We start from the raw sequence: 253,134 nt of genomic DNA, 5'->3' as shown, positions 1-253,134 counted from the left end.
TTGACACACAGATCACTACAGTCCTACAGACTTGACACACACAGACTACTACAGTCCTACAGACTTGACACACAGAGATTACTACTGTCATACAGGTTTGACTCACACAGATCACCACTGTGCTACAGGCTTGACACAAACAGATCACCACTGTCCTACATGCTTGACACACACAGATCACCACTGTCCTACAGGCTTTACACACACAGATTGCTACTGTCCTACAGACTTGACACACATATGGCCACTGTCCTACATGCTTGACATACACAAATTGCTACTGTCCTACAGGCTTGACATACACAGACTGCTACTGTCCTACAGACTTGACAAACACAGATCAACACTGTGCTCTAGGCTTGACACACACAGATCACCACTGTCCTACATGCTCAACACACACAGATCACCACTGTCCTACAGGCTTGACACACATAGATCACCACTGTCCTACAGGCTTGACACACATATATCACCACTGTCCTAAGGCTTTACATACACAGATTGCTACTGTCATACAGGCTTGACATACATAGACTGCTACTGTCCTACAGACTTGACACACATATGACCACTGTCCTACATGCTTGACATACACAGATTGCTACTGTCATACAGGCTTGACATACACAGAAGCTACTGTCCTACAGTCTTGACACAAATATGACCACTGTCCTACATGCTTGACACACACAGATCACCATTGCCCTACAGGCGTGACACACACAGATGCCCACTGTCCTACAGGCTTGACACACATAGGTCACCACTGTCCTACAGGCTTGACACACACAGATTGCTACTGTCCTACAGACTTGACACACACAGATCAACACTGTGCTCTAGGCTTGACACACACAGATCACCTCTGTCCTACATGCTCAACACACACAGATCACCACTGTCCTACAGGCTTGACACACATAGATCACCACTGTCCTAAGGCTTTACATACACAGATTGCTACTGTCATACAGACTTGACACACATATGACCACTGTCTTACATGCTTGACATACACAGATTGCCACTGTCCTACAGGCTTGACATACAGACTGCTACTGTCCTACAGACTTGACACACAGATCACCACTGTCCTACAGGCTTGACACCCACAGATCACCATTGCCCTACAGGCGTGACACACACAGATCACCATTGCCCTACAGGCGTGACACACACAGATCACCACTGTCCTACAGGCTTGACATAAACAGATTGCTACTGCACTACAGACTGTTCTACCTCGAAAATAACATCCTCTGGCAGAATGCATGTCCAGGTAAAGTTTCATCCCGTGACAAGTGTAAAACAAACTAATGCGCTATTATATCGTTCGACAACCTGTTTTATGGACACACACCCTTTATCAATCCTCTGAACCATGTTTGCATTCAAAACAAATATTGGCATGCCCACAAACTTTTTCATGATACCTAGAGTTGATAATGCTGAAATCCAGCATATTGATTGGTCAACGATCTAGCCAATGATCAATCTGTATCCAAGCTGTCTTGTGACCAAACGTGCTGTTCAAAAATTTAGCCCACGCCCCATCACCTGTCATTTCCTCTGTGACAGGTATCTCATGATATGAGTGGTCATGGGTAACAGATCAGCCACTATATTGAACAGCAGAGATGCAAAACGTCCTATTCAGGAACTTTGATGACGCCCCATCCCATGACCCTTTGTCTTATATATGTGCCAGGAATAGTATTATACAGTGTGTATACATGCATGATAGCGTTTATTTTCTGTGTTAAATCTAGATGAACCAAAGTGAAAAGCTGGGGATCTGCTATATGTGAGTCACAGACTAGCTTATTAGTACTTTCCTTAAAATATTCAGTATACACTAGCAAGGTATCAGCGAAAACGCTTCTTTCATAGAAGAATATTAAGCATGTGTGTAAATTCTTTACTGCCATTGACATAGATGTTTTGAACAATGTAACCTCACACAATGATATGGGAAGGACAATTTGTTTAAGTATGTCTTACATACAAAGAATACAAACATGTGTTAAGAAAATATATGTGTACACGCCACCAAAAGTCTACAAGAGAAAGTATAATAAAATTACGTAAAACATTACATATAAGATATGTATTCACAACTGCTTTCTTTCAACATATATCTAAACAACGCAATTAAACAATCAGGACTTGCTGGTATGACGAGACAGTTTCATGTAATCTCCGAAACCTGCCAGGGATATCAGGCGTGAATAGCTCTAATTAGTCTTGCCACAGCCAGCCAGGCAACCAGCACGGGGTTCCAGGTGTTGAGGAATGAAGTGGCTCTTGAGCTTAATGAGTAAACATAAAACATGGGACACATGGTGCGAATGAAAAGAGGGATATTGCATGAGACATGACACTGATCCACAAATAAAACATTTCTGTAATTTAAAATGACACACCAAATATCATCAAAGTCATACAAAAGTATCTTAACAAAACCAGTTTACCTGCTGGCATGAATTCAAAATATGCCTAAAATTCAACTCATATTTATCTACTAAACAATATATCCCAAAAACATTTAAAGGTTAATTTCATGTATTCTCCGTTTGCATCACAACCAAAAATAAGCAGCGCAGAAATTTTTATGAACAAATTCTTTCATCACACAGACACTGAGCCAAACTTTCGACTTGACCACCTTGGCCTGTGCATGCCCAGGAATATATCAATCCCAGTCACTGTCTGTACTACATACATCATGTCATGTCCCCTCTATCGCTACACCACCAATATGCTCATATTCTACCGAGGAAAATTGCTTCGGATGAAGAATCTTCATCCATTATGTTTTTCCTGATGCCCATTATTCAGGGCTTATTTTTGTACGATAAAGAAACACAGACTGACAGTTCTTTAATCCAATGGTTGACCTGTGCCAAATTGGCTTGTAGAGAAATATTTGAAGAAAAATATACACTTGTTCCCGGAGTCACTTTTATCACAGCAAATCAATAGTCTATGTAGGACATTTCCAGAGAGGAGAGCTTTGTGAAAGGTGGATTTAACTAGTTTGCAGGAAGAATGAATATATAAATGATACATACAAATGGATAAATACATGAATGGATAGACGATACATATAGTGGAATACATGAATGGATAGATACAAATGGATGAATACATGAATGCATATATGCATGAATGGATAGATCCATGAATGGATAGATACATGAATGGACAGATGCATGAATGGATAGATAGAAATGGATAAATACATGAATGGATAGATAGAAATGGATGAATACATGAATGGATGGATAGAAATGGATGAATACATGAATGGATAGATACAAATAGAGGAATACATGAATGGATAGATAGAAATGGAGGAATATATGAATGGATGGATAAAAATGGATGAATGCATGAATGGATAGATACACAAATGGATGAATACACAAATGATAGGGGTGGGTGATAATGCTGGTTAACTTCACCTGATATGATCGGTACTTTCCCTGACCATGATCAATAATTTTCTTGATGTAGTTGAAAATACATAATATGAATATTGTATTTCCTCTATATTATTATATACTAATAATTTTGAGAATGTTAATTGGTCATATAATGGCATTTGCACACGTTTTAAACCATATAAATAGAAAAATAGAAAATAGGTATGTTCACATGATATTTCTTTACCAGACCATGCCATAAAACAGGCCTTGGAAAGATACCTCACTCACATTTAGGTTTAATCTTGCAGATTTAATCAGCCTTTTCTTCAACAGTGTTGCACCAGATTCTCTGATTTAATAAAAACATTGTCTGTAATCAGGCTGGGCACAACCAGTAAGCTATAAGTTTGTACAGACATTCAAAACACAAATCACATTCAGACTTTATACAATAAGCCTACACATCTGGATTGCCTAGCCACAAACACAAGTACCGGTAATCTAAACTTGTTCCCAATAAATCAAACCTCTTATTCATATCCCCAGAGTAGGTGATATGTTTTCGGGGGAATGGTCAGATAGCCACATTACTTTAAAGGTTATTAAATACCAGTTATTTTTCGGAGCAAGCAACCAGACTGGATTTAAGGGATCAATATGCATTTAGTTCTTCACCAGAATGTACACAATGAAATCTGTCGCATCTATGGGTGCAACCATTTCATTTTCAAAAACATGATTTACTGATCTTGACAATAGCGTAAAAATCTATACATTGCATCATAATATAACAAAGAAGACATTATCCTTAAAATAGTATGCCTTTCTTACCATGATATACTGTCAAAAGGAATTATATATGCCTTGCACCAAAAAGCAAAAATAGAATCTTGCAGAATTAAGTGTATCAAAGTTTCCAAAGAAAAAAATATGGTTCTTATCTCTAAAAAAAAAATAATTGAAATCACCATATAAATATAACCTTAATCTGAACTCCCAGTCCAGTCATACAAGTTATAAAAATCATACAGAATCTACTAAGGGAAACATATATATAATGGAACTCATGAAAGTATCAAATTATTCTTTTCCAAGTTTCTTCACACTGCAGGTAAAATTCTAGGAATAGGTAAAGGAGAACCTATACTTTGATTTGTTCCCTTATTTGCTTTCATGAGTATATGTTCACCATTGCAGAAACACTGTTATTAACACATTTTGATGATGATTCATAAACATGTGGTCATGAGATACTCAGATAGTCATACTCCTGCAATGCATTGTACTTTATTCCATACGTTTTTTATTGTTATGGAAAGTCTCCCTTAGTTATATCTGCATAAGCATTAATCAAGCACCACACACCACATCCTATCCATCACACACAAAATTTTTGTCATGATAAACTTGCACCATGCCAGATGTTCTTGTACCTGTGAAGATCCAGGTTAGAACTGATCTTCAGTAACTCATGCTTGTCTTAAGGGGCGACAAATGGGATCTGATGGTCAGGCTCCTTGACTAATGGTTGACAAATGTCAATGTATCCAGAATGCTTAGGTAGATTCTCATGTGGCTGATCACTCGAATGTCTGGTCCAGACTGGATTATTTACAGAGCACTGCCATATAGCTGGAATATTGCTGAATAAGGCATAAACTAAACTCACTCACCCAGATGTTTTTGTCTCTGTCTATCTGTAAGGAAGGGACATATGCTCTGTGAGAGCAGCAACCAATTGCCTTCTGATGGTACTGCAGGACTCCCTGTCTCCTGGTCTTTGACATGGATCATGGGATTGCATCTGGCAGATGAATTAGGACACGTTCTTCATGGTGTTTGGTCTTGCAAGACTTTCAGGTCTTGGAGGCTCATTGGTAAACACAAACTTTTCCATGGCAACTAACAACAGTGTTATTAATGTTGCAACAGGGCATCTCTGCATCACTTTTCAAAAAGTCTGCATCTTAGCATGACAGACATTCTTAGTGAAAGTCATCTTTTATATCAGTTTAGAAAACTGTAGTGCACATGCACATACAACAATTACTACATTTTTACCCCAATGCCCAGCAGATGGACACGACCCACAGCTTTTGATACGGTTTGATTACTGTGATACAACTGCCGGTTTGGGCCAAATTTTACCAAGCTTTTTGTCATGTAGTCAAACAAGATCTTTAGCTAGAAATGTTGTTTGCGTAATGACTGCATTTCCTTTGATAGAGCAACAGTCCTAAAAATGGTTCAAATTTTTTTAAAATTATTTAAAAATAGAACAGTTACATTATTTCATGTACTGCCGCCCCCAAATTGTAGATTTGATGACCATTTATTTCGCAGTGTAATTTTTAGAATTTACATACTTCACTCCAAACGTATTCTACTCCCTTTCCTCCATAGTATAAATAACAGTCCAAGTGTAATGTTCAAGTGTATATACAAAATATTGGAAAGGGAAAATATTTGCTGAGCGTTTTTGTCACGACAACCCTGCCCTATAGTATACAACTCGTCCCTGGAGCCATGCTGTAGATCAGATTATATCTAACAAGCCTTCAAACATATAGACATTAACCTTCTCCTTTACAGCCTTAATGCCACCTCTTGTACATCAATAAGAGCTATCACTGATTGCTGTGAAGTACAATGACAGTGATCCACAAGATTCTAATGACAAGGGTATGATCAACTATCAATTAACATTTCTATTATTTTGCTATTAACAACCTACTTGTATTATCGCATCCTCACCAATCTCCACTTCCTAAGCATCTTGAAACCAGAACAAGATAGCTAAATATATGAGCATGTTAATCTGGTATTCATCATTACTTATAATGCAAAACAAAGTCAGTGCAATCTCCTTATATTAATCTATAGCAATTCAGCCTCTAGTTTGTTTTCATAGTTAAGGGGTATCATAGAAAATTGTCAAGGTGTGCAGTACAGAAGTTGTGTTTGCACATCATTATCAGCTGAGGAGGTTATTAATACCCACATACCAATTAGTCTGACAGCAATATTGCTCTCTGTTTTATCCAAAAAGAAGAAATGGTTATGAAAGAGAAAACAGAAGTATGAACAACTTTAGAAACTGAGTTAAGAACTGATCGCTTATTAAGATTCTCTATGAATGCTGATAATTTTTCACATACATCTTTTTTTTTGCGGGTTACTGATTTAAAACATACACATTTTGTTTTCTGAAAACATGTTTGACATTTTTCATTTTTTCCTATAAACCTGAAGTAGTGTATCTTTACCTATATCCCCTTGAAGAGGATTTAAGTTTTAGTAGACTTGCTGCTGTTAGTGCTTTTAATGTTTCCAATATTTTTAAGAACATGGTAATAAATCATTTAGATGCTGTCTCCTTTACATACATTTACTACAGTTATCTGCAAGACAACATTTCTCAGTTTCAAACCATTCCTGTATTATTCATGACAAATCACTGACTCCATATCCAACAAATATATTTAAAACTTCACAAATAGTACCAACACTGCAAAAGGTCCTCAACACCTGAAGTTCAAGTCCAGTGATAGGCAGATAAAAATTTATGTCTGAATGCATTCCACATTATATTAGTGGTTATTAAGACAAATGCGACCAAAAAAGGTTATCTTTGGAAAACTGGCAGAATATCGATCCGAGTAATCCTGAAATCTTAAACTACATACAGTTTCCACAAGGCTGTAACTATGTAAATACCAAACTGACAGTTTCACTGTTTCAAAGATCCTTCAGACTCTTACTCCTGTGCTTATCAATAAGTCACAAGACTCCATGTTGGAGTGAATGCATGATAAAAATGTTTTTGTCCATTGACACCCTTTTGCAATAAATGCCACCAAAAACAGTTTTCATAAGAGAAATTACTTTGAACATGGTAAAAATATATTTGCAGTTCAAAGCTTGACACTTCCTATGCATATTTATTTGTACATGTTATACTTTTGGCAGAGAGAATGACAGGCGTCAGAAAATGGGCTGCCATCGGTGCCAGTTGGCAGCTGTGACTGAGCTGTGAACTAAGACTCCTTTGTAGGATCTCAAAACTGGAGTGCATTAAATATTCAGGCTAGCGTGAGTTCTTCTGTTATGCATGGCACTTGTGAATAGATGAACTTGTAGCAGTGCATAGCCCTGATTCATGCACGCTCACACTGCATATCGGTACGGAGCCAGATGCAGACTGATGAAGAATTAACAAGAACTTGAAGCTTTATGTCCTGTTTGAAGTGCGAAATATTTTTCTGAGATATCAATATTGAGGATATCCTATGCTGTGCATTGTACTGATTCAGTGATTCAGATGGAACGAACAAAAATATCAGATCTTTAATTCTTTCAGACAAGAAATCCTGGAAATAATTGCTGGAGATAGATAATTGTGTTTCAAGAGTTTGAACTGTGGAGTATTGTCTGATACATACAGATTTCTTTTTCAAGTGTTGAAATAAACTGCCTTGTTTCACCTTTCTTTTTGAAGATTACAAGGGCAGAAAATTAAATTTGGTTTATGTACAACAACATAGTAGAAACTGTTTGTACCTCATGGGAAATGCTTGATTGTGGCATTGATGGGAATGCTTGATTGTGGTGTTGATGGCAATGCTCGATTGTGGTGCCGATGGGAATGCTTGATTGTGGTTCTGATGGGAATTTTGATTGTGGCATTGATGGGAAAGTTTGATTGTGGTGCTGATGGGAATGCTTGATTGTGGTTCTGATGGGAATGTTTGATTGTGGTTCTGATGGGAATGTTTGATTGTTGTGCTGATGGGAATGCTTGATTGTGGTTCTGATGGGAATGCTTGATTGTGGTGCTGATGGGAATGCTTGATTGTGGTGCTGATACGAATGCTTGATTGTGGTGCTGATGGGAATGCTTGATTGTGGTTCTGATACGAATGCTTGATTGTGGTGCTGATGGGAATGTTTGATTGTGGTTCTGATGGGAATGCTTGATTGTGGTGCTGATGGGAATGCTTGATTGTGGTGCTGATACGAATGCTTGATTGTGGTTCTGATGGGAATGCTTGATTGTGGTGCTGATACGAATGCTTGATTGTGGTGCTGATGGGAATGTTTGATTGTGGTTCTGATACGAATGCTTGATTGTGGTGCTGATGGCAATGTTTGATTGTGGTTCTGATGGGAATGCTTGATTGTGGTTCTGATGGGAATGCTTGATTGTGGTTCTGATGGGAATGGTTGATTGTGGTTCTGATGGGAATGCTTGATTGTGGTTCTGATGGGAATGCTTGATTGTGGTTCTGATGGGAATGCTTGATTGTGGTTCTGATGGGAATGTTTGATTGTGGTTCTGATACGAATGCTTGATTGTGGTTCTGATGGGAATGCTTGATTGTGGTTCTTATGGGAATGCTTGATTGTGGTTCTGATGGGAATGTTTGATTGTGGTTCTGATGGGAATGCTTGATTGTGGTGCTGATGGGAATGCTTGATTGTGGTTCTGATGGTAATGCTTGATTGTGGTGCTGATGGGAATGCTTGATTGTGGTGCTGATGGGAATGCTTGATTGTGGTGCTGATACGAATGCTTGATTGTGGTTCTGATGGGAATGCTTGATTGTGGTGCTGATACGAATGCTTGATTGTGGTGCTGATGGGAATGTTTGATTGTGGTTCTGATACGAATGCTTGATTGTGGTGCTGATGGGAATGTTTGATTGTGGTTCTGATGGGAATGCTTGATTGTGGTTCTGATGGGAATGCTTGATTGTGGTGCTGATGGGAATGTTTGATTGTGGTTCTGATGGGAATGCTTGATTGTGGTGCTGATGGGAATGCTTGATTGTGGTGCTGATGGGAATGCTTGATTGTGGTGCTGATACGAATGCTTGATTGTGGTTCTGATGGGAATGCTTGATTGTGGTTCTGATGGGAATGCTTGATTGTGGTTCTGATGGGAATGTTTGATTGTGGTTCTGATGGGAATGTTTGATTGTGGTTCTGATGGGAATGTTTGATTGTGGTTCTGATGGGAATGCTTGATTGTGGTTCTGATGGGAATGTTTGATTGTGGTTCTGATGGGAATGCTTGATTGTGGTGCTGATGGGAATGCTTGATTGTGGTTCTGATGGGAATGTTTGATTGTGGTTCTGATGGGAATGTTTGATTGTGGTTCTGATGGGAATGCTTGATTGTGGTTCTGATGGGAATGTTTGATTGTGGTTCTGATACGAATGCTTGATTGTGGTTCTGATGGGAATGCTTGATTGTGGTTCTTATGGGAATGCTTGATTGTGGTTCTGATGGGAATGTTTGATTGTGGTTCTGATGGGAATGCTTGATTGTGGTGCTGATGGGAATGCTTGATTGTGGTTCTGATGGTAATGCTTGATTGTGGTGCTGATGGGAATGCTTGATTGTGGTGCTGATGGGAATGCTTGATTGTGGTGCTGATACGAATGCTTGATTGTGGTTCTGATGGGAATGCTTGATTGTGGTGCTGATACGAATGCTTGATTGTGGTGCTGATGGGAATGTTTGATTGTGGTTCTGATACGAATGCTTGATTGTGGTTCTGATGGGAATGTTTGATTGTGGTTCTGATGGGAATGCTTGATTGTGGTTCTGATGGGAATGCTTGATTGTGGTGCTGATGGGAATGTTTGATTGTGGTTCTGATGGGAATGCTTGATTGTTGTGCTGATGGGAATGCTTGATTGTGGTGCTGATGGGAATGCTTGATTGTGGTGCTGATACGAATGCTTGATTGTGGTTCTGATGGGAATGCTTGATTGTGGTTCTGATGGGAATGCTTGATTGTGGTTCTGATGGGAATGTTTGATTGTGGTTCTGATGGGAATGCTTGATTGTGGTGCTGATGGGAATGCTTGATTGTGGTTCTGATGGGAATGTTTGATTGTGGTTCTGATGGGAATGTTTGATTGTGGTTCTGATGGGAATGCTTGATTGTGGTGCTGATGGGAATGCTTGATTGTGGTTCTGATGGGAATGGTTGATTGTGGTTCTGATGGGAATGTTTGATTGTGGTTCTGATGGGAATGTTTGATTGTGGTGCTGATGGGAATGCTTGATTGTGGTTCTGATGGGAATGCTTGATTGTGGTTCTGATGGGAATGCTTGATTGTGGTTCTGATGGGAATGCTTGATTGTGGTTCTGATGGGAATGTTTGAATGTGGTGCTGATGGGAATGCTTGATTGTGGTTCTGATGGGAATGCTTGATTGTGGTGCTGATGGGAATGCTTGATTGTGGTTCTGATGGGAATGCTTGATTGTGGTGCTGATGGGAATGCTTGATTGTGGTGCTGATGGGAATGCTTGATTGTGGTGCTGATGGGAATGCTTGATTGTGGTTCTGATGGGAATGCTTGATTGTGGTTCTGATGGGAATGCTTGATTGTGGTGCTGATGGGAATGTTTGATTGTGGTTCTGATGGGAATGCTTGATTGTGGTTCTGATGGGAATGCTTGATTGTGGTTCTGATGGGAATGCTTGATTGTGGTTCTGATGGGAATGCTTGATTGTGGTTCTGATGGGAATGCTTGATTGTGGTTCTGATGGGTATGCTTGATTAAGTATATACTGGTACTTGGAAACATCATGTTCTTAATGTGACAAGTTAGCATCCAGAAATGTCACTCTGTCACAAGTTTTCCAACAGACCACCACCATATAGTTGGAATATTGCTGAGCGTGGTGCTAAACAACCAACAAACAAACCTTTTCTGTGTCTAAACAGGTATAAAAGTCTGTTGTTGAAACCATGAGCTTCTCTGCCTGCATTTCTGGCTATTAGGCCAAATAAACAAAAGTGAAATGTTTCTCAGTCATTGGCACGTCACTTTTATTTTGGCATTTTGAAAAAATAATTTTGACTTGGCCATGTCCCGATCATCCACTTGTCCACTATAAGAATGACTGTGTGTGAAAACAAGTGTGATTAAATCTACAGCTCATTAATGCTGGGTAATCTTTCCAAGCTGTATTTCTGAGAGAACAAAATAAAAATGTGTTCCTCCCTGTCACTCTTTTTCTATCAAAACTTAAAAAAAATAAAAGTCCTACCACCCTTGTGACGTTTGTAAAAAATGTGCCCAAGAAACATGTCATTTTTTTATGCAGCCTATATGATGTGGAGTTTATGTCAGGGTGCCTTCATTCCAAAAATAGCTACATATCAATTACCAACAAAATGAAAACCAATCAACAAGGAGACAGATTCATTACCCAGATATGCTTCATGACTAATACGCACCTGCCAACACAAGTGATGTATTCTTGTTTAATATCAGACTCCTGGATTAAACTTGTCAAATTTTCAGGAGAGACAAATTTCTGCTCCAAAACTGTCTTTAGTGAAATCAATTATCTGATTTGAAACCTTTTTGAAAATTATATTTTTCAGTCTGCTATAGAAATGTCAAAATATCTTCAAGTCGATATGGAAAAAGTTTGCTTCATCTCGGAAGGCCAATATTTGTTTGGCGTTTCGAAGTGGAGTTCCTAATATTGAAGGCCTGATGGTTGGTACCAGGAACTATGTTGAGCATGGGAGGGTCAATAGCAATACCCCTCTTTGCAGGATGTGTCTTATTGTTGAAGTGCAATGGAGGGAGAGATGGAAGGAAAGACACAGAGAAAGGGTGAGTGTGTTTAGTTTTATGCCCCACTAAGCTCTATACCAGCTATATGGCAACAGTCTGTAAATTATTGAATCTGGACCAGACAATCCAGTGATCCACAGAATGAGCATCCATCTGTGCAGTTGGGATAAGTCGACACATGTCAACAAGTCAGCAACTCTGAGCATCCGATTCACTTAGCCACCTCTTATGACATGGGTTACTGAAGATGAGTTCTAACCCGGATCTTCATAGAAATGAAAAAAAGAAGGAGAAAAGGAATAAATGACTGAAAAGCAGGAGAGGGATACCTTCTGTTCACAACATCTGTTGAGGTGAAAGCTACTGAATGAAGGGTCTTGTATGTTTGCTGTTGACTTCACCTAACTGTAATTGTTTCTGTCAGAATAGGTCGTTATTGTCACATCACTAATGTTTTACGACATATCGCCATCGTTGTTGTCATCTTCACTGTCATTGTCATGGTCATCATCATCATCATCATCATCATGTCAAACATCTACATACCATTTTCTTCTCCATCTTCAATGCTATGGGCATGCTTGTTCCCATGTAACAATTCTACATCAGCATCATACTCAGGAATTGATAGTGTTCTACATATTCCATTGCCTCACGTCCAAGTATAAACCAAAACCACAATTATACTAAAATTACAGACCCAACACAAAAGAAATCTTAGAAACAATTCCATCAAAACTAAATATTCTAAATCACATCATAAATTCTTGCACAAGTGATTCTAGTTTGACAAGATTAAAGATCTGCTTGCCATGTCCTGACACCATCTGACTCAATCTGATGGCATCTGATACAGTAATGGTCCTGAGAGACCTCTGCAAATGACAGTCCTAAAACAGGCCTCTATTTCCAAGTCCCCGCAGAGGAAGAGAGGTATCAGGTTTCAAGTTGTGTGTCATATGAAATGTCACGAACGCCATCAGGGCATATCACAGCAACCATCTTGATGTCATAGCATTTCTTTTACCTCATTCCCTCAGCTTCGAATAAAACATGTTGACAGCTTTCACACCAAAACAATGGCAATGAGACTGTTATTCATGAGGATTTGTGCTGGTGTACTTGGAAATAGAAAAGAATTTGGATAACTGAGCAATGTTTCTTGTGCATAAAAAAATCTGTAAAAAGTATTAAGGGAACAAAAGTTCTGTATATAACAGATATTCCGTAGAACAGAGAGAGCGATCAATACATAAAACAAAAATCAACGAAAGCAAACCTCTACATGGCTGCAGTGTCAAACCCCCAAAACTGGAACTGTCACTGAATGAGACTACTGGTCTTCATGCCTTTTTCAGCGGTATTTTAGACGCTGCATTAGGAGTAGGTGAGTTTTATCAAGCTTTTAGCAATATTCCAGCAATATCACGGAAGGGAACTCACACATTGTACCCATGTGAGGAATCAAAATCAGTTCTTCAACGTGACAAGCCGACACATTAACCATTAGGCTAACTCACCACCCCTCTTTTGCAAAGAACAAGAAACAACAAAACAGTGACACTGAGATGATAGGGGAGTGAGTGAGTTGAGTTTTACGCCGCACACAGCAATATCCCAGCTATATGGCGGCGGTCCGTAAATAATCAAGTCTGGACCAGACAATCCAGTGATCTACAACATGAGCATCGATCTGCGCATTTGGGAACCAATGACATGTCAACCAAATCAGCGAGTCTGACCACCCGATCCCGTTAGTCGCCTCTTTCGACAAGTCACCTTTTATGGCATGCGTGGGTTGCTGAAGGCCAATTCTACCCCGGGACCTTCACAGGTTCTGAGATGATAGGTGAACATTGAGGATAAATTAGCTGTTCGGTACCATGCTAATTTTCCAGCCACGTCATGGTGGCATGTAATTCAGGAAATATGGACTGCATAATCCAGTGATTGACATCATGATATATAAGATATGATGATATGCAGTTGTCCATGTCACAACCAGATACGATTACAAGGTTCCAGATAACTTTTGGGGTTGGAGGTGTACTTACACCTCATATTGCAACTGGAGGTATACTGAGAATTTTGAAGGAGTACTGACATATTTTTGTGTGAGTGTGATGGTGGTGTGGTTTGTGATTTATAATATTAAACAACTTTTCTGCTATGAAACTTTACATATGTTAGACGTACAAAGGGATTTATGAGCTTATATGATGTGCTTGAAATTTTACATTATGTCATTTTCATCATACATTATGCCTGTACACACCTTATCTGTAGCCCTGATTTAGTGATTAATTATTAGAAAATAATTTTAACATAATTCCTTCATTTAATGCTACCTTTAAATGATGTTAATTGAGTTATGTTTTTGAACTAAATGGCCTAATTTTTTGGGTTATCCTTACAACAAAATACTTTATCCTCACACCTAGTTATTTTCACATGTCCTACATTCCTACAGATTCCAAGATACGAAGAGGGACAAAAGCATAAACGTCGTACTGCATGTAGGCTAAAATACAAAGCCGTTTATCTTTTCATGTCAGGAAGAAGTGCTGGGTTAGCCTAGTGGTTAAAATGTTTGCTCATTACACCAAAAACCTCGGTTCAATTCCCCACATGGGTACAATGTGTGCAGCCAATTTCTGGCGTCAGTGATATGGCTGGAATATTTGCTAAAAGGGGTGTAAAACGATACTCACTTATTTCAAAAGGGTTTAGATCAAGTGGACGTTTCACGCAATGGGTTTGTGGTGTTTTAGTAGTATAGGGAATGGTGAGAAAAACCGGTAGCGGGTACACCTTTGCTCAGAAGCTTCTGAGTATAGCTAATTCTGCTACCAGCATATATATTCAAACAAGACCCTTCGATAAGACCACTTTTCGGCTCTCCCAATTACTCCCAATTATAGTGTATTCCCAATTAGAGCTATGCGGGTACATAGACATAGAAATATGCCAGGAACCAAGCTCTCGCGAGAAGCATATACCGAGATCCGATCGGGTCGTTTGTCCATTCGGGAAGCGAAGAGGAAGTATCACATATCGCAAGCTCGATACACACGAATCCGAGGTGGTATAGACAAGCCCACAACTCCTGATATATCCGAAGACTTGGAGGCCCTGCTGCAGAAGTGTCGCCCCATGTTGCTTTCCGACCGAGAGAAACAAATCCTGGAGCAATCGGGACACACCTTCTACGAACACTACCAGATCCCCAAACAGTTTCTCGAACTCTACTTGCTGTGCTTTCGTCCACTAGTAGAAGCCGGCAAAATAGTTGATTTCGTCTACATCTACCCACCCAACCAATTTCAACCCTCGGCGGGCAAACTCCGAATCATTCTCGCTGATAACTGCTATCCGGGCCCCAAGGACAGACACAACCGATGCACCGACTGCCTAGCCACTCTATCGGAACTGCCTGCTCTCTTCGGACCCGACAACTCTACGTGCAAGTGTGGTGCCACCGACCACTGCGTCGACAGCAAGAAATGCATTCTCTGGGAACAGAAAGCGATAGACTACACACCCCAGGAGCGACTTCCACTCGAGGTTCCAGAAGAGATCGAGGTTGGCAGCTGTTGTGTGAATATAGAGAACCTATACGACAACGCCTGCCTTTTCTGGAGCATACAATACGCACTCCTCATCAACAAATTGATGGACCGTTGTACGTGTAAGGAGAAAGAGTCTTGTATCTTCTGGCGGTTATCGGAGAAAGCAGAGGTACCACAGGGGCGGGGTAATATTTGGCATACCCCATTACCCGACTATGGTGGACCCAAGCATATGGAAGTAGCACCCCCTCCATACAGCGAACACAAAAAAGCTGCGAACGTCCCAGAAGGAGTCTACTTATGCAAAAAGTTTGCTGTAGCGGGACACGAAGGGAAGAACCGGCTGTTATTGCTACTCGATCCCCCGACTGGGGAAACGATTCCAGTCTATGGCTACAAGATACGAGAAACGATTCGGGCTGCCGGGGGAATAGAACGCCTACGGTTAGTGCGGGAACCGTTTCTATGCAAGCTCGGTAAAATCTGCTACTCACCTATATCAGAAAAGAAAGACGATAGAGAAATCGAATTACTGCTTCCAGACATTGGACGAGAATAGGTCCGGCAGCTCGCCTAGTATTTTGGTAGATGCAGTCGTGGGCTTACAAAGGACAAATACTTATCTAGGCTAGTTTTTCGTATTCCAACTGCTTTTCGTGGTACCCTACTACTTTTTTTCCCTCAAAAACAACACTCTACTGCATAATGAAGGGATCCCCACGTTTCGTCTTGGGTGTTTCTACCTTCTCGGTCGGTGTGTGCACTGGTTTGCTGTGCTTCCAGGTCTTGTAGACGACCTTCCAGAGAAAAACAGCGGCTAGCGAAAGGTAGGTCCACCTTTGGGCTGTTTCTAGTATCTGCCGCACCTTCTGAATATCCAGATGGGTCTCTTCTTGTTCCTCCTCAACGTTTTCTATTTCCTCTTCCTCATTGTCCTTATCCAGCATCGACAAGATGTCGACCAACAAATTCGTGGTTTGCTCCATATGAGCCGGCAACGTATTCGTGGTTTGTTCCAAACGAGCCGACATCGCTGCAGTTTGCTTCACACTAGCCTCTAGCCTCCCCAAGCGGTTGTAGAAGTCCTGGATGGTGGACACAGTCGGCTCTGCAGCAGGCAATACGCTCTCGCTAGGGGGTAAGATGGCCGCAGGCAATACGCTGCCGGCAGACGTCTCACTAGCGGGAGCAGGCAATGCGTCTGTGCTGGTCGGAGGTTCTACAGCAGGCTCTCGCCATATGTCGTAGAGTCTTGTGGATCCAATACCGAAGCGCTTTTTGACCTCGCTTGCTGGGAGCACCCCTCGAAGGGAGCGTATTTCTTGGACCTTTTCCGAAGACAAATCTCTTCTTGGTGGCATGGGGTGTTTTTCCTGGGAATATATATATATACCATACTTCCTACTTGTCTATATAGGAACCAATCCTCTCCCAGGAAACTTCTAATAATGCTTAGCAATGCTTAGTAATGCTTAGCAAATGCTTAATAATACTAAGCATTTGCTAAGCATTACTAAGCATTGCTAAGCATTATTAGAAGTTTCCTGGGAGAGGATTGGTTCCTATATAGACAAGTAGGAAGTATGGTATATATATATATTCCCAGGAAAAACACCCCATGCCACCAAGAAGAGATTTGTCTTCGGAAAAGGTCCAAGAAATACGCTCCCTTCGAGGGGTGCTCCCAGCAAGCGAGGTCAAAAAGCGCTTCGGTATTGGATCCACAAGACTCTACGACATATGGCGAGAGCCTGCTGTAGAACCTCCGACCAGCACAGACGCATTGCCTGCTCCCGCTAGTGAGACGTCTGCCGGCAGCGTATTGCCTGCGGCCATCTTACCCCCTAGCGAGAGCGTATTGCCTGCTGCAGAGCCGACTGTGTCCACCATCCAGGACTTCTACAACCGCTTGGGGAGGCTAGAGGCTAGTGTGAAGCAAACTGCAGCGATGTCGGCTCGTTTGGAACAAACCACGAATACGTTGCCGGCTCATATGGAGCAAACCACGAATTTGTTGGTCGACATCTTGTCGATGCTGGATAAGGACAATGAGGAAGAGGAAATAGAAAACGTTGAGGAGGAACAAGAAGAGACCCATCTGGATATTCAGAAGGTGCGGCAGATACTAGAAACAGCCCAAAGGTGGACCTACCTTTCGCTAGCCGCTGTTTTTCTCTGGAAGGTCGTCTACAAGACCTGGAAGCACAGCAAACCAGTGCACACACCGACCGAGAAGGTAGAAACACCCAAGACGAAACGTGGGGATCCCTTCATTATGCAGTAGAGTGTTGTTTTTGAGGGAAAAAAAGTAGTAGGGTACCACGAAAAGCAGTTGGAATACGAAAAACTAGCCTAGATAAGTATTTGTCCTTTGTAAGCCCACGACTGCATCTACCAAAATACTAGGCGAGCTGCCGGACCTATTCTCGTCCAATGTCTGGAAGCAGTAATTCGATTTCTCTATCGTCTTTCTTTTCTGATATAGGTGAGTAGCAGATTTTACCGAGCTTGCATAGAAACGGTTCCCGCACTAACCGTAGGCGTTCTATTCCCCCGGCAGCCCGAATCGTTTCTCGTATCTTGTAGCCATAGACTGGAATCGTTTCCCCAGTCGGGGGATCGAGTAGCAATAACAGCCGGTTCTTCCCTTCGTGTCCCGCTACAGCAAACTTTTTGCATAAGTAGACTCCTTCTGGGACGTTCGCAGCTTTTTTGTGTTCGCTGTATGGAGGGGGTGCTACTTCCATATGCTTGGGTCCACCATAGTCGGGTAATGGGGTATGCCAAATATTACCCCGCCCCTGTGGTACCTCTGCTTTCTCCGATAACCGCCAGAAGATACAAGACTCTTTCTCCTTACACGTACAACGGTCCATCAATTTGTTGATGAGGAGTGCGTATTGTATGCTCCAGAAAAGGCAGGCGTTGTCGTATAGGTTCTCTATATTCACACAACAGCTGCCAACCTCGATCTCTTCTGGAACCTCGAGTGGAAGTCGCTCCTGGGGTGTGTAGTCTATCGCTTTCTGTTCCCAGAGAATGCATTTCTTGCTGTCGACGCAGTGGTCGGTGGCACCACACTTGCACGTAGAGTTGTCGGGTCCGAAGAGAGCAGGCAGTTCCGATAGAGTGGCTAGGCAGTCGGTGCATCGGTTGTGTCTGTCCTTGGGGCCCGGATAGCAGTTATCAGCGAGAATGATTCGGAGTTTGCCCGCCGAGGGTTGAAATTGGTTGGGTGGGTAGATGTAGACGAAATCAACTATTTTGCCGGCTTCTACTAGTGGACGAAAGCACAGCAAGTAGAGTTCGAGAAACTGTTTGGGGATCTGGTAGTGTTCGTAGAAGGTGTGTCCCGATTGCTCCAGGATTTGTTTCTCTCGGTCGGAAAGCAACATGGGGCGACACTTCTGCAGCAGGGCCTCCAAGTCTTCGGATATATCAGGAGTTGTGGGCTTGTCTATACCACCTCGGATTCGTGTGTATCGAGCTTGCGATATGTGATACTTCCTCTTCGCTTCCCGAATGGACAAACGACCCGATCGGATCTCGGTATATGCTTCTCGCGAGAGCTTGGTTCCTGGCATATTTCTATGTCTATGTACCCGCATAGCTCTAATTGGGAATACACTATAATTGGGAGTAATTGGGAGAGCCGAAAAGTGGTCTTATCGAAGGGTCTTGTTTGAATATATATGCTGGTAGCAGAATTAGCTATACTCAGAAGCTTCTGAGCAAAGGTGTACCCGCTACCGGTTTTTCTCACCATTCCCTATACTACTGTTTTGGTTTCTCAAAGACTTCAAAATGTAAACTACAGAGGATTATTGTATTTCTTTGAGATGAAAACCACAGAAACACCAATCTCATTATTTGGGGGGGTTAATCAGTGCCTATGGAGAATCTGATCACAGCAATGTTTGTTGGTGATCTTGTTTCAACTGGCTGTTTCCAAAAGTTACCTTTGAAGTTCAACTTTTCTGTGGCTCCATGTATCAAAACCCCTTCATTTAAATGGTGGGTACTGAAACTCTGTCTATTAATCATAAAGTGGATTATTCATTTTAATCCATTCACTTATTGAAGGATTTACGCCAGTGCCCAGTCAACACTGTAACACTGTAACATTGTAACATTGTAACATTGCTAGAACATTGGAGAAGAAGTAAAGGTATACTGGAGTAGGGCCACACCAATTTTATTTCTGCTTTTATGCATCCTGCCAGGTGAATATTTTCAAGAATAACAAAATAAAATGAGTATCACCTCTGAAAAAATAAAATGCTAATGTTTTTATTGGCCTAGAATGCAAACTTACTCCCACCCCTCCACACCAAATTTAATTTTGTATTTGTCCCATACACTTCATTAATTGTCAAAAGTAAAATATTTTAGCATTTAAAAGGAATATTACTTTGACTGGTGATGATTTATATTTTTTAATTTCCTCCTGCCTTTAGGTTTTCTGAGGACACAAATATGTAAAACAAGAAGTAAAATTGGTTTGGCCTGAAGGTAAACAATAAACGAATGAGTTATTTTATAATGGTATTGTTTTTCTTCTTGTACATGTAACACATAATGCAGTGGTCAAATTTAATACCAACATGGCTGGACGATTGTATTTGGATGTGTATTATCTATATAATTTTGTATTTGGGTGTAATGTGAATGGGAATTCGAAAGATGTATGTTAATGAGTGCCATATATTGAGTGCCATACATTTATTAGTTTTCTTTTGGGCAAACCCACTCAGCAGACGCAAATGAGTTAATCTGTGCACTTGACCATAACTTGTGTTGTTTTAAGTTCTTTTGGGCTGTAGCTCTTGTTTGGCCATATATAAAAATATTCTCGTTTCTCACTACCGTACATCTCCCCCGACCGTGTGATTTGTTTTTTACTGTTTACACTTGAGGAAAAGAAACTTTGACTTTAAAAAAGTGCATGATTTTTTCACACTTCTAAGTTTTGATTTCCTACTGGAGAAAAAGTGTAAATTGTCCAAAGAAACGTGTTGTTTTCGAGATAAAATGAAATAAATAACATTCGTTCGCCCTACCCATAATTATGATTAAGAAAGTGCTGAGAAACAAGAATCTTTTGTATGTGGCCTTACATACTTCTGCTCAACCTACCTCTAGTAACAGGACCGGGCGTTAGATGACAGCATTGATGTGCCTTGACCACACGCCTGGGCATATATCATGTTTGCAACGACCTGGGGCTTTTTTTCTTGTTTTTTTTTCGTAATATCGTACACGCACGAATTTGTGGCATCAAATGCATTATAAAACCAAAATCTGAAAGGAATCGGTTCCAGGTTGTCATTTGCTTACCACGTTCGTCACTAATCGTACATTTCCGTAACCTACATTCGGTTTGTATCGGAATGGCACGAGTACGACCAGTGCTTACCATTCTACACATACAATGTAGTGTTGTATATTTTGAGGTAACAGCAGAAGTCTTTTGTCACAGATCCATGTATAATCAGTCGCTTGTGCTGACTGCAGTTTCATCATGAAACACTAGATGTTTAACAAGAATGGACGAAAGATAAAACAATTCTTCATATCACATATAAAGAATTGTTTGGGAAAAAGTCCTCAATCAATGTATACAGTGTAGTTTTAGTGTATGTGTTTACACTCAAGGTTTTTACCCTTAACTTTGTGTGACTAGGTAATTCACGAAGAGAGCCCAGATAATTCGCGAAAAGGTCTCACAGTCACTGAAGACCTGTGACGATGCGAATCTCCATTAACCCATGCTTGTCGTTAGAGGCGACTAACACGATAATCACTGTTGGTTGGAACATGTCATCGGCTGCCAATTGCGTATATCGATACTCATGCTCTCGACCCCTCATTCCTCATGCGCGGGCTACTATGAACATTCATAAGAACCCTCCGAAAGCCAGACTGTTAGTATGTTCACGGGACACACTGTTCTACACCACTGCATGACATCTCACAAAAGTACAATTCCCCTCTGGGCAAAACTGCTGAATCATATATCTCAGACTCTGCTGAATTTTGTGATAAAGTTAAGACTGTTACAGACCCTGACAACATTTAAGTTATAATGTGAATTACCAGCGTCCCCATTAATGAAACGACCTTGGCACCCATCTTGACACTAACCTCTCCACTGACTCCATGCATCATTCAGCTCATTCCTAACTCCACCTGCTGTACCTGGGGAACAGACCTGTATGGGCAGCTATCATATTTCTTTAACGCGCTTATGATCCACGAAGTTCCGGGTTAGAATTGATCTTCAGTAGCCCAGGCGTGTCGTAAGAGGTGACTCAGGCTGGCTTACTTGTTTGACACTTGTCATCGTATCCCAACTGCGTAAATCAGTGCTCATGTTGTTGATCACTAGATTGTTTCAGATCTGTTTATTTACAGTACGACACCAAATAGATGGAATATTGCTGGGTGAGGTGTAAACTTAAACTTAAACTCACACTCACCTTTTACCTGAGCAGTGGTATCTCTGCAGTTGTACATAGTAGGCATAATTTAAAATTAATTTCAACAAAATCACCAAATGCTCTATACTGTGACTGGATTTCCGTCCAATCACCTGACTGACTGGTTTGTTTAGTTACATGTGTAACTAACACACATCTTTATGTAAACTGTATGTGACGGGTGCTACTGGTAGGATGTTAATGAACACCGGGTGTCCACCGATGCCTTCATAAAATGTATTATCATAATGTTTTACAGATGAAGATAAAGTGCAGGAAAAACGGTTCTGGTACAAGACTCATCATCTGCTTACCCGTGAATATCCGGGCTGGAACTGATCTTCAGTAACTCAAGCTTGTCGCAAGAGGTGACTACCCCATTTTCGTACATCAATGTTCATACTGTTGATCACAGAATTGTTTGGTCCAGACTCGATTATTTACAGAGCACCGCCATATAGATGGAATATTGCTGAATGCAACGTAAAACTAAGCTCACTCACTCACTCACTCATCTAGGGGCGTTGTCCCTCTACACGTAGCCCCGACTGCAGAAGAATTTCGAGACTTCCCAACAGCGCAGCCTTATACATTACCCAGAGTGTCTGAAGGGTTGTGCACACGGGCAGTCTCCCGATCTGCGCCAGGAGATCAAAAGGTACCATACTAAGGGCACCGAGACAACAGTGTAAGTAAACTTGTCTCCGTATTAATCGTTGCATTGCTTATACTCAGTATAGTAGTGTAGCAAGAAAAAATCTGACCCTAAATTTACTTTTTTAAGCACCATTCACAAATTTACTCATGTAAGTAAATAAGCACAATATTTTCACAAACACAGTATCAGATATGTTTTGCTCTTGCACTGGATCAGACTTCTGTGGAACGTCATGAATAAATCTAATAACGTCAAAGACTAGGACTATACATTTTGACATAACAAATGTGTTTACGATCGTATCGTCACAAAACTGCAGGATTACTTGTGGCCAAGCTGTGCGCCAGTCGATGGCTTCATTTTCTGAATACAGATCAGTGTTAGCTGTGTTAGTACAATTCCGTATGAAAGGTTCATTACAATCCTGAAACATTTCAGTATATACTAGTACACACACACGCGCACACACGCACACACACATACATATGCTGCTGTTTTAACAGCTTTCGAGTACCTTTAAACATTAAGTGGGTCAGAATCTATGCGTGAACACGCACGCAAAAGAATATTGTTTGCGTGTTATTTATTTATTTATTTATTTATTTATTTATTTATTTATTGTAGGGGTAACGTGAAAAACAAACATATGCAAATACACTAGTGTATATTTACATATGTTTTTTAAAACATGCGTTCACATGGCACATTTACACAGGTAAGTTTGCTCATATGTGCATGTATACATAAGCGTGCAAACAGGTGCATCTGAACAGGGCTTGTCAGTATACATGGTCTGGCATATTTGCGACGTTTTTGTCAAAAGGGACAGAATAGTCAATGATATAAATAACCTTCTTGGCTTTTGTAAAAAAGTATATAATTTATAATTTATTACTTATTTCTTTATAAAAGCTACCTGCCTTCTAAGCCCCGTATTCGTTTCGCAGGGTAATCGAGACTACGTAATTAAATCAAGAATGATCTTCACACATTGTACCTATTTGAGAAATCAAACCTAGCCTTCGATGTGACTAGGCAACGCTTTAAATACAAGGACATCCAATGCCCCCTTTATACAACCTAAATTTCTTGGAAGCGGGTAAAAGTTAGAGGTCTACATGCAAATTCAGCTCTTTCACTGTTCACTCCAAATGTCTCTCTCGATGGCTGTCTGTCACCATGTGTAAAACACCCAGCGGCAACACAGAAACATTGAGACAGTGACTACAACAGAGGACGACGTCAGGTTCCCCTTACCACAGCAAGCGTCATCCGTCAATCTTAACTGCATGGCCAACGTTCAAATGGGACAACCAGGTTGAACTAATGAAGTCAAATCCCATGAGATTGTCAACTGCGTTAATCGTCTCTACCACCCACACATATAGACTGGCACCTGCCCCTCGACTTCGAACGGCTGCGCAAAGATTAAAGTCTTGCGAGAAGCGCAAAAGCCCCAGGGCAGGCGAACCAGTCTACCACATCTATAGAAGATACACAAGTCATGGCCATGAGCAGTCATGCACGTGGTGTAGAAGGGGCGATTAAACTGTTCAGGTTAATTAAGAGATGGTGTGGGTTCCGCTTACGTGATTCTGTCTTGTCTATTATGCAACCGTTGGTCTGTGTTGATGACGTTACATAGACTACAGGGATATATAAATGGTTTCAGATGTCGTTGGTGCCAACCACAGCGTTAATGTTCATTAGAAGACAATATGCCATCAGTGCAGTCGGGTTAAAATCTGTCGTTACTGGTGTCGTTACAATTATAGGTACCCTGCGCGCAAAGCCCATGCCCCCACCACCAACAAGAACAAAACCTCACGTACCTTGAAACGAATTGTTTGTCTTTTTCTTTTCTTACCAGAAGCAGAATCTCTTCACTTTCATGTAATTACAAATTAACCGAAATTCGCGTTTGAATCCAACAGCATAAGTAAATGGTGTTCCATGTGCCGCCACGTCTAGCCCATCGCTTGACTTGTCTGACGGGTTATGGAGCGGTGGGGTAGCCTAGTGGATAAAGCGTTCGCTCGTCACGCCGAAGTCCGGGTTCGCTTCCCCACATCGGCACAATGTGTGAAGCCCATTTTCTAGTGTCCCCCGCCGTGATATCGCTGGAATATTGCTAAAAGCGGCGTAAAACTAAACTCACTCACTCACTCTGACGGGTTGGTTTGTTGCGGGTTCTGTTTGTTAGATTGTTTGTTTAACGCCTACCCCAGCAATATCCCATCCTTGAAATGGCGGTCTGCAAATAATCGTGTCTGTTGCACCTTTCACGAAGCAACCTTTACCAAGGTTAACCTTAACTCCCATTCTTTATTATTGCACTAAGGTTACCTTTGTGACTTACGATCACCTTAGTGCTTTGTAAGCGGAGGCCCTGGACCAGAAAATCATCACATCACGAGGAGCAATGGACCCAATTGAGATACCATGACATGTCTCAACCGAGAGAGCGACCCTGGCCACCCGATCCCGTTAGTCGCCTCTTGCTACAAGTTATGTTATGCGCCGACAGGAAAATTAAATGTGTTGGTTGTTTCAGCTACATTGGGGCTTGGTATGCCTACGCTTAATACGATGCGATTTTTGGACAATATAAACTGACGAGCAAAAGAAGGTACACGGGTGTAATTGTTGCTGCAATCCAAAATATGGGTCCTGACTAGCAACATTATTGAAAAACAACAACCATGTTTCATTTGCCAAAATTGTGATTATTGTTCCATACACGAGCAATTACTACAAAAGACTATAGTACTATAAAACATATTTGTAGTGAAGACTATCACTATCACTTGACAAAAATCTCACGAGAAAATTCCAATATTGACGTCGACGCAACGAGAAAGGGCCACAGGAATGTCACGAATGGGTACTTCCAACAGCCATATTGGAAGGACAATGGGTTGCACAAGACAAACCATAATTCGCATCTTTGACCGTTTCAGTATGACAGGCCGGGCATGTGATCAACCCAAAAATGGATTTCACCTACGCCACTGGATGTTGACGATGACGTCATCATCTGCCACATCTTTGCAGGCTGAAGATCAAACCTTGTGAATATCGAGTCATGCTATCAGTTCCTTGCTGACTGAAGATAAAGTCATGGGAATATTGAGTCATGCTATCAGTTCCTGAGTGAAGATCAAGTTGTTTGATTCTTTGAATGGCGATTCATGCTATCAGTTAATTTATAACGGAGTCACTTAGATTTGACAAAGCCAAGAAGAGTACATGATCCAACCTTAACAAGAAATACCACTATCCACTGCTACCTTGTATGCTAAATAAGCAGCTGTACCCGAGAAATTAAAGACAGAGGAAGTATATACCTTAGCCAAGTGATATTGAGCAAACTGTGGAAGTGACAGATGATATGGTGTGACAAAGTATGGATGAAACTGTAAGGTGGAAGGTAATTTAAAGAAAACATGTCATATGTGCAGTGTACTCCATCTTACTATCAGAGCTACAGATGCACATCTGCGTAAATTATGCAATTATTTATGTTAAAACACAATTTCTGTTATGTATATTGCATATTTTGGGGGATTTTTCGTAAATGATAAATTTGACATCGCATGCTTACACACAAAAATATTAAAACTTAGTTTGTGGATAGATAAACTAACTGAGGTATATTGAGAGGTTATTTTTTAACACAATGAAGTTGACAACTTTCAGTCTTTCTTATTGTTTCTCTTATTACAAATCAAGTATAAATAACAAACGTAAACCAACATTATTATATTTTTATAATGATTGGAAAATAGCAAAATACTTAATTGTGTTTCAGAGAGGTGGATAAAATTTATTAGGTTACTCAAAGGAAAATTAGGATACCCAACTGAGATTGGGGCAAGGACATAAATAAATGACCCAGAAAGCTATCTGTAGCTTTGCACGATTCTACATGATGCCACCATCTCCCTGAAAACAGGTATATTCCACTGGAGTGAAGCAGTCACCTGCATATATTGTTCAGTTTACAAGGCCAAGGCAATGCTGAAGGTTGTTGCAGTTCCTGCATCAGGCAGAAGTATAGACGCTTATGCCGTCTTGGATGCTGGATACCAGAGAATGAGGCTCATGTCAACTGTTGTGAAGCAACTGGGATTATATCCTACACAGACAAGATACTTCTGATCATAATTTGATGAGAAGCACTCGTGTGTAGGTCAATCTGTAATAGACAGTTCCTCAAGAGAGAATCTTTAGTTCTCTGTGAAAGGAACTTTAAACTTGCCCTTTCTGCTGAGTAAACTTACACGACAAAGGGCCTGCGGACACATTTGAGTGAGTGTATGCCACACACACAGTTTATTGCAAATGCTGAATCCTTTTTTACCATACTCTCAAATTGTGAAACAATTGCAGGGTCATCGAGGGTCACAATTCACAAGTAGCAGAAGTTGCATAAGACACAAGTTGCATAAGACACATCTCAATGGAAAGGGAAAAAGCAGTGACGGGTGGCAATCTCCAGCGATGTCAAAGGGATGATGCACCAAGCTGGGTTGCTGGCAAAGACAAGCCCCTTTTATGTTTCCCATGGTGTGACCTGAAAGAGATATAGACCAAGAGATCTATCAGTGGAAAGTACTGCCCTTAGGGACAACATGTAGCCCCTGTTGCACAACATTTGTGTTCAGAAAACATGCACAGTATAACCAAGAAGAATATGACCCTGTCACTCAAGCATTTTATGTGGATAAGTGTCTTCAGAGCGCACTGATCACATATGAAGTGTCTTCAGAGCGCACTGATCACATATGAAGTGTCTTCAGAGCGCACTGATCACATATGAAGTGTCTTCAGAGCGCACTGATCACATATGAAGTGTCTTCAGAGCGCACTGATCACATATGAAGCTATCAGCCTTGTGTATCGTGGATGATGGATGATTTCATGTCAGGCAGTGGACTAGTGATGACTGATGTCCCACCTGAAGACAGCCATAGGTCACTATCTGTTCTACCTCTGGGTGAGGGTGATCGTGAAGCAAAAGGGTCTATCTGAGCTCCTACATTTTCTCTGAATTCTTTACTTTATTTTCATGTCATATATGGCGCATTAATAGTAAGCATGTACTGTAGGAATATGATTGTGAGTGTTGTCTCTAAAAGGAAGTATTATGCTGTGCGTGTTATCTTTATTTTGTTGCATATTTCAACACAATTTGTATCAAATTTGTCTCTTGGACACTCTCTTTGACTGCAAGCTCACTTCTACCAGCACACATAATATCAATTGTCTGTCAATGCAGTACTCAAGCTAGACCAGTGACTGTGAAGTAATGATAAGCTGTACAAGACAAATGCTTCTGGACATAGGTCTGTCTTCTCTATAGTGTGACCAGCATCTTCTGTCATTCAAAGTGTGACGCTGGGCCTGTCTCTGGATTACACCCAGGATAAACTACTTCAACTTGGCAACGAACAAAACATGCACAACACTGTTCTGCATCAACTCCATGATAAACATGCACTGAGGCACAGCAAATATATGTACATTGGGATTAACCCACCATTGCAATGGCACCAACCCCATGATAAACATGCACTGAGGCACAGCAAATACATGTACATTGGGATTAAACCACCATCGCAATGGTACCAACCCCATGATAAACATGTACTGAGGCACAGCAAATACAATGGGATTAAACCACCATCATATGAAGCAGTGGAGGTAGTCAAAACTGGAAATAAGCTGCCAACTCTATGTAAACCAAAAGAATAAACTTAATCATCTGGCCCATGGAGAGAAGATGCGACATTTCAAGTGAATAGTACAGGACTTTGACATCCGTTTCAAATGCATAAACTGATTCTACAAATGAACAACCAAAGTTGTGAATTGGATCCATTCCAACACCCTTTCTGGTTGAATCCATGGGTGAATAGGTCATTCAAGAACACCATTGTCAAATCTCAACTGAAAAAGACAGAACTTGATAAGAATACACTGAAAAACTACAGACCTGTGTCCAACCTGTCGTTCTTATCTAAACTCCGGGAAAAGGTATTAGTGTCATGGCTTGAAGATCATCTTACTAATTCGTGCCCATCCCTCTTCTGTTACATAGTCCTGTTACATCCCACCTGGTATGGAATACATGCACCCCCCACCCCAAACGCTGTGTGCATTTATTGCACTTAAAACATCACACAGACATATGTTAGGTATACTCCTGTAGAGATATGGGATCGCAAAGGTCACCATTCGTGAAAACATATATGGCAGGCAAGGGGAATTGTCAATAGAGTTCGTGGAAAAAAATTCCTGAGAATTTATTCATTGTGCTTAAGTTACCTGGTTGAAGTCAACCGGACCATTGATTTCCAAGAATGAATGAATCTGCTTTTAGCAATAATCCACCAATATCATGGCAGTGGATACCAGAAATGGGTTTCACACTGTGTTCCCATGTTGGGAATAGAACCAGTTCTTGTTTTTCCTTAACCACTAGGCTAACACAAAGCCCTGATTTCTGGGAAAGGGAATAGGGATTAAGAATCAGCTTGTGCATGGTCCTTCATGTGACCTGTGTAAACGATGGTACGGTTTTCATCTCCTTTCACATGTTAGAGCCAATACATGGTATTATTATGCTGCAATACTGTGCCCTTGCATGGGCAGCCCTCAGTCACATGAGAAACAACTGATCAGGTGTGTGCTGCTTATTTTACCTCAAGGTGGGTGAGTGAGTATAGTTTTATTGCCCTCAATTTTAACCCGAATTTTCACAGGTTTCTTCACTAGGTGAAATTCTTATTTGCAAATCTCTCCTCAGTATCATCTATAAGAAAGAGGACATTAGTGTGCCTATTTTACAATGTTGATCCCTACTTGCTTCGGCAGGAACATAATCAGTAGAAAGATTTCGCACCGAAGGGTGATTTCACCGGCATCACTAGTAAATTGAAAACAAATTCAAATCAAAGTGCTTTAGGTTCCACTGGTAATTAACTTTCTATCCTCAGTATTTTGTCCAAACTCCAGTCCTAATCTGGAGACTTCAACACTGCGGCCATTATGTTTCGCAGTCACGTTTGAATGATTAAAATTCGATCCTGACATAATCGAAAAATGATACACGACGGAAAAACACAACACATCTTAATTTTGTTGAGATCGCTGCAGGGTTAACTCTTTTTTTTAATTCAGTACCAGGTTACGTTCAAAGGCACTGTAAATCTCAACCATTTCCCGCGAGACTCTGAAACAGGTCCATGAAGGCATTATTAGCGAACCTGGTGTTTTAGACATAGTGTGTTGGATCCACTTACCACATGGTTCGGGTTTGCCTTTTCTATTTTTTCCCTTTTTTACACATAGTTTTATCAGTTGCAATGCACCTTAAACAATCCAGGAGTGCTGATTATAAAACATTGTGATGCGACCTGATCATTGGTGAGCAAGTTGAGATTACTGCTGCTTCTGGTCTGGGTTAGAGTCAGTCTTCAGCAAACCCATGCTTGTCAGAGGCGCCCAACAGGACCGGGTGGTCACAATCAGTTGAAATTAACCACATAGGACTTGGTTTGCTTACATAGGACTAGGGGCGGTGGGATAACCTTGTGGTTAATGCTTTCACTCGTCACGCCTAACACCTGGGTTCGATTCTCCACATGGGTGAAGCCCATTGCTATTGGACTATTGTTAAAAGCGGCGTGAAACTATACTCACTCATTCATGCGTTAAAGGTCAGCAACAGCTGATGGAGTGGTCAAGTTGTAGGGCTTCCTTGATGTATATCATGATATACCAACACTTTGTGAATCGATGCTCATGGTGTCGGCTACTGAATTGTCTGGTCCAGATTAAAGCTTTTACAAACAAGCGGCGTTAAACGACAAACAAGCAAAGCATAATGGCACACGTCGTTACAGAAATGTCATTCGACGTGCCGGACTCTATGATGTGGTTAACTTGCTTGGGTTTTTTAAACTATCTGTTTGGTTGGCATTTTAGAAGTTGGTGAATGATACGAAAGGTGTGATACTTTGTGGATAACGACTTATAATCTACAATTACATTATAGGCATGTATGCCGTACGGATGCATCATAAGAAGTAGTTATCAATAAAGTGTCAGATCGTCCTTATTATTTCACGATACTCGGAAGTCTAAATTCCTGCCATGTGCTACTGGTTTGTACTACCCCGACGACTGATTGTGCACAGTCCCTGTGATACTGCTTGAGTAGAGAACATAACGGAGATGCAGCTCTAAACAGATTTGATAGTGTATGAACCTGTTCTTGGCGTCTCCGTCAGTGACAGAAGCAATGTCACTACCATCTATAGAGGACTTCACTGGTCGGATCCGAAGTTCCAGTACGGTGTTGGTAACACGTGCTTAACTTGGATTACGACTGCTGCAGTGCTAAGATCGTTTTGCGGAAGGCTTCCCTGATTTAAAATAAAAAGAACGAAGGTGCAAACTTGATAAAGTAACGAAACACATGGTCGGTTGATATAGTATTCAAACATATTTACAACCTGCTGTAATTCGGAGGTTTATCCGAGTTGTTTAAGCGTTCGCTCGTCACTGGTTCGATTCCAGGTTCAGCTTGTTAAGCCAAATTCTGGTGTCCCACCTCCTGATATTCCTGAATAAAGACAAAAGCGGAGTAAAACCACACTCGATCAGTCGAATGGGACTCGTGTGACGTAAGCAGTAACTGCAGTTCCTTCTTCTAGCAAAAGGAACAAGCGAATTCTTCATTCAGTCAATGTAGTCTCTGTTTCGATACGGTCGAAGCTAAGAGAGCTTCGAAAATCTAGGCCCTGGGGTATATGCAATAACTTGGGCACCCTATTGAAACAACTTAAACAAGTACTGCCTAGAATATAAGTATGTCTCATCGCTGACATCGGCAGTTCTAATATTCAAATGAGATATTTCGAGTGCCTTTTTTATGACGACGTGGGAGAAAGCTCGATAAATTAGACCACTGGCTGATAGCATGAACGTCGATCCACGGTTCACAAGAAGAAACAAATTACGTCCTCTGAAATACATGCTGGTGCGCATGAGATATCCTACTGACCTAATATCACTTGCTCCTTGACCAAACAAAGTGTAATCTGAAAAACTCGTTTAAACAAATCAAACGTTTTTGTCCAAGGATACAACCCTCATTCAAAAATGTGCTTACTTGTCGATATCTAAAACATGAAAGAACGGTCTTATTGGAGGAACAATCTTGCCCAATCTCAATCAAATCTTCAGTCCGCCTCTTCAGCGGTAAGAAGAGCCCTGGGCCAACGTTGATATGTTTCAGAGACGGTTCAAAGAGCTCAAAGATTTTTTAAGGAAACTTGTAATCCACGAGGCTGATATTTTTGCGAATGCCCAAGTCTACAAAGCAAAGAAAACGGATTACAAAAGCGTGTTTTCATCATAGTCCCGACGAAAAAAAAATACTCGATTTTCGTGGAAATTGGATAGCCAATGTTTTTTCACCCTGAAACAGGTATGCCATAGTCGGATTGATCAAGTCCTTTTTGTTACTTTTGGTAAAAAAGAAAGGTCACCATTACAGTTGTATTTTTCAAAAGTAACTCGGATAAATTATATCCTCTCGGCTGTCGAGGGCCTTGCATGAAATTAGTTTTTTACACAAAAACCTCTAAATTCTTGTAATTTGTTATTAATGGTATTGTGACATTTTCTGTGATGCTTTCTTGGCTACATACATGTGACACTCCGTGTCTGGATAGCACATGCTCGTCTCCACTCTCTAGCGAGTCTGTCTGGTACAGGCAGTACCTTGTGTTGTCTGGTACAGGCAGTACCTTGTGTTGTCTGGTACAGGCAGTACCTTGTGTTGTCTGGTACAGGCAGTACCTTGTGTTGTCTGGTACAGGCAGTACCTTGTGTTGTCTGGTACAGGCAGTACCTTGTGTTATTTAATCTATCGGGCAGTACGTTTTGTTGTTTACGCCCCACACAGCAATATTCCAGCTATGTGGTGGCTGTCTGCAAATGATCGCGTTTGGACCAGACAATCCTGTGATCAACGACTTGAGTATCGATGTACGCATTTAGGATACGATAGTACGTGCCATCCAAGTCAGCGAGGTTGAGCATCGATCTCGACGGTCATAGGTCGCTCAAAGGTTACCTGACGCGACCTCCTACTAGGTTTTGTTAGCCCCAGTGTAAAAGTGTAACGAATAACACTGGGGCTAAGTTTACTTAGACTGTATCTCGACCCACCTCTCCTACACCCACTATTGTCCCTGATAATGAAAACATGTAAGTGAATCCATTGGTATGTCAACGTAAGTAAAGTCTAAATAGATACACTCAGCGCTTCACTGAAACAAATGGTTTCACGTATAAACCAAATTGGCTCATTAAAGGTCGATGACGCGGGTTCGATTCCCCACAGACACTGCTGGCTAAGTCTCATCAGACCGTTAGTTAGACACTGCTGGCTAAGGCTCATCAGACTGTTAGTTAGACACTGCTGGCTAAGTCTCATCAGACCGTTAGTTAGACACTGCTGACTAAGGCTCATCAGACTGTTAGTTAGACACTGCTGGCTAAGTCTCATCAGTCTATTAGTTAGACACTGCTGGCTAAGGCTCATCAGACTGTTAGTTAGACACTGCTGGCTAAGGCTCATCAGACTGTTAGTTAGACACTGCTGGCTAAGTCTCATCAGACCGTTAGTTAGACACTGCTGGCTAAGTCTCATCAGACCGTTAGTTAGACACTGCTGGCTAAGGCTCATCAGACCGTTAGTTAGACACTGCTGGCTAAGTCTCATCAGACCGTTAGTTAGACACTGCTGGCTAAGGCTCATCAGACTGTTAGTTACAGTGTTTACTCTTTCTTCTCATCATGATGCTAATAGACTAATAAACTAATAGACTGATCAGACTTAGCCAGCAGTGTCTAACTAACAGTCTGATGAGACTTAGCCAGCAGTGTCTAACTAACAGTCTGATGAGACTTAGCCAGCAGTGTCTAACTAACAGACTGATCTTCTACAGTGAGACTTAGGCAGCAGTGTCTAACTAATAGACTGATGAGACTTAGCCACCAGTGTCTAACTAATAGACTGATGTTCTACAATGAGACTTAACCAGTAAGGTCTAACTAATAGACTGATGTTCTACAATGTGACTTAGCCAGCAATGTCTAACGGTACAATGTGTGAAGTCCATTTCTGATGTTCCCCGCCGTGATATTGCTGGAGTATTGCTAAAAGTGACATAAACTACACTCACTCACTCACAAAATAGATAGTGACTGAAGTCGTGAAGGAAGCAAACACTGGTTGAGAATCCGCGAAGACACTAAAGCTCCGGGGTTGCGTGTGTTGAGAATGGTTTTGTTTCCACTCGTGAGAAATGCTCGTTCTGGAATAACCCGAGGAGTCATGACTCATGGTGCAGTACCGATCACAGGACGCAACACCTCATCATCGCCTACACTTTTTGGACAAACTGTTTGATCTGAAGTTTGTCAACCAGTGAAAACGCGCTTCCAAGGAACATGCCTTGAAGCTGGGTTGACGGTCGCTCGTGCTAAAGCGGTCTCAACTCTTTTGGAAGTTTTAGTTAAACATGTTTCATTGTCAGGGACTTGATCGCGTGTCATCGATGTTACGTGTCTCTAGCTGGGAAATGATAATCATGTACCTCTGCTTTTACTGCCCGATATGTATTCGGCACCTCTGGGCATAAAGGTATGAATTCCTCATTATGCATTGTATGGAATACTAGAAGGGACATTGTTGCGTCTGTAGTATATATGGAATACCAGAAAGGTCATTGTCGCGTTGTAACCCGTAACCCTCACAACAACCCTCATTTTTTTAGTATAGTTATGACATGCCGTTTGACCCGTCCTGTCACACCTTATCGGACAAACCCCTCCTGCCTGTTTCATTTTATAGTGATAGTGAGGGTCCTTGGTAGCTACATCCGAAATAGTTTCAGTATTAACCTTATAGTTTTTTACGTCAGCTACTGTTTGTAATGAAGGAAATAGGCATTAAACGTGTCCTCCGTAATACAATATCATCGCACACTTGTTTGCATAAAGTCATGGTCTGTTCGAAATAACCCACGTTGGACTTCGAAAGAAACAGCATTGCTTATTAATACACTAATATCTCCTCAGTAAAGTCCCTTTTCTACGTTAAGTAGCTTCATACCACTCAGTCTGTAGTTAGGCCGACCTTAGTTTAACAGATGTTTCACACTTTCACATATCACCTCCATACATTGCAGATATAAATGCGAAAAAGAATAAAGTGTGTTTTTTTTCTGTTCCCTACAGTACTTTTTTGTGATTGGAACTAGTTCGGCAAACACCGACAACACCGTATCATTAGGAAGCTAAAGGGAGTGCATATGTCCCCAGTATTTAAAATATTGCCCAAAATGTTGTCGAAACTGTATGACGTTCTGCCTTTAATTTGTACGAATTTTTGAACTACTATGTTCATTTCCATCTCGCTTTGGCCGCCCATGTCCCTCCAAATCTCTAGCTCCCTTTACCCTATACAATATTTTTTGTTTAAAAGGTAATCTTTTACAACGGCAGATACGCCTTTGTCATTATTAAGCATTTTGTTCAATATACGTCAATTCCAAATGACAAATGATGACTGGGTGACTTTTGATTTCATGGGGAGAGAAAGAACCTTCTTAAAACAGCTACATGTAAAGTACAACCCAGAACTACAGAGATTGATCTTAATCACTATGGGGCTCTATTGTTTTGTTAAGGGGGAGAAAGAAATATGGAGTCAAATTTCATGGTCTAATATGCACATTGACGGAAGCCAGAGCTTGGAAAACTTGGGCTTCGAAATTTCTCCGCATGCTGTGTGGAGTAGATCGTATTATAAGACTGGCTGTTGTAGACGACGGGGCGGCTGGCAAGTGATGGGAAATCTATTCAAATCTTGTGTTCAAGAATCTACTGAACCAGGATATGCATCCAGCCTTGAATATGCATGCGTTTCTGGACGTCATAAACATAACACCTAAATCGATGTTTGGCACCATAACATTTGCTGAACATATGAGATGAAGACATTGCTGGTCTCGTTTTGGAGACTACTGTTGTTACAGTACACCAGATGTTTTTATACGGAGCTTTCTTATTGTGAGATATTTTAGAATGAGCTCCATTTACAAGATTAAAACTTGTCATTAAACAGTGCGTTAGTGGGTTTGGCTTTACACTGTTTTTAGCAATATTCCAGCAATACCACGACATGGGATACAACAAATGGTCTTCACGAATTGTACCCATGCAAGGATTCGAACCCTGATCTTCGGCGTGACGACCAACCGCTTTGACAGCTAGACTGCCACCATCGCCCCCGCCGTTAAACAGAGTTTGACAACATGTAAGTGACAAATCAAACTTTCTGCTAGAAAAAATGAAGGGTGTATACCGCTGACAAAAGATGAATGCGTTCTCTGGTTAATCTGAACAACCCCTCGTGCATATGAGAATACGGTCACGATTTTCAGTGATTCGTTTTCTCAGGAATTATCTCGATCGCATTGTTGAGGACCACGCGTACAATGGTGATAGATGAACAAGAGACGGATAAATTCGTTCACTGATTTGAGTGAGCGAGTTAGAATCTATCGTCACATCGAAAATATACTGATTTAAACAGTTTGTGATGATGAGAATACGATCGTGATTTGTCATTAGTTGTGTCATAGATGACCTCGACAGTGATGGTGACGCCCACTGTGGTGAGAGGCGAACAGGACCCGGAGAGCGACGACTGCAGGGTGATAGGGACGAGCACAGCCTAGTGGGTAAAGGGTTCGCTCGTCACGCCACAGACCGAGTTCGATTCCCCACATGGGCACTATTTGTGAAACCCATTTCTCGTGTCCGCTGCTTTGACATTGTTAGAGCATTGCAAAAAGCGACGTAAAACTAAACTCACCCACTCATTCACAGTCCCTGTACTACATTATTTTCCGCTTTCATTAGCCGTCCCTCCTATGCTAAAGTCCTAAATGAAGCAGTTCTAGATTTCCTCGGGTTCATTTCTGAATCTACCATCTCACTGGGGCGCCTTTTTAATTCCAATGAGATTAGTTGTTTCTATCAAAATTACATATATTCAGATACTAAAGTATATATAGTCTACCGTTGTGACAGCTGAGACCTTAACTGTTATCTTTATGTCGGCACCAGTAACAGCGATATGGTGCTATGAAGTGATCCGTTTGACCGGTGGACTGAGTGATTGAGTTTAGTTTTGCATCGCACTCAGCAATATTCCTTCTGTATGGCGGTGGTCTGTAAATAACCAGAAAATCCAGTGATCAACAGCAGAAGCATCGATCTGCGCAATTGGGAACCGATTATATGTGTCAACTAACTCAGCGAGCCTGACCACCCGACCCGATTACCCGCATCCTGCGACAGGCATAGTTGCCTTTTATGGCAAGCATGGGTTGTTGAAGGTCAATTCTACCCCGGGGCCTTCACGGGTCGTCATGTATAGGGATATATAAGTAATAGCGGCACAAAACCATACTCACTCACTCTTTCATTTAATTCAATCAGGTCCAAACGTCCCGAAAGAAATTCATGTTTTAGAATTGTAGCGCTATTCATTCAGTTTAAGCACAACCCGTTCCAAAGATCAGTACACAAAGGGAATCATGTCAGCACATCCTCTAACACGTTTTCAAAGCCCACGCGCCACTTTAATTCAAACGATACCTTTGGGCAAACCATAGCTATTGATTGGCACCATGCCTTACTGGCAGCAACGCCGGATCCTCGCCCTCCATGGACCCTGGGCGCAACGAGTGGGGTAGTATCAGTATCTGTCTGCACGATGTAATGCAACCATGTGTACTAATTCCACAATGGCCCTTGCATGACCAGCTTATATGGCAGGGGCCACCTTAAAGAGACACGGGCCCTGCGCTCCCATCATAAACCCGGCTTTGCTGTTAAGTGAGAATTGCTTTTAAATTCAATTAGCTTTTCTCCTTTCTAACTCGGAGCTTTATTTTAATTTGATTGTGCCTGCGGAACACTCTCCCGCAATGTGTTTTGGGATCTGCAGGCATTTAAAGAAGAATTATTGCGGTGTTTGGAATTCCTATGAGGGGTATAAACAGTGTTCCGCCTTCCGCGAAGGGAACAATGTAATTGGAAGTACTGTGTTTATTACGTTTTGTCCCCAACCCTGCGCATCTTTATTCACGATTGGTTCAAATAAGTCGTCCTCCAAATAGTTTTTTCTCACCTTCACCCGTGAGGGAAACAGTATAAGGGAAGCTTGCGTTCTTCTGGGAACCATCTCGGCAGGCCATGTCCATTGTGTAAGGTACTGGAGCAGTCGCCTTGACGTACGTCTTCCTTGTCTGTCTCGACGTTGGGTGTTAATTGCGTTAAGTCATTTGTCGCTGTCGATTGGATGTGTCAGTTTTATTGGGGGTCTTGTCAAACGTTACAGTCGGCTCTCACGTTTTTAAATGACAATGCCGACGTTTTTTGAAAGGTTGCAGTCTTACAACATGGGCAGCTGTTTAAAGCGTTCTGATAGCACTGATACTGAGTGGCTTCTTCAAATCAAATCGTAAGATCCTTTTTTGTTTGTTTTGTGAAACGTGTTTTGTTGTTTAACGCCGCCCTCAGCAATGTTCCAGCAGCATGGTTTGGGATCATCTAAAGGTGAGGACTGAATGAGTATGTTAATACGCCGCTTTTAGCAATATTCCGGCGTTAAGATAGATATCCATAAGTATACAAAGTATGTTTTTGTAAATGTTTACGGTGTGGTCAGTAATGGTCCACAGTGGAATGAAACTCACAGAAACAATGCATTTTTTAAAAGAACACAAATACCACATAATCAAACTCGGAAATTCTAAGGCCTTCTATGAAATGTCAACCACTCTGAATGACCCGCCAGTGCGATGACGATCTGGCCCAATCATACCATCATACCTGTGCGACTTGGGTGTGTGTTTATACCAATATGTTTTCCCAGGGCTGAGAATCAACAGAGACTCATTGCGCTACTTTGACAACGCCTAGTCCCTCTTAGTGTTTAGGAAACGTGAGGGTCAAAAAGCTGTCTCCGTCCCAGCACATCATGTTTTATGTTTAGCATTTCTTCCAAGATGTAATCTGACGGCTCAGGTTGGAATCTTGACCTTGGTCTGTACGACCATCATTTCAGCTCGGTAAAAACAACGCTGGCTTTCAGTACAAAGACAACAATGAAACACCATTGACATTGATTTATTATTCATCGAGTCATTTGGTTGGTATTAGGTCAAAAGAAATAACTCTGCTCTGTGGGCTGTCTGAATGCACGTCTCTAATCAGGCGCACAAAATACACCCATGTGATACAACGCTTTGGAAAATAATCGGCAAACAAAAGTGAGTGCGTTAAAGTTTAACTACACATCGTCATTATCAAACAGTAATGCAACATCGACCTGTCAATGTGTTTACCAAAGCCTTTTAAGCCTTCAATATATAGAGCCATTCACATTTCATGCAGGTTTGTCACATTTAGTACAATGATCAAAAGATCCATTTAACTTTCTCACATATTCTTTGTCAGGTTATACACACAAATGCAATAAAGTTAATACGATGTCATTTGTTTATCTTACATCCAGGAAGTTCCAAAGACGTGCACATGTCAAAAGCATCGAGGTTAAATCTTCAATTCATACGATTGTATCTGAATGAGTGATGCAGTTAAAAGAAGCGTCTTAAAATATACTGAGAGGCCAAAGAACGTCTCGATTAGACGTGTCACTTGATCTCTCCTCAACTTCGCCATAGCTGCTGTTCAGAAGACATGTGAACGATTGTCATTCAAGCCGACAGTTTATGCATGACTGCATGCATGATGCATGTGCATCCACTGTGCGAAATTGCCACTGGCCCGCTAGCCCGTACCTAGTAAAAATCCAGTCGGGTCAGTAAATCTCCACAGTCAATGACAATGAATTGTTAAGTTAGCATACACTTTTAAACCATGTAGGATTATGGCCTGATAAAAGTGTTCATCACATTGGCAGCTTTGTGATGAAACCTGGTCTACATTCAGTTTGCGGGCAAGTGAAATATTTCGTGGGCTAGTAACTTTTTAGGGCAAAGCTTGGCCGACTGACTCGCAAAATATGGAAACTAATTCGCACACTGGGTGCATTTCGATTCCAATGTTGCGGTTGTGTGAGGTGTTCCTTTTCCACAAACAAAAACATTTTTACCCTCAATCTCAAACAATACTTTATTGGTCAAAACAGGATATACGACCAAGCTTTATGTTTTCTTTAGACTTGACTTCCGGTGTATGTGGTTTAATAAAATAGGTTATAATAATCCATTGATACTGAAATGTCATTTCCAGTATTGCTACGTTTCTTCTGCCTTTCAGTATATATCAAACTTTTAGAATGTTGATAAGGTTTATAGTCAGTGACAGATAGTGGGTGACAGTTATTGCCTACTGGTGTATTCACGGGTTATCCGTATAGACGAACACCGGGGATGTAATAAATGATAATACACTGTGCTGTCCGTCTCACAGACCCTCAAACACATCTTTTTTTCTTACAGCCGAACCCTCCTTGCAATGCTAAGATGAAGCAAGTCAATATTTTACTATTTTAGTTCTTAATCTCCCATCTCACTCGGGCTCTTTTTCAGTTAGTAAGGAATTGCTGGTTTCTACCGAAATTATATATAGTCAAACTATAAGCGTTAGTGAAGACGGAATCATGCAAGTCCCGAGATAAACCTATCTAAATTTCCTCAGGTTCTGAATCTCCGGTCTCATCGTCAACGGCGACTAAGTTTAGGGGAAACCGCGACTCCGAGGGTGTGGTAGGGTTTGTGAACCCGGATTGGATTGGAAGTGAAAATCCTGTAGTGGCAACTCATTGGGCAGAGGCAGATCCGGGGGCGGGGGGAAAGGAATGAGTTGCAGGGGTGCAGGGGTGCTTCCCCCCTGAAACTAGCGACGAGTTCATGTCAGTATTACGTTTATGTGAATGATATTACGTTTATGTGAATTATATAACCCATTCTTCAATATCATACAGATATTCTTATCATGCACATGTCAGAAGTAATGCAGGCTTAAACCTTTTTGATAGGCCTTCGTACAAGAAGCGCACATGCAATACCTATCCTGACTCGCAAATGGCGCTGATTTGGAATGCACTCGATGATGATGCAGTAAAATGCCACAAGAGCAATCTGCTCAATGTGTTATTAACGATTGGGCAAAATGGAGAACGCACTTGAAAACTGATTTTGAGCCAAACATTCCAAACGTCTAACAACAGTTACTCACTATAAAATAGTCGCCGTAACAATACAAACCTGATGTCCAAAACACATGTAGACACAGCTGATACCCGGACAACGAAGTTTTCGTTGTTTCGTTTTATGCACCATCAAAAACTGGTGCACAGTATTTTACACCGGAAATGAGTTACCTGATGAAAATATTGCCATGGCTTTGGACGACAACTGGATGTCCCAGCGTTACAGGCCGAAGTGTGAAAGAGTACGGTTTTAGTCCTGTTTTAGCAATATTCCAGCAATATCACGTCAGGGGACACCTTCACATATATTATCCATGTGGGGAATAGAACCCGTGACTTGGGCATGACGGGCGAACGCCTTAACCACTAGGCTACCCCACCGTCCCTGAACACTAGAGTCTGATGTAACCTATGTATCTAGTGGTTAACAGGAATCTGTGAAGGTTAGAAATAATCTTCAGGAAGTCATGCTTGTCATAGGAGGCGATTAGCGGGAACGGTGGCTCAAACTCGGTGACTTGGTTCACAGATGCCATCGTGTCTCCACTGCGTATATCGATGCTCATGATGTTGATCTCTGAACTGTCTGTTCAGACTTGATTGTTTACAGACAGCCGCCATATAGCTGGGATATCGGTGGGTACGGCGATAATCAACAAGCAAACAACGTTAACTGGTATTAATTGGACAGTTTTTCTTTTTACCGATAATTTCACTATCCCAGCAGGCGATCTATACTTTTTTTTAAAAAGTAGGGAAACTGTACTTTCATTGTACGATAGTCGAAATATGGGAGATATATGGAATTGAATCAGTGTTGATACAATAATAATGGTTGTTTTGAGAATGCATCACCACATGGATTCATTCATAAGCAAAACTGTTTATTCAGTTATCCCCCTTGTTATATGACTGGTGTATGACATGAACATTTCAGGTTTACAATTTTCAGTCAGTAGTGTGTGATTTGACCCTGAAAACTGACCATGCACCGTTGCAAGAAAATTATCGGAAATAATGATCTACAGTGATTTATCGGCCTGCCTGAAAAAACATCAAGATTCATAATGACACTCCATGCACGTGTAGGAGGGTCTCACGTTGTGCACGTGCATCCCATGCATTGCGTGTGGTGATAACTTGAAATGATGCTGCATACACAAGATGAATGTCATTGTAACGTTCCTGAATGGGTTTTCTTTCAGGTTTCCCTACCTTTTTAAAGAGTATATGCAAGAGCTTACCTTATGCAATCATAAAGCTTAAATCTTTCTACTTTAATGGCCCAGTGCGTTCTTAACTCACAATAATGTGAGTGTTCATAATATCGACCACTGGTTGATCGTTTACAAATCGCTCTCATATTATGATATATAATTGTGACTTAGGTGCTAAACAGATTCACGTAGTATAGAATAAGGAAGTCGAAGGCGTTCTACCTCAAGTTGAAAGGGATACTATTTCACCACAGCCTACAACTGCAGTATTTCTGCTCAGTGAGGGAATCAAGAATTCTGCATTGAATTTGAAAATCGTCGATTGCGTGAATTAGCCAGGTTATCAAATCACAGTAACCCCTTTTGACTGCAGCAGTCAATTCGACGACCGCAACACAGACGTGGCCAGTGTATAAATTCTAGTACTTTTTCCGCCATTCTGATGATTTCGCGTTTGATGAAAAAAATGTGGGTTTATTTGATATAATGATGTATGTGTGAATAACCAGATAATTCGCCGAGCAAATTGTAGAAGCAAAGACTTTAGTTTTAAAGTTACAACACCAAATATGTTGATTAACAGAAGAAAACTATGGAGTGCTAAAGGGGACATTGTCGCGTTGTCACAAATACAAAGCAAACAAAAAAGTGTCAAAATTAACAAAAGTGCAACTATGAGACGTTATGGTCCTTTTTCCCCATTGTCGCGCTTTGAATAATTTGGGTTTTTTTTTTATTCTACCAAAGGGCAACACCATGCCAAGGCCTGTCTGGGGTTAGAGAAGAAAGAGTGGTTGTGACTGTCCATTCCCAACCGAGTGCGTTGGTGGCACTGACCGCTATCTGGCACCATGTCCTGTCGAGGCCATGGATTAATGTACCTACGATTGGGTAGTTCTTAAAATAACTGTGAAAGGTTACATTGATTTCCTCCATCCTAGCTAAGTCAAACGAGTGCACATACTGGTGAGTTAAGGGAACTCAGTGGACATTTTGCCTACATGTTGGAAACGAAAGTTTTAGCTGAGATAAGATTCGTAAGTGGCATCCCAATGATCGACACAGTGGTAATCATAAGATTAAATATGGACAGTTCTATATGTCAATATGACCAGTGAGTTCCAGTGAACTGTTGCGTCAAAAGATGTGCGACGCATGTCTTGTTGATTGAGTCTGATGTGCTGAGTGTAAGGTCCTCCCCTTCATCCTGTTTCTGAGTGTTCAGCTCGCCTTTACCAATAATCCAAATGATGTTCAACGACAGTCTCTAAAATCAGTTAAACTATATTCCAAGGGTACAGCGATAGGCACGTGGATGAAAAAAAATTAACGATCGACACCATCAGACCCGACGAAACATTCGTGGCCAACTCGTGTTTTTCAGTGACAACCAGGTTATGGATAGTGGTGACGAAACACAATCTACCGAGTGACTGAGTTTCACAATCTCACCCCTTTGAGATGTGGTTGGTTGGTTGTTTTACGCCGCAATATTATATTTATATGGCGGTGGTCTGTAAATATCTGTCTGGACCAGACAATCCAGTGACCAACATCATGAGCATCGATCTACGCAACTGAGATACGATGACATCTGTCAAACAAATCAACGAACCTGACCACCCGCTTTTAGCAGTATTCCAGCATTGTCACGGCGAGGGACATCTTCACACCATATGGGGGGAATGGATCTTGGATCTTCGGCGTGACGAGCTTCGCTTTAACCACTAGGATATCCCACTGCCCAATATTCTCTAGGGTTTAGAAGACTTAATCGGAAGACTAAGTGTGTGTGTGATAAGAAACATGCAGATTTACACAGTTACAGGCCACATGTACATGTGTGCGCAGTTTCTGCAAACGACGTTTTTCCAACAGAATACGAAGCGTTAATATACATGCATGAAGGGGCGGGTCAGTTCCTGTAAAATAACGACCCTTTTGTGTTTTAGATGTAGCTGTGGTTTGCTTCGGTGTAATTCTAAACATGTGACAGCAGTTTCGAAGGCTGCAATAACGACTTGACAACCTGTGATCCTCGAGATCTAAACAAACCCAGGTGTAGTTTGACGATGTGGTAATGATACACCTATTGGACATGTTAATAACCACGAAACATTAATATCATGCTGGAACCAACACCTTATAATTAAACACCTGCTATCTCCATGGACACGACCACTAGAACCAATAGCAGGCACAAACACATAATGGTAAAAGAGAGTGAGTGTGTTAGGTTTTACGCCGCTTTTAGCAATATTCTAGCAATATCACACCAGAAATGGGCTTCATATTGTACTATGTGGGGAATCGAACCTGCGTGACGAGCGAGCGCCTTAATGACAAGGGTAAAACCACCCCCTCTTAACTACCCCTCTCGTATAGTGGATACACATGTATTGAAAGAGAGTATTTTCATGACGCGAATCCTTCTTCAGCATGAATTGTTACACCATATAGCTTAATACCATCACAAAATATTATTTAAACTGGCTTTTTTGGATTTCAAGTGTAAATCACCCAAAAAAGGTTTGCTTTTATTTTATTGGATGGACATCTGTGACAACAGTCATGTATAGACTGGTATATTTCGCGCATGATAACGTATTTGACTATCATCCTAATGCGCAGCGGCCATTTTTAACCGACGATATATTCCGATACTAAGTTCGTGGTGTCGCTGCGACCGTACAGCTTGTTGAAGTCGCTTTCAAATACTTGTGTGACCTTTCCGATTGTGTAACCAGTGAAGCATCCCTCATGCTATCAGCCACTGCTTTGTCTGGTCCAGAGGCGATCAGTCACTCGATACATCGATATTGCCGACAAACATGACATTGTGTAATTTGTCAAAGTTCTTTACCCCATGTTTACAATTCAATGTATAATAGCATATTGTTCCGAGAAAACAAGTGAGTAGTGTTCTTCGTCAGCTGGGATTTCTGCTACTGACTTGTTTGACACATTTCATCGCATCCCGATTGCGTAGACCGATGTTCATGATGTTGATCACTGGATTGCCTGGTCCAGACTCGTTTATTTATAGACTGTCGTCATATAGATAGAATATTGCTGAGTGCGGCATAAAAGTAAATCCACTCAACCGTGTTGCTGCTAGTTCAACTGCGAGTGTGCAGCTGGATCTAGAACACACATGCCACTCGACCAAACAATCCAGTGATTGATGTTGTAAGCAACCATCCGCGCCAGCGAGGACACGACGTCACGCATTCAACCGAGTCATGGAGAGGATCAAGCCAGCCCGACCGATCCACTTAGTCTCTGACACGACAAACCCGTGAAGAAACTAGGGTTAGCCTAGTGGTTAAAGCGTTCGCTCGTTACGCCGGAGACCCGGGTTCAATTCCCCACATGGGTACAATGTATGAAGCCCATTTTCTGGTGTCCCCCGCCGTGATATTGCTGGAATATTGCTAAAAGCGTCGTAAAACTAAACTCTCTCACTAACTCCCAAAATAGAAAATCTGACGTGTAATTCCATGTCTTGCTATCGTCGTTGTTCATAATGAATCAATGGCGACGTTACATTTACCTTCCTCATTCTGTACAACATTGCCGTAGCAGACTACGTAATTGTATGTGCACACCGGCCATTCCTTTCACTCTTGATTCCCCAAGACCCCCAACCCCTTCGACTCGTCTAAATCCGAGACAACAAACAGCACTCAGCGGAAGCTAATCTGACACGACCGTCATTGACTGGAGGGACGAGGGCTATTGAAACTTCTGTAATACGTGATAACACAACGTGCGTCATAGCCCGTCATGTTTAATTCATGTCCAAGTGTGTGACATTATCTCCAGATACTATGTTTCATAACTTTGTAAAGATCACGTTTGAGAAGTATCCTAAATTCAGAGCTGGAATATTGCAGTGTAAAACTAAACTCACTCTGAAGTTGTTCATCTCGCGTCCTGATTGAAGGTTCTGTGAATAGCACCATCGTCTTAAATTTCGTCTTGGAAATTATACTTGTTTATATTTGTTTAAAGAGAAATATATGAATTTATTTACTTCCCTGGTGCACGAGAGACCGCCAGAGCGAGCGAGTGAGTTTATTTTCTACGCCACTTTTAGCAATATCACGGCGGGGGACACCAGAAATAGGCTTCACACGTCATACCCATGTAGGGAATAGAACCTGGGTCTTCCGCGTGACGGGCGAACGCTTTAACCACTAGACTACCGCCCCCGTGCACAACGTATACGACCACACAGATATAACTAAGCGATGTTGTTTTCATTTCATTAACCGAACAACTGGTAATATCACATCTATTTCATCTTTGTCACATTTTCCCCAAATCAAACATATTACATTTGTTTAAATTCGTAAAACGATGAGATTTTATCCAGACAAGGAATATTTTGTAACAACACAACCGGTGAACTCCATTTCTAATACATTTCTAAAAGAGTGTTTGATGTCCTGTAAAGAAATCGGATTATCGTCATGTTGAGATTTATTCCCAGATGGCGTGGGTGCCTTAATGCCTCCTTGCAACAGACTGCCATTCTTCATCTGGCGACAATCTGTCTTCTCTGAGCGGTGTCAACTTTTACACTAACCCGAGAGTGGAAGGGCTGAGCCGTCTTCTAACACAACAGTGTGAAACAAAATAACAGATATTATCAAACACTAACGAAACCTTATCCATTTTCGCAAATTGTTATAGCACACTCGATTTGGGAACAGGTACAATCCCAACGAATTGAGTCAACACAAATACTGAGCAAATATGTTTAGGACTACCGATCCATTTCACGAAGCAAATGACATTTTCTTAGGGTTTTTTCTAACAAAATTGTTGAATATCTAAACTGCTTGTCAATGCCCCAATCATCTATTTGTCTTCATCTTGACTAAAGGTTAGAGTGGAATATCAGTATCTTATGCCTGAAATTGCAGTCTTATCATTCGCAGGAATATGCGGTGTTGATTTCATGTCAAGGTTAGCATGTATTGCACGTGCATAATCGTCAAGCTACCTGTAGCAGCCAAGTGTACTCTCCCAATTCGTTGTACTGCCTCACTTGTCACAAATGCGTTTAGTGCGCAGGATCATCTAATATGTGTCTAGCAGTAGTCTCAGTGTATTTCGTTTCACTATACCACTGAGACCACTGAGACTCAGTGGTGGAGTGTAACGAAAAGTACTGAGGATAAGTTTACTTAGACTGATGTATATGAAGTTCTGTAGCACTACGAATGTCGTAGGTCTGTATAGGAGTACTGTAGCACTACGACTGTCGTAAGTCTATGTATAGGAGTACTGTAGCACTACGACTGTCGTAAGTCTATGTAAAGGAGTACTGTAGCACTACGACTGTCGTAAGTCTATGTATGGAGGTACTGTAGCACTACGACTGTCGTAAGTCTATGTATAGGCGTACTGTAGCACTACGACTGTCGTAAGTCTATGTATAGAGGTACTGTAGCACTACGACTGTCGTAAGTCTATGTATAGAGGTACTGTAGCACTACGACTGTCGTACGTCTATGTATAGAGGTACTGTAGCACTACGACTGTCGTACGTCTATGTATAGAGGTACTGTGGCACTACGACTGTCATACGTCTATGTATAGAGGTACTGTAGCACTACGACTGTCGTAAGCATGTATATGAAGTACTGTAGCACTACGACTGTCGTACGTCTATGTATAGAGGTACTGTAGCACTACGACTGTCGTACGTCTATGTATAGAGGTACTGTGGCACTACGACTGTCGTAAGTCTATGTATAGAGGTACTGTAGCACTACGACTGTCGTACGTCTATGTATAGAGGTACTGTGGCACTACGACTGTCGTACGTCTATGTATAGAGGTACTGTAGCACTACGACTGTCGTAAGCATGTATATGAAGTACTGTAGCACTACGACTGTCGTAAGTCTATGTATAGGCGTACTGTAGCACTACGACTGTCGTAAGTCTATGTAAAGGAGTACTGTAGCACTACGACTGTCGTAAGTCTATGTATAAGCGCACTGTAGCACTACGACTGTCGTAAGTCTATGTATAGAGGTTATGTAGCACTACGACTGTCGTAAGTCTATGTATGTGAAGTACTGTGGCACTACGACTGTCGTACGTCTATGTATAGAGGTACTGTAGCACTACGACTGTCGTAAGTCTATGTATAGGCGTACTGTAGCACTACGACTGTCGTACGTCTATGTATAGAGATACTGTAGCACTACGACTGTCGTACGTCTATGTATAGAGGTACTGTGGCACTACGACTGTCGTAAGTCTATGTAAAGGAGTACTGTAGCACTACGACTGTCGTAAGTCTATGTATAGAGGTACTGTGGCACTACGACTGTCGTACGTCTATGTATAGAGGTACTGTAGCACTACGACTGTCGTAAGTCTATGTATAGAGGTACTGTAGCACTACGACTGTCGTAAGTCTATGTATGGAGGTACTGTAGCACTACGACTGTCGTACGTCTATCTATAGAGCTACTGTGGCACTACGACTGTCGTAAGTCTATGTATAGGCGTACAGGAGCACTACGACTGTCGTAAGTCTATGTATAGAGGTACTGTAGCACTACGACTGTCGTAAGTCTATGTATAGAGGTACTGTAGCACTACGACTGTCGTAAGTCTATGTATGTGAAGTACTGTAGCACTACGACTGTCGTAAGCATGTATATGAAGTACTGTAGCACTACGACTGTCGTAAGTCTATGTATAGGAGGTACTGTAGCACTACAACTGTCGTAAGTCTGTATAGGAGTACTGTAGCACTACGACTGTCGTACCTCTATATGTATGTAAGATGTACGACAGTCGTAGTTGTGCAGTAACTTGGTGCCATACCTTTACATCAACTTACGACTAAGAGAGCTTCGAAAATCTAGGCCCAGGAGTGCAGCACGCAAAGTTTGCAAAGCTTTATATTTAGACAGTATTGAGTGCTTGCCCAACCATTTTAGAAACAATCACGTGTAAGCAGGGGCTTTATTTATGATTTTCGTAGCTACGCCCCTTTCTTTAACTTTCTGAAAGGGTTCCAAGCGTTACGAGCAGTCGTAGCCCTGTAAATGTAGCACTGACTTGAAATGGTGAAGTGCTACGGACGCTTTTGGGATAGGGTCCCAGGTTAAGGCTGATGCAATTATAGTTGTCAACTAGTTCAACCGGAATAATACGTAAAGATGGCTGTGTTTGCAGTTTGTACTCAAAAATATGTTCGGTAAAGTGTGTGTGATAATTATAAATATATATATGGGTTCGTTTTTTTACAGGCTATGATGTGCGTCGTCAGTTTTGCTTCTGGATAGTCTGTGGGCCAAATACAAGTTCCATGTCGTTTTGCTTCTCGACCTTCTCCTCAGAAACGGGGTTTAGTTTTTACAGATATCACATTTTCCACTATTGACATGAAACTAGAAACACTTACCTTGGGACTTGCATGTTTCCGTCAAGACTAACGCTTAAACTCTGGAACACGCACGCACGCACGCACGCACGCACGCACGCACGCACGCACGCACGCACGCACGCACGCACGCACGCACGCACGCACGCACGCACGCACGCACGCACGCACGCACGCACTATTTTTTTAAGTTCCTTCTAAACTTAAAAGGAGAGAGAGGGGATTGAGGTCCTGAGGAGAACTAGACTTGCTTCATTTAAGGCTTTAACGTTGCATGAGGGACTAGGCAGAAGGGAAAATATTGCAGTTGGCGAACTGTGAGACAAGCTAGTTCTCACAATATAATACCTTGCCTTTCAAACACAGACATATTTGTATTTATTGACCGATGTTCGGAACTTTGTACCATACAGTGTCTGGGTTTTGTCTGGCTCGCTGTTGACATTTGGCGAGACTAAAGGAAGGGGAATAAACTTATTACCCAAATAATGTTTATGTTGTATTAATTTCTCTTTGCATTGTACGGAAACAGGTTCAGATATACATCTATGTTAATATTACGGCTATATTTTGACGTCCGTGTAATACTTATGTTGACCTTCCACATCTTGTACTGGCTTACCCATTCATCAATGTATGGATAGCCTTCGTTTCCTGGTACGTTCTACTGTCAAACCCAGTCTGCAACGCTAAAGCCCAAAATGAAGCAAGTCTAGATTTCCATGGGTTCACCTAGGTTCCGATTCAGTCATTTGAGTGGATCGATGCGTATACTGTTGATGGCTGGATTGTCTGGTCTAGACGAAATTATTTAAAGACCGCCGTCATAGAGGTGGAATATTGCTAATTATCTTACGTTATCCTATGGAATCTCACTCACTCCTTTTCGGTTTAAATGGGATTACTAGTATTTGTTACTATCAACATTATACATACTCAGGGACTTAGGGTAAGTCTAGGTATTGTATAGCTTTTGTGTTTTTGTTGTCGGTTTATGACTTCAATGTTATGAAAACGTATACATGTATTTTCATACACTCCATTTCTTCAGAATGTCGACCAATGTGTGAAGCCTATTTTCTGGTGTCCCCCGCCGTGATATTGCTGGAATATTGCTAAAAGCGGGGTAAAACTTAACTCACTCACTCACTCACTCAGAATGTCGACCTTACGATAAGACGATCCATGTGTAGATACGCCTGGGGGCTGACCGTGTATTTGAGTGTTCTCCACTTCAGTGCGTGTGTGCTAAGGGTGGGGGTACGTGGTTTTTAGCATGTGTCCCACGTCGTTATGTTGCTGGAACATTGCTAAAACGGTGTAAAACCACACTCACTCACTCACTCACTCACACACTCACTCACTCACTCGCTCTCGAAGTTTTTCTGGCGTGCGTGTGTTGTATCCTTGCTTTCGATAAATCATTGAACAGCACACAGGCTGGTTGTTAAGCGTGATTAACGTTGTTTGCAGAAAATCAGTAATGAAAGGACTGTTTGGTTAGATTATTGACTTTAGATGGTTTCATGTTAACAATAATCAACGCCTGCTGAGCAATGTGATATTATCATCCTGACCCTGGCGACTTTTCTCGACCAAACCGCTTAATAAAGGTGTTGTATCCGTTTGTGTGGAAACATGTCGGTTTGCAGTCTCTATTTACGGATAAAGCAACAAAGTGGCGCTCGTTCTTTGTTGAAATAGTATCATTGCCTGCAGTTAACGAAGCCAAAAATCGAAATTTCACCTGCAATTTGAAAGTTTATCATTACGTGAGACCCATCACGGCGTGTTTGGACGAACCTGGCAGCCGGGAGAAGAAATAAATGCAGCTGCATCTGGAAATACCCTTCTTAGCGCTGCGTGTTAGTGGTGCTTCCGGAGACAACATATACGCAGGTTTCGAAAAACTGAAATCTCATAAACGTAAACGCTAATGTTTATGTCTTCTGTTTAAAAACTTGGCCAAAAAAAGGCAGGGTTGCGTTTCTTTTGCTGTTCATTATACAGGGGTCCAGCTTGAACTGCCAAGCCGAACAATCAGGAGTCAGTGTAGTTTTTACATTGTACCGTATGAGGAATCGAACCCGAGCCATTGCCATTGCTCTTTAACCATTGCTCTCCCCCACTTTCCCTTATTATCTGAACCCGTAAGAAGATCCGGGTTAGAACTGGCCCTTGGTAACTCATGCTTGTCGTAACGGACGACTAACGGGATCAGGTACAAACTCGATTATTTACAGACCGCCTCCATATAGCAAAGTGAGGCATTAAACAACCAACCATCACCCAACAACCAACCAGCATGCCATTGCATCCCTATTGTCGTAAGAGGTGACTGACGGGATCGGGTTGTCAGGCTCGTTGAGTTGGTTGACACATGTCATCGTATCCCAATTGCGCAGATCGATGCTCATGCTGTAACTCACTGGATTGTCTGGTCCAGAGTGCTGCGTCAAACAACAAAAGCCTTGCTCCAGCAGACACCACATAGTGTTATGGATTACACGTACGTTCAACCATTACACCAAAGACACTGTTTTGAATTCCAGCGAGGGCGAGTCTAATGTTCGATGCCCACACGCTGATTTTACTTAAGAACGAAGTAAACTCACTTAATCACAGTGCTGTATATACGTCTCCATCACGGTCCCTGGGTCATATTATTTTCCGTATTACCAGCACCTAGAATGAAAACGCTCTAAATAATGCAAGGTTCAATTTCAATTCTCAGTGGAGCTCCTTATCGATTTACATGGATCTCTTTGCTTCTCCCTGATTAACATATTTTCAGAAGCTAAGCGTTCATCTACCGATGGTGACACATGTAGTTTCTATAAATAGCAGCATTTTATAACGAATCACGACTGTAGCATTTATAAAGACCGTCTGTATCGTCAAGTATTTATGAATGGTTATAGACCGACGTCAACTCCAAAGTAATTCCATTATCTGCTGTAGTTTATGAAATAAGTAATCTGATTCCTCTCCCCTAGCCGTATTTAATTTGGAATTAAATCCCTTCACAATGAGATTACATTCAGACACCTGCCTCGATGTCAAACTGACGTCAATCATCAGCATAAGATGATCTAAAGTAGAGATCCACATTGGCAACATGGCTGATACACGTAAATGAATTTTACAGTTGTACTTACCAATAGCTTTAAACTCAAAAACCTAGAAAATGGTTAAGTGATTTTCTTGTTAATCTCTAGCAATGCTCATGGTGGTTCTTTCAGGGGAATCACTAATAATTGCAGGTTTTCTGTAGACTAAGGCTTAGTCTCTGAATATGTATAATTTGACAGTAACAAACTAAACCATTTAACTTTAAAAGGAGCCCCAGGGGGAGAAGGTACAACACCCCCCACCCCCCTCCAAATTTTGTTGGGGCTGTAGCTTCATGTTAGGAGGCATCACAGTGAATTTTCGATCCAGGAAAAACGTTTCAATTTCCAGTACAATAAGATTCGAAAGGAACCCTAGCAATTGGTAAAAGTGTACGTTTATTCCACACTTATGTAATTTGGGTTTAACATTTCCGTGTAAAGACGTAATAAGACACCTAAAAATACAGGCATAAATATCCTATGTGTGTATTCAGTAACACGCTGTTTGAGTGTTACGGTTTATATGTAGCATCCCTCTTGAATTATCTCCAGAGTAAAAGGAGGTAATTTACGTGTTCATCATTTAAAGAAGCGTGTGAGGGCAGAACGTCTGTGTTCAATTAGTGAGGCGCTTCCCGACTCTTTAACACGGTGTATCCATGACGAGTACATGCTTGACATACGCAGATCCGGAACAGGCATGCCCCAGGGTGATAGTCTTAGCCTATCTTATTTACATTAATGTGCTCGGGTTTTCGTCAAGATCACTAAAGCATTACACCATGACGTCAATTTAAGTGTTACTCGTGATCATGGACAGAAATATAGCGCTGGCTAGATTCACGGACCAGTCAACACCCATGTTCGATCTATCGATGACATTTGTATTTCAAGCATAATTTGTGGAAATAATTAAGTCTTCTATACATATCACAAACACTCGTAAGCCTAAGATATCGTAAGTTTTCTCGTTGCCAATGTACCTCCAATAGTGCAATACAGGACCTACTGATGCTACAGAAAAGTTACGAGATCTTAGGCTTACGAGAGTTTTGTGAAACGGGGCCCTGGAATTCTCATTTACTGATAACCGCAAACCGGTCTGCCCAACTGAATGTCCGCTAAGTCTATGAATATCTATAAAATCTTGATAGTAACAAAAATCTAGACTTGCTTCACTTAGAGTTTTAGCATTGTAGGGAGGGCTTGACAGCAGGGAAATAGTGTGGTTCAATACTGTGAGACGGACTAACATGTTCCATGTTATTGTGAATTGTTCAGCTTTGCTAAGCACCAAATGTGAAATCTTCAACGACTTCAAGGAAGTTTGTGAAGTCATGTTGGTACATGGTTTGCAAAGCGTAAGTGTAAGTTGAATTACAGCTTGATAGTTACGTTGAATGCGTGTAGAGTTAAGTATAGACTTATTGGAATAGGTCCCGCCAAGTTTGTTGTGTAAGATTCGTGATGGGACTCTGTGACGTGGTTAATGGCGTTTCAGTATATCACGAGACGACCTTATAATACCTACAAAGAATGTGGTTCGACAGTTGACTATTAGATACAGAAATCCATGATGCAGTTTCTCGAAAGTAAAACGGAAGATATAATGGAAAATATTTCTGAAATAAAATCAGTTTATTTGATAGATACACGGTGTGTGACATATTTGTGTGTGTGTGTATGTGTGTGTGTGTGTGTGTGTGTGTGTGTGTGAGAGAGAGAGAGAGAGAGAGAGGGGTGGTGGTTAAATTTTAAATTTGTGATATTGTGGTCTTTTAACAAAGTGATAAGGTAGATTAAGACCTGTTTTATTCAGTTTGGTTTTTATATTGATTCTATTCGGATGGTACACTTGATATCTCTGCCCCGATAAGAGGAAACAATGGCTTGTATGCACTACATGTCTTACACGGTGTCATTTAATCGCTCTATCATAATTGGATAGAGCTTTGTCGGATGGAGGAAATTTGTATCACGTCAGTTGCAAGTTTCAAATGCTAATTCGATTTATTTTTTACACATTGCCTTACTCAGCCATGCTCTTTGACCCTCGCTCAACTTCCTGGTTTTCAAACGAAATATTAACTAGATTATGTTGTCCATTTGTCGAGCTTGATTTTATTAATGTCAGATGTGTTCGTTAAATCAATAATGTGTACGTTTTGTAGTCAAAACACAATAATGTGTAACTAAGCAATATCTAATTAGTCAGTTAATAAGTATTAGTACATGAGGAGTAATATATTTTTCAATCATTGATTTTGAGCACTTGAATGCATTTAAATGTTACGATTAAAACAGAAATTGTTTTAAATATTTTTGTAAGTATATTTTAAAATATATTCTTACCTGTCATCGTTCAAAGTGGTTGTGAAATCTAATACTGTGTTTCACACTTAAAAAGATCGAGACATTTCCGTCTCACTATAAACTTTCTATATTTGTATTTATATTTACTATTTATATCACAATTGCGGTCACGCTTTAAATTATTAGTAACGACAGAGTCGCATTGAACGTCAGAAGGCTCGCTAGTCATACAAACTACTTACGTCTTAGTTCACTGTCATGTTTAGTCATTTGTCTTTAGTCATTGTAAGACAGGTATCAAAATACTTGAGCACCCATTCATAAAATGCGACAGAGATGAGATCGCGTCACGTTGTTCCATATAAGGAAAACGCGACCCTTGTACTGTTTTGTAGTGGTGTGACGTCACTTGCGTAAATCTATTTTTGGCGACAGGACCTAAGAACGATCGTAGAAGGGTGTTTCCTAGCTCGTCACAAGTTCGCTTGTAGTTGCACCTGCGAAGTACCCTGACAGAACGCAGAGCATATTTGTTATTAACTGGACTGTGGATCGTAGCTTTTAACCTGTTGCCGTGTGTCGAGTTGTGCAGCTCAACGAAAGTTGTGAAGTTGTGAGGACGACTGGTGGAGTATTCACTTTACTGTTACAAGCTGGTTCAAGTAAGCAGTTGGTGATAGTGATAGTCAGATATAGCGACCGGCTTGGGATTGGACCGTTGTGTCTGTGTACATCAGAGGTAAGTTTCTCTTATGTAATGTGAGGCCGCAAAGCAGTTTTTACAGATCGTGAAATGAACAGAGTGTGTTGTTTCATAGTTGTGTTATGTTAAACTGACTGATAAATCATTCAGTTGTATACTTTCATATATATCTGTTTATCGTCAACATCAACAACAACACCAACCACAAGTTATAAATTGCTTGGCATACAATCGATTTTACCATTGTCAGTTTTGTATTATATCCGAGTTGGTTGTATGTGATAAAGGGTTAATTATTCATTGTTGAGTTCTGTCATCCACGAAGTATATAAACTTATTGTATCCCATGTATATTGCACCCAGGGACAATAGCACAGCAATTAGTCTTCTTCTACAACAAAGCAGTGACTATATAGAAGTAAACAGTCTTCATACAGTGTAAAGCCACAAAACATTTGTTAATTTTGAAACAAGAGTTTATGTATAATAACATTCACAATGAGTGAGTGAGTGAGTTTAGTTTTACGCCACACTCAGCAATAACATTTACAATGATGTTAATCGAGTAACAAATACTTGTTTATTCTACATGGTTTACTTACATAAGGATAGTTATCGTCAATATCAACCTCAGTTTAAAATCACAATGTTTCATATCACCTATGATGTGTCCATTGTCATTTTTGTGTTATATACATTGTGCTAAGTAGATGTTTGGTGAATGTAATACTATGTTTATTATTCATTGGTGGATGTTATTGCCCAGGAAACATGTTATATACAACCTATTAAATATTACAGGTATTGCACTTGGACAATAGCTCATCAACAAGATTAATGTGTTTGATCACACACCAAGCATGTATATTGCATGTATATTACACTTCCATACAATAACTCATTGATGTGGTGAATCAGTTATTGCATGTATATATACTGAAAGATATATGACACCCTTTTCATGGGTGTGTGATGGATGATTTGCACATCTAGTGTATCATTGTGGTTATGACACACATTTATGATCTGTCAAGATTGATGTCCCAATCTATAGACACGCAAAAAGAGATGTGATGATATGAGTCATGCATGTTTTCTACCATGTTAAAGGATAATGATAGAATATTCCAAAATGCCGAAATAATATTGAGTCTTTAAATGTGTTTATGTTTTATCCTATAACAAGTGATCTCTGAGTATCAAAGAAATCGTAACTATTGGTGGAATAAGTAACTGTACTGAAGGGTTATTTTGGTAACAAAGTAGAATTTGTAAAATGTGCAGCTTTGATTTATCTTCCTCCTTCAACAATAAGGTTCACTCATGACTCATGTCACATGATGTGTAAACATGGTAAAACAAGAATGATTGAGTGGAGTTAATTGACTGCTTATAGCAACTTTCAAGTAATATCTAGGGGACACCAGAAATAGGATTCACACATTGTTTTCATGTGCAGAATTGCACCAAGGCTTTTTGTCATGAGGAGCTAACAGTTTACCCACTGACTAAGGCTACCCACCCTATGAGAGAAGATATCACAAGAGTAACAAACTGAATTATTTGTATTAGAGATACGTTTCACAAACAGTCAGTGATATTGTCACTAGACTGTCTCACTGTTCCTGTACGACATTATTTTGCCTTCCTCCCATCCCTCACTGCTCTGTATAACCTGTAAATAAAAGGGGTCTGGGGGTAGCCCAGTGATTATAGCATAAGCTCGTCAGGCCAAAGACCCAGGGTCGATTGCCCACATGGGTAAAATATGTGATGCCCATTTCTGGTACCGCTGTGATATTGCTAGAATATTACTAAAACTAAAAAGTGGCGAAAAAATAAACTCAGTCATTCTAAATGAACAAGTCTAGATTTTCTTTACTTTCTCTATGCAGTGGCTCTTCAAATTTAAATGAATTATAAGGTTCTGTAAAAATTATGTATGATTAGAGACAAAGCCTAAGTGTACATTATCACGAGACATCTTGACTGCTGCTAAGGGGAGTTGCTAAGGAGTGCTTCTTCCTTCTTCCATTTTGATAGTGATGCGCAGCAGGTACACAATAAATGGAGCATAGAGGGGTCATCAACTCAACTTCCGTATTACCTAGAGTATAGTATTTGTTCCTGTTTATGCTAAAATGAAGTCATGAAGTAATGTACTATTGTATAACCATGATCTATTTTCTATTTCCTATTTTCCAAAATGATAGTTTTATTTACTGGTTGAGTTGACCTCATGATATTGGTAATGTTTAGACTCTTTCGTGATCATGTGATTGTGTATGAATGGTGATGGTGTTATCATGTTTTATCTGACATTTACAGGCTTTAAAAAACTGAGCATGTGAAAGATACAGTCGTTGTTTATCTCATCTACAAATTAGTCATCAAAGCTTTGTCAGTGAGTGGGAAATATTATTCCAATATCATGAGCCATTTGAATACGTGGATTTCAGTAAATTTTCACTTAACAGCCTCCATTGTGTGTTAGATTCACTTTCCCCTATGTCTGTCAATTAGTAGAGAAAGTCTTTACTCTGCATCTTTTTGTTTATTACATTTAACAAATGAACCAGACAGATAGTCAAATTAACAATTTGGTTTGTGAAAATAGTAAATACAGCAAGGATGGTCTATTCGGCATTATAATGTAAGTGAAAGAGTGATGGTGATACAGAGAAAGATGAACTCAGGAATTTATCTAGACTGTCAAATGTCGGCACTATTTCTGTAATTACATACCAAATTAACCCAAGTCTTGTTTTATCACAGGGTGAGTGAGTTTAGTTTTACGCTGCACTCAGCAATATTCCAGCTATATGGTAGCAGTCCGTAAATAATTGAGTCTGGACCAGATAATCCAGTGATCAATAGCATGACTATCGATCTACTAAACAGGGATAAGTTGACACATGTCAACTAAATCAGCAAACCTGACCACCTGATCTGGTTTGTCACCTTTTATGACAAGCATGGGTTACTGAAGGTCAGTACTAATCCAGATCTTCATATGCATTCATGATAGGAGGGACAAACTGACCAACCTGTGAAGATCAGGGTTAGAACTGATCTTCTGTAACCCTTTCACTCACTCACTGTTGCACTGACCAAAATCTGATTGAAATAGCACTTTTTTCTTCCCTACCATCGGATGAAAATCCAGTCACATGTTACTATAAATCTCCATGCCTTTTGAAATCACTCTATGGTTATAATTAACACAGAGTCTAGTCTACTTTATACCACATAGTACAGTGTCCCTTTAATGCCCTATGACAGCAATGGAATATTTGCATGAAGTGCAGACTAGATTGTAACAAGTATGTGAGAAGATATATGTTAAGATAATAATAATAAAAAAATGTTTACGGACCATTTCAACATGATACAGGCAGGATTGTGACTTAAGAGAACCAACGTACATCATAGCAAGAGCTCTGTTGAAGGTATGCATTGAGTCATTCACTCGAACAGGCTAGCTTAGTGTTATGGCATGGATTCGGTACTGGAGATAAAACGTGGGACATGTTCTTCATGCACTTAATATCTTTCCCATTCTTGCCATGGTGATAGAAAATGGAACTATGCCAAATTTATTGCTGAAAACTGGTCCTAGTTAGCTACTGAGTTTAGATGCAACCTTTTCTGAACTAATTGCATTAAATGATAAGGCTCAATATCGTCATGAATGTGAGTGAGTTTAGTTTTGCACTGCTTTAAGCAATATTTCAGAAATGTCTTGGTGGGGAACACCAGAAATGAACTTCACACATTGTACCCATTTGGGGAAATTGAACGTGGGTGGAATTAGGTCCAGACGAACTAGTGGTCGATAGAATGAGCTATCCAGAATCCATGTGATCAGAGTGGTTGGCAAGGTCATTATGCCTACTTGAACTTTTGGTATAACAAACGTTGGGTACTGTGACCTCTGCCCTGAAGCCCACAAGGAAGGATGTCTCTAAGATGACTGGAGGCAGTTAGAAGGTCAGTGGCTTGTGGTTTTGATGAGGTCCACTCATACAGTGTGATGTAATCTAGACTTGCACAAGTCCCTAATGTAATAATTGATAGCTCAAATGATAATTTCTGAAAAAATATAAATAGTTGACTCGAGTCCTTAGGCCATACCATTCGCTTATCTAGACTTGATTCATCAAAGGATAGAATTAGTTTACATGCATGGGCTTAGCGCCCAGTACAAGGAGCAAGGCTAGTCTTAACCCAACTGCGCTGAGTCTATTGTGATGCATGAAAGTTACGATCATCATAGCACTGAGATCTTACTGCATGTGATCCTGTTCTCTACATGATTACAATGAATGTATCTGTGTTTGAAAGTCTTCTATTATGTTGTATTATTAACAACAGTGCGTAGATTAAAAATAAATGTCTGTAAAATCGGCCATGGAGAAAAGTTTTAGTAAATTTGTCTACAATCAGCCATAGTTTAGTGAGTATAGCCTTGTACCACACATAGCAATATTCCAGCAACATGGCGAACAATTAGCCATAAATTCCCGAAAGCAAATGTGAATATTTTGAAGTTGATATCTTGTTTACCTTTTGTCCCTTGACAGTTATAATTGACTCCTCCATTAGTTACCCCTGAGGCGCACTGATTACTGTGGACATTCTTTACCTGTCCTTAACGAGATATACCTGTCGAAAGTGGCAGCTAGATGATAGATGCTCCATGTATACAAAAATACCTTCGGGACATATACCAGATTCTGATGCATGTCCTGACTTTTCGGTTATAGACGTTTCATGTGACATTTTGTGTTTTGTTTTTAGATCAACTAACATTTTGTTGCTTCTGGAGAAAGGTGAGGTAAGAGGAAATGGGGTTTTAAGTTGTACTTATGAATATTTTGCTGACATGATGACATGTATTAGCCTAAAGTTATGCCAGTTTCATGGTGCTAGCTCACTGAGGTACCATTCCACAGTTAAGCATGAATACATACCCAGACACTTTATACTGACCTCAAGCTGACCAGTACTTGCTGTACCCACTAATGCTGCAAGTGAGGCTGGTAGCAACAAGTACCATATTCTAACATCTTTTAGTATGACACAGCTTGGGATTAAACCTATGACCTTCTGCTCTCAGGGTAGATGTTCTTATTGCCATGCGATTATATTGGTCAATTTCTGGAGAAAGAAAAATATTTGTTTATGTTTAAGATCTGAAATATTAGCTTTCTAAAGTTTCCAAACCGCTTCAATTAATATTTTACCCGGTATAAATTGTGAATGAAAACAAATAATTAAGATTTTAAGTGTCAAGGGATTCAAAGTAATATAGCAGTTTGAATCATTAAACCTGTTCAGTTGAAGCTATTGTACCAGGCCAGATTTAATCACCATCCTTGTCTGAGTTAGTTCAATTAAATATGTTTCTATTTTAAACAAATTCTGTAAGGCAAAAGCCAAACATAGAACAAATAAATTGTGTAGTTTCTGTACATTGTATTATTAATGGAGTAATAATCATTATTGGGTCACAACGTTGTTGTTTTGGATGATAATTATTATGGGTCACGTCTGGTATCATAAACGTTCACTACTTTTTGTATTTTGGCTGAAGCCCTTTAAGGAAGTGCTCTAGAGTAGCCTCTATCTTACCTTTGTTTTTGCTGAATATGAAAATATTGAAAATCTTAGAGTTGCCAGTGGTTCTCTGGGGATTTCTTTCACCTTTTGTCACAGGAAAGTTTTAACTGTAACAACATATTTACCCCATATTCAGGTACAGTGTCTCCCATCTCACAGGGGTCAGTCAATTTCATTCAATTTTATAATTTTTTATAATTTCAGTGATTAAACTATAGTCCATTCAGACTCTTACAAATTTGTGTATTGTATTGGATTGTAATTACTTAATTAATGATCATAAATTGGTGAAAAGAAGGTAAACTTGATTGTAAATGACGGGATCTTGAGGGTTTGTAATATAGAACTCTGTGATCTCATTTCTGTCAAGGAAAATAGATGTGTACAGATTTATGAGCACACACCCCACTTCTAATCAAGTGTTGAACAACTGGTGTACGTATACAGGTACACATGAGGGTGAGTCTTTTGTTGGGGTCAATGACGCAGATCATGCTTCTAGTGCAGAGCAGGAAGATTATGTCGTCTCCTTTGTGTGAGTGCGTACTCAAAGTCAAATACTGTAATAACAGTAAGCCTGTAATTATTAAAATTACTAAAAAAAACCCACACCATCATAAGCATTGCAAATGCTGGAGCAGTGAGTGAGTGAGTGAGTGAGTGAGTGAGTGAGTGAGATTTACATACCACTAGGCTGTCCCACCACCCCTAAATGGTTCAAGTTGTTTTATCCAGATACCATATTTTTTCTCAATTGTTATAGAAAACCCCATTCTTTTTCAGAAATTAAAAACATGGTCGTGAAACAAAATATGGTTCGGTCAGTATACCGTGTCACGATTTGGTAGCCTGTAACATGCTCTGGTTATTTCATGCTCTGAAAATGTTGTATGAAGCCAAAGAAATTAGGGCTAAATACCCACAGCAGATGAAACATAATGTCGGAATTCAAGCATGTTGACATAGCTTTGGTGTGACTGACAGCTGTTTACAAGTCTTGTTTACTTTATGTGAGATCATTTATGTCAGGAGAAACATGGCAGGTATTTTACAAATATCCATTACAAAATCCTTTTTAATTTTCACACATAATTAAGGTAACAGGTTCATAATAATATCTATGTATGAATTTGTGTTAAATGTTTGAATTTATTAAAAATATGCTGTATTTGTTTTTTCAAACATCCATATCGATTTCCTTTTTGATTTTCATACGAAACCAAGGTAACAGGTTAATTTATTAATAAAGGTATTTATTCATTTGTGTAATATGCATGAATTTTTTAAAAAGTTCTGAATTTTTAACATTATGTTTTAAATATGAAACTGATTAGTAACACAGTTAAATTTGATGTTAAACTGTCACTTCCTTACTATTCTTTTGTGTGTTTTTCATTATCCAGACTAAAATATCAATACTTGTTAAATGAGAATCGTGTCTGACCCATGGCATTTAAGAGATACAATAAGGATCAGTTGTTTCAGAGCAGGTACACTCAGGTCCACCAAGAAAAACTTTCCTGCTGTGCAGCGAAACATTGAATAATCAACATTAGTCATGGAACTAGCAGCATATTCATACTATCTTGCAACTGAAACACAAACAAAGGCAAAGAAAGACTGTGAAACTGCAACATTTTTATTCATGTCAGTGAACATTGACCTCTACTGGACATGAGTATTACTGTTCATGCTTTTTTAAAAGTTCACTTGATATAGAAAAGTGTTGAATATGTCAAAATGATTACTGTCAATCATTTTATATGAATGGAAAGTTAACTAAACAAGTGTGCAGACATGTATCATGATGATAAATGCCAAATAACACAACAGAAATACTTTGAAATGGAATGTAACTTTTGTCCAAGCTGGAAAATGGCTCTTCATTTTTTTTTATCCAGTTTTAGTGATTTAAAGTGACTGTGTTTACTGTTTCAGTAGCGAGACATTATGTGTATAGTGATTGTGACTATTCAGAGTTCTGCGGAGTAGGAAAGTTTTCTTTGGTATCGTCTGAGTGTAGTATGTGTGTTACACTGAGCAATGCCTGCTCCGACACTATAAACTAAAATCTTAAATTATTTACTTTACTTACTCAGTGGGTGAGTAGTGTACGAGTAAAGTTTATGACATTGCACAAATGTGACAGAATTGTGTGTATACACATCTGCAGCTGTGACAGAATATGAAGTGATTTTCCTAATTCAGGGTGATGTCAAGGTCCAAATGGATCATTACTTGGGCATGAATCACCAGTTCTCAATGGTTTTCTTCCTGTTTGATTCATCAAAACTTTTTTTATCCATTAGACTAAATAACCCAGACAGTAAGTTTACCTGTACCAGGAATGTCAATGGCAGAGAATCCTGGGATGTTTTACTGCAAGTATGGGTCTTCTGTGTTAAGCTGATGTTATATGGCTACCGTATTTATCATAATAAATGCTTAGAATATTTTTTCAGGAGCTGGGGTTGGAAATTTAATAAAACCATACACTAGCCTAACTTAAGACTAACACTAGTCCCTGAATGTAAATGGTTTGCTTTATGATTAAACCCATTTATAGGAGCTGTAGTCTAGAATGTGGTAACTATGGCATAACATGGCAGCCTGTATATATTTAAGTGATGGCCAGGCAAGACAGTGTCAGACAACCTGAGCTATGATCCACACCGTTATATACAATGTACATGTTGTGGGGAGTCCGTGGGATTGGCTGTTATATTGTAACGCCTGTTTTCCTGCTTTACGAAGTGACTTAATAAAGGATGTTTAAGGTTTGAGACACATATCTCCCTCTGCTCAAAAATATTCCTAAAGAAGAAGAGAAACTTTTTGTGAATTGTAATGTGACAATGAATGGTATGGATTTACAACTTCTTTAATATTTACAATACAACATTTCTGACCCCTTCATCAGTCATTCCATTTGTTGTTACATTACCTACCAACTTCTACATGTCAAACATAAGCTTGTGAATTGTATCCTCCAAGAAAGTTGTTTTTTTTTGTTTGGAAAATTATTAGAAATATGTAAGTCCCCAAAGGTGAGTGAGTGAGTTGAGTTTAACACTCCTTTGAGTGGTATTTCAATTATTTTACCAAAGGGAGAGAACTCTTATCAGCAGTCCAATTAAACTTAGGCTCAGTGTTATTTGTCACACTGAGTGTAACAAAATAGTAGTAAAAGGTTGTGTCAGCTAACCTTTGAATGACCTATGACTGTCCAATCAAACAGGAGACGGCTGAATGGATTTAACCAATCAGACAACAGTTTAGGGTTCAGCGGGATTTACAATTTTAATTTCCCAGTCACTGACAGTAACACTGATCTCTCAAGAAAGGAAAATCTGCAGGAAAGATATTTTACCTGCAGTATATACCCTTTCTGCTGATAGGTTACCATTCACTAATATTTCCATAAGCTGACATCATTGAATATTGACAAAAACGCTATTTTCAGTGACTGTTTACTCACTGTTCTGATGTGCTCAATGTGCCTCACGCAGAAGTGATTCTGCATTCTGAATTGATCTGGTTTACAATTTTTCAAGGTAAAAGTTCTAAAGGTATGTGCGAATGTCAACTTAAACTGATTGTTTTGTGTGTCCGGATTAGTCAGTTGAGACGGGTAGACCTTCTACACTAGGGGTTTGCTAGACTCAGCATGCACAATTTAACAAATAATACTGAGGCTAAGCTTACTTAGACTGCTCTTATCAGAGTATCTGAGATGATATGGTCACCTTGACCCTGTCCCCTTATCTTGGCAGTATATTTGCATAAAAAGTACTAAATAAATCTCAAACATATTGATCAGCTAGCTTGACAATAAGACTTATATGCCAAAATTAAACCTTATCAGTATTTGCTTAGTGACAAAAGTCAACATCAGTTTCACCCAAACATCATGTCTTTGATGTACTTTATCTCCACCAACCATCAAACACCCAGGTTGAGAATGACAGGCACAATATTTGTTCCTTGACCTCACTCAACCGTGACCTGGCCATGCACCAAGGCCACGACCTCAGGCTGCTATGTTATATTTATTTATAGCCCGTACAGAATGTAAGTGAACCATGTCGATTGTCTTCAGACACACACAGTGTGTAACAACACCTATATGTTGTCTAACTGGTATTGAGGAAATACTCTTGTTGATGACTAAATTGTTTAGTGTTGACTAAACTGGCCAAGGAGGAGGACATACTTTTACCTGAAACACTACATGAGTAAGTTTTAAAGAGCTAGTTTCATATTGCTATGTGTAAGAACTATACCTAGGGTACACAATGTTGTGACATTCACTGTATTTTGCTTTATCTCTCATTGCTGAATACAAGGTATCTCTTTTTAATACCCCATGTGGGAACAATGTGTGAAGGCCACTTCTAGTGTCCCCGGTGTGATGTTGCTGGAATATTGTTAATAGTGGCATAAGACCCATCTCACTCACTCGTTTAAAATCTTCCTGGATAGATGCTATCTTGTTTCAGTTCATATTGTAGAAGACAGGGTGAGTGCATTGAGTTGTATTTAGTAATGCATAGTAGATTAGTTTATATCATAGCAATGATTTGATTCAGTGATTTAGAAACTTAATGTACTGAGGGTTAACTGATCTGTTCATGACTGACTGTTACTTGAGAGGGTTGTACAGAACAGGAACATCACAGTTAAATGTTAGAACACCCACACTTTATTAAGTCAGGATGTAGTGAGTCTGTCTAAGGGCCATATATATGCCACAGGAATTTCTATTCAATAAACATTTATGTGACAATATCACACAATAGTGGTGATAGTGCCAGTTGTATTATAATATGCATATATCACCTCTGAGGTATTTGCTAAATAAATGTATATTTTTGCATGGGATTTAGAACAACACTCAAACATTCTCTCCACAGATTCATACATCATAAGATCCTTCTCTATAAACAAATAGTAAACTTCACTAGTTATTTAAGTGTTCCTCTGAATTCTGTGTTTTGGTTCTGTTTAAGAATTAAAAAACATTAGCAACGCATGTTTAAAAGTAATTAGCATTTCAGATGTTACACACTGAAATTGTGGAGAAGATTGCTTTTAAATGTGTAACTTTGGAGAACTGTAATGTGTACCTGTGAACAGTACTTAAGAGTTTCACTTTGTCCTGAAAGATCATTTTTGATTTGAGAAGAATGCGTGTTTGACAGTGTGGTACATGTATATTACAGTGCAGAAATTTTTCTTTGTTAAATGGTGTTAACATGTGTTTAATATGTCATCTTTACAAAAGTGTGTATAAATGTCCACTTTTTTACTAACAAATACGGAGATGCTTGTGCATAATCCCCAAATCCAATGAGTTTTGATTATCCCCCTGATTGTGGAACTCTGGGAATCATGTATCACCTTTATCAACAAATCCAGACTGAATAGCCCAACTTAATCCTGTCAACACACTGATTATAAAAGATTTGTTGGGGTTGCATTCTAGAAGTTTGCTGGTATTGAGATGACACAATTTCATAGATGATCGTAAACAGTAAACTTACACATACCTGAAAATAGTGTAAGAACCAGTAACAAAATGTCACCATTCTTAAAACAAAGAAGTCTTTTTTCTGATTATAAAAGTATTAATTGCATATCTCGACACATATTTGTAATCTATTTTGATCCTATTTATTACATTCAATATTTCCATTCATTTTATTGAAATATTTGTGGACTGTTCTCTTTTAAATGTGTAAATTTCAGTATTCCATTGTCTGACACGTGTATGTGAAGGTAGGGTCAGTTCGGGTTTAAATCGTGCAGATAACGTTTACTTACAAAACAAAGTAAGCACAGGTGGGGTTGGTCACTAGTGGAGGTCATTTGGTCCAATTAACACCTTCACTTGTAGAACAGGTTCCGGTAGTGTGGTAAAGACATTGTGCAGTCAGACAGGGTTAAATTTGTCTGTACACATAAGGTATATACTCCTTGAAAAACAATGCCTTGAGTTCAGGGGATTATACTGAATGGAAAGGGTTAGAATGAAGATAGTAGTGACCTACATTTCTAATGTTTGAACATGACGATATTTTAGATTTCGTATTTTTTAACTGGACACATTTTTCTGGAAATATATTTTTTGCAATAGCATCAAAAAGTGAAATTTGAAATGATAATCTATATTCTTTCCTGATTTTACAGTGAATAATTTCTTTATCAAATGTGAAGACTTGTTGAGAGGTTCGGGAATTCTTAGGCATTGGGGTTGATTTGTTTTTAGTCGGTTATAAGTATGTTGGCAGATTGGACCATGCTTAAAAAAAATTGTTTAAAGTTTGAGACAGTATTATAGAGAAAGGTCTTTTTATCCTTGTTAATTCTGTTGCCATAGTTATAATTATCCTCTGTCTATGTGAGTTGGACTTTCATATGAAATACTGAGTAGTGAACATCGATGTCACTGGATGGTGACAATCACAGAGCTCTTTTGATTGGACAGTCAACAATGTTACTTTCTATTATTAAATTACTTGAGGAGCAGCAGCGTCATTAAGTTGCATCAAGTTATAATAAAAATTTTGAACACTAGAAGACTCATTTAATCCATGCTGGTCATTGGGAGTGTGTGCTGTTTATTGATTATGCTGTTGACGATCTGAGAAGGTAATTCAAAGATATTTCTGACAAATGTTGAGATATATCTGACATTTGTAACAGAACACCTGTACCCAGATGCATTTAGGAATGCTCAAACAAGACATCGTGGATTGTGTTAGTAATCTTTACCAAATTATATTCCTTTTTGGTCTTTGCATTTTAATCACTTATGAATTTGAAAATATTTACCATAAGATGCCAAAGTTTGAAACGTAATTGCCAATTAGCGGAAAGAGAATTTATTGAGTTTTTGTTTTATTATTCAGTGAAGTTTCAACTTTTTAGAAACTTGAGATATAAACTTTGTAAGTAACAAATAGTCAGTGATTTAGTTTTACTGTCAGAGTCACATAAATGACATCTCAATACTTTGTGGAGACTAAAATGAGTCCTTTGAGTGAGAGAGTGAGTGAGAGTTTTGTTTTTTGCCGCTTTTAGCATTACTCCAGCAATGTCACAGAGGGGGACACCAGAAGCGGACTTTATGCATTGTACCCATATGGGAAATCGAGCCCCAGTCTTCAGTGTGAAGAGTTAACACTTTAACCACTAGGCTACTCCCAACACCTCTCTCCAGCAAACTTTGCTGCTCACTGACAACTTGAGTTAACACACAGAATGTTTAGATCGATCGTAGCAAATTACTAGCACCAATCTACTCAGTATTAACTTGTAGTGGTCAATTGCTTGTTACAGCGAAAGTGACCATGTGCAATGGGAGCGAGACGCAGCAATTTCATGAGAACCCTCCAAGGATATGACTACATAATAGAGTTTTAGTTTTGCATTATTCTTTCTATGGCTGTATGGAATGTAAATGGAAAATGTATTGGAAAATTAGCCCTGAGTTTCTTAACCCACAGATTTTTAAGGTTTCATTTGAGTTCAGTTTTATGCGCATTTAGCAACATTTCAGCAATATCATGGCAGAGTACACCAGAAATGGTATTCACACATTTTGCTCATATGGGGAATCGAACCGGGTCTTTGGTGTGATGGTCAAACACCTTAACCACTTGGCTACCTCACCACTCTGGCTTCAACTGATGTCTGCAGGAAATATGTATGCAGTTTCTCTTCTGTTTCATCATGTGTATGGCTGTCATCTGATGAGAAATCCTCCCAGATGGAAAATGTAAACAAAAGTATAGGAAATATTATTCATGTGGCTTGAATAATCCCAGTATTCTTTGACTTGCAAATGATGATGTATTGATTTAATTGCTGAAGTATTTTTTTAGAACCAAGAAAATTGGCATTGCGAATGATTTTCTGTGATCTATTTAAATAGATGTTGTGTATGAATTGAATTATTAATGAGATCATGCTGTATCTATGGAACTTGTTTGCATATTATTTTGCAAAGAACTAGTATTAACGATTTCAACTTTATGTTGTGATATGTTAATCGAAACAATTTAATTGATTTTTGACTCTGAAATGAATGTGAACCAATGAACATGATTATTATTGTTTCTGTATGGATTAAAATAATTTTAATGTATGCATGTTTAACAATATGCTGAAAATGATTTTACATTCTGATTTGTTTTATAGCTTTGAGAGGCATAAGAGTGTCAGTGCTATGAGTTGCAAAGTTACCCCCCTTTCCTGTATCAGGATCTGGTGGTCATGGGTTTGAATCCCAGTCTTAGCGATATATGGTCTACTGTCAGTCATTACAATCATGTTCATGTTTTTCTCAAAAAGTTATAATCATCATTGATCTACATCAATTTCATCAGCTTAATTTTAAAAATGTGGATTTCGAAATCTAAACTGTAAATTGATATGCAATTATGTCACTAAAACAATGTTCAAATCATATTAACCCACCTCACTGTCAAATGTATTCCTGCTGATCACTGGATTGTCTGGTCCAGAATCAATTACATACATGTATTTACAGAACACCACGATAAAGCAGGAATATTGCTGAGTGTGGTATAAATCTGAACTAAACTCACTCTCTCAAATGTATTTCCAAACAAAAGTCTGTGAAATATGAATGACTTCCTGCTCTGCCTGTCAGTCAGTGTTGACACAATTTATGAAATGTACATGAAATTAACATGCAAGGCCATCTTCATTACTTTGGTATTACCCTTGTCTAGGCAGTTCATGAGTGCTTCATCAGGTTTCATAAATCGTTATATCTGCAGCCATGGATCCAGCTGCCCAAATTCAGGAACACTGTAGATGAAATGAATGACAGATGAAGTATACGTACCTGTCAGTTTCACTCAAGCAGGACATGTGTCATTAGTAATGTACAAGTTTGTTTAGAGATACTGTTATAATGCCAAATGTGTGCCTTTGGTATTAGAGTCATATTTGTAAGAAACACTGCAACGTGACTCTTATCATTGATGAAACTGCATTTTCTTTTAGGAGTTTTTGTAAATTGAACTGAGAATTCCGTTCTCTCTACCCCAGTAAAGTATGCTATTCAGGCCATGTCTTGGAAGTGTTGTCATGTGGAACATCTATGCTAAGGTACATCACTCTCTTTAGATATAACCCTTTGAAAATAAATGCTCAAACATTCAATGGGACAATGAGGGTATTCATTTTGATTGGCTTTCTTATAGAGCTGTATTGTATACAGCTAGGCAAACTACCATAGTAGATATTTCTCATTTAGTGTTAGATATTCAGATGAATTTCATACAGATATCTTGAATTTGCTACAATATTTAGGTTGAGTTTCGTACCAGTGATATTATGAAGACATATGTTGAGAGGCATATCCTCGATATCTCCAGGATGTAGCTAGCCTGATAAATTTATTACTTCCCTTGGCTGACTTTTTATCCAATCAGGTGTTTATGCTGGGAAGTTTAGCAAACCAATCACAACTCACTTTGGTTTTCTAAATTATCTAACTGATTAAACTTGGCAACATGAACCATGCACAGGTTCTCTGAAAGAGGCAGAAGTTCTTGCATGGATTTTCTGACCTATCAGTGTGTCTGTATGATTTCCCCAAAATGTGAGCTGCACTGCGAACAAACCTTTGCTATGTTTGTTGACACTGGCAAGTTCAGTTGTAACAGCAGCTTAGCTGATTGGCTACTGTGAGAATGCTGAGCCAGTAAAAGGAGGTAACAAAATTTTCGGGCCAAGCCATAGATGCATCCAGAACTTATGCAGAATGTATACTCTGGAGTGATGAGGATGGTTGGTCTTAGGTTGCACACAATATTGGTGATGAGTTTCACACAATGTTGAGGTTGAGTTTCACCTAATACTTTTGAGTTTCACACAATATTGAGGTTGAGTTTCACCTAATACTTACGAGTTTCACACAATATTGAGGTTGAGCTTCACGTAATACCTATGAGTTTCACACAATATTGAGGTTGAGTTTCACCAAATACTTATGAGCTTCACACAATATTGAGGTTGGGTTTCACCTAATACTTATGAGTTTCACACAATATTGAGGTTGAGTTTCACCTAATACTTACGAGTTTCACACAATATTGAGGTTGAGCTTCACGTAATACCTATGAGTTTCACACAATATTGAGGTTGAGTTTCACCAAATACTTATGAGCTTCACACAATATTGAGGTTGGGTTTCACCTAATACTTATGAGTTTCACACAATATTGAGGTTGAGTTTCACCAAATACTTATGAGCTTCACACAATGTTGAGGTAGAGTTTCACACCATATTGAGGTTTTACACAATACTTATGAGTTTCACACAGTGTGAAGGTTGAGTTTCACACAGTATTGAGGTTACTTTTCACACAATGTTGAGGTAGAGTTTCACACAGTGAAATTTCACTGGCCAGTGAAATTACAAAGAGGTTACATGTCTTCATGCAGACAGTGACAAACAGTAGCTCTTTACATTATTTATAAGGTGATCTCTAACAACATGTTGGACCGCTTCACCCCTAGTGATTTGTAATGCTGTGGTGAATATGAAAATCTTTATGACAAACTGTGTGAATGAAGAATGTGCATGCATTGAGGAATGGCAACGATTGAATGTGTGAGTAGGCATTCTGCATTGATGTTTCTCATGAATATCTATACGTATACAACCCACAGGGAGATGTTGTATAATTTCAGTTTTGGCCTGTAGTAACCTTGTTGGTAGATCAAACCTAAAGAAAGAAGAAAAACTGTGAGTTAGAGTATAAGGAGCAAGGTGGTTAGAGACATATAATCGGTCTCCAGTAACCTCTGTTTGTTGTAGGACATTGTGGATTGGGTGGTCAAGTTTTGATGATTGAAGTCACTGAAATAGTCTTTAGCAATTAATACTTATCGTAAGATCAGGTGGTCTGTTACGATGACTTGGTTGACACGTCATCATATCTTGACTGCGATGATTGATGCTCCTTCTGTTGATCACTGGATTATCTGGCCCACAGATAGCTGCCATGTGGCTGGAATATATCATAAGAAATATAACAAAGAAAACATCCCTTTCCTCTTTCACAGTGAAAGTAAGACACCAGCTGTAATAAAGACCTATGCTTTATACTAGTTTGTGTGTCAGAGTTCTTAACATTCTCAATACTTCCTCCAAAATAATTGGATGACCTTTAGAAAGTATCAGCAGATTATTAAAAACAAAAATTTAAAAAAACCCAAATTTCAGCGACTGCACTCATGCTCTGTTTTTGGAATATTCCATTCTCCCTTCAAGCAGACTAGACTTTGCGTGCCAACATTAAAAACAAACAGTGCCCTCCTTTTGTTTGTACATTCAAGTATATATATGAGAAATGAACTAAAAATGGGATTGTGTCCCTTTAAAATATATTGTGTGGAAAAATGCTACTAGGCTAATGTATCCTGTGTATCACTGTATGATTTTATGCACTAGTTATACGCTGATTTTGTTATTTTAGATGTATTTGTATAATTTTTCATGAATGGAGAATAGAAATTGTGAAATACATTGTAAATTTCTATTTTGACTATAAAGACTTATCTTATCTCATCTAATCTTAAAGGATAGGTGAGGTGGGTAGCTTAGTGGTCAAAGCGTTCACTCACACATCACGCTGAATTCCTGGGTTAGATTCTCCACATGGCTATAATGTGTGAAGCTCATTTGTCATGTCGCCAGCAGATATTGCTGGAATAGTGCTAAAAGGGATATGAAGCTCACACACTCACAAATGATGGATTTAGATAAACTGCCATTGTATAGCACTAGGATGAGGGTGATTTACTTGAAGTAATAAATTTAAACAACAGTGATGCCAAGCCTGATAAAAAGTCATTTTGTACTGAGCACTAACTGTGATATATCTAAGTCCTCGTGGACAGACCATGTGTACAACTGCTGTTGTCTAGCTTCCTTCAGTTCAAGCCTATTCAGTGCACACATTACATGCCTGTCAGTTGCTCACCGCTTATAATATGATTGGAGTGTTGATTACTTGATTAGTCACCAATCACAATAAAACGTACTTCACTCATGAGACTGCAAGGGTTGTTAGTGGTAGCTCAATACAAGCAGTTAATATAGACAGAGTATCAGGGAAGTATTATTCTGATGGTGATACAGTTTTCTGATGATGCATCACTTTCGTATTTGTCATGCGTCCACTGGAAAAGAATGGTGATCAGCTGGTCAGTTCGTCTGATTGGTCAATGTGGAGGTTAAGAAACTTGATGAGTATATGCACTGCTTGACCAGATATGGACATGGAGCATGTTATCAGCATCGTTTGATCATAATCATGTTCCACGTCATAAAAGGTTAGATCTCCCTGGACAGGTTTTAGGAAGTGCTGATCAAATCTAGATTGGTCATATAATTTAATTAAGCTGTGAGTCTTTGAATCATACAAATTGTCATGCTTGTCTTACTTGCCATCCTTTCTGAATCTTGGTAGCTAGTTTGGGGTAGACACACACCCCGCCACCAACACACTATGCTGACTTTATGATCATACAGATGCTCCTTTATCCCTTCAGCAATCACCTCATGCTTTCTAGATCTACCACCCTAATCAGTGTCTTACCACCAAGATCATTGTCAGACACCCTAATCAGTTACCCTATCTATTGTGCCATAATCTACCACCCTTATCACTGACTTACCACCTTGACCCAGATCAAACTACTTAATCAATTACCCCACCTACCCTGCCCTAAATCTACCACCCTTATCAATAACTCACCACCTTGACCCAGATCAAACTACCGAATCAATTATCCCAACTACCCTGTCCTAAATCTACCTCCGTTATCACTGACTTACCACCTTGACCCAGATCAAACTACCTAATCAATTACCCCAACTACCCTGCCCTAAATCTACCACCCTTATCACTGACTTACCACCTTGACCCAGATCAAACTACTTAATCAATTACCCCACCTACCCTGCACTAAATCTACCACCCTTATCAATAACTCACCACCTTGACCCAGATCAAACTACCGAATCAATTATCCCAACTACCCTGTCCTAAATCTACCTCCGTTATCACTGACTTACCACCTTGACCCAGATCAAACTACCTAATCAATTACCCCAACTACCCTGCCCTAAATCTACCACCCTTATCACTGACTTACCACCTTGACCCAGATCAAACTACCTAATCAGTTACCCCAACTACCCTGCCCTAAATCTACCTCCGTTATCACTGACTTACCACCTTGACCCAGATCAAACTACCTAATCAATTACCCCAACTACCCTGCCCTAAATCTACCACCCTTATCACTGACTTACCACCTTGACCCAGATCAAACTACCGAATCAATTATCCCAACTACCCTGTCCTAAATCTACCTCCGTTATCACTGACTTACCACCTTGACCCAGATCAAACTACCTAATCAATTACCCCAACTACCCTGCCCTAAATCTACCACCCTTATCACTGACTTACCACCTTGACCCAGATCAAACTACCTAATCAGTTACCTCAACTACCCTGCCGTAAATCTACCACCCAAATCAGTGACTCTTTCAACTTCATGCCACATCTACTAATCTGTCTCACAGTTCCTGAACCACATTATTTTCCAAACTGCCTAGCCCTCCCTGCAATGCTAAACCATAAATGAAGCAAGTCTTGATTTCCCAAGGTTTGAATATCTGATCGACTCCACTGCAGTTTAAATAGGATTATTTATTACTATCCAAAATTATATATATTCAGAGAATAAACATTATTCTACACATCCTCATGCCAAATCTACAAGCACTACCCAATTTTAGATCTGCCACCCAAATCAATGACCCCACTACCCCACCGCACATCTACCAACTCTGCACCCTAACCAACCAGAACCAAATCACACATTCAATCTACACCCCAACACTTATCCTTAACAGTACCCAGCATCCCTATCTCACTCCAAATCTACCCATCACCCCTATCTCACCCACTACCCCCTTACTCCCACTACCCCCTATCTCACCCATTACCCCCTCACTCCCAGAACCATCAACATCACACTGGTGACACTGAATCAAGTCTATATATACAATGGCACATGACATTTACTTCCTGGTTGGAGAGCCATGGCGTCAGTTACAGTCAGTCAGTTGTAAATAGCCACTGGGGCGTATATCCGGGTAGACTGACATGAACCTATCGTGTCAGATCTTCCCAGTCCAACTCCACACCTCCTACAAACACACAAGGTAATGTACACTGCTTCTGAAATTCATGCCTCTATCAAGCAACATGTTAGTTGGAATTGTTAACATACACTGTCAATTGTGTATCTGGCGAGTCATGTCATGTCAGCAGCTGTCAAGCTGTACAGATACCTGGAAAGAGGTCAGGCACGATGTCATTTCAAGAAAGCAATATCACAGTGTTACTCATACCAGCTTGGGTTTCAAACATTTAAGCATACATAGTTGGTTGAAAGTAAAACTGCAGTAGTATAAATGACAGATATTTATGAGGTTGAGGTTTAGTAGGAGAGACATGCTCTCCATGACAACATGGATATTCATTACATGTGAGTGTGTTTGATTAGTAAAGGTGGACTTAAGTGATGGTTTCTGAGGGTGTGTGAATCTCGTATTACCAAACTCTGAACGTGTGGGTAAACTTTCAAATCATGATTCAGGTATGAATTGGATGAAGTAAGACGTACAAAGAAGAAATCCAAAGCCTTGCAGTCAGCATCAGTGTTTGGAAAACAATCTCAGGTTGGTAAAGATATTTCTTGACTTTTTGTCAGTATTTATTTTCTACCTGAATCAGTTTTCAGACTGAATTTTGTGAGTGAGTTGGTTTTTATGCCATTGGAGTTACCCTTTCAGTAATTCCCTGAACCACATTTTCATTAATGTCCAGCCCACCCTGCAGTGCTAGAGCCCTAAATAAAGCAAGTCTAGATATCCCAGGTTCTCCCAGCTCCTTTTCAATTTAAATGGTTTTATTTGCTACTATCAAAATTATATATATTAAGGGATTAAGTGTTAGTCTACATTTTCATCATACAGTGGCAGGTTACCTTAGAAAATGTTAGGTGATTGTTATCACTGACATTTTCCTCATGGGTGAATCCCGCTGGCACTGCCATAGCACCTGTCATGCTGAAGGTATGAGGCGTGTGTTAGGACCTTATTAAACTCACAGGTAGTCGGAATAAACATAACCGACAAACAGTTTTTAAATTAACTATCTAATAAATGGGAGACAAGAGATTTACTTTCTTAGTTTTCAATGTAGTATTCTAGACAAGCCAGGTAATTAATGTCTTGTATGGGTTTTCGCGGATATGTGTGTTTAATGTTCTAGATAAGGAAAACATTGATAGGGGGAGGGGGTAGTGGGGTGTGTGATGGAATCACCAGTCATAGCAAAACCCCATGAATTTCCATGTTATTTCGTTTCCTTTGTTTTGCTTATATCAACTTCAATTAAGAGTGAGTTTTGGTTCCACACTGATTTCAAGAATGTTTCACTTATATCACATGAACATTGGGATTTTATTAATTGTGGGGTTGAGTGGGGAAAATTGATTTTATTTTTATACTTATTTAGCAAAAAATGCAGCAAGTTGATCCGTAATACAAGAAATAAATTGGCCTTATTTAGAAATATATTTCACTTTTGGGAACAATTATGGTGAAAAACTTACTTCATCTCAGACTTGAGGTATGTTCTACAATTCATAACTAGGTGTATAGTATACCTTCGCTTGCTTAGAAAACAGACCCATATTGCAAATTTGTATGTCCGTACTCATACAGTGAAATAGCACGGTGTCTCATGATGAGACAGCTGTATTGAAGAGAGTTGTCAGGAAAGTCTAATAATTAATTCATCATAGCCTTACTGACCTTTATGTTTGAAGAAATGTCATCACAGAAAGTTGACAATAAGGAGCCCTTTGTTAAGTGACCTTTACATGGTAAATGTATATTTCATCAGTTGAAATTGACAAGGGTTGTCAATTTCTTGTATATTACATGTCATATATACTAATGATAAAATTGGTTTTGGAAAACTGTCTTGGAGCAAACAGTTGAATGAACTTGACATGAAGTCAGGAACATCGATATTTTGTGAATTTTCACACCCTTTCCTCCGAAGACAAGAACTGTATTGACAAGTAAAAGAACGGGGTTGAGTGATGTTTCCATTGCCTGTTACGGCTCCCACTTTGTTTTCTTCGATCAACACAACGAAGTGAACATTTGAATGCTTTTTCATTGAAAGAATCTATTCAAAGTACTTGGAAAGTCTAACTTCCTTGTTGATAGAGTACACCCATGGACCAATGAGAAGGTATATCGGTGAAGCTAATGTGAGATTAGCATTTTAAAGGAACCTTGGACTGTGCAGTGAACGTGAACACTTAGGATTTAACCTACCCTCGGTTGATAGATGTCATGGGGGCTATTGAAATAGACCATGATGTATGTAGCCAGAATAAGTTATGCCTAAAGGAGGGTGTATTTTGTGATGCTATGCAGCATACAATACCTTGATATATGCAGGCATGAACTTGATACTAAACCAGTGATGTGAAACTGGCATTGAAACAAATCCACTCTGAGCGAATATGATATATAGCATTCAAAAAAAGTACTGGATAGTCCATTTTGTGAGCATACCACTAGCCAATGCCAGTTCATATCCATACAGATGAAAGATTTCCAAAGGAATGGAATAAATATGCATTGTCACATTTTCCTTTCATTTCTCTTCTTCATCTGTTTCCTCTTTGACTTCATATTTTGGAATTTATCAGTCTTGTAAATCCAATATCCAACACTTTTCTAGATGATACACATCATGAATAGTGGGTAATGAATAACAAGTCAGTAGTATTCAGATATTCAGTGGAATAAAATCAGGTTTCCTCTTATGAGCATAAATTGTGGAAGCCCAATTGTGTGTGTAGTTGATGTTTGAGCTCTTTAATCACTTGGCTATCCTGCCATCCCTGATGATGTTCTGGGAACCAGTCATAGAAAAATATGGTGGAGAAAATATAAAGCTTCTTTTGTCTTCTTGTAAATAATTTATTTGAAGTCAGGAAATTTTGAGTTCAGACTTTATAGCTGATAACACTAAAACTGGTTTTGTATTAACAATATTATTACACAGGAATATTCAAAGATGCCATGGGACAGTGGGGTAGCCTAATGGCAAAAGACTCTGTGTACCGGGCCATTTCTTCCACAGTCTAAACTTTCCACGGTGGAAATCTGGCCAAGGCCAAACTTTCTCAGGGGAAGTTTTATCCCAGGATATTCTTACCCCAGGGAAAGTTTGGGCTAGTCTAAAGTTCCCCACCCCCCATATTTTATTCTGTTTTTTATGAAAAAGGGGGACATTCTGGCCTAGCAAGGTTACTTCTTCCCCACCCTTGTTTTTATATGAAGAGGAGGGTTCGATTTCCCTTATCGATAATATTTATGATGCCCCTTTCGGGTGTCTCATGCTGGAATATTGCTAAAAGTGGCATAAAACTAAAGACAATGTTTTTCTGTATGCAACTAACTGAAAACTTGGTTGGGGTGGTGGGGTAGCCCAGTTGTTAAAGCATTCACTCATCACACCAAACACCTGGGTTTGATTCCACTCAAGGGTTCAATATGTGAAGCCCATATCTGGCATCCCCCCCACATTGCTGGAATATTGCTAAATGTGGCATAAAACTAAACTCACTCACTGTGCAGAGTTGTGTTTCCTTTTCTGTCTAGTTATGTTAATCATAGGTTTGAATCCTGGTTCAAGCTAACCATAAACCCTCGTTAGCACAAATACCGTTGTGTCTCCCACAATGTTAAATGTCCAATGTTGTGATGTGGGAAAGCATTCGGTCCATTAATATCTTTCCTCCAGTAAACAATAATCAATAACTGACCACATGTCATTGGACCCAATCTCAGTTTCATCTCCCTGAGGAGTATGCTATATGATACATATCTTGACATGTAAACATCCATGTCTGCTTCCACTGAATCATTACTATCTGGATATCAGAAGACCTTTTTTGTTTGACCATTGAAGATCCAGGTTAGAATTGATCTTCAGTAATGCGTGCTTGTAGTCAGAACTGTAGTCACATGATCAGTTGGTCAAACTCGCTGACTTGATTGACACGTATCATCATATCTCAACGATATAGATCAATACTAAGGATGTCAAGCACTAGATTGTCTGGTCCAGAGTTGATTATTTACAGAATGCTTTCATGTAGCTGGAATGTTGCTGGGCGTGGTGTAAAACTAAACTCACTCACTCCTTGTCTGGTATGTGTTGAGTCTAGTAGCGGTGGGGTGTGTGTATTTTTCAGTATTTTTGTATGACAAGTTTACATGACTTCCTTCTTTTCTTGCCAATACCCTAACATTATGACAATATATTTTGTCAGCTATTGGACAAGGACATTGTTTATTACTAATTTTCACCGAATGTAGGCATGAACGAAATCATTAAGAAATAAGGAAGTAAACCCAAGGGTCTCTAGAACTAGTCATTCAGAACTTGCATCGCCTCTGTATCAGAACATCCTTGTTCTGTGTGTATTGAAACCAGTAGCCAGCCAAAAGGGCTCAAGGTATTTTAGGTTGTTTCTTTTTTCCAAATTAAGCAGATATGCTTCTCTTCTTCATGTGAGCAATGGCATGGAAAAGTAGTTAAAGCTTTCACTTGGGAAGCTGTATTGAAACCACTTTCTGGAAGCTAAAGGGGGTCATAATACAATTGTGCCCCGTTTATCCGAACACTTGTGTTTTTATTTAAATTGTCTAGATAAGCGAATATTTTGATATCCGAATCATGGGCCATATGTACAAAGAAACGTACAAAGAAACAAACATAGGAGGCATCAGACATAATCTTTATTGATTACAGTACACATAAACAAATATCAGTGCATCCATAACATGTCTCATACCTGTTCATGCCGTCATGCTTGCTTGAAGAAATCAGTTATAGCTTTTTGCACTGGCTGTATAGAAAAGCGAGAGGACTTTCACCCGGTCAGTTCATCACTGTCGACATTCACAAGATCATCAGCAGTAACAGTCACAGTTGCAACTTGTGCACAGGATCGTAGTACATAGCGAAATTCTGACAAGGCCATGTCTTCTTGTGGGTCCTCATTTGATTGGATGATATCCACATGACGAGAGCAGTTAGCGATTGTTTTTTCGCTCACAGCTGTCCAGACTTGCTTGATCATCTGGATTAATTAATTATAGTGACCCACAAATTGACACCCCTCAAAATTAACGCAGTGTCACCTTGCTACTCAGAGGTAGTTAATCTTCTCACGCTTCCAAGACTGCCGGCTTCTTTCATGTCACGGCACAGGAGGCCGTCGGTAATCGCGTGTGTAAACATACAAGTGCCCAGACATCCAATTATATGAGACAAAAATGCACGTAAGTTAGTTTTTTGTATGTGAAAATGACTGTATCATTACGGAAACCGGATTTCCAGATAGTTGAGTAATTTTACAACGTTGTGAATTTGTTTCAGGGAATATTTGTTCGGAAGGCGAGTTTTCCGGATATCTAGGGTTCGGATAAATGGGGCATGACTGTATATTTGGGTTGTTTGGGTCAGTGACATATATAACTCATTGTGTGAATTATGTTAACTTGTGGGAAGATTGACAAATGAAGTGACAAAATGAAATCCCTTGTAAAGTGTAAAGCATTCACTGGATAGTGAATCCACTGAAAATTGTCACAGTATATGTGGATATAATGAGGCATGGTATAGTGTCTATGTAATTAGCAATCTGACATTTATTAGGATATGTTTGGTTGCCAGTGATAGCATCTTGTACGGCTGACATTTAACTGATATGGAAATGAGAAGCTGTTTAAGACTGAAGACAGCTCTTGTTAAAGGCTGTGGCACTGTGGTTTTAGACTTGTAGAGGGTCTGTAGGGAGGTACTGTACCCATTGCACAGGGTCTGTAGGAAGATATCACATTGAAAAGTGAACACCCATTGTACTGTGAGTAATGATCTATAGGAGCATCTATAGGGAGGTACTGTACCCATTGCACAGGGTCTGTAGGAAGATATCACATTGAAAAGTGAACACCCATTGTACTGTGAGTGATGATCTATAGGAGCATCTATAGGAAGGTACTGTACCCATTGCACAGGGTCTGAAAAAAGTGAATACCCACTGTCCAGCATCTGAAGGAAGATATTACATTGATCCATGAACACCCATTGCACAGCATCTGAAGGAAGATATTACATTGAACAGTGAACACCCATAGCCCAGCATCTGAAGGAAGGTACTGTACCCACTGCCCAGCATCTGAAGGAAGATATTATATTGATCCATGAACACCCATTGCACAGCATCTGAAGGAAGATATTACATTGATCCATGAACACCCATTGCACAGCATCTGAAGGAAGATATTACATTGAACAGTGAACACCCATAGCCCAGCATCTGAATGAAGGTACTGTACCCACTGCACAGGGTCTATAGGAAGATATTACATTGAGCTGCGAACACCCATAGCCCAACATCTGAAGGAAGATGTTACATTGAACAGTGAACACTCATAGCCCAGCATCTGAAGGAAGATATTACATTGAACAGTGAACACCCATCACACTGTGCCTGTGGGAAGGTTTCGCTTATAATTATCTTACCTCACACATGCATGTTGTTTTCTGATTGGCTAAGCGCTATTCTATTATTTTCAGTGTACACCGCTGGGAATTCCAAACTCTTCTGGTGCTTCTTGGTACTATTTTTTTGCCTCGAATACCATTGAATCATGCATGAAGCATAGAAATTACTGATGTTTTGCAATTGGAAATTGATGGAAGGGAGATAACTCTAAATCTGTTTACCTTGTGTTGTTTGCAAAATGGCGGTTCGCCTCGCATTCAACAGAAGTGCTTCAAACAGTTCAAAATTAAAATTTGGGTGTTCGGTAAGATAAATACCTTGTTCACTGGTCTCGAGGGGGGTACATGAGCCCATGGCCCCCTCGCGACCAGTGAACAATGTATGAATAATAATAATAGGGATATTTATAAAGCGCCAGTGTCCACCCACGACTGCATGCTCATGGTGCTGGGAACTTAAGTATATGGAGAAAAGAAGAGTCACTTCACTTTTAGTGAAGAAAAAAGTCTTAAGATTTTTCTTGAAAGAATCTATACTTTCAGAAAGTTTTATGTGGTGTAGCAAAGAATTCCATAGGAGTGGAGCAGTGTGTTGAAAACATTTCTTTCCGTAGGAAGAGAGGCGAGCTCTGTCTGTAAGAAGCAGTCACAGAGAATACTGGATGCCTGATGTCAACCAATTTCACTACAATCTTTAATCACATTCCTTCTCACAAGTTCAGACATTTCATGTATCCTTTTCTTCATAAGAAAACTGAGCCAAGCTATTGATGGACCTTACAATGCTCTCTCGAAAGGTCATTACTTGTTTGTCATAGACTTCAACGAGAGATTTTACTCAGATGTCGCTGTGTGAAACAAGAATGTCTACATTGGGCAACGGCTTATATACTCATTATGCATTATGGGCTATCATGAGAATGTTTTAAAGAGATTTGAGTGAGTGCATATTTCAAGGTCACCCTGTAAAACCTCTGGTTGAGACCAGGCAGACTTGGGAATGAAATCATGATCAGATGTCGCTCAGATTTATCGTGTTGCCTAAAGAATATATATGAGGGAACCAACTCAAGCAAAATTTGGTTCCACAGGTCCTGAAATTAGGAATTATCCTGGGCTCCTTTTTGGCTTTAACATGGTGAGATTTACTGCCATGCTTTATTCATGTCATAACATCATAACATCCAGTTTATGTAGATTGATCATGGTATCAATCATTGGATTATCTGGTCCAGACTTTCTGTGTATGTGGTAAGAACAGGTGGTCAGACTAGCTGACTTGGTTTACACAATTTATCATATCCCGATTTCAAATATTGATGATCATGCTGTTGCCCCCTATATTATCTGGTCCAGACACGATTATTAACAGACTGACATGATAGAGCTGTGTGTGGTATTAAACTACGAACAAATCTTAAGCTTGCTCTCTTGTCAAGCATGAAACACGAGGATCTTATCTTCCTGGAGTCTCTATACAACTGATATTTGGAAAATATGTAATGAGCGAGTTATTTGGTTGTAGTGCTTCTTACATGGGTATTACTGCAGCCATGTCACGGCATGTCAGTTGATTTAGGAGGATAGCTTGAAGTCATGTGAGTGATGAGGTAATCCATGAGTGAAGGTTAGGTGATGACAAACCTAGAAACATAATCATGATCAACCAGAACTGAAACCATCAAACTGAGGATCCTACTGTGCCCAAGGGAGATAACACACAATGAATTGCAGTACCATAGTCTTTCCATGCTTCCATTACAAATATGGGATGCTTCTGGAGCATGATTGGTAATTTTGACTGACTTGACCAGAATGGATAATTTTGGGGGGCAGATAATGAAGGAGAATGTCAGTGTTCTTTTATAAGCAACAAAGATAAATTTCTTTTTCTGCATTTTTGACAAAGAAATGCCTTAAAATTGTAACAACTGTTTTTAATTTTGTGAAATCACTTGTAACTTTTTTCAATTGATGTGGCATTGTCATTAAGGTATGTCTGTTATAAGCACATATATCCAGTCCCAAATAAACGTGACTTCCTGTTCATAAGGAGGTTTAGGATAGCGCTATAAATATCCCGAAGTCATGCACAACAATGACAGCTTTCCAGTCGTGACCTCTTTTCAATCACACCTGAAGATAAGGGCTAGATTTGCTCATCAAACCATGCATGCATGTCTCAAGGGGCAGGTAATGGTATTGGGTAGTTAGGCTTGCTGACTTGGTTGACACATTTAGTCATTGTATCCCATTGCCTAGATTAATGCTCATGATGTCAATCACGGGTTTGTCTGGTCCAGACTTGATTTTTTTTTCAAGACCACCGCCATAGAGCTGGAATATAGCTGAGTGAGGCATAAACTAAAGTCACTCACTCACAAATAGCAGAATGCATTGATAATACAAGAGTGGTTCAGTCATAACTGTTGGACAGTTTTGCTGACGACTAGACACTGTGACAGAAAGTTCCAGTAACTGTGCATCAGCTGACCTCTAATTACTCTGACCTCTCATTACTCGTTGATCTCTCTGACTGGAGTTGGTAATTACAGTGAACAGACAGAGCTATTTCCTCGTCTCTGATATTTGTTGAACCTCATTCTTGACCCTAACTTAATTAGACCAGTGTTTATGTCATGTTGGAACTAGCAGAAGGAAGACATCATGATGAAGTTGGTTTTGTTCCTAGTCAGTGGTTGGAATTTTCTTAAAGCATTGGACCAATAAAGATCCGGGTTAGAACTGATCTTCACCCACCCCAGAGGCAACTAACGATATTGAGTTGTCAGCCTTGCTGACTTGGTTGACATGTGTCATCATATCCCCATAGCGTAAATTGATGCTTATCCTGTTGTTTTCTAGTCCAGACTTTTTTATTTCAGACTGCAGCCATATAGCTTGAATATTGCTGAGTGTGGCGTAAAACTAAATTCACTTACTCTGATTTAAGCATTGGTTGCCAGTCAGAACCTCTCAAAGTCCCACAAATACGGGGATTATGTGATAAAAATGGCTCCTTATTGTTAATGTCCCTAGGTAGTAATACATTTGGTGCTTATCGGTATATATATATATGTTTTGAGAAAATAGAATCTCATAAAAGTAAGTGTTCATGTTTATGTCTTCTATTTAAAAACTTGAAGAAAACCCAGTTGCATTTCTTTTACTGTTTGGTATTGTGTAATACTGCTGACGACATCAAAGCTGTATTTTGTTCATGTTTAATGCCACAGCTGTTGATTTTCAGGCTGTATTGAAATTGTCTATAAATGATTGAGTCAGGACCAGTCAATCCGCACGTTAACCAATTGCAAATCAGCAAAACTGACTACAAACTTAGACAAGCACGGCTTGCAGAGCATCAACTCCAGCCTACATTAATTATCACCAACACTTTTAGTTATGTTAAATATCCAGGAGAGTTAGGGAAATGGCAGTTAGGGAAATAGTACCATTTTCAATGAAGATCATTGGATATACTGGTAGTGTTAATGCATCTGAAACTGACAATATATTCCCATGTTGTTCCACGTGTGTGACAGTATTACAGATGAACACATCACAATGGGGCTTTCTAAACTTCAGTGGCAGCTCATTGTATCAGTAGCTCTATACATGTGATGGAAATATGTCGAGTATAATTGCACCAGGGACTAGCGGTCTTATGGAAATTTACCCACAATGTGTAAGATTTAATCGTGCCTGTTGCAATGGTGAATTAATGCTTTATTAAACATCGGAATAATGTGAAACCTTTTTAACAACTTGACATTTATATTAAATTAAGTAGCGGTGTTTAAAGAGATGGTTTGTTCCTGAGACAGTTGTAAATGTTAGGAGCTATTTTTAGATTTCTTTTCACTATATAGATACAGAATGGATTGATTGTCATCAGAATGAGGTCAAGGTCGGTCTTTAGCCGTTATTCTTGACATTTATTTTAAATTACCATAGCAGTGTTTGAAGGGACAGTTTGTGAGAGATATAACCCCACAATAGTAGGAATTACATTGGCATTTCTATATAATGGAATAAATATCATCAGAATGAGGTCAAGGTTGGTCTTTAGCTGGAATTCTGTATGTCCGGATTCATAGTTTGTGGTCTTTATCATCAAAGGGAAACAGGTGTTTTTTAACTGAAGATGATGAATGTGTGAAATTATTATCATAATTAGGTTGTGAGTGTCATGATAAGCTTTAAGTTGATGTCTGTACACATTCATCGCAGGATGGTGTATGTTCCAGATATGTGATCATTAGGTTGGGTGATAATTCAGGCAACTGTGGATATGAGAGTTGAATTGCAACCAGTTGTAACTGTTGTTACCATAAGCTTATGAATGTCATGCCGCTGTGAATGTTTTGTGGATCAAGACCCTGATGGAGAAAGTTCAGTCATGGGTACACACACCCTGAATACACAATGTCTTTTCATGAGTGGTCAGATCTAGCAAATGCTATTTTTGTCATTACACTTTCTGAACAAAATACCAATTTTAATGCGTCTTTTGGTCTGAGTCCGTCACAGAATTAAGCCCACATTCTCCAGCGTTAAACACCAGATCAGCGCGTTATGTGTATATACTAGTATGTCTTAAGGTGTAAAGCTAGTTTGATCATCATTGTTGTTGTCATTGTCATCATCATCATCATCATCATCATCATCATCATCATCATCATCATCATCATCATATTCATCATATTCATCATATTCATCATATTCAACCCCAACCAGCATCAGCAGCAGCAACAGCACCACCACCACCACCAGGACAATAGCCGATTCCTGGCTTTTTAACTCACTTTGCCTTCAAGCAGAGGGCTTATAATGTTTAGATGTGCCATGATAGGTTAAGATAGCTACACAAGAATTGGGTAACAAGGCATTTCCATGGTATATCATCTAGTTTTCACAGACAGACCATCTTACTTTCAAGGTGGTAAGAATAGACCCCTCTTTTCTTTCTTGAAGGTATGTTCAATCAAGGGAAAACGGCTAAAAGAGGCTTTCAGTATTCTGTACTGGTATTGACTTTCACAGATTGCCGTTCATGGACATACATCAGAGGTGGCAGCTCCAGTGTTGATACGGTCATGCTGTTAGCCCAAGGATGTCTTCAGATATCTGGCAAGGTGGGTAGCTCATAGCTGGAGTGTTTACACAACACCAGCCATCAGGAAGCCCTTCGAACTGGGCCACTGGCCTCCAGGGAAGGGAGCAACATTCAGCAGACTGGATTCTTTGACCTGCTGCCAGTATCAATGGTAAATGTGCCCTGACTTTACACTTTGGACAGAGATTGATGTAGGTGTACTCATAGGCAGGTTTTCAAGATCAGTGGAAGGGAAGGGAACTATTACAGGTTTTTAAGAATTCTTACCTTTGATGATAATGGTGATTATGACAGTGATGACAACAAAGATGTTACCATTGTATCAAAGTTGTCGAATATACTTGCTTCATGATGTAAGGAATGGTATGATATACTTCATAAGTATAGATGATGATAGCGCTGTAAATATCCTGAAGCTGACTTATCCCGAAGTCATGCACAACAATAATGGCTTTCTAGTCCTGACGTCTTTTCAATCACACCTGAAGATAAGGGCTAGATTTGGTCTTCATCAAAACATGCATCCATGTCTCAAGGGGCAGGTAATAGTATTGGGTAGTTAGGCTTGCTGATTTGGTTTACACATTTTGTCATTATATCCCATTGCCTAGATTGATGCTCATGATGTCAACCACTGGTTTGTCTGGTCCAGGCTTCATCTATACTTCATAAGTATAGACGATGATGATGATGATGATGATGATGTTGATGATTGAAATGATGATTTTGTTTTAAATTACACACACAGGTTCTCAAAATATTATGCAACAGGCACTAATTTGAAAAGTCATATTTGAATTCTGATAGAAAATGTGTTTTCTTGAGGCTATTTTGATTAAAGAGGCTATTTTTTTTAGAGATTGTTGGCTTAAAATTTTTAATTAGTTGGATTAAGGTGATAGGCTAGTGGGTTTATCATTCATTCGTCAACTATTGCTTTCAGAAGAAATGCTTATGGTAAAACACATTATCTGGTCTTGTGGCCCAATCTCCCAGACATATCATTACTAACAAGGGTGTAAAAAAACAATTCCAGTGATGATTGGGAGATTTCTGGTTCCAACCTTAAGGATGATTCCTGGAACTCTGACGACTTCCATACTATGTGTCGGGCTTCATGGGTTCTCAGCATGTTACAACATTAAGTAAAACTGTTGACGACAGACTTATTTAGTGAGTACAAATTCAGTTGTGTCTGAGCTGGTAAGTTAATTACATTGCCATCAGAAAGTATAACCAAGCATATTAGTTCTTCAGAACATGATGACAGATGAAGAATGAGCTTTAACTGAAAAGTGTGTGGCAGCATCCTAGTGTAATGCTTTCACTATATTAGTTTTGTTTTGTGTGATTTAGATTAACAATAGTGATGACACCATCTTGACATCCAGCTGTGTAAGCCTCCATATAGCTGGAATATTGCTTAGTGTGGCATAAAACTGAACTTACTCACTCCAGCTGTAATGCCATCAGCAGTTCAATAAAATAGAAAAACTGTTAGGAAAGATTATTTCAAGCAGTCACTGAGTTAATGTTGTGAAACAAGTTCATGTTGTTAAACAAGCTTAAAATATTAACATACCAATTTAGATTCAAGACTGGAGCAAGTCTAGGCAACACAGGGAGCATTCATAATTCAGATAAATTTCTTCTTGAAAATCTTTCCAATGTGCTCTGAACATGTTCAAATTATAAACATGCTCATATCGATCCAAAAGACTGGAGCAAGTCTAAAGGCTTGACAGGGTGCTGTGTAATACAGATGAGTTTCTACTTAAAAATATTTCCAGTATGCAATGAACAAGTTCAATACATATTAACATGCTCATATAGATTCAAGAGAATGGAACAAATCTACCCCATGGTACATTGTCAGTAAACGGAACTGAAATAGTTAAAATCAATTTCTACTTAAAAATATTTCCTGTGTGCTCTGACTGTGTTCAAAATATAAACATGCTCATATAGATCCAAAAGACTGGAGCAAGTCTAGGCCTGACTGGAAAATGTGTAATTCAGATCAATTTCTGCTTGAGAATCTTTCCAACATGCACTCTCCCGGCTGAAAATATGCACATGCTCAAATTAGACTGAAGGAGATAAGGGCCAAGTCTAGGCAAGGCACATTGTCAGTCACCAGATCTGATGTTGAATCTCACCTCACTGCAGGCAAGATACAATGCTGGTAGACTGATTCAGTTTTGCCTCAAGTCCTGTCTCAAAGCACAATATTCTCCAGGCAACCAATTCTACAGATTCTCTTGCCGTGTTTACCTTCAAAGGGTTGGTGGGTTTTCCTCTTCTTGGAGGGCCAAAGTTTGGAACTATTTCTGTCTTCTGTTGAGTTGGAGCTATCGATGTAGGTAAGTGATGAAGCTTGGTGTCTGTGGAAGGTGTACTGTTTCTTGTTTGTGATTTTACATGGTCAAATCATGGAGATTTTGTTAGGGCAGGTGGATGAAATAGTTGCAGGGAGTTGTTGGTATTTCAAAGTTGGACTTTCAAAATTGTGATGTTTGCTGATATTCAAGATGTTACCAATGCGTGTGAAGTTTTTTAAATGCACTTGTTTCATGACGTTAGAGATGGTGATTAAATAGGTTTCATTATTGATGATGATGATGATGATGATGATGATGATGATGATGATGATGATGATGATGATGATGATGATCCCTTTCCGTCTGTGAGAAAAACTAAATGTAATTGTATTCAAAGGGGTGTCAAATCAAAACCACACAATCAATCACTTACCTACATACGATGTCATAATGACAACATACAGTATCCAGTTAAACAAAACACTGAATGCTAGATGGCAACTTACATACATTAGACATTATTGAAGCATCATGTGGTTAGGGAGAGAGTTAATTTCAAAGGAATTGATTACGACCATCCAGGTAAAGAATTATCAGACTAAAGACAATAAAACAAATTCAACAGGAGAAAATACCACTTAAAGATCAAAAGGAAATTTTGGTAGCTGGAGAGTAGAATCCTGCAAGGAACATCGTACATTGCCATTGATGTGAAATTGACGCCAGCTGTCAGACTGCACATGGTACAGTTGTTAAGGAAATGTAGAAATTACTGACTGTAATGAACACATGTGTATAGCGGTGATAAGGAAGTGTATTGCCCGCAGGGGATACTGCGGTACAGAAACAGTTATATGGGCGACCTTGATGACTTAGTTATGGGCGACTAGGCAACACAGGTTGCAGTGAAACTGATGACGAAGATGTCAATATCTTCATGTGTTGGCCTGTAGTACAAGGCCATGGGGCTCATCTCATGATTAATGATAGGTTTAAAATATGTGTGACTTTGATGACTTTGTTGTGAGTGTCTTGGCCGAGCAACTGACAACTTCAATGTTGATATCTTGATATGTTGGTCTACAGACAAGGCTGTGAGGCATATCTCATGATTATTGATAGATTTGAAAATACCAGTGTCTTTGATGACTTTGTTGGTGCAACTTGGCAAGTGGTTGCAGTGAAACTGACCTCTGAGATGTCCTTGTCCTGAAGGATGTGATGCTCATGACTAATGGTAGATGTGAAAATATGTAATTTGATAGGAATCAACATCTGCATTTAAACTGAAAATGATTCCCAGTGTAACTTCAACTGTTGGCATACAGTATGAAGTATGAAGCTTATGATTAATGATAGATCTGAAAATATGTAATTAGATAGGAATCAAAGTCTGTATTTAAAACGAAAATGTTTCCCAATGAGCTGGCAGATTTGGAATCAGTGATGAATCCAAACAGCAGACTATAGCACTAGAGGACGGGGCTGACGGGAGAACATCATGTGGTTCAGGAGCTGTGAGACAGACTAGGATCAGTAACTGGAGCTTGGCAGATTATACTTAGAATCCTCCAGGGGGGACATGGAGGAGAAGGGGTGGAGGTGTCGTTGCCAAGGATGTTGTGTTCACTGAGAATTTAGTAGTCTGTCTCACAGCCCCTGGGTCATTTATTCTTCCCACATCCCAGGCCTCTCTGCAGTGTTAAAACCCTAAATTATTCAAGTCTAATCTCTGGTCACCTATGGGCTCATTTTCAACTTTTATGGGTTTATATGTTGCGGTCAAAATGGTATATAATCAGAGACCATGTGTTAGTCTAAGGATTTAGCTACATAAGAGGCAGACATCTGGATGGTGATGACTGTTTTGGTTGTACGTACCAGTGGTTGCAGAATGGAGTACTGAGTATGAAGTATCAGTGACTGCAGTACTGGAATTAGTATGAAATAGTATTGGCTGCAGTATCAGAAACAGTATGAAGTATTGGTGAATGTAGTACTGGAGTTAGTATTAAGAAGTGGTGGCTGCAGTATCAGAAACAATATATAAAGTATTGGTGGCTGTAATACTGGAGTTAGTATTAACTAGTGGTGGCTGCAGTATCAAATGCAGTATGAAGAATTGGTGACTTATAATAGTACTGGAAATAATATGAATATTAGAGACTCCAGTACAAGAAACAGTATTAAGTTTAAGAACTGCAGTACAAGAAACGGAATTCAGTACTGGTGACTACAGTATCAGAACATTTTGATACCTTTAACGCTTTGAAGAAATCAACAGGATTCAAACCTAGAATCATACTTTTTCTTACATGCCAAACTTTGAAGCTCTCCACAGTACACTACAACATAACTCATGCAGCCATATTGTCAGTGCTGTTGAGAAATCTTTGTCCCAGGCAGTTGGAACCACATATAATATGCTAATACAATCAGTCATTTATGACTGCACATGATGTAATAAGCCATTGTGTGCAACAAGATCGATGGTAACAATGTCACTGATCACCAAATTATTAAAAGACTCCATCTCCGCAGACCTTGACAAATGAACTTGGACAGATCTTTCGTTCAACTCCACAAATCCACAAATACGTGCAGCTAAACAAGAGTGTTAAGGGTTTTTTCCAAAATAGATTCAGAACTGACTTGATTATCAACAGGTGTTATGATCAGGAAGTTGTGAATGACAACCATTGATGCTTTGTGTCATTACCGATAGAAACGCCCATTCCTGAAACAGAACTACAGAGTAGCTACTGTTACCAAAGCAACATGTGGTTGCTCTGGAAACAAATAAGTCCAAGATGCCTGTGCAATTCTAGAATATGTGGCAAGTCTAGATTTTCACTGTTTCTGTAAATGAAGACAGTCACTAGACTCCATTTTATGATATTTATGATAGTCTGTGGAGGACCTAAAACTAAATTGGTGGAATTATTGTAATATCATCTGCATGTCAGGTGAAATAGGTTGGCTAAAGAGGTAAGTAAGTAGATATTATTTTAATCTTCCATGCTCCTTTTGATTATATTTTATGATTTCTGAGACTAATCTAATGTTAGTGTATATTGGCTGTCACTGAAAGAGATTCTGTGTAGTTTAGAATATCTGATCCCTTAATTAGTGGCGTTCTTTGTAATATTGTGGGCTGAAATAGGTTGGCTTAGGAGGTAATTTACTATTTTAATTCTATGTCATCAGCAATATTCCTTCTGTAGTAGAATATACTGTAACTAATCACATCCGATCCACAAACAAGTGATTGACAGCATGAGCATGAAGCCTCAACCACATGTGTACGATATTGATTAGCGATTGGAGTTTAGTTTTAGTTTAGTTTTACGCCACACTCGGCAATATATGGCAGATTAGTGATTGGGAGGGGTGTGTCCATGGTAACAGTGCTCTATTAATGAAAATGATTTTGGCACAGTGATCACATCAATGAATGTTTTGTTTGTTTTTGGTTTAACACTGCAGTCTGCAATATACGACATCATATTTTTGGAATATTGCTAAGGGGTGTATTAAACCACACAAAAAACGAAAATATAATGACTCAAAATGTTAACCATACTAGTAGTTTTATTCAGTTAATATTTCAAAATGAATGTTCAGCTATTGAATATCCTCATTCAGGACCTTTAGATTAGTTGATACAGATTCGAAACATTATGAAATGATCTCTCATCATAAGCCTTAGTTACATTACAGTTAGCAGCTATTTCAGACTTTTAAAAAATGTCTTAAAATATTCAACGTTTTGTGATAAAATCCTAAAGAATCCTTTAGCGAGATGTCTTCTATATTTATGTAGTTCTGGTATCATTTCAATTAATCTTGGTTTCCATTTTGTTAGTTTACAAAAAGAAACATTCTTAATATAGACTGAAAGTAGGGTTGTGGATAGAATTGATATCTAGTGATCTGTAAGGGATTGTCTTTGCTTCAGAGAAAGCGTGTCTAGCCACAGAGAGAGTTTGTAGCCATATTCAGCTCATAACTGCAGAGTTACAGAATGTAATATGTTCGTCATTCTGATGACATAAAGGCTGACGGCACTGATGGTCATCCAATATAATACCAACATTTATGCCTCAATTACAGCCTTTTAGCGGGCTTAGTCAATTGTGCCTATAAACTAATGGAGAAATAGATTTGCACCATTGCCGTTTCTTTTGTTGTCATTGCTGCCATTTAGTGATTAGTTCCTCATTTTGTCCAGGTGCATTAACTGGAAGAGACAGAATTGTCATAAATGGTTCGAATTGATTATGTCAGGATGCTTATTTAAGAAGGTTTTGGAAAAGAGTTCAGGGAAGTGATATGTTGTAAGACTTTTCTTCAATGGTAGACAAAGTTAAGTGAGATGGAGCTTGATTGTTGTTGTCAGACCACAATAAAATCCTCTAAGGAAAAGATGAATTGCAGAAAGATAGATCATATCACTTATAAACATTGTATACCTTCTGAAATGTTGCAAGTTATTTATGGTATGTCCTGGGATTTATTCTGGAATCAAACTAAGTTTTCCTGTAAGGCTAATTTTGGCAATACTGGTTTGTTCAAACTTTATTTCAGCTTTCTCGTATTAGTAGATACAGATATATTTCAAGATTGTATATTAAGACTGAATTCCACTGCGATAATATTAAACTAAGCATTTAAACATATACCCATTGTTTGGACTTGTCAACTTTGGGTTATCTTTACAAGCATATAAAATAAGATATTATCAATTTTACCGTAAACCTCTGTGTCAGTCTGGCCCCCTTGCTACTAACTTGATTCCACCTCTTTTTATTTCCTCACATCCGAACAATTCTTTATGTTGGTCACTTCTGCCAGAATTTCCTCCACAAACACTTCCTCCTTCGTTTTCCTATTGTTGTTTACAAGACAAGACAGCAATAATAAACATCCCTGCTGCACTCCACAGGGGAAAACAGTGAGAAGAAACACATCGTTACCCAAGAGATAGGGATGCACCTCATTTGTAACAACAAACAAACAATGGAACTCTTGTATTTAGATTCCAGGTCAGTGCTGTTAAAACTGTTTCATGAATTTTACAAACATCGTGAAATGGTATTGATTTGCCTGTTAATTTCAGATGAAATTAATCAGATTATTCTTTTTTTTTCATTTTTCCATGGAATCATTATTCATTATACACAATAGTTTCGAGAGAAAATTCATTTGTAAGTGCTACTTTCCAAAGACTGGTTGCAGTGTCTTAATCAATGTTTTCTTGACCACATATGATGGAAGAGTTTGGAGGTTATAAGTGACATGATTGGAAAGATATGTCCTGATTGACTTGTGAGAATTTCAATGTCAAGGAAAACTTGATCATTTATCAGTTACTTTACGTTCATGCACATTTTCTATAGATATGAGGAAGGCAGTTTATCAAGGAAAGGTTATTCTATGAGGAAAGAGACAAGTACATAACAATTATCTTTGTCTGTGGTGCTGTGATATTTGGGAATAATGGAATAATAAGACTTGCTTGAGTCTTTGGGGAAATACTTGTTGGTTTAAATCTTAATTTCTAGATGTATTAATAATATGAACAAGTTGAACCTGTAGATTGTATTAGTGTTTTCCACTTACCTAGACTTACTTGTTAGAAGGATCTTATGACTTAACATCCATGGACTTGTGATAACATCCATGAACTTGTGATAACATCAATGGACTTGTGATAACATCCATGGACTTGTGATAACATCCATGGACTTGTGATAACATCAATGGACTTGTGATAACATCCATGGACTTGTGATAACATCCATGGAAGAAGGCTATGATGTAATGTGAATAGAGAGTGCAGTAATATTGGGGGAATAATTCATTTGTCTTGGCCTCAATGACTTCAGGATAGCTGCTTTGGAAGATATGATCTTTCAAGGGACATACTGAAGAAGTCCATCCATCCTGTGAAGCCCATTTTTGATGCCCTCCACCATGATATTGCTGTAACATTGCAAAGAGTGACATAATACCCAATTCGTACCCACTCACTCAACCATCCATCCATTTTTTTGCCCACCAATCTGTCTATGTGTCTGTTGTATTTAGAATCAAAGTCGTTGCTGTGAAACTGTTAAAGCTGATCCATGAATTTTACACACATTATGAAGTGGTATTGTTTTGCTTGGTAATTCAAATGAAATCAATATTTTAAATTTTTCCACGGATTCACGATTGATTGTACACAATGACTGCTTTCAAGAAAACACTTTTGCTTCTCACAAGAGATGCACTTGAAGAAGTGAAACACAGATAATTAGCCAAACGTATTACTGACTCATTTGAACATATGTAGTGTTCAGATGTTCAATCCATATACCTGAATTCAAAGATAAGTTATTTGTTTGGTGCCCAGACTCCAAAAAAATTATTTTCTCTTGTAAGGATTTTTTAAAGTTTTTACAAAAAGACAATCTATACATTGTCACAAAAACATTTCTACTTTTGGAGAAACTGTAACAGGTATAACCAAACACATGATCATCTTCTTACAAAAACATACCAGAAAGCCATTCAGTGCTGTTATTCTATGTTCCTAGAATTATAGACTAGCTATGGTCTTTCTGTGGGTTTACCATTCCTACTGGCGGCACTTTGCATGTTCCTGGAATGGCTTATGGTTCAGAGATAATGTCATCCTCAGAGAATGCGGTTTGGTGATGTAGCACTTACTTCTGTGTGGTAGAAAAACATTGGATATTCCACCATCGGGTATTAATGTGAAGGTCGAGGGTTGAAGGTTGGAGGTGGGTGTGGATGATTGTTTGTGCATGTTTAAGTCTGAATACTGCTGGCTGTAGTATATAGCAAGAAACAGACAAATGTATAGCAAGAAGCAAACATGTATAGCAAGAAATAAACAAATGTATAGAGAGAAACAAACAAATGACATTAACTCTTTAAAAGGATAAGCAATCTATGTTTTCAATGGAGACTGTAGCAGTTTCAGAAATAAGCACCAGACTAGCTATTCTTGAAACATTCGTAGCCTTACAAAGTTCTTAAGCCCATTCTGAACACATTGACTATGACCAACATCAAGAGTGAGTGAGTGAGTGAGTGAGTTTAGTTTTATGGCGCACTCAGCAATATTCCAGCTATATGGCGGTGGTCTGTAAATAATCGAGTCTGGACCAGACAGTCCAGTGATCAGCAACATGAGCATCGATCTGCGCAATTGGGAACCGATGACATGTGCCAACCAAGTCAGTGAGCCTGACCACCCGATCCCGTTCGTCGCCTCTTACGACAAGCTGAGTCACCTTTTATGGCAAGCATGGGTTGCTGAAGGCCTATTCTACCCCGGGACCTTCACAGGGACCAACGTCAAGAAATCTTAGGGCTACGAATGTTTCGAGAATAAGGGCCATGGCTATGTGCGGCGTCTCTAATAAGTACCGTGTGTCTTTTTTATGAGTGTATTCTCCTTTGATGCAAAAATCGATTTATTGAGGAACTTTGACATGAATGCTCACTAACAGTCAATTACAGTACACCCATTAAGTGCCCTATAACCACCAGGTCTGGAAGTCTGTTGAAAGAATAAGCAGACTTATTGGAAGAAATATAGTGCATTACATTTGATTGACATGCCACACATTCCTTCAATTTTTAGTAACCATGACTTTTCATTTATGATTGTACATAGATATAGCATTGTTGTTTAATGTCTTTAATGTTTAACATTTAACTGAAACAAATTACTCTTCTATATATGTTAGCTTCGGGGAGGGGGGTGGGTGGGATGTGCCTATTAAACCAACTGTTTTATGTCAAGATGGGTGTATTGTAATTTTATAACCTCAGATTGACCAATCAGAATGGAGTATTTAGGTCCATATTTTATACATAATCCTTCTTAAATATCACTGCTTGAAACCAACACAGTGTTACTGTGATAAACTGAGACATTATGTAGAATACCAGGGTTATGTGGATGAAGTAGATACTAATTGCACCGTTTATCCCACCGTGTGACATGTCAGTTATCTGTGTTATGCAATCTGTTCCATGTGTATTTATGAAAGCATATGGGATATATTTTCAGATCAGCATTTGGGAACTATTGTTTAAGCGGCATATGGGATTTGTTATTAGATTGGCATATGGGAACTACCATTAGATCACAACAAGGCCTTATATGAAGTGACTGAAGATCCATGGTTCCAAATTTACAGCCATGGTACCAGTATGATAAATAGTTTTGCTCACCAGTTGGGCGAGCTATGTCTGAGAGTTACGAGGCCACAAAATAAGTCACTAGCACTAACTCTGATTGTGAGTGAGTGAGTTGAGTTTTACTCCACACTCAGCAATATTCCAGCTGTATTGCAGGGGTCTATAATATTCAAGTTTGGAGTGATCAACAACATGAGCATCGATCTGCGCAATTGGGAACCGATGACATGTGCCAACCAAGTCATCGAGCCTGACCACCTGATCCTGTTAGTCGCCTCTTATGACAAGCATAGTCTACTTTTATGGCAAGCATGGGTTACTGAAAGTCTATTCTACCCTGGACCTTTACGGGTCAAAAGCTCTAAATGTAGAAACAAAGCATAAGATTACCAAAATAGATGACAATATGATATTCATTATAAAGCTGCTAAAATGATGAACATATTTGTTGGATCATAATCTTTCTTGATATGAAATTTTATTATAACTTAACAAGTCGGAGAGAGTGATATATTCACAAAATACTTACAAAATGACCCTTGAAAATTCACTAGTCGGTGGGGCTAGTAACTGTGGAGATTTACTGGCTACATTTTTACTAGCCAGTAGTCATGGTATCCACTACTTTATCACCCAACATGATAAGCCTGTTGTCTGACAGAAGCAGAGCAATTTTGGGCACATGTTTTTATGGTGTGCATGTTTATAAAATAAATGGTGCATTATCCATTAGCTTGCAATCTCCAGCCAGAAATGTTGGCAACTGGGAATGTAGGAAATATTTAGTTATATTTTACAAGAAGTTATAGAAGTTTGTTTTTCTTATCTCAGGTTTTCAGCTGTACATCACGAGGGAATACTGATAACATTCTAGACTCAAAATAGATTCTTCCATAGTGATGGTTTTTCTGCTTTTTCTGCTTTCTGTTTTTTTCTCTGTTCGGGCATGAAGCAGTAAACTAGAGGGTAGAGATTTTATTTCTGAAATGAAAATATTTTACAATATTCTTGATTTTGTTGTGGTTTCATTTTTATGTTCTCAAACATGCTAAAGAAAATGTGACTTGTCAAGTGATTGAATTTAGTTTGATGCCCCACTCTGCGATATTCCAGCTATATGGCAGTAGTCTGTAAATAATCTTGAGTATATATCTGCTTAGGAGGATTCCAGTTTAGTCATTTTCAATGTCTGAGGGAAAAGCCACCTCTAAATAATGTGTCAGAAACATGTTTATTTCACAGACTTCTCACAGACTGTGATCTTTCTAAATCACAGCATCCTTTTTTGTTTGGATGTAGTTTAATGCTGCATTCAGATATAGTCGAACTACATGGTGGTGATATGTAAGTTACTGAGTCTAGATCAGACAATTCAGTGATTAACATCATGAGCATCGATCTAAGTGCTTCGAATACATTGACAGTGACAACCAACTCTGCAAGTCTGACCACCTGATCCTGTTAGTCAACTCTTACGACAAGCAATTGGGCTACTGAAGATCATTTCAAACCCCAGATCTTCACAAGTCATCATCCTAATTTGTCATGTGTGTGTAAGCAGTAGGAAAGGATCATTAATAAATGAAATTTATGGCCTTTAGTCATAAAAATATCTAGTTTGTGGACTGTAAGATTTTAGGCCCTTACTCAGAAGGCCATACGATAAAGAATTTTGGATAGTAGGTGAAGAACATTATTGCATGCACTTATTTGTAAGATGTAAGAGCGACTGAGTGAGTGAGTGAGTTTAGTTTTTCATCGCACTTAGCAATATTCCAGCTATATGGCAGCGGTCTGTAAATAATCAAGTCTGGACCAGACAATCCAGTGATCAACAGCATGAGCATCGATCTGCACAACTGGGAACAAAAGACATGTGTCAACAAAGTCAGCGAGACTGACCACCCAGTCCTGTTAGTCGCCTCTTAAGACAATCATAGTCGCCTTGCAAGATGTAAGATCATGAGTAAGCAGGCAATAACATTTATGTCCTTCATACATTTGTTGGTGAGATAAAGGACTTTTGGACAGTAATCAGTAAATATTGAGTGGCCTTTGTCAGTAACCAGTAACACTTAGGCCCCATGTTCTTTAAGCAGTAATATACTGAGGGAAACAAGTAAGGGAACAACGCTTCATGGTAGTGTTTATTTATTCTCAGATTTCCTACCTCAGCACTATTCAAAACTTGTGATAAAAATATTAAAGGGAGACTTGAATTTTCCTGTTTTCCTTTATTTGTTTCTCACAAAGTATATTGGACATTCAGTCAGTAAGATATTGTTCTGAGTTTGCACAAAGTTCAAGGTTGGAATTCAGTAATTGTTGAGATCGAGGAACTTTGGTATTTATAACAATGATCTGTGAATCACCAGTGGGTTTGTGAATATATGTATTTCCTACTGTAGTTGTTTCCATGACTATGTTACATTTGGGGTGGTGGCGTGGCCAAGTGGTAAAAGCATTGGCCCATCACACTGAAGACCTGGGTTCGATTCCCCACGTGGGTATAATATGTGAAGCTGTCTTCTGCCATGGTACTACTGGAATATTGCTAAGAGCAGTGTAAAACCAAACTCACTCATTCACTATGATATATTTTTTAGCTTTTTATTGTCACTGCACTTCATCACTCATGTGTTAAAAACATTTCGAGTGGTTATACTCTCATCACAACTGTTTATCTGTTCCACTTGTAACATCACTAGGTGCGATGTTACTGTCATTCATTGTCTACTTGTATTGCTGTGGTCTGTTTACCCTTGGGAGATAAGGGCATTTCAAGTGGTATTTAAGTCGAAGAAACGAAGACACTGCTTTCATTGTAAAGTCTCTCCCATTATATTTTTTATCAAAGTGTCTGGATGATGTAAATACAAAGAACAAGTTGTTCCTTTGTAAAAAAGACTGACACTTGCCTGTCAAGATTTGCCTATTTACTGAATATTAATTCACATCCACAGATTTATCGTTTAGTACAGCCTTGCAGCAAGGCAAACTGTGAATACGTGCACATGAATACGTGCAAATGTTGTGGGTACAGCAACATGCTGTAAACTTGGACAAAGTACTGTGACTATGTGTCCCAGTCCACCTAGCTGTGAATTTGGTACCTTGTTAGGATGAGAAAGCCCCAATAAACTCAGTGCACCAAGAGGCAGCATGAGTTGTATGGTCCTCAGGGAGTAGAGGTTTGTAATATGATGTGACGTTGTGACATAGGGATTGACATCCAATGATCGAGGGAAACAAATACCAGCACCTAATATATTCACAGACTAAATATTGTCTGCACAGCAGCCTTGTGTTTAACATCAACTGACTGGGTGTATGTGAATTAATTCTTCATTTGTATTTTTAGGGGATGGTTGATAAAAGCATTCCCTGAACTGTAGACAGTCTTTTTAAGATGCTAACATGCATATTTTAGCTGGATGCAAACTTTGACAGTACTAAATAATGCTGGATGCTAGCATTTTAAAATGTTTCCAGCACTATTTTATCACACAAGTTTAAGTTTCCAAATCTCAAAGCCACTCAGAAAGTAAATTATGTTCTTGAATTGCCAGCTATAGACTTTCTGATGAATCCCAAATTTCGCAAATGGAGATGTAAAGCACTCTCTATCATCGACAAGAACTCTGTTTTTCAGTATATGTATGCAACACCTCCCAGGAGAGTCAGCATACATTCAGTTTTGTCAGTAAGTTATTTCCTGAAGATCTTGCCACCTGATATTTGATGTTTTATGGATGTTTTACTTTGAAGTGTGTTGTCTGTTTTCTGTTATTATCTCTCAGTTTTTCTCTCTGTAGGGAAGAGGATTAGGAAAAAGTGACAGTGAGATATCCAGATTGGAGTTATTGACTTGTTAATGTGTTTGTCATACCATGTTCAGCCTTGGACAGAATGGTTGCTGAGAATAAAATATTTTTTTGGGGTGAAAATTGCTAATGTTCATAAAATGTTGACACTATTGTTATTTGGACTTGCTTGTAAAGCTGTTGTATCTGTACAGAAACATTGCTTCTATTGGATAGCTGTCAAGCCATAAATATCATTCCCCTATGTCATGCCAGCTTTTAAATACCACTTAAACAAGTTATGTGTGTACTTCCTTGATTGTGGCATATTGTTTGATTAGTGAATATAAAAAGAAGGGAGATAACAACGTAAGAAAACAATAGCTCTTTGAAGAGTTACTTCAATCTGTGAGCATCCTCCCATTCAAATATGGTCAAGAATATTTCAGATGAAAAGTACAGATAACCTAGCTTTATGCTGAAACTCGTCATTTTCTATCTCTTAAGTGGAACTTCTCTAATTTAGTGGTGAAGTCAGACACATACTTGTATGAGGCGACCAACGGGATCGGATGGTCAGGCTGGATGAACTGTTTGACACATGTCATCAGTTGTGTAGAATGATGCTCATGCTGTTGATCACAGGGTTGTCCTATCCAGACTGGATATTTACAGACTGTGACCACATAGCTGGAATATATCTCTGTGCACTGTTAAAACAACCGAACAAAACCGAATCATAAGCCTGGCGGTAGTTGGGATTAACATGAGATGAGAAATGCTCAGAATAACATAGAAAACCTTGCAGCAATACAATCTGATGATTTCACTGGGCACCTAGACAAAGTCATGTAGTGTTATTACTTAAAAAATTGTTCTTGGCATTAAACTCTTCAGGTATTAGCGTCAGTGTCCACATTTCATTACCGACCATTTTCCTTTCAAAGTTGTCTGGACATTCAGTCACAGGTCACCTGTTTGACATATGATCAATGTTGTTTTTTACCTTGCTGAAAAGGGTAGCAGGGTAGCCTAATGGTAAAAGCATCTTCTCGTCATGCTTGAAAACCCAGATTCAATTCTGCATGAAGCTTATTTCTGGCGTCCTTCGCAGTGATGTTGCTGAAATATTGCTAAAAGCAGCATAAAACATGATACTCACATAGTCACAGAATTTGCTCAGACCTTCAGGCACATCAAGTGTTTATGGTATTTTTCTGGCCAGTAAACAGTGCACAAAATCTGAAATTCCTCATTTGCAGAAGTAATCATTTCAATCAAAATCTCATCAGTTCATTTATCATTTGCATGGCATGTTTGATTTCATGGCTTTACTATATTTTTTATCTAAATATTAACACAAGATGGGACATAAATGTCCCCATTGTAATTTCTCTATCAAAATTACCCCAAATTGAGGTGCCATTTCCATTTGGAATTAAACAGTGATGTGCGAAAATTGATGTTTATGCCAATATTTATGTAAATTTAATCAGGTAGTGGGTACAGTTTCAGAAGCAAAAGGAAACAACCCAATGCAAAATATGTTATAGTATTTATGTGTAGATAAGCTGTGTTCAAGTGTCTGTTTACCAACCTGAAGATCCTGGAAATGAAAGACTTGTACTGTAGTTATGATGTTTTGGCTGACAGTTGCATACAAAATGGAAACTGGGTGACATGAGTGTCCAAACTGGTTGATTGGTTTGTTGTTTTACGCCAGACTCAGCAACATTCAAGCTGTCTGGTGATGGCATGGACATAATTGAGCTTTTTCAGACAATCCAGTGATCAACAACATGAGCATCAATTTATGCAACTGGGTTATGATAACATGTATCAACCACGACCATAAGCCTGCCTCCCTTCTGTGGCCTCTTATGACCTGTATGATTTGCTGGAAGATCAATTCTAACCCTTATCGTGAACGACATCATTGTCCCCCAAAATGGAGATAAGGTGGCAACAGTGTCCAAAATGGAGATAAGGTGGCAACAGTGTTCAATATGGAGATTAGGTGGCAACAATGTCCAAAATAGAGATTAGGTGGCATCAGTGTCCAAAATGGAGATAAGGTGGCAACAGTGTTCAATATGGAGATTAGGTGGCAACAGTGTCCAATATGGAGATAAGGTTGCAACAGTGTCCAGTATGGAGATAAGGTGGCAACAGTGTCCAGTATGGAGATAATGTGCCACCAATGTCCAAAACGGAGATCAGGAGGCATCAATATCCAAAATGGAAATCGGTGGCAACGATGTCCAAAATGGAGATTAATTGACAGCAAGGTGCAGTTCCTGGTCATAATACCAAGTGACATGCATTAAAATTGTTGACAGGTTATCGTTTCTCAATGACACATTTAGATTTTATACAGTTCAGATTCTCATGAACATTTAAAGCTAACTGAGTACTGGATAACTCATTATTGATATTACTTTATGAATCTGTCATTGTATCATTAACTCCCCATTAAATCAAATTTGTACAATGTAATGTGAAAATCTGTCATGGAATTTCCAATTCATCCTGTCCCAAACTGTGTATTGACAAGCTAAACTGCATCCAATGACATTCAGCTGACGTGAAATAAACATGGCTCATTATATCAGATGTTAACCAGTTTCTATGGTTATCAATATCATCATGCTCCATGGGGATGAGGAGGGCGATTCAGAGGAATATGAATTACTACCACACTGGAAGTCAAATTTGGATGAGTGCCAAATCAAGTTTATTTCAGAGTGATATTTAGCTGATGATGCATGCTAGATGCAGTTGAAGAAGAAAGTCATGGGTGTCTCCTTTTGTGTGCACATATCTGCAGAATGAGTTCTCATGGCTGGTGAAATGAATGCATATTGGTTATGGCTTATCAGGTTTTGTGATTGCAATTGGTTGGTGAGAGGTTAGTCTGTGAGGTCGTGGGTAGGAAAGAGTGACTGAGTGAGTGAGTTCAGATGTTATGCCACTTTTAGCAATATTCTGGCAATATCATGGCAATGGATACCAGAAGCAGGCTTAACGGTTGTACCCATGTGGGAAATCAAACTCAGGCATGACGAGCATGTGTTTTAATCACTGCTATACCCTACATCCTCCCAATCAGTGCGTCACTGAGGTGGATGTGTCAGTGATGAATGAGTTAGTATGATGAAATGTTCAGGACATTAGTTTAAACATGTGAATGAATATTTGAGCTAGTTAACAAATATGCAAGTCAGCGATTTGATTGGTGAGTCATTTAATATGTGGTTGAGTGACAGTGACTTCACTGATGAGTGATTCATTGATTTGATCAGTTAGTGAGTGACAATGCCAATAAATGAGTGAGTGCTTTGATCATCAGAGAGTCAGAGAATTGATCGGTGAGTGAGTGAGTGAGTTCAGCTATTTTCCAGCAATATCACAGCAGGGGAAACCAGAAATAGGCTTCACACATTATATCTACTTAGGGAATCAAACCAGGCCTCTGGCATAAAGAACGAACACCTTAACCACTAAACTACCCCATCACCCCAAGTGATTGAGTATTTGTGTCAACCATCAAATAACAAGGGAATATCAACACCTGACTTACTCACTAGTTTTAATTCACACCATCATTGACCCTTTTTCTCACTGATGATTGTTTTATTCAGCCCACGCTTGTTTATTTACTATATAAAATAAAGGTTCCTGAATGCCATTGAATCTGTAAGTCTCAAATTCCAGGCCACTGACCATAGTAATTGAAGACAGACCTCCAGCTATCAATCTTCTCAAATTACAGAGAGCGATTGACATAAAGAGCTCATTAAAAGTGGGACTTGTGTACACAAATAGGTTTGATCTATATCTAGCACTATTCTTCTCCAGTAAAGGTCAATATTTAGCATAAGCAGTGTTTGTTCTGGTGGCAGGTAGTTCTCAGCATTGATTTCAAGATGGCTAATATCGACACTACTTTTATGTGCTAATGGCAGATTTCTGATATTGAGGAATATGTAGTTGTTCTGTTTTTTATACCATGGTGCTGTCTGTTTACAACTTGAATATGATGTTTAACACTGTCATTATGGCATGATGATCATCACCATGGTGGTGGTGGTGATGATGGTGGTGATGATAGTGGTGACGATGATGGTGATGATAAATATAATAATCTATGAACAAGCTTCCTGATCATAGATAACGATGACGATGATGATGATGGTGGTGGTGATGTGATGGCGATGATGATGATGATGATGATGATGATGTGAAGGTTGCGATGATGGCAATGAGATGGAAGCAATGATGGCGATGTGATGGTGGTGATAATGATGGCAGTGAAGGTGATGGTGATGATGATGATGATGATGATGTGATGGTAGCAGTGGTGGTAGTGATGATGATGAGGAGGAGGAGGAGGAGATAGCTACCAATCACTAACAAGCAACAGACTTAGCATGTAGAGCACAGTCAAACAGCATATGGAGCTAGTCAAGTCATGGTTTACCAACACCCAAAGTTTCCCTCGGAAACACCGACCATATGCTTCCATAGAAGTGTTGCTGACCCTGTTTGAAATACAAAACACTCCCAACCAGAACCTTGCTTGCCATTGTTGTCTGTCTTGAACACATCAAGAAATGCAGTAGAGGACACCACCTCAAGTCTAGTGTCATTTGGCAAATCTAGACTGCCTTAAAAATTACATATCACTCAAGGCTTCTCAAAGATGTTTTTTATTGTTTGAATATAACAATGATGCAGATGCATGTGTTACTCAACACAATATATTTGGGACATAAACATGTTTTCGGGGGTGGGGAGAAGGGGGAGTAGCCTATTGGTTACAGCATTTGCATATCACGCTGAAGTCCTGGGTTTGATTCCCACATGGGTCCAGAGTGTGAATACCATTTCTTGTGTAACCCTCAGTGATATTGTTGGAATATTTCTAAAAGTGCCATGAAACCCAGCCCACTTACTTAGATTGTATTTAATGTTTGTAGATGTATGTTTCTGGTGCAGGTCTGGGAGTGATTGACGCACCGTAAAGGGCTTATTGCTAGCAGCAGCAGTAGACATGAATATCAATAGCACTTTTACAGTATGCTGGATCAAGTTGCCCCACTGGTGAAAGACTTCCTGAATTGTCAATAGATGCAAATAACATTTACCATTTATCCAAGAACAACAGGATGGTGGAACTAATATTTTTCAAAGCAGAATAGCTAAGAAGATATTTTAGAAATACATCAAGGTGAAAAAGGATGTTGAGCTTATTTCAGCTTGCTAGTTGTCAGTAGGCTTGTTAAAATTGTCATTTAATACCTTTTTGAACCACATGAGAGACTGTCATTTTCAAGATGTTATCCTGAATTCCTGTGCTTCTGCAAAGTCATTATAATTTCTGAATGTTTCACATCTTCCGATTGAGTGAGTGTAGAACCTATATTGTAAAGAAAAACTGAAACGTTTATTCAGATTGCTAAAACTGGCCCCCATTGCATACAAATATATATTAACAAAATGAATAATCCAATCCAAATGGACCTATATGATTGAACAATGCATGGTTTCAGACCAGAGCTAAGGGCTGCTAGATTTGCAGATCATTCTAACTTGGAGTTGGAAGCAGTTGTTATTTTATTCTGTAGGATCTTTGAGGCTGACCAGTTTAAAAGGGAAATGTAAACTAATTTTATGAAACCAAGGATGCAAACTGTTGACATTTATCTACCATGATTAACCATGCCAGTCTGCTGTTAGATAGCAAAAGAAGGTCTAAGTGTAAAAGTCCCAACACAGTGCACCAAAACTTTTTCTGAAACTCATCAAATTAAGTCTCTATTCTGAGACAACCATATTGTCACAGAAATGAAGTTGTCTTTTTGAAAAATTACCCTAAAAATATAAAGTCCAAAAGGAGATTAGAGCAACTGTTTATTGCAGAGAAGTGGAACAGATTAGACTTTCAAAATGATATAGACTTGAGTTGGACCATTTTATTATATTCTCTAAGGTCTAAGAGACGACTAGCTCTTTACTCTACACTGACCCTGAATGAAACTGTCCCATGCACACAGTACAGGGCTAATATGAGTGATTTGTAGAAAACAGACGACGGCTATTAGCAGGAAATATGCTGGTTTATGGTTTTCCTAGCATATAAGCCTTGTGCTGAAGTGAGCCTCCTGGAGATAGTTCATGCTGGGAGGCTTGTTCCGACAGAGGCTTTGTTGCCCATTATTCTGAAATATGAAGACACAACTGTTCATGACAGTGGGGTCATTCTGTTTCTAATTACCGGATATTTGTGTATTTCAGACTGAATTTGGTCGGCAGAAGAAGCAACATAGCAACAGAATAATTGGATTTACCTCATCAAGAGGACTTCCTCATCATTGTGAGGTAGGACTGGTTTGGTTTATGATGTGGGTTAGTAATTCAGATTAACAGTGTTTGATTTGACAGTAATGTTTATTGGGATAAGCTGCAGTGTAGAATCAATGTTGATGATGTAAAGGATTGGTTAGGCCAGACCAATTTTATTTCTTGTTTTACGGATCTGTGGCCTAATGTTTTCAAGAATAAGAAAATTAGTAACCATTAATTTTTCCTACTCAAGAAATAAAATGCCTTTTATTTTTTAGAGGCCCAAAATGTAGACATATAAGAAATATTTTTATTTTTTTTCCCTATGTATGCTTAGTAAATTGACAGAAGTAAACTACTTTTAATATTTAGAAGGACTATTACTTTGGTGATTTTATTTGGAATTATTTTTCTTCCTGTATTTGGGTTTTCTGAGGACAAAAAGCTGAACAAGAAAGAAAATTGTTCTGGCCTTATGAATGTTCTGTGTGATGGCAGTTAGCATCAGTTCAGATTCTAATGCAGTCAAAGTCTGTCCACTTGGTCATAATGTTGTTGACAGAGTTCACTCCCCCTCCCCCTGGCAACAGGAATTTGTGTTATTGTTGGTGGATGAGTGCATGTTGTTTTAAGTCACAGGAAGATTCCACATGCATCACTGACTAAATCTTTGAATCAGTGCCAGTAAACCATTGGCTGAAAACAGCGCAGTGATCCTCTCAATTTTAGGTAACTGCTGGTCCATTGTGGCATAATCTGTCTTGGCACCAGATCCACCCAAGAGTTTGCAGTGACCATATGTCTGAAGTCTAGATTTCCACTGATTACATCATTCCAGAGCTTTGTCCGCACCATGCTAATTCTTTACATGTCATTGTCACTTGTAAAAATGCATAAAAAGAATTGTTGTCCACTCAAAGTTATTTTACACTTAATACAATTTGAAATTACTGTTCATAATTTGTAATGCATATGTCATTTACTGGCCAGGTAAATATTTGAGTAAGAAATTTTGTTTAACTGAACTTTTTATTTTCTGTTAGAACACATTGCACCTCAGGCTTTTTCATTTGTTTTACTATTTTTACAAGAAATAGTGCTGCTCAAGTGTTGCAAGATAAAACCAGCTGGAAACAATCTCAAGTGAGCCATTCACTAAGCTAGAACTATTCACCTGAACCAGCTTGTCATAGAATTGATTCCTACCTGAAGTTTTTCAATTTGCAAGGGAATCATACGCCTGGTGTATGGTTTTCCAATTTCCAGGGGGAATTAATTGTCCTTAACATTAGAAGGTAAATTTACAAAATGTATCTTTTTATAGTTTTCTCATTAACTAGAAATAAGTTGGTACTAAAAAGAGATGATAAGAGGCTCACGCCTTGTCTGTCATTTATACTATCAGCTTATGTGCATGCAAACAAAATTAATAGTCTTTTTTCCAGTTAATAATATTTACAGTCAACATTATTGTAAAGCAGGTTAATGAAGATGCATGGCCTTGGGCTAACAAGTTGAATGAGCAAGAGATGTGATAAGAAAATCTTATCACTATCAGTCTTGGTTTGTTTGTTTGTTTGCAGTCAGCAATATTCCAAAATTCCAGTCTGTAAATAATTAAGCCTAGACCAGACAATCCAGTGATCAATCTACACAGTTGGGATATGATGACAATTTCCTAACTACTGATTGTAAATGATATATGGTAGACTGAAGGATGGTGTATAAATTACTCCTCTTGGCAATGCTGATTTGTGATTAATCATTTCTTTGAGAATCACATCAAGGATCGATTCAAATATCTGGAATATAATGCAGGACTGTGGATTTTTCAACGGAGCGCAACATATGACATTAGTCTGTCTCACAGTCTCTGAATCACAATATTTTCCCTACTGCCATGCCTTCCCTGCAGCACTAAAGCCCTAAACGATGCAAGTCAAGATTTCCTCAGATTCTGAATGTCCTATCTCTCTTAGACTCTCTTTTCAATTTAAATGGGTTTATTTGTATGTCAAAAGTAAATTTTAGTGTTGTCGATGTCTGATATTTTTAGTAGTGTTGCACATGACTAGAGACAAGATATGTTTGTTTACAGTTACATGATAGGGTCTTGTGTCAAGATCAGCTGTGGATGAGGAACTCGGGAATGTTTGTTGACCTGGGGTTACTTCCCTGCTGACAGTTTTATTAAAAAACAAGATCCTTCCTGATTCCATGCTGATGGGAGGGTTTGGCAGGTTATAGGCAGCTCTTAGCAACATTCCTGTGATATGGTGAGGAACACCCTGATAGGATCCACACTTTGTGGAGATTTGAACCTGGGTCTTAGGCCTGATGAATGAATGTTTTAACTGCAGCGCTACACGTCTTGTCTCTCGCCATGTGCAACTGTACCAAAAATGTCATACATACACTTGGTATGGTGGCCAAGTGGTTAGACTTGCACAAGTCTCTAAGGTACTAATTAATAGTTTAAAATGATGATTTTTATAATATAAATAACTGTCTGCTTTTCTAGACTTTCATATTTCATTTAATTATCTCTCAATTACAGTCATGCACAAGCAGAAAAACAAATAATTGATAGGACATATGTCCGAAAGCCCAATATTATCTGACATTTTAAAATTGCTTCTGTTGATAATTTTAGTCAGTGTGAGAGTCATTTAGTGTCCATGAATATTCATTAGCCGTGTTAATTAGACCAATCAACGTTCTAGATGCATTAGCAGAAGTTAATAATAGTGTATGTAGAGAATGGTACATACAAGCAGTGTTTGTGGGTCAGTTTGTGTGAATGAGGCCAGTGAATGAGGCCGTGTCTGCCCAACGCATGGTTACTCAAGCAGAATTTGTTTCAGTTAGATATCTCTTCTCAATCTGTCTCATGTAACCACATTCCGAGGCAGGTGTAAGGAGGTATGCTTGTATTTTCTTACGCTGTACAGATTGTTGCTGTGTGACTTGCTCACAGCCGGAAATTAAACATGTGAGAGTCACCAACTAGAGATTCGTACAGGTGAAAATGTAATAAGCTGATATCGATCTGTTAATGGAGCTGAGTACTCAGCCACAGTGAATATGAGCTGAATTCTATCAGTGAGAATCTGAATATTGTCATAGTACATGGATAATATGCTGTGATGGATGCTTGTGTGAGTATTCGGTAAGTCAGTAAATTCACTAACAATGCATGAAGGGTCTTTACCTCAAGTAACATATTGTTCACTGATTTTTATTAAGAGGTGTGTATTCGATTCTCATGTGATGAACTGAAAACACAAGATAGAACAGCATGTTTGGTGTCTGAGGTAGAGAAAGAGGAGCGCAACTTCTATACCTAGTTTGGGATTTGTCAGGGACTATAGAATGGATTTTTAACAGGAGGGTAAACACTAATTTCAAATCACTAGGAACAGGAACCTGTTCAAATTGCTTCTCAGGTCACACATTTCTTTTATTTTCATTACCGATTTTTCCTACAAACACATGTCATCAGTTGAAACTTAAAAAATCCAGATTGGTTTTTAGGTTCTTCATTGAACACGATATCATAGAGTTTCTTTACATTTCTACTGAAAAACATTTGTTTACTCGTTAGACATTGATGCAAAATAGTGGTTGCATGTTAAAGATTTTTTGGGGTACTGCAAATATCAGCTTATTGACAGGATAGCACAAAATTCGAATTTTCTTCTTTTTTTTTTCTCTTTAATAAAAATGAGTCAGCAGATCAATAGAACAGGTTAACACAATATGCCTTATGATAAACAGTAGAGGAGTAATGGTAAACAGTAAAACTGTAAGGTATAATGTGAAGACCTGAGTCCTGTCAGAAACTGTAAACTGGCATCTCCCATCCTTGCAGTTCGTTTGGAAAATAAGACAAACAGTTCTTTTCGTATGAATGCTTGTTGTTTTTAAATGAAGAGACTCTCCCTCTAACATCTGCATCAATTGCTTGATCCATCAGGTGTACTACCAATCCTGAGCTCAATAAAAATCAAGATTGTCTGCCGCTGGCCGAGGCGTCTCCCATTCTCATGGCTTAATGAGAAAGTAACGTTATTAGATGTAAGGAAGGGGAATCCTGTTGGAAAGGGCGAGAAAAAGTTATGATTTTTCCAAGTTGGTTAAAACTCACGAATATTCATTACATTGCAAAATTTTGATAATTCACAGACTTAGGCCACTTCCTAGTTACTCGTCAGTGATGTAAACAATCGCTAAGGATCACGCATTGGTGATCTCAGCAGAAAGTGTGTTTACCACGAGAATAGGAAGAAACCCACGAGAATAGGAATGGTCCTATATAGCATGATAGTAATTAATACAATGGATGAATGTAGTGTTACTCTTTTAATACCTTGCTATGTCTACCTCAGAAACATTTTGTGTAATAGCCCTGAACATCTTTCAGTTCATAGACACGTCTGAACTCTTTATCATAATAAACCTGGTAAAATGTGATTTCAGGGTAGAATAGGTACCAGGACAAATGATTGTGTTGGTGAGTGAGTGAGTTCAGTTTTACAATGTTTCCACCAATATTTCAGCAATATCATGACAGGGTACACCAGAAGTAGGCTTCACATGTAGTGTTGAGGATTGACTGGTTACAAAGTGTGAACTGGATGAATGCGTGACTTGTTGCCATGACAACATACCCCAGAGCATATGCTGTCAACCACAGGTTTGTATGGTCCAGACTACTATCTTCATGTAACTGCATAGGCCTACTGCAGAAGATCAGCCTTTTACTGATGTGCGTTTGAGTGATGCAATACGAGTCTGTATTGTTTCACACCACTTTTAGCAATGTTTCAGCAATATGAGAAACAAGCTTCACACAATTTGTACCCATGTGGTTAATCGAACTCCGGTCTTGAGCCTGCTGAGTGAACACTTTAACCACTAGGCTACCCCACCGCCACTTTAATGCATGTAGCATTATGACTGATGCATAAATTGACTAAATCCTTAAATAGCTTTGTAATAGTTTAATGTATGGATATGTAATTCTGTGTAGCTGCACTCATGATATTTAATCTACATTAGCCGCATTTACAAAAACATTTCTAGTGTTCCCCGATGTGATATTGCTGGAATATTGCTAAAAGTGGCATTACACTAAAACCAGCGCACTCACAAACATGCTTATAATGAAGTGAAAGGTGTCACAAACTGGTTCTTTCTTGTGGTCACTTATTCAAATGTTTTGTGAGTGAGTGAAACCAGTTTCATTGTGATGGGACACCAGAAATGTGTTTCACACATTGTACATATGTAGGGAATTGAACCCTGGCTTTTGGCGTATTAGGGGAACACTTCAACCACTAGGCTACTCACTGCATCAAATGTAACATTGTAACTTAAAACAGCTATGGTAGGAAATACATATATTCACAGACCAGGGGCTGTTCCTGAAAGCGTTTGTAGCGCTACGACAGTCATAAGTCTATGTTAAAGTATTGGAGTTACGGTCATCTTAATAATATAATGACTGAGTCATGGCCTTGATCTTTTAGTACATAATCTATGGAGGCCCAGTATTTTACTGACTGAAGGTCCAACTCATAGTGAAAGAAACAAACGAACACAGGAAAATTCAAGTTTTCCATTAATATTTTCCAGTTTCCAGTTTCCTCACAAATCACTGTTCAGAATTTGTGAGGAAATGTGAGAATAAATAAAGAAACAATGCCATGAAGTGGTGTTCCCTTACTTGTTTCCCTCAGTATATTACTGCTTGAATAATATAGTGCCTAAGTGTTACTGGTTATTGAGAAAGTTTTTCAGTATTTATCAGTTACTATCCAAAAGTAATTTATCTTATCAACAACTAGGTCCAATCCAGAACTGTTACTTCCTACTTACCGATGACATCATATCTTATATGCTGGACTAAAATAGTTAGGGATATATGTAAATTATGAAATTATGAATAATGATATTTCTACTCATTGACATACTGATAAAATATCAATCATATAAATACTGATGTGATCTTAACTTTAGTTGTCCAGTATATATAAGTACTTTGGGTCTTTGGTGTGACAAGGGAATGCTGTAATCATCAGGCTGCCCCACCACCCCTTAAAATGTATAATGAACAAACAGGTGTACTGCAGTTGTACCAAGCTTAAGATAGTAGTTCCATTAAATAGTTTCAGTGACAGGTTTACCGCTAAGACTGTTCAATTTTCTAGTTATACCTCATGTTTCACGGTAGCATTGTTGGCAGCATTGTCAGCCTCCATGTTCAGCCTTCGTCATCACACTCTCCAATTGTGGAGATCATGTTTATCAGACTGTTTATGAACACTCAACCCTGACAGCATGTGATACAACAGCATGTTCAGCGTAAACACCAAGTCAGGATGGTGTGATAAGCATCATTATTCCTTGGAACACCTTCTCAGTATGCTGAGTCATCAAGTCCTGCATGTTCTACTACTTGTAGCCAAGTTGGATGACTCAACCTGTCTGTGATACTATACCTGAAGACTCAGACATTGCTACCTGTATCACTATCCATGCTGAACGGCGGGTCTTTAAAGTTACCATCAGTTACTTTGCCTAATTCTCCTGTATCATCTTGAAGCGTAGATCACTTTTACCTCAGTTTTCAAGGGACATCTTGAACCTTAAGTTCTCAATTGACATCTTGAAGCATAAGTCACCATTACCCCCTATTTCCTCAAATATCTTGAGGTATAGATCACTTTTATGCATTTCTCAATTGGCATCGTGAAGCACAAGTTCTCAAATGACATCTTGAAGCATTATAGTCATTGTTACCCCCTATTTCCTCAAATGTTTTAAAGCATAAATCATTTTTAGGCAGTTCTCAATTGACATCTTTAAGCATAAGTTCTCAATTGACATCTTTAAGCATAAGTTCTCAATTGACATCTTTAAGCATAAGTTCTCAATTGATATCTTTAAGCATAAGCCATGTTTACCCCCCAAAATATAAAAACATCTTTAAGCCTGTCAGTCAACACCGGACTGAGACAAGTTGTTTTGTCAAGACTTCACTGTTGATCCAAAGAGGTGTAACTGTGACTAATGAAATAGTGTTACCTCACACCCACACATCTCTATGTGAGACAAACAAGGTCACAGTGGGAGTACAGGAAGGAGGGTTTGTGGTTACTGATGGTCACGACATGTGGTGATGCAACTCAGCATGGGAGGGGGTACAGAGCCTTGTGTCCTACTTGCAGATACATAATAACAACATTATTATTGGGACAGTTTTCAATTAAGAGATTCAAAGTTTTTCCATCAATATATTTGTACATATGAGAAATGCTAGTTTTGTTATGGGTACCCGGTTAGAATAGAATTCAAATTTTATTGAGGTGAGTCCATTCATGTTCTTTTCTTATGCCATGTTTAATGAATTGCTTATTACTTGTTTATTTCAAATTTCCAAGCGTAAACTGAATCTCATTGAATAAAAGAAGTATTAAATATATCAAAATAATTGCTGTCAGTTCATACAAATGAAAATTAAACTTAACAAACGTGTACACAAGCCTGATGATGATAAATGCCAAATACCACAACAGAAATACTTTAAAACTTTTGTCCATGCTAGAAAATGTCAACATACTCAAGACTTCCTCTTCCATGTTGGACTAAGCAGTGTACTTCTGCACAGTGGGGAAGCTTTCTTTGGTGGGCATGTATATTCACTGTTTTTATTATTAATTCTTAGCATATACACTTCTCTGTCCGTCATGTCATTCAGTGTCCTGCATGGTGTAAAGGAGTGACATAAAACTTCTGACTTCTCATCCATTCCCATTGAATGTAGGGTGGTAGGGTATTCTAGCGGCTTAAGTGTTCGCTTCTCACATTAAAGCGCTGGGTTCTATTCCCCACATGACCACTGTCTGTGAAGCCCATTTGAGGTGTACTCACCATACTTCTGGAATAATGCTAAACGTGGTGTAAAACCACAGCACTCACTTCTATTAAATGTTAGGCAATGTACTTAAGTGACACAGGTTTCTGTTGTCCTTGTAGGCGTCTTGATGCTAATTGGAATGGGTATGTTATATGGAATTGGACATGTGATAAGATTTTGATGTAGTGTGTGTCTTTGATGGTTTTATTGGCAATGTATGTCAAATTTGACCTGCATGTAGACTACATGCAATCTATATGTAAACATCAGATGGATAACCTGCATTGTTTGAGAGCAAGGGACAGATATTTGAAGTATCATACCATGTAATGATATAACTTGATGTCATGATGTGTCGTAAACTGCTGATACTATGACTCCTTCAATCCATCACTGTCACCTTTCTTGTCTCACTTTATCTCTACTTCCTTTATTCATTCACTCCTACACTACCTTTCTTCTTTCTTTTCTCACTTCATTTATCGCTTTTTAGCCCTTACCACTTCTTTCTTCCCTTACTTGTCTCTGTTTTCTCATACTCATTCACTTCCTATTTATTCCATAGTATTTTTTCAGTATTTTCCTCACTTCTTCATTTTCATTCTTCCCTCACTATATCCTTTCTTCCTTTCCTTAATCACTCCCTTCTTTCTTCATTTACTCCATTACAATTTTCAGTTCATCCATCACTGGGCCACTTTTCATCCCTCTCTACCTTCATTATTCATTCATTCTTCTTTCATTCATTTGAACACTGGAGTGTCCTAGTGGTTAAGGTGTCAGCCTGTCAAGCAGAAGAGCCAGGTTCATTTTCCAAAATAAGTACAATATGTGAAGCCCTTTCTGGTGTCTGCTGCCATTGCAGGAATATTTCTAAAAGAGACACAAAACAGTGCTCATTCACTCACTCTTTCATTCATACCTTCACCGTTTTTCCCTTTCCCATCAGTATTAATTTCCTCCTTTCCTTACATGGTTCGTTATCCAAATTATGTTCTTAATCCTCATTGCGTCAAACTTACATCTGCAGCGGGGAAGGGGGTCGATGTGACTGACCGTGAATAGTGTTAGATGGGATGCGAGCAGGAAGGTCAGACGCCATTGTGATTCATCTGGACTTCAATAATCCTACATGCACTGTGAAACCCCATCCGGGGGTACTTATCACAGACCATTTGCTCATTTTTCTTTTCCAACGAATAATTCCAACACTAATTTGTAACAGTAAGTATTTATCAATAGTCCGTGAGGAAACATGACAAGTTAAGCATTTCAAATAAGATTGAACTATTTTTAAAAAAAAGACAGCAGTTAATCATTTTTTTCCACAGTTAAAACTTGGAATGGTTTTTGATCGAATAAATTGTTTGCAACATATGCTTTGCTTCTTCAGGTTTGGTTTATACATGATGTAAGTTCTTCAAAGATGAAATGGATGATCATGTGCCTTCAACAGTAAACAGAATGTCTGTGGTAAATCGGTTTATGTCTTGTGTGATTAAGACACAAATTAGCAGCAACCAGCTGCAGTTAAAGTTAGAGGCAGGTGCCAGAGTCAATGAGTTCATGTGTAATGAAAGATGTGTCTGGAGAAGACAGTGGTAGGGGAAGCAGTTTATTGATGTTTCCCATTGCTTTTTGCACATGGTGTAGCTGGACATATAGACAGTTTTAGGGAAAGCAATATTTTGGCATTTCACATTGCTTTTTAGACATTGTAGACACGTCCACTGCCATGATACTGCTGGAATGGCGCTAAAAGCAACACACAAATCAAACTCACTCACTCTCTGTTACTGAATATGGTCAATTTATGAAGTTAGCTTCATTTTATAAATACAGTTGTTTGTTTATGAAGACTGTTTGTGTATCTGAACACATTGAGAAGGCCATACCTACCGGATTCATAGGAAAAGTTTACGGATATAAATATGCAAGACATTAGTCACACTTCAAAAACTATTGAGAACTTTTTGACGTCAAAAACTTTTTGCCATGTTAATGAAAGTGATAGAATAATCAGCAGAGAGAGCTGTTTGCTCCCAGTTGATGATGATACACACTGGTGGTATTAATGGCTTGTCAGTGGCACTAATTTCCTTTCTACTGCTTCGACGATTTATACTTGATTACTTTGCGTTTCTGAACATCACGATAGTGCTTGTACAGACATTTTCTTGGAGGCAGTGCTGACAGATATTGTCATTATCACTGCTTCTGTGGGTACAAGGATGATTGAGCAGGTTTTACCGTTCAGTTCAGTTGCTGCCATGCATTGTAAGTGTTTTTCACAGACTCCTCCGCAAGATTTAGGATTTGTATGTTTTTTTGTCTAGATAAATGTTTTGTGGTGTTTATGATGGTATGTACATGTCTGTAAATTTTATTTAACGCTTGTGAAACTTTTTGTGCTTAATATTCACTTTGATTGAGTTGTGAACATTCTTTTAAGTGAGATACAGTCAATTCTCAGAGAGTCAAATGCCGGTGTCTTGAATAAAATGTATAACTCGAAGTACCTGTCGATCCCAACCATTGCCTGTTATAGTTGTCATTTGATTTCTGGTTACACAAATTCATCTCATAAAGGCACATGATAACCAAATAAAGGAATTGTTTAATATCTGATCATCTTTCTTTCTACCCTCATAGATGTACCTATGTCTCCAATACATTGTTAAGTCGAGTTTATTTCTTGCATGGTGCCCAGTGATTTGACTAATTTGGATTTGACTTATAATATGTTTTTAAACAAGATGATGATCATCCACAGGTTTCACACCATAATTCATCTGGCCGATGGTTTTGGCAAAACACATCCCTATGTTTGATATGTATTTATTAGCTTTGAGTATCATGCATTCTCAAATTAAAGGGTTTTCTAATATTCCAGTTGATTTATTCTTTTTCAATGTGAAGTTTTTCTCAATAGTTATAAATAAAAATCGAGTGTTCTCATATTCCATTGAATGGTATTGCATGCTCAAAGAAAGTGTTGTGTATGTTTCTAGACAGCTTGTTCATTTTAGTTCTGTGAATGGCTAGCACCAAAACATTCCTCTCCCTGGACATCTACCACAGATATCTTGTCAGTCTGGCTTAATGAAACCTGTCTGTAGCTTGGATCTTTGAATTATTTTTTCATGCTTTCAATAGGAAATATCAAAATATACGTTTATAAACATTTTGAAGTTTCTCATTAGGAATGGAAATTTGAGATGAGGCAATAGTCTTGTATCTTATACATCATGGGTGTTCTAATGCGTTATCCTTGCCCTAGACGAGGAAGGGAATTGGTGAGCTATATCTCCCAGAGAGGAGGGGAAGGTTTTATCTGCACACAACAGCATTTGGAGACCCACCTGTGGGACTATCTCTGTTGTATCAACAGGCTGGCCTATCTGGGAGCAGTCGCCATTCAGATATGGTTGCAGAGTCTGGAATGGTCTTGAAGGGCGTTTCTCCATAGAGTCATCTCACTGCCTGCTACTGTTGTGGAACAACAACACCTCGTGCAGTGTGGTATTTTGATGGATGCAGCACTGCTCAGCTTTGGTATTTGAAAAGGTCTGCTTAATCTTCACTCGTCACTGTGCTGAAGTTTATTGTGGATGTTGTATTCACTTCAGGACAATAATTAGCAGTCTCTTCTTTTTTGAGTCTCCAGATATCAACTGTTGTGACACCTATTGCAGTTTCTTATCTTGGTGTCACACCTATTGCAGTTTCTGATCTTGGTGTGACACATTTTGCAGTTTCTTCTTGTGGTATGACACCTATTCCAATTTTATTTTTGTGTGACACCATCTACACCGACATCGTCCTTATCTTATTGTGACACATATTGCAGTTTCTTATCTTGGTGTGACACCTTTTGCAGTTTCTCCTTGTCTTTGTATGAAACCATATGAACTGTTTCTCCTAAAGTTGACACCCAACTTTAGCAGTTTCTATCCTACTCTTCCTCTTACAACTATCTCCTACTCTTCCTCTTACAACTATCTCCTACTCTTCCTCTTACAACTATCTCCTACTCTTCCTCTTACAACTATCTCCTACTCTTCTTCTTACAACTATCTCCTACTCTTCCTCTTACAACTATCTCCTACTCTTCCTCTTACAACTATCTCCTACTCTTCCTCTTACAACTATCTCCTACTCTTCCTCTTACAACTATCTCCTACTCTTCTTCTTACAACTGTCTCCTAATCTTCTTCTTGCAACTATCTCCTACTCTTCCTATTACTACTATTGCAGAATTCTGTTCCAGTTCCAGTAGTGTCTGGGGCGATGGGGTAGCATAGTGGTTAAAGCATTCCCTCGTCGTGCCGAAGACCCGGGTTCGATTCCCCAGATGGGTACAATGTGTGAAGCCCATTTTCTGGTGTCCCCCACAATGATATTGCTGGAATATTGCTAAAAGCGACGTAAAACTTAAGTCACTCCAGTAATGTCTAATGTATAATGTGAACAACAGTAGTTTCTCTGAATACTGCTGCTATAAGATGCTATCTTATAAGATGCTGCCATACTGTATCTTAGACCTGCAGCTTGGTATCTTCAATACTGCCTCCTTCCCATGGAAATTGTCATTAGAACTAATAGCACAGTGCTTGGGGCGCATTATTCACAATTTCCTCTGCCTTGTTGATTTAGTGACTGGAGCATCTGCCAGAAGAGTGGAAGATAGATGGTTTGATATCCCCTAAAAGATGTAGAAGATAATACCAGTGGTAACCCTGCCAGGCTCTCAGCTTTATAAGGCGTATAACCAGCAATGGATATTTAGAGTCAGTGTAGTGTGTCTGAGTAGGGTATCTGATTGGTGGTACTTCAGTAGGATGGCAATATGAAACTAGCATTTGTGTGGACCACTACCATCAGCACCCTTCACAATAGACTTGCACAGGTCTCTAAGGTAATATTTTTTGTTTGAATGATAATTTCTTAAAAAAAATGACATTGCTGCAATTATGCTGAAAGGGACCTAAAACCATAATTACTTACTCTATATGTTGAAGTGTAAAGTATGACCAACAAATTGCTGGCATGTTCAGACTCTGTGTTGTATTGCAATTTGCGTTTTTGTTCAAATAGAGGCGACCATATGTTTACGGAAGTGCTGTTACAAACAACTCTCACTCAGACATGGGTAGGCAGAAAGCCACAGTGGCTGATGATAACGATGGGAACCGGTGTAGTGTGAAAGGCAAAGAATGTATTTAACATTTTATTTCTACCTGATAGACACCTCAGGTCACCTCACCCTCGAATCTGTAAGAGCCTTCAAGTCACTGAAAGCATATGAATATGTAGAAAGTGGACACCTTTTTCCGATACAGTACCACAATGTCGATGACAAATCACCTCTGTGTTTGCTGGATATCTGCTAAAAGAAAATTATGTTTGTGAGATGACTGTTTAAGTTACATGCTGGATTGTTAGGAATAAAGAATATATTGCTGATGTCTACCACAAGTGTGTCTGGAAAGTTACATTTTTGCTTTAAAAAACCCGAAGACTTACAGTATTGGGCCAGAGTGAAGTTTGAAATCCTGGATATTATAAATATGATACTTTCCACAAATGTTTTAGAAAAATAAAGGTTGTGTACTTGTCTCATTATACAACACACCAAAACAAAACTGGGAAGAGTTGTTACGTATGAAAACTCAACGATCAAATTATGCAGCTTGCGTGGTTCTTTCGTGTTACTGGAAGTACTTGGGCGCGTCACATGATCAAAACACTGATGTCACCGTGGTCTGTCCTATAGATTGTACTTAAAGTGAAACCATATTTAACACCATGGTTCTCAGGTGTTGTTATTGCAAGGAAACGTAGAACCAAAGACTTTGTTCATTTGTGATTCATCTGTTTCTAGGGACCATTACTATGAAGGAACAGACTCTTTTGCACCGTCAAAAAATGATAAAATACCTTGGTGCAAGGTTAGGTATATCATAGTCTTGCTCCAAGGCTGTACTGAATACTGAGCCCATGGGTGTGTAGTATTTCCAGGCTTTAAAGAGGCAATTCTAAGGAAGACAGTCGGTTGTTGGAAAAAAGTGTGGTATTTTTTTTAGTTCTTATTTTGGTATAAGACATTGTGCAAACTAATATTTGTTACTTTATAGACCTGTGCAAGTCTAGCATAGCACTGCAGTATGACATCAACATCAAAGTATACAGTTCATACAGTATTTAGGATGTAGAAGTATATGAGACTGGTATAGGAGGTATGAAGGGTCCCGGAAAGCATGTTGACATTCTGCCAGTATCTTCAGCCATAGTGTAGGTATCATTACTGTGATAATTAGATAACAGACAGAAATAGATAGTGGTGATCATGGATAGATTACAAGGGTTGTAGTGGAGAGGTATGATAAAATAGAAGCATGTGAGTACATGTGTGTGTGACTCCAAGCTTGTGTGATAATGTGTGACTCCAAAGTTGTATGATTATGTGGGTGACTCCGAGCTTGTATGATTATGTGGGTGACTCCAAGTTTGTGTCATGTGTTGTGATGATTTGAATTGCACATGGAAGGGGAATGTACTCTCACTGAAGCAGGTGGTGGAAGCACATGTCCTCATTAACATGGCAGAGTGTTGGCCTGTTGGCTGAGTGTTACTTTCTGATAGTTTACCAACACCACTTCGCTCAAGTGGCTAAATTTGTCTGGCAGATACTCTAACATGAAGTTGCTGCATTGAGGAAATGTAACATATTCACCCAAACTGATGTAAACGCAGCCATTACAACATGATGAACCAGGTCAAGACGTGCTAACGTTTTCACCAATCGGCAAACACTCACAAAATATCAACTTCAAGGTCAAAACTAACGTTAATCCGCCAACACACGACAGATTTAAAACTAAGCTAAATTGAATTAGTGCTAACCACGCTCTGCTACCATTTTTTGTTCTGAAGGTTCTTGTGTGAAAATATCTAATCAACTAAAAGTGATAACACTTATTGTCTGTGAGGAACTAAACGTGATAACAATTATTTCTAATGAGCAACTAAAGAACTAAATATGATAACACCTATGCGTAAAAAGGAATGTGTGAAGTACTGATTAAATGATCAAACTTTTTGTTGATGAATTTCTAGGAATTTAGCTAAATTTACTAACTCCTAGTATCTAAATGCTAACTCTGCTAATGTTCCAAACCCGACTAATACCACACTAATCTAATCTCGAAATGTCTAACTTCTAACTTTCTTTACTAAAAAAACCCCAACTGATTGTCTAAACTAAAATATAAACCTAACCTAACTCAAAACGTCTGTCATCTGCGATGTTGAAAAACCAACTAAAAAATGTTTAACATTGAATCTGGGATCCTGTAAGTTCACTCGCATGTAAATCTCGTGCAGTCAGTGTCTATGGAATGAGCGAAATGGATGTGTTCCTACGAATGTTTGTTTATTCCATAAACACTAACTGAACGAGATGCGTTTTGGTGAACACTCCCGAACACTGATGTAAACGCAGCCATTATGGTGGAAGCAGGGAAATAAAGAAAATGCAATGAGAAAACGCCAAATTGTTAAGAACATTCATGTTTTGTTTCACGTTAAGTATGGACATGTTGGTATTAGGTCAAATACTAAACCTGTAAATCTTTTAGCCTTGTCTTCTTTTGTTCAACCACTGAGAGGTACAGAGACATTTTTATGTGGGATTTATTCAGTAAAGTTGGAAATTCTTTTATTGAGACGTTTAGACATTTGAAAAAATGATTAATGGGAAGATTTGTGGGCTAAAGAATCCATTTATCTGTCTCTTCTCGGAGAAACTCACATCTTCCAGAAGAGTCATCAGACTGATAGATGAGACAAAATAGATGCTGTGTTGTAAAAATGATGAAAAGTAGTTATTTTTATATTTTTCTCAGAGGAAAGTAGTCACATTGCTGAGATTCTTCATGATAGTTTGAGTCCTAAGACATTGACAAATGGGTACGTGTTTTATCTCATAAGATGTAACTTGAGTCGTCTTCTCACCTGCCTTGTTTAATCATCAGAGTGGGACATTATGACATTTTGATTCTTTGTCTGCAATAAGATAACATGGTCCATGTTGACCTGTTATGTTGGGTTTTGTTTGGATGTTGGAAATGGTGTAAAAGCAGCTGAAAACAAATTTCACTAAAAAAAATTTATGTTCTAACCTCTTGCAATAGTTGAAACTCAGGTAATGTCATGTTTACTCAAGAAAAATTTATTGTTTTCTTCTGTAAATTTGCTACGTCTCATATCAATCCTATGAACATCCGGGTTAGAACTGGTCTACAGCAACCCATGCTAGTAAGAGGCGACAAATGGGATCAGGTGGTCTCAGGCCAAATTGACGTATTGTATCTCAAATGATAGATTGACATTCTTGATGTCAATCACTGGGTTAAGGAGTTCAGAAGTTACCAGTGTTAGTAAGCATGCATTGCTGAGTACAGTGTTCAGCTTCAATTAAGTCAAGCCAAACCATTCATGCTTCTTGCCTCAGAAAATGTAAACTGTTTTGAATGGTGTCATTATGTCATCATGCCTTGGTGGCATTGATTGGTGCTCATTCTGTTGACCACTGTTTTGTTTCTTCCGGACTAGATTATTGAAGATGTGGTGGTTAATCATCTATCAAAAAATACTGATATCCTAATTTGTTGTATTTGACAATTTTGCAGTGGAAACTGGAATTATTTTCAAAACATCATAAATTCCAACGCCTAGTGGCTAAAGCGTTCACTTGTCATGCTGTTTGATACCACACATGGGCACAATGTGTGAAGCCCATTTCTGGTGGTCCTTGCTGTGATGATGCTGGGATATTGTGAAAAGCTGAGTGAAACTCACTCGCTCACCTACTCAGTTCATAAAAGTCAGATTTATATTGCAGACTGAGTGTCTTGTTTAATTGCATGTCACCACACCCCAATGGTTCATCTGGTCAGGACTGGCTGAGACCCAGATTGCAAGGATGAAGACTTGCCAAATGCAGTTTTGGAAGCACATTCACACTCCTTTATCCCATTCATTAGGCAGATCTGGCCACATGAGACTAATCAAACCAGATGTTAAACGTTGGAGAGCTGTACCGCAGCTTCACACCAACATGGCATATCATGATGGAGGTGTAGGGCACAGTCTGCATCCATTAAGTTGTAATGTTCGTTCTGCTCTGGACACAACCACACGGTCTTTGATAAAACTTTATTTTCTGTAAAATATGTTCATTTCAGACAGACAGACAGACAGACTTAGAGAATAGATGTTAGTCTAGGTTGCATAAATCCAAATATTTTCCCATTGACTTCAATAGTAACATAATTAACTGAGATACCAACATTAATTTCATCTTCATGTATGTACAGTCCAGTCTTATAGAAGCAATTAAAACATGAAATATGAATACCTCAGATTGTCCTTTTTACCGAGTAGAGGAAGCTAAATAGACCAACACCAGTTCCGCACAAAATGTCAACTGCTTGAAAATACCTGTGGTCACGTTCAGTAGGTGTCATCAGGTGAAAAAAGATAGCATGGGAATTTATGATTAAATATGGTAAGTTTTAATCATACCTCTTTTAAAGAAAAACACAAAAACCTTACACAAAATCACCCAGTCACAGCTGTCTGATGATTAAGTCTGTACTGATGGTTCAGGACTAAAAGTGCCTCTTGAAATGCTAATTCTGACCCTATCTAATGTAACCTGTCAAGGACCTGTAGTTTGATTTTTAGCACAAGGGAGGTAATTCTGTTCACACTTTCATCAGATGAGCCATTAGAAAATTTCCCTGTTGAATCTCGGATTAAATTAAATAACAAATATTGATTGAAGATGCACTTAAACTGTCATGAATAAATATTTCTCACTAAAGGGACTTTATGTCTATTGGGTATTTATTTATTCACACCTAAAGCTACTGTAGAAATAGGTATAGTAATTCTGTTCTATTCTATGGTATAATGAATATAATTTTGCTAAGATAAATGAAGTGTACTCTGATATCAAATTAGGTAAAAGCTATTTATTACAGAGACGTCTAATTGATGATGAATGTGATCATTCAAATCCTTTGTTCAGAACTAGGAATATTGTCTAGAGGGTTTATGTTTAAGAAACTCAGACAGCTATGGATATTGCTAGACATGAAGCTGTTTATTGTGTGTTACCACGGCCACCCACCTCACTTTGTCCTGAAAGTTTATTTAATGACCATTGAAAAACTTGTGAAAATGGGTGAAAATGAAGTGTGTATCTCCCTTTCTCTAAAAGCTGTATCTGCCTTTGTATGAAATGGAGGCAGTGGGGTAGCTTACCTGTTAAAGCCTTTGCTTGTCATGCCGAAGATCTGAGCTCGATTTCTCACATGGGTACAATGCATGAAGCCCATATCTTGTGTCCCCTGCCATGATATTGCTGGAATATTGCTAAAAGCGTTGTAAAAGCCAATTCTTTCACTGTGTGAAATGTGATATTAGATAACCAGTCATTAGTGAAATCTGTATAGCTTTGTGAAAAGAACACTTCTAGCATTCCTGAACGGTGAACCGATCAATGGTCAGTCCCAAATGAGCCACGTGTCCTGAATATTTATGTTCAGCGTGTTTGTTTGTACAGAAAGAGAAATGGTTTACATTTCACCACAGTCACTATTTTGGCAAAATGCCCGACATTTGTTTCTGTATCACGATTTTCATCTAGAATGGAGATCAAGTGAAGATACTAAGTCTGGTAAATTTGCTTTTAATGTCCGCAAAATGTCCTGCCATCATCTATTCAGAACTTCCTACATTGTGTCACTATTTTAGTGTTATGTTTCTGGAGCGAAAAAAATTTAATTGAATACAAGGCAAGTGTTTCCTTCTTACAGAGTTGTGTACAGTTTCATGTCCTGAAATGTTATCAAGCAGCTTGTGTGGTATTGATCCTGAATAAATGTAATTCACTGCATAGTCCTGGCGATCTTGTTTAATTTGCTTGGCTGAACAGTCGAGGGAGCCATTTGTTTGAGAAAGTGTATGATCATTGATGGAATGATATACATGAAGGCAATCCATATATCCAAAGGGAAATGTGTGTACTTTACATCCTAGTTTAAGATTTGTTGCTTCTGTCAAGTGTCTTTGAATTGTCGTCTGCTGTCAAATTTACCAGTGCAGTATGTTGAGTTATGCCCTTGACTGTGACACAGTTATGTCATATGTCAACTTAACAGGCCCATGTAAATTTTGTCAGTATGTAGATGTCACTTTTGGAACCCTACATGTTGTCAGCATCAAGGAGCAATATTCTGCAAGATTTTAAACGGTCTTCCATTTTGAAGGTTCTCACAAGATTTTGACAGTGTGCACAAATATTTTAACAAAAGAGCATTATTTTGTCTATTTTGTTTGCTGTTTAATGTGTAAAAATGTCAGCTATGTGGTGATGGTCTGTAAAAGAGTGCATCTGGACCAGTCAGTCCAGTGATCAGCATGCAGTTTGCAATTAGGATATGGTGACATGTGTCAACCAAGTCAACTAGCCTGACAACCTGATCCCTAGACTAATGTTTAGTCTCTGAATATACCATAATTTTGATTGTAACAAACTAAACCATATAAGTCCGGGGTTACTGAGAATAGGCCTTCAGCAACCCATGTTTGCCATAAAAGGTGACCATGCTTGTCGTAAGAGGCTACTATCATGATCAGGTGGTCAGGCTCACTGACGTGGTTGACATGTCATTGGTTTGCATGTCATTGCAAAGACTGATGCTCATGCTGTTGGATTGTCTGGTCCAGATTCGATTATTTACAGACTGCCGCCATATCGCTGGAATATAGTGTGGCGTAAAACTAAATTCACTCACTCATATATCTGACATGGAACAGGGAAGTTTATTCCAGCAGAGCAAACAGATATTTGATAACGGAATCAGGAAATACATATCATGATATTCCCATAATTGATGCCCTAATTTGTCACAAGCATCAGTATCCTTCCTCTGGCACCACCCTTCCTGAAGAATGTTTTGTGAAAGTGTAGTGCAGGTTGATTGATCAAATAATCGGCCAGTCCGTTGATGTCATCAGTGTGTCAAACTCATGAAAAAGCCTGGAATCCACCGGGCTGATAACTAAAAAATGTTGCCGACCCTGTTAACATGTAACCAGCCCTGTATTAAAAATAGGAAATTGAGATATGGTGTTAAGATGAAGGTAAGGTAAGGTAAACATGAACATGTGCAAAAGCAAATTTAATAAAATCATAACTTGGTGGACACTGTTGATTCATTTATTATCGTTGTCATCTGAATCAGAAAAGCAGAGAAGAACAACAGTATTCATTAGCTGAAAGCATTCTCTAGACCAGTCACATTTAGTGTTAGATAAAGGGGTAGTTTGATCTATGGAAGGTACATTTTGATTGATCATGAACTATACAGACATCATCTAGTTACCACAATTGTAAATTATTTTCGAAATATGTCCATAGTCACTGACAATAAAATCTTGGAAAATGTATTGGCTCATAGGGCTGACTATAAAATAAAGTTGAAAGCCCGTCATGAAACTAGTAAGCAGTGGGTCGTCAGGCAGATGCCATTTCGTACACAGATGTCATTTATTTAGTCACAATGTTATCAGTGAGTTCTGGTGACTTATCCATATTCATTAAATATGAGACTATTAACTCTAGAGAGCATGTTTCTTATTGTTATGTTTCTTAAGTCAAGACATAACAACTGATGCAGCTTCCTGATTTGTAAAACAGAGCCTCCCATCATTGAGCACTTAAAGGTGATCGTATTAGTCGCTAAGGAAGCCTTAGTGCAGTGTTAAAGAATGGGAGTGAAGGCTAGCCTTAGTAAAGGTTGCTTCTTGAAAGGAGCCCCAGGTGTGGATCAGTGGACAGAGGCCTTTCTTTTTAACTTGTGTTTGTATATTAATATAATCTAGAAATCATGATGGAAAGTAATTATTATTACATTAGAGGCTGTGTGAATGACTAAAGACGTTTTTCTGTATAATAAAAAGAGCTATATTTGTTTGTTTTGATAGAGCTGTCAGGTGGTTATTTCTATAATGTTTGTTCAGCTGTATTAAAGGTAATTGTGAGCATAGAGAACTCTTCATGACATCTGTATCCCACCTACAGCTATTATGTAATTGTAACCAATGGAGACAGGCAGAGATCACCATTAAATTTTGTCCCTGGATTGTTCAAGGATCATATTACTCATATTACTCTTGGTACTTGCTGGTTGTTACAACTATCAGATAACCGACCGTGAGTGACTCAGTTTATGGATGACAAAGCCTCACACCAGGAAGTGAAGAAGGGAATCATGTCTGGACAGAGTTATTCCCCTTTACTTGACCTATTCCTTGACTTCCTGTTGCCCTTCTTTAGCATTCCCTCCTTGAGATTAACACCTAGTCTCTGAATATATATAATCTGATGGCCACAAATAATTTCTTTTAAATTTAAGAAGAGCCCAGTGTGATGAACCTGCTGAAATCTAAACTTGCTTTATTTAGTTTTTAGCATTGTTTCATCCCCTACCTGAGAGTAATCTCTGAATATATATAATTTGATGGCCACAAATAATTTATGTTAAATTTAAGGGGATCCCAGTGAGATTGGAAATATTGAACCTTGGGAAATCTAGATTTAAATGCACCATTTAGGGCTTTTACTAAGCATTGCTTGGTGTGCTAGACAGATGGGAGAATAATGAGGTTCAGAGACCGTGAGACTGACCCTTCCCCTCCTTTCTAGCACTTCCCCACTCCATATAATGCATCCTTAATTAAGTCAAGGCCTTCAGGACAGATAATGTATTCATTAATTCAGAATGTTTTCTGGGCGATCAACCCGTTGCTTCGAAGGGATTTTGATGTGGATAGACTTTGATATCACTTCTCTAATGGATTTAGGGGCCAAAACATGGGATACTTTCTAACTTTATATCAGGTCAGATATTAGATTTGTTCACATGTTCAGGGTTCTTTAGATTCGTGACCTTCTAATATTCACTGTGAAATAACCACATAATCCTAAGCAACCCTGCATGATTAGTTGGTGCAGGGACATAATCTAAGTCTTAGGCTTGTTATTTTTTATGAAAATGTTGATGTAGCCTGTGTCATGGTTGCTGAGACCCATGGAGATCCAGATTAGAATTGGTTTTCAGCAACTTGTGCTTGTCATAAGAGGCGGCTAACAGGATCCGGCTCACTAACACGACTGGCCTGGAGTGTCACAGTATCCCAACTGTGTGAATCTGTGCTCATAATGTTGATCACTAGATTGTCTGGTCCAGACTGTATTATGTACAGACCCTACCATATTATTCGAATATTGCAAAACAGACAAGTGAAACTGGATATTCTTCATCTATGGCTTTAGCACTGCAGAAAGGGGCCTGAGAAGTAGGGAAAATAATGTGGTTCAGGGATTGTGAAGCAGACAAGCTATGAGGGCTGGTCAAAAAGTTCTAATCCTGCATAACTTTTGGACTGTTGACACCAACTAGTCTTAAGAGTGTTTTTGGATAGTGTTCTTCATCAGCATTTCCGAGTATTTTACTCAAATAGATCAACTAGTTTTAAAGCAACAGGTCCTTGAAGCATACTGGGGTATACATGTGAGTAAAATGTGAGAGATATTAAGGGCTTGAGTTCTGATTTTGCATGACAATGCTTCGTCTCATACCTCTTGATTGGCAAAGTTTGCAGTACATCAATGTGGCTTTGAAGAACTCCCTCATCTTCCATATTCACCTGACCTGGTTCCAAGCGATTTACACCTATTACCAAATTTGAAGGAACATCTCCTTAGAAAACACTATGCCAGGTCTCTCGTATGATGAACAACACTGTCCAACAACACTTCTAAGATTACCGGTAGCTGGTGTCAGTCTAGTCTAGAAGTTATATATGCTTTAGAATATTTTGACCAGCCCTTGTACTTTACCTGACTTAAAGCATTTTTTTCAAATTAGGAAGAAATGAATGCTTATTTTCAAATGGAAAGACTTATCCTGGACAAATTCAAATGTCATCATTTACTCCTGACAAAATATACCAAATATGAAAATATATAAAGTGTCACATTATGCAGGCAATTTATGTTGATGTGAAAAAGCAGTTACATTGTAATATCCAAGATTAAATTAAGTTATTTCTGCTCTAGTTTCCTGATGAAATGTGCTGAATTCATACTGATCAATGATCAAACTATTAAATGATCTGCATGAAATCAGAGTCATAGGCTGTAAAATACTTTATCCAAAGGGAGGAAACTCTTAATAGGCATTTATTGGCACACCTCTAACAAATAATAGTCTGAAAACATATGAATGTGCCGAACATGCTCATAGATTTGAAACCTTTAAGACATATACCTGCATCTCAAGTTCAGTATCAGTGTTTCGATTGTGAAGGAAAGTCAGAAACGCCATCCACAGATACAATGAAGAAGAACTGGCCCATTGCATGTGTTTTCCTATCTTTAGCGTCATAACATTTTGTCTTTTGAGGAGATTCATGTCACTTTAATCGAAATGGCAGTCAAGTTTTATACTTCTTTGTTTATTTGTTATAGATCACAATAACCAATTTTTGTTGTAAATACTTCACAGAATGTGTTTACATAGGCTTTCTTACTGTTACAGATGAGTCAGTGAGTTACCATGGCAACATGAATGAAGTTTGTTGACTTTGAGCATTCGTCTAGCTTATTATGTAAGTAATACCTGTTTTGTTTTGTGTCTTATGTTATATGATGTATGACCGTTCTGGAATGTTTGAGATAGACATATAGTGTTTTATTGTACTATTTTCCCTGAAACTTATTATTTGTATATATGGCTGTAATTCATACCTATATAGATACAAGGCCATTTTTCTCCTAAATATAAGTGCAAATGTTTGTTTGGAGTAACCTTGTAGAACTGAAAGGTAATTCAGGTTTAATTTTTCAAGTTATCTGTCACTATATAAAGTTCATCATTCCACTAGAGTGTTGTTTTATTGGGCATGGGATCCTTAATTTGATACTGCTCTAGTCAAACATCAACCACAGCTACGAGATCAATTTCATGTTGACATCCGAACACTGCAGGAAGAATTTATTTTATAGATGTGTGCAAATTTCAAAGGATATTGTGTAAATTTGGAAGAGATGTGCCTTCTCAATATAAAACCTGTACACTTCAGTGAACCCAGAATCTTCATCTGAAGAGATTACTGTGCCCAGAATCATGCAAAAGTGTACTTATATTTCATTGCGATTGATATATGGTCAAATGAACATTAAGCTTTACTACATGTTCAGTTTATCATTGATCTGGTTTATTTTTTTAAATTTGTAAAATATCTGAAGAATAAGAAATCTATTAATTTTAAAAATATATTCCACTGGTGTTTGTATGGATTTGAATTTACAAATTGTAATGTTGTAGGTCAAGTGCTGTACCTCATTTTGTAAAATCGTTGGCAATTTGGAGTGAAAATGTTTTCAAAGCCATATCAATGAACGTGACATCGTGGTAATTCTGAGTCTTTTGACTGTGTAGTGACTGGGGATGCCAGACTTACATTGAATCAGACCTCTGCTGATATTGAATCTGGCCCATAATGCTTGTAGTGGCACCATAGTGGACCAGTAATTGCCACTGTGTGAATAGGCATTAAGTAGGACTCTGTGATCTCAGGACAATGAATGAATGAATGAATGAATGAATGAATGAATGAATGAATGAATGAATGAATGAATGAATGAATGGATGGATGGATGGATGGATGGATGGATGGATGGATGGATGGATGGATGGATGGATGGATGATTAAATGAATGATCTTGGGGCAGAATGAATGGACAGATGATGATGGTTGAGATAACATTGATGGTGACGATGTTGGAGGTGATGGTGGAAAGGATGAAGTTCAAGTAGTGCTTGCAAATTGATACTGATATATAAACCTCAAGTAAACCCACACGGGTAAATCCCTTGTTGCACATCCACTCAAAGCTGTTCCACAGAAATGTTGACTAAAACCCAATCTTATCTGGATGCTGTCAGCAGCGATGCTTTAGAATTACTGAACACCTTATTACCAAACAGTGGCAATAATGAAATCTAGTCTCACCCATGTGACATAGCAAATGGGATCTCAACACTCAGGGGGTTTCATATTTACTGGACCATCATGATCCTAGATTTAATGATTTTGTTTCAACTAATGGACACTGGGTCAGTGGAGTCCATAAGAACTTCTTCATCCAAGAGATAATTACTGTTTAGTTAGAATCTACTGGGTTTTGTTTTTGAGGATATTTTTGTGAATATGTAATGCAGGAGTAACTGCTGAAACGACTGTCGTATTTTTCATTTCTTGCAACTATGTGTATGGACTGCACCCTCAACCTGGTGTGGATTGGTACCGTGTAGGAAAGGAAAGTAATATAGTGCTAAGGTTGTCTCAATATTAGCATGGACTCAATCTTCAAGCAGTTGTAGATGGGTACCAGGTAGGAAAGGAAGGTAGTGTGGTTTTACAGTTAGCCTGAACAGTGCCAGCATGGACTGTATTCTGAACCAGTTGTAGATGGGTACTGGGTAGGAAGTGAAAGTAGTATTTTCCTACAGTTCCCATGATATGTTTGTGCTACAGTTATCTTCTCTAAGACATCTTTGTGCTACAGTTATCTTCTCTAAGACATCTTTGTGCTACAGAGATCTTCTCTAAGACATCTTTGTGCTACAGAGATCCTCTCTAAGACATCTTTGTGCTACAGAGATCTTCTCTAAGACATCTTTGTTCTACAGAGATCTTCTCTAAGACATCTTTGTGCTACAGTTATCTTCTCTAAGACATCTTTATAAGCTCTGCAAGATCCATAAAAGGCTATCATTAAGATACTGAAATCATTTGATCCTTTAATGTCTGGTAGTGTTTTTTAACTAAAAAACTCTTAAAAAGTCTGCTTACTTCTTTACTGTAAGTGGTCTAATATCAAATGTAAGCAGAAATGTTTCAGAGAAGATGAATGGTACGCTACCTCTACAAATACATCCATTTATCATGTCCAAACACGTATTTTCAATATCCCAGTTCTTCCTAAACCTATGACTGTCAACCTGAAAATCAAACAATATTCTATCAAAATCATGATTGCTCTATGTATCCGATGTGACCATTCAAACTGCCAACCTGTTGACCATCCATACAGTCTGTGTTTACACTGCTGATGTAGTCTGTGTTGACACTGTAGTCGCACACTATCCCAATTACCAGCACCGAGATGGCCTGCCAGCTACCAGATGATTTGGTTGATTGATTCCGGCACTTGGAGGAAATGGCCGCCAGACTGGCAGTCGATTTCGGTCCAACTTCATAAATCAGGTATAACAGTAATCAGTAAATAGACACGTATGGTCTACCTCTCCCTGGGGGTGATGGGGGATGGGGGTGGTGGAGACAGGTGGGCAGAGGAGGATACTTGATGAAATGTCACTGTTGATGATGACAACCTGTTTTGACTGATGCATGGAGGAGATTCAGCCCTGTCATTCGATACTGTTGAACACAGATCAACATCATGTATTGGGCAGACACATCATTGCGATTGTATGGCAGAGTTTCAGATAAACTCAGAATTTGTGTAAAATTCGCAAATAAATCACAACGAACTTGTATGTTTAGAGTAAACAAATGTTTACACAGCAAAAATAATTTGGTTTCCGTTCTTGCGGAAACCTGATGGATACTGGGTAATGTAGGTTTCCGCTAGGTTTCAGTTTCAGGAAATGCGCAATGAGAGTTTCCGCATAGTTTCCACAACTTAAACTAACAAGTCTTAGTTTCCGTCATGTTTCCGTCAACTGAAACTGTAGTTGGAAGTTTCCATTTAGTTTCAGTTTACTGAAACCTTTATAGCTGGAGTGAGTAAGTTTCTGGTCTTGCGGAAACCCTGTGGATCTTGGGTAATGTAGGTTTCCGCTAGGTTTCTGTACAAGGAAGATGACAATGAGAGTTCGCTTAGTTTAGAAAGCTGAAATATGTTGTGTTATCTTGTTATATTTATTACATATTTATTTGAACAAAAAACCAAACGCTGGAAATATTATGATCCAACTGTTTCATTTCTTAGAAAAGCTCACATTTTAATGCAACAGGGCAGTTGCAGTAGTACACAATTCGCTGTATTAAGAAACTGGGGCGCTCAGAGAAGAGTAACAGAATTCTCTGCACACAAGCATTGCTCAGGAAGTAGGCACACTGAATGAAGACGAGCTAGCCAGTACACAAAGTGCTTTGTTCTTCTGTAGATGTTTGTTGGTGTATGCGAGTCCTTTTTAATATCTGGCGAAACATCTGAATCCGAATCAATCAGGCTCTCACATTGTGGTGGTAATAGCTCGCAAACCTTGAATGTGCTGTTAATATCTTGGTCACTGTCAGTGTCTGGAAAGGAAAAGGACATTCAGTTTGAATCATCAATTCAACTGAGAGACAGTTCAATGAATGAAACACAGCAATATATATGATAATGCAGATAACATGTATTACAAATATTAAATACGTATTACCATTTGCTCACTTTCAGTTATTACAGTTACATGTATGATACATACATTAAATATATTAAACATGGATAGCAAAGTGACAGTGCAAACTCGATTTTTAGTGAAATCTAAAAATTCTTTGATGACTAACCTGATGAAACATTTGTCATTCACCCGAAAAATCTTTACAAACTAACAAACATCTTGTTACGGAGATGGAGATAGCATGTTTTTCTTGAAACAGACGTCTGGCAGTGAGGACAGAAAAGCCGTATTTCTCCTGGAATTTAAAATATATGTATATATTATGCTTGAATCCATGTACAGTTACACTTTGAGTGAGGTCAAAAAGGTTTGTTGTATGTATTAACATAGTGTCAGCTTCATTATAAAGCTATATGAATAATATTGTTATAAAAGAGATTCCCTTACCGGGCATCATTCTCCGAGTTTGTTGGTCCACAATCCATATCTGTAAATCAAATAACTGACACAACGATTCTTTCAGAAATATGAAACTTGAGGTGTGATGATAATGTCAATGCATTGTAGGGCTAACACATGCAACATGTACTGATGGACAAGGTTTTAATGGTTATAAAACAAATATCAAACCATGAAACTGATTAACTGGTACAACTGGATACACAGAACTGACACAGAACATAAGATACTAGATAATTTGATGAACTAATAAATGTATGATGTGACTTGGTAGAAATATTTCTGGAGTACAGATTATATGAATAGATATAACGAAGACATATATGCGGAATATCTCTGGGTACCCATGTTAAAACAAATATTGTAGAAACCAACCATATTTCAGAAACGTATTTCTCGTGATTTTAGGCTGTTTTTCTTGACAATTACTTGTCGCAATGTCCACAAAGAACTGTGTCCCTGCAGCAGAAAGTGCCACGAATAGTCTACAGAAATTATGCATGTACAAATCATAGCCAAAGGGTCAGTGGGATTGTGCTTCATTCTTCATTCACATTGACAAATGAATTAAGGTTTCAAAGAAATTGTGACACATCACCAAATTATATTAGTAATAGTAGTAAAGTTAACTTAAAGGGTAGATAGGGATAGTAGATCTGGGTGTATAACTGAAAAGAACAAACAATGTTAATATTTCTAACCCCCGTGCATGTTGTGAGCACAGTGCGTAAATTACTTACATGGTACGTGGGGGGGGGGGGGGGAATATAGAAGCAGAAATATATCCGGATACTACCTTCTCCTGACAGGATTTTAGAAAATAACTTATTTGCCACAATAAAGTTTCCCATGAGTGCTAAATCAGTAGGACTCATGACGCTCGGGCATGTTAAAGTAAGGTGAACATGTTTTCACAATTAGTCACTGTTAATAATCACAAGGTCTACATATTGATGCTTGACACTGAGAAAAAGCAATCAGTGACGCTAATGCGATGAAAAGACTGCTAAAACCATAACTGCTCACTGCTGTCACTTTGAGTACTTACATTCAATCCGCTGAATTCCACTTTTCACACTCCCCTTTGATGTCGGCAATGTAAACAAATAAACGAATGGCGACAGGATCACGTCCACGCGAGACTATCTAATTGTTAACAAAACAACTCACAACAGGGTGTACCTTCCTCTTTTGTTGTAGAACGAGGAAATCTACTGTCAAATGGTCACATTAGATTTATTTAAAAAAACACAATGACAAAACTGTCTATTTCCCGTGAGTGTTAGCGAGACGCCATCTTGTTTGGCGGGTAGGAACAAATTTGTTTTCCTAGCAATTATTTTTCAAAACTTTAAGCATAAGATGGCTGCGTCGTGTAAACTTTGCCATGGCCACCTCACTTTCCCAAAAGCACTCGACGAAAGAATTCGCGACTTGGAGAAGAAAGCAGAGAACGGATGCGAGCAACTCGGAGCACCTCGGATGTGTCAGGTAAGACCGAGGGTATTTTATTGTAAATAACGTTTAAAGAAATATTGCGTTAATGACAGAAATCCGGATAGATTATAAAGTTTATCCCGCGAATGTATATTTTCGCTCGTATTATTTTTAAATGTTATCGTTAAATCTAAGTAAAATAGGCCTGAAAAATAAGTTTGTTTATATTCCATTTCAATAGATCGACATGGTATAGAATACACCAAGCTTGTATTTGTAAGTAACTATCTTAGTACTAACCACAAGTATTTATTTAAGTTTAAAGGGGCAGACTTTTGATTTTAGTGCTCCTGTTAATAGTTTGCAAATTTTAGCGTTGCAACTCGGTTAACACTTGTACAAAAGGTGTGTGTGTGTCGGGGGGGGGGGGGGGGGGATGAATTTCGATCTGCATCAAAAAGATCCGCCATATGTAGTGGTTCACTCATGGGTTTACTGGGTATTGCAAGATGTATTTCACCAATTCAGATATATTTTAAAGAATGATAAAAATGATGGGCTTTTACAATGGCAACATTTCGGTGTAATTTATTAAATGCAATCCTGGATCATTAGTGAAATGACATTGTTTACCCCCAAATTCGCTCAGAGGGGTCAGATGTGTTTCTGAACTATTTGAGGCAAACACTAAATTCATATAAGAAACTGTTAGCTCTGCGTAGGATACATTTAAAATTTCATGTAATTTTTCAATAATTTAATACATACGTGTTGAGCATAATCATATATATATACCTGTTATATTTAACGTATTTGATTTAATCTTTTAGGCTGTTGTGAGAAAAATCTGGACACGACTGCTCCTGGAGGATCACCCTTGTCTATCGAAGGTATGTGCTCATGTTACTAGGTAATTTCACTTTGAATATTTCATTAATTCACTTCCCTACGCACGTTTTCTCAAAATGAAAAATACATGAAAGTATCATTTGCAAATGGATTTGAATAGCCGGTAAACTAAATCAGTTTAACATTACACCTGTGTGAAATTGCCATCAAACTGACCCCTTGATTTTACAATGCTTAATTGCTGCAAGGTTATGTCATGTGATATAACTAAACTTCTTTTATCATGATCTTTATGTCAGTTGTTCACTTACCGGTTGCATAACTTTGGCAAACAGGATGTACATAGAATTTGCACGAAATAACACAAAGGATGGTTAGCCTTTTTGGAAGTTATTTTAAATCATTTAACTACAAAATGGTAAACTTTCAGAACAATATATGTATTCAAAGTTATAAATCTGCAGTTTACTTGGTTGTATAATTTTCACTGACGATCGTTAATTTTAATAGACATTGTGTTGAATGCATGATTGAATGAAGTGCAAGAAAAATGACATTTGTTTTTATTTCAGTAAAGCCGATGACGAGGACTCTATGAATATAGTAGTCAAAGAAACAAGTGACTAAGGATGGTCAATAGGATCTTGTGAAGGTAATTTTCACTCACCTGCCTGTCATTTTAAATAGTTAATGATGTAAATAATAGTGTAAAGACAGATTTATGGATGTTAACTTCAGTAACCAAGCCAGCATGGCATATATAAATACCTTTGCCTAACAGATGAACTAAAATGTGTGAAACATGCTGTATAGTACTTTAAACATTTATTTTCAGAAGCGCTTTGTAGAGTGTGGCGGAACAGGCGTGATGATCTCAGTAGACAAGAAACCGGAAAGAAAGTGTCACAAAGAACAGCAGCAAAAAAACCCAAAAAAAAACCAAAAAAGAATGAAATCCGTAAGTATATCTATTCGAATAATAACATGTAACAATTCTTCTCATTACAATGTGTGACAGATTCTAAGTTCCGGAAATATACATTTAAAATGTTTATGGATTATTGCTTTTTACAATCTTAAGATATGTAACACATGATTCAGATCATAATTTCATAAATCATAACATAAGAATCAAGTCAGTTAATGGTGATATATAAACATGTTATTACACTTCAGTGACTTCATGTCACTTCAGAGCAAGAGATTGTGTGTCCATAAGAAAATAGGATATGTCATTAAATGTGATGAACTGCTTAACTTGTGTTGGGGTGATTAATGAAGTAAATAATTTTTCATGACACTTCCTTTTTAATAATTTGCAATCCATCTTGGCATTATGGTTTATCTGTTGATTGATTTTTGTTTAATTTTCAGAAAATTGCACTGCGCATGAAAAGCCTGAAAACTATTGACTGGCCAGATCGACGAAAGGAAAGGGTTTCAACTATACTTACCTTGGAAATGACTTCACCAGTTGTGAGTGATGAAGAAGATGCCAATTCATTGCTCTCTTACCCCTTTACCTGGGAATCTAAACTCAAGATGTCTGCACTGGACTCAGCCACAATTTTCAACGCCACCACCAAAGCTAAGGCCAACATGAAGACCAGGATGCGGCATCCAACCACAATGACAGAGATATCCGCTCAAGGATGCCCAAGTGGGCTAGTAAATAGCTAATCGATCACATGAACGTAATTTTATCTGTGATCAATTAAATTTGAATTATTCTCAATGTAAAACTTTAATAGTTTTGATATTCTGATTGTATTTCAATTAATACAATTTTATTCAATCTTAATTTTTATCTATTTTCCAAGAGACCTTTATTTACTTTAAATACATTTTTTGTACTTTCAATGTAACCTAAGTTCTTTATTGCATTTTATTTCATTGTTGTATTGTATTGCATGGTGTGTGTTATTATATGTTTAGCATTGACTGACTGGGGTGTGTTTTTCTGTGTCAGCGTGAGGAGGTGCAGGAGGAGTCAAGGTATGCAACTGTTATAGCATGTTTTTAGAAATATTTTTGTCATAAGTGACAAATATTGATCTGTTATCTAGTGCTATATCTTTTTATTATTTATTAGATATATGTTTGATCCATATTTGTCTGAAAATAAAACAGTGAATCTTATTGTATCTTTTGTTTTTCTTTATGTATACGTGATGATTGTACACAAACTCCTTATATTGTCTTTGCCAACCAGGAGTAACAAGAATGTTATATGCAATGACACACAGTGAATGACTCCTGTGAACCCGAGTAAATGAAATGCTGTGGAAAGTTTTCTGGCAACAGAAACTCTGCGGAAACCTGATGGAGTCTTGGTAACTGAAACCCTGCGGAAACCTGATGGATCTCTAACTTAACTGAAACTCAACGGAAACTTGTTGGAGCATGGGTAACGGATACCGTGCGGAAACCCTTAGAAAGTGGGTAATTGACAGTTTCCGTCATTGCGGAAACTCAGTGTAAAAGAACGGAAACTCACTGGATTCTTGGTGGAAACTTAAGTTTCAGTCCACTTTCCGTCAGGTTTCCGCACTGCGGAAACCAGGTTATTTTTGCTGTGTTAGTGTCTGAAAATCTGTACCATAGAAACAAATATGTCCATTCAACTTGAAAAGAAGCCTCAAGGAAACGGAGATTTGGAATCTGCACCTGATGAAAATCTACACTTGCTTTTATGTTCCAGAAAGGGCTGGGTAGATTTAGGAAAAATAATCTGGTTCAGGGACTGTAAGACAGATTAAATCTAAAGTTTCCTGCATGCTTATACTCATGAGAAATTAAATGCAATAATTGTTACAAGGTGACATGTTTTGTATTGAGGCTGTAATTATTTCATGGATGTGGGTGGACACATCAGATGTCATATACCATTCAAAAACTATACTGGGGATATACCATTCAAAAATAGTGAAGCCAAGGTGGAAACAGATTATGAAGAAAAATTAAGGGAAAATGTGACAATTTATTTCCATCCTTTGGAAATGTCTTATCTGTTTGGATATATGTCACTTTTTCTCGTATGCACTGGCTAATGTTATGCGTGCAAAATGAAATATTTTTTAATGGTGTAGTTAGGATATAGAGGTTGATAGTTTCAGCGTTCAAGACAAAGTGAATATTTCTATTGTAACATTTGGATATCATCCTGCCTTTGGAATAATTATAGCAAAGACATTGTGGTAATCTAATTATCCTCTGTCATTTGTTCATGAAGTGAGCTGAAAGTTTCGGGAGTGTCAGTGTTTGGACATTGTAATTTTTTTTAAACGATTTGTATAATCGGGAAATTTAGGCCCATGTTGGATACTTGGAATTCCCAAATCAGTTTATGATATTAATTTGACAAATCTTGTAAGACAGATCTGAGTTCATATGGTAATAGGTATAGACCGAATTTGTAGGAACTGGAAGATAAGTTCCAGATATTTGAAAATTTGCCCCATCCAAATTTGACAATAGTTTACAATCTGTTTCTTTGGTGAAAACAATTTCTTATGAATGATGTTTTCCTTTTAATGGTATCAGTTTACATCCGCTGATATATTTATTATGTGAGGTGTGAAAATCTTTCTGATAAGTATGATTTTAGACTGCTTTCAGCAATTGTCCATCAATATCATGGCGGGGATGCCGAAAATGGGCTTTACACATTGTACCTATGTAGGGAATCAAAAACAGGTCTTTGATGTGATGAGCAAATGCTTTAACTGCAAGGCTACCCAACCAGCCATTTTCAGAGGTAGTTACATGGCTTCCTGATCAGTGCCTAATGTTACTAAAGACCTGGGCCCTGTCTCACAAAGCTCTCGCAATTCTAATATCTCGTAATGTTTCTCGTAGCATTTGCACCTCCTATGTTACAGTATACCAGGTACAAGTGCTATGAGGAAAGTTATGAGATCTTAGGCTTACGAGAGTTTTGTGAAATAATTCTCATTCGAAATACAGTGTGTAAATTCAGGTGATTCTTGGGTGTGCCCTCAACAGTACACAGATGTATCATCAACCGAGACTGCTTTAACACTTAAAGGAATGGGGATTGATATTTGTCAAATTTTGTCTTATGAGGAGCATGACATTTGAGAGTATATTACTCCTTATTTGGATATTAACAGCTGTTATCAATTCTAGTTGCCATTAAAAGATTTACTTTTTGAAGACACAAATTTCGACAGCAAAATAAAAGAGCAATATCAACTATTCAAAGTGTAGCATTAGATATATTTTTCTGTGATAATTACTCCATATTACTGATGATTAATCCATTACAATGATCTGTTATTATTCAATGCACTTCGCAAGTGTTTGATCCGTGATGATACTGGAAGGGCACTGGGAGATAAACAGTACCCAAATATATTGATGTCGTGTTGAAAAAGTGTAATGAATATAAAACTGACATATCTGGGAAAAATCTTCTGGCCATTGGCGATTGTTCAAGCATGTGATTAAAATAAGTGGTATAATGGTGTCCTTTCAAGTGAAATCAAGGGAATATTTAGCCCATAGCACAACATGTGTTTTTGTTGCGAAAATGAAAGCGCTTTCTTGTTTACTGAGGAAAGTTTCATGTAACCTGAAGCAGTTTGTGTGGTATTGGTGAACTTTATATTTGGTGTGCCTAATGGTGAAGCATTTCTCCTAAATATGAAAAATGCTTGAAGCGTTTAGAATTTATGAAAAAATTAGCATTTAAGGTTACAATCCCTAGCACCATGATCTAGCATGAAATACAGGTAATTTTCTTTTTTAAAAATATGTTATGTTTTTGTTAAGAGATATTAATTCTGGGACAGAATGGAAGAATTTCTATGCCAGCTCTTAAGCTGGGGATCAGATGACCACAACAGCTACCAAGTAACAACACAGTTATACAGTAATATCCCAGTTGAGAATGCTTGTACCAAAGCGTTGTGGAATCAAACTCAGATCCTAGTTCCGCTTAACCACTTAGCTACCCCATAAGCCAGCTCACTTAGTGATATCAAATAGTGGCAGACATGTACACTTTCTCACAATCTGGGTCTAACAAACTTCTGATCAAATACTCCTTGAAGATTTGTTCATCCATTGTAAGATGAGTTGCCAGAGGGAAGCTGGTTTGAGTGTTTGTCGTTTGGAGGTATGCAGACATTAAAAGTCATGGGTATTCTCAATATTTGGCTGGGAGGATTTGTCAGAAAATCTATTTCCGTTTTGATTTGTTGAGTTACTGATAAGGGTGACTCAGTGTTTGTATTGTCCACTCTCAAGCCTTGCCACCATTGCAGATGATGGACTCATGATCTCAGACTTGGGATTGGGATTAGGAAGCTTGGGAATGGTGTCGACATGGGATTGGTGTCGAAATGGGATTGGTGTCAACATGGGAATGGTGTCGACATGGGATTGGTGTCAACATGGGAATGGTGTCGACATGGGATTGGTGTCGAAATGGGATTGGTGTCGCATGGGAATGGTGTCGACATGGGAATGGTGTCAACATGGGAATGGTGTCAACATGGGAATGGTGTCGACATGGGAATGGTGTCAACATGGGAATGGTGTCGACATGGGAATGGTGTCAACATGGGAATGGTGTCAACATGGGAATGGTGTCAACATGGGAATGGTGTCGACATGGGATTCTGATGTCATAATGCTCATGGACAAATGGCTTTTGATTTAACGTCTTTGTCTGTCTTTAGAATTTCACTTGTGGGTTAGAATTGATCCAAGTGCTTCAGTGATCATCTGCTTGAACATGAGTCTGTGCAATTGGGAAATGATTAAAACATCTAAACCTTTCTGAGAGGAAGCCCGTATTTGCTTGTGCATGGTGAATAAGTCTTTTGTGGATAAGAGGCATGAAGTTGTTGCTGAAGGAAGGCTGTCCAGAGATAAGATGGTCGAACACTGTATTAGCTTCCTTTCACAAGTTGATAAGCTCCCCAATACAAGAGGGCTATATGTTCAACACATCGTTAAAGTGTGTTCGGTGATTTATGTGTTGTAAAGAAAGATAAACAGTTCTTTAAATTTGAAGTGTGATACGAAAATGTAGGGTATGTTATGAGTGGGGATAGATAGTTGCAGGTATTACACATTGTTTGCATGTTGTCCACCTCACTCAAATAGAACAAGGTGAATATGTTTGCAGAGATAAAAAACAGACTTATTACGTCGACAGCCCTAAAAATTATCTTGTATTTTCTCTGCACTAATGAGTTATTGATATTGCAAATAATATTCACTTTCAGGTTTAGTGTTATGGGGCTGTATGATACACTCAAGTCATAGAGATATCGATGCTCATGCTTTTGATCACTGGATTGTCTGGTCCAGATTCGATTATTTGCATACTGCTGCCATATAGCTGGAATGGTGCAGAGTGTGGCATAAAACTAAACTCACTCACTCACTCACTCACTCACTCACTCACTCACTCGCTCACTCATCATATAATGTTCAACATTGTGTGAATGAAATATCATATGTCACCAAAGTCATGATAAACTATATTGCTGGAAAATGTATGTCTTTGACGTCTGGTTCAAATACTGGCTATAACATTTCACAGTCACTATAACAAATCTTGCGTAGCTGTTACTTATTGTAGAACATTGTAAACGAACATGTGTCACTGGATGCATCACAGCAATGCAGTCTGATATTTAATACCATTACACACCACTAAGTGTTAGGAATATAGTTGCCACTATTCACCTACTTCTTAGAAATATGTTGCATTACATTTTGGCAAGAATTTAATTTTCCAAAGATAACATAATTTGAGCTTTGATGGTGAACACATACAGAATGAGAATTTATTGAAATGGTTATATGCATTTTTTAAATACACTTCAAAATCCTGAGAATGCATTCAGTGACTAATGATTTCTTCATGCGGTGTCACTATTCTGAATCAACATGAATTGAGTTCTGAACTTATCATATCACTTTCCATTTCAACATGTCATTTTCTCATCGATGAGAAAATTTCTCATGAAAATGAAGATACCTGTGGCTTGAGTAGATTGAAATTAGGGGATGCTGCAGGGATGTATTCTGGGCCCATAATTATTTCTGTCAGAGCTGAATTTAATCAGGTGAGCCAGTTGCTGGGTAGCTAGGTTGAACTTTATCATCCAAAGTCTCTCTGATTGAAAATCGTGTTTTACCTGTGACAGTGACACCTGAAATACCACACTCGCATGTTGAAATTTGCTTTCCCACTATCGAAAGCTATTTTTACAAAAAACAGTGTATAAATTGTGTCCATTATCATGGCCATAGAGACAAGTTATTGGTAAACATGCAAACAGTTACTCTATTTTGATATAGAGGGTTGTACAGAAGCAGTGATTGCATTTTAAGATCAAAGGATCATTTCTGAAAGTTGAATATTTGGGGAAAGAAAATCAACATTTTTCATGTGAAGTAGAGTGCAAAAAATATTTAAATTTTATATGTGTGTTCCATGATCTAACTTTCATTTTTATATCTTGGCAAGTAGGGAATAACATTAAAACTTTAAAAATCCAAAGGAAGATGGTATATTGCACAATCTGTTAACATTTCACATGTTTCTTATGAAACTAATTGAGCATAAAGGAGGGAGTAATATTAAAATCAAAGCAATGCTTTGCACATTTCATGCATACATATCTGTTTGATGAAGCATATTTATGTCAACAAGTTGTTGGTTACGTAAATGCTTACGGGTCGGAGGTAATCAATGATTTGGATGTGGCATCCCACTTGGCGCTGTGAATTAGCCTTGTGGTGTTGGCATCCTGGTGAAGTCTAACACTTTGACATGTTCCAACATTACTTGTCAGGACAGATGACCATACAGATATTGATTAGGTATGTAACTGTTTGCTTTTCGTGATGTTAATTTGAGTTTGGTTTCATGTGGCAAGTTACAATATTAATCACATAGTGGAACATAATGTTGATGTATTTTGTTCAGGATGTCTATTTTTTCAAGCAGATTTTTTCTTTAAATAACAAGGTTATGAACTGTTTTGTTATTGTCGTATGGATTTTGGTTTGGAAATTTTTTTGTCAGTGTCAGTGATTGACCTGTGAAATGAAATTTATAGTCTTATGTAATGAAAATGAGAATTCATAGTATGTTGTTTCATTGATTTTGTTAGAAAACAGTTCTATTTTTGACAGTTCTATTGATTAATCTATGATAAACTTTATATTCAGAGACTTGTGCTATAGTTGTAAGTATTGTTTTGTGGATTTCTCGAGAAATCTCAAATAAACACACCAAAGTTGTCAATCTGAACTATGAAAGAGCAAATCAAAATTAATTCATAGTCTCGTGTAACTAGAATTAGAATCTGCAATGACAAACAATTTTGTTATTCAGATATGCTGCTGATGTGAAAATGTTCTTAATGAACATCGAAAAAGGATTTTGTTAAGTGATACCATGTTTTCAGGAACATAGTACTTCCTGTGTTATGGGGTTCAATATGTGTTACAACATTAGACTCAATATCATATTCAAGTAAATTAACTTTGTACCTGTCAGCATTATAAAGTGCTTAAAATTCCGTAATTCCATAAAATTGGGACCCCGTTAATATCGAGGTTAGAATTGTTATTTGTAGTTTGAAACACTGTGTTTCAGGGCACTGTTTGAGGAAGTCTTCATGAATGCATTAATCAATTGCAAGTGATTCCTTGACATTTCTCCAATTGATTTCCTTTGTTTATTTTGTTTCCATTAACTGAAAACATATTAGGTTATCCTAGAAAAGGGCTATTGTTTTTCTGAGTTTGCCTAAAAATGAAATGGACTGGAATTCTGTTGCAATATCGAGGTGAACAATGTTGTTGAACAGATTTTCATGTGTTAGTGATAAATAACCAGTATATGAAGTTCTTGTTGACATAGCTTTATTTAGGAAATGACTCATGTATTTTGTTCAGGAACCATGCAGATTCATACAGTATTCACCCAAGTTTAATAAACACAAACTACATTTACATCTCAAAACATTTTAGTCCATGGTGAAACAGTTGATCAAAACTAAATTCCACCACTATTTTGTTATCCTCTGCAATGCGTTTTTCAGGGGGTATTAAAATGCACCCCGTCTGTCCGTGCACATTTATCTTTTCCAGAGCAGAACTCTAAAACCGTTCAATATTTCTTCACCAAACTTGACACATAGATTGGTCTAGTGGTGTACTGGTGCCTTTTGATAGTTTTGGAATTCTGAATAAAATTCCATGGCATTTCCATGACAAACAAGTGTGACTTAGACTGAAATTGGAGGTAATGCAGGTGATATTGATGAGTGTGTCTTCTTGTTTAACTGGCATGCCAGATAGTCTGTAGAGAAATATTTAAGCAAGATATGAAATACCTTAAATGTGGTATCCAGTTTTATTGGTCTTGTTTTGCTGTCCCCTGCAACAACAAGGCTCATGTCTGTGTCTTCACTTTGTCTTCTTGTTTGGTTTGGATTAGTTGTTGTGTATTTCTGCACTAAACAATATTTGAGCTGTGCGGCTGTGGTCTGTAAATAATTGAGTCTGGACCAGATGATCTGGTGATCAACAGCGTGAACACTGGTCTATGCTTTTGGGATACAATGACGTGTCACCGAACTCTGACCTCCTGATCCCATTTTTGGCCTCTTACAGCACGTATGGGATATTGATCACTATTACCTTCACCGGTCTCACTGTGAATGTCAGGAACTAGAATATCCATGAACCCATACCCATTCAAAATGTAGGTATACAATTATGTCTAATAATATTCTACTGATCTGTTTAGGCACAAAAACAACAATTGTTTTCGTAATAATCCATGTAACTATGATTTCATTTGATGTTTTGATCAAACAGCAAATGTTACGTAAGAGAAAACTGCGATCAGAGATAGCTGAACATTGCTAGAACATCAAAGGATGTTGGATTCATCACTTCATGGAAAGGGTATGATTTACCACTACCTGTATATACAGTATGACTGTATCAAACCTTACTCATATAACAGGTTTGTCTCTTGGCGCCGGTTACCAATATTTTGAATTGCCATATATGGTAAATGGTATTCATCAGAATATGATGTTATGAAGGAGGTTTAGGAGTAACTTAATTACAAATTGGTTGATTAATGTGTGGATTAATTATTGCAGATAATTGCATATAATATTTCCACCACAATTATCAAATAGTTTGTATTGTACTTAACGGACACTCACTTGTATTATCAGCTGTTTTACTCCAGGCCTTGTTGTGATGTTAAAGCAGCTTGGTGTTTGTACAGATTCAAAGATTATAAATCCTTCCTTGATTCTGATCCTATGGCAAATTTAAGTAAAGTCTACATCCCATTTTTCAAAATTCTGCAAAACATTCTGCAGTTAAACACTTTGAAAAAGTAACAAGAAATGATGAAGAATTTCAAACTTAAATTCTTTAACACAAAACTGTAACGATTTTAGAGCTTTATGATATTCAAAGTACCACTGACAGTGTCCTTCTTTCATATCATTGCATGACAGTATTAGTTATAAACAAAATATTAATTACAAAAAAAAATGAAAAACATTTGAAACTGGTGTGTACATTAGAAATGTATATGTTTTGATCATAACTAATAATCATTCTCCACAAGACTTCATATAATCATTAATGGATTTGGTTTGCAATTCTCAACACTGAGTGTTAAGATATCTTTGTTGAATGTGACGTGGACATTTGGCTAGTTGTTCTTTTTCTACTTCTGTAATTCTGGCTCCAGCTCTGTAAAGATGTTTATGTGAGATGATCTGTGCTGGGTTGATTACCAGAGATTTTCTGTCAGAGAGTTTGGAATGTCATCCTGTGACAGGAGACAAGTAATGGCCTACCCTGCTCTACCTGTCTGAAGAATCCAAACCTGCTTTCTGATTCCACTTGACCTATATAACTTGGCTGTACATACATTGTCTGGCATCCCTGGTTAAAGTGTAGTGTTGATGATAGACTAAAAGTTAGTGTCTGAATGTATATACTGAACATCAAAAGAGCTTTGGCGTTGCAAGGAGGACTAGACAGTAGGGGAAATAATGTGGTTCAGGAACTGTGAGACTCACTATGTCATTGATGCTTTTACAATATAGATTCTGCACAATACAACAGAGGTTCTGCCAGGATTGGGTATTTCACATATATTCTTCGTATTTCTTTTTGTGCTGGTATTTTGGAGCTACTCTGAGGTATTGACTTTTGATCTGGTTGAACCAGTGTTTAATTAAGGTATTGACTTTTGATCTTGTGGAGCCAGTGTTTGGTAATTACTTTTGATCTTGTGGAGCTGCTGTGAGGTATTGACTTTTGATCTTGTGGAGCCACTGTTTGGTAATTACTTTTGATCTTGTGGAGCTACTGCGAGGTATTGACTTTTGATCTTGTGTAGCCATTGTTTGGTATTGACTTTTGATCTTGTGCAGCTACTGTTTGGTATTGACTTTTGATCTTGTGGAGCCAGTGTTTAATTAAGGTATTGACTTTTGATCTTGTGGAGCCACTGTTTGGTAATTAACTTTCAATCTTGTGGAGCTACTGTGAGGAATTGACTTTTGATCTTGTGGAGCTAGTGTTTGGTATTGACTTTTGATCTTGTGGAGCTACTGTGAGGTATTGACTTTTGATCTTGTGGAGCAACTGTTTGGTATTGACCTGTGATCTTGTGGAGCCACTGTTTGGTATTGACTTTTGATCTTGTGGAGCCACTGTTCGGTATTGACTTTTGATCTTGTGGAGTCAGTGTTAGGAATTGACTTTTGATCTTGTGGAGTCAGTGTTAGGAATCGACTTTTGATCTTGTAGAGCTAGTATTAAGAACTGACTCAATATATTTTGTGGAGCCAGTGTGAGGAATCAGCTTTTGATGTTATATCGACTCTGGATCATGTAAAACCAGTCTTAGGTATCAACTCTGGATCATGTAAAACCAGTCTTAGGTATCAACTCTGGATCATGTAAAACCAGTCTTAGGTATCAACTCTGGATCATGTAAAACCAGTCTTAGGTATCAACTCTGGATCATGTAAAACCAGTCTTAGGTATCAACTCTGGATCATGTAAAACCAGTCTTAGGTATCAACTCTGGATAAAGTGCCAATTAGGGTATGGTACTTTGTGTTCTTGACATGATGTCAGGTCAAAGGAAGGGGGTTTTAGTTTTTGTAACTTGATCATCTGGAGCCATTATTTAGGGTTGGCCCAGGAGCATGTGGAGCCAGTGTTTAAGCACTAAGCCAGAGTAATGTTGATTCAATGTTTGAGGATCATTTAGATGTCACAGGATACTGAAGTATAATATATATTTGTCCTCTCCAAACTAGAGATATGCATTGGCAATAAACCAAAACTGGAGTTCAGTAATCAAACTTTCTGAATTTCTAATTTCTGAATTGCACCATTCCTGAGGGACCAGTCATCTGATGACTCTTGTTTTCATGTGGATATATTGGACATGGATTTGGGGCAGTGATATCAATGGAGATATAGTGCAGAGTTTGAAAACATTGATGGCATGAGAACATTGATACACTGGCCAATGACATGATCTAATAACAAAAGTCCAGAGTTAATTTCAAACCTGCATAAAGAGGTTTATTTTGCTTCTTTGGGAGATGTTTTGACCACTTGATTAATGTTTAAGAGAAAGAAAAAAAGGTTGAGATGAATCACTATTGAAAATCTTGATTTTGAAGCATTTTCCTGTGATGAAATATAGATTTTCAAGTATTGCTATGACTTTCTTAACATCTTTACAGTGCATTCCAGCAGCATAATGCAGACATCATGATGAGAAGAAAGAGTAAACACTGTATAGTAATGACAACACTTTGCTAGCTTGTCCCATGTTGTTACCAATAAACTTTTGCCTATGGACTTAATATACTGCAAGAAATGGACTATATACTGTAGCTAGTGGATTATTGGTGCAGGATGACTTAGAGCCAGTAGGTCACATACAGTAACTGTCGGTCTGCTGGAGTACGAAAACATGCAGTGATCCTGGTCTCATCTGTAACTTCAAATGTTCCATACTGTAACTAACAGACTGATGAGACTTAGCCAGCAGTGTCTAACTAACAGACTGATGAGCCTTAGCCAGCAGTGTCTAACTAATGGACTGGTGAGATTTAGCCTGCAGTGTCTAACTAATTGACTGATGTTCTACAGTGAGACTTTGCCAGCAGTGTCTGACTAATAGACTGATGATACTTAGCCAACAGTGTCTAACTAACAGACTGATGTTCTACAATGAGACTTAGCCAGCAATGTCAAACTAATAGATTGGTGTTCTACAATGAGACTTAGCCAGCAATGTCTAACTAATAGACTGATGTTCTACAATGTGACTTAGCAAGTAATGTCCAACTAATAGACTGATGTTCTACAATGTGACTTAGCCAGCAATGTCTAACTAATAGACTAGTGTTCTACAATGTGACTTAGCAAGTAATGTCCAACTAATAGACTGATGTTCTACAATGTGATTTAGCCCGCAATGTCTAACTAACAGACTGATGAGACTTAGCCAGCAATGTCTAACTGATACTTCGTCTATAAATATCTTTTCATCAAGCATGGGATAGTGGGTACTTATTTTACCAAGTGTGTCATCCCATTATGACTTCTCCCATTATGACTACTTCCACTTTGACTACTCATGAACATAAACATATAATGGAGCACCCCTACACTTATTAATGTACTGTACCAGTCTAACTGATTACTCCTAGTTTGTCTCCTCTTTGAACTAAACCTACAAGATGGACTCCCAGGGCCTATAATGATTAGAAGCAAACTGGGAATCTTGTGATCATTTAGTGTTTGTTTTGATATTGTCAGTCATCATGGAATGAACTCTTCTAACGGACCTTGGCAGTTTAAAGTAGTTGTCTGTGCTTTTATCAGTATTAATAACCAGTCATTGAAAGAGATTCTGACAAACTGATAGTCTTTGTTGAATGAGGTTAAAATCAAATCCTACATAATTGAAATTCAAAAGCAGTTGTTCAAATTGAAGAAATTTCCCAATACAGGATACTGTCAAGAACCAAAGGACTTCTGCTTAGAAATATCATTTCATGTGCAATTGTGCGTGGGAAAAATATCAAAGAGAATCAGAAAATGAGATTTGGTGGCTTCCTGTAAGACATATCGGTTTCCTGATTCTCCATGCGATCTCCTGTACATGCTCACATTGGTCATCAGATGTCAAGGAAACAAAATTGAACATATCGTGACTGACACTTGCTTTTAAGATCATGTTTCTGTTTCAGATAATCTGTGATACCTGAACTGTGATACTACACACTGCAGATAGACCTTCACAATGCCTGGAGGTGCGGGTGGAACTGGTTTTATCCGGGTGAGACTACTGCAGGTGGAGAAGGGCATGACCTTTGAGAACATGTACGACCCCTACATTGCCATCAATGTCAAAGAGGCTATAGACACCCCAGGTGAGTTTCATTGAATGTCATTAAATCATAGGTGAGGAGATGGTATAGTCTGATCTTCTTGTTTGACCTATGATTTAAAAAAATATCAAACAAAAAAATGTTTTGATTTTTTAAGTGTAATATTGATTTAATGAGTGGGTGTGATCAATACCTTTTAGGACTGCACAGTAATTACAGGAACTACAATTCACTTTGCAGAGTTGTTTCCCTTTGGTGTACCACAAACCTATAGTTGCTGGTTTGAATCCCAGTAAGGCTTCATTGTATTTTTAATTTTGTTGACATATACCAGGTAGATTTGACCGTAGTGGTAAGCATGTGGGTTTTTATCTCACTTAATGACAGTGTGGGGTATATCTGGAAGACTATTTTAAATAGGTGTAAACTCACTCACTCACTCACTCACCTAAAACTAATTCACTTACTCACTCACTCATACAAAACAGGAAATAGAAATGATGAATTTATGTTTTGTCTTTAGATAATTAGAAATCAGTTGGAATTATGGAACAGACATAAACTGAGACATTTTAAACATAAAATGAGACGACTACTATGCTCTAATTTTCATTAGGATTCCTGTCCATGAAAAGCAAAACTGATTCTCATTATGTCAGCTGTACACTTATATCACATGATATACCTGGTTATCCTTAGATATCCTTAGAATAGTACCTGTCATTAATCAAGTGAAAAACTTGATCAAATCGGCTGAGACAGCCTGTGAGCCAAGTCTGTCTTTAAGAGGAGACTTGCAGCAAGTCTACTACTCATCTTGAAACCATGATTGTCTCTGTGTAATTGTTTTTCACACTTTCCCTTCTCTCCCCCTCAATCATCAGTGACAGATTACTTAATCTCGAGATAGATTTTAACTGAGATAACCTCAGAGCTTAATTAGTTGTAAGTGACATTGTTTTTCAGAGGTTTCTTCATCTTTGTGCTCTGATGGCATCATGAGTTTGATCAGTGTGTTCGTGTTGTAGGATTGGCATCTGATTCCAGAAATTGATTGTCTTCAATATATTTTTGCCTCACAGTCTATTTTGGGTGACACTGTCATTCCTGATTGTCAGCGTAATCATAGATTTTTGATGTAGTTATTCTGATTTAGATATGTTTAATCAGCTATTTATTTTGACAGTGATCTATGTTGGTATTTTTGTATGGGTCATCAAATTGTGTCCCTCTGAAGAAAGTGTAATTGGTTGTGGAATCCTATGTGATTTCTATGTTATTGGTGTACATCCTGATGTGGATGTACCAATGGCTGGGTCTGATTCCCAGTTCAGCCTTATTTCTACTTTGTACTATGTCTTTATTCATGGGTTTTACCAAATTGTTACACATCTGAAACATCATGTAATACTGAGATCATTGTATATAGTACAGTAAGATCAAGTTATGTTGAGATCATCGTGTGGAGTACAGTAAGATCAAGTTATGTTGAGATCATCATGTAGAGTACAGTAAGATCAAGTTATGTTGAGATCATCGTGTGGAGTACAGTAAGATCAAGTTATGTTGAGATCATCATGTGGAGTACAGTAAGATCAAGTTATGTTGAGATCATCGTGTGGAGTACAGTAAGGTCAAGTTATGTTGAGAACATCGTGTGGAGTACAGTAAGATCAAGTTATGTTGAGATCATCGTGTGGAGTACAGTAAGATCAAGTTATGTTGAGATCATCGTGTGGAGTACAGTAAGATCAAGTTGTTTTGAGATCATCGTGTGGAGTACAGTAAGATCAAGTTATGTTGAGATCATCGTGTGGAGTACAGTAAGATCAAGTTATGTTGAGTTCATCATGTAGAGTACAGTAAGATCAAGTTATGTTGAGATCATCATGTGGAGTACAGTAAGATCAAGTTATGTTGAGATCATCATGTAGAGTACAGTAAGATCAAGTTATGTTGAGATCATCATGTAGAGTACAGTAAGATCAAGTTATGTTGAGATCATCGTGTAGAGTACAGTAAGATCAAGTTATGTTGAGATCATCATGTACAAACACAGCAAGATCAAGTTATGCTAAGATCATTGTGTGGAGTACAGTAAGATCAAGTTATGTTGAGATCATCATGTACAAACACAGCAAGATCAAGTTATGCTAAGATCATTGTGTGGAGTACAGTAAGATCAAGTTATGTTGAGATCATCATGTACAAACACAGCAAGATCAAGTTATGCTAAGATCATTGTGTGGAGTACAGTAAGATCAAGTTATGTTGAGATCATTGTGTGGAGTACAGTAAGATCAAGTTATGTTGAGATCATCGTGTGGAGTACAGTAAGATCAAGATATTTTGAGATCATCATGTACAAACACAGCAAGATCAAGTTATGTTGAGATCATTTTATGGAGTACAGTAAGATCAAGTTATGTTGAGATCATCGTGTGGAGTACAGTAAGATCAAGTTGTTTTGAGATCATCATGTAGGGCACAGCAGTATTTTGTTTTGATAAGTGGAATTAGTAATGGTGAGTACAAGGAGATTGAAGTAGATTAGGATTGCTACCACAGAGTACAATAACAGTCAGCTACCTAAGACATGAGACATTGATGGTAACTGTTGTGTATTGTCCTCCGTGAGATCTCATGTCAATATCACATGTCTGACATGTGACATATTGCTTATATACCCTGTGGGACGTGACATCTCTATCAGAAAAACTTCCTTTTCAAGGGAAATGTTCCCTCTGTCTAGATCTTGGCAGCAGAGTGGGATTACTTTCCTGGAATGCTTATTGCAGATTAATGATTTTGCTATTAGCACAGTTGATAGGCTGTGTAGATTTATTCACAGAAGTTGACATATAAGAATTCCTGGAAGACATGATCAAATATCATTGGTGAATAACTGTTGATTTAGTGAGATTGGTGTTGTTTATTACATGTATATTGTGTGTCACATGAAAGTAGTTGATAATTGTGGAAAAGGTTTTGTTTTTCTGTATTCTTGATCATGTGATCTCATAGCATGATTAATTCAATTGACTTTTCCATGGTAAAGTGATAAATGTCTTGCAAGAAAATGATAGACAACAATCTCTGAACCATACTATGACCCTGTCTGAAAACTAGCATTCAATCTCGATTCTTGCAGAACTTCTTGAAACAGTATTACATATTTAAAACTGTGGCAGCATAATATTGAGTGACCTTGACCTTGACCTCTGTTTCAGGCCGTGGAATTCAGCTTGTGCAGAAGAAAAAGACTCTGTATCCCGAATGGAACTCATGCTTTGATGCCCATCTATATGAAGGTCGCGTCATCCAAATGGTGATAATGGAACGGCCAAACCGCTTCCTTGCAGACGTGAGCCTTGGTGCCAGGGTCTTAGCAGAAAAATGTGGCAACAGTAACATGACGACTGTGTGGGTGAGTAATCTGGATTTCTGATCTCCCGGGACTAGAACTCACCGAGGTCATGCTGTTGTCATGGTGTTATCGTATTCATGTCCCTGCATCAGTGCTAACATCAGGAGCAAGCACTTCCATGGAAGCTTGTTCTTGAAGGTAGTTTTTACTGGTAATAAATTCATCAGTTTATGCCCACGTTGGAAATCATTATCATTATCAAGCCACCTAGATCATTATTGACCAAGTTAATGGGCGTGGTGGGTGAGCTGGTTAAAGCAGCAGGCTAGTGATCAAGCGAGGTTGAGGTGTCGTGATTGAGGCCACCTGTGACCAGGTGTAAAAACCTTGGCGTCAACTTTGTGTGCCGACTTTTTCTGTGTTGTCAACCCCTAGTGTACAGTACACAAACCTGTGCACTTAATAGAACCCACGAATCTGTTGGTATATGAACAGATGGTGGCCACATGAACACTTGCATACACCTTGTGGGTACAACAACGTGCAGTAAACTTGGACAAAGTGCTGTGACTATGTGTCCAAGTCCACCTAGCTGTGAACTGGGTACCTTGTTAGGATGAGAAAGCCACAATAAACTTGGTGTGCCTAGTGGCAGCAAGAGTTGTATAGTCCTCAGGAGTTGAGATTGATAATTGATTGCAATAGTTACATGGATATGTGCGTTATATAAATATCCTATAATAATAATAAAGTTAGTACCTGCAAATATGTATTGTTTTTTTTCTTGTTTTCTGGATCCACCAGTCATATTTCTTCAAGAATAAGAACAAAAATTAGAAAAAAACAAATGTTTTACCCACTCAAACAATAAAATTCTAATGATTTTATTGGCCAACAATTTAAACACACAAAACATTATATTTAAAGTGTTTGTTTTGCCGCATATACAATTCATAAATTTCCAAGCACACAGCACAAACTATTTTAGTGTTTAAAGGTGACTGGTGATTTTATTTTTTATTTTATCCCCTCTTGTCTGTAGGTTTTCTGAGGGTGAAAATCCATAAAACAAGAAATTATATTGGTTTGGCCTTGTAATTGAATTTGTGACTTAAATTTAATACTAATAATGAAATGAATCAAATTAATTAAGATAAATGAAAATGATGGCAAATTTAATAGAAAGCATTTCTCTTCAGTTGGATCTTCGACCATCAGGACGCCTCCAAGTTCAGATCAGATACTTCTCAGGAACAGAAGGTAAGTCCAGTTTCAGGGAAAAGAACCAAATTGATCTTAAATGAGATTTTAAAAACAAAGTAGGCATAAAATAGGAAAGAAATGTTTTGTCACTTGCTACAATCAGAACATTTTTGAGATTTCTCAGAGGTGTGCTTTTTTGGTATTACTCAAGAGTAAAGTTAGGTGCAGCTGCATGGGATCTGTTAGAGACGTTCTTAGAGAATTGTATAACATGAATGTCAATCAGTCAGGTACATCAACAGAACAATGAGCCTGGTACTCAACTGTAATGGTGGTCCAATTAATTAAAATAACTGAAGATGGGTTGCACTGACAGAACAACCAAGCAGTCAGTCATGTTTTCTCATAATTGAACACAAACAATTTTGGAACACTTGTTTGCAATAACAATTTTTTTCACAAGGTTGATTTTGTTCGTTACATTACATAAGCACCACAAGCTTGTTCCAAGTCATGAGTGAATTTGTCTAAAAGACCCCAAGAAATTCATTCATGTTCCAAACATATTAGTCATCCTTCAAAGATGTGAAATTTACAAATGCGTTTTGTGCAATTTGCAGAAAAAATGAAGAAACTACATGATTTTCTTTGTTTTTTTTGTGTATTAACCAAGAAAATATGACATGTCACGCTAACCACTTATTTTTGATTGTTGATTGGTTGTAATGAACCAATCATTAATTACAAAATGTAATTATATCAACACTCATTGATAGAGGTAAAAATATGTTACTTTATCAACTTGTGTTGATATATTTCATATCAGTAGACGCTTGGGTGAGATTCTGTCTATATATTTTGTGAGGTGGATGCTCCACGGTTATCCTGAATTGTTTGAGGGGGTTCAGTTGGTTAAGCTAGAATGTCAGTTATTGTTGACACTTTGCTATAATTGACAGGAAAGAAACACATAGATATTTTTGTTCCTTTGTGATTCTGACTTCCTCCTTCAGAAGGATGTGAAATCAACACAAAGGTTTCAAATATATAACATGGCGTTAGCACAGGAAAAGTTGTTGAATAATTGTGCAGCTGCAGTTTGACTATAATAGCAGTGGAGATTACAGGGGATACAAGCAGAGTGATTACAGTGGACTCAGTCACAGGGTGGAAGTGGTCAGTGTTTGAGCTGGGGGGTTGTATGTCAGTGAAAACAGGGATTAAAAGTGAGGTAACAGTTATGTTGAAAATGGAACACGATTGACTGTGGGGATTTCTGGCTATCAGGAACTGTTTCCAGTATAGGCTTAGATGAGTTAAGTCTGTAATTAAACCCTTGGAATATGAACCGATTTAAAAGAACGACTACAAAGACATTGGCTGGCAAAGGTAACAGTTTTGATAATGTTAAATTTCTATAAGCATGCTGGGCAGAATTTTACTGAATTGATCTGGTTTCATCATGTATTTATTTTAAATGTTATTTCTTTATACTTTACAAATCTTAAAATTAAGTTTGAAGTTTTATGATTTCTGTGTGATAGTTGAAATTTTATTCTTGTAAATCCAGTATGGCCTCTGCAACAGCAATGCTGGAATAGTTATGGCTTATTCTGCAGTTTCCACTGTATCTAGCACTCTTACAGTGTTAAATAAGTCCCCAAATACATGAACAAAGGTACATGGCTGTCATTGCAGTCACAACATGGCTGTTACAGTCATCCAGTACTTATTAGTTACATGGCTGTCATTGCAGTCACACCATGGCTGTTACAGTCATCCAGTACTTGTTAGTTGCATGGCTGTCATTACAGTCACAACATGGCTGTTACAGTCATACAGCACTTGTTAGTTACATGGCTGTCATTGCAGTCACACCATGGCTGTTACAGTCATACAGCACTTGTTAGTTACATGGCTGTCATTGCAGTCACACCATGGCTGTTACAGTCATCCAATACTTGTTAGTTACATGGCTGTCATTGCAGTCACAACATGGCTGTTACAGTCATCCAATACTTGTTAGTTACATTGCTGTCATTGCAGTCACACCATGGCTGTTAGTCATACAGTACTTGTTAGTCACATGGCTGTCATTGCAGTCACACCATGGCTGTTAGTCATACAGTACTTGTTAGTCACATGGCTGTCATTGCAGTCACACCATGGCTGTTAGTCATACAGTACTTGTTAGTCACATGGCTGTCATTGCAGTCACACCATGGCTGTTACAGTCATCCAATACTTGTTAGTCACATGGCTGTCATTGCAGTCACACCATGGCTGTTAGTCATACAGTACTTGTTAGTCACATGGCTGTCATTGCAGTCACACCATGGCTGTTAGTCATACAGTACTTGTTAGTCACATGGCTGTCATTGCAGTCACACCATGGCTGTTAGTCATACAGTACTTGTTAGTCACATGGCTGTCATTGCAGTCACACCATGGCTGTTAGTCATACAGTACTTGTTAGTCACATGGCTGTTGTTGCAGTCACACCATGGCTGTTACAGTCATCCAGCACTTGTTAGCCACATGGCTAGGTTACAGTCATACAGCTTCAGTTATTCCAAGAACTGTTGGAACCCTTCAGACTATATCTGTATATTGATGACTGTTTTGTTTCCAGAGTTACAGAAACCAATGGATGAAGTTGGTTCAAAACGCGGCTTCATCAGGCGTGGAGCCATGAAACAGCAGAAAGTCCATGAGGTCAAGGGTCATCAGTTTATCGCCAAGTTTTTCCGCCAGCCAGTCTTCTGTTCCTTCTGCAATGACTTCATGTGGTATGTGACAACAAAGATATACCACTCACATTGGAATTACTTTTCAGCATTGGTACCCTGTCTCTTAAGAACGTTTTCGATGACAATGTTTGACATATTCTTCCAATGTTTCTGTACCATATGCCGAGAACTAAGGTTCTGTGAAGACTTTGACATCAGTGATTAAGTAACCATAGTGGCACGACTATATCTCAAGTCTGGGTTCTAGCTTGGCATCTACAACAGCATTCGTGCACAGGGAAGCATTACACTTTGGAGTTGAGTTTTTGTTCTCAACCCTGTTATGATGGAGGTTATTAAAATTAGTCTGGTTCTCATGAGAGGTTGTTAACAGGATTACGTGGTTTCAGCTGATTCACTTAGATTTATTCATCATGGCATACCTCAACAAACAAACAAACTCGTTTTCTACAAAATATTTCTGATGCCAATAACCATTATTTTTCTTTTACATTCCTCAGTATCATGAAACCTAAGATTACACATGAAATGTACCACACTTTAGTGATGTGTTTGGGAACATGTAGGCATTTCGAGATTAGCTGTCTGTCAGTGTCAATACTATCTGTGATATGTTTCAGGGGACTTAATAAACAGGGATATCAGTGTAAAGGTAAGTAAGATAATGATGTAAAGGATCATTGGTTACCATGGCGACCTGATAGAAATGTCAGTCCTTTGAAAATATTCATCACAGAGTAATGTGATTTTACTTTTGAAATTTACTGAAAGACGATGGTGAAATGAAATGCAAATATTATGTTTGATATTAAATAACAGTTGTCAGGGAAATACCTCCATTACTGATTCGTTTATTGTACAGTTACATTATGTTATATTTCACTACTGAATAGACTGCAAATGATGTCACAGTTATTGTTAAGCAGCATTTATCAGTTGTTGCATACACTTTAAAAGAATAATTGAAGTATGTTGCTATTTTATATTGAATAGATTTTATTTCATATTTTATAACTTGTAATTTTTTACATTTTTTCTGATTTTGATAGCTTGCAACTGTGCAGTCCATAAGAAATGCCATGACAAGATCATTTTTGACTGCCCAGGCAGTGCGAAGGATAGTAGAGAAACAAAGGTAATCAGAGTTATCTCCCTTGAAGTGCTTTATTAACCTAAAGCTCCTCTGACATGGAGTTTTTGAAAGACAGTGGCATACATGCTGTTGTCATGTGATTCTAGCAGGGGTAAGCGGCAATTAACAGGATTCCGTGTCAATACATGTCATTGTATCTGCATAGATCAGTGCTCATGCTGTTGATCACTGGATTGTCTAGTCTAGATCCGATTATTTACAGACCGCTGCCATATAGCTGGAATATTGCTGATTCTGTCGTAAAACAACTCACTCACGCTCACTCATTTGTAGCAGAGAGTGAAGTCATCCCATAACCTCTTTGATCATGTGGATAAGGCATCACACTTCGAATCAGAATGTCTGTTGTGTAAATTCCCACACAAGACTCAGAGGTTTTATGGCAGCTACATGATCAGTATGGCACAGAAATATTTTAGTATGTTATTTATAAAGCGAAAAAGTTTTGGGTCGTACCAGGGGTTTAACTCAAACTCTCAGATTTTCAAGCACTGAGGATCAGGATCAGATAAGCAGACGCTTAGGCATTATGGCACTCAAATCATGTATATTTCGATAGAACCCCAAAAGACTGTGCTTGTAACAGAGTGTGTGAAGACAAGCAATTTTTCTTTGTTCAGTATTGATTTGATTTGTTCATTGCAGATAAATACTATACTCACCTTCTACCTCTTATGGGAACTTCTGCAAGCATGTGGGATTTCAGTTGCTACTCATGTAGGTCAAAGACATTAAAAGAGTAAAATGATCCACTACTGTCTTTTTCAGATGTTAACAAAGCGGTTTAAGATCGATATGCCACATCGATTCCGTGTGCATAACTACATGTCTCCGACCTTCTGTGATCACTGCGGCACCCTGCTGTATGGCCTCTTCAGACAAGGACTCAAATGTGAAGGTGAAGGTCACAACTAGAGGTTTACGCAGTGAATACTGAACAGACCATATATCACTATAAACTGTTATACATGTCCATCTGATGCCATTTTGGAATCTTGATGGGTTTCTAATTTAACTTTCCCATGAAGATCCAGGGTAGAATTGGTCTTCAGAAATTCATTCATGTCATAAGAGGCGACTAACAGGATCGGATGGTCAGGCTGACTTTGTTGACACGTCTTCATATCATATAGGTTAGATTGATGCTCATGCTGTTGATCACTGCATTGACTTGTCCTGACTTAATTATTTACAGACCATCGTCATTTAGCTGTAATATTGCTGAGATTAGCATTAAATAACAAACAAATGTAGTGTAACATTCATTTTACGTCACATTTGTGGACAGTGTGGAGAGGAATCTTTGTTGTGAAAACTTGATCAAAAGGACCCTTTCCCAGAGGACTCCTGATATGTTCATTAATTGTGTGAATTGTTCCCTTGACAGTGTGTGGGGTCAACTGCCACAAGAAGTGTGAGAAGTACATGCCAAATCTATGTGGCGTTAACCAGAAGCTTCTTGCTGATGCTCTTGCTGACGTTTACCCATCCGGAGGTCGCTCCAAAACCTCATCAACATCTCCGTCAACAGATACTACCGTGAGTTGATATTTGAAGTTTGTAGGTCATGATCATTTCATATGTCAGGTCATATACTTTGGTGTTTAGTTGGGTTAAGTTTCATGATCTAACATAAGAACAAACTTCAGATAAAGAAGCGATGTAAGTCAAGGTCACTGTTTCAAAGGCAATAGTAAATTTGTCTTATGCATAAACATCCATCAGTGTTGAGTTTCATCAAATATGGGTCCTGTTCATTAAGTCATTCAATGAACTATGATATTGGTTGTTTTTGATAAAAAATGTAGTTACTTTAAATGGTAATGCATTGTGGATGGAAACCTTGCTGTAAGAAGGTAAATGCTGATGAAATTCTCTCCAAATAAGATGCTAGATCTGGATATAATCTTTGGCTAATGTGATGCCAGACTCTCCAGTTGTTTCCTGTTGATGGCTGTTAGTTGATGGCTGTTAGTTGATGTATGACTCACATTACAGATGACAGAGATAGGCAATGAGGCAGCAGGTGAAGAAGACAGTGATGATGAGAACTACCAGGAGATGTGGCGTTTGGGCACCACCACCTCCCCAGCCAGGGCACCCCCAGTCGCTCTTCGGAAGTACTCTCCAGAAGACTTCAGCTTCCTGAAGGTGCTAGGAAAAGGCAGCTTTGGCAAGGTATACTCCCTCGTGTTCCATGTATATGTTCTATGTACATTATTGTTTGAGAATAAAACAATATAGATAAGTAAATTATGGCTATAGGAAACTCAAAGGAACCTCAAATTTAGTCCAGAAGTATAGGCAGGTCAAGAGGGGGAGTTGCAGTGATGTGGACCCCCTCTTTTGTCCTGAAATTTTGTTATATGACCATTGAAACTTGGGTGAAAATGCAGTGTGCACTGCCTCTTCTCAACAGAGTGTACTCTCTCTCTCTCTCTTCCCCTCCCCCACCCCCCACCTCAACCCTTCTTTCTCAAAAAGTCCAGAAGGTTATAAGTCCAGGAGGTTAGGAATCAAGAGATTAGGAATTCAGAATTGGGAGTTTAAAAAGTGAACAGTTCAGAAGGGTTGGTGTTGTCTGCCACCAGATTTGATGTTGTTGGTCTGCTGCAGGTGTTGCTGGCACAGCTGAAGGGTACTGACAAGTATTACGCCATCAAAGCCCTGAAGAAGGATGTTGTTTTGGAGGATGATGATATCGAGTGTACCATGATAGAGAGGCGGGTCCTCGCCATGGGCTGTCAGCATCCTTTCCTCACACATCTACACAGCACCTTCCAGTCTAAGGTATGTACACCCATCACACATGTAGTCAGCACCCAACACATGTACACAGCACCTCACTCATGTACAGAGCACCTTCCAGTCTAAGGTATGTTTACATATATAATCAGCCTCTCACACTCCTACAAGAGTAACCAATGGCGATACTTTCTCCTGACTGTGTTGGGTGATCCTGTTTCAGAGTCACCTGTTCTTTGTGATGGAGTACCTTAATGGCGGAGACTTGATGTTTCATATACAAATGAGTGGGAAGTTTGACTTCCCCCGAGCACAGTAAGTAGATATTACTGGTACAGGCCCATTCAACATTTACATGGGACTTTAAGAGTGGTGTATGTGCAAGAAAAATATATATTACTCACTCATTGAAGATATCACTGTTTAATAGCTCGTCAGTGTTATTGCACATTGTATAATAACATCATGTGCTGCCGGAAATATTTTTACTTGGTCACATGACCAATGTCATGTGATCAAGACAAAATCTCAGCTGTCATTCACAAAAAATCTCGAAAACATGATATTCAAGTGCCCTTTGCTCATTTGTGTGAAATAGCATTTATATATTAAAAAAAAGTAATGTGTTGGAGTCATTTGGTCCCTTTTTCATGCACCCTTGTTTATGTAAAAAATGAATTTGAAATAGATTAATGTTGGCAAGCATAAATAAATGTATCCATACGTATGACCTCTGTCATGATTTAATGCACTTGTTCTGTAAGTTGGATTCTGAGATATTATTATTTGTTAATGTTGAGTAAATAATTACTGAAATACCAAATGACACTCCGTGTAGTAGTATATTTATGAAACTTGTGAATGGTATTGGTACATGTATCTAATTCAGTTTCACTCGTTAGATACAAAACCAATTCACCTGTTTCATAAATATGGTATTACAGGAGAGATTGTTTAGTATTCACTAGCTATGTTAGGATGAGTACATATGAATGTCTGGTGCATTCTATATATATAAATATTGCTAGATTTCTTAATGGTTCTGGATTTACTTTCAGATACTATGCAGCAGAAATACTTTGCGGCCTTCAGTTCTTGCATTCCAATGGAATTATATACAGGTATGATGGCAGGATGTTTATTGTTTATCCTGCAATCAGGAGTATTCCAGCTATGCAACAGGTGTCTCTGAATATTAAAGTCTGGACCAGACAATCCAGTGATCAACAGTAGGAGCATTGGTCTGTGCAATTGAGATACGATGATATGTGTCAGCCAAGTCAGGCATTGCTTTCACATTCCTGCACTGTTATACTCACTATGTCAGTTATGATATGGCCGATGTGATTTTAAATATTAACTCACTGTGTCAATTCTTTTTGAATGTTTATGAAAATTGATTGTTTCAGAGACTTGAAGCTGGACAATGTACTGCTTGACAAAGAGGGGCATATAAAGATAGCTGACTTTGGCATGTGCAAGGAGAATATATTTGGCGAAAAACTTGCATCTACGTTCTGCGGAACTCCTGATTATATTGCACCAGAGGTATTTTAATAAGATATTATTTTCCTGTCAATTGTATTATTGTTTTCTTGTCATCTGTGACAGGATGATCTGTAAAACTGACCTCATGGACAAATAACATGGTTTTGACATACTTTTAATTGTATTTTCAGAATACCTCAATATTTGCTGTGTCTGTTTTTTTTGTATTCATGATGGAACATTAAAATAAAATACTGTCAGAAATTATTAATACCTTACATTAACTATGTAGATGACAAATATTTGCCCCCAAACCCAAAAGGAACTTTTGCTGATTTAGAAGGACATGGAGTGATCCCACAGATGACCTTCACCTTGCTGTCAGGATAAGGTGTCTGTCTTCAGATCAGAAGGGCCATGTTTGAATCTCAGCACTGTATTTTATGACCACTACACTAACATAAATAATAATACTTATGACCATTAAAAAAACTCTGTTTTCCCAGACTTGAGCATGATGAAAGTGTTAACTCATTATTACCCCTGATAACCCAAGATGCCTGTTAAGTGCTGGAAGGTTATTGGTCACATGACTTTTCTCACTGCTGACATGAGGGAAAAACCTTCTCTTGACTGTGTATTGCTTTTTATATACTTAAAAGAACACCAGTATGCATGCATCTTTTATGCGTTTTTGAATTATCAGTTAAATACCACAAATATTGACAGATGATTTGTCTCCCTTAGATTCTGAAGGGCCAGAAGTACAATGCCTCGGTAGACTGGTGGTCATATGGTGTCCTGTTGTACGAGATGTTGATTGGTCAGTCTCCCTTCCACGGCGATGATGAAGATGACTTATTCCACTCCATCCTCCATGACACCCCTCGCTACCCCCACTCCATGTCCAGGGAGGCAGCGATGATGCTGAGTTTGGTAAGCATTTCCTCCACTGGGCCACGTCTGATTTGTTATGAGACTGAGTTTGATCAGAATCGGCAAGGATTTTCGAAAAAACCTGACACTCAATTCATTAAAATGATTTTAGTCTGGTCTGTGTACAGTCATGAAAATACCCGGATACAGTGTCTGCAAATTCAATCGATATGCATTTAGATGAGCAAACAGATAGGCACATAGATATATATATCAACAGACAGGCATGTAGATACATAAATAGGCATAAAAGTATATTGATGTCATCAGTTAGGTGTAGAAGTATAAGTCAGTAGATAGGCACGTAGGTGCATAAATCAACAAGTCGACATTAAGATACTGATGTCAACAGTTAGGTATATAGAAGTCAGTAGATAGTCATATAGATGTATAAGTCACCATAATTATTCGATAATTATTCATATAGATACTGATGTCAACAGATGTTCTTTGCATGGAAATCAGAGAAACAAGTTCAGAAACAAGTAGTCATCTGGATATTGATGAATTTTCTTTGTGATTCAGCTTTTTGAACGGAACCCATATGAACGTTTGGGCATGCCAGGATGTCAAGCTGGACCAATCAGATCGCAGCAATTCTTCCGCAGCATAGATTGGGAGAAACTGGAGAAACGAGAGATTCCACCACCATTCAAACCAAAGCTTGTAAGTATTTTGAAAATATTGCATTAGGCTAGACCAATTTTGTTTCTGGTTTTATGGATCTACCATTCATATTTTGTCAATAATAAGAGAAAAAATAAAAATTAATTTTCCCTGCTGAAGAAATAAAATCCTAATGTTTTTATGTAAGCTTACATGAAAATCTTTGGTTTTTTTATTGTTTCTTGCCCCAGTTACACTTCATAAATTGCCAAAAGTAGTATGCTTTGAGTATTTAGAAGAAATGTTACTATGATTGGCGTTTTTATTAATTTTTCCCCCTCCTGCCTTTAGGTTTTCTGAGGAGTATCTGTAAAACAAGGAATAAAATTGGTCTTTCCTTAAAAAAATAATTGAGACTCATTTGTTGATGACAGTATTTAAAAATAATAGTCCAAATGTATTATTCACTGGAATGAAACCAAGAAATGTCAATGCAATCATGTAGAGGAGTAAGTCAAACTTGAACTAATAAGCTCTCGGTTGGATTTGTTTGTGTTCGTTTTTTTTGTTTTTGTTTATTTGGACACACTCGATGATATTCCTGCTGTATGACTCCTTCCTGTAAATAATCAACCCAGGATGAGACAAACAAGGTGTTGATATCATGAACAGCATTGTGTGTCATGAGGTGTGATGGGTTATTGAGTCTAAAGTGAGTGGTTTTAGTTTAAGGCTGCACTGAACAATGTTCCAGCTATATGGTAGTTGTCTATAAATAATCAAGTCAGGACCAGACAATCCAGTGATCAACAGCATCAGCATTGATCTGCAGTTTAGACACATTGAAATGTGTCGACCAGGTCAGCAAGACTGACCACTTGATTCCATTAGTTACCAAAGACCATTCTAATCAGGGTATTCACGGGTCTTGAGTCTAAACACCAAGTTTTTCATGAAAACAATTCAGTTCTAGGGACCTAGCTATTCTAATTTACATCCCTGCTAAATTTCCTGATTTTCAATATGGCTATTTACTTGTTTTTGTTGGCTGTGGGGTATCCTACTGGTTAAAGTATTTGGCTGTCATGCTGAAGACCTGCTTTAATTCCCCATGTGGGTTTAATGTGTGAAACCCATTTCTGGCGCCCCTGCTGTGATATTGCTGGAATATTGCTAAGAAAAAGCTAAAGTCATTCACTAAATCGGTTCTTGTTTCAGAAATCGGCTAGCGACAGCTCCAACTTCGACATGGACTTCACCATGGAGAAGGCTCAGCTCACTCCTCCAGACAGGGGCCTCTTGAAGACCATGAACCAGAATGTATTCAAGAACTTCTCCTTTACCAGTGAAGCAGCAGGCTAAATGAACCAATTACGGGAAGGTGCTAGGAAGATGTAGCCAATCAGGAGCCAGTAATGGAAGCAGCCAATCTCAGACAAGTAGATGGAAAGAAGTAACCAATCCTGGACAAACATTGCAATTTAATTTTGAAACTGCTTCTGTGTCTACATGTCTGATGTTGTTCTTTATGTTTCAACGCTTAAGAGTTTTCTTAAATGGAAATTTGTTTTTGTGAACTGATTCAAATATTTGCGATAAAATTGTGTGATAATCAACTTAGTGGTTGACTCTATTGATTATTGTTTTAAAAAAGTCATTTCCCAAATATGGACATTCTGGGAATTCAGACCTCACAAAATCAGTGAAGCAGAAATATTTTTAAAATGGCTCCTTTGTTGAGATTTTGACATTGCGTGAAGTTGAATGTTAAATGTGTTTACAGACTCTTATAGGAGAGATTCCACATTCTCTTCACTGGGAACATGCATACAACAACATACCACAGGTTACAGCAGGGATGTTTCTGTGCACTTGACCTGGAACAGTGTGATGCATTTTCAAATTGCATTCAATTGGTCAAAAAAAACCACCTCTTCATTAATGACTGGCTTGCTGCACAAACAGTATGTCATAGACAATGCAAGTAGCACTTTCCAAGGAAGAATCTATCATAAAAATAAAAATCTTGTTCAGTGAGGCAGCTAAAAAAAGAAAAGATCTGGTCAGTAACCTGTGTTATGCCAATGGACAGTGTCTACTTGTGCAAGCAAAAATCTACTGTCTTTCCACCATGTTGTGCTAGAGTCAAGGTGAAATCCATATGAAGGTCAAGATCAAGGTCACCTCACAATTCTGAGTCTATGATCAACTTCTTTTTGGAAATTTACCCCAAGAGTCCACATTAATGGATTCCACAGTGCAAGTCGAACACAAGTCACACTTGAAGGACATGAGGCATAATTGGTTCTGTCTGAGAGCACTAGATTCATTCATGGAGAACACTGGACTCAAAGCACAGTATAACACTATTCACAACCATATTCAACATTTTTAACACCTAGGGTGCATGTGTGAAGAAGGACACTCCTGTCTTCACAATACCTGACTGATGTATAGATAGCAGTTCATATGATGCTAACAGTTGGATCAGAGACCATATAATAGAATCATTGTCATGATCAATACAATGGTAGAGGTCATATTATATGGAACAGTTCAGACGATGCTGATGCTGAGAACAATACAAGCTCATTCCTGGAGAGGCCCGATTCTGAAATAAGAAGACTCCTCAATTCAACATACTCTCCCTCGGACGTAACTCACACAGAAAGGTACATTTAACATCAAAAGAGAGGATATTGTTATTGAAGCTTATAGATGCAACAACTTTCCAATCAGCTTAAAGCTCTGGACCCCATTTGATATCTTCTAATGGCGAAAGAAAAAAAACTCAAAGGATAAAAGATGGCAAGCATTAGTTATCAGATTTCGAGACATGCTCATTTATCAGTTCATCTGATTGGCAGGTTAAAAAACATAGAAACAGGATTTATTTCACAAGCATGCTGACAAACTTATGACCCATGTTCAGCCTCATCAATATGTCCACACATCCATCTGTCCATATTGATATGTGGTGAATAGTAATGTCCATATATATCGTGTGAACTGGGCAGTTAGAAATGTGTGTGAATATACTTGTGACACACGTGTGACTCCCATCTACCTACTTACAAACCCTCAATTTTGAGGTGGTTACTCAGAAAACCAAAAGTTTTTTACAGTATTTTTATGTATTTATGCGTGTGTAAAACATTTTGAATATGTTATATACATAGTGATATGTTCATGTTGTTTCTCTGTATGTATATAACGATGAATAGTAATTAGATGTTATGACAGGATGTAATTGTTCCAATCAGATTAAAGTTGCATGTTGTGGAGGACGATCAGATTGTTTTTCTTCATGTTTCCTCATACATGAGCACATTTTACTTTAAAAATTGTCATTTAATACCTTTTGAACTGTGTGAAAACGGAATGTAATTTATAAATATTGTTTTATATATTTTCTTGTTATATATAGTTGATGCTATATATACATGATTATGAAGTGATAATTGAAATATTTTAAAAATGTAAATGTGCATCCTAAATCTGATGATGTTCTTTTAGCATGTATGCTAAAGTCAAGTGAGAAAAAGAAACATTATCAGTTGGTGAAACATCAAATTCTCAATAATTACTCGTAACCATTGTAGAATCAGCAGGAGGTATTACTTACTTATTCTCTGAGAAAACCACTATGAGCTGTATTTCTTCTGTAATTTTAACTTTCCAACTTCAAATTGTATTTATGAATTTTCTATTTTGAAACTAAGCTTTTTGGAATGTTCACATTAATAATTCATAATTTCTGTTAATTTATTTTTAAAGGAACTGTTTTGTTTTGCTTTTATGAAACATTTATTACAACATTTTTAACTCATTAAACTCTCCATTCCATAACATTCTCACTCTTTGTTGAAAGTCATATAAAACTATGCTTGTATAATGCGTCCAAATTAGCAGATTGGCATGTTTGTAATATTCACATTCATCCATCAATATAACTTTTGAAAAACATTTGGAAATACTGCATCTCTGTTCCCAAATTACATTAATTTTTTGTAAGTATAAAATGTCAGTCAAACAAAAAATTTGTCAAGTTGAGGGGAATATTTCCGAGTTATCAGAGATTTCATGCAGTACAAAAATGGTGAATTACAAATGATATGATGGACCTGTTTTTTGACTTTAAGTTTGGGATGTTCCATTTTGCACTCATACCACTAGCCAGTGCCAATGCATATAAGAAAAAGTAATTTATATCCATACAAATGAAACATTTCCAAAAGAATGGAATGAAGTGTCACATTTTCCCTTAATTTCTCTTCATCATCTGTTTCCTCCATGGCATCGTCCTTTGCATTTTATCAATCTTGTAAATCCAATATCCCATACTTTATTTCAATGATATATTTTGTTTGACTGTAATACACGACATTGATCTCATTGAAAGAGCTGTCAGCGGTACTTGGTGATAGGCTTATGTAAGAGTATTGTATGTTACCATGGCTACTGGAGCAGTCATATCATGTGATTCTGCAGATGCCATTCAGAGGGCAGCAGGATATACGCTGTCACTGAGTAGTTACAAAGCCATTAGATAATCAGATTGTTTATTTCAGCCACCCCAATATTATTTATTGTTTTGTAGATTTTTGTCCTCGGAAAACCTAAATGCGGGAGGCAAAAATTACAAAAATAAAATCATCAAAGCAAAATCACAGATTAATTTTTCAAAGGCATTGCTTTTCAAGTTCTCCATTGCTGAGTTGCTCAGAGCAGTCATTTCCATCACACATTTTGTTACCTATTTCAGTTTCATTACGATTTTATTTTTCAAGTGGGGAAAATGTATTTTTATGTCTTTTTCTTATTCTTGTGAAAAAACGGGGTTCATGCAACAAGAAATAAAAGTTGTCTGGCCTTTGATGAGATTTAAAGAAATAAAGACTTGTAATTTGTTGTTAGAATACTGTATGATGTGGCATAATAGTGTGATTGCGACATATCAGTTACCATCTGTCATTAACAGCATGCTTTCCTTGCAGCTGATTCTACTCATTACCATATGTATGTAATCAGAAAATATTCAGTAAACGTTTATTTGTTTTTGCTTAATTTGTTGCTATTGTGTTGTATTTCAAAATGTATAGTTTTGATTGACTTTGTAAAATATTATTTATCATAATTATTATTATTGTAATTGTTTCCACACAGGAGTTGAACCCAATCATACCATTTCAATCACAAGTTTATCCGTTTTCAGTATTGTGGTCATAGGGGACAAGTGTTAACTGTGTCATTCACAGAAATCAGCTGTTTCATAACCTCATTTTGGTTTAATACTATGTAGAACTTATTGAATTTGCTGACTCAGCAGATGTGTCAAGTGCCTCTTAGTATTAGTTCCTGAAGACCTGGTCTGTGTTTCACAAAATGATCTTAGTGCTACAATGATTGTAAGCATGTGTTGAGATATTAGCATTACAATCACCTTAGTTTTGAGTGTCTGATCTACTAAGTGATCTTAGCACCATATGTTAAAGTATATATGAGGTATGTGACCTTAGCTCTAAGACTGCTTTGTGGAACGGGACCTGATCTACTAGGTGATCTTAGCACCCTGATAGGTTCAAGTATATAGCACTAAGACCACTTTGTGGAACGGGGCCTGATCTACTGAGTGATCTTAGCACCCTGATAGGTTCAAGTATATAGCACTAAGACCACTTTGTGGAATGGGGTCTATCTACTGGGTGATCTTAGCACCCTGATAGGTTCATGTATATAGCACTTAGACCACTTTGTGGTCCCTGATCTATTGGGTGATCTTAGTACCTTGATAGGTTCAAGTAAATAGCTCCAAGACCACAAACTTTGTGGGTTCGAGTATGTAGCGCTAAGACCACAAACTTTGTGGGTCCCTGATCTGCTAGGTGATCTTAGCTTGAATTTGGTGACCTTAGTGCCACGACCACTCTGATTATGTTAGTCATGTCTCGTTACAGAAATGTGCATAATGACGTTACTTGATGTTAATTTTTACTGTTATAACATAGTCTATATTCACGTTTTCTGTCACACACCAGTATATTTTATTTGTGTGGCCCCTATTTTTTTAGACGATCTTGACAATTATGTTGTTATGCAATTCATGTTAATGGCACTCTGTTCCAATGTATGAGCCCTGGTCATGGATGAATGACATTATTTTCCGACTTCACCAACATAGCCAACTAACATCTCATATGTGTCATTGTATGAAGTACAACATGATGGCATTATTTTACATTGATTATGTACCTGTAAGCTAAAATGGAAGTATGTTAATTAGCATAGTTCAAGGCCCTTGTCAATAGTGTACATGATCAAGCATTGGATGCTTACTTATTTAGACCTGTGCAGGTGATAATACCTGCCAGGTCTGAGAGGGAGAGAGTCCTATGTACACCAGAAAGGGGAGATAATTCCCTATCTCTGTAGGAAGGGAACATAACACGTTTCTAAAGGAAGGTGGTTAACTTGCTTCTTGAAGAAGGGGAAATAACCCCTGATTTCCATAGGAAGGGGGATAACTTATTTCTCTTGACAAAGGGAGTGCACTCCTTGTCTAAGAGCATCTCAGTCAGCCGTTGATCAATCCATCATTTAACCTTGGTTAGTGTGTAATGTGAGTATACCATCCTATTCTAAATACTAGAATAAGAGTTGCCAGTCATTGCCTGATGATGAAGCTGATGTTTCTGTGTACAAGCTAACATGTGACCTTAGTTGTCTTCTTATCTGTCCATTTCAAGTTAGGTGCCCACCCTCATTCAAAACAAAACATCATTCAATAAAATTAATTGAAAGACTTGTGCATGTCTCATTATCAAAATTTTGATGTTTGCTGGTTTTCTCCATTTAGTGAGTGAGTGATTGAGTAAGTGAGTGAGTGAGCGAGCGAGTTTTTACGTTGCTTTAAGCAATATTGCAGCAATGTCACAGTGGGAACACCCGTTGGGGAATTGAACCTTGATCTTCAGCATGACAGGCAAACTTTTTAACACTGGGATTGATGTGGGAAATTGAGGCCAAGCTTGAAGAATCAATGCTTTAACCACTAGGCCACTCCATTGCCCCTTTACGATATTTCGATTGCCCCCTAATGTTATATTGCTGGAATGTTGCTATATACAATCTTTCACTCACTCTTGGTTTACAGCATTCTCTTCCCACAGAGGTTACTTGTCATATCATCCTACGAACCTCTGTTCTAATACTGCCTTATTTGCTGGTTCTCAAATCCCCAAGCGGCAAATAATCGCAACTCACACATGTAACATCGACTTAGATCCAGCTTCTCTAATCCAAGCATGTTTGCATCTTGTGTTGATGTGCCACACAAGTTTAATAGTCAGCTTGTCCGTTGTCAACGAGTGCGATGGAGATGTCATTGAATCGCCATTTCATGAATGCACTCTGTCAACATTTGCGCCTTGTACTGGGGAAGAGGTTCTAGTTTTCCCGATGCATACGGAAATTACCATGGCCTTAAGAATGATTACTTTTGGAAGAACGTTGCAGACTGCCCAACTAAATCAGATGGCAACCAATCACCAACCTTGAACACATGCACCATGAAAGAGCCGTATTAGAACAGGTTTGTAGGAAGATATGACAAGTAACCTCTGTGGGAAGAGAATGGGATTATAGCATTTTGTAGATACCATGCAGACAATGGTGAGGTGAACTGGGTGTAATATTGGCTTGAAGAGCGTCTAACATGCAAGGTTTATGTGGCCATGTGTGTGTATGTGACTGAACTAGCCAAGATTTGCCACCCAAGTCAAACATAATATAACAGCAAGATTCATGTAGCGAAACAACACACATGATCTGTTAGATCTTTTGATAAGGCACAGCCTAGGATTGAACCACTATCTTTGTACCCTCTGGGTTGTCTATTCAACAGACCACAGATCTGGTCAGTTCTGTCAATCATAAGACAACTCGGAAGTAATCAAACAAAACGTTCCTTGATTTTGTTAAGACATGTATTCAGTGCTGAACAGAAACACATTAGCACAATAATTATTCACAAGACAGATAAGCAAATTGACATGATTCTCAGACATGTTTACACATACGAGGAGTGTCCCAAAAGTGGTCGGCCTCACCTGGACAGTTGTAACAATGAAACTGCTTTTATGTTTTCTTTTTCTACATACTATCTATCAAGCTCAAGGAAATTGTTTTTGCCATGTTCCAGCCCTGTTTTGTTTTACTTTTTATATTGGTACCCCCCAAAAAACACAAAATCAGCAATAAATGCATCAGTAACTTCTGGAAACAAAATATGAAAGAAACATTTTGTGTGTTTGAGAAAAGCAGAAGTCCTTTAGAATCAAACAAACATATTAAAGTGAAAAAAAATGCAATTTGTTAAAGTGACTCCCCCCACCATGATGTTTGCTGACAGTTTGTTTGGGAGACGTAATCAAAAGGACAACTTATTCTAATGTTTTCATTTATTCAAGCATGATGCCAAGGGTTCAAACAAAATACTGAATGGTCAGTCACACAAGTGTCAGCTCCCAGTATATTGTAAACAATGCCAGCTTGAATGTCTAGACAAAATATTTTTGAAAGTTTAAAATGGGCATGTTCTTTAAGAACAGCCTCACAAATATAAATCAAGCACTCCAACTCTTTGAATGATGATATGATATGAAGTCTGAACATATTTTATATCATTATCTGTGTATCATCATCCAAGAGGTACCAAATGACAGATTGTTTTTCACTTTCTGCAATGTTTAAAGAAATATTACACCCCAATATGTTGTGATGAAGAATATTTCATTAACCACATTTAACAACATATGTGAATTTCTGGACATGCCTTTGCTAATGATTCCTTCAAAATAGAATGGAAGCTTTTCTAACATTGGACATCAAGAATATGGTAAGGCCAACCACTTTTGGGACACTCCTTGTATGAAACAGTAAAGTCTTGCAGGATTAATGTCCATCAGCTTGAATTAGCTTTTATCTTGGATGACTTGAGAGATTTTGATTTATGCCATTGATGTCAAGATCAATAATCTCTCAATCATTTTAATTCAAGATATGTATCACAATGTAGTGTAAGAACTCAACCTGCATTGGGTTCAAAATTAAAACTTTTACATATATGATACCCTCTTGCAACACAATTCAATGTAGCGTCTAATTTGAATCATAATGTTTTGTCCAGTGCCTCATACAGCGATGTGCCATAATTATGTCATAAAATGGCTCCCAGCTGGCAGTGGCCAGTAGGTTGGGTAAACTAAATTGTCTGGTGTGCCATATATACAAAACAATAGGGTCCCAAATTTTACAGAGTACATTTTCAGAGATCACAGGTCACCTAAGGGGATGAACTCTCGTAGTCTGCTGCATATAAACTAGGTCAAGGTCAAGTTGAAACGATGGGGAAGAGAGTGTCAGGTTTGTCAGAGGAGGTTCAAAAAATAATTATAGAAATGAATTTGAGTGGATTCAAACAGTCAGATATTGCAGATGCTGTCCAGAGGGATCAAAGCACAATTTGTTTTTGGAAAGGATTGAAATGGGTAAAGATGAAGAAAACAGACCCAGACGTGGTAGACCTCCACTTTTGACAGAGAGGGCAGACCATATGCTAATGAGAACTTAAAACTAACAGAAGGAGATCTCTTGAACCAGGTGCGCTGATTTCCAGCACCGAGGTGGACTGTCTGTGATGATTTGGGGGGTGTATTTCCTCTCATGGAGCTGGTACACTGGTTTAAATAGATGGAACTATCAACAGTGAGAAGTATGTTTCTATTTTAGATGACAATTTATTCCCTGTTCTTGCCAAACACTTCCAAAATGATGATGATCTTTTCCAAGAAGACAATGCTCCATGTCATGAATCTCGTTTCACTAGAGAATGGAAAACAACCAACAATATCAAGTGTTTACCATGGCCATCACAATCATGAGACTTGAACATTATTGAAAATTTGTGGTTGCAACGAGGTTGCAACGATTTGCCCACACCATCAAAACAAAAGAGGAACTTTTTTAGCAGATTCTCAGGATTTGGCAAGCCATAGCTCTCCATCATAGTCAGGCACTGTATCTGTCTATTCCACGAAGGATAAGAGCTGTGAGGATTAATAAAGGTCATATCACTGAATATTAACCAACCAAACTTTCTTGTGTAGGGTAAGTAACCCTTATTTTTCACTTTTCTTAAACGCTCTGCCAAACTGCCCTCAAACATGGCTGCCATTTTATGACAAAATTATGGCACATCAATGTATATCTCACTCATATGGGACCTTTGTTGAGGAAAGGTCCCACAGAATTTATCACCATGGAGATTCTCATTATCTCCCCTAATGCATTAATCAACAGTTTTTGGTGATATTCTCAGTGTGTTGTGGGTACCCAGACTACAGGAACAATTCCATGGAATTTGTACCTGTGGAATGATTAAAATTCAGTACCAGTCTTGGAGTATTATAAAACACCAGTATAAAGACCTGGGCCTAGATTTTCGAAGCTCTCTTAGCGCTAAGATAGTCGTAATATAAGGGTAACGCTAATACGAAGGAGGGCAGTTGAAAAGACCGAGGGCTTCTGCAAATGATAATGCCCTGAAAAATAGCGTTACCGTTATTATAGCTAAAATGAATAGAATTTTTTTTAAAAGAATAATAAAAACAGCGGCATCGGTTTAGAAGCATTTACTGCCAACAACGAAACGACGGAGGTCACTGATGCACATTTTACAAATATAGTCACGTCATAGAACAACAGAGATGACGTCACTATTGAAAGTGACGACATTCGACCTTGACCTTTGCTCTTACTACCAGCCGCCATTGTTTTCAGTGATTAACAACGTTAGACTTCAAGTCAATATTTTCATTGCTGTATGTTGTCATTTATGGCACAATCGTTATGGATGGCACGAGCAGGAAAGTGCATAATGGCACAGGCACATGTGACGAATGTGAGCCAGATATATGGTCAATAATGAACCCAAGTTCATTCGAGCCGTAGGTGACTGAACTTCAACAGCTGAGCTACTTATGACGTCACCTAACAACGGGCTTGATAATGGCCCGTCATCAAGCATTTTGTGGGCGTTATCAAGTTACAGTGGACCACTCATTTCTGATAACGTGTGGTCGTTTTCATGATAATTCTATCCATTTTAGCTATAAGGTAATGTTAATACATGGCACTTACTACTATCTTAGAGCTAAGAGGGCTTTGAAAATCTAGGCTCTGACCATGTTAACAGTAAGTACATATTGCCTTGATCAATAAGCACTCCTGAAATTCTCAATATCTCGCAGGTACCCTGTATATAACTTAGCATACACATAACTGGTTTAAGCACAAAGCTCCATGTTACAAGACAACTGTCCACCATGTCCAGACATGTCTGATACAGTTCCACTGAAGAATCACATTCATACTTATTCCTGAATAATTTTCAGTGCCATTGTTGCAGAAGTTAAGACATCTTTTTCAAAGGATGTCAGTACTACCTCAGTTAAAAAATTTGTTTGCTGTTTAATGTAATATTCCAGCGGCAGTCTGTAAATAATCAAATACAGACCAGACATTCCAGTGATCAACAGCATGAGCAATAATCGATTGGGCAATGGGGAAAGAAAATAAGTTGTCCCGAGGGACCAGTGAACAATGTATTTATCTTACTGAACACCTGAATTTTAATTTTAAACTGTATGAAGCACTGGTACAGCCTCGTAGCACATGGCGAATTGTTTCGTCGCCATTGTGAAGACGACACAAGGAAAACAAATTTAGAGTTATCTCCCTTCTATTTACAATCGCAAAACATCGGTAATTTCCAGCCATCATGCGTGATTCAATGTTATTCCAGATAAAGAAGTGCTACCATGAAGAACTAAATGAGTTCGGCATTCCCAGCGGTGTACATTAAATGTTACAATGTTACACTGTCTGTAAGTGTGGTACATTGAAAAAAAAAAATACAAGGGCGCTTAGGCAATCAGAAAGCGACATTCATGTGTAAGGTAAGATAAAGACATTTGTTGTCAAAGTCTGCATGGCTGACCACTATTAACTGCCTCTTACAACAAGCATGACTTACTGGCCATGAATTATAACCCGGATCTTCATGGGTTAGTAATGAAATAAATCATTATCTAAAATTAATTCAGGATTTGTCCCTTGGTCTTCAGATAACTGCCCAGTGAACTTCACACAGTCCTAAGTGAATGTTTCTTGTCTCACAAATAATCACTCTAATGCACCATCTTTGGTGGTTTGGAGTCTGTGTGGTATCACATGAGTTCATTGGCATCACAGTAGTGTAGATGTGGTATGTAAGGATGGTTTTGTTTCTATGACAACCACTCCATAGTGCCGCCAGGGGGTATGGTTAACACTGGGTGCTGGAGTGGTGTGGCTGGACATCAAGACATCTCCATGCTTTCAGAGTCATCATCACTCAGATCCCAAACCTGCTCAGAAAAGAACAAAGTTTTGGTATCATGCTCCCTTTAAATGTTTTCTTTTTTTGTTACCTTCTGAAACCTAACGTCCACCTAAAACCTGAATAATTGTTGTACATCTCACTTAACTTTGCTTACATACAGACAAAGGCTTTTACTGCAATAACCATGACCTTTCACAGATGAACACACTGATCTATACTTTGTGCAGTAATGGATCATGACAACAGTGACTGATCCTGGTCCCATACTAAAGGTACTAACCTTGACATCTTGCTGATTCTGACCTTGACCTCTTATACGTACTGACCTTGACCTCTAACAGGCACCTCTTACAGGTACATATCTTTTGTGCTACTACAGGTACTGACCTTGGCTTTGACACCAACCTCTTTCTACAAATATCAACTACCACAAGTGATACTAATCTCTACCACAGATATCCTCCTCAACTACCAATACTACTGACCTCAGCATCCAAAGTCTCCTGTTGCATCTGTGTGAGTCCGGTCAGGTCCTCCAGGTAGTTGGGTTCATTGAACGCCCGCAGAAGAAACTGGAAGCCTTCCTTCTTGTAGGACTCTAGCACCTACAGCACCACACAGAACCTTCATGCATCAGCACACATCACACAAATGACAGCGAACCAGTAGTACACTGCTTTAACAATATTAGAGCAATATCATGGCTGCAGACTCCAGAAATGTGTTTCACATATTACATCCATACTGACAGGGTATTGGAGCAAATATTAACACCACACAGTCAGGCAATGTACTGTAACCATTGAATATTGGTAAAATCGCTGAGAATTCAGGTCCACTCCAGTGTTGCTTATATAGGGAATATAGGTTAGGCTGGAGTTGATGGGAACATAAAGAGACTTACCATAGTTGAACAGGCAGTGCACTTGTCGAAGGCCCGGCTAGCAGGAAGAACATGGTGGTACCTAGACAGGAACCCACGTATCTGGAACAAACATGGAGTGAGTGAGTGTTGGCTTAATATTTCAATTACCTCATGAACATGATGATGATAACTTGTAAGGCTCTTAAGAGAAACTCTTATCCATGAGAGAGTCAGCTGGGTTTAAGCATGCCTTTATTTGTATCATGGCATGTCAGCCTGATAAGTACGTTGATGCACTTCTCAGACAATACAGTTTGGTGAAATGCTTATACGCAGCTGATAATCAGAAACATAATTAAGGTCAACCAGGATTTGAAGCAGTGTTCAGAGATGAGGTGAGGTGAATACTTAAGATTATTTCGACAAATGGCGATGTGCACGCGTGTACGTGTACGTGTACGTGTACGTGTACGTGTACGTGTGGCTACTTGATATGATGAGTATTAATCTATACTATTTAGTTGTGATGAAAAAGCATCCACCATTTCATCAAGACTGACCAAATAATCCTGTTAGTTGTCTCTTACATCAAAAAAGGGTTCCTGAGGACTGGGTGCTTGGATCCAAGTTGTCTTACCTGATGTGGGACAAGTCCTAGAGAGCAGTCAGACTCTCTGTAGAAGTCATCATTGGAGCTGGTATCGGCTGGGGCCTCTGGTCTGGCAACAAGTAAACAGGGAACTTGTGATCATGATTAGTTTGTTAACTATTCTGAACAGGGGTACGAATTTACATATAATTACTTGACACTAAAGGTGAAGTTCACAACCTATGGACATACACATAATGTTTAAAACCACCACCAAATTTGAAAGATGTTATATTTTATAACATCTTCAGTGTATTTTGTGCTGCACACGAGAGTTACTTCCCCTGCAGGATGTTGCAGACATGACACTCAAAAGATAACAAACCATTAGACTGCACGGTGAACAGTAGACAAACATTGGGGAACTGAAGAGTCGAATATACTTTGGAGGACCTAGTTACCTTCAGAGTTATCTCCCCTCTGGATGACAAACTCTCAACACAAATTAGATGGCAGGCTGTTATCTACCCTTCAGATGATAAACTGTTCGTGTTACCAACACTTACTGGTAAACACATATAAGATTATCCATGACCTGAAAATGACCCCAATTTGCATACTTGGGAACGCCCCACAGAACGATCCACTTGAAACAAGAGGGAGACAGGTTGTCTGATAAATATCGAGAAGTTCATTTTCCACGTGTGTTTCACGCATGAATTGTTATAGCACACTCGATTTGGGAACGAATTGAATCAACACAATATGCTGAGCAAATATGTTTAGGACCACCGATCCATTTCACGAAGCAAATGACATTTTCCTGGTGTTTTTCTAACAAAATTGTTGAATATCTAAAATGCTTGTCAATGCCCCAATCATCTATTTGTCTATGTCTTAACTAAAGGTTAGAGTGGAATATCAGTATCTTATGCCTGAAATTGCAGTCTTATCATTCGAAGGAATATGCAGTGTTTTAATGGGTAAAGTTGACTTTTTGTCTGCTAAATATTAAATAGATAATAACTACATATAGTTAATTGTGTTTCATTAACTGTTTTAATATGTTAAAAGTTATCTGTTACTGAATGGTGGTGGCTAAATCAGAGCAGCAAGGGGGAAATATTTTTATCCCATAATTTTGTTCCTATTTCTCTGTACGGACTGATTTTCGTCCATAATTCCGCTGGGGATCGACCGGGAATACATGTCTTGGAAATTTATATAACCGGTTCCAGAGAAATGGTTAGTATTCAAACAATATTTCCAAATTTCTGTCATATTTTTATCATGGTCACCAAAATTGTGTACAGAAAACTGAAAATACCTTTTGACATTGATAAGTCAGTGAGAAATATCTTTGTACACAAATTTGTCGGTTTGGGAATTACTCAGTACCAGACTCAGTAGATTTATCAGTGACTAAAAAAATATAAAATACAGACAACTCTACAAAGATTACTCTGTTTTTATGACAAAGTATGGGAACAGTAAAAACCTTATATAGTATGTGTCAATTATTATACAAGACACAACAATGCTGGAAAATTAGGCGGACTTACTGATTTATGCTTTAATTATAACTCTCTGAATCAGTCTCGGTGTCTGAATCACTTGCAAGTCCAAAGTCAATCACTAGTCTGTCAATTTCCCTTTCTACAGCAATTTCTCGTTGCCAGTAACCATCTTCAATTGTTTTAACAAGTTTACAACATTCTGACCATTCTTTTGCACCGATTGCAGACATCCTTTCATTTATGGCAACTCTTATGGAACTTTTTGTGAACTGCAAGTTTTGTGAAGCGACATAATTGTTCAAATTTGCCCAAATTAACTCAATTGGGTTTAGTTCTGCGTGGTATGGAGGGAGATGTAGTACATCATGACCATGTTGCTTCAACATCATGTCTACTCTGTAGACAGGGCCCGACTTGTTGGATTTTGCAAGAAACAATAGTTCGGCTTTAAGCGTTTTCTCATCAAATGAGATATTGTGCCTTTGTGGCCATGCTTTCATGTCATCTTTTCTGTTGGCGGTTGTCAGACATTTGATATGGTGCATTATCCATAACGATGACAGAGTGCAGTGGAAGGTTTGGGATCAACTTTTCCTGGAGCCATTTGGAAAAATTATCAGAGTTCATCTTGTCATGATAGTCTGCTGATTTGAGTTTGGAATCAAAAACAAGCAAAGCATTTAGAGCAAAACCGTTTTCACCCCCTGCATGAACCACAATAAGCCAAGGTCCGGTGCCAGACGGGGGTTGAACCCCATTTATTAAAACTTCACCCTCAAGTTGCCAACACTTTGGGACAATGTGGTGTACATGCAACCATGTTTCATCGATAAAGATTTCGATTTTTGTTCAATTTTCTTCTCTGAATTTCTTTATTGCACGCAAGTATTGCAAATTCTTGGAAACAATGTCTTTACCTTCCATTAATAGTTTACGGTTTTCGCCACCTAAACCCCATGTGTTTGAGATTTTTTCAAAAACTTTCCTTAGAACCCTTGTAGTTCAACTGGCACTTTGCCATATCATACATCGTGTCCAGAGTGGGTGGTTGTTTTTTTACGTCATATAAACTTTGTACAAATTGACGGACTGCACGCCGGTCGAAATCATCAAGTATGTAACTGCAAGTTTTGGGTTTGCGCAACTTGGTGGGACTGATAAATGTAGGTCGACTCGCACTCCTACCACCTTCTGCCTTAATGCGCTTTAAAGTTTCCATTGAGAGTCCAGTAACAAGGCTACTTTGTAAAAGAGAATATGCACAATTTTTGTCCATATACATGATAACATTGTATGCTATCTCCCTTGCCTGAGATTGAATTATTTGCTCATGTTTTCCTAACTTGGACATTTTTAACTACAACTGAAATCTGTTTAACAGTATTGAGACAGGTGTTACACAGTAGTGAGACAGGTGTTAATCAGTAGAGGTGTTGATTTCGTGTCACGGTTAGCATGTACTGCACGTGCATAATCGTCAAGCTACCTGTAGCAGCTAAGTGTACTCGTTGTACCGCCTCTCTTGTCACAAATGCGTTTAGTGCACAGGATCATCTAATAGGTGTCTAGCAGTAGGATGACAGAGTGTAAGAGTTACCTACCCTTTAGGATGTTGCAGGACAGACACCAGGAGCTCTACCGCCAGAGCACCTGCTATCATGGAGATGCCAGGCCTGGTCACGGTACATTGTTGGTCAAGCGTCCGGTCCCTTGTAGACTGCATCCAGAATACAAGCAAAAACACATGTACATTCATGTCACAATCTCATCCACATAGAGAAATAACTTCCATTCAATATTTGTTGTGTGTAGTATGTTGTCAAAATATTGATAACATACAACTGAAAAAAAGTTAAGAGCACCTAATTCGTTCACTTTACACTAGCCACCTGCTGAACTCCTGTTGAATAATATATATTTTGTTCATTTTTAAAACAGTTGTACCAACACTGATTCATGATTTCCAAATTTATAACACAGGGTGTGATCATACTATAACATCGCAATGTTACCTCAAATGAGTAGTGTGCTACACCAGACAGACTAATGGGCATGAATCTGAACATAAATCTAAGCACATGTTAAATGACAATTGAGCCAGTTTTCTCTTAAAATGTTTCCCATATCAGTCCTCTCATACAAACAAATTACTAGACTGTTCTCTTGTAAGTAATAAGGCACTCTAATTGCTATAGCAGCGAAACACTTCGGCTGAAGTGCTAGGATCAAAGACATATTCTCTCACATTGCCTGGCGCAACAACATCATTGCAGAAGTAACACCCAAGCTGACATCCAGGAATGGTGGTTGTCATGGAGATGGGTCCTGGAGGTATTGCACTTTCTGCTGTCTTGTAACCATGACGAATAACGAGGAATGTATCAAAGCCTAGAGCTGCATTTATGACAATCTGAAACATGAAACAACCAGTTAAATATGAAGCATGCAAACTTTGTTCATCTTAGTGTTATGTACACGTTCATAAATCTCCACTATCTACTATAAATATCACAGCTACTGCTACCATACAGGCAGAACTCAAAGAAACCAGAGCCGATTCCTCATGTTCTACTTGTCAGGAACCTTACATTCAAGTCATCCTCAAGTCAGACCTCATCTGTGGTTTCATGGATAGAGGGGGTGGTGGGGTAGCCCAGTGGCTAGAGTGCTTGTTCATCATGCAGAATACTGGGTTCAATGCCCCACATGGGTACAATGTGTGAAGTCATTTCTGCTGTACTACTGCTGCCATATTGCTAAATGCTGGATAACACTGAACTCACATACTCACAACAGGACAGTGCTGACTGGAGAACAATGGTTTCATTGCCAAGCTAAAAGATGGCACTTGTTGGTACCCTGCCTGCCACTCAACACGAATGGGATAATGCACAGATTGGACAGCTCATTGTGACTTGACCTGAGAGAGGAATCCATCTTAAACTGTGTCTAGCATGCTTTAGTTTTATGCATAGTGTATCTGACTGGCTCACTACTACAAGGGTATCGCTATTTTTTAGGGCATTATCATCTGCAGAAGCCTGAGGTCTTTCATTGACTGCCCGACGAAGGAGGGCAGTTGAAAAGACTGAGGGCTCCTGCAAATGACAATGCCCTGAAAAACAGCATTACCGTTATTATAGCTAAAATGGATAGAATCTTTAATAAAACAAGAACAAAAAAAAAGACTGAGGGCTCCTGCAAATGATAATGCCCTGAAAAATAGCATTACCGCTATTATAGCTAAAATGGATAGAATTTTTAATAAAACAAGAATAATAAAAACTGCATCAGTTTAGAAGCATTTACTGCCAACAACAAACGACAGAGGTCACTGACACACATTTTACAAATATAGACACGTCATAGAACAACACAGATGACATCACTATTGCGAGTCGCCATTGTTTTCAGTGATGAACAATGATATTTTCATTGCTTTATGTTGTAATTTATGGTACAATTGTTATGGTTGGCACAGGCAGAAAAGTGCATAATGGCACAGGCACATGTGACAAATGTGAGCCAAATATATGGTCAAAAATTAACCCTTGTTCAAACGAGTCATAGATGATTGAACTTCAACAGCTGAGCTACTTGTGACGTCACCTAACAACGGGCTTAATAATGGCCCATCGTCAAGCATTTTGCGGGCATTATCAAGTTACAGTGGCCCGCTCATTTCTGACAACGTGCGGGCGTTTTAATGACAATTCTATCCATTTTAGCTATAAAACATGGTATTTGCTGTCACCCTGTATTGCACTCTGTATAAAGAGGATAATGCATAGACTGGTGGTCTCAAACTGAGGTTTCCACTTAAACTGCAGCATGCTATATATGTAGGATATAACACAACGGAATTTCCTGAGAGAAGAGAACTTACTTTTCAATAATGTCCACAGGTCATGCTATATCAAACTTATAAACCGACCGAAGATATACTTTGATATAATATTAATATTTGGTATTTACTGTTAAAATCAGTTGGGATGAGACTGGCAGTCAATCATTGACTCAATGCCTTGCCTTGCTGCCCACAGTACCTGTCTTCGGAGGAACACATGGTTCATACTGACAAACAATCTAATTCATCACAGCAATGCTTTATAGTCTAGTGGAGAAAACCACCAAGCTTGTAAGCAAAGGGTTGTGGGTTTGAAACCGAGTGTAGGCACTATATGTTGGAAATTGTCAAAATTGTCATATTTTACGATTGCATCAGTGATGGCAAGACAAAGTCGTATCAATGTTAATGACAAGTAATAGTTCAAAGGCTATTCCTCAGAATATCCCTAGGCAGAGGGACAATACTGAAGTAATATCCCGGGGCAGAGTGACGATATTATGATAATCACCTGGGACAGAGGGACAATACTGAAGTAATATCCCGGGGCAGAGTGACAATATTAATATAATTACCTGGGACAGAGGGACAATACTGAAGTAATATCCCAGGGCAGAGTGACGATATTATGATAATTACCTGGGACTGAGGGACAATACTGAAGTAATATCCCGGGGCAGAGTGACGATACTATGATAATTACCTGGGACAGAGGGACAATACTGAAATAATATCCCGGGGCAGAGTGACGATATTATGATAATTACCTGGGACAGTGGGGCAATACTGAAGTAATATCCCAAGGCAGAGTGACGATATTATGATAATTACCTGGGACAGTGGGACAATACTGAAGTAATATCCCGGGGCAGAGTGACGATATTATGATAATTACCTGGGACAGTGGGACAATACTGAAGTAATATCCCAAGGCAGAGTGACGATATTATGATAATTACCTGGGACAGTGGGACAATACTGAAGTAATATCCCGGGGCAGAGTGACGATATTATGATAATTACCTGGGACAGTGGGACAATACTGAAGTAATATCCCAAGGCAGAGTGACGATATTATGATAATTACCTGGGACAGTGGGACAATACTGAAGTAATATCCCAAGGCAGAGTGACGATATTATGATAATTACCTGGGACAGTGGGACAATACTGAAGTAATATTCCAAGGCAGAGTGATGATATTAAGATAATTACCTGGGACAGAGGGACATTATTTAGATAACTGCATGAGGAAATAAGATTGTATCAGATTTGTGGGATATTATGTTAAAAAGTGTTCCCTAAAAACAAAAAAATAGCGTGACATCATTGTCGGATTTTAACAGTGAGTTAGTACCTGGGAACTTAACCATATTTTGGTATGAAACAGATGGGGATCAAAACACTTACACTCTACTCCCTGTCAGCTCTCTACCCACTTGACCACTGAGGTGTTAAAATATTCTTGAAGACAGAAAATACAGGTATCACTCTGACTAATATCACAAAATAGAACCGTTATCCATCCAATACCATTTCTATGATTTGGAACAGTTTTACAGAAGATAGCCAAGTCAGCCAGCCAAGTGAACCTGAAACGTTGCACTCCCTTTACAAATGTAACACTACTGGTAGAGTATTAGATGTACAATCTCGAATCAGTGTTCATCCTCCACCCTGAGCCTTATGAACCCATACCTGTCATAAGAAATGGCAAACAGGACCGGGTGGTCAGGCTTGCTGACTTGGTTTGACATCAGTTAACAAGGGGGCAGTTCTATACTCATGCTGTTGATCATTAGATTGTCTGGTCCAGACTGCACGATATAGCTGGAATATTGCTGAGTGTGTCATAAAATCAAATACACTCACTCACCACCAGGTGCTGAGTTTCAATTTTTTACCTCCCAACCCAGTGTGGTCAATGATCCCTACCTTCTGCTTGACCCCTCCGAGGACAGTGGGCAGCCACCGGCTCTCCCTAGTATCCATCAACAGGAACAGTACATCATGGCTGTCCACCAATTTCTCCAATGTCTCAACGTCCTGCCGAACAGTCTCCACAGAACTTTCTGTCACAAACAGAAGACATAATGATTAACTGGTCAACATCCAACCTATGATATACATTCAAAGAGATCTCTGTCACTTTCGGGAAGCTGATATGATGCCAACAACCTTGAGACATGGTCAGACTAACCAGAATTCTAACTATGGAATAGTTTCCTGGCATGCCAAGGGGACATAACTCATACATAACCCATACAGTAGGCCCAAATGTTCCTCCTGGTCAAGAAGGAGAGGCTTTACAGACCAGCCAAAAAGTAAATGATTTTAGTTTTATGCAGTTGCTTAGCAATAATCCAGCAATATCACATAGAAATGGGCTTCAAGTTCAAGCATTGTACCAGTATGGAGAATTGACCCATTTCTTTGGCGAGATAAGCTTACGTTTTAACCAATACGCTACCCCAGCATCCTCCAGCCAATTAAGAAACAAAGCTTTAGTTTAACAAGGATACTGACTAGAAGTAGACCAGTGTAATCCTTAACCCCTTAATGCTATGCAGATAGACTTAATTTTCAAACAGAATAATCTTTTAGCATCTTTCAATTTCATGCGACCAGGAAATTGAAATTTCTGCTCTGAATTCTTCTGCAGATTCTCTTGTCATTAAATCTCGGGTCAGGCTTAACAATGAAAAGAAGTGAAGTACGGACCTGGTACTGAGTGCCCTGGCATAGGGATGGACAATGTTAAGCCTTTGGTGTCCTGAAACAAAGTGAGACAGACATTATTTGTTTTAGAAGTGCAGATTTGCAAAGGATTAACTACATCTTAGCAAACCTCTAAATCAAGACTACCAAAGAAATATATATGCATTCATCCAGTATTTGGCATATATAAATTCACATCTTACATGTCCTATCATATCTGTACTTAGGAAATCTGGACGAGTACAGTGGAAGCTGTCTAAACCGGCACTCATGGGGACTGAAGAAATGATCTGGTTTAGATAACATGCTGGATTGTTGAGCTGATGACAAATGTACATGCCACGGACGGGACTAAAATTTCATGCTGGTGCTGACAACTTGCCGGACTGGACAGATGCCGGTTTTGACAGCTTCCACTGTACTATGATTTCTTTGGATCTTTATTCAGCCCCAAGTTCACAACAATTGTCACCACACAAAAAAGTAGAAAAAGGTTCTGAATTCATGTCAATATATACACCTAATCTTATAACTAACTTTATGGTTTCCGTAAAGCCATTTCACACTAATCTGGACAAATTTCACCTGTAGTAGGATCTACTCTTTCCTGATACATCCCTGCTGGGAATACATTTTGATTATTATAAAGCTACTCACTGCTCCTGGGAATATCTTCCGAAGAGATTCTGCAGCAGCTTCTGCCTTGGGTCTGCCTCCATTCAAGCAGTCTTCAAAAGTGAACAGCGATTGCCGGACTGGGTTGGAGTAGGATATTCGGGAGTTGTCCACAAAGGTTATTGTCCTGATGCCCCAACCCTGCAAGAACCACAAACTTTAATTTCTGGTGACCAGAAAAGAATTAAAAAGAATTTGCCATGGGCAAGATGGCACTGTTTAAACAAGAATAGATAACACTTCTTCAAGAAATCAGACTAATTTCACATTCACAAAAAGTACCCGACATTCATGGAATTCAAAATTAAAAAAATAAAAAACAAACAGAAATTACTTAGTTATGTACCAACCATGAGGCCCCGGGCAACATTACATCCCAGAGTTCCAGAACCAAGCAACAGGACTTTAGTGGAGGAGATTTTTTCAAGGTCAAGGTCAGGAAGCAGGCGCCATCTCATCAACTTTAAGTTCAAGTCCACTGCTGACTCTGCTAATCTGAACACACACCATAATCACAATCAAATATGCAATAACAAGTCATCAATCAAAGGTGTAGATCCTGTGTTCTGTATGTACTATATACACAAAATACATGTTATATATTAACGTCAACAATACATGCATTTTATATGTTAACAGTGAAAAACGTGTAGCACATATGTTAACAATTCATGTAGTATATAATATGTTAACATTACAATATATGCAATATGTAATATGTCAAAAAAAATACAATACATGTAGTATATAATAGGTTAACAATACAATACATACATTCTATATGTTAAGAATGCAAGACATATAGTATATATGTTAACGATTCATGTAGAATATAATATGTTATGCTATATAATAGGTTAACATTGCATTAAATGTAGCACATAATGTTAAAAATACAGTATGTGCTTGCCTGGTCGGGTCCATGCTAGATGACAAGTTCACCATCCGGGGGCCCAGCTTTTGTCTCTCATTCTTCTCCCAGCCCACACATTTCGGACACTCTGGAAGTACACATGTCACCTGACATATGGCGAAACACAAATTCAAATTGCCATATGTTCACAGAAAAGTCCAATGTTTCCAAAATTTTCTTTACCTGAGATTTGGATCTACTGACCTGTCTGAGCACACAGTGAAGTCAGGGTGATGTTGAAGACGAGGCTGTGGCTGATGTCACGCTCGCCATCACGAGTTCGGTCTCGGAGACACAACACCTCGATCTCCCCAAACTTATCTCCCCTGAATCAACACACACAAGAGACATTTATGTAGATATCATCATATCACTGAAACTAATTGTAAACTATACTTTGAAACATCTGACTTTTGGTTTTGCAAATGAGATTAAACTGTGTCTCTCTTTCCCTAACATGATCATACAAATAACACTTGCAGCTCCATAAACTTCATGTTTCTTGAATAGCAATAAACTTTGTCATAAATTTTGTACACATGTACTAGGGGTGGGTCAGCAATTTAGAACCTAAAAACATGAATATTAAATATTGCATAAATATCATGGGAAATGCAGGGGGATCACTTATTTTGAACATAAATCTTAGGGTGGGGCACATTCACATTGTACAGGCTTCCCCATACAAATTATCATTAACCCCTCTAGCCATAAATTATGAACAGTCTCTAAACCTGACCACCAAAGTCAACAATCGGCATATGACTACTAACCATCTGTGAGCTATGAGAGTGAGGAAGTTGCGGAGCGGCCAGCCAGGATGTTTATCCAGGGTGCAGGGGTCACAGAAACCAAACATCACCTTTCCCTGGAACACAGACAAACAAGAGCATATACTAGGGCTGCAACGATTCACACAGATCTTGATTCAATTTGATTTTTAATTTTGGACCCTCAATTCAATCATTTTCTAATCAATTCTTCACACAAGTAAAAACATCAGATTTCAACAAAGATTTCTCAGAGTCTATTTTTAGCATGAAATCGATCATTAACTTTGCCATGTCTGCTAACAACAATTCTCACAGGATAATTAGCCTGCTGTCAAGTACAGTCAACCAATCATGCTTCACCTTATTTCAGCATTTGAAACTGTTCGAATTGGAGTCAAAATTATGTTTTGGCTTGGTGGAATTAATTTAAATAGGTATTCAAATATAGAAACAAAATAGTGTTTATGGTCATCGAAAGTCAAAACTAAGGTGTCAGATTCGATTTCCGATAAATTGAACCAAATCCAGCATCTACTTGATTGATGATGAAAATACAAACATTATTTCTATTTCTTAACTTGAGCTGTTTAATTCTTATATTTGACTGGAGCTTCCAATTCATATCTTTCACTGGAACTTTCTAATTTTCTTTAATTGGAGCTTTCAATTTTTTATTCTTAACTAGAGTTCTTAATTGGAACTATTTAATTCTCTATGAAGTACCATCAGCCATACAAAGATAACATCGACTCTTACAACAAATACAATAAAAACTTCACTATTACAAAATGCCCTTATGTTAATCATTGAGGATTAGAACTTTTTAAACGACCCATGTATCTTGCTTATTCTTGATAAAACCAGTTGACATTCACATATCATTTATAAACATTATATTGTGTACATCATGATTATCATTATCCAGTCTTTGTTATATCTACATGCTTGATCAAACTACAAACTGTGTGCCTTTTAATTTTGAGTTATTTTTGTCATCACTGAGGCGTATCCGAAACAATTGGGCTAATTCTCTTGCTGTGACAAGTCAGTAAACGAAACATGGGTCAGTATATGAAACTCATCCAATATCTCCATTCTTTACCTTTTCTATACCTTTGACACTGAGGGTTTTCAGTTCCTGAACCTGTACATCATCCCCCAACTCCCTGACGATGAAGAACCCTTGGAAACAGTTTCTACCAGCCTGGAAGGCGTCATATGAGGTCTGGAAAGACCTCATCTGTAAAGGAAACATACACCTTATACACCAATATATATATCAAAATGGTCCAACTACTTACAATAATAAATGTTTAAACCTTATTTATGAGTGCATACAATATCTCAACAGTTGTAAGTAACATAACTGATAGATTTCTGTGTTACTAGACCACGCTCTAACATGGATGTAGACCTGTAAAGATCCAGGCTAAAATTGGCCCTCAGCAACCCACACTTGTTGTAAGATGTGATTAAATTGATCAAGTGATTTGCAGACTTCATTGATGCACATTGTATCCCAACTGTATAGATCGATGTTCATGCTGTAGATCACTGGATTGTCTGGGCCAGACTTGATTATTGACAGATCATTACTATATTGCTGAGTGTAGCATTAAAAACCAAACAAATAAAACCCAGCAAAGCCAAACAACCTGACCGTCCAATCCAGTTAGTCTTAGGTTATTGCACACATCTATCCTAACCAAGAATCCCCTCTGGGAATAATGCCACTACCTGTTCTGGAGAGAACCTGCCATCCAGAGCCTTGGGTGCGGAGGAGACTGTGTTTTCTGGAGCTGTCAGACAGGGGAATGCAAACCAGTAGTAGTAGTTGTATTTCTTCAGATCCTGAAAAGATAGTTTATACAGTAGTGACAGACCAGAGGGCTTAGGGGATAAAACTTTTTGCCTGGCAACCTGCCCCAGTTGAAAACATACACATGTTCAGGGTTAAACCTGACCATGAAAAGACTATTAACTGGACCAGTTTTAATCCACATGCAATAATTGGTTGTTGTAATAAGTTCAGCCAATGAAAGCGTGTGTTTCTTAAAATCTTTCATTTGGTAACTTTCAGTTTTGGTTTTCATTCATACTCATGAATGATCATGTTTCAGAAAAAAATTAAAAGTTTATTAAAACAGTTTACTAACATACAAATGAAGCAAATACATATAGCTAAAAACTTCAAACACCCAAATGTAAAAGGGGCACTAAAAATATCCCAGTGGGGTGGGGCATTGGTGGCAGAATCATGCTGGCAGAATCATGCTCAAGAAACATAATGCTCCACTGCTAACAGATAATTTTGTATTCCCTGCTCTGGTGGATGCCTGTGGTTAACTGCCTGTTCATCATCATCATCATCATCATCATCATCATCATCATCATCATCTACAACAACACCAGCGACAACATTAACATCATCACTTACAGCATGAGTGAGGAGAAGAAATCTGGACAGGAGTGAAGGATCATCTATGGCTCTGCCACTAATTATGTCATCCCAGATCTGAAAGAAAGCAACATTGATACACTGACAGGAATCATAAACAGATAACATAAGGTTCACCAACCTGTGCGAACTTTGCACATGTTTTGCAAGTAAGGATAATGTTATTACTGTTCATAATTCATCAAAAGTAAAATAACTATTTTGCAGGTGTAAAACCAGTGTGATTTCACAAGCTCAACAATGAAACATACCTGCTTCCCTGAAGTTTCAAGCAGCTCTTTCTTGTTGCAGTCCTTGAATTTTTCAAGTGTATTTGTATTCTGGATAAGCCCTTTGCTGAGAAGACATCGAGGTGGCGTCTTCCAATCACTAGAAAAACAATCAAAATCTACCTGCTCTTCATTTAAGAAAGCACTTGAGATGAGCAAGGTGTGCAGGGGACCTTCATTCTTTTCCCTGTATCCCAAACTTTCACAGCTTCATAGACAATCAATAAAAAACATAATGAGAGACCTTAAAAATAGGACCTTCCATCATTTTGGATGGATATTGAAGCATTCATAAAATAATCAGCTTTATATATGCAGGTCAGTCATCAAGATCTTACCATGATTACCAGTAAACTTCTATAGACTGCTTTTATATTTGTAGCGCTTGTCAATACAAGACTAAAACTATATACTTGAGTATAATAACAATGGGGACACAACTCTGTTGACATACCTGTCAAAAGCTGTAAAGTCCAAAGACAGTCGAGGAACCATTCCTGTTGGATCCCCTGAAACATAAATCAACTGATTTCAAAATATCTTGTTACCATGGTTACTATACTGACTTTGTGAACTTGTGCTGAGATGTTTCACTCTGAGAGTGTGTGTTCATATTCTGGATGTGACTCAGCCCCAAAATGTACAAGAACCAATATTGTACTGAGAATGTATTAAGCCCAGCTGTAACATATGTTAGATTTCGTAAAATCATAATGTATACATATATTTCAGTACTGTTGGCACAGCATGAAACTTTAAGGTTTTCTGTGGGGTCTTTTTGTTGTTGTTGTTGACCATGTTTATATTTGCTGGGGTTCTGCATTTACACAATACCAACATGACACCAGTGATGAAATCGTAACATGCCCTGTGTATGGTTGTTAAATGTAAAAAGAGACTCACATCAACGACCCGTGATATTTTACAAGCACCTCAATCATTTACTGGCCCTGTTGATGACAGTGAGTAGAATTAATAATTGTCCTTATGTATAAACCCCATGGGTTTGAATCGTTCGAGAGATTTGGTATGAACTACTTTCATTATTTTCTGTTTCAGGGCCCGTCCCTTTTAAAATCCTTTCAGATCAAACGATGCATACTCCATATCACTTTGTAAATCTTAAGTTTATTAACAGTGAATGAAAGAAGTTAAATATCAGATAATGAGGCCCTATTTCAATTTCTTTGAGACGATATGCGTATTGTCATCATCCACTTTATCACTTACCATTGAAGTAAAATCCATGAATAGGTTTGGGTGCTTCGTCCAAACCATACACATTAAGCTTGTTTTCTGACAATCTTTGCCAAAACCCGGCATCAAGAGAGCTGCTGAAAGGAGCGAACTGAAGCGAATCTCCACCTGACATTGCCGTATCCTAATTCACGTACTGTTTAAAACTGTTCAGTACGTTCGGTATTGCCAATACCGTAGAGGGAGGGTGTCATCGATAATGTTCTCACTGTCACATGCAAACATAAACTTCCGCATTGCGGCACATATTGTTTGCTGAAATGTGATTGGACAATAATACATGCCATACTTCTAAAATACCGCAGAAACCAAATAACTTTGATATGATTGGTTGTTATTACTTGTCTTCAGTCGCAAGCGGTCTTTCCAAAACAAGAGGGAGAGAGTTCGACGGAAAAACAAAACAAGAGATCATCCACGTATCAGCAGGTGGCCTCTGAGCAAAAGAAAGCACTGAATAGCAAAGTTGGACTCAAAGTGATTGTGTCCATAAACCTGAACTGCTTACCGGTACTTCGTCGCCATAGACAAGATTCTTGAAGATAATGGTACACAAGCCACTTGAATGGGATGGTTTTGACACTTGTTTTTAAATTTAAGCTATATTTTTCAATTTTCATGGTTGACTTATACTAATCTTGTCACTTATTGCAGAAGCAATCCATAGGTTACTGAAGAGTTAGCCTTCATCTGTTTGCCCAAAAGGAACATGATGCTTTATCCATCTTGTAAGATAAGATCAAGCAATAAAAAACCCACCCTTGTCTATTATTAGCTGTTATGCAATTTCAGTGTGTCTCTTAGACTTAATTTCTGATTGAAGAATATTAATTGGCATATCAGCCTAATCCTTTCCATAAGTTCTTATTAAAATTGAAGAGTTCTATAGTCGTTCATTTTAGAAGAAAGATAAAAATGAATATTTCTAACCATCTGAAAACCTATGCACATTCAAGCAGGTTAGCTGATATATCATTATTAATACTGACATCTATTTTAATTTTATTTAAACATGAGACAATCTACATGATCTTTTAGATTTGTAACATTGTGAACATGTTCCCATAGCTTCACCGAAAGTGACTTATTGATAATCTTACCAGATCTCATGTCGATTGTTTGCATGGTTAGAGAGAAATGCAAACATGGAAATTTTCGTTTCTGGTAGTTTAACCATGGAGTCTTCTTGTTATTGACTTCAAACAATATATAAGTGGTAGTCCTGTGGATACATGAGTCATACTTAGAATGCTTGTTCCCGAGTTGCCATTCCAACTCCTGTGATATACACCTCAACATATAGGTTTTGTAAAGATTAGTTATCTACTGGTAAATGGACCTACAGGCCCCCCTAAGTAATTGAAGGAATTACAGCAAATTTGAAGGAATTGCATCTCAAATGTAAACAAACGCAGCCCACTCGCGAAACAATTTCAGCGATATCGGTAGTTTAGCGGTAATAACAGAAACACATCGGCCCTATCGGAAGCAATGTCGGTAATACTGGAAACACGCTCGGCCATCTTCGGAGATTTTTCGGTCGCGAGCGGAAACTCACGCAGCAAAACATGGCGTCGTTGGAAGAAACACCCGTCTCGGTGAGTTGTGTTTTTAGTTCCTATTATTACATTTTTATACTTATCCATCTTTGACCACCCGTGCTGAATGCGTTTAGGTATGAGGTGTTGTCGGGGCAGTAGCTTATGCTTTTAGGAAAAGATAGTCACTCTAGAAGAGTGTCACAAGTCATGCCCCTGGAGGTTGTTTACATCTGAACATCGAAGTCGTGCCGATGATTACGAACGTGCGCTAGATATAACATCATTTTTTTTTGTAAAATGTGTTTAAATTTGTCAATTGCACTTCATAGAAAGAAAAATTATGGCTCATAAACTTCTTCATGGCGCACGTTCATGATGTTTGTAATCATCGGCACGACTTCGATGTTCAGCTGTAAACAATCTCCAGGGGCATGACTTGTGACACTGTTCTGCAGTGACAATCTTTTCCTAAAAACATAAGCTATTGTCCTGACAACACCTCATACCTAAACGCATTCAACACGGGTGGTCAAAGATGGATAAGTATAAAAATGTAATAATAGGAACTAAAAACACAACTCACCGAGACGGGTGTTTCTTCCAACGACGCCATGTTTTGCTGCGTGAGTTTCCGCTCGCGACCGAAAAATCTCCGAAGATGGCCGAGCGTGTTTCCAGTATTACCGACATTGCTTCCGATAGGGCCGATGTGTTTCTGTTATTACCGCTAAACTACCGATATCGCTGCAATTGTTTCGCGAGTGGGCTGCGTTTGTTTACATTTGAGATGCAATTCCTTCAAATTTGCTGTAATTCCTTCAATTACTTAGGGGGGCCTGGACCTAGAGGTCATTCAAGAAAAGACACTGTTTGAAAAAAGGCAGCATTATATCAGAGACAATATTTGTGTTCATAAGTGATGTGTTATCCATAAGGCTGTGTATTCAGATACTGAAAGCATCATTAGTCCACAAATATTTGATCTGTTTTGGATAATTTTATAATATCATTTTGAAGCATTTTTAGGCATTAGTGGGCTTTGTTTCTTTAAACAATAAATCCTATTAAAATCCCTCAATTCTTTTATCTGTGGAAGCATTTAGTTTTCGGACAGTATGTTTCAGCAACAATAAGCACTGAGGCATAGTAAGGATGCAATTGTAATAGGAGATGGAGTCAATTAACAGCTGTTTAATGGCTATGCTTCTGTCCAATTTATCTGTGGTCAGGACCCATGACACAATAATTCATTGAACATTCAGTACACCACAATATTCTGTTCAGTGATAAATGTCATTCTTGCAAATATCTAACCACTATTACATTAGAGCAGAAATCCTGAGTGTTATCTCACAATAAAACCTTTTATTTTTGAAAAGGCTTTCTCTTTGCTGTCAGCTGTCTTAAACCAAAAAGCATCGTACATTATGATTCTCTGTGTCACAATTGTAAAGTCACATACCAACACATCTGGCAGAAGTATACAAAAGAGTGACATGTTAAACATAGCTTTCTTCTGGAATATTCAAGATGTTCCAGTGCATTTTGTCATTGCACAATTTGTGATGTAATTATCTATGAACGACATTATCTTCATATGGCTTCAACTGTCCAATCAGCATAGCGATTTCCTAAATTGCACACATGTTTCAGGACACAGAATCATTCGACTCTTCCATGAGATATATGTCCGATAAGTTTATGTAATATATATTGGTTGTTATTTAACTTGCTTATTTTTCATCATCAGACTGTCAGGAACACCCTTGGATGAAGTGATTACCAAGACAGGAAGATGGATACTGCTGTTGTGTTTATGTGTTTGTCTCTTGTCTTCATAGACTATGGCTTGACCAGCAATCAATTTCACATGGACAAATCAAGGTACGACGAAGGTCGCAAAGAATATGAACTCATGGTCCACAGATCGGAAATGCCACGATATGGCACGTGCTGGAAAGATGCCATGGTAACGATGCAAAATGGCTGCAAGCATCTCACAGATGAAGTGCAGGGTCGTCTGTCCTTGGCCTACCTCAACTGTTTCTTGGAATTTCAAGGTCGGGATGTGTATGAGTGTGACGTAGATCAGCCATTTCAGGAATGTGCAAGAAATATGCTGGATGTTGACAGAGGCTCGTTTACTACTTTTTTCACACACACTCAAAATATGTGCTACTTCCTTCAGGCGCAAATATGGCATGAAGAAACAGAGAACACAATTGGTCGACTTTCTGACAGTTCGTCACAGGTAGCATCGAAACTAGAAGATTCCTACAAGCTGCAGAATGAAGTACTAAAACAACAGGAAGAGAGCATAAAAAATCAAGAAATGATCATGAACAAGGCTTCAAATTTGAGTAACATTATTGCCGCCTCGTCTGATGACATTCATGAAATGTTCAAAGACTTCAAAGAGACGACACAGGAACAGCGTGTACTCATCACAGACGTGTTTGACCGTGTTGCTAAGCTACAGCACATGGTTCTTGGAGAATTTTCAGGATTTTATTCCATTGTGTTCTATTCCCTGTCGATTCTTGTGTCGTATCTATTGACGTCAACTGCAAGGACGATCAGTGCGAGGTTCTGGTTGTTTGGACTGATGACTTGGAATATGGTTGTGGAACAGATGATCGTGTCCATGAGGCCTGGCATTTTTAGATATTTTCACGACTTTGAGAATGAGGAGGTATGTGCTGACTAGTGTTGGGAATTGACTCTCATATTTGATGATTGGTTCATTACAACCAATTGACCCTCAAATATAATTGGTTAGAATCATTTGTCACATTTTCCTGTGATGTTTGTTAATGCACAAACAAACAAAGACAAAACTGGTAGCTCTTGGAGTTTTTTGGCAGACTGTACAAAGTGCATTTGCAAATTTCACATCTTAAAGGAGGACTAGCATATTAGGAACATACATTTCCTGGAGTCATTAAAAAAAACCCAAGCATGACTAAGAACAAGCGTGTAGTGCTTATGAAATGTAGATTTAATAACACAGACAAGGGAAACCTTGTGAAGAAGGTTGTCAATGCAAACGAGTGTTCCAACATTGTTCATGGCCAACTGCCATTTCAATAATTACTGTTCCATGACAATTTGATCCCTGAGATGTGACTAGATGCTTATTTAATTCTTAGCTCCAGGTCTGCAGCTAAGATGCTAAAAAGGCATAAACCAGTCAAAATAGTGCACATATTAAGTAGAGCATGTCAAGTATTGTTACATTATGTTGTTCCAATAAATGGACTTTTGCAGGGTTGAAAGCTTGCTGACTTCTGTCTGTTTCAGTAGCTAGACATCTTCTTAACATTTTATTGTAGAGTTGATGGTGGGCAGTCTGATTTGGGAAAGAATCTTTACATAATGTTTCCTGCTCCAGGAGATGATCTATGGTAGCCAGCGGTTAGTTCGGCGGTTGTCTGGCCTTATTGGGTTCATCATCCTCTGCTTCTCGGTCTACAACTTCAAGGACCTGAACACCATCAACAATCAGCTTCTGATGGAGATCCGGAGACAGAACTCTGAACTCCGACACTCTCTCATGGGAACGTTATCAGGTAAACTATTACTGCTTGTAATAACAAGGAAAATAATTCAACAGTAAAATTATGCAATACAAATACTATGGATAACAGCTTGATTTATTTTCACATTGTTTCTGGGCTAGTTCTTGCGCCTTCGTCAGGTGGATAATGATCATAGTGAACAGTACAGTACAGAAAATATGTTGATGTACAGGAAGCCAGATTAAATGAAGTATATACAAGCACAGGGGAAATGGGAGATGTAATTAAGTATGTACAAACGATGCAGTGTATTGCATACCATTTCCAAAACAGCCAATGCTTGTTGTAAGAGGTGTCTAACGGGATTGGGTGGTCTTTCTTGCTGACTTGTTTCGCACATCAGGCAGATTGATGGTCATGATGTTGAACAGTGGATTGTCTGGTCCAGACTTGACTATATACAGATCGCTGCCGTATGAATGGACTATTGCGCAGTGTAAAAGTAAATTCACTACCGCCCCAATATTCTGTTGGAACTTTGAAGTTTATTTTTGGGGTTAATACTTAAAAGTCAAGACAAACAATGGTTCTAAGGCTCTCTGATGTGGTTGGTGGAAGTGAATGCATCTCAGATGAGGATCAGTGATCATGATGCCAACTGATTCACCAAGTGTCATTTGTGTACATATATGTATCTCAGTCTAAGTAAACTTAGTCTCAGTACTTTATGTTACACTCCACAGGTCTAACAAAACCTTATGGGAGGTCGCGTCAGGTAACCTTTGAGATTGACCAATCAGAACAGAGCTTACCAAATCGTGAAAGTGGACATTCACACATGCGTTTTGAACTTTTTATCTTGAAAAGGTTTGTACCCGAACGATCCCGAATGGTATTTAGCTTATGCTCGCTTCTGGGTGATGCACACGGCTTATGTACAACCATGACAACGGTGAGTAAACAGTCGCTGAAAATGGTGTATTTCCCAATATTCAAGGATGTCATCTTGCGGAAATATTAGCTAGTGGTAACCATGTCAACAGAAACCCGAAAGCGTATATACTGCTGGTAAAATAATTGTGTTATATGCAGTGTTTTGTTTGTGGAGAGATCTGTTTCAGTGACCTGAATATTTTGAAAGTCCCTCCGATCCCTAAATAATAGCCGTTGTCTGATTGGCTAAATCTATTTAATCGTCTCACGTTTGATTGGATAGTCACTGGTCGCTCAAACGTAACCTGACGCAACTTTCTACTAGGTTTTGTTAGACTCAGTGGTGGAGTGTAACGAAGTACACCGAGACTAAGTTTACTTAGACTGATATGTATGTGGAATAAATATATCTGAAACTATACACTTACTCACTCACTCACTCCAGGAATCAAATACCCACTAGAATCCAAAAATTCTGAACCACGTACGTTTATCTTCTAAATGGATGTTTTGATTGCCAGGATCAAACAGCAACTCTAACCATATGATAACCCATGGTAAAGAGGGAGTCGAAGCTGACTGTGAGTAGCTGTTACTTCTTTAGCAGGAGACTACCATGGTTACAGCTAATGCTGGAGCACCTGATTAAATAATTGATCAATTGATTGATCAGCGATTGCTGGTGATCTCGAGAATAAGACATGCCATTTTGTCTGGTGGAGGACATGACTCATAATCCTGACATTTTTCGTGTGAGGAAAAAATGGATGTCAGCTTTCCTTAGGTAGCCACCTTTCATATCTTATCAATTATGTTGTTCTCACATGTACATATGCAGCTATCTACTTCCTAGCTTTCATTTAGCTGACAGGCTACCCGTGAAGATCTGGGTAAGAATTGATCTTCTGTAACCCATGCATGTTGTTACAGGCGTTAAATGGGATTGGGTGGTCATGCTGTCTGACTTGGTTGACACATGTCATCTGTTCTCAAATGCGTAGATCAATGCTCATGCTGTTGATCACAAGACTGTCTGGTCCAGATTTGATTATTTACATAGTGCTGCCTTATAGCAAAAATATTGCAGCGTGCATCATGAAACTAAACTCACTCTCTCAGGTGACAGACCTGCTAACTCCGTTGACACATGTCATTGAATTCCTATTTCGAAGATTGGTGCTCATGATATTGATTACTGGATTGTCTGGTCCAAACTCGATTATTTACAAGCCGCCACCATATGGCAGGAATATTGCTGAGTGTGCCAATAAGCCATCAAAATAATTTGCCTGATGGATTAAGGACATGCTCCTAAGCATTGTGATCCTCACAGAACCTGACATCATTGAATTTCCCCCCTTTTATGTGTATCAGATCTAAATGTTATTCAACGATTATATTTTATGGTTATGTTCATCCAGCCACAACGCTGGATTCTGACTCCGCAGTGTCCAGCGGGTCAACCTGCAGTGAGGATGAAGATTCCGACCACACTTTCATCCTGCAGTCCAGCAGCCAATCAGAGTCGTCACACAGCTACTTCTCCGTGATGACCGACAGTCTCGCCAACACCCAGATGTCTACTCTGGACAGTGAGCTGCGAGATCTCCGCCAGTCCACCCCTATCAAACAACTGCCAGATCGAGTTGCAACCTGGGTCAAGACAGGATTCTATCCAGGTAACCATGGTAACAGTTCATGTCTATCAGTTTTCACGAATAGCGTCTGACCCTCTGACAAATCTGGCAGATTCGCCAGTGGTCAGATAGAAGTCACCAACCTGCCAGCCCCAGTGAATATATATTCAGCCCACTGAATATTTCACAATGTCTTTGTGTGAAGTTGTTATTTGTGGCATGTGACACTTACTTGCTGTTTATAAGTCTTATGTTTGTTATCATATAATGTTAATAATTTCAGTGCCAGTTATAAGAAATGTTAAATCTGAAATGTTTGTTTAGCTTAATTCTGTGGATCCTGTGAATTTTCCGTGGGCCAGACAGACATCCAAAACTTACAGGACCCAATGTCCTGTTACTTTGAAAAACCATCGTGAGCACTGGTCTATGGTTATACTCTGACACTTCATGTTACAGCATGATACATGTTTATAAGATCTTGGCATTTAAATTCATAAATGCTATATTTTTGTATTTACCAAATTTTTGGTAGCACTTATTTGATTTGGAATTCTTGGTAAAATTTGATCACTAGGTAGGATGGAATAGTTAGGAGATAAACATCATGTGTTGGCCAATTTCCATTTGTTACTGAGTGTTTGTTTCAAATGAAACCTGACACCCGTTGGTTCCAATTAAGTTCCCATTTATTGACATTGTAAACACAACAGTTAATAATGTATTATTTAATTCTTTTCTCCAAGTTTCACCAGCAAAGGCAGCTGCATCATCAACCCCAACAAAGGTAATTATTAGACTATATAAAGTGTGCAAGTACTCAGGCAGTGTTATGTGTGTCACAAAAACTTAAAAATTCTGTTTGGCATGATGCATATGGGGTCCAGGGGTATCCAAATGTTAAAACATTTGCTTGTCGTGCAGACCCGGGTTCGATTCCCCACATGGGTACTACAATGTGGGAAGCTCACTTCTCGTCTCCCCTGCTATGATGTTGCTGGAATATTGCTAAAAGTGGCGTAAAACTTTCCTCCGCTGTATTGGGTAGGGGCCTTTAAAAGTTTTATGACTTCATGACTTAGTGAATGAATACATGGGAATACATGGGATTTTCTGATTTATAGCAGTATTCCAGCAATATCATGGCAAGGAACACCAGGACCAGGCTTCACACATTGCACCCATGTGGAGAATCGGACTTGGGTCTTCAGCATGACAAGTGAACATTTTAACCGCTAGGCTACCCCACTGCCCCTATGTTCTGTTAGAACCTTAAAGTTTATAATTTTGGTTGATGGATGTACATACATCTCAGATGAAGATCAATGATCATGATGCCGGTTGATTTGTCCATGGTCATTAATGTAAATATATGTATCTGGAACATATATATATATATATATGGAGTACATCGTTAAAACAAGCAGTCTTTGAAAGATGCTGATACCTAATTTCAGTGATCCATTTTTCTCTTTATAAGTTCATAACTGCATTGTTCCTGTGCCATATGTTTTCCAAGGAAGCTAGTTTTGAAGCGCCAAGATACTATCTTCGGACACGGAAACCTGTCCCAGCCAGTCCAAATCCAGCACTCAGTGTGGAATCTCCGAACAGCTTCTCAAGGACAGTCCGCCAACTGGAACAAATCACCAAGAAAAATAGCATCCTTGCTCGAGCTGTTTTAGGTAAAAAGAATCAAAGAGCAAAGGATTCTCATGAAGATTAACACAAACTAAGTTGGTCTTCTGTAACTGTTTGTCTTTCATGAATCATTCAAAGGATCTTATTAATGTTGTGATTTTCATTTTAGAACATCTTTTGATGTCAGTCATTTTTTATGATGTCACTAGTTTGTAAAATAATGGAAAGCAACTTTGAAATATCTAGAATATATTCCAGCTTTAGTGTTTAGGAAAGGAGGGCTCTTGCAAGGTTTTGAAAAATTAATAGTTCCTGCATCAGATGCTTAAATGTTTATGAAGGGAATGATGAATGTAAGCAGTCTTTGCCAAAAGACAATAGTGGAGGACATTCTTTTTACAGCTAACCTCCATCTTTAGGACTTTATTTATTCAATATTGTGGCATAACAAATTAATTAGATTTAGTTTTCAAATATTATAATTGCAGTAGTCGGAGCCATTCAAAATTTATGTTCTACTTTGTCTTGTCTATTTTATTTTATTGTGAAAAGACAAAAATATGCAGAATATTTTCATTCAGACTCTCAAAATCAGGTGTGGAAACCTTTTCAGAAGTCTTTAAATAAATACAAACTTGGAAAAGAAATTTGTTAATTGGAGATTTGAGTCTGTGTGGTGAATATGATGGTGCTATAATGGTAATTTATCATGTGTTGCATACTACTGAATTTTGTTTCTGTTTCACTGATGTTCTGAAACTAGTGCTTCCAATATAAGCTGTAATCATGTCTTGCCTTTCTACTGGTTATACTAATTTGCTGGGTCTTAAATTATTTTGAAATGTTTGTTGTGAAAAGCAACTATCATGATCCATTGTACCAAAATCTGATTTTGTATCATTTCAAATGTCTTCAGAAAGGATTGTAGGAATAAAAATATAGCAAACAAATGACATGACAGTCATTATAACATAGAGTGTTAACGTAACAAGAGACACTGCTGTTTGTCATGTTATGGTTGTGCTTGACCGTTTGCACTTCCTGATAGAGGAGTCTGATATCATCTACCTTTGATACTTTATATGTCATCTTTGACTAGAGAACAGGTGATGAATCAGTGATGTTGGATATTACCAGCATCTTCATTTCTGGCCATTGTTGTCATATTTCAAGTAGTAAGGAAATGTTGATTTTATTTATGATTTTTTTGCATCTCTATTTTTGTAGAATGAAAGAAGTTATGTTGGTACAGTTAATGTTCCTGAAGGAATTTTTTTCATATTTGGGTGTGGCATGTCAATAGTGTGTGCCATAGTTTGCATTTAACTGTGAAACTTAGTTCTTTTCTTTTCCAGTGTTCAGTGACATCTTGATCACCTCCATGTGTGACTGTCATGGATGTGTGACTTTATATTACTCATATTTTACATGAATCGAGAGAGGTATTACAGCTGTTGTACATTTCTGATGGCAAATTGCCACTGTGTTGTGCTCGTCATGCTTTTTATGAAACAGTTAATTCAGCAGTATTTATTTTTTTTTTACAGAAAATGAATTTATCAGTGTGCAAACGTATTAAACTTACAAAAGCTTAATAAATCTCTAATTGAATGGAAGTGATTGTGTATAAATTCCATGTCCAGCTCACATGATGAGATACAATTTGCTGTGCAATGAATATGTTGGATTAAAGAGAGCTGACTTGTTTGCTGCTAATCCTTTATTTAACACGGTCAGTGCTCAGATGTTATTTGTATTGTAAATGTGTAAATAAACCTTTAAACCTGCATATGTTTGTAATCTTTCTATGAGATTAACCAAGGACTGATACTCTGATAACCGAATGCATCACTGACCGACATCAGTTTGAAATACTGATCTCATCTAGAGATTAGATTCCAATTTTCAACATGGCCACCATCAGACTATTGTTCACATCTGAATTAAATTTGGTGTCTGTATTTCAGGTTGATGGAGACAATGCAATTACATCACCTCCTAAAACTTTGATTCTACTTCTCTGAAATCAAGAGCAGAAAGTTGGTCTGTAATTCGGTTAAGCTGCCATTTTTTTATCCAGTGAAAGGCTTCAGTCAAATGCTCTTTGCTGACAACTCCTGACTTTCCATGTGAGAAACAGTTCTGTGGCATAACTCGAAACAGCACTTTGACATCATTTATCACAACAAGTCATCTGATTAAAAGTAGATTTATTTAGGTACACTTAAATGAGATGGGCATCATATACTTCAAATCTAAAATGTATCAATATAAAACAATAAACATTGCAATAGTTTAACAAATGGTGTTGCATGTCGCTCCTATGTTCAAAGTCTAGTATGGTCATGCCACAAAATGGCACACAATGACGAATGTACAAATTTTATGATAGCCTCTACGTACACATGAGAATGGTAGTTTCCCCAGCAATGTTTCCTACATTTCTAATGTTTACTGTTATTCTCTCCATAAGGCAACAAAACAGGGTCTTGTGTTACTCATTTTGTTTCAGTTTGAGCAAAAATTGGTTCAGTTTTATCTATGTAAAAAACAAATAGCATGTTAAAGGAAGTATACAGTCATGCAACGGAAATGTGTTTAGAGTTACATGCCCTTTTACTGTATGAAAAACTGACGAAAAAGAAGACACAGGCTTAACATGAAACAAGTCATTCTTTGTAAGGTCTGATAAAGACATTTTCAGATTACAAACAGTTTAAGCACCAACAAAATACCTCAACTTTTAAAATATGGCATACCATCTAATCGTTTGCAAGTGCAAATGAAACTGTCAAAACTTAGTTAGCAATGTCTACTGATACATTAGTAACTGACCTGTGTATATGTATGTAGGTAGGTAGGTAAATGCTGTACACATTTCATACATACGTTCACCTGAACACAACTTGATGCCTCAGTTCCAGACAGTGTGGTACTACTTAACACTAAACCATCATGGACCATTTCAGGAGGAATTCTCAAATTTGGATTACCAGAAGACTTGAGAATATACATAAGTCACTCAACACTTACTAAAAATGCAAATTTTGCTTTCTCTCAATGATGTTTGTTCCTGTTTCTTAATATTCCTTCATAATTTCTATGAAGCCTCAAATATATTTGTGTCTTTTCTGAATGTGAGTTTACGTCTGTGCCTCTTGGCAACATTACAGCAATATCATTGTAAGGGACAGCAGAAATGGGCTTCACATATTGTACCCATTTTGTGAATATGATATATGAGCCCATATCTGGATGGTTTCTTCGAGGATCTCTCATATCCACATTTCCCATTTTGACACCTGCAAAATTGCTATGACATGTCATTTCCACATGTCAAACTGAACAGTTTTCTAAACATATTACCCTTTTCTTGGAGACATAACCAGCCATAACTTACCACGCAGTTGTATAGCATTCTAAAGGCTGAACAAGAAAAGCAGAAATGTCAAACATTTTCATTTCAACAGGCATTTAATTGTAGCACTTCTTTCACAATATCTTAATGTTTTATTGAAAACATAAATAACATTTTATCATAATAACTAAGAAAAATAGTGCACTACAAGTGGAAACAGTTCTACACACTTTTGAAAAACTGAAGAGAGAAAGCCAGGAAGATGGGTTACCATGCTTCACAATTCTAAACAAATGCTTAAATTACCAAATTGTCAACTGTCTTTAACTGCAAAAGAAACAAATTTACAGAAATTCTTTACCGTCTTATGAAATCATGTACATCAACAACCAGGTTGTATTTACACTCAATATAAAACTTGAACTGGTTAATGTTTGAGCTGCCAAATATTTTAACACTTTAGAAATAAAAGGTTGAAGACTACCAGAAATGCATTCTAACACTGTAAGTTTGGTGTATTTCATTATCAACAATGCAGCATTATTGGCATGTTAAAACTTCACATTTTCTCTTACATACTTACAATATTGATATAACTTACTCAAGTGATTAAAACTCAATTAAAAATTTGATGAACTTAAGTAGAGAAATTTTGAACACAGTGTATTTTGATGAGTTACCAAACTATTTCCATGTCAACAAAAATCCTGCTCCATGAAAGATTTGTACAATATTTAAAAGTTTCCTGGAACCCATTTACAATCATATATTTACAAAATGAAACTAATCCCTCTTGAACTTAAAAAATATTCTTAAAATTGACTCTCCGGCAAAAGGATCTATTTGAAAATGTTCCCAATTGACAATTGCCTGAGAACCAAGAATATTACATACCAGTATTTTTTTTCAGCATGCAGTGTTTAAACTGTATAACATATTCCCTTTCAACATTTCAGATAAAACCTATAATTTCACACCATTCCCACTTTTGAATGTTCCTTAGTTAAACCCTGCACTATCCTAATTCTCAGCAGTACACAGAAGCATAAATGAAGAAGCAGAAGGATCTTAACTCGTCATAGAACTTCATTATGAAAACCCATACTCTTCAAAAAATATATTTCCACGGTATTTCAATAAAAGTATATTGATACGTCATCTTGACAATTATCAAGCTGTAAAAACTTTACTTGCAATCATCATCGAGAAATACTGATGATATTCTTGAACAATGAAGACGGATGAAAAATCTTAAATGAGACAGCATAGGAATTGGCATAAAATTTGAACAGTTGACATGGCCAGTCACTTGATGGCCCATGTCATACTCAAAGATTTTATGGAAAACACAACTAGAAAGTTTCATGTTATTAAGTTTATCCTCCAACTTCCCCCCACTTCCCAAGGCTGCCATTACATCCAGATCGTTTCTCCATGACGTTTACTCAATCATTAGGCAAACAAATGTTCTCAAAATAGCTGTAATAAACATTTCAAATACATGTACACAATGAGCCAATATACATGAAAGTGAACTAACAAAGACTATCGTTAACAAATGCCATGAAGCAAGTCGAGTTGCTGTCAGGCTTGCACTATCCTAGAAGTGAACATACCAACTAGTGAATATTGTAAACAAAAGACCAAGCGTTTAGCAACTCCAAGATGAGGCATGGTGTTGTCTGAATGCGATGAGGATGAAGGTTTGTTTCTCAACTGATGTACATTTCGCTCTGATATTTACAATACCCACTGTGTTGTGTGTGTAAACATGTAACAGATGAAAGTCGCAACAAAGATGACAGTGGAATCATTTACAAATGAATATGAAAATGAAAAAATGATGCACAAATTCACTTGTCACTACCTTGGGAGGTGTACTACAGAGACAGTGCCACTAAGGGTGCTGAAGGTGCCATCATTTGACATCATCAGCTGGTATTCACATGTACAATGTTTTCTGAAAACATTTAACAAATACACATACACCCAACATGCATTTATAATGCACTTTAGTCGAATTTCAACAGAACAGTACCGTCTCAACTGATATGACCATTTTTTCAAGTTTAAGTCCATTCCTTATTTTTCCTTGAATAATAGTTCTCAGCTGGGTTTCAATGACGGCTTACTCTCCTGACAGGTTCCCTGTAGAATCATTATTTCCGAAGTCTTTGACTCCCATTTGGCAGCATATCTTGAGTTAGTATTTGTTGAGAGTAGAAGATGTGCATCAGTACTGGCCACAAAAGGGCCATGAGAACTTCCCTTAGCTCTGTCCTTCCTCTTCAGTTTTGAGTTTCTTAATAGCTGCACCTGTGATTGTGATGGTGGGTTTGCTGCAAATACAATGACAATGATTATAACAAAATTCAAAATTGTACATCCTCTGTATGCCAGTGCACATCAACAAACCATGCCTATGATAAGTGGTTACCGTCATTGATGATCAAAGACTTTAGAACAGCTTCCATTTGTCAAAGCACATACATAGCATATTAAAAGAAATACAATTAGAACGGGAATGTCATGATAAATTCATTCCCAAGAATCACGCTTTACACATTAGTGTAGCCACCTTCATGTCAGTGATTGAATTTAGTCCTAGGTTGGTTTAGCTATATTCCAGGAACATCACACCAAGGGACACCAGAAATGGGTTCACATATTGTACCCATGAGGGGAGTCAGGTCACATGCATCTTTGGCATGACAAGCGAAAGCTGTAACCACTAGGCTACTCAGGTACCCGTTACGTATGTCTATCATGGGGCACTTGGCCTTAAACACATTAAACTCGCCTCACTATATTATACACCACAGTTACGACATGTAACAAATTTCCAAGGAACAGCTGAATTTACTTGAAAAATATCAGAATAGGTACTTTTTATAATTTACATCACTTCCACCTACTGGAGTTTCTTCTCTACATGGTGATCACAAGACAAATGCCTTGACAAAATTGCAACTCTCTAACTCATGGTTGTATGCTCTCTAATGTAACTGCAGTTCCAAACGTCTTGGCATTCAAAGTGTACACCTCCTGATAACCCAATGGTTACTGTCAAATAACATGAAATATTTTTTTTCAGTTATATCAGTCTCTGCCTAACGGAGGTAGGTACTCACCACTAATGAAGCTTTGTTCACTATTGCATTGCAATAAAACCTCAAATAAAACCTCAATTTTGTGTCTCAGCTGAACAAAATACTGGACAAATGAATATGGTGGACAACTCAGCATTATACACTATATGAAATCCAGAATAATGCTTAAACTATCATCACTAAATACCACTGAAAAGTGTTTGGCTTACCCATCCGAGCTGACTCTCTTTACGGCTATTTTCCCACTTGCCATTGCTGTTTGGGACGCATCTGTAAAAAGTAGAATAAATTGCACATGGATCCATAGGTAACATAAAACATTCTGTTGTTAGCTTTTGCGGGAGGCCTTGTCATGTACATCATCATAATCATCATCATCCGTCCTACCTTGCAACCACCTGACTTGAGTAGCGGGGCCATAACCCTTTTCATTCCTAGCTGCAATACGGAAGATGATGGCTGGTTTGGTGGTGAAGTCTATGTGAGCTGATGCCAGACTGGCCGTGGTAACGACACATGAGGGGTTGGGGCCACAGTAGACTCGCACAAATGCAAGCTGAGCTGGGGCTCCAGGCTTTTGTTCTGCAGCGGCTGCATTTCGGACGGCCAAATAGACAGAATACTCAGTGATTTTTCCGGCAGTGTTTTGAGGTGGTTCCCATGATAAATGTGCTCCCTCTGCACTCTGAAAATAACATAGAACAAACATATACTGAAAAGAAATTACAGGGTTCATACACATTATTAGTCTTCAAATTTCTGGCCAATCAACAATTTTAAAGCCCTGTAGGACCATGCATAACCATAGGCAGTTAAAAGACATGTGGTAGTCAAAAGTGAGGCTGACAAAGGGAATAACAGTTAGCTGTATCATGGCAATGGGAAGATCTTGATGGAGATTAATTAATACACATTATAACTGCAAGGTATCTTTTATGCATTGGTTTCCATCAACTTGACAAAACTTGATCTCCTACCTTACTGATTTTTATTGCCGAGGGTGCCCCTGGGAAACCTGGCAGACATGTTTTGAAGGCTGAGACTTCACTAAATGGCCCTCGGCCACAGGCGTTGATGCCTGCCACACGGAACTTATAAGCTGTTCCAGGCTGCAGTTCTTGCCGCTTTAACACACTGTGGTCGGGGACGTTAACAACATCAATATCCTGAAAAAAGTGAGCTAAAAAAATAAGACTACTTTATTTACTATCAAGGATAATTTCAATAATTAGGCTATACCTGGACTTGACATACAGATGGTCAATAAGCAGAATCAAACAAGTTTTACAGTGCCTTGAACACTTGTAGCGGTCTGTCATAGTGTTGTGTGCCCAAAACCATGGCTTATGAACTTCATAAACTTAAAGTTCTTAGGCATTTACCATGTCAGTGCTACTCTGTAAGAAACCTTCATACTTGGCGCCATTTTGCCCATTGGATCCCACTTGTGAATAAAAGCATGACATAATATGAATCTGATGAGATCTGTTGAGAAAACCTCCCATCAACATTGTCAGGACTTACATCTCCATTGCCCTGGGTTCCTTCAGAAGGAAGATGGTAGTGAGATACAATACACGTTGTGCCCTTGATAATTCCCACATCATACCACTGGTTTGCATCTCGCTTCAACGGAGTTGTCTTTTCCTGAAACACAAATCATCATTATTCTCCATAAGAAATGGTATTTACTCATTTGCTGTTCTACATGTAAAAACAGGGCCAACTAAAGTGGTAATCCACACATGGGGAGGGCAACAAAAATGGGCTTCAAACATTATATACACGAGGGAATTTGAACCTAGGTCTTCAGCGTGATGAGTCAATGTTTCATTCATTCATTCATAGTGAGTGAGACTGCACAATTATCAACCGAACTCTATGGAATCACACAACTCTAGCAGCCACTGCGCACCGAGTTAATGTGACTCTCCAATCCTTATGAGGCATCAGTTCACAGCTGGGTGGGTGGACTGAGAGACAGTAGTTTGGCCAAGTTTACAGTATGCTGCTGTACCCATGCACATTGCGTCCACCGCTAGGATAAACCTATTTAGCTTGTCGTGTCAGCCTGTTATGGAAGAAAGAGAAACTAGCCCTTAAGTGCAAAAGCAAATCTAAAGGCCATCATACAGATCTAAAAAAATGAATGAATTGTCAAATGAATGTGGAATAAATTCCTGCACTAAACTGACCTGTTTTATCTCTGGCTCCGTCTTGACGCCATTTGCTGGCGTCCCTGGCTCCTGTTTCACTACTGCTGCCGCTACAGGTGCTGATGACATCGCTGCTGTTGCTAACGTTGCGAGGGGATCTGTATAGTCATACATCATAATGAGTAATTGTTCAGCATAAAGCAAGTTAGGTTGTTGGCAAGTCAGACCTACAAAATTGGGATATGATGACTTGCGTCAACCAAGTAGGTTGTTGTAAACATGGGTTACTGAAGACCTTTCAGCCCTGGATCCTCACAGGGCTCAGTGAAGAATAAAGGGGGATAACTCACATACCTGAAGGGGCCACACAATGTTTAAACTATTAACAGAACCCAACAGTCCCTTTTGGTAATACTTGAAGTATTAGTATGGGGCCCAGCTTACTTCCAGTACCAGATTCCTGGTGACAAGCGTATATTCAGGATCCACTTTGGTTCCAATTGCACACAAAAAAACCCCCAAAAAACCCCACTATATATGTCTTTACTTGAGCGGTCCAAATGCTCGGCTATCTCAGCTCTTGACAATTGTACTAGTTGGATATAGTTAGATCAGAAATTTGTTATTTTGGAAACCATTATTTCTTCCTTACAGCCATCTAACAACCATGTGACTGATTTGAAAATGTATGAAACGTGTTCATCAATGGAAGTACTAAGGTCTCAAGAAATGCTATGACCTACTTACAGGCCCTGTTCTCAGAACTTCTCTCGTATTTAAACTATCCAATGCATGCCATTAAATACCCAGTCAGATTGTAACAACCCATTATTCACGTCAGACAGCTTTCACAACACTAAGTAGGTACAGGGTACCCTCCATATGATGAGGTCACGTCAAGTTGCAATACATATAACTGTTTTTAAAATCTTTTTAAATAAAGGTAGGGTCAAATTAAGTTGGGATGTGTGAAGAATACATTGATAATTTAATTTTTTATTTGAACAGTGTAAGTTGTAGCCAACTTATCTGTTGCAATGTTCAGTGGGTGCACTGAAGAACATATATCTGGAATGGCATCATGTGATTTTTTTGTCATTCTAAAACCAGACGTGACGGTAACACGAAGCAGGTAATTTCGACCCACCCATCGTACATACCTGACACATCAGCAACACTAGACACGGCACCTGCTGCTGAACCTGTAAATGTTGAAGATGTGTCCATAGCACTTTCTGACTGAGACTGAGCAAGGACGCCTGGCTCAGGTTTCACCGAGATGCTACTGTCTTCAGTAGCAGCTGCAGCTGGTGTTGTGTCCATGGGTTCGTCAACAGGCGCTTCCACGCTGCCGACACCTGCACTACTTATAGCACTATTTAACAGAGCAGCATTCACCATCGGCTGACTAGTTGTTTCAACTGTTGGTGTAGGAGAACATTCCTGCTGAACTGACTGTTCACCTGGATTTCCATCAACACAAGGTTTTGAATCACCATTATCACCTTCACCTTCACCTGGGGCTGTGACCCCTTCTGATGTCCCACTATCACCTTGACCTTCACTTGGTCCACTATCACCTTGAACTTGATCACTTCCTTCTGGAGGTGGCGTTCCACATCCCTCTGGTCTTCCACAATCACCTGTTGGAGGTGGCGTTCCACATCCTTCTGCTCTCCCACAATCACCTGTTGGGGGTGGTGTTCCACATCCTTCTGGTCTTCCACAATCACCTGTTGGGGGTGGTGTTCCACATCCTTCAGGTCTTCCACAATCACCTGTTGGGGGAGGCGTTCCACATCCTTCTGGTCTTCCACAATCACCTGTTGGGGGTGGTGTTCCACATCCTTCAGGTCTTCCACAATCACCTGTTGGAGGTGGCGTTCCACATCCTTCTGGTCTTCCACAATCATCTGTTGGAGGTGGCGTTCCACATCCTTCTGGTCTTCCACAATCACCTGTTGGAGGTGGTGTTCCACATCCTTCTGGTCTTCCACAATCACCTGTTGGGGGTGGTGTTCCACATCCTTCAGGTCTTCCACAATCACCTGTTGGGGGTGGTGTTCCACATCCTTCAGGTCTTCCACAATCACCTGTTGGAGGTGGCGTTCCACATCCTTCAGGTCTTCCACAATCACCTGTTGGGGGTGGTGTTCCACATCCTTCAGGTCTTCCACAGTCTCCAGGAGGTGGCGTTCCACATCCTTCAGGTCTTCCACAATCACCTGTTGGGGGTGGTGTTCCACATCCTTCAGGTCTTCCACAATCTCCAGGAGGTGGCGTTCCACATCCTTCAGGTCTTCCACAGTCTCCATTAGGTGGGGGTGTTCCACATCCCTCAGGGCCTCCACAGTCTCCAGGTGGTGGCGTCCCACAACCCTCAGGTCTTCCACAATCACCCCCAGCCTGACTATCTGCTGTAACTACAGGTGTAGCAACTGGCACAGGAACAGTTGTGATCGTCGGGGCAACGATGGGTGTGACCTTGGGGCCTACTGGGGTTATGGTGATTTGCATGGGCTGCTTGCCCAGTGTGGTATTAGTGGGTGTGGCTATGATCTGCCTGGTGGCAAGTGTTGTGGGGACATCTCCGGGAGTTTGCTGGGCGATAAGTGAGATGGTTGAGGTGCCCCCTGTCGATGCTTTAACCATGGGGCTAGAGAGGATTGAGGTGGCAGCAGTGGTGGTGGTGGAGATGTGGGCGGGGACAGCCGTAGTGGATCCTGTCATGCCAGCTTGGGCTGGAAGAAACACGAAGATTTATACCTTTTAATACTGTTCAAATCACAGGTGAGACAAAGGAGTCAACATTCAATGAATACATGACTCACAATTTACCTCTATTCCGGCAATATCATGGCCAGGAACATCAGAAAAAAATTGCACACACTGTATCTGATGGGAATTCAACATGGTCGTTATGGATAACGGGCAAATGTGTTAACAACTAGGCAACCCCACAACTACTTTCAAGTCAAAAGTGAAATAGTGAGGGACCATGTACACGTGTGTAAACCACAATCTTGAAGATGCACTCTGTACATATTGAAATCAGCATCTCCTTTGGCATGAGGACAATACAAGAGAGCTGCTCAGCAGACAATTCTCATTTTATCTTAGTTTTGTGAATGCTAGTCACTGGACTACAGAGATGGTCCTAATACTGTTTTAAACAACATACCTGCAGACAAGATGGTGACAACAGGTTTAGTGGCTGGCGATGTTCCCGCAGTTGATGAAGGAAGAGCAGTGACGGTGATGGGCTTATTGCCTTCAAGCAAAAAAGTTTACCATGCATTATTTGTTTGTTGTTTAACACCACACTCAGAAACATTCCAGCTGCATGGCAATGGTCTGTAGATAATCAAGGATGGACCAGTCAATTCAGTGTTTAACAGCAGGATATGATGACATGACCACCTGATCCATTAGCTGCTTACCATGAATTAACATATTTACTATTCAAAACTGTAAAACACACGTTACTAAGGATTTCTTCTGGTACCGCCCAGAGAACAATTCATAGCCTCTAGTCTACAGCAATTGACCTAACAAATTTACCATTTGCAAAATCCCTCATTCCTTGAAAATTATAATAGGCAATTTGTAAAAACATGATTTTACCCAGTTGGAAGTCAACTTAACAAGAGAACTAGAATCTCTACTGTACCAAGATAGTGTAAACCCAAATATACGATGTTACATTTCACCCCTTTTTAATGGCATGTGCATTCATAGATTCAAAGCTGTCCATTTCTAAGCCTCACCGATGATGGTCTGAGCTGTGGATGAAGCTTGAGAGCCTTGGGGGCTGACAACGATGAACTGAGTATTTCCCTGGCTGCCCAGTTTGGGTACTGATGTGATTATTTTGGTAGGTGTGTTGAGTGATCCCCCACTGCCCCTGGGTGCTGCGATGACGATGGTCTTGGTGCCTGCATGGGTTGTCGTGACACCAGCTACTCCTGCCTTGGCCATTGAGATCATGGAGGAAGGGATGGTCTTTATTATAGTGGTGACATTCTTGGTGGAAGACTGGAAACAAGCAGTTCCATATAGAAACCATCAGCGACATTTGGATCATACTCAAAACCCCGCAGTGCTGGAAAATTAACTTTGTCATAAAATGTTATCAAATCTACAAAGTCCTCAGCACTTGTAGTCAACAAGAAAGAGAAGGACTTGAGTTTGTTGTTTGTTTGTTTTTTAATACCGCACTCAGCAATATTCTCTCTATATGACGGCAGTCAGTAAATAATCAAGCCTGGACCAAAAATCCAGTGACCAACACATGTGCATTGATTTATGAAAGCACATGTCAACCAAGTCAGGGAGCTTCAGACGCTGATCTCCTCAGGTGTCTCTTATGACACTGAATACAAAATCTTACTCCTACTTTCATCGTGATTATATAATTTAAGAATGGTGTCAGTGGTAAAATACTGCAGATATTACTTTTTGGAACTGAAACCACTGGCCTAAATGGAGTTATGGAATTTCTCTCTTTAGACCGGACTTACTGTAGGCTGGACACTGCTGATTCCAAGGATTGTTGAGGGAGTCTGCCCTGACTGGTTGCTGGTGAAGATGGCAGTGGGTTTGTTGGAGCCAGCCTGAGTCGTTACCAGCTTCACAATCGTTGCCCCTTGTGGCAGACCTCCCTTTGTCTGTGCGGGCGGAAACCATTTAATTGTATGATGATGTTTGGCTATGTATATTTTACAGTTATTTGCAGTTATAGTTTTACTGGAAAAGACCAGACATTACTGAGGTCATAGTGAAAAGAGATGTATTGTTTATTGTTAAAGCCTGCACTCAGCAATATTCTAGCCACATGATGGTGATCAGATAATGAAGTGTCAACCATACAATCCCATAATTTCATCTAAGCATAGATCTAAGGACTTACAAAATAGTGACATGAATCAATCTATCTAAGGGACTGAGTAATCTGTTCACATTGAGTCAAGTACTTGAAACAATGCCCAAGTGTGTGACTGTATATTTCACAATGACTTTGATGGAAGTTGGCATAAGTGACATGTCACGCCTGTTTGCTGTTTATAAATTTGATGCTTGTTCACATATTTCAATGCCAAATATTAGAAATGTTAAATCTGAAATCTGGGTTTAATTCTATTCAATGGATCCTAACTATATCATTCTTAAGTCAGTACTGTTCCAGCGGCAAAAGCATGGTGGATAATGACGTTTTGCACCATTTCAAGATCTACTGACATCAACATTGCTTTTTCGTCTTCCTCAAATTCAACTCTTTACTCCTCACTACAGACTTGTGACAACACAAAATGAAAATATCATTGTAATAATATCTGTATTCTTCTTATGATTCACTCCATGTTTAGAACATGATACAAACCATGTGGAACATCTACTTACAGTTGCAACGGTCATCCCCTGTGTCGTCTTGACCAGTGTCACTATCTGTGGCTGGCTGCCGGACATTGATCCAGCCTTATGGACAGTGATGATCTGTTTGCCTGCCATATTGGTGGCTCCGCCTGCTGTCTTCAAGATAGCAGATCCTGGAGCAGACACGCGGATGGTCTGTGTTCCTGGTGATAATGTTGTTCCTGAAGAAAAGTAAATACCATTGTACAACTTCGATTTTCGAAGCTCTCTTAGCAATAAGTTACGATGTCATAAGTTACGACAAAGATCTGAACAATAAGAAAGCTCGGAACATTTAGGTCAAGAAAAACTGATGGTGACTTCACCAATAACTTGTACATCTCTGTGTGCTTGTGCATCTCCCATTCTATGAGTTCCAATTAAGGCTACTTTTGCTAGCCAGAAGATACTAAAATGGATCAACGCATCATGGTTTTGTCCTATAATGAAAAGACCAGGCAGTGTATGCAAACAAAATATTGAAATTTAAAACTGCTCACCTTGGAGCTTTCCTTGCACTTTGACACCTGAGGGTGTGACAATGGTTGGCGTGACAACTTTGATTCCTGACATGGGTGTGGTGGTAGCACCGGTGGTGCCAGGTATTTTCTGTGTGGCAGCTGCTGCTGCAGCAAGAGCAGCAATGCCAGTCATTTGACCTGTAGCTCCTTGCTGTAAAAGAACACTGAACATCACATTTTTTGGCTTCAAGAACTAGTGGGGGACAAAATTGAAATGTAGGACTTCTCTGAACTATCTTCTTTTTTTATTCTTCTAAGAGTTACACTGACATGTCACATTTCCATGACTTTTCAGTAAACACTTCTGTCTTAGATTTTCTGTGCATCTTTGTTCTTTTGTTTAAGTTTGAATTTAAAAACAAAAATAGAATAAAAAAAAATAAAAAAAACCAAACCAAGCTGCTTTTGGAGAACTTCTAATATTTACCAGTATGCTTGCAATATGCTTTTAAAACACCACACATATTTTTGAACTTCTATTGGGTTAGAAAAAGTATCTTTCATGGAAATAGATGAAAATTTTGCAACAAAGCATAATAATGTGTAATGATTATTTCAGGGCTCGATTTAAGACATATTAACCTACTTGCACCATGTGCAACCTAAGATAAAAACCCAGCTGCACCATTCAAATTCTATTTCCAGTTGTACTGCTATTATTTAAAAATGTAAAAAAAGAAATATGCTACTGAATTATAGAGATGTTTTGTTCAGAAAAGTACCTACTCAACATAGACTTGCATCTGGTGCAAGACTAATAATTAGGATGGACTTCGTAATATTGGGTTGTACCAGTAACGAAGTAACAAAGCACTAAACTAAGCCCTGTATTTGGAACATCCATAGGATCAAACCAAAATTATCCAGAGACAAATCGTAACTTGAGTGGTTGCCAATTCATTTCAATGACAAAACAAATTTCCACGTAGCAGATGACTTACACTGGTTACTATTGTTTTATGTCCCTGACCAACGCTGATGATCTGGGGCGTGGCTACCCTCATTCCCTGAGACACAGGAGTGATTGTGACAGGGGTCTTGACCCTTGGTGTTGCGGTCACTGCAAACAAATAAAGTCCTCTCGATCAATATGAAAAATGAGAAAGAAAGATAAAACTTTAAAAGTTCGACTTTCTAAGTGTCAATAAACGATCACCAAAACAATTTGTAACAAAAAGAAAAGAGAGAATGAAGTGAAATGGCAAAAGAATGACATCAAATATTTGAGAAAACAAATACCAGAGATATTTCAGAATAAGCTTGTGAGATAAAAGTATTCACATATATCACTTTAAGGAAACCTGAACTTTAATTTCAAAATTAATCAGTCCAGTTATATGCATCCTTAATAATCTCCTGGGTACACATTATAACTCTCTACTATACCCTGGACGGATCATTGTCTCCTTATTACATCCCTTTGCTGCTAGAGGGAGAGAAAATCATACAGACAAATTTACCGGGCTGAAACTTGAAAAACAAACAGTGCAAGAACTCCTACCTCTTTCAGAGTACCTACCTCTGCATCGATTCCTACCAAGTTTAGTCGGTAGATATTTTAAGAAGCGAAAGTGAGTTGAGATTGGTATGTTTAATTTCCTTGCGTAGACAACTGATTGGATAACAAACCAGCCAAGGGAGGTACTAAAATCATCGGGCCGAGACAGATACATCCTGGGTACAGTGGAGAGTTATCATAATTAAAAACCTGGAGACTTTCGAGGATGAGTTATTTGAGACTAGCAAAATACATGCAAGAAAACTAACAGCTACATCAACAAAGTGAATGATCACAAATATCTACCTTGCAATCAATTAGTAACTCATGCCTGTAAACTATACTGCAAAATTTACACAAGCTGTTAACATTCACCTTGTGAAGATGGACAAAACTGAACTTACTCAAAAACCAAAAACCACAGAACAAAAACACAATGAGACTAATGACAAATCTCTGCAGGCTTGACATAGACAAACAAAACCCTTTCCTGTGAATCGCCACATTCAGAATTGTTCATGAAATTTGAAATGTCTTTAAACCAGTTTAATAAAAGCCATGCACATTAAGCAACGAAAGCGTGAAAAATCATCCTATTATTTTTCCTCAAGAAGGAAGCATGCTTTTTGTAAAAAGATTATAAACTTTAATAGGACTGCAAATCTTATTAGAAAAATGAATTTATATCCCAGATAAAAATAACATTAATTTATCAGGCCAGAACATATTATTTTTCATCAGTGATATTTTTCCCATGGTGGCGTGATAGACTAATCACCAATTCTTTAAATGGTTGTTTTCTTGTATTTTGTGATGAAAACATGGAAAATATATGAAAAGATTATTTGGACTCACGGTTCATTGATACATGTTTACAGTATGATTTCATGCACAAATACTTCAAAAACATGACTAAAAAATATTAATATGCTGTTATTCATGCTATGGACGATGAGCCAGGCTGACAATGCTGCCTAACTTATATACCTCTGATTGTCTGTGGGGCGGTGAGTGCGAGCGAGGCCAGATTGGCCGCTCCTAGAGGCCTCACTGCACCAGTGGCTGGGAACAGGAGACAGTGAGATAGATCAAGGAAGCACATTAGGTGACAGCAGATAGATCAAGGGGGTATCAAGGGGGTCCATAAAAGATAGCACATTAGGTGACAGCAGATAGATCAAGGGGGTATCAAGGGGGTCCATAAAAGATAGATTCAAATGAACAAGAGTGGCAGTAAACAGGTCATGGGGGCACATGGGTAACAGTAGATAAATTGAGTGAGTTTAGTTTTATACCACTATTACCAGACGCTTCGGTGACTACAGACTGGGGCACACAAAGGTAACAGTAGATAAAGCTTGGGCACACTGGGTCACTGAAGGTAAAACAGGGCAAATTAGGTGCGTCGATGTGATCAAGGGTACATAGGAGTGATATAAGATAAATTAGGGGCACATGGGGTGACTACAGATTGAGGGCACAAAAAGGTGACATTAGATATGATCTGGGCATATAGGGATGACTGGAGATGGATCAGGGGCACACAGAGGTGACTGTAGATGGATCCAAGGACAGTTTGGGCGACAGTAAAATAATTGAGAGTTGAGGTGGGGGAAAGAGCAAAAAAAAATGGTGACAGTAAATAGCAACAGAGTAGATCAAGTAGACAGGCATTGTGAAGGAACATAGGAATGTTCTATTGAAATTACCACTCAACAATAGTGGAATAGTTCTCATAACTACACGGAGCCTTTTGTTTGTAGTGTTTATCCGTACTTTACCAATATTAACAGTACAAAACAATAGAGTGTAGTCTGACCATTTCTCTTATAACAGTAAATATTGATATATTTCAGACAAGAGTTGGCATAACACAGAAAATACTGTTTAAATCATAAATCAAATTAATTCTATAAACCAAAAAAATTCTGTTGTGCTAATGATCACAACTCCATGAACAAAGAAGAAAGACATGGAATAGACAGGACAGTATCAAAGAGCAGGTTTGACAGAAAAAGGGACAGGAGATCCTCAAGGATGTGAATGTTCCATCCTAAATGTTTAACTTGGGGTTTTCAAATTCAGTATCCAGGCAGGACAACAACTTTCAGTTTTAAAGTCTATCAGCTATACTTTGCTATCATGATCTTCACTAAAACATCTAGCAAACATTCAAAATCACTTTCGAAACAGAGGTCTTGCACCATCATCTTAAATACAATTGTCTTCAATTACTGTTACAGAATATATCTGTTGTGACTTGGGTTTTACAACCACTTTTAAGTGATTTTATTGTTTCTTTCCCATATATTGCTGCACTTGACAATATTCCAGCTATATGTCAGGGGTCTGTAAATAAGTCCGGACAAAATAATCCAGTAAACAACAGCATGAGTATCAATCTAAAGAACTGGGATACAGTGACATGTGTCAACCAATTCAACAAGGATGCCTACCCAATCATACCAGTCACCTCTTACGACAAACATGATCCAGGCCTTCATGTGTATAAAACCATTTTGAAAAGTCATACTAAGAGGATTTGGCTGAATGTGGGGAAACATTTGAAGGGATGCAATTCTAAAACGTTTACAACCTTGGTGTAATCCACTATGATATTAGAGACTTGAACCAGCACTTAAACCATGCTCACAGGTTCCGGGCGTGTCCATCAGGACACAACTCTGCACTGTCAACTGAGGATCCAGAGACGACTAGGCAAAACATCCACCAAAGCACCTGCCACTATTAGGAACATTTGCATAATAATTTCTTTCCTTTTCTAGTCTGATGTCTTTTGATTTCCAGCCGCCAAAATAACGGAAGTAGTGGTGCCAGCGTCTTACCAGCAGTGGGGGACCTCATCACAGGCGTCGGCGCTGTAGGGGTCGGAGGTTTGACCAGCGCACTGCTGACCGGCACTGCGGTGGGGGTCATGGCTTGGGATGGGGGTAGATCATACTTTTGCAGCTGCAGCAGGTATGCATCAGCAGTAGGCACCGAACCCCAGCAGACTTCCAGGGTATTGGTGCTGGCCCGTACAAGCTGAACTCGAGATGGTGCTGGTGGCTTTTCTGGGTAAATAAAAAAAAATCAATGGTGAGATGCTAGGTCTGTAAAACATCAAACAGTGATCACCTGTTTTCGATAGTGGTTGAGCGAGTGAGTGAGTTTAGTTTTACACCACTTTTAGCAATATTCCAGCAACATCATAGGAAGGGACACAGAAGTGGACTTCACATGCTGTAGCTATATGTAGAATCAAATCTTCTGTCTTCAGTGTGACGAGCGATTGCTTACCCACTAAGCTATAACTGCCTCTAATGGTCCAGTGAAAGAGTTCAATAGATAATGAAAGAAATATCCCTGACTATTCAACGTCGTTTTAGGACTGCTGTTATCAAAGTGACATTTATCTTTAGGGCCTTAGTATGTAGAAAACTGGATCTGCATGCACCGTTTGTGTCACTTTCTGCCAAATACCTAAGCTTATAATACACCAATGTGCACCTGAATCAAAGTATATGGCAATGCAATTTATTGACCAATACACAGTTTTATCAATACAGTTTGATAGTAAATTGTGTATGCTTACCTGTCTCAAGGAACCAGAGATCTTTGAAGCACACCTGTAAAAATGACAATAATGAGTCAGACACAAAGACGGTTGGTCAACTTGACTGCTCAGTTTAAGCATTTAAAACCTTAAACTCCAGAGTCCAATCTCATATTTACAACTACACACTTTCAAATTTACACATACACAATTTCATATTTACACCTACACAATCTCATATTTACACCTACACCCAGTATTTGTCTGTTCAAATAACAGACTTCATCTGGAACACAGTGGTGAGGGACTAGCTTGGAGAAGTGACATAAACAATTATTGAATGGCTAGTTATTGTTTGTGTGAATACTTTTGTCATAATAATGTTCGAAATTATGAATATCAAAACTAAAGCAATACATATAATCTAATATTGATCAGCAGGTGCAACATCTTTTTGTCTGTTGCAACAAGGTTATTACCTAGGTTGCACTAGGTTCTAGAAAGTTTCATTATCTCATATTAAACCCACAGTTTCGGTGATTTAAATTATTCTTCACTTTTTAAAAGGCACTCTCAATCTGCAACCATGACAACCTCTGATAACTTTAAGCTCTGCAAAATTTTGTAAAAATAAGCATCTCCACCAACCTGATTATTCCAGGCTTTTCTGTAACCATCTCGTCCGCTCCAGATGTAGAGCCGTGTGTTGATGGCCACGCTGCACTGACCAGCCCTGGCACGTGGCAGGGCATCTTCAAACACCTCCATAGCTAGAGGCTCCCAGGTCATCAAATCTGTAACAGAGTTATTTCCTGTTTAAACATTCAATATATTGGCTGGAGTACTTTTCTTATACGTTTTTATAGATGTTTGGGCCATACATTAACATGTCCTTTCCTCCATGTATCTATGAATTTAATCCTTGTACAAAGGCTTAATACTAAGGGTAACTTCTTATCAAAGTAATTACAAAAACTTATACTTATGCTACATTTAGACAAGGTAACTGTAGGTCTGGCGATGGATCAATGATCAATCTTTATGGATCTATTTAGACCTAGAATTACTATTGCAACAGTATTACTTCAGTGAATTACCATGCTTGAGTAGAAACAAAAGTGGAAGAAATGGTTTACAAAATGTGGAATTCTAAGAATGTATTTGCTAGACTCAGATATGTTTATCTACAAAACAATCACCTAAGTGTAGGGTTAATCAGATATGTTTATCTACAAAACAATCACCTAAGTGTAGGGATGCCAGTGTGTTTGTGCACTTCCATTCTTTTTCATGTGTAGCAACTTTGACGTCATCCATGACTAGTGGTACCCATCCCCCAAACACAAACATCCTGTTTCCAATCACTGTGGCTGTGTGGAGACTCCGTGGAAGTGGGGGGATTCCCTGCACAACAGGTTTTGTCCATGTAACTGTATCTGTAATCGACATCATAAAAATTAAAATAAAGCAATACATCACCAACATGGGACTTGTTTTGCGAATCCACAAGTATTTTCATATTTTTCAAGATGGCATGCAATTCACCAAATTACAAGACAAAATCATATTGAAAAGTCACACACAAAATAATTATTAAAACCCAAAGCTTGGAAGAAAAACCAAAACAAACTTGAAATAATAGGACACTTCAAAATGTTGACATATTTTTTTTTCATAAAAAAAAGCTGTCGAACTAATATCATTAAGGTTTTATGGTAGCTATTCAGGTTGGTCAAATGTCTGGATTTCCTTACAATTAAACCATGTATTATTATTTACAATGGGGTGGGCATTCAGTAAATTTAATCCCTTTCACCTATGCAGTATTTCTGTCAAACCCCATCCACCACTCACGTACCAACATCATACTGCCATAAGTCACCAAGTCTGCATCCGCTCATTCCTCCATATATAAACAATCTCGAATGGCGGCCATCTTTTGCTGCGTATGAAGCACATGAATGTGACTCCCTCGGAGGAGGAGGCTGGCCTACAGTCACTGGTAAATCCCAACCCATCTGGCTGGAGTTTGGTTTCAGCTCCAAGGCATACAGATCATTAAGATATCTGAAAAAGATTTTTACGAGTGTATGTGAATAACACCGAGTGATCATATGCATCCATAGAAATTTTACAACAAACAATTCAAAAGTATTCCTCTGTCACAATGATTAAAGAATACAGAAACCATTTGACAGTCAGCGATGTATTTCATGCAGTTTGGTATCTTTGAATCTCAAAACTGTTGGAAATGCAAAAAATATGTCTGATTATCACATCAAAAAATCTTTCAGTCAGCATTTACATCCGTTTTCAAACTGACACTATTTACATCAAGTCATGAAAACATTTGAATATCTGAATTAGAAAAATATATTTTGTTGTGACCAAAAACTTTTCACATAAACTTCCAGCCTTAAGCGTCAATATTTAAACTAGTAACAAATTAATAAACAGCATGATATACTTTCCTACCTGGGAATATTATTTTTAGGATCTTCACTGTCATTTGCAAGACCTCCAAAAAGCCAGGCTCTATTACCGAGCAAAGTGAAGCTGTGACCTACAAAACAAATTCATGGTTACATGAATTATAATGTGTATTTTGTACACTGTGAGACAGAATCAACACTGAAATCAAACAATCTTATTTAACTATCTGTGCATGGGCAAATAACCGAATTACACTTAAATAATTTCTGACTAAAAAACAAAAAATACAAAAGACAGCTTTGAAGCTTGAAAGCGAATTTGTTTACCCAATCTGGGACATGGTGGTGGTCCATTTTTAGGCGGCTTGGGTTTCAGCCGTTTCCATTCCCATCTGCTAGCTTGCAGTTCATACAATTCATTTGAGTATTTCCCATACTCAACCATGCCCCCGAAGACCAGTATCCGTGTGCCATCACAAACAAAGCCATAAGCTGCACAGCCAGGTGGAATATCTCCTCTCACAGCAGGCACAAACCACTGATTTGTAGCTGGAAAAATCAAAACCATAATGAGAATTGATTAGATTAAAAGTTCACTTTTGTTCATGAGCATAATTCATATGAGAAATGTATATCATTTATCTTTGAATTTATACTGAGAGTTTCAGTATTGAAAACTCTTTAATGGAAACAAATGTAAGAATATGCAAGCCCTGCAAAAGGCAGTTCAGCATCAAACAAGATCTATCTGACAGCTGCTGAAACCTGTGGCAATGATTTAAGCGCTCCTGATGTGAATCTCCTCTGACAATATTTTTCATAAATGAAACTAAATCCATGTTGAACTGATCATCATTTGAAGGATCGTGTTGACATTTTGAATGGTGACTGCAATGATAACATTTAAACTTTTTTATACAGCCTAACACCTTTATATAGTTAAATAATGCAATACTACAAAGCCTCTTTTATGATGTGCAATCAGAAAAATTCATTAGTAACAGCTGTTCCAACCACTGACTGCTGTTTGGAGTTATCGGAGCTGTTTGTAATCCAGCAGGTGTCCCCGCCTCCCAATGTCATTTACATAATTTATTCAAATAGCTCTGAACCAGATGATACTTACATTTATGAACTTCAAAACACAAGACAGTTTAAAGAGAATATTCAACTACACAATACAACCAATCTTTCAATATTGAAAACATGAAAGTGCTATTTGAATACTATGCAAAAATGTAATGTTCGAATCAGAAAGTCAAATCTCGTTGCTTCGATATCTAAACACTGGCTGTCAACCGTGCGCCGCCATTTTCTTTTGAGAACACCGCTCAACCAACAAAAAATCAATGTTAACAAAGTCTTTACAGCACATCATACTGTGCAAACTAGTATGGCTGCTACGAAATATACAAGAGCACGTAACGAATAAATTTTACAGTAATGATCACACGTACTAACACGAGAATTCGCATTTATTTACAGCCCCTGAGTGTGATATAGGGCGCCGCCATCTTGGTATTTTGCTTGACGCCAAAAGTTTAGTTACTGCACAAAAATTGACAGGGGCGAATCTCTAGCGCGACACTAACGGGGAAAGATACGTTTTTAAAATCCGACCTGAAACATTAAAGAAAACCCGTTACTGTCAACATTTTCTTGCATGGCGCCAAATTTTCCAAACCCACAACAATAAGCCGCCATTTTGTGGGATCCATGGGTTTGACAGCTAACTTACTTGTGTTGTAAACATGGAGTTCGTCAACGATTCCTTCGTTACCACCACCAAAAACTATCATCAGATCCTTGATTGCAACTGCACGATGGCCATGCCGCGGCCTAGGAGCTGGCCCTGTTGTGTTCGTTACCCGCTTCCACTTCAATATGGGTGCCGCCATATTGAATATTACCCAAAATGCCGTGTCAAACAGCGCAAGTGCCCGGACGTAAAAACAAAATTTGCATATCATATGACCACCGCAAAGTTAATAATTAAATTCTAATTTATGTGCACAAGAGCGCTTGGTGTAAATTTGTAAAATAGCTCCCATAAGAGATAATCCAAATATTTCTGTTATTTTTTAGTGATTGTTCAAAGAAGGAAATCCATGGTCCTTTGCAAAATATACTTAACTATGGGCAGTTGCCTCCCCTGTCTGGAATTTACATTGCCCATATTTATACAATTTAAGGTTGAAAGTACTCAAGTTGAACCTCCCCAGCACGGACATTTATAGGCCTTATGTATGACACGGGTTTTGCTGTGCAGAGAGTTTTTGACGGATAATATCTTTGCCAGGTAATATGGTGGCTTGGATTTTTATATACTGCTGATGTAATGTTTTGTTGCTGATGTCATTGCTTAGATAGAACATGTGCAAATGTCATCAATGCATTTTGATGACATTCATGATGGTGTGTGAACAGGAAGACGTCTTTTCCATAAAATTTCAGCGAGTCGTTTCCATTTAATTTTTGTGTAAATTTGCCAAAGCACATGCTCCATTTTCCTTTGAACATATGGACATTATTATATCTGTCCATTGAGTTTATTATGAAATGCCAAACCCATTTCAGTATTGATAAACTGCTTTAACCAAAATTACAAACTGATATGAATGTCTCACAGTAAATAAACATTCAATAAATTTAGAACAGGTATAAAAAATAATCAGTGAACATATTTACACTGGGCAAGGAGCAAATGTACTATGTAAAAAGAGTGGGGTATGGACGGAACTCTTTCCAAGTCTTTCAACATTATGTTAGTGGGAAGGGGCAGGGATGTAGTTTGAAGTAATTGAACCACCCACCACCCTTTAAAAATGACTAAAGGCCACATAGGCTGAAGGTAATGTTTTGTGTTGAGCCCAGGGAGGGGCGTGGGGTTTTTGTTCTGCCTATGATTTTCCTTGTTTGCCAAACCATGGTTCTATTGGAAACAAAAAGTTTAAACCAATTCCAGAGTGCTTGGCATAACATGAGGCATGCAGACTGGCTCTAGCCTTAATGATTAGTCCATCGTTGAGTTATCAGTAGGCTTGTCTTTATTTACATGTTATCACTATTCTGGCTGATACAATGTGGTTAAATTCCCACCCTTAACCTATACCTACAATTTTGAAATGAAAACAACTGGCATGAAGTATTAAAAGAATAATATGTGTGTTCATTTCACAAAACAAAACAAAACAGTGCAATGTTCCTATCATGAATGTGCCATGATGGCTCCTTGATAATATTGTTTTCATTATAATTTCACATCTTTCACATCACATGTCTCTTTCATGCTAATACAGCTTTAAAATGCTTCAAAGATTACTGCGGTCCATAGAGAATGAGGAGAGGTTGTAAGTTTCCTGCACTTTCATTCAATAAATGAAGCACATTTTGGTTTTGTCTGAATTCACCATGAACAACCAGTTGGGAGTTGGGATTGCCAAGTTGTTAAACCATTCACTCACCGTGCCAAAGACCTGGATTCGATTCCATACATGTGTACAATGTATGAAGCCCATTTCTGGTGTCCCTCACTGTGATAATGCTGGAATATTGTTAAACGTGGCATAAAACCATGTTCACTCAATCTACATGCCAATCCATGAAGATCCATGGGAAGCATACGTCTTCAGCACTCCTCGCTCGCCACAAAAGGCAACTATGCTTGTTGTAAGAGGCAACTAACATGGTCAGGCTTGCTGACTTGGTTGCCTCATGTCATCGGTTCGTATTTGTGCACATTGATGGTCATGCTATTTATCATTGGATTGTCTGGTCCAGATTCAGTTATTAACAGACAGCCACCATAAGTGGAATATTGCTGAGTGTGGCATCAAACTCACTCACTCACTCACTCACTCACTCACTCACTCACTCACTCACTCACTCACTCACTCACTCACTCTCACTCACTCAAAGAAGTTAATCCACTGTGTCATTGTCAGTGATTGAACAGGTCAGTCATTATCAGCTTAGCATCTTGATCTAAATCATTCATATCTAGTCATTTCTAATTCACATTCTGTTAACCATTGAGGGCTTGACACATGCTCTCTTTGTATGGCATTAGTTTCCAGTTGATATATGCTCTTCTTTTGTGATCTATTTATGGTCAAGACTGACGTGCCTTTGTCTCATCCCCTCAAAAATGTCGGGATTCGTTTTTGTGTTTTATTCTTATCTTCTTTTCTTACTATCAAAACTAATCTCTAACGAATACGACATTCTACAGGTCACGTGTTCTTTTTATTTGACAACAACAGGTAATCACATTATGAATTCAACATTCCCAAGCATTAGACACTCTAAAGCGGTGAACATGGTGAATGTTTTTCTTTATTGTAAGTCTGTAAATATATACAATCAGACATTTCGTATGCCCAGGCTCTCTGTCCTTATTGTTCATGTAGAAGTTTTTGATGGGAGTTGACCTAGTACAATATCGACAGAGAATCGGGATATTCCATTGTAAATTTTCCAATTCTTCAAAAAACAAATTAGATCTAAATACTTACTTCCTTGTAATGTTCACCTTTATACTTGGTGTAAGGGGTATTCAGCTTTTGATTTGTTGTGGTGATGTTCACCCAAATCCGGGACCTTCGCTATTCAATCAGTCAAACTTGAACGTAGTACATTTAAACGCACGCAGTCTAAGAGAAAAAGTTGATATTATAGGAATAGAATTTAAAGACTGATGTAATTTGTATTACAGAAACCTGGTTACATTCTGGTATTTCAGATGATGATTTTTTAATACCAGGTTTTCACAAACCACTTAGAGAGGATAGATCAACAAGGGGAGGTGGGGTTGCTATTTACGTCAGTAAACACCTTCATTGTAACATATGATCACTTTATCGGTAGTGGGTCTAGAGGCAGTCTGGGTGAAAATCTTAAATAAAAATGAGCACAGTCCAGTTGGCATTTTCTATCTTGCTGATAAGAGCAAGTCATATTGGGATCTAATTGACATGTCGATAGGTAATGCAGCAGACTTGGACTTAGACATGATTGTCGCAGGAGATTTTAATATTGACTATCTCACTTGTCATAAACAACGTATAGAGTATTTACAAGCAACTTACGGCCTTGCACAAATTATATCTGAACCTACTAGGATCACGGAACACTCTAGAACATTAATTGATCTAATCTTTGTCTCAAACTGTAATGATGTATGTTCTTCTGGTGTGACTGACCCTATATGTAGTGACCATTGTCCAGTCTTCGTTAGTTTGAAAAACTGCAAACCACAAACCTCATCTTTCAAGAGAAAAATATACAATTATTCATTATTTGACTTGGATGGATTATTCTCTAATTTCGGTCAGATTAATTGGCAAGAAATGTTGGATATAACCGATATCGATTGTTTAATGAACAGGTTTACAGATTTTTTATTACATACTTGCGATAGATTTATTCCAAATAAAACTGTAACAGTTAGAAACAGAGATAAACCATGGATGACAGCTGAAACACAAAAACTAATTCGTAAACGTAACCGCAAACATAAGCTCGCCAAACGAAGAAATTCTTCCACTGACTGGAAATTGTTTAGGAATTTAAGAAATAAAGCGGTATCAGCTGTAAGGAAATCAAAAGAATTATATTTTCAGAAATTAGACAATATTATCAATGATAATTCTGATAGTAAGACATGGTGGCATCTGATAAAATCTTATCTTAGAAGAAAGGAAACATGTATATCATTCCCACCTACATCACACGAAAATGTAATATACGTGGATCCAGAATCAATAGCAAACATCTTAAATAATTTTCAATAAGAGTCAATCTACTGTCCCAGATCTGGATCGCCCGCTTCCTCCCCCAGTTATGATAACACAAAGTAGATTAGACTGTATTGAGTTATCACAGCGCGATGTCCAAGACATATTGCTTTCTCTTAACACTAGAAAAGCTACTGGCCCAGATGGAATTGGAAATACCTTTCTTAAGCTCACTGCTATTAAATTATCATTTCCCCTGTGTGAGATTTTTAACAAATCTCTTCACGCAGCAGTTTTTCCTAAGATATGGAAAAAGGTATCAGTAATTCCTCTACACAAGAAGGGTTCAGTAAATTAATGTGGCAACTACAGACCTGTTGCCCTTTCCTGTTGTGTATCTAAAGTTTCTGAAAACTATAAAACAATTTTATTGCAAGTGCTTTGGATAAAGGTAAAGAAGTAAGAGCAGTGTTCTGTGATATAAGTAAAACATTTGACAAAGTATGGCATAGGGGACTTTTAAATACATTACAGACATTTGGAATTAGTGATAAAGTGATAGAATGGCTAAGTAGTTATTTAAGTAACAGAGTCCAGAAGGTACTTATAAATGGATATAACTCTAAATATATTCCTGTGTTGGCAGGAGTTCCTCAGGGTTCAGTTCTAGGGCCTCTATTATGCTTAACATATATTAATGACCTTGTGGATAATATTCATTGTAACATACATCTTTTTGCTGATGACACATCTTTGTACGTAATGATAGAAGATCCTGTTTTAACAGCAAACAGTCTTAATGACGATTTACAAAAAATATCAACTTGGGTGAATAAATGGCAAGTGAAATTCAACCCCGAAAAAACGGAAACAATTCAATTTAGCAGAAAACGGATTGCCAGCCCCAGACCCTCTTTATTTATGCAAGGTATTCCTATAAATGAAGTTGATGAACATAAACACTTAGGTCTTATATTTCAAAAGGATGCTAATTGGGCTGCTCAAATTAATAATATTGTAGATAGAGTTACTTCTATGATAAACTGCTTGAGAAGTTCGAAATATCGTTTATCACGTAGGTCACTTCAGATTATGTACCAGTCTTTCATTCTGCCGTTATTTGACTATTGCAGTCACGTCTGGGACAACTGCAGCTCTGCTCAGAATACCGCTTTGGAAAATTTCAGTCAGATGCATTAAGGACAGTTTGTGGGACAAGAAGAGGAACAAGCCATAACAAACTATATGCAGAAACTAAGTTCATTCCTCTTATTGAGAGAAGACGTATACAAAAATTAACCCTCTTCCATAAAATGGTAAACGACAAAGTACCAGACTACTTATGTACTCTTGTCCCAGACAGCGTTTCGGTCAATAATTCATACAACTTAAGAGATTCACCAAACGTACACAACATTCGTGTAAAAACAACTCTTTATTCAAGATCCTTTTTACCAAGTACAGTAGATCTTTGGAATGCTTTACCAAATGATGTTAAAATGATAAAATCCCAAAAATCATTTATTGAAAAAATAACCTCACAACCTGGACATACATTTGGATTTGATGTGAATTATGGAAGTCGATTTTGTCAAATTATTCACTGCAGGCTTCGTCTAGGCTGTAGTGATCTGAACTATCATAAATTTGAACGACATCTTTCAAACGATCCTTCCTGTTCTTGTGGCGCTCCTCGTGAAGATACCCAACACTATCTACTTGTCTGTCCTAATTACACTGTACTAAGAAATGATGCAGAATATTACAAACATGGATACAGCTTAAAGACAATCTTATATGGAAATAGTGTACTATCTGGTGTTGATAATCTAGCCATTTTAAAATCTGTCTACCTCTTCGTTATTGATTCTCGTAGATTTGATACTAAATGTGGTTGAGAGATACTGGCTCTAAGAAATACATTGGTTGTTTTTGAAACATTAACCATTAACTAGTTTCATGTGCATTTACCTTGTGGTTTGTCATGTGACTATCCTCTATTAGAACTTTGGTTTATTTACTTTTGTAAAATGCATTGGAGAGGCATTAACATAAGCTTTTAACTTGTTTGCCAATCCATTCGTTTTTCACGAATAAATATGTTTAAACCATCTTGATCTAAATCCTTCTTATTGGTGTAACTTTACAACTGTTAGGTAAATGTGATTGGATTGCCTATGTTTTTGGTCATATAGTCACGTCATTGCATTGACAATTTGCACTGCTTACTCAGTGCTTTCGTAGTTGTAACCTTGTAATTGGGGAGCAGGATATTTTGAAATTTAATTACATTCAGCGTTGCATTTCAAGATTTAAAATGACTGTAAGATCTATACTGCATATTTTCTCAGTTAACTCTTACTGTAAAGTGAGATACAGTTCCGTGTTTTTTTCAACCTTAGTGTTAAAATGATGTTTTTCATCAAATGAAGAATTACAAGTTTCTAAGCCTGTTATAATGCTATAGTCTGCTTGCAGTGAAAATGTAATGCAAATAAAGTGAAATTGAGATCCTCATAATTATGCCTTGGCAATTATGCATTTAAATCTCAGATTCTTATTCAACTTATGAATAAAGTTGTTTTTACAAATGATCATAGATACAAATCGCTATTATTGGTTTGTATTAAAAGGGGGTATGGACATTGAAAGATACACCGAGAACATGCATGGTTGGTCCTAGTTAACGCTCATCACGTACCACATTTGTTTCAGTGTTCCAAGAATCCAACTGCTGTACTTATTCCCTTGTAATAAAACCAGTAATAGTGATTTGAATCTATGATGTTTTTTAAACAACTTTTATGATATAATAGCAATATCATGCTATACTACTACTAGATGTTTGTGTAGCGCTGATATCCAGTTACCCAGTTGAACTGCTCAAGGGCGCTTTGTTTTTCCCTCAATCATTGGATTTCCATCACAACGGCAGATCATTTCTTCAATCTCAACTCCCTCGGGACCATACAACTCTTGCAGCCTACCAGCGCATGTTCAAAGTGCTTTGCTTTTTCACAATGGATGTCAACCTCAGTGGCAATTTCAACCTCCCTGGGGATCATACAACACCCCTCCTGTGCGGAAAAGGTCCTCCTTGGTCTTACAGAAAATGGCGGTTTGCGAAAAGTTTCCTGGGGTGTTTTGATGTTTGTGGAAGGGTCCCCATTGGGGTTTTGGTGAATGATGAATCGTGAAAATGTCCCTGTGGGCTTTCTTTTCGTTAAAGACAACTTCCTCAAAAGGCAACAGATCAAAACCCTAATATTCAATGAATTAAACTATGGGTAAGTTAAGATGTTAAATTGAGTTTAGATAGCGAGTCCAATCAGTGTTTTGAGAATTCTTTGCACATAAGTTTTTCTGGTATGTCATGTGGAAAAATACATCGTCTGCAATATTGCTTGAAGGTGTTTTGTTTTGATCATCTTTCATGGACTGAGTTCATTGCTAGACCACTCCAAATTTCTGAAAGAAATCTTCTTGTCATTGCAGGTTTGTCTGTCTTGTGAAGAGCTGATTAGGAGGATATTTTGGGAATTCGTGTGGTTTCAAGATGGCGACTCTATGGAAAGCTCTTGCATCAGTGTCCTTGTTTACTAGCATCATGGCAGCCATTGTTTACAATGGATTCTTTGACTCAGTATTCATAGAACTTGGTTTTCAACACTATGCAGAGAAACCGAGCAATTTCAACATGTTCTTCCCATCATTTGTGAAAATGCCGTTAAACACCATTGTAAATGTTGGTTATATTTTCCTTGGAGCTTATTGGTGTGCAATCACAACAATCTGCAGGGAAAACAATGTCATCAATGAGTTTGATGCGTTTATCTTCTATGTGTTTAATATTATGTCTGGATTCTATGGGGCTATCCAAGCACTGCGCATCATGACACAGATTCATGGATTTGGAGTCTTGGATCAATGGAGTACCCTCCCTTTCTTCATGGCCGTTGTCATATGGGGGATGTACACTAAGTGGGGATGGAATGTACCTTTGTTCTTGTTTCTCATGATGCTTTCATTGGCCTCCTACAGCCTCACACTGTTCACACCAGTTGGATTTGAGATAGCACTTGGAATCCATCTCATCCTGGCTGTCACAGGAGCAGTGATTGGATATTCTAAATACCCTTGTAGGAATGCCCGACATTACTTTGTTTTGGCTATGCTTTCCTGTGCTGGGTTTATAGGACTAAAACTTCTGGATTTTGAACTAGTTAAATATCATGAAATCTTCAATAAGGTTTCAGGGCATTTTCTGTCCAAAATTGCTGATATTATGCAAATCCACTATGTGAATGAATATTTCCGTAGTTTAGTCATACAGCGATTTTTGTTAGAGCAGGCTAAGAAAGGGAAAAGTGATTAAGGTATGTAAGTTATTTCCATGTTACCATGGTTTCCATTGATAACCTTCAACAAGCATGCATCATCCCATCCTCAATATTTGTGCAAATGTAATCATTGATTTAGTCAACATTCATGTCTCTTGTGCTGCATTCCTGTTCACAGATTTTGTTGAAAATTATGACATGGGTCATCTGACAGAATTATTTTAAAGATTCTTATTCATTTTAAGCTAAGTGACATTGTTTGTTCTGATATACCCTTGTGTCATAGCACCTTTTTAAATGTTTATTCTATGAATGTGGATCCCTTTCACAAAACAGTCATATCATTATTACCCTTTTAAATCAGAATTAATACATTTCCATGAAGATTCACATTGATGGTTATGACATGCTGATGTTTTCCATGAAGCATAGGTACTATCGAAATATGTATCACTAAATCATGCCTCCATATTATGCCTTCTTCATCCATTGAATTGACATATGGAGATCCAGGTTAGAATTGGTCTTCAGTAGCTCATGCTTGTCATCAGAGGCGACTAACGTGATCAGGCAGTCAGCTGACTTGGTTGACACATCATCATTTCCCAGTATTGTAGATGGGTGCTCATACTGTTGATCACTGGATTATCTGGTCCAGACTCCATTATTTACAAAATGCTGCCATACAGCTGGAATAATGCTAAGGTGGCATTCAACAACAAATCAACCAACCATCTTTGGAATCAGCAGGACTGCCAGCAGTGACAAGAACACCTTGCTATAATTGGTCAACGTTTAGTCACCAATCTTGCTTACGCCGGAAACATATTTATGAGTTGATTTACCAAAACCTTTGCCTAAAATTCAATGAGGAATATCATTTTCAGCCTCCAGATTATTAGTGCTACCACTGAATCACTTCGGCTTTAACCTAGAAATGATACCAGAAATACTGGCTGTTTCCTTTTTTTGTTGTTAGAATGTTGATTTCTGTATGCATTATTCACCATCTATCATTAATAGCTGTGATACAAATATCCTGTGTAGATTTTTCATTTCACCGTCTGGTTCAGGTGTCAGAAAAAAACTTTCCCAACTATTATGTTTGTCTAATTTCAGTTCAGTGTTTTGGATCAGCTCTCTTGTAAAGCATCTAAAAAGTGTATATCATGTCCCATGTGAACCAGTTGTTGGGGAACTATTACTATGTACTTATTACAGAATCGAAGAGTCCACCATCAGTATTATCTGTATTCAGTGTTCTATGTCTCCCACCTATAATGCATTGTGTTTTGATTTTTTTAAAACCTTGTTTCTATGACTATCAGAGGGTGTGTGGGTGTACAAAATCAAACCTTTCTTGTACAGCCAATATCTCTATCAGGGTTGACAAATGTTTGCGATGTTAATTCACTGCCACAGAAAAGTTTTCATTAAATGTTACAATGTTTAACATTGATGATAATGAGCAAAAATTTCATTTAAATATTTAATGGATCAGTCCAATTTATGTTTAAGTTTAAACTGATATTGTTGGTCTGTTTTCATGTGATCATAAAGGAAAATGAGTTTTGTTGTTTATTTGACTCGTTTGGCCACTTTAGTGAAGCCTGTATCATGATAGCACTATCCTTCCTGAAGTTGCTTGAGATTTATCAGTTCATGTGTGGAAAAGGCTTCACAAAAACCCCAAAATGACAACACTGATACCTTTCAAAAATGAAGAATTATTTTGCTTTGCCTTTTCGCGTTTTAGTATTTATGTCAGACAGTATACTAATCATTTAATAATTTTGTGTATCGTGTGGATTTTCACAAGACCTGATTTGTCTGTGTTAAGTTATTATTTTGCTATGTTTTAAGTAAGGTCTAAGGAGCTTTTTGAGCCATTTACTTATGAAATTGTACTTACTAGTTGCTGTTATCTGTAAATAATAGTGTTTTATTCCAAGATAAATATACTTTTTTTTCCCTCCAATTTTTTAGTATTTATACCAGGGAGAAGACATTTTTTAAACTTATACTTGTAAAGATGATGTTTCTAATAACTTTGATGCTGTTTGTGTGCTGTCTCAAGGATATGACTTTTAGGATATCATGAAAGCACAATGTGCTTTGTTATTGCAAATAACTGACATGCTGTGCTGTTTTTATGCATTATTCAATGCCGTGCATATATGTGGGGCCTTCATGTGATCAGTAAATGCAAATGAGTTGAAGAGTATACGCATACAAGTTGAAAAAAAGTACATTGCTTATGTATGCAATCAACTCCAAATCGGTTACTGTTTTTAGTTTTGCATATTTCATGCAGCCATTTTGAAATTCCCAGTTACTGATTGGTCCCTTATTATTGTACGTATGATAAGTTTGCACCATGACAGATGTTCTTGTACCTGTAACGGTCTGGGTTAGAACTGGCCCCAATTCTCAAAACAAACTTAACTTTTTGCTTAAATCTCAAACTGAGTTTGACAATTAGAAACCACTGAATATTTATCTCAGATGCATTTTTTCAAATATAAGAGTCCAAACACCTTACGCATTCTATTCACCAAACTCAAATTGTCTATTCTATTTAAGTTTATAATCAATTTCTGTTGATTCTTGGAAATGCATTTTCTCAAATTTGAGTAAAACCTAAAGTCAAAACTCAGACTTAAGTTTGTTTTGAGAAATTGGGGACAGGTCTTCCGCAACCCATGCTTGTTGCATCCTCGATATCTCCAGGGTATTCGTTCCGATAAATCTCCACTATACCCTGGACGCATCTACGGGTCGGCCCGATAATTTTATTACCTCCCTTTGCTGGCTCTGCATTCTCACAGTAGCCAATCAGCTAGGCCGTTGTTATAACTGCGCTTGCTAGTGTCAACAATGGTAGTGGTCGCAACTGCGAAGCTTTGCTCGCTTGCTTTGCTTGGGGAAATCATTCAGACAAATCTATAGGCCTGAAACTATTTAAAAACATATGCAAGAACCCCATCTACCTCTTTCAGGAACCTCTGCATGGTTTGTTTGCCAAATTTAATCGGTTAGATAATTTCAAAAAGCAAAGGTTGGTTGTGACTGGTTCGCTCAACTTCCCAGCATATACACCTGATTGGATAAAAAGCCACCCAAGGGAGGTAATAAATTTATCGGGCTGAGCCGTAGCTGCATCCAGGGTATAGTGGACACTTTTCGGAATGTATACCTTGGAGATATCGAGAATGTGCTTGTTGTAAGAGGCGACTAACAGGATCACATGATCAGGCTCGTTGACTTTGTTGACACATATCATCATCATCATCATCATCATCATCATCATCATCATCATCCAATTTGCGCAGATCGATGTTTATACAGTTGATCACTGGATTGCTTAGTCCAGACTCAGATTATTGTTGCCACATAGCTGGAATATTGCTGAGTGTGCTGTTAACCAGCAGACCAACCACCCCTTCTCATTACCATTTACAGCATATTTTTGTATGCTGTTGTTGCCCGTCTCCCCGGAATTGTCTGTTTTTGCCTTTTGATTAAACTTTGTGAACATATTGGTGTTGCTGATTTTCACTACAGTTGCAAATGTAGAATATGTTTCCACCAGACACAGGGTTAACATGGTTAAACATACCTGCAACATCATCAGGGTATATGACTTCACACACATGCTGGGCCTCTGGGCCAGCAATTATGTTGAATGCTGGTGTACACTACACAACCCTGTGCACTTAAAAGAACCCATGATTTCATTGGTAAATGTACAAACACCTACATGTGGGTACAGCAAAGAGCAGTAGTACTGTGACTATGTATCCTAGTCCTCCCAGATGTGAATGGGTACCTCGTAAGGATGGGGAAAGCCACAGTAAAGGGTCACTGATGCGGAGCAATTTCCGTGGACTGGTGGTTACTTTTGTTATTGTTTTTCTTCCATGAGTACCCGGATGATATCCCAGAATTCGCGACTGGTTCGTGATCTCTGCTGTGCCTCCCATATGTGCAATTGATAGTTTATGTGTAGACTGGTCAACAAAGATGAAGTCATTTTACTTTGTTATTATGGAAACAAATCAAACACCTTGAAGTTTACTCATCTGCCAGTGGTATTAAAAAATGTTAGGACTGAGAAATAACGAAGTCAGTGTACGTCTTTATATTTTGTCTTTTTAAACCTAATTAGTTCCATGTCACATTTGTATGCATTTCGAAAGTTAAAAAAAAACCCCGGTCTGCTAATACTTACAGTGAATTTCTAACATGATTTTAATATTTAAACATTGTATAGATTGCCAGCGTGAATCATATTTCACACACCTTTTTCGTGACCTAGTGCATGTTTTCTGTAATACAGATTCTGCTGAATGCTACAAAAAATAAATTAAAACAAAATGCAAATATTCAATTTAAGACAGACAAAATTTATTGCAACAATGTCAGGATATTACCTTGTTCAGGAATGTATCCATCAATATCCACATAAAAGTACGATATTCCATTCATCTGCAGCTGGTAAATAATCCTGCTCTATGTTTCGTGCCTTTCAACAGTCTAATATGTGAAAAAGTGACACATTGTTTGAGAATTTTTCACACTGGTGTATACATAATCTCACTGGTCACCCAGGACAGCACACCTGGCAACTAACTGTATGATGTCCGCCATTAGTTAGCCAATAATGAGCAACAATCAATCAATGAAGGCAGTGGCGGTTAATTGTTTGTAGGAAGGATGTTGTTTTTACACTTGTACTTTACGACAGGGTGTATTCAGTATAGTATACGTAAGTCTACGCTCATAAACACTGCCTTTTTTCACTAATCTGCTGAGGAAGTAATTAATCAGTGTGTTATCAGTTAATCCTTTGATCAATGTTTGTTTATGTAACTCAGCTGATAAACCCTCTTGCCCGAAGTTTCACATGTGGGGTGGCATATGGGCTCGCGGAGTGACGCCATTGTGTGTTTTCACGGGAAACTTGACAAAAGAAAGATACGTTGACATTCTAAATGGTCACCTTCCGACAGCACAAACATTGTATGAAGATGATTGGATTTTCCAGCATGATCATGACCCAAAACACACTGCGCGCTACACAAAACAGTGGTTGTCGGGCGAAAATGTTCAAGTTTTAGACTGGCCCAGTTACAGCCCAGACCTAAACCCAATTGAGAATGTGTGGGGAGTCATGAAGGACAGAATAAACCAAAAGGGACTGAGAAATATTGAAGATATGAAGGCCGAGGTGGTCCAATATTGGGATACCCTGTCACACGATTACCTACAAACTTTGATGGGTAGTGTGCCTAGGCGTATTCAGGCATGCATTGCTGAGCGAGGAGGTCTAACAAAGTACTAAAACAAGACTGAGACTGTAAAAGGATGATGTTTTAACATGTTTATGTAAGTAAAACGCCAGAAGTTAATAAACGTAATAAGTTACATGACGCAACATGATTCTCAATAATTTCTGGGAATACTATACATAACATTTAATACATTTGCCACTACAGACATTAATTTATAATGTTGAGTATTTACTCCAGACAGGTTCCCATTTGGCATTTCTCCTATGTCGAGTAATTTTAGTGATGTTACCACTATTTATACCTGTATAAATTCATTAACTGACCATCAACTGAATGATGACAAATAACACGTGTAGGTGTATACCATCAAATGCGAGTTACAGCAAGGAAGATGTAATCTCTGTGTTTCATGCAGCCTGAAAACACTTATGGGCCAAAACTATTTTGAGGATACCAACGGAACTTCGTTGTTACATAAGAAATGCACATTGGTATTTGCTGTGTACTGGGTAAATGGGTATAATCAGTTGGTTTTTTTTACGTAAGACAATTTTCAGATTTCTCTACCAGTGGCAAAGTCGGTATTAGTTTACGAATTCAGATAAATCAACTTTTGTGTTTTACACATATTACACTCTCCTCTACTAAAGATATCTGAATATAATTATTGAAAATAGTTATGGTGTTAATTCTTAGATGAATTTAAATTGTTCAAATGATGTTTTGCCTTCCCATCGTGGTCAAGGTAAGTTTTGATAAGTTGACTGAGATACATCTCTGCCTAATGATTTTGTCATACTCAGTTTTATGACTGAAGAACAAATATTAACTTTACGTTTGCTTCATTATTTCAGTTCTATGAAGTTACGTATTGTATTTGACCAGTCACGTGACGAAACTGGTGCAGAAACTATTTGGGACCTTGGTAATCAACATTACCTGCCCTCGATACCTGGGTAATCTTACTGAATGTCTTGGGGCTAAAGATTGTAGGGTGCATACCTGACATAGTTTGATTCCTTACCTTGTTACATCAAATGATGTTGAAAGATGGTACTTGTTACTCTGGCTGGCACTTTGCATTAACCTACTTCATGAATGCTGTGTCTGAGTAGGGCATCCATGCTGAACTGCAGTATGGTGTCTTGGCATTAGCAGGGATGAGAATTTTTCATGAATCAGTGGAATTCTGTGTATTTGATGGTACTGGTGTTGTTCATGATATATGTTAAATTGTTTCAATTAACACGACTTCAAAGAGGCCTAGCCCATTTTCCTCTTTTACTCATGTCCATTCTCATCCCTGTATTAGTGTGACACATACAGATGTATATGTGAGAATTTTAAACATAATGTTCAACCTCACTTCACCTTACCCAACTTCATGTTGGAATTTGGAACATATTGTTGAGCTTGCCTCACCTCAGACATGAATTTGGAACATATTGTTCAGCTCAGACATGAATTTGGAACATATTGTTCAGCTCAGACATGAATTTGGAACATATTGTTCAGCTTGCCCTACCTCAGACATGACTTTGGAACATATTGTTTAGCTTGCCCTACCTCAGACATGACTTTGGAACATATTGTTTAGCTTGCCTCACCTCAGACATGACTTTGGAACATATTGTTCAGCTTGCCTCACCTCAGACATGACTTTGGAACATATTGTTCAGCTTGCCTCACCTCAGACATGACTTTGGAACATATTGTTTAGCTTGCCTCACCTCAGACATGGGTTGATATGTACCATAATGCAAGAATTTCATGGAGCATCTTTCATACTTTCAGTTGCTGATTTGTCTGGTACAGACTGCAGAGTTGCTCAAAGTGTCAGTGTTTATAAATCTTTGAATTATTTTTACAGATGCTGATGATGAAGAATCGTCAATTACCTGTTGATGCTGTTAGCCAAACATCATGATGTATCTTGAGAGTGTGAGACCATGGGGCCCAAAGACAGGCAGTTATTTTATGCCATTTCAAACTCCAATGTTTCCAAAGTCCGAGAAATCCTAAAGTCTGGTGAAGTGGAACTGAACAACTCATATCATTTTGATGTGTTCCTCTGTGTGGCTAGCTGTAAAGAATCTTTGGAGGTAGTCAGGCTTCTGTTGCTACATGGAGCAGACGTGAATTCTGCTCGCAAGATTGGTGGTAGTACTGCATTACATTGTGCTTGTGATAATGAAAACGAAAACATTGAAATCATCCAGTGTTTGATAGAGGCTGGAAGTGATGTCAATGCTCGAGATATGTACAGCTACACTGCCCTTCACAATGCTTGTCTGTTGTCAAAAGAATCTGCTGTCCATCTGCTCATCCAGGCAGGAGCAGACGTCAACATTCTCCATTCATCTGGGAACACTCTGCTGGAATTTGTTGATTATGAGAAAGCTAGTGAAATTATGATACAGTGTCTACTTAATGCTGGTGGACTTGTGACACCGTCTGCTCTCTCAAGGTGTATTCGATTTTCAAAACATCCAAAAGTTGTAGAACTTTTATACAAAGCTTGTCCTGAACTGGAACTGGAGGAAGAAAATGACTGTGTTTGGAAACTGATATCTGAATCGAAGAAGAGAGAACTGAAACATCAAATTATTGAGGACAAATGGCGGACAGTACCACCTCTCCACTTGGCATGTTCTGAATCCAGTGATGCACATTTGGTCATTGAGAAACTGGTACTTCTTGGTGAGGATATCAGTGGTAGAGACTACGGTGGACTTTCCTGCCTACAACACGCACTCTACAACTTTAACCTGAAATCACTTCAGACTCTACTGGCATATGGAGCAAATCCTCAACAAGAACCATTTCATATACGACTGAAGACTTTCCCTAGGATGCTGCATAAAAAGGAATACACTTTGACACAAACATTGAAACTCTTAGTAGCATCAGGATTTACTTTTGAACGGATAGCTCACACACACGTCATAGATTTGTTGGGTACTGAAAGGTTTGAAAATATGTCAGAAAGGGAAATTGGGAGGTTTTTTAGACATTTTGCATAACTACTATGCAGGCCCATTGACCTTGAAATGTCTCTGTCGTATAAAGATTCGTCAGTGCATTCCACCTAATATTGATAACAACATTATGAATTTGTCAAGATGTCTTCCAATTTCTTGCTTGCATTTTTTGCAGTTTCATGACATTGTTGAGCCAATTTATTTTAATGAATAAATTGTTTTACCATTTATATTGACATGTTATTGTTTTAATTTAGTTGTTTATTGGGTAATGCTGCACTCAGAAATATTCCAGCTCTAAATGATAGAGTCTGGGTCAGACAGTCAGGTGATTGATGTCATGAGGATTAATCCATACAGCTGGGATAGAAAGCAAGCAAATCTGATACCCAGTGACATAAGACAATTTTAGATGAAAGCCTGGTGGTTAAAGAGGTGGTCAAGTGGTCAAATTACTCTTATTACTGAGTGTGATAATATTTTTCTATTTTTTCTAAGACATAACCAGATGTACAGGATTTGATGAGATAATATATATTCAGGTTCACACCTCAGGAGTGAATTTCATGCAAATGTATTTACATGATTCAGCTTTTAGGTAGCAGTGTCAAGATAAAACAACCTTTCTATTTCTTTGTGATATTTGTAACATTTTCCCTTAAGTCTACTGCTACAAATACATAATGCCAATTTTATTTTTCAAGATAAACTAAATATAACAGGAATGAATGAATTACTTCTTTCATAATGAAAGTAGACATAAACAAATGATAAATATGATGTGTCCCTAAATGCTCAATGACTTCTTTGATTTTAGAAGTTGAGGTGATGATAATATTTGAATGGATGTGCAACTTCATTATTCCAGGAAAGTTGAAGTTTCGTCATAGATTCTAAGGTCGTCAAACATGTGATGACAAAGACACTTTGTGACGACATTAGAATCCATACTGAGAGAACCAATTTAAAGATCACAGGAAAATTCAAGCATTCCTGTGTTATTTTCAAGTTTTCATTGCAGCGTTTTTCGAAGCTGGTGATGACAACTGGAAAATAATAAAGGTACACTTGAATTTTCCTGTGATCCTTTATTCATTTCTCACAGTGTATGCCAACACACCACCCTTCACAAATTATACAGGTATATTCATGAAAATATTATCATTCTGCTCAGTGATTGTACATGTGTTGTTCAGGGCGCCATGTACGAAACTAAAGACTACATTAAGTCTATGTTAAGGTATGGAAGTTACAGTCACCATAGACCATGGAGGCACGGGGTAAGATAGACCTTCAGCAACCTATGCTTGCTATGAAAGGCAAGTATGCTTGTAAGAGGCGACTAACGGGTGGTCAGGCTCGCTGACTTGGTTGACATGTCATCGGTCCCCAATTGCTCAGATTGATGCGCATTCTGTTGATCACTAGATTGTCTGGTCCAGACTCAATTATTTATAGGATCTTGAGTGCGGCGTAAAACCATACTCACTACAGTCACCTTAGGGCTAATCCTGGTATTGCCACTTACACTATTGGAGCAGGTTACATCCATTGTTCCAGCAGCAGAGATTTACAGGACGCATTTTCCTGCATCCATATGCAAAGAAATTGACGCAGAAAAAGTCCAAGTATTTGTTTTCTTAAATGTTGATCAAGTAGCAATAAGTTATCACTGAGTCTGCTACTAGCTGGGTTATGATATCCTTTGCAGTGTAATTACTGTGATGATCATGATACAGTGACTGAACTGCAACAATATTATAACATACTACTACTTATAATATTTGATATAATAATATAAGAATAACAGTATGAGTCCCAAGGACTCTCAGATACACGACACGGTAATTCCCTGCAGCAATGGTAATTTAAGATGTATGTGCACCAGGGGCATCAAGCATGGTTCAGCGTTTAGCTTTATTATGTCAAGTGCATTGTGTTCCGAGCCATTGTTGAGTAAGTAGGTTAACATCCCTTCTGCAGATGTTGAGTCTACACTTGGCTAACTCCCCAAGCTTTGAAATCTGGATCATTCTAAAGTATGTGTAACTGGTAACTGTTTTAAGTCGGCAGCAAGTTCTGGCCTTAAACTATCTAAATCAAATCACAAACCTGACACATTATACAACCAAATACTGATGTGTCAGTACTACTCTGTTTTCTTTGAGTGGCATTTGGAAGGTAGTGTGATGAATTGTATGTTAAGTGGATCGAAAACTGTATGACGCAGTATTTCAGTGTACTGGTGCAAACACCATTATGAAGAGATACATTATGTTTTGCTTGGAAGGTCACAGAAGCAGAAGCAAACCTTGTTCACAGACTTCTCCCAGTAAAAGTATAACAATACTGAGTATACATACATTGTATGAATAAGAGAGAACTAATGTATATGCATTGGGTTGTTGGGTGTTCTTAACAAAGGGAGGTAACTCATCATTGGAGTGTCTGTGGTAATGGAAGTATTTGTCCAATAGAGACTCTTTAAAATCAATACAAATGAGTCGGTCCCAGCCGAGTCAGTAATAGACAGAATCCACTGTATGTATGTATATTTATACAGGAAGTTCACACAACTGATAAGGTTGATGTACAAGTTGAAGACATTGCTGATAGTTGCCATGAAGCCAGATGGACAGTGTGAAGCATGGATTACAGTTGATTGTCCTTGATAATGTGATAAGATGTAGGTATGTAATAGCCTTGACCTCTAATATTGTAGTTATAGCAATGCAGTGTTGGCAGCAGCATCAAGCATTGCATATATTGCAATTAAGAAGTTAATCTGTAAGTCTTGTTCCTCTTCAAACTGGCCCTGGTCTCAAGTTATAGTAAAGGCTTGAGCCCTGTTCAATTTGTGTTTTGTTGTCATTTTGCTGTTTTGTTGAATGCAAGGCCCCCTAACTTAGACACTATGGTGTTTGACAGCACTGGCACATGCTAATACAGCGGTCACCTTATCTGACTCCACGCCCTGTTATGTACGTTACAGTCAGACTGTGATTTCAGACATTTCATGAAATCAACAAGAGGGTCAGTCATTACGTGTCATTTTGTGTAACAACAATCAATATACTTCCATCATTTCATGAAATTTCAAATAATAACCTAATCCACAAAAAGTGGACCACAATTTCAACATCACCTATGGTCACGAACAGTTAAAACTATCGTGATACTGACTGTTGCTCTTCAGCGTGGTTTTGAAGTATATACCCGTTTGTTTGACACTTGCTGTGTCCAGAGCAGCCACACCTCACAAACCCCAGTCCACCACATACAGATAAAGTGAAATATCATGAAATGACTAAAGTATATTGATTATTTTTACTCAAAATGACGCAAAGTAGCTGACCCTCAAACGGCTGAAATGTTCAGCCATTTCATGAGATGACTGATTTCACAATCTGACTGAAACATATTTTGTTGGAAAAATGTAGGGGAACCTGAACTTTTAATTTAGAAAGGAAGTATAAGTGTTTACAAACTCTTCAAAGACCAACATCTTATGAAACCACGACCATTTCTCTTTATCATCATCCCTGAACACAATGCAAGGGATGCAAGTTCACAACGCTGTAGTCCCATACATGTGCATGCAGTGTTGTTCCTGATTTTGACAGTTTTCACAGTTGTTAGTATTTGTTTATAGCCATTTTATTGGTTTGAAGATGAAAAACATACACATGCATATTTCCAAGTTATACACCAATCGTCTTCCAAGACCAATTACTGTGCATTCAACTATGGTCATAAAGAAGTGCACGTGATGATGCCCTCCCTAAACATTGATTGTTATCCTATGAAAATTGACTTCTGTGCTTTAGTATAGCAAATCAAACAGTAACCTTTAAACATTTGTGTATGGTTACAATAAGTGACCTCCTTGTTTGTTTTCTTTGTGTCTTCTTGTATTTAAGGTGAATACAAATAGTGTGTCACAATTATCAACTTTCTGCCATGATGCTACACAGTGAGTGAGTGAGTTTAGTTTTACACCACACTCAGCAATATTTCAGCTATATGGCAGCGGTGTGTCAATAATCAAATCCAGTGATCAACAGCGTGAGCATCGATCTGCGCAAGTGGGAACACATGATGTGTCAACCAAGTCAGCGAGCCTGACCACCCGATTGTCGCCTCTTATGACAAGCATAGTCGCCTTTTATAGCAAGCATAGGTTGCTGCAGGCCTATTCTACCCCGGACCTTCACAGGTCAAGGAACAGGGGATTAGGTGTGCACAGGACCATGCATTTTGTTGTTTTAGTCTGTAGAAGTTTTGACAAGACACCTAATGGGTAACTAATGGGATAGGGTGCTTGATGCATGTCATCGTATTCCAGTTGTGTAGCTCATTGCTCATGCTGTGGATCACTGGATTTCTGGTCCAGACTCGAATATTTACAGACCATGTTCATATAGCTCAAATATTGCTGTGTGTGATGTTTAACAACACACCAATGAACCAGCCAACCAGACCCTGGTCATATATTTTTCTAGAATGCTGATCAACCAATTCCCCAAAACGACAAACACTTATCTAAACTTTATAAAAGTATTTTAATTCCATGTAAAAAGTCTTGATTAACATCACAGATGATATAGGAGATGCTTTGTCAAACTTGTTACAGAAACAATACAAAAATAAAACTAGTATGATTCGGTAACTCCGACAAGATTTACCTACCTGAGTTCAAGTCCAGCTACTACAGTAAACGGCAAAGCCAAACTGCTGCCTGGAAGTGACCACGGTAGTGACCACTGCCCAGAAGGGTAGTGACAACTCCCCTAACAGGTAGTCACCACTCCCCTGACTGGTACTGACCACTCCCTTGCACGGTAGTGACCACTCCCCTTACCAGGAGTAACCACTCCCCTGAAGGGTAATGACCGCTTCCCTGACTGATAGTGACCACATTCCTCACCAGAAGTGACCACTCTCCCAACTGGTAATGACCGCTCCCCTGCATGGTAGTGACCACTCCCGTAATTGGTCTACTTGGTGACTGCTTCTGCTGCACACCATACATACAACAGTCTAACGTACTTGTCAGTCTGTCGCCAGTGTGTTGTGTTTCTGTACATATTCCGGTTCATTTTAGAGCTGTTAAAAGACCCCAAAATGAATAGAAAAATATATAGAATCTATACAATTCAAATTCTTACAAATGAATAATTTGAATTACACGACTAACCTTAATGGCTTTGCAGATTTCTGTAGTGGACGCAACATTTTGTTGCATCTTCACACACCCCAACTTCATCTTCGTACCCATTTTGATCAACTCCATATCACAAGTAAGAAACACACTAACCTCTACTATAAACCTCAATAAAAACTAATTTACTAAGCAATACGTCTATCTATGAAAAAGATGTTTAAAAAAAAGTTCTATGGTTATATAACTAGTAGATGTAGAAATCGGAGTAAAATGAATATGACACAGCAAGGGGGATAACTCTCTCAACCCATGCTATGTGTTCAAACGCTGTACAAGTGCATAGAATTGGTATTTTAAAATTGTTTCCATCCCCGAATATATTTTATACTAAGTATTTTCATATTTTGCCCATGAAGGAATGAATGGAATGCTTTTATACAAGAGTAGTTGTGAGGATATATGTACATTATGATGCTGAGTATAAATGCAATCTGGAAATGAATTCAAGTCTATGGAAATGATTACTACATAAATCAAATATTTTGTATGAGGATCATAGTATCATTTAGCAAACAATATCATGAATAACTGATCAGACATTTCTAAGTTTACTTTTAGGTATTATTACTCACTGATGTGAAACAAATATGTTGTAACTTTACCTAAGTCATTCTACATTGGATCTGGTTTGTACAGATGCATTCTTAAAATTCCTTTCATTAGAACCATGTAACCTAAGATATTTATATCATGATATCTTTCCATCGATTTGTCTATCCATGATGTGAAAGATTTCCAGGAGAAAACGATTCAGTCATTCAAATGTTGCTCTTGAAATTTCTACTTTATAAAGTAATCTGTAGATGATCTCGGTGGAAAAATAGAAATATTTTTTCATTTTGTCTTAAGTTTTCACTTCTAACCAAATAAAATGATTCTCAGTCTTTGTCAAGAACATGAAATCATTTATAATCACAGTTACTGTTTTCTGTCTGATATGACTAAACACTGACTACGTTCTGTTGAAGCACTATTGACAAACACGCAAGCACTATAGCTGGGTGTGTTAGCAATACAATGACTGTAATGCAGATAAACAAAATTATGACTCCATGTATAGACATTTTGAAGTCAAAACAAGTGTTTCTATGTGTATACAAATACTGATCCCTACTTTGGTAAACCTTAATATTTGTCACAAGCCAAGTGAAACTAGATAATGGTACCAGAGACAAATAGTTGTGAAAAGGGTGCCTGGAAGGATGAAAATGAAAAAAACAAACTCAATACTATCTTGAAAGAAACATTTGGAAGGTTGGGGATGGTGTGAGAGGGGGAATGTTTGGGGATGGGAACAGGGAGATGGTTTCATGGGTGGTGCAAGATTCAAAAGAAAGTAATAAATTCAAGATTTTGGAGAAAGACAATTCATCTGAAGAATATTATTAGGTCATGCTACGATTATAGTGGTGTTAATTCCTGTCTATTTACAAAAAGCTGATATTCAGCAATTTTACAGTTTCAAGTATTCAAATATAAACAAATTTTGGAGATCACTTGTGTAAAACCAGTTTGACTAGGTTTCAGCTGTAAATATTTTATACAAGCAACACATGCTCAGGGGTTCAATATTTAAAATGTCCTTTAAATATCACACAAAAAGGTTATTAACTGTACAAATATCAATCCAATTGTGCACTGGGCCTTTCTAACAGGCAACCACGTTTTGTTCGTGCTTATGCATTTCTATTTTTAGTGTTATAGCAGGGCCAATAATTTCTAAGCTGTCTTAGCGCTAAGATAGTCATAAGTTAATGTTAATGTATGGCACTTATGACCATCTTAGTGCTAAGAGAGCTTCCAAAATAGAGGCCCTGGTCACTGGTTAAGTGAAAAACACTAATGTTATTATTGTTGGTCTCTCATACTGTATTATATCGTTAAAAAGATTGTCTACCTTTATATGCAATGTCAGCAAAATTCAAGACTAGTACTGCTATTGCTTCTACTGAATGCTTTAATTATGCAATGTTCCTAAAGTTAACTTAATTTGGGGGTATGAGAACCCACATTTTAAAATACATTTTCATTGTTTGTCAAGAACTGAGAGGAAAATATAAAAAGAAAATATTGGGGTCTTTTTTTCAGTTTGTTTTGGTCACTCAGTCAGCATCACAAGCCAAATAAAAAGAACATAAATAAAACCTAATAAAAAATAATACTCCAAACTTCAATGACATTAATTTTGTATAGTTTATGTTAGGAGTTCAAACAAACTGCTCAGCAAAAGAAAGTGTACACTTAAAAAGTGGATTTGGCAAAGAAAATATTCACGTTATCAAATCATTACATGGTTGAAAACTGTTGAGGAACACTGCAAACTTTATAATGGTGAACATACTGTGATACCCGTATAAAATATATTGCTATTAAATAAACATTTTTGGGTTTTGATTTCACCACCATTAAACAGTGTATACTTTCTTCTGCACTTCACTTTGCCATCAAGAATTGACAATATATCCTATGTCATGGGGACTTCATAGAGTCAGGATGGAATGTACATATCAAGCAAGTGCATACATTTTCAAAATAGTATCAAGCAAATGCATACATTTTTATAAGTCTCAAGAAAATTCATACATTTCCACATCAACATCAAGAAAATGCATATATTTTCATACAATTTCATAACAGTGTGAAGCAGATGCATTCATTTTAACCTTAATATCAAGTGAAAGCAATTCATTTGTATTATAGTATCAAGAAAATGCATACAGATGGTAATAGTATCAAGCCAGTACTTTCATAAAGCCAAATGCATATATCTTCACCATAATATCAAGCGAATGCATACATCTGTATAACCATGCAAATACATACTTCAAGAATAGCATCACGCTAATGTATATATTTTCACACAGTTCAAACTTGAGATGTTATTTTGCAACCTTGCAGATACTGCATGTTGAAAGTTCAAAGTTCATCAATTGCAATTACAAATCTTTTATTTATTAGTAATAATTGCTGGAGACATCTCATCC

At 38.4% G+C, this 253,134-nt stretch overlaps 6 protein-coding genes across 10 annotated transcripts; 3 read left to right on the top strand and 3 right to left on the bottom strand.

Moving 5' to 3' along the window:
• Positions 1-7,598: 7,598 nt before the first annotated feature.
• On the bottom strand, positions 7,599-19,194 carry LOC137297296 (mucin-4-like). Its single transcript, XM_067829305.1, has 3 exons — positions 18,905-19,194; positions 7,992-10,991; positions 7,599-7,632 (listed from the first exon to the last, which is right to left on the bottom strand). The coding sequence occupies exons 1-3, from the start codon at positions 19,192-19,194 to the stop codon at positions 7,599-7,601; spliced, it is 3,324 nt and encodes a 1,107-aa protein (XP_067685406.1).
• Positions 19,195-55,573: 36,379 nt separating this feature from the next.
• LOC137295869 (protein kinase C delta type-like) lies at positions 55,574-169,730 on the top strand. 4 transcript variants are annotated; one of them, XM_067827429.1, is made up of 20 exons: positions 55,594-55,882; positions 76,190-76,271; positions 107,961-108,044; positions 131,607-131,676; positions 152,552-152,734; positions 155,923-156,119; positions 157,259-157,319; positions 159,895-160,051; positions 160,633-160,664; positions 161,062-161,147; positions 161,934-162,063; positions 162,553-162,704; positions 163,164-163,343; positions 163,782-163,955; positions 164,134-164,225; positions 164,969-165,031; positions 165,320-165,458; positions 166,146-166,334; positions 166,860-167,000; positions 168,159-169,730. In XM_067827429.1, exons 5-20 carry the CDS (start codon positions 152,605-152,607, stop codon positions 168,300-168,302), a joined length of 2,067 nt encoding a protein of 688 aa, XP_067683530.1. In that variant the 5' UTR covers positions 55,594-55,882; positions 76,190-76,271; positions 107,961-108,044; positions 131,607-131,676; positions 152,552-152,604; the 3' UTR covers positions 168,303-169,730. The 4 variants fall into 4 exon arrangements, with proteins under 4 accessions (XP_067683527.1, XP_067683530.1, XP_067683528.1 ...); XM_067827427.1 differs by lacking the exon at positions 55,594-55,882 and adding an exon at positions 75,674-75,752; XM_067827426.1 differs by lacking the exon at positions 76,190-76,271 and having other exon boundaries at positions 55,574-55,882.
• A 5,177-nt stretch (positions 169,731-174,907) lies between these two features.
• On the bottom strand, positions 174,908-195,444 carry LOC137296408 (ubiquitin-like modifier-activating enzyme ATG7). Its single transcript, XM_067828205.1, has 19 exons — positions 195,237-195,444; positions 194,461-194,515; positions 193,989-194,106; positions 193,717-193,794; positions 193,017-193,130; positions 192,382-192,519; positions 191,280-191,374; positions 190,711-190,832; positions 190,504-190,594; positions 189,944-190,088; positions 189,576-189,734; positions 188,922-188,973; positions 188,136-188,272; positions 184,599-184,763; positions 183,955-184,070; positions 180,885-180,966; positions 180,287-180,367; positions 179,868-179,987; positions 174,908-179,407 (listed from the first exon to the last, which is right to left on the bottom strand). The coding sequence occupies exons 1-19, from the start codon at positions 195,376-195,378 to the stop codon at positions 179,360-179,362; spliced, it is 2,058 nt and encodes a 685-aa protein (XP_067684306.1). The 5' UTR covers positions 195,379-195,444; the 3' UTR covers positions 174,908-179,359.
• Positions 195,445-195,593: 149 nt separating this feature from the next.
• Positions 195,594-206,322, top strand: LOC137296919 (uncharacterized). The gene is made up of 7 exons (XM_067828818.1): positions 195,594-195,811; positions 198,555-199,496; positions 200,196-200,373; positions 201,777-201,836; positions 202,677-202,934; positions 203,639-203,679; positions 204,412-206,322. The coding sequence occupies exons 2-7, from the start codon at positions 198,600-198,602 to the stop codon at positions 204,616-204,618; spliced, it is 1,641 nt and encodes a 546-aa protein (XP_067684919.1). The 5' UTR covers positions 195,594-195,811; positions 198,555-198,599; the 3' UTR covers positions 204,619-206,322.
• A 406-nt stretch (positions 206,323-206,728) lies between these two features.
• LOC137296918 (host cell factor 1-like) lies at positions 206,729-228,487 on the bottom strand. Of its 2 annotated transcripts, none has more exons than XM_067828816.1 (22): positions 228,315-228,487; positions 226,904-227,125; positions 226,620-226,707; positions 226,003-226,211; positions 225,389-225,580; positions 224,793-224,956; positions 224,184-224,217; positions 223,435-223,662; positions 221,576-221,650; positions 220,032-220,150; positions 219,070-219,241; positions 218,558-218,751; positions 217,678-217,824; positions 216,925-217,192; positions 216,339-216,428; positions 214,318-215,898; positions 213,197-213,315; positions 212,526-212,648; positions 211,979-212,167; positions 211,389-211,686; positions 211,211-211,271; positions 206,729-210,230 (listed from the first exon to the last, which is right to left on the bottom strand). In XM_067828816.1, the coding sequence occupies exons 1-22, from the start codon at positions 228,472-228,474 to the stop codon at positions 210,161-210,163; spliced, it is 4,803 nt and encodes a 1,600-aa protein (XP_067684917.1). In that variant the 5' UTR covers positions 228,475-228,487; the 3' UTR covers positions 206,729-210,160. The 2 variants fall into 2 exon arrangements, with proteins under 2 accessions (XP_067684917.1, XP_067684918.1); XM_067828817.1 differs by having other exon boundaries at positions 224,793-224,938.
• Positions 228,488-228,771: 284 nt separating this feature from the next.
• Positions 228,772-245,156, top strand: LOC137296920 (poly [ADP-ribose] polymerase tankyrase-2-like). Its single transcript, XM_067828820.1, has 2 exons — positions 228,772-228,875; positions 243,816-245,156. Exon 2 carries the CDS (start codon positions 243,895-243,897, stop codon positions 244,966-244,968), a length of 1,074 nt encoding a protein of 357 aa, XP_067684921.1. The 5' UTR covers positions 228,772-228,875; positions 243,816-243,894; the 3' UTR covers positions 244,969-245,156.
• The last annotated feature ends 7,978 nt before the right edge of the window (positions 245,157-253,134 follow it).

The sequence above is a fragment of the Haliotis asinina genome, chromosome 9 (genome assembly GCF_037392515.1).
Source record: "Haliotis asinina isolate JCU_RB_2024 chromosome 9, JCU_Hal_asi_v2, whole genome shotgun sequence".
In the NCBI taxonomy this organism is placed as follows: domain Eukaryota; kingdom Metazoa; phylum Mollusca; class Gastropoda; order Lepetellida; family Haliotidae; genus Haliotis; species Haliotis asinina.
The sequence above is the reverse complement of the archived record's forward strand: the minus strand, read 5'-3'. Positions and strand labels throughout refer to the sequence as shown.

Coding starts and splice junctions, on each gene's coding strand:
- LOC137297296 (XM_067829305.1), bottom strand. CDS start 19,194: ATGCCAGGAACCAAGCTCTCGCGAGAAGCATATACCGAGATCCGATCG. Junction 10,992..18,904: donor TTTCTCGAACTCTACTTGCT/GTGCTTTCGTCC, acceptor CATACCCATCAG/AACCACAATCAAGCATTCCC. Junction 7,633..7,991: donor AATCAAGCATTTCCCATGAG/GTACAAACAGTT, acceptor ATTCTTCATCAG/TCTGCATCTGGCTCCGTACC.
- LOC137296408 (XM_067828205.1), bottom strand. CDS start 195,378: ATGTCAGGTGGAGATTCGCTTCAGTTCGCTCCTTTCAGCAGCTCTCTT. Junction 194,516..195,236: donor TCATGGATTTTACTTCAATG/GTAAGTGATAAA, acceptor TTTATGTTTCAG/GGGATCCAACAGGAATGGTT. Junction 190,595..190,710: donor TTCACTGTGTGCTCAGACAG/GTCAGTAGATCC, acceptor GTGTACTTCCAG/AGTGTCCGAAATGTGTGGGC.
- LOC137296919 (XM_067828818.1), top strand. CDS start 198,600: ATGGATACTGCTGTTGTGTTTATGTGTTTGTCTCTTGTCTTCATAGAC. Junction 201,837..202,676: donor AGAGGGAGTCGAAGCTGACT/GTGAGTAGCTGT, acceptor ATGTTCATCCAG/CCACAACGCTGGATTCTGAC. Junction 202,935..203,638: donor CAAGACAGGATTCTATCCAG/GTAACCATGGTA, acceptor CTTTTCTCCAAG/TTTCACCAGCAAAGGCAGCT.
- LOC137295869 (XM_067827426.1), top strand. CDS start 152,605: ATGCCTGGAGGTGCGGGTGGAACTGGTTTTATCCGGGTGAGACTACTG. Junction 152,735..155,922: donor AGAGGCTATAGACACCCCAG/GTGAGTTTCATT, acceptor CCTCTGTTTCAG/GCCGTGGAATTCAGCTTGTG. Junction 164,226..164,968: donor TTTGACTTCCCCCGAGCACA/GTAAGTAGATAT, acceptor ATTTACTTTCAG/ATACTATGCAGCAGAAATAC.
- LOC137296918 (XM_067828816.1), bottom strand. CDS start 228,474: ATGGCGGCACCCATATTGAAGTGGAAGCGGGTAACGAACACAACAGGG. Junction 227,126..228,314: donor ACTCCATGTTTACAACACAA/GTAAGTTAGCTG, acceptor TGATTTTTCCAG/CTACAAATCAGTGGTTTGTG. Junction 220,151..221,575: donor CGCCCCACAGACAATCAGAG/GTATATAAGTTA, acceptor ATTTGTTTGCAG/TGACCGCAACACCAAGGGTC.
- LOC137296920 (XM_067828820.1), top strand. CDS start 243,895: ATGGGGCCCAAAGACAGGCAGTTATTTTATGCCATTTCAAACTCCAAT.